At 37.5% G+C, this 212,018-nt stretch overlaps 9 protein-coding genes and 4 non-coding genes across 14 annotated transcripts; 10 read left to right on the top strand and 3 right to left on the bottom strand.

The window, feature by feature from the left end:
- Positions 1–2,481: 2,481 nt before the first annotated feature.
- Positions 2,482–4,913, top strand: LOC141652716 (NEP1-interacting protein-like 2). Its single transcript, XM_074460305.1, has 5 exons — positions 2,482–2,730; positions 3,312–3,490; positions 3,633–3,716; positions 3,855–4,013; positions 4,427–4,913. The coding sequence occupies exons 1-5, from the start codon at positions 2,616–2,618 to the stop codon at positions 4,547–4,549; spliced, it is 660 nt and encodes a 219-aa protein (XP_074316406.1). The 5' UTR covers positions 2,482–2,615; the 3' UTR covers positions 4,550–4,913.
- Positions 4,914–5,518: 605 nt separating this feature from the next.
- LOC141652730 (uncharacterized) lies at positions 5,519–120,940 on the bottom strand. 2 transcript variants are annotated; one of them, XM_074460324.1, is made up of 6 exons: positions 120,930–120,940; positions 9,680–9,697; positions 7,973–8,101; positions 7,759–7,868; positions 5,872–6,014; positions 5,519–5,759 (listed from the first exon to the last, which is right to left on the bottom strand). In XM_074460324.1, the coding sequence occupies exons 3-6, from the start codon at positions 8,097–8,099 to the stop codon at positions 5,717–5,719; spliced, it is 423 nt and encodes a 140-aa protein (XP_074316425.1). In that variant the 5' UTR covers positions 8,100–8,101; positions 9,680–9,697; positions 120,930–120,940; the 3' UTR covers positions 5,519–5,716. The 2 variants fall into 2 exon arrangements, with proteins under 2 accessions (XP_074316425.1, XP_074316424.1); XM_074460323.1 differs by lacking the exon at positions 120,930–120,940 and having other exon boundaries at positions 9,680–9,820.
- Positions 12,749–27,805, bottom strand: LOC141652729 (uncharacterized). The gene is made up of 20 exons (XM_074460322.1): positions 27,512–27,805; positions 27,324–27,393; positions 25,902–25,944; positions 24,682–24,759; positions 24,518–24,602; positions 24,319–24,401; positions 24,087–24,144; positions 22,551–22,661; positions 22,225–22,282; positions 21,945–22,041; positions 21,390–21,425; positions 20,122–20,258; positions 17,831–17,901; positions 17,680–17,733; positions 16,878–17,020; positions 16,217–16,348; positions 15,683–15,913; positions 15,514–15,573; positions 14,349–14,609; positions 12,749–13,189 (listed from the first exon to the last, which is right to left on the bottom strand). The coding sequence occupies exons 1-20, from the start codon at positions 27,720–27,722 to the stop codon at positions 13,061–13,063; spliced, it is 2,148 nt and encodes a 715-aa protein (XP_074316423.1). The 5' UTR covers positions 27,723–27,805; the 3' UTR covers positions 12,749–13,060.
- Positions 40,270–42,573, bottom strand: LOC141652715 (NAC domain-containing protein 100-like). The gene is made up of 3 exons (XM_074460304.1): positions 42,056–42,573; positions 41,691–41,968; positions 40,270–41,049 (listed from the first exon to the last, which is right to left on the bottom strand). The coding sequence occupies exons 1-3, from the start codon at positions 42,246–42,248 to the stop codon at positions 40,486–40,488; spliced, it is 1,035 nt and encodes a 344-aa protein (XP_074316405.1). The 5' UTR covers positions 42,249–42,573; the 3' UTR covers positions 40,270–40,485.
- Positions 120,941–129,804: 8,864 nt separating the features above from the next.
- LOC141652714 (photosynthetic NDH subunit of subcomplex B 4, chloroplastic) lies at positions 129,805–131,752 on the top strand. The gene is made up of 6 exons (XM_074460303.1): positions 129,805–130,049; positions 130,184–130,231; positions 130,315–130,468; positions 130,598–130,653; positions 131,210–131,281; positions 131,485–131,752. The coding sequence occupies exons 1-6, from the start codon at positions 129,942–129,944 to the stop codon at positions 131,596–131,598; spliced, it is 552 nt and encodes a 183-aa protein (XP_074316404.1). The 5' UTR covers positions 129,805–129,941; the 3' UTR covers positions 131,599–131,752.
- Positions 131,753–133,678: 1,926 nt separating this feature from the next.
- LOC141652011 (thioredoxin-like 1-2, chloroplastic) lies at positions 133,679–135,926 on the top strand. Its single transcript, XM_074459683.1, has 4 exons — positions 133,679–133,937; positions 134,717–134,899; positions 135,381–135,545; positions 135,628–135,926. Exons 1-4 carry the CDS (start codon positions 133,752–133,754, stop codon positions 135,862–135,864), a joined length of 771 nt encoding a protein of 256 aa, XP_074315784.1. The 5' UTR covers positions 133,679–133,751; the 3' UTR covers positions 135,865–135,926.
- Positions 135,927–138,764: 2,838 nt separating this feature from the next.
- LOC141654097 (small nucleolar RNA Z267) lies at positions 138,765–138,836 on the top strand. The gene has a single exon (XR_012547672.1). It is a non-coding gene; the product is annotated as a small nucleolar RNA Z267 (small nucleolar RNA).
- Positions 138,837–138,953: 117 nt separating this feature from the next.
- LOC141654099 (small nucleolar RNA R44/J54/Z268 family) lies at positions 138,954–139,050 on the top strand. Its single transcript, XR_012547674.1, has one exon. It is a non-coding gene; the product is annotated as a small nucleolar RNA R44/J54/Z268 family (small nucleolar RNA).
- Positions 139,051–139,120: 70 nt separating this feature from the next.
- On the top strand, positions 139,121–139,207 carry LOC141654129 (small nucleolar RNA snoR122). Its single transcript, XR_012547700.1, has one exon. It is a non-coding gene; the product is annotated as a small nucleolar RNA snoR122 (small nucleolar RNA).
- Positions 139,208–139,636: 429 nt separating this feature from the next.
- On the top strand, positions 139,637–139,723 carry LOC141654100 (small nucleolar RNA R44/J54/Z268 family). The gene has a single exon (XR_012547675.1). It is a non-coding gene; the product is annotated as a small nucleolar RNA R44/J54/Z268 family (small nucleolar RNA).
- A 6,085-nt stretch (positions 139,724–145,808) lies between these two features.
- Positions 145,809–148,721, top strand: LOC141652712 (expansin-A10-like). Its single transcript, XM_074460302.1, has 3 exons — positions 145,809–146,111; positions 146,862–147,174; positions 147,970–148,721. The coding sequence occupies exons 1-3, from the start codon at positions 145,811–145,813 to the stop codon at positions 148,271–148,273; spliced, it is 918 nt and encodes a 305-aa protein (XP_074316403.1). The 5' UTR covers positions 145,809–145,810; the 3' UTR covers positions 148,274–148,721.
- Positions 148,722–164,626: 15,905 nt separating this feature from the next.
- Positions 164,627–167,579, top strand: LOC141652711 (chlorophyll a-b binding protein 4, chloroplastic-like). Its single transcript, XM_074460301.1, has 3 exons — positions 164,627–165,079; positions 166,143–166,558; positions 167,285–167,579. The coding sequence occupies exons 1-3, from the start codon at positions 164,874–164,876 to the stop codon at positions 167,419–167,421; spliced, it is 759 nt and encodes a 252-aa protein (XP_074316402.1). The 5' UTR covers positions 164,627–164,873; the 3' UTR covers positions 167,422–167,579.
- A 1,104-nt stretch (positions 167,580–168,683) lies between these two features.
- On the top strand, positions 168,684–171,761 carry LOC141652710 (protein NRT1/ PTR FAMILY 2.8-like). Its single transcript, XM_074460300.1, has 3 exons — positions 168,684–168,948; positions 169,358–169,575; positions 170,131–171,761. The coding sequence occupies exons 1-3, from the start codon at positions 168,822–168,824 to the stop codon at positions 171,604–171,606; spliced, it is 1,821 nt and encodes a 606-aa protein (XP_074316401.1). The 5' UTR covers positions 168,684–168,821; the 3' UTR covers positions 171,607–171,761.
- Positions 171,762–212,018: the final 40,257 nt, after the last annotated feature.

The raw sequence follows: 212,018 nt of genomic DNA, 5'->3' as shown, positions 1-212,018 counted from the left end.
TAATGGGTTTGGGTTAGGTTTGTCTTTTTAAGAAGCCTTTGAGATTCTTCTAATCTTTCTTTTAAGGAGGCCTTTAAATTACCAACACTCATTTATTTACAGTATACATATGTTTTCTTCTCGTTTTTGCTCAAGTCCGATACCACATACGCTTTGTCTCTTATTCTTCCTTCCTTTGACGTTTCATTATTTTCACCGTCTTCAATTTTCAATCTCTCTCTTTCTCGGGTACTATAACAGTCTTGTTTTCCCCTTTCTTTTGCATGTTTTTGAAAATGATTACTTCAATTTAGAATTAATTATGAGGATTCTTTAAATATTAAGCCATAGTATAAAATATTTTAATTTTTACAGTTTTCGATATAATTAGCGGTACATAACTTCAATATATGTTTAAATACTCGTTGAATTATGCAAATTTTAGAGACGAAAGTCTTAACAGGTCATTTGCATATGCTAAATACGAGTATGAATTATAGCTCGCCGGTTGTAAGGTTTGAACGAAAAGGTGGTAACAGCGCATAAATAGGCGTATTACTTTATTAGTTTAGCTCAGTCCACCCGATCTATGCTTACTCGACATAAATTTTGAATTTGGGCCTAAACTTGCATTTGAACATCTTTAAATTATAGACAACTTTTATTATCCACAGAGAAACAATCCATCCTATACTATCACGCCTCGCACACTTTCCTTTACCAACATCGTCGCCATCCTCTCACTACCGACGTTTCATGCCCGCCCCTCCCCATCCACCCGTCACCCTCGCCCTCCCCCCTCACATCACCACAACCAGTCCAACCACCATGCTTACATTCACCACCAACGAACCGTGCCGCCCTCCGTCGTATTATCTATCACCGCCAACCAATACTTTCAATTCAGCGCAACTCAACAACCTATTAAAAATTCAAAACTTCAAATAAATTAACTACAGTGTTTACAAAAAAATAAAAAATCAAAACATTATTTTTGTAAAAGTTATTATTAACGAATTAAATACATAATCTACATTCAAATTATTATTCACACGTGTTTTTTTTTTTGTTGAAAAGTTATGTAGTTAATATTGAAGAATTTAATTGATTTGAGAACTGTTGTGGTTAATAATTAAGCGAATTGGGTCGCCGTCAACTATCCACCTAGGCAATGCCTACGCATTATCGGATCACCTCATCACACCACATAACGTCGGCGAAGAGACGACCACCATCATCGCGTTTAATCCACATCTCACGTCATGCATAACCACTTCGACGCGTCGCACCACCGCAACCCAACAATAAACATCGCTGACGACCTCATTGGTGAACTCGTACCACGGGTCACCCCTCATGTGAACTAGGGCTGGTCATAAATAAGGGCCGACTCGACTCTCGAATCATTTTTGGCCTGTCCCGACCCACCATCTATCCCGGCCCAGTCCGGGTCCAGAATATTAAACCCAGCCCACCTGTGTGACCAGCCCTAATGCGAACCCTTGGATTAAAGATAGTGCGAAGGAGCAGCACTGCAGCAGCACATGGCAGCATTTCATTCCGGAAACAGTCAAGCCTCTTAAATTACTCTTCCAAAATTGAAGGGATACTTCACTACTCCACTTTACTGGTTCAATTTCATTTGACCACCTAATTTAGCAGCTCTGACTTTCTGTCCTTGGAAACAATGCCCCCATTAAATTAAATTACTCCAAATTGTCAGAACAACCCATAATCTAACCTAACCTCACCTTTCTCCAATCATAGAACATTATTATATAATTCTTTTTTTTTTTTCCATTTTCTTGGTGCCCATCATTCCAAACACCCAACTTTAACAACTTTTTAATACATTACTAATCATTAATTCATTTAATTGTACTTACATTTCTAATTTTCTAACCATAAATTATGTTACATTAAGAGGTGTGACACTCTGATAACAAAGTTGGTTGATGTGAGTTATAAGGACTTTTATCTCTTAAATAAATGGTCAGGGTTCAATTCTTGACCCTTATTAAATTGTTTTCAGTACCCAGAAGAGACCGTCCCAGCTGTCGATAAAGGATACTACTGATCAACCCAAAAAATAGTAACAATAAATGATAAATTGAATGATTTTTTTTTTAATATAAAATGACCGTTTTACATGTAAGATCGTCTTACTCAATACTCCCTCCATTCAACTCCACTTTACATGTTTGCTTTATCACGTTTGCCAACGCGACTTTTACGCGGTAAATATCTTTAGCTACGTATTTGCAAAAATTATAAAAGTTATATATTTTTAATGTACTCTTAAAGACGAATCAAATAAGATCACACATGAATATATTTTAACTTAAGTATCAAGAGAAAATTGAGGTTGAATGTCCGCTTGTAAATAGTGTGCAAAAGGAAAACATGCAAAGTGGAGTTGAATGGAGGGAGTACTCAAGTAAGTTATTTTTATATAAAATGACAGTTTTACATGTAAGACGGTCTTACTCAATACTCCGTAACTTATGACTTCAATATAATAACATAAAATATCTTACTTTATGTCTAATGAATATGGAGGTGTGAGTTTCAATATAACACAATCTTCAACCCTTTAACAAGTTGTGGGGCATTTTGGTAATTTGAAGCTGACTTCAATGGAGGATATTGGAGATTATGAAGATGGCAGAGGAGAAATCAGGGTTTATGAATACATTCCTAAATTAGTTGGTGGTGCTTTTTCTGGTGCTCTTACTGGTGTTTTTGCTCTTGGTCAGATTTTTCAACTTTTTTTTTGTTTACATTCTATTACTCCCTCCATCCCGATCATTTGTTTATCGTGTTTATTCTCCGTGAGGGATATTAGTTAAATAAATGACTGAGACGGAGAAAGTATGTTATTTGATTGGTTACTTATTCATTGTTCATGAGATTTAATTTGTTGAGCATTTGACCAAGTTCATTATAATTGATGATGAAAGTTTTAATTATTTATAAGCTTGAATTCTGGAAGTTATTACTGTCTCACAAATTTTATCTGTATTTGTGTGTTTGGATAGCGGGATCTGGAGGGAAAGGGAGGGGAGGGGAGGGAAATGTAGGGAGGCGATTTCTTTTGTTTGTTTAGCAACATGGTGGTGGAGGGATTTGGAAGCGAGGGAAATTTGATCCCTACATTTCCCTCCTCGAAGGCAAATTAAAATCTTTCCAACAACGGAGTAATTTGGAAGGAAAACTCCCCCCCTCCCCCCCTCGCCCCTTTCCCTTGGTTCCTTTTCCCTTCCCTTCCCTTCCCTTCCCCCCTCGTTTCCTATCCAAACAACGAACTTATTTGCTTGATGTTTGTATGTTAGCTGGTGCTTTAACTGGAGCTGTATCTGGTGGCTTAGCTGGAAGGGCCTCAGATAGCGGTTTCCTTAGAGGAGCTGGGTTAGGTGCTGTGGCAGGTGCGGTTCTCTCTGTGGAGGTTCTAGAAGCTTCTCGAGCTTATTGGTGTTCACAGCATTCTGATTCACGGAGTTCATCATCCATGGTCAGTATAGTTGAGACTTATTCCACTAGTTAGTGTATCGAGTTACTTTGCTGCGTGCAATTTGCGAAGTACACATGTTTCACAGTCGCATTTCTGTACCTCTGGTACTTAGCCAGTCACTTTTGTCGATCCCCGCTTTCAGGCAGATTTTTTGGAGGAGCTTCTCCAGGGTAGATTTGTGGAGGATCAATTACCACCTGCCGAACTTACAGGATTCTACTGGCAGGTTAATCACATTGCCTTTTCGTTCATATATTAGCAGAAAAACGTTCTAAATCTATCGCTCCTTCAGGGATTTACGCCTGGTATAATACAGTTAGCCTCTTGTATAACCGTCTCATGTTAATATAATGTGACCTCGCAGGCTAGTATTGCCAATGTCGTCTATGATGAGATTTATGATGTTTACGCTGATGTTGTTCCAAGAGGATTATCTGGTGATTCACTGAAAGAGCTACCATGCCATACGATTTTGGATACGAACAGAGCAACACACAACGTATGCTGCACCATTTGTTTACAGGTCTCTCTCGCCTACTTTTTTTTTTGCCTTCTTTTTGCTGTTCTGAATTTAAAAGAACATCTAATTCCCAGTACCTTGTTAGGACATATGTTACTTGTATGTCCTAACAAGGTCAAATAAAGTACTTGTATTTCGAAGTGTCATGGCTGGCTGTCACATGTCAGACATGACACTTCGAAATACAAGTACTTTATTTCAGGCAAGAAACATCAAATGTTTTAGCAAATTAGCCGTTTTGACAGTCTTCACACTTGTAGTTGAGTAGTACTCCAAGAGTAACACAGGTCAATGAAGCTCTTTCCTTTTTGCGAAAAGGAAGTCATGACGGGATTTGAATCTAGGTCATGAGTATCACCTTAATGTAAGTCGGTAGCATTGGTAAAGGTAATAATGCAGATGGTATTGATTTGCAGGATTTTGAAGCAGGGGAAACAGCTAGGAGTTTGCCACCCTGCAGTCATACATTTCACCAGAAATGCGTGGATAAGTGGCTTCAAAGTCACGGTTCCTGCCCTATTTGCAGACGCTTTGTCTGAAATTTTGTGTATATATACAAAATGCAGCAAAATGAATGACGAGCAACATCCTCGTCGACTCTCTTATTGCCTTGTATATATTCGATGGGCATTCAACAAATCTCAATCGTTTCTTTTCCTTGCTGAAGTATAATAGCCGCTAGCCAGCCATTCTTTTTCTTCAGTCCTAGGATGGAAATAGCGGCATTTCGAGAGCTTTGTTGGAATTTACTTTTGATGTATGCCTCATGCAATGATTTCTTCTAAATTGCTCAGGTTTACGAGTAAAAGTAAAATACTCCGTAATTGCTTTACTTAATAGAACTTGTGTTATAGTACAAATGTGAAAACCAACTTTTTATTGCTCAGCCGGAAGTTTCGAAAACTTGACAGGGCACCAGACTACCAGTCTTGTTTATTAAAAGATCTCATATGATTTTACGTGTGAAATTGATACATTAATCTTATACGAGTATATTTCTATTTTCACTTCAGGAAGTGTGATCTCTTTTGCCCTTTTGGAAAAAAAAAATTCACACTGATATTCTAGTATTGTCGTGTCGGACAAGTCTTGTCCGACAGCAGGCAAGTCAGATCGGTTTTTATCAAGACACATAAGGGTTTGCCACGTCTAAATAGGCGACCTAAAAAGGAGTCGAAAATTCCACAAAATCGAGTTGAATTTTTGAGGTAGGTAGCATTGCATGCATTTGAACTCGAGATCAGAATTAGACTGGAACAAAGCAACACAAATATAACCAAACCTGATTTGGCATGACAAGACGGGCCGATGGCTGAACAGTAGAATACAATTCCACGCAATTCGAAATCACTTGTTCAGCCCATATCCGACTAGAGTGACTTGTTTGTCAAGTCTACTACCAAACCCATGCATGAATGAACATATTCCAGCAAATTTTCGCATACGTAGGGCCATAGGGGTGGCACCTGTTGCACAGGACGGCGGATTGGGGAGAGGAGAGACAGTTAAAGAACTATTGAACAATAGTAAGCAATGTAGATAATTTATCAGCATGGGATCCGATAAATTGGATAAAAAGGTATACTCCTTAACAAGTTCATCACTATAATTTGCCACATCTCAATCAAGCAAATTCACAAAGGAGAAACATTATGTGAAACTTTCTTGGTTTACCAAGGAACAGTCAGAATTACAATGTTGTTCCATTAACCTCTTCTTCCTTCGCACAATATTATGTGATATCCATGCCTGCCATACGAAAATAAGAAACGTGTTAGGAAGTGAAGCCTGATCAAAGCAAGATAGCACTTAGAGGCTAGAGCGACTTGGGGTAGATAACATTAAATGTAGAGATGATTACGTAGATTTAAATGGGGCGCTGGTAGCTCCTATAGCAGTGCTGAAGGCAACATCCTGAAATGGACCAGCCATCTTTCCACGTGGGAACCATCCGAGGTCTCCACCTTTTTTGCCGGAAGAGCATTCCGAGTATTGAGCAGCCAACTGGATTTTATTAAGAAAGAGTAATACCATCAGTTTCTCATCTTTCAAAGGAGCCAAAGACTACTGTCCTTTGGCTTTGTAACACGATGGAACAAAGTAAGAATGGATTTCAGTTTCGACGCAATGACCTGGGTTATTCAGAAACAACCTCTAAAAAGACTATTGTTCTTTGGCTTCATTATGGGTTATTCAAAAATAACATTCCCACCTTTTCTATTTTTCTAACATAGGGGCAAGGACTAAGGTTGTGTACATCCAACCCGCTACCACAGCTTAGGCAGTAGCCACCAGGAGAATGTTATTGTACAATAATGGCATTCATGGAGAGAGAAAAAGCGCAAAGGGCAAGAACTCAAGAAGTAACCCAAAAAGCATAGTTAAGTACTGTTAACATGAGAAAGTAAGGGGACGTTTGGTTTGCAAAGGGGAAAGGGGATGAAATCAAGAAACAGTAAAAGTGGAAAGGAATGGGTGTTTGGTACTTTGGTGGTAAGGGAATGAAAACTACTTGACCCAAACCCAACAACTACCACAAACCACCACCACGCCCACCTTGGCCCACTCGCCGTTGCTCCCCTTTCGGCGAGCTTGCTGACGACTTAGCCTTCCCAGCCTGCTCCGATATCCTATCGGACCCCACCCTCCCCCAAGTACCTACATCCACCCATGGAAGTCCCTCCTCAAGCCACGAGGCCCTCTCTCTACCCCCAAAATACCTTTAGTTTTATTGAGAATGGTAGAGGGAGTTTCGGGGCTTGGGAGAAGTTTCCAAGGATGGATGCGGGTGTTTGTGGGTGAGGGTGCCCAGGGTGGAGATTCCGTTCCGAATGGGGATGGGAAGCAGAAGAGGGTGGGTGAGGCGGGGGACAGTAAGAGTCGCCTGCGCGGGGGCGGAAATCTGGCGCAAGCAGCGGTGTCCGTGGGGGAGATGATGGTGGTTGAGTGGTGGACATTGATGGTGGGTAGAGGTAATATGAAAAAGGTTTTGGAAATCGTTGCGGGGTGGGGGAATGGATTTGGGAGAATAAGGAGTAAACCAGTTATGGAAAATGGGTGCAGAGCATGAAAAACAAGGACAACCAAACATCGACTAAGGGAATAGGGAAATTTCATTTCTTTTCCTTTCTTAAAAACCCCTAAATAGGAGGATTTAAATTAGTCTTTTCTTGCAAATTTCAACAAAAAATGCTAATAGGTTATCTCAACTGAAAAAAAGTCACGACATAAGACCAAGTAATTATTCGATCGCAAAGGCAAGTATAATAGCTGATTTAGTGAACTGAGCATAATCGACGAGAATTTTGAGCCTGTTTTTGATATAGCAAATTAACTAAAACATACATATGTTGTGGAATTGAAGTGATGAACAATTGGAGAAAAGGGTTCTCAAGAATGCCTTACACAATCTGTATATATTAAGTATACAACTTGAAAGAAGGTTTCAGTGATGAGTGATCTAAGCTCAACTATTAATTGCGGAAATTGTCTCTCAACATTGACATAACATCTGAAACATAGAGTAGAACACCTACGATTACATGGCATGCTTTACAAGAGAAATTTCCTTTCTATATATCGTCAAGCAAGTTTAAGACTATCAGATAAATAATTAACTAGTTATGATGCCTATCAAACTTGCTATTCGGTCCATTGTCACAGTACCATCTAGAGAAACTTTATTACTCTCTTGTATATAAAGTTCACATAAAAATGGAAATAACCCTGTGCAAATTTTCAAACATACCTTCCCAAACTCCGCTGGTGGAACTTTGTCTCCAACGTCAAGCCAGCCCTCTTGCAATTTCTGGTATACCTCGTTAATCTTCCCTTGTTTCTCACTTAGTATATGCCTAGCTGAAAGAGATGTGAAAAATAAAGTATAAATATGGAAACATGAAGCGAATATAAGAGACTGAGAGAAAGAGATAAAGAAGAGGGGAATGGAGGAGATAATGTACCTTTTACAAATGAGCAAGTTCCAAGCTTGTCTCCTTTCCCACCTTTTGAAGCACCCTCATCACTACCGCTAGCCGCCTGTTTTCCCTTGCCTTTACCAGCAGGCTCCTTTTTCTTGTCTTTCCCCATTGCTGAAAAATCAAAATTATCAGAGCAGTAAATGTATTTTATCATCTAAGATCAATAAGGAAATTTTGGAGCTTAGCAATGTAATGTACTCCCTCTGTGCGGTCATTTGTAGTCCTTTTCTATATTGGGGTGTCTAAGTCAATTGTTATCCTTTCTATTTTAAGAATGAACTTGATGAGCAATTTGATCATTCACACTCAATTTGTTCCACTTGTCATTTAGTAACTGACCCCTTTCTCTTTCCTTGGTCTTTGTGCCAAAACCAAAGGACAACAAGTCAACAATTGACGGGGACGAAGGGAGTATACAATTAAGAGCACGTGACATTGATTTCAAAATAAACAAACTACATATAAAAAGACTCCAGATTATGATGAAGAAGAACATCATAAAGTAATTCACGGTCTTGCTTAAAGTCCCGATACAGATGTATGTCAATGATATTACCCCCGTGATTCAAAGGCCCAGTAGATATGGCAAGGTAAAAGGTCAATGCTCGCAGTTTTGGTTTAGCCCATGTCTTGAAATACAAAGATACTAGTGATCGATTTCCTTTTCATATCCCAAAGCCAAAGAATAAGGAGTCTTTTGACTCCATTGAATATGGTCCAGGTCCATATGGAAGTAGGTCAATATATATATGTAAAACATAGATAACAAAAATCACATGAAAACCAGCTGAATACTCTCATGGCAACGGAAACATAATTTAACGCTGCATCTTAATGAAAAAAAAGCATAACTTTGAATCAAAATGCCTTGCAAACTGATGGCAAAACATAGTCCAAACTCCAAACTTCAAAGCGCAACATACATAAATTACTTCAGGAAAAATAGTTTTCCCGTTTTCAATTAGGAAAGGATGGGTAAATCTAAAATAACGAGCCACCCCACTCACAAGGATATTGAACAATGAAATTCGCACACTGCAAACGCGTCAAAATACGCCCACAAAACCTATATCATTTTTAGCATATTTTCGCGATTGCTCAGAGTCTCTCAGGAACCAATCTCTCAGAATGACATATCATGTCATTAAACCTTACAACCCATTTTAATCTCACATGATATACATATTTCAATAAAGGCATCAATTTCCAACCTTATATTTCATACATTCTATAAGAAATCATAACCTAAGCCGACTAATCGAGAACCGGGTCATTAAAACCTCATTCCTCAAAGAAAAGTTCTTGAAGAACCAAAATTTTTTACCAATACTGCTTTCAGTCTATCCACATACATATTCACAAATAATTACACCATTAAAATTCATCTAGTCCATGAATTGCAACACCAAAAAATCCCTCAACATGATCAATTGCAGAAATATACAAATAATTACACCAAAATAATCAAATCAGAAATAGACCCATCAGCTGAAATCAACCCAATAATCGTCCTATAATCAATGAATAATCATGAATTCAGCCGAAGAAAGCCTAAATTAATTTAAAGGGTTCTTAAAACCCTAGAAAAAGAGTGTGTAGAAATTCAAATTGAAAGCAGAAATCAATAAGATAAGCATCCGAAGGAACGATGTAATGAAGAGAAAGAGAAGAGGAACAAAAAGATCAAACCTTTTTAGTTGATTGTATTAGATAATGGAGAAGGGTCAAGCAAGTCTTGCAAGCAAACGAATACGGACTTTTAAGAACTATACTCGTACAAATAGAGCGAGGAGTAGTGGAGTACCCCCACTAAAACACAAATTACAAATTCGCTTGCCATGTTTTTACCATCGGTTAAAATAATATTAAAATTAGTTTTAAACTCGTGCAAAATTGCACGGGTATGTATTTAGGACGGTATGAATATTTTTTTATGAATATTTTATTTTTACATTTTTATTGTAATTATCTAATAGTTCTATATCAGTGATCTACATTTTCAGTGATCTAATTGGAAATGAACATTCTCGACGTTTGTTGAAGAGTAAATTTACTCGGTAGCCTATCATTGTCACCTACCCTTTTCGATGTGCGCGGCTAGTAGTTAAATTGCCGAGTTTTTAACTGTAAGTAAATACTCCGTCATGATTTTTTTTTTTTTCCAAATATATCATACTATCTAGTTTTAAAAAATTATGCTTGTAATTTATTCGCATTATATGTAATTCAGTCCCATAATTAAATATAAATCCTTCTCGTAATTATGTAATTTTACTGTTATTCAATTTGTTTGTAAAATTATGTAAATTCTATAATTTGTAATTAGTTTCATTTATTCCGATTTGTAATACATACCGCTTATATGCCATTAATTTCATTTATTCGGAATGTATAAAATTATTTCATAGTATTTGTTCTAAGAGGGAATTTGTCGCATGTTTGTATTGACTGAATTCTGAAGAAATAAATACTTTGCACACTAACGGGTCCCACCATAACATGAATTTCCAAAAAAAAAAGTTGTATTATTGACGTGGTATGTCCTGGATTGAGTATTGTCTTCTGAATTAATAAAGATATAAGATGGGGAGATAATACAAGTCACTTTTCAATTTCAATTAGGTTTGAGAATGACGGTTACATTTACGCCTGTGTCGATTTATGTAAAAAATTTAAAACCTCACATTTTAAGGGTGTGTTAAAATTAAGGTACATTTACGCCCGTCTTCAATATTGTATTGCCATGTGGCTCTTTCTTCAATATTTACGCCCGTCTTCAATATTTGGGCCAGTATTAATGTTTTTGGATGTATATTTGTTTTTGCATTTCTAAAACACAACATATTTTAAAGTTTTTCGACTGTTAACTTATTGTGTTGTTATTATTAAAAAATATTTATTACAAAAATTGTGAATTATTTATTAAAAAAAAATTTAAAAAAAATTATTACAAATTTTTAATCACTTGTAAATTAAATTAAAATTTATTTGTTTTTTTAGAGTAAAAAAAATTAAAATTTGCTTTAAATGCTAGTTGAAGACTAAATTAACTCGGTTGCCTATCATTGTCACCTACCATTTTCGGTGTGCGCGACTGATAGTTAAGTTGTCGAGTTTTATATTCCAAGTAAATACTCCGTCATGATTGATTTTTTAAACAAAAAAATTTTTACCATGTACTTTTAAAAAATTATGTTGTTATGTTGTTGCTGCATGGTACAATAATATTAACCAAAATACATGAATATTTTATACTCCAAGTAAATACTCCGTCAAGAATTATTTTTTAAACAAAAGGTATTGTACCATGTAGTTTTAAAAAATTATGTATGTAATTCATTTGCGTTTTATGTTCTATTCCGTATATAAATGTAGTTCCTTCTCGTAATTATGTAATTTTATTATAATTTAATTTTGTTTTAAAAATTATGTAATTCAATTTCATTTACTCCCATTTGTAATTCATTCTGCGTATATGTTATTAATTTTATTTACACGGAATGTATAAAATTATTTCATAATATTAATTCATAGAATTTTTTCATAATACTATTTCATAGAATTTGTTGCAAGACGGAATTTATCGCATGTTTGAAAAGACGGAAATCTGAAGAAATAAATACATTGCACACTAACGGGTCCCACCATAACATGAATTTCCAGAAAAAAGAAAAAAGAAAAAAAAGGTTGCATTAATGACGTGGCGCGCTGAGGATTGAGTATTGTCTTTTGTATTAATATAAATAAGATTAGAATACCTATTCTAACCAAATTTTGAAATTCTGTTCAAGGGCTTGGGTTGATGTCACATATTATATTTGAGTCCATGAGGTCCTTTGATTGTCATCTCGGAATTAACTCGCCTTAAATTTCAAAAATACACGAATTGTCAATTCATGTGGATTGCTCAAAGTTGTTTGACATGTATGGGTTTTCAATTACCTAGGAGACTAAATTAATCGGGAATTGCCAAAACATGGAAAAATAACTGAATTCATAAAGACATTTCCAATTAGGGCTGCACAAAAAGTAGACCGGTCCGGTCTCCGGGTCCACATAAATATGTGACCGGTCTCTCGCCCGGTCCAAGCAAAAAAAACCACCTCAAATTACCTTTAAAAATGGATCCGGTTCGGTCCAAACCCGAAACAAACCAGACCTAAAGGGTTCCGGTCCGAATTCCCACCTAACCGGTCCAGGTCTCCGGGTTTGGGATATGGGGTTGTCCACTTGTCCGGTCCGATCCGGTTCTGGACCGGTGAGCATCCTATTTGCAATTACCCGGAAGGCTAAATTAATCAGGAATTGACAAAACATGGAAAAAAAAAACAGATCATGTGTTTTTTTGATAATCAGACAAACTTCATAGTACATCTTTGTCCCAATTATATGTTCACCTTTGATTAAAAGGTCATTTACCTTGTCAAAAAAAAAAGTGTCATTTACAAATTACAAGTAATAGAAATAAACAAATACAGTAATTGAGATGTAAGGTCCGAAGGGTTACATAATTGTCGGAATTAGGTATAATTGGCATCCGTACAAACTACAAACAACAAATTTCATGGGTGAAGACAACTTCAATGCCAGCAGAAGTGTACCCTATTGATATGCATTAAGATCACACAAAAGCCGATCAACTTCGAAATTTTTTAGGCATATAAAATCAGAAATACCACATTAACTACCAGAAAAGATCCACCTCAGTCACAAATAACACAAATAATGCCCAACTTCACATATTGAAACTACGCGGTAGGGAGTAAATTCTTCCGATGTAATGAATAGACAACAATCTCTGTTACTACAAGTTACAAGTTACAACATTATTTCGTCTATTGCATGAGTATTTATCGAGAAATTATAAGAAACATTTTCTGTTGTATTTGTCCAACAAATGAAAGTAATGTGAGTATGTGACCGCGACAAATATGTGAGATATTAGCTCCTGGAACACTAGAAGAGATCCCTGATACATGATCTATTTGGCTTGGGACGAGCCACAACCTGGCTATTTGACCACTTGGCTCAGTATTGGCTATAGAGGATTGCATTTGATAGGCTCTTCTTCTATTCACTGTCCGAGTCAGGCAAGGGCATTTGATAAGCGCCTTTTGGGTCAAAGTCGGTCATCGAAGGTGGCACTTCTGCAGCTGGGTCGATTCTTCTTCGGTTTCTCCATTCTTTCGGGATATCATCCTGCCAAAAGGCAACACAATCTATTATAAATCCATCCCGGGGGGAGGCTGACCTATTAATCCAGCACTGGAAACACAGCACGTAATACGCATGAGTGCATGACTTCAGCACACCAAAATTATGTAGTGTTGCAATTTTGCTTTTGGCATAGACTGTAAAATGGATATTAAGAACACACGGATAATATGTTGCTTCGACACTTTACTATGTCCGAATGTCCCGTGTCTGACACACTTGTTTTTCGACAGAACAAGTTATTTGGTAAAAAATGAAACAGAACACACGGCCATGTGAGGGATTCACAAGTTCCAAGTTATGCACGACCTCATACATACTAGTACTACAATAGACAGTAGAATACTAGAATCTGATAACAGGATCTAGATGACGGCAAAGGTAGAAGAAATGCCTGTTCTAAGTTGGACCTTACTAGAGTCCAACGTACAAAACATGTTTCCGGATCTGGGTATCTAGTGGCAGTCTGGCAGCTGGGGCAACTGATGTCAGCTTGGTGGCCACTAGAGGACTTAAAAGGATATTGCAGTGAGAAGGTTGTGTTTGGACTGCTGGTAGCCACTAGAGAAGACAATACCCAGTTTAAGTTGACTTTTTATCTTGGAGTAGCATTCTACCCCGATCCACTAGTCTGTGAAATTGTGAAGGCGTCTGCGACTCATACTGTACAGACTACAGAACACGAACTGGGTTTTCTTTAACAATTGTTACAGGCATATACACTTCCAGTCGAAACAGAAAAATAGAAAACATATGAGACTTGATTCCTATTAGAACCCTACCGTTTCTAACTAAGGCCTTTTATGCACACTAGTGTTTGCAGATCGTCAGTGAAGAAGCCCCGTCCATGCTAGTTCACGAGTCAAACAAATGAATCGAAACATTAAACACGAGCTCGTAAACTATACTGGTGAGTGCTGAGTCCTACGTTCTACTGTGTATTGAATTGCGCTGTTAATAGATCAACCCAGATCCCATCAATAGAAACCCAGAATTCACTGTAACATATCATCACAGATCACATATCTTCAGAGGCTTCAGTGAGATGGTCTCACACCAATCATTATGCATTTCTTACTTAGTAACATAGTCAGTAGATTGGTCACATATGTAAGACCGTCTAAAGTAAGTTTTAGTGACATACCATATCATGTGTTTGTTGCGTCTCATCCAAGTCACGTGGAGTAGTTGATTGACTTCGTCTGAGCCAGATTCCTCCAAAAGAGATCAATGCTCCAAGAAGTAAAAATGGACCAGTTCTCGGATCACCTGAAAGACTGCGTCCTCCAGCAACAATTCTGTGAAATGTATGCTTTATTCCATCACTAGTAGAAATAAACTTCTCATTGCTGGTAGACCATAGTGGATTTGGGTCCTCCGGAACAAGCTCGGGTGTACTAGTTCTCTGCAAAAAAAAAGCAATTAACTTTCACAAGGAACTACAGAAATATATAAACATGCATCATAAGGTACCAGTTTGCTGAAGCGTAGGCACTTTGACACTTCAATTTTGTGCATACCAGTGTTCGACAGGGCACTCTAGAATAAAGGGCAGCCCGTGCACCATGACTTCCCCGCAAGGCGAGGGTCCGCGGTAGGGTTCCACCATAAGGGCACTCTAGGATATGGGTATAAAATCCTTACCCGTCACTTGTCGATTTGACACTTTTAGTGAATGCAAAAAGAAATGAGTGGATGACAAATGTAGAAGAAAACTATGATATATAACTAATATAAGTATATAGTACGAAGTATGATTTTTGATGATTTAAAGCCTTAAGTTTCACAATCTTTGCATTCTTTTTAATTACTCTCACGGTTTTATATATTTAATTGACTTCATGTCTTGAAGATATGTTCCCATACCTGTGCTCATTTTAGGGGACACATAAAAATTTGATTCATGACAGACCCAACACTAACCGTCTAACACAAGTACCCACGGCCCAGTCCCAAACTCAAGTCCGAGTAACATAGCTTGTCACAACAAAGTAGGCGCTTCTGAAATAATTAACCCATTCTAATTTCTGACTCATAAGATTGGCAAATACTTTGAGGTGGGACTAAGGAAGAAAATCACAGAGACAAGCTAGTTCGTCAATGTACACTGTTTTAGGTATCGATGATTCAGTTACAGGATTGACCAACCAAATACCAATGTACCAAAGTACCAAACCATGCAACAGTGGCTTGACTGCAAGAGATTATATAACTACACACATTCAACCATGTATGTGGATGCCCGTGCACTCTTTAAATGTGTAATAACACAAATATATCCACATAAATCACAAAGCAACTTGACTCACAAAGAAAGGAAGCTTGGCTGAATCGCCATCTTTGACAATTTTTGAGACCCACTCCATAATCTGCAGGTGGATACAATAAGAGGGTAAAAGACACAGAAAGTCACTTTCCAGGTGAAAATCACATATATAGTTTGAAGATCAAGCGATAACTGAACAAGCAGTGTCCAACCTGTAAAGGTTCAGCAGAGCCATTATAGCGTGCTACCAGTTGAGAAACAGGATCGACGTCCTCTTTCAAAACATCTAACAAACTGTTCGAGGATTTCTTATCCTGATCATCAACGGCAGAGTCATTTCTCATGTAACGCACCATAACAATTTGTGGTGTATCTTCAATACCTCTTCTTGGCCCACAACAATCCAGGCTATGTTCACCACTTACATAAAACATGCACAAGTTCTGGAACAACAATACACTAAGATTAACTATCCTTCTAGTAATGTCGTGCAATGACCAAAGAATATCCAACATCATGAATAATACATCAACGCTCCCCACGGGAACAGAAAGCATGACTGCAAATATATAACTTATCTAGTCATATAAAAAACACATAATTTCCTTCTGATTCTTTTTGCTCGTCAGGTTGTACAGTTCTACATTAATAACTTTTCCATTACTGACTGAATAATCAAGCATTAAAAACTCAAAAGCTGAAGGCGTACCAACAAAGCAGAGAAGACAGAAGGGAAAATAACTAACCTTTTGCACCTCTCCATCCATCCAAACAAAGGTCAACCGCCTGTCTTTAAGAGCTATTGCTGAAGGTGCTGCCAACTCATCAGCATTAGCTGCATCCTCAGCTGATAAAGTTTGTTGGACCCTGCGCAGAACCTACACTCAAGTGTATTTAATGTGTGTCATATTTGACCATGTTATTAAGTACCTTAATGCTAGTCATACTTAAAAATATGTACATCTATAGCACATTCCTCAAAATAAACAAAGATACAATTTAATTGGCTTTGAAGAAAAAGGGACGCAGACGCGCAGTAAACTGCTCCTCCCATATAATGAATTAGAAGATCGGTAGTTGAAATCTCAACAATTCTTCAGTATGAGTCATGCGGATACAGTTCCCATGTGTCTTCAATCCCACCGAATTCCCACACAAGCATAAGAAATGATCACTAGAGCAAGAATCAAGCTAAGACAAAGGTCTTTCCAATTTGTTAAGTAGACCCACTCCACCAGAGGCGACGTTTTACTCATGAAACAGAAGGGCCAGCCATTTAAAGACATGAGATTCTTTTTTCCAAGCTTAGAGGAGAATAAAAAAAGAGGGCTGAGGTTGAGAAAATCCAATAACAAATGTGCATCTATTATCTCTATAAGAAGAGCCATATATAATAACAGATCTTACCTCACGCATTTGGTTTAATTCTGGGCTTGGCCTTCCAATTATAACGACACAATACCAAATGTCGGTAGTGCTTCCAGCACGAGAATAGCCCCGTGCATCACAACCCAACTTCATCGATGTCACACTCCTCAATTGTGGAAGCTCTTCAGAAGAAAAAAAAACGAATTAGAATGCATGATTAGCCAATGAAATTGTATTTGAACTAAAGCAAGTAGTAACATTAAGCTACAAAATATTCACTGTCACAATTTGGCAAAAGGAATACAACAACAACAATAACATCAGAGCTTTAATCCCAAAATGATTTGGGGTTGGCTGACATGAATCATCCTTTAGAATCGTCCATGGGTGATCGTACACTTCAAAATGCGAATAGAAAAAGAAAAGTGAAAAACAAATGGGAAGTGAAACATAATACAAAAGTCAAGATAAGCTTATAGGTTTGAAAATCAAAGCTCAAATTTCTTTTATAAGAACTTACAATTTAAATCTGAAATACAAATTAAAATGATGTTTTGACAATCCAAGTAAAAATTAATGTTATGGAATACCTTAAAAGTAAAGGTATTCCCTAACATTAATTTGGCAAAAGGAATATCAGATGGAAATTAACAAGATGTAACTAGTGTGGAAAAAAAGGTTATATCCAAACTAGTAGCAGTCCTTCACTTCCTCCAGCAGATCAACTAAATATACAGACGGTTTTAAATAAACAGTTATGATATACACTCCTACAACACATTTAATATGGCCTCCCATACAGGTACCGCCTCAAACTGATCAACAAGCATAGAAAACTGACCGTGCAGTTTATTATTTTCCATGACATCCGCAAACCAAGAACTGTTTGGAGAACCTGCAGTATGTGACAAAAGTGAAGATATGGTACCAAAGTAAATTCCAAATAACTAAAAAAAGAAGATATCTAAGAGAGCGCTAAAATATGAAATTACCATAGTAAACCAACGGTTTAGTGCCTGGGTCTTTCAAGAAGACGGTTGCAGGAGCTGATTCCACACCATATCTACCACCATTAATAATAACAGATCAAGGGTTTATAAGTAATATTCCAGAGAAAACGGCTAAGATTGACAAAGAACCACAGAGCGTAACAAATCTTAGTATCTAATCAGTTTATTAGTAAGGTACGAATATTATAGTACCATTATGGCCGTGTCATTCAAGCACGACTCAAAATAATAAAAAAACTAAATGAAACAGAAGCAAACGAAGCCTGCAAGTCCTAAATTGGTAACTGTAGAAAACTACGTTCATATAACAAGACAAAATTCAGTACATTCCCATTTGTATGCAATTTAATTGTCGTAAATCGTCACAGATGGAAATATATACAGGCTGAAAACATATAATTAACTCAATTTTTTTGGAGATCTTTTGTTAGCTAATAATTGGTTTAAGTATTTTTTAAATAGTACATCAAGGTACAAACAACATGATCAAATGAGTGACCTAGAAACCTTTTATCTATAACAGTATAACTTGAAAGTTGAAACCTAAAAACTGACTCGGACTTCTTGCTAGTAAAAAATAAAGGGTTTTTTTTTGTCAAAAACTACCTAACATTTACCTCACTTCCAAAAACACTACTATGTACATAACATATTTTTTTTTTGCTTTTTACTACCTTAATTTACTAAGAAAAAAAGGTCAAACACTACCAACTACTGATTTCTGGTCAATTTGGTCAACTTTCTGGCGTTCACTAGCGCGAATAATTATTGTTTGTCAAATTTTGCTGAAAACTACCAAATTTCTACTCGTTTTTGCTTCCAAAATTCCTTTTTAATTTCATTTACCTCATTTCCAACCATTTTTTTTTTTCTTCTCTTGATTTCTCTATATTTGAGTTTGATTTACATCTATATTTTTTCTTCTTCCCCTCTAACTTATCTCACTACCCCTTTTCTTTTCTTAACTTCACAAATTGGCTTTTATTTTCCTTAAATTCACTTTTATCCCTTTTTAACTTGTTTTTCCCAAAAAAAAGTCCTCTCTTCAGTCTTCATTATTCGATTAATTAACCAGTAATTGCCTTCTACTTTCCTAATTACGTATTCTAATATTTTTTGTTTTAGTTCGCGTCACTTTCACACTAAATTTCATATTCTCGTTACATATCGATGTTGGCTTCTATTTCTCGAATGTCAATTATTGTTTTATTTCCTATTATTTTACATCATATTTTTTGTTTTTGTTTTTGTTTTTTTCAACAAGATTTCACCTATTTATTGTAACAATTTAGTTTTCGCTTTAAAGTAAATAAGCTAAGTAAACATCAATATTAGTTGAGGATTGTACAAGAACAATTAATAATATAAAATTTTTTGGGGATAAAAAAAAGGAATTGCTTCTAACTAGAACTTTTAGAGAATAAAATATAGAAATTGAATAATGTAACATAACATTTTTAAGATTAAATGAGAGGATAATTAAATTTTGAGGAAAATAAAACTAGAAAAACTTGTTTGGTAATTTTGGGGAAAATCGAAGAATGTTAGGTAGTTTAAGAAAAATAAATAAAATAATCAATGTCGGAATATTGACTTTTTTGCCGGAATAGTGGCTTTGGTAGTTTCTGGAAGAAAAAAAATATATAAATGTTAGGTTGTAAAAAGCAAAAAAAAAAAATGTTAGATAGTGTTTCTGGAAATGAGATAAATGTTAAGGTAGTTTTTGACAAAAAAACCCAAAAATAAATGAGAAAACTATTATGCTATCTGTCTACTACGATGTACTACTTTAAACAAAAGATACGCCAAATAAATAGCGACACAGCATAATTGAATAAATCTGTTCCAAGATCCCATCAAACTATCATGCCTCCATGCTAATCTTAACCAGCTTAGCTTTTGAACAAATGTTTTACTAAATCATATTTTTTCCAGTCCGTTAATTAGTTTATATTTGCAATTTAATCGAAGTTATAGAGGAATAACTGCAAGTGGGTTATGGTAAACTTTCCAATTATATTAGGTTTGCACCCTTGCAATTAATATGGGATCACTTGCGCAGTTGTGCACATGAATTGGTCTGGACTCAGGGGTATCATTGTATTTTTAGTGAATAAAAACTGCCTAAGATGGATATGTAACCAACCTACAGAAAAAGCATAAATAGGAAAATGTAAACTTCCTACTGGAATGAAGGGACTGTCATACTAAGACAGCAATGATATAAAGTATTTTACATCAATACTATAAGAGAAGAAGCAAAGAGATCATACGTTGTCCACCAAAAGGAATATTCCTCCTCTTTCCACAGAACACATCCAAAGGAAGCATACTCCTGATAATTCTTGGCAAGTTGGCGCACAAATGGAGTCGCACGAATCCCTGTGTCTGAGAATATCAGGACTTTTACCTTTATGCAGATATAGTGAGAAGATAAGTTTAGATATCCAAGAAAAACAAGCATGTGAAACACACAGTGCTAACACAAAACATTTCTGTAAACATGTTCCTGAAACATCAATAAGGCATGTATGTACAGTACGTTAACTCATTAAGGATATTATGCACTAGTTTTTGGAGTCTATTTGGTATTTTCTAATAAGGTCATTTTCAGGCCAATGGTTATAGGCTATGTTGCTTGGACTCGGTTAAAGGTATCCGACACGGGTGCGTGTCCAAGTGTCGGATTCGTCTATTTTATGGAAAAATACATGTTTTTGGTCTAAAATGAAGTGTCCAAGTTTCCTACCCATGTCCGAGTGTCGAGTATCCAACACGAGTACGTGAAGTAAAATGAAGGGTCGGAGCAACACAAGTTATAGGTCGTATCATTCAAGTGATTCAGGGTCGTGTCTCTTAAGGTGCAAGTCATTTAGATTAAGTTAGGTGCATCGTTTAAAATCTCGGCTGAGATGTATCGGTATCGTAGGCGGCCGATACAAGATATCTGGAGGGGTGGCTAAATTAGAAATACGAAAATACCGGCCAAGACGAAGGGATTTATAATGTGTATTGGCCAACTCGACCCACCACAAACCTGAAATTAATGATTTGTAACTCCTCCCGACCAAATTTTGTAATGAGAAGTAGTTAAAAATGGTGTAATATTGGTCAAATTAATTATTCTAAATAGAATAACCTTATGCGAAGTAGCCAATAAATAAAAATATTACAAAAGCTTGTAAAAGTAAATATCACCATGAAAACCGCGGGTCGGCGACTCGGAGAGCAATGGCCGAGTCGAGGAAAATTCCACAACATCGTTCCGCGACCGTGATTGCGACCGATATTGCGAATTTAAATCGTGGTTAGGTGTTATATCAAACTACTCATTTCAATTGGGACATTTTTCCGGTTGGGTGACAAGTGACAAGTGACAACGTATTATATACCTGACTTCAGAAAAAAGTATATGGCCTTTGGGTTAATGGCATGGTGTGATAAAGATAAAGAGTGTACAGTAATATCCTCACTCCTTCGTATTAATTGAATTACTCTTCTCAACAGAAAAGAAAAACATTAAAAGTAGATGGTAGAGTACCTTATGATAGCTACTCTTAGCGAGGAATCTCGGTCCCTGAAATACAAAAGCAAACATTAGTAACTTGACATCCGTTCCTCTGTGCTATAAATTTGTAACAGCATACTGAGTAACATCAAAGCCTGACTGCTGCTGTTTTATAACTTCGTTCTCTAAAATCAAGACAGAACTACAAGTCTTCACTACGACAAACCTATAACATCTAGAAAATCATGCTTTTGAAGTTAGAGATGCAAAGACATGTTAGCTTACACCTAACTAGTAATGTTAAAGTGTTACACCTTTCTATTAAGATGCCAAAGACTGACTAACTTCCCCGGGAATTAATTTAATACCAAAAATCAAAGCTTACAAACACCAGGATATTTGTGTATAAGTAAATGTAAAAAAACTACGGAGTAATTATTAGTAAGACGATGAAGTTTCTCTACATTGTCATAGACACTTCTACATTGCAACTTTAGCAGTAAAAAAAAAAAGTGTCCATGGGGAAGACGAATAATAATTCAATGGAAAAAAAATTGTGAGCCAATCAAGAAAGATGACTTTAAATACCAGGGTATCTTTTGTATAGTATGGAATGCGGGGTAACTTCAGTATATAAGTTGCAAACCAATCTGTCACTGCATCAACAGAAAGCGCTCCCTCGTACCTATATAAATACCAAGATCAAACGCCCACAAGGAAAAAACATACTTGGTAAAACTGTTATGGCTAAAGTAACACGCATTAAGAATCTGAAACTGAACTCTGAAGTGCTGGAATATCATAAGCAATACAAATGCAACCAATATGTACGCTGCACTTTTAAGAACCTTTATTATTCTAAGCTTACCGGACAAGACAGTTGGAAGATTTACAGCCTTGAGGGAATGCAATCAGAGAAGGAAGTCCTGTAAACACAAACACAAGTCAAGCGGTGAGCTAAAGGAACATGAAATATTACATAGGAGTATTACAAAAGTATGATCAAGATATAAACGAGAGCCTCGGTAATGGAAAATCTCCCAAAGCGGCATACAATAGTTTCACAAATCCCAACCCCAACTTAAGCTAAGTAGGCACGCTGGGTGCCCTATCTGTATAATAAAAATAAAATGAAAAAAAGATCACAGATTCACAGTACAGCAATTCAGTGGGACAAAGTAGATGACTGTTTACCATTTCGGAAGAAAGGTTGTCCTGTAGCCTTCTTCTCCGCAAGATGAGAAGCAAAATCAACGTCACCAAGTTCAACAGCTCCAGAATCAGCAACCTCTCCCAATAAAGTAGCTGCACAGGAGACACAGATCCTCAATACATGCACAAAGATTACAAACTAATCACCCAGGGGAGATTCTAGAATCCCCCAAAAAAAGCACTATTTTTCTATTAAGTATACTTAACTTTTAGGTATATTACCAAAAAAAAATCAGAAAGAAAACAATATAAAAGGGAAAGTCGATGAAAAGTTGAAAACTAATTCAAAGGACAAAATGTCACCAAGGAAGGAAAGGCGTTTATTAGCAAAATTAACTCCAAAAACTGCTAGTAGGAGTGCTCAAACACTAGACCCTTTGTATAAAAAGTCAAACACACTGAAAATGCTCATGAACCCCCACTGAAAATATATTGCTTTTTTGAAGTCAGTGAGGGTTCAACTGAATCTCATGAACCCCCACTGAAAATGCTCATGCTAATCACACAAAAGAATTGAAGTCTGTACATGCAAACAAGAAAATACTACAACTATGGCTCATTGTCTCCAACTCTCTATCCAAAAGGCATCCAGAAACAGATAATTATAACAATCAGCTATTCAGCAATCATCATATTGTTTAGCTAGTATTTTCCGTAAGCCTTGCAAAAAGAATAATAATATACTCAGAAAAGCATATTTAATGAGTGGAATTAGCATGATCCTCAATACACTACTGTCTCCCTGTTACAATTTACCCACATACCCAAGTTTTAGACTAATAAGCAGTGTTGAACTTCTCTCACTTCATCCAAATGTGTGAAATAACCTCTATCTTGGCAACCATCGCTCAAATCATATTTTAAAAGAAAAGTATAAAAACTGGTTGCAAGAAAGCATATGATGCAGTACATAAACCACGACTCATGTTAATCACCCTCTGTGAGCACAAAAGCATGTCTTCCATAAACGATTCCCTAGTGCATTTGCAAATCCTTTCTTTCATACAATTAGACCTCTATAAAAGAAGAAAATCAAAAGTTGTTTGGACTATCACAAAACACCTTGTAAGGAATTCTAGAAGCATCACTTTTCCATGGATCTTAATTATTCTGCCTTTCAGTCTTAAATTTCGGTCAATTCATCTTCAGAGCTCAAAAAGATTCTTTCTGTAAGTTTGTATGGGATCCTTAAATTAAAGATTGGTGATAGGCTCATAGTTATCACAAAATCAAGGTACTAGAAACAACTATATACCTAGAAAAATTTAGGCACCAGTGCACCACCAAAGTTCCAGAGGGTCGATATAATCAGGAATTCAGGACTAAAAGACAAACAAAACGATACCAAGATTGATGTTTTATCTCATAAAATAAAAAATCGCGAAGGGGTGGTTATAGTATAATATCAAAATGAGTAGTGACACGTAAATGGAAACAAAAATCTTTACTACAAGCCAGTAGAAAGCCATAAACAGGAGAGCGAAATTTATTTATACGAATGTACCGCAAAGATCATACCTATTTTTTTCCACTTGGCTGCAAATTGGACGCATTGTTTGCTCCCACTGGAATAGACCTAACATAAATTTGAAAATTCACAAGTACACCATGAGATATCAGTGGCACCTTGCTACAGACGGTAGGACTTCAGTACTAAAGAAATGCATATAATTCCCAACACTGAGGAAAACATTGTGAAATTAGTAAGCAGTTAATTCTCAAACAGTGATACCACCATAAAACCACTAACCTGCACTAACAATGGCCTCTGATTCCCTACAACTGATCGGAAATCTTCAAAGGAGATATGGTTAAAATCAACATCATGAGAATCTGCACAACAGAAAAGCCAATTAATTCGATAAATCAGAGCTGCTTTGGGTGATTGAAGAGCAGCTTAAACCATATAGGTATACGAAGATGAAGGAGAGTATATTAGTATAACTGACCCATAGAAGCGGTATCAAGTAAAGGAAGCTCTAAGGCTGAGTATTCCCTTCCAGAATTTAGCTGTTTAAGCTTTTTTAGAACATCCTACAATGAAAGTGAAACTCAGACGAGAAGTTTAAGGAGCAAGTCAAAGAATACAAAAAATTATCAAGATTTAACCCACTTGATGTTCGTCAACCCCAAATAAGTCAAAATCTCTTTTCCATAAAGGATTGGTTAGAAGCTCATAAGCATATCGAATCTGCAAAGACCATTTAGAAAGTTATAAATCCAAAGAAGAAGAAGAAACTAACAAGCTATGGTGCATGATATACACAATGCCGTAAAAGGAGCCAAGAGCCCAAGAACTGGCTAGAAGTGGAGTGAAGCATCCAGTCACCAAGGTCAAAGAAAAGCAAGGCTTATGTCCGAATATGATCAATAATTAAATAGTGGAGACCTATATCACAGAGATTATTCTCTTATTTTACAAAATTAGGACCATGAAAAACGCAGATAGAATAAATTTATGGCATGTAGTCACTGATGAAGAAACTATAGAAAATCATTATTATTAACTTATTAAAGAACGAAAAGATGACAAATATTCCTCGGATATAAACACTACAAAGCTGCCCAATTTAATTGTATAAACATATCTGAAATACCCGTAAAATCAGTTGTTGATTTGGCTCACAAAAAATATCTAATCCCTCAACAATTATGGAGATTTAGATCCGGCCATATACCCCAAATATCAGTGTTCTCACAACGAAGATCTAACTTCTCAAAATTATGGAGATTTAGCTCCAGCCATATACCCAAATATCAGCTAACATGGCAAATTGCTTCCTAGCTTTTGTACTACCAAAGCCTCAATATTTTATGATAAGTTCTAACATGGTACAAGGACACATATTGATCTCTGCTGTTTGCAAATACCAATCAGCCTGAGGCAGAAATTATGAGCAACATTTTTCCAGTTATTTAAATTTAAAAAGTAATGACTGATCTTGATCCTAGTTAGGATCTTCATTAGTAATAAAGCATCTTTCCGGTTATTAATATTTTATATATAACTTTCACGAGGAAAAGAATTACGAATCGGGCCAACTTGTGGACAGATGATAATGTACTAGTTTGAGATTTAAACACGACAGTTTTCCATGAATCAACAGCGTAATTATCTGTACTAGTTAATTTGTAGAAAGTTACATCCTACGATCTGATTTTACCAATTCGATCCTAGCCACCTCATCCACCCCAAGTAGGTTCCGGATCCTAGCAACATTGTAGCAACATCTATTCTACTAACTAGTTCACAGATGTCATTATCCAAAGGGAACGAAAAATTTAACGATAGAAAAGGCAGATGATGATTGAAGAAAGGAATGACATAATAACCTTGATAAAGTCATCTGTTGTAGGAAGTTCAGCACCTGAATTCCTGGAATATACCAAAAGAATATATTACTTTAATATGTCTAAAAGGCAAAAGGGTGATGAAAAATGAACAGAATAACTGAATGAGTAGCAAAACAGACTGAAGCATGTTGATGGTACAGAGCATGCATAAGAAATATAAACACCTAGCCAGTCAACAGCGTGAATGATATAGTACACAAAATAGAGTAATGAAGGATTGGCTTGGTTATTAGTGGGTCTCTTGATAGACAGCCGACCTCCTGATAAGAGGCCGACATCAAATCCTAAAAAAATTATCCACTGCCGCCAGACAAATGGTAAACAGCCACAGACGATAATTGCCTAGACAAAACAAGAAACTGTTTTATGGGGAAAGAATCAATTTTGAAATTCTCTAATGTAGAAAGTAAGTCCATATTTCCAATGGAGCCAAAGAATCATTACTCTTTGGTTTTGGATTATGATGGAATAAATCAAAATGGCTCGCTAAAATGGTTACGCTTCTTTCTCATGTGAAGTAGGGGTCTTTTGATTCAGTTCTGTACACAATTTTCATCTTGTGTCATTTCAGAAACAGCCTCTTTGTGTTGCTAGCACAAGGGTAAGGCTGCTACATCCGGCCCCACTTACCTCGCAATTTACGGGAGCCATTGAGGCACTGGAGTAATGTTGTTGTTTTAGCAAGTAAGTCCATTTATGTAGTCTTCCATTTGCAATGTTTGGGAGAAAATGTAAAGCTACAAAACTCTGCCACAATCGAAACTAGGTGGAGAATGGGATTAGCTGGGTGACCATCAGACATCAAAGAAAGAGAAGTTTCTAACTTTATTTGATTTACGACTACACAAGCATTAGTAAATTATGAGCATATCCCTAGTCTCCCTCGTGTTCATCAGTGTTGAAGAAAGTCATCATACGACTACGTCCCAAGTTTCAACGAAATGTTCTCTACTCAAAACCATCAAAATAAGATTTTTATAAAATGAATTTCAACAGCAGAAGCATAGCCAACATACAAATCCTCTCAAAAATCATAACTATCAACTAACCAAACCAATCATCAGTGATCACTCCTTTCGTCCCCATCGTTTGTTTACCTTTTATATTCGTTGTGATGGGTATTTTAATCAAAGGTAAACAAGCGATCGATGGAGGGAGTAACAATTAACTAGCCAATCATCAAAAACACTTCGAATCAAAACACAATCATAACAATCCTAACAAAATGATTGGGACGAAGGGAGTAACTATTAACTAACCAATCATCAGAAACACTTCGAAACAAAACACAATTCAATATACAATCATAACAATATCAATAAAATAAAACAATTCTCTACTAAAGCATAACTAAAATTCCCTCAAACATCACCACTATAACAATCAAAACATAATAATTACCACTTCGATACGAGATTCTCGTACGCTTCCTCGACTTCTTCGATAGAGCATTGCCACGGAACTTCAATAACTGTCAATTTTCCCAATACAAAAACATAAGACTACCTAAAAGATTCAAACTTTAAGGAATTTACATCATATAAAACTACACAACTGTCAAAAAATACTACTAAAAAACAGATTAATACCGTCATAATGAGAAAGGGGGAATGATTGAGGTAGAAGAACTACTTGAAATACCAAAAATAGCAGAAAAAAAGTCGCAGGTATACAATATGCTTTAATTATTGAAGCAATTGAGGATTGCGGAGGTTTATTTGGTATAATTTTTGGTGTTGAGGATGAATTGGGGGTCGAATTTTTCGATGATGAAGTTAAATTAGGGTTAGTTTTCGCCATTGGAGAATCTTAGAGTTTCGCAGTTGAGTAACACTTCAGTCAAAGTAATACTAAGCTGATGAAGGACTTTGAACTTTATTTGGTCAACGATTTTTTTATTTTTATTTTTTTGTGTAATTTTTTTTTTAAAACGCACAAAGGAATTTTTTTTTTTTTTAACACTTCAGTCAAATAATAATTAAATTATATTTATTATATTTTCCTTTTTAATACGAACTCAATATATACAAATTTTATTTTTGTTAAAGACAAATTGTTAATTTTTTGGCAGTCAGTTAAACTTATGAGTACAAAGTCTAGTCTTACCGATTGCCCACATATTTGTTTGGGAATTTGCCTTCGCCTATCGAGTATACTAACAATGGACTTTTAACTTGCAAAAGTCAACTTTTAGCTCATGCTGTATATCTTTAATTAGGTTTTGTCCAAAAATCAATTGAAAATGGGTAACATAACTTTATTTTTTGCAGGTAATTCTTAAATATGAGACAATAACACGACTATTTAGGTTAAACCTATCTTCACCGTTTTTTTAAGGTAACTTATCTTCACTATTGGTCATGACTCTCATGAGCTATAAGCCCAAACAACTAAAAAATAGTATTATTTCTACTTTCCAGTGTAAAATGAGATTCATACCAAAATGTTAACTCCATGGCAAGATTTAACAACTTCTAAAGAAAGAAGTTTAAATTTTATTTTTTTTACACCCTACTTTATATGAACAAATCTTAAAATATTTGAGTTACGTATCATGTAATCATCTTCCTTAAAATCTTCGATTTTGAGTCATAGTATATGTATGGTACATTTGATTTTTTGTTAACCTTTTTAATTCCACGTTTAACATTCTAATATTATACGTACATGCTTTGGCAATTACGTAGTAAGCTACTCCCTCCGTTCCGGTCATAAGTTTACACTTATGTTTTGCACAAATAACCAAGTGATGAGAGAGATGATAAAAAATGGAATAAAACTCAATATAAAATATAAGGGGATGCAAGTTGTTGGGCTAAACAAATCTTAATCATTTTCATTAAACAACATTTGTGGGGACATACATCTTAAACATCTTACAATCGGTAAAATTTTTGGAGGGACATTTCCTACCAAATTCAAAAACTACCAAAACATTTTAGTGTGAAATTTTTCTCTCCAAAGTGAAAATACCTAGACTATAAGAGCATTAGTAATAGTAGTTCTTATTCTTGAGATCTTCAACAAGAACTTTATTTAAAAAGTTGATCTACTAAATCATAAAGTTGGTTCTTAATTTTAAGAATTGAGTTCTAAAATAAGAACTATGTTGATAAGCATATGAAAATGTGATGACCAATGACAATGCATAGAAAATGTGAAGTGTCTTAAAACTTTGTCTATTTTCAAGGGAAAAAAAGTTTCTCCATTGTGGATGAAAGTTCTTAAATATTGGAAATAGACAAATATGATATGGCATGAGAAGAACTTTATATAGAGTTCTTCTATTGCTATTGCTCTAAAAGGGTTAAATACAACATTACTCCTAAAATCCAAACATTAATTCTCTTACAACTTCACAATAAATATTCTTAACATTAAATGCCTCTCAACATATCGCCTTTTAATCTACCAAGAAAATCGGATGCCTATATTGCAGCTATGGCAGCGGCAACAGAAGCTGCAACAACAGCAATGGCAGCCGCGGTGGCTGCCCAAAAGGCGGTCGCAGTAGCAATGGCAGCTGCAACTGCATTAGATGAAGAACCAATATTAGAAGAAGAACCAATGGAGGATATTACAATACAAGAAGAAGAACAAGCAGAAGGATTTACAGACATGACAACACAAGAAGACCAAGCGGAAGAAATGATGATAGAGGACACTATAACACAAGATGAAGAAGAGGTCGCACAAGTAACTCCAATCCCTCGACTCAGTAACCGAAACAAGGAGACTAATTGCACAAAAGCTCTTACTCGGTTACAGAAACAATAAACTCAAACATGGTTTGGTGACGAAATTGAGTCAAGAGTTCAATATTTCTAGGATGGCAACATGCAAGAAGCAAGATCAACATAGTGGTTGACTCTTAGTTTAGCTCGTCAGTAAGGCTAATGAGATAAGATTTTAATCAATTATTTACCTTTTTTTTATAAAAGGTATTTTTGTAGGAAACTCGGCCTAATTAAGAGCAAAATATTGCAGAGCATTCTTACCCTGAGTCCATGCCTAATAGACTTCGAGTTTGTCACCTCGGGTGGCTTACCTGGTATACGTGGTTTGCGGGCTATTACGTATACCCGAGGGTTTATCCAGTGTGCACCGAAGGTAGCGGTTGCGGGTTCCCTCGTTACCCAAAAAAAAAAAAGATGTAAATACGACACAATAGCATCAAGTCATCAACAACATTTCAATGTAACACATTCAACAATACTTTTCTTGTAACGAAAACAGTGTCACATGCATAGCCAATTTATAAGCCATCATATATGCAAAATGTCTTGTGAAAAACGAGGAGAGGAGATTAATGATTAGCTACAATGACATTTGATAGAGAATAAGACTAGGTCGTTAAATGCTAGAATTAACCTATCAAATTAACAATTTATAAGCCAAACTCGACTTTACACTATGCAATTAAAAATAGTAGTAAAGGAAAGTAAGGGTCGAACCCAAGAGAAGGGATTAAGACTAAAACTTGAATTGTAAACTATGTGACAACTAATTACGATTCTATTAACTAATTAAGACTCTAACCACAATTAAGACTTACTAACTAAGTTTATCAACAAACAATGGCTATGAACAATGGTAAACAAGTGGTGACATAAATGGAGAAAGTTTGGTTTTGAAGTAGCATAAGGAAAAGTAAAGATGCAATTTTTATCATATAAGTAAAACAACAAACACTAGATATGCAACAATCAAATATGGGAAAGACTTGGTGTAATTCTCTCTTAGTAATCCAACAATGACAAAGTTTGACTCTTTTCTCTCTATTGTTATCTATCCAATACTATCATCTCAAGAAATTGACACACACAATTAAACCATATATGTGAGTCCTTCAATTCCAACCACAACTCATTAAACCATGAACGAAAACTAGAATTGAGCATGAAGCTTTTGCCAAGAGATGTAAGCTAGAATCTAATCCTACTAGATTAATCCATGCTAGCAAGAAAAGAGATGTAATTTCCTACTTGAAATATGAATCCTTTAAACCAAATCAACATACAACAAGTTTGCTCCAAACAATTCTAGATAGATTAAACCATTTCTCTAGAATTTGCAATAGTTGGGTAAATAAGATGCAAGAGTGATCAATTCATACATTCATCTACTCAACATAAGAATTTAAGAACAAAGGAAAGAACAATAGATAAATTGAGAGAGATTTAGGAGTCTTACAACATCAAAGTTGGATACTTTGATCAAATTACACCAAGTAAAGAAAGATTAGCCTTCCATAGTTTGCTTACAACCCATAAAATGAAGAAAGATTAACATAAATTAAGGAAAGATTAAGTTTTAATTATTACAAGACTAGTTTGGATGCCCGTGCGTTGCAACGGGGTAATTAACTTAGTAACAAAAAAATGGTTATAAGGTCTTAATATTTACATCTTATGTCTAATCATTTATTTAAATATGATCAAAAGTCAAAATATCTTATTTAAGAGACCAAAAAGATGTTGGGTTGATACCTAAGTTCCAAGGACGCCTCATATTTATAATCATAAGACCACCACATCTTATTTTAATCTTTCGATGTGGGTCGATTCTATTATTTTTATATAATCCTACATTGTTTTTCAATGTGGGATATATAACATACTAAGAAATACACAATTTTATATATGTACAAATTATATGAAATCTATACACTAATGATAGCATTTTTACCACGAATCAAATTATGTTATCTTCATAATTTTCTTAACGATATTTTTTTGCCAAATGAAATGTAAGAGTTTTTATATAAAAATTAGAAACATCACTTGAATATAATATAGGAAATAAATATTATAATAATTAAATATTCTCCACTATATTTTTTACATCAAAAAATATTATTTATGATACTTTCCTAAATTAATCTTTATGATCACCCATCTTATGAAAATTTTCTGATGTGGGACAATTCAACTATTTATATGTAGTATATTTACCACACCTACATTATTTTTCAATGTGGGACAAATAACAGACAAAAAAGTACATCTTTTTTGCACCTGTTTCGATATCAAACCCGATTTAATAATAAGAAAATATTATACTATCGATTTATATTCGTATGTTTTTTTCCATTTTTTGTCATAATTAAAATATGTACAAATGATATGATTTAAAGTACAATTTTTTTTCCTAACACGACTTTTAAGATGTAATTAAGGGAGCAATAAAATGTATAAACAAATGCAAAATATTTTTTTTCCTGGTGCGATTTTGATTAATGGTTAAAAATTATGATGTGTTTTGGTTACTCAAATGTAATGAGGCATAATAATTACCTATATTTGAAAGTTTAAAACAATTGAATTCTACTATTTATCAAAGTAAAAAAAGCTCATTACTGATTTGTTTGTGGATTCAAAATCTTTTTATGCAACACTTGATTGTATTATAGTTCATAAATTTTCTATTTTAGTGCAGAGATTATCATTATATATGACACATTAATAACCAATTTATGTATATTTAACACCCATTTTATTTTTTAATTATGATTTTGTCTTAAATAAAGTTATTATACTATCAATTGTCTTAAAATAAACATTATAATATCACTAATATGGTAATATATAATCGCTTTTATAAATATCTACATGATTAATATCTGTATGGTATTGTTGTAACTAAGGTTTGCCGTTAATACAAACTCTTATAAGAACTCTCTAAGATAATATTTAAGCGATTCAAAAGATTTTGGGTTGATACCTCTATGTTTCAAATATGACTCCTATTTTTAATCATTTGATACCTCACCTCATGATAATCTTCTAACGTGGGACAAATAATATACTTAGAAATACACCATCTTTGTTGCGCCTAATTCAACATCTAACCCAGTTTAATAATAATAAGCAAATACTATACTATTTATAATATTCGTATAATACATTTTTTTTAACTTCTTATCATAACTAAAATATGTGCAAATAATATGATACTATATTCTAATGCTAGCATTTATTTACCACGAATCTAATTATATAATTTTTCAAAAAAAAATTATGTTACTTTTTTGCTAAATGAGATGTATAAGGTTTTATATAAAACTTATAAACGTCACTTGGACATAATATAAAAAATATATATATCATACCATGTAGATAATGGTATAAACTCTTAATTAAGAGCTCTCCAAGACAATGCTTAAGAGACTCAGAAGGTTTTGGGTTGATATTTAAGTTCTAAAGATGCTTTTTATTTATAATCATATGATCACCCACCTTATGCAAAACTTTCGATGTGGGACAATTTTATTATTTATACGTAATATATTCACCACACCAACATATTTTTCAATGTGGGACAAATGACATACTTAGAAATACACCATCTTTTTTCGCACCTAATTCGACATCTAACTCGGGTTAATAATAATGAGCAAATACTATACTCCATCGATTCAAGACCAAATACAACATTCCTTTTTTTACCCTATTCATGAGAATAACGTCTTTACGATTCCTTGCAATATGTAAGACAAAATATGGTCATGTGAGATCTTATTTGATTCACCTATAAAGTAGAATATCAATTTTTTAAATTTTTTATAATGTAAACTTAAAAGTATTTACGTTGTAATTTGTGTCTTGGCAAGTGTGTAAATGAAAATGTTGTATTTGGTCTTGAATGGAGGGCGTACTATTTATTAATATTCGCACGTTTGTTTTTAATTTTTTTTATCGTAATTAAAAATATATGCAAATAATATGATACTATATTTTAATGCTAGCATTTCTTTTACCAAGAATCTATTATATATAATATAATTTTCATAATTTTTTTTATAATACTTTATTGGCAAATGAGATGTATATGTTTTTATATAAAGATTATAAACATCACTTGAATATAATATATAATATAGAAAATATATATATATATATCATACTGTGAAGATAATGATATAAACTCTTAAGAGCTCTCCAAAACAATACTTAAGAGACTCAAAAGGTTTTTGGTTATATAAGTTCCAATGATTACTCCTATTTATAATCATAGGATCACCTACCTTATGTTAATCTTTCGATGTGGGACAATTCTGTAATTTATACGTATTATAATCACCATACTAACATTGTTTTTCAATGTGGGACATATAACATATTAAGAAGTACACCATCTTTAATATGTGCAAATCATATGAAATCTATACTCTAATGAAAGTATTTCGGACCACGAATCTAACTATATTATCTTCATAATTTTTATAACGACATTTTTTTGGCAAATGAAATGTCAAAGTTTTTATATAAAAATTAGAAACTTCTCATGAATATAAAATAGGAAATATAGATATTATAGTAATTAAAAGATTCTCCACTTTATTTTTTATGTGGAAAATATTATTTATGAAACTTTCCTAAATTATTTTTGATGATGTGGACGCTTTAGAATCGCTCGAAAAAACTCTCTTTTATATATATAGATAGATTAAAGCCAAGCATGAGATCTTAATGGTAAGGAGGTTGTATGATGTGAGTAGGAGTCCCTTTAGAACTCAAAATTCTAGATATATATAGGGAGGCACGAGAATCTAGGTTAAGTCCCTTAAGAAAGCCCAAAACACGGAACTAGAGTTGCGATAGCAGCGTATTTGCGCAGGCTGCGCACAATTGCGCAGGCTGCTCTTCAAACTGACAGCAGCAACTTGCGAAGGCCATATCTCCCTCGTTTCTTGGACAAACGAGGCGTGTGACCTACCGTTGGAAAGCTAAGATCACAAGATTTCATCTCCAATTGGCCTTGCGTCAATACGAGCTCTAGAACTCGAGATATATCCATTTGAAGTTGACCCTTGTGAAACCGAGTTTTCAATTCTTCATTTTGGCTCTTGTTTGTCTATGCCAAGGCATCAAATCTTCCATTAGCTTACTTTTCTTGACTTTGAACTTATTCCCTTGGCTTACCTTTTGCTCTCCTCCTTCACCTTGGTAAGTTATAAGTTAAGACTCTAAAATTACAACCAAAAGTGCAAACCGGTATATTACAACAAGTCCAACTAAAACACGGTATCAAGCATGTTTATTGTGATAACATTAACCTATTGACTCGTCACAATTTGACACTATCAACATTACAAATTAGCTGCCAAAAAAAAAGACATTACAAAATTGAAAATTAAGATTGTTTCAATATAAACTTAATTAAGTGGCAAGTTTCAAAGTCTGGCTACAGAAGATTCTTGGCAACATGTATTGGAGTGAAGTGGTGCATATATACTCCATTATTAGTCCATTGTTTTTAAGGTTTCAAGTGCAAGTTTCCTGCTCTTTGATTGCGGGAAAGGGAAATAATAAGGCAATTATTTGTATTGTCAGCGTAAGATCAGGCAAACTCGCGGCCCCCCCATTTGTTTTTAGCAAAATGCAACAAATACATGCATTATAGATTCCTAGCTCGCTATTGAGAAAATAGTTTGCTAGAAAAATTAACATAAAGTTATAGTATTATTAGTCATAGACTCATAGTACATGTTCTGACATTATATGTCTAAATACATGTAGAATTTTCAAATCTAGTTCACATTCATATTAATAGTTTTAGTAAAACCGCAAAGCATGTATTTACATAATTAAAGTTAACACCAAATAAACTTTCAAATATATATGATAATCTGGAAATAATATAATGTACATCGAATTACTTAACCTTTTAACTATTAATCTACACAAATTAAATCATGATATCCATTGATTGTTTTTATATTTTTAATCAGCTTAACCAAACAATTTATACATATTTAATTTTCATACCTTCATAGCATTTTCCACTCAAGGATGGTCTAGCTAGCTATTTCCTTTCTTTATTTTCGTACTCTCTATTACTCCGAAGCTGTTAGCTTGGAAGTTGGACAAAATAGTTACGTAAGAACGAATAATTACCCTATTGATTAAGAATTTCTAATATAAGTTGTGGTTATTCGAGCAATAATTTCTAGTACAAGTTAAAGTTAGTTGACATCTGTTATATTACATAGAAATATTCACTTAAAAGTTACAATCGTTTTAAGTTTTAACGAAAGAGATATAGTAATGCCTTATCACTTCAAAAAAGTGTTAATTTAGATAATTTTATTACCCTTTCATTAGAACACGTACATTATCCTTATCTTCAAAAGTTGTACACTTAGCCATACCTTTCAAACTCAAAAAGGAAATGAAGAGATTAAAAGAAGAAAAACACAATGGAGGGTGGGTGAAAGATAACCTAATTGGTTGAATTGCAGTTAGTACCTCATGACTAATTATATGTACTACCACTTCGACACACGTGTAGTAATTACTTTTAGCCCCCACACCATACAAAATCGTCTTAATTACATCCCCGCACATTATAGTCAACATTATTATAATGTACCAAAAAAAAAAAAATAGTCAACATTATTATCAGGGGTGTCTAAGACCACCCCCAAGCAAGGTCATGACCTAGGTCATGAGGGGGGTGGGTCTCCTTAATCACAAATTAAACTCCAAATTAGCATGACCCGGTTGGCAAAGAAGGTCGTCTCATGACCTCTTTTGATATTCTTGACCTGGTTGGTGACCCGACACATGTCATGCTCTGGTTTGTTGGTTACAAAAAAAAAAGAAAAAAAGGACAACGACGCCTGCAATCTTGCTCTGCTACTCTGCTACTCTGCCCTTTATACTTTTCTGCAAAAATGTAAGTTTCATAAAAAATAAAATTAGGAATACATACCATAGCAATTGAAAATAAATTACAAGAATATTTGTTTTGAGCCACATTTTAAATTACCTATTTAACGAACTCAATTTTGACGGATTTTGAACCATTTTTTAAAATTTATATTTAAGAATTTGGTTTGAATTTTTATCAATTTCGTTAGATCTATTGGTTTAATCAAAATCATGCATTAAATTACGCAAGAGAAAAGAAAGAAAAAAAAAACCGAGGAGGGTAAATAAAAGATTGAACGATGATGGTGATGATGATCTTTGATGATGCTGATCTTCATGCAAAAAATCCATATGTCGATCTGGTGGTGAAGGTCGATTGATGATGGTGAAGATCGATTGACGATGGTGATGAGCCACGATTGAGTTTGGGGAAGGAGATGAGCCCGTGCGTATATGATGGAGATGGGAAAGAGTAAATTAATTGAAGATTGATGATGAAGATGAATAATAAATTTGGTGAAATAAAATTTGGGGCTGGTATATTAATGTGAAAAATTTATGGTTTGGGAATTTGTGTTTTATGATGGGAAGATGAAGAATGAAGAAATAAATTAAGATGGGAAATAATAGTAAATGGGTTAAGATGAAGTTGGGGACTCCAGGAAGACTAACTTAGGAATTTTCTAGAGGAGATTAGTGTATGCAAATATGCAATAAAAGACGGGATTTCGAACGTATAAACTAATTATCTCGTTATTCGGAAAAAATGATCTCATTGAACATATTTAGTTTCCTAAAAAGAAGTCCTCTTTTATCTTTTAAAATTTTAACATTGTATTTTTTTTCCTAAGTACGAAATAAATTTAAAATACTTAAAATACTTATCATATTAGACTAGTTATTAATTTATTAAAATATTTACAAAATCACAAAATTAACTTATTTATAATTTCTTAGTAAATAATAATTGAAAAGTAAGTGAGAGGTTTTGGTGGGGTAAAGAATGTGGGAAATGATTAGAATTGTTGGAAAGTAAAAAAATGATTGGGTTGGTGACCTAGGTCGTGACTTTCTGCTTGGGAGGGTAAAAGTAGGTCGAGATTAATAAGGTGTGATTAAGAGTAAAATGGGATGGTGACCTAGTTAAGGCGACCCTTGCTTGGGGATGGTCTAAGGCCACGGGCAACCACGGGCGTGAGAACCGGGCCTCCGCTTTTGGTCACCGTATTATAAGCTTTTATTAATGAAATTCAATACAAATCTCGAAGTATAATATACTTAAGCATTCATTTTTGGGCCTCATTTTTCCGTGTCGCACCGGACCTCCATTTGTTTTAAGACGCCCCTGATTATTATTATTATTATTATTATTTAATTTGTTCTCCTTAAATATGAAAGTTTATAACAAAAAAATTGCTTAAACCATCATACATCTAATACTAAAACTTGGAAGAGACGGTCTTTCAATAAGTTATTGAGAGACAAGTCTTTCGTACCTTTTTATTTCTATTTCGTGACCCTTTTGTTGTTGATCGCGACATAGTAATTTCGTACCTATTTACATAATAAATGTACACATTTTATCTTTAATCATGATTTGTACTTATTTTATTACTTCTAAACGCTTTATACAGATTCTTATTTTATTTCGCATGTTTAATAAAGTGGCTTATTTGACTAAAGTAATTTACTTGATCAGAATTTAAACTACATATATATTTTTGTAAGCCATTGATAAATATCTAAAAATCGATTTTAACTTAGCTGAAATGAAAAATAATTAGGAACTTTGATCTCTTTGTACATGACAAAGTCATGATTTTAATATGTATATTTTTTTTTCCTATTAATTTAAGGAGAACGATGGGAAAGGGAGTAAATACATGAGTCAGGTCATGGAATTGATCTTTCTACCAAACTTTATCCAATGATGGGTTTAGATTCATGCATTCTATTGTTCGTTAAGAGGAAGATAATAATAAAGAAAGACTTTAAAAGGATTGTAATAAGACACCATGCATCTCATTAATCTATTACCTAAATAAATGAAAAGTGTTTGAAAAGAACCTTAATTTTGAGCATTACAACTTTATAAGACTCAAAACATGCCACATACATCTTATCAATTTATTATAATTTATTAGTAACATCTTTCATAAAAAACAATTAATCAGTATAATGAGAAAATAGTTAGTGGCAGATTTAGGGGGCTAGCAGGGGCGCTTGTCCTCGTTGGTGATCGAAAATTTCAAAGTTTTCGGTTAAAATTTTCCAATTTTTTTCGAGTTTCCCTTAAATCATTACCCACTTCATCCCTGTTGAAATTTTTTCGCCCCCACTGAAGTCAATTCCTTGTTTCGCCACTGCTAGTAGTGTCGCCCAATAATACATATCATGTTGGTGGCCTGGAGTACAGTAACTTGGACACGAGCTTTCACATTGTCGACATCTACACGACAATAAATTCGAGAGATCAACGAGAGTAGAGCTGATGAGTAACAAGAACAAGATGCATTTTTTTTACTAAAACATAAGAGTCGTTTGGTTGCATGCAGGAATTTTCATTCCCTAGGAAGTGAAAGATCACATGAAGTTAGAATTCATGTGAATTAGAAAATGTTGTTTGGTTGCATATAGGAATTGAAATTTATGTAGGCATTCCCACTTACCTAGGGTACCTAGGTAAGCAACTTCCTCCATTATGGAGGAATTAGAATTCATGGGAAGTTCCAATTCATGTGAATTGGGGTAACCAAACAAGTTACCCATTTTGCAATTCACATGAATTGTACTTCCTGTGTTTTTTAGTGGGTAATCAAACGACCCTTAGAAATGAAAGGTGGAAAGTAAGACAAAACTCCAATAATTATATCTTGGTGATCTAACCAAAAATAAATAAGGTAATCAAAGGATTGGGAGAGGGAAAGTAATCGAGTAATGTCTAGTGATGGGTAAAAATTAAACTAAATATAATTAGAACATTATAATCACATGGTAAAATGGTATCACCGTTCTAATGTATTATGCACGTGAAAACTTGGGAGGTTTGTAATTTCAGACGACATGTTCATCTGCCCATCTTGGCATCTTTGAATAACGAATGGCGTTAAGTGCATGATTAATCTCTTAATCAACTAACTTTAATCAACCTAAGCTCAATTTATGCACGTTATAAATTCTTAATCTAAGGTGATCTTATTGTTATTAATGTATCATCCACTAAACATTAAAATATACTCGATTTTTAGATTATCGCGTTTACAATTGGACAATTGCAAGACGGTTATATATAAGTAATATATAACGTATAGAGTAACTGCTATTGCTATTATTAGATGAGGCGTATAACCTCATACAAGATCGCAACAATTCCGCCATTCGAAAAATGGTAAAGCACAAGAAGTACTTCATAAGTTTTTCTTCTAATTTGTTAGAGTGTCAATACATTAGCAGTCAAGACATTAAATTCAATCTTAATCTAATCCACTATCAATCTGAACACATTAAACAAATGATTAAGACCATATCAATCCAGAAAAGAACAAAATGATTTAATAGTTTAAGTAGTTGATATTATATTGTATCCTATATGACTATATCACAATACCAAAAACATAAACTCTAAAATAAGACGGTCTATTTTACCGGGTCCTCCAGGAGAACCGTCATCATTATACGTAAAGACAATCTATCAAATAAAATATTATAAAGGTCATATCACGATACAGAAAATAATATTTAATTTAATCACTATCACCACCTCCCAATTACAGTAATTAATTAATTATATACATAAAAATTAACACTAATACAATTTCTTTAATTAAAAATAAAGTTTTGTTTTTTTCCTCCTAATTCACTATGCTTTCCTCTGCTTCTCTTCCTATAGCTGCATTCTTCAAATCTCATTAGTAATTCCATAGGTTTTCCAAATCGATCGGTCCATCGGAGGTTGACGGACCGTCATGACAGTCAATTGGCCGCCGACCCATATCAAAAGTCGAGACGACCGACGAAATTTCAGGATTAATGTCACTGCTTAAACCAGTATCTTGTGATGCACTGTAATTAACCTCTGTTTTGACACCCTGTTTCAACTCTGTTTCTTGATTATGAAGAATTGCCCTTAAGATATTTTGGTCAGACATTAAATAATTCCCTGGAAACGGGTTTGTTTGCGATTGAATATAAGAATTAACACCCGAAATTCTAGGGAAATAATTGTTACTTGGATTTGAAGGGATTGAAATGAACGGATTATTCGAAATAAACCCGTCATTGTAATGGCTTGTATGAGTTGTATCCATGGGGTTGGAGAAGCAGGGTACGTGAGGTGATGCTTCCATCAATGGCGGTAAATTTACTGAAGGATTAAACTCGGGATTGATCGATTCCGGTCTCATTAAACCCGGGAAAGGGAGTTTCTTTCCTGCTCCACTCTTTTGGAATACCCTGCATATCACCCATTCATTCTGCAAACAAAATTATAGACCAATTCAAATTCAAGTTAGTTTGGTATTGACCTGACCAAACTAAATCGACCCGAATTCGCTACTTTTAGACCTAAATCAGGTCAAGTCAAACTAAATGTCAAGAAACCATCTCAACTAAAACCAAAAGCTTAAGCTGATTGTTGAAATCTCAAGATCGGTTTTATATTTTAATACTAAACAATGTAAAATGACCCAAAACCTGAATTGATCAAACCCGACCAGTAACTCAGACCAAACAACATAGTATTCTTTAACAAAACAACGTAAATTGACCCAAAACCTGAATTGAGCCAATCAGACTAGAAACTCAAGATCGATTGTATATTATAACACTAAACAATGTAAAAATGATCCGAAACCTGAATTGATCCAACCCGACCAGTAACTTAATCCAAACAACATAGTATTCTTTAACCAAAAATGTAAATTGACCCAAAACCTGAATTGATCCAATCCGACTAGTAACTCAATCAAAACAACGTGGTATTCTTTAACTTGACTAGACTCGAACTGACCCAACCAATACCGGACACGTAAATGACAGTTTTTTTTTGGTCATAATTAAGATTAAAAACAGGGGAAATTCAGGGGAACAAGAATGAAATAAAAGGAAATCTTACTTTAGCATTAGTAGGGAGATTTTGAAGTGAAGTTTTGCCATCAAGACGATATTCATGCATAACCCAATTCGATTTCTCGCCTTTCGGAGCTCGACCTTTGTAAAACACCAAAGTTTTCTTCATACCCACAAGAGATTTCCCTCTAAAAATTTCCTTGTCTTTCCCCGTGGCTTTCCAATACCCGGCTTCAGTTGCGCGGTTTGTTCTTAACCCTGTTGGGTATTTCCTATCCCTTACACAAAAGAAGTACCATTCCTTTTCCCCCATTTTCGCCCGCCCTGTAATTAACAAAAATATTAACATGTTTCAATAAATTAGTTGGTCTCACATGTACGTATATGTTAATACTTTTCATAGCAACTTACTTGGTAAATCCCAAGGCTCGCACTTGTTCAAATCAACCTCTCCAATAGCTCTAGCAGAAAAATCATCGTCAACAACCTTAACGGACAAGTAATGAGTGATCAATTCCTCGTCGGTTGGATGAAATCGGAACCCGGGTGGTAAGTCCATAGGTTCTTGGTCACGGTCACCTACATGAATTGCCATGTTTTCCATTTTATGATCTTGTTAAATAAATACACTTAGGGAACTCCTACTAATTTCTTCTTGTCTGAACCTAAACGCCTCTTTTTCAGCTAACAACTTCCTTACTATTTCCAATAACCAACTAGTTTTTTTCTAATAAAAATGAAATTCAACACCAATTTAATTCAAAGGGTATATAAAATTATGAATTTTAACAAATGGGAATTCTTTTTTTTGTTGATTTTTAAGGTAGATCACTTAAAAATGACTAAGAATAAGAGTAAGAAGTGATGATGGAAAAAAGATGAGAATTTTTTTGGGGAGTAAGAGATGAAAATGGTAGTATGAAAAATTTGCAAAGATGGGTAGCAAACGTCCCTAAATACTGATGGCTAAGGAAAAAGATACGTGGTATGCAAGGAAACTTTCCCATTTGTAAATAACAAATTATTCTTTAAGACGGTTATATCTGTCTTCCACTTAAAATGAGTTAAATAATAAGATAGGACAAACATCGAATATTTAGGGACTATGAAATTTTTTGTTTTTCTTTAAGATGATTATATCTGTCTTCCACATAAAACGAGTTAAATCATAAGATGGGACAACCATTGAATATTTAGGGAATACGAAAAAATTTGTTTTATCTACATAAGTGAAGTGTTATTTGATCTATTTTAATCAATCTTAAGACGGATATGTTCTCCTTTACACTAAAACGGGTTAAATAGTAAGGTGAGACGAACATTGAATTGTTAGGGACTATGAAAAGTTTGTCCCATCTATACAAGTGAAGTGATATTAGATCTGTTTTAGAGAGCAACTGTTTGTAGAATACATTTTATCATTATTATTATTTATTTTTTTAAAGGAAAATGTTAAGAATTGATTTATTGTTAAAAATATGAAAGTTATTACGGAGTATAATTTTATGTTAATTGTTATAATTAAAAGAGAATTAGTATGCCTCGTATGAAATCTGACCAAAGACAACTCATACCACAGGAAATTCTTAGATGCACTAATTAATAATATGCAGAATTTTGACTTTTTGTGTCCTTTGATAACTAAGTATTAGTACATCCCCTATCTACTAAAAGAATAGGCGAACTCTATTATTTTCCCGCCGAAAAGCATATTCTCAAAAAAGTAAACTAATGATAATTATGTTCATTCACTAAATAAGGAAACTAACAATTACAATTTAATTCAACTATTATATTTTCATTAAAGTTAATCTTTATATCAAATTATATTATTTCCAGTAAACTCTAAACTATATTATATTTTAATTAAAATAAAAAAATTGATATAAAACTATAAATTGCTAAACCTTTTATTGATCCTATTATTAGATGATGAGTTGACCCATATGCTATATAAAACGATCGTTGTTATTACTTTCATGACAAGGAAAATTGAAAAAAAATATATAAATTAAAACTCATTAGTTTTATGCTATAAAAATATTTTCATAAGAATATATTTCAACTTATTACTCAATTCTCATAATTAATTTTCAGTTTTAGCTTTTATTTATCCAAACAAAATACAATGATGACAAATGTAAACAATTATAAGCTATCAATATTATATAAGTAATTTTATAAAACTATTAAACTTTAAATACCGTGCATATAATGCACGGGGTCTAAACTAGTAATTAAGTAATGAATTAAAAAAATAAAAAAAAAATATATTAAGTTGGGAATAAAATAAGTATGTAAACATCAGCAAGAGTCAGGACAAATGGAAGGAGGCTTTTCAAGCACTTTTATTGGTTGTTTTTATCTGTGTTGCCAGCATAAGCAAAAATCTGCCCATCAAATTAGGATACTTCCAAAACAACCCCTATTTAAGAAGATGAAATACCAAAAAAAAATTATAAATTAATGGACTAAGGTAGAATGACTTGCAAAAATCTAGTTGGACACACTTTATTGTAGAGCTGTCTTAAAATCGCGGAATTGATTTTATTTTTGTAGTTTTAATTTATAAATTAAAATGTTAAATTACTTTAAATTTAGTTTCATAAATCTATTTAGAGACCATGTTAATCCAGTTTAGGATTACTATTTTTCAATGATGTTTTGGAAATCATGAAATTTGAATTAGAATTGATGGGGATGGGGTGGGGTGGGGCACATTCGTGTTCAAGTAAAAAAAATTGATTAAAAAAAATATATATTTGCGTTTGGAGAAAAACAATAAAAAGCAAAATACTGCGACGAAATTTGCATTGTACGATAGCAGATCGAATAACTATGAAAATGAAATATATGTTAAGGTATACTTCTTCCATCCCAAACATTTATTTACCTATTTTATATTTCTGTGTCTTATTTATTTATTTATCTTTATATATTTTGGGAATATTTTTTAAATCTAATTTAATCATTCACGTAGCATATTGTCCACTTGTCATTAATTAAGTAACAATATGTAAAAATAATCTGTTCCTTTCTCCATTCTTAGTCTTTGAGCCAAAATAAAAAATAAAAAAACAACTAAAAGAAATGAAGTACTGGTACTAATTTACATACTTTCATAAAATTTTATAACTCTATTACTTCAAATCCTAATTCTGTCACTGCAATCGATTTATTCAAATGTCTTCCATAGAAGTAATATTACACACACCTTACATATTGTTGATTTGTTTCTCATGCCAAAATGCAATTGCGCTTTCAAGCTGTTAGTGTTGATAAGCGCGGCTGTTTAGCATTTAAGCTAATCCTGGGACCAAGTCCTATTCCAACCCTTTTTTTCTTTTATGATTTGTCATTATAAAATGCTACATTTATAATGATAGTTGATATGTCGATGTTAATATTAATTAGAAATAAAATAAGGAGACAAAGTCCATTAAAGTTTGATAAATCCCCGGCTCTTCCAAAAAGAGTACTTTCTAGGACAATTTAGTCTTTATACGATAGTGTTTCAGGCAGTGGCGGAGCCAGGATCTATACTTAGGGGGACGAAAAAATTTAGAGGGGGGTGAATGACTAAATTCATAAGGTACAATCGAAAAAATTTCGAAAAATTTAACAAAAAAATTTCGAAAATTTCATCCGTCGGGGGGCGATCGCCCATGCTAGCGCACCGCCTAGCTCCAACACTGGTCTCGAATTAGTATTACTCCGTAACAAACTAAAATCACCACATGGCTAAGGACTAACCAAGTGGTGTTAGTCCAGTGGTAGCCGGGTTAAACCTTGAAACTTGCAGAAATGCAGGAGTTGAGAGGTCTCGGGTTCGACTCCCAGCTGGGCGATAATCACTTGGCCACTGCAGCTCCGAAAGGGGTGGCTTACATGGCCCATGTGGTGGTGCGGGAATACATGGGCCCGGGGGGATTCAACCCCTCGTCATCAAAAAAAAAAAAAAAATCCAGGATCAGAATTTAATTATGCTAAAATTTTGATTTATAAAATTGATATTTTACGTAAACATATATGAATCGAAGTATGTGATAAACAATATTATACGGAGTAAAAAAGAAAATGGCGAGTAAGTGAGTCATAACCAAGTAAACGAAGTACGTACGGAGTACATTATCAAAATTAACTTTAGCCTAGATTATCATTGTGCAACTTCATTAGAAATTTAAGAATAAATGGACGTATTGTATATAATACGGAGTAATAGTTATAAATTGAAAGTGGCTAGTTAAAAAATACTTGACTATTAACGATGACTTTGTTTAAGAGAAATTTTGTTAAGAAGTCATTTTTAGGGTTGAAATAATCAAAGAAATTAAACTTGTCGATTTCAATGGTATTTTATCTGAAACTTTCAAAAACTAATATCAAAGCTACTAGATGGGTAGTATCAGAAATAATCAACGTGGTTATTCATCCTAAATTTAGCTCATTTATAAACATGATCTACTCTTAGCTCATTTTTCGGGATATTTTCATCCAATTCTAAGATATAAAATAGAATAAATTGATGTTTTCATGTAGAAATGGTGTTACATTTTCCTTGGAATTTCGGAAAGATTTTTTTTTGGGTTCGTTACTGGTCATAAATTGGTCACATTGCATAAAATTTTCTTCATATATTCCAAATTTTCCCTATTACAATAATACAATAATATAATATAGTGTATAATCTTATATGTTTAATCCCCCTTAATTACTACTAAGCGAATAAAAAATTTTAGTAGTTTTTCCGCCTAAGAAGTATGTTGTAACATTTGTGAACTGTTTTTGTAAAGGCCTTTTAATATAAAAGTTTCGAAAGTATGTATGAAATAAAAAATATTGTTTACACGACTAACTGTTAAATTCGGCTTAATCTTTGTATGTATTAAGTTAAAATATCAACAACAAAGTTTATTACTGATGGGGCATATTCTGCACCGCTGACCAAGTCAACATATTGAGCAAGGTCAAAGATGTCCACAGCAAGTCAACGACCAAGGCGACCCTAGCCGATGAATCATCACCGGTCGGCCGGTCTCGGATGACAACCTTCCAGTAGGGACACATACCCGCGTACTCGATACGAATTGAGCGTGGATTTTAAAGACGGATTTTTTGGGCGAACCGAACGTACTAGGTACGACCGGTTCTGGATTTTGTTTATAAGGGATAGTGTTTTGAACAAGTAAGACCTATTACTTGAACAAAGTGAGTGAGACCAAGACCTATTGATCAACAACTCGAGAATTTTGATTAGAATCGCGTTCTAACTAAAATTAGTTTTGTTTCTAAGCAAGAAACGTTTTTGTAGACACAAGTTTTTAGCAAATTTCTGGATGGCTTTTATTCAGAAACTTCAAGGCTTTATATAGCAGCCAAGAATTCAAACAACCAGCTAAGAAGTAGAAGAGTTAAAGCTTAGAAGATCAAAAGGTAAAGCTAAGCAAATGAAGAGGTAAAGTCAAAAGTAAAAAGAAATCTGAAAGAGTAAGTTGAAGAGGCCTTGTGGGACGTCCTCCTTGGTGTGTGTGCTCTTGTGGGACGTCCTCCTTGGTGTGTGTGCTCCCCCATCAGCTCCCATATTCCACACTTAGCAAATTAACAAAAGAAGGATAATTGGAGTTTATAGGCTGAAAATTACGAACCAACATCAGACCATTATCGTGGGTGTTCACGACCAAGTCGTCCAGCTCTTTAACCAACTCTGAATCATTAGCTTGGTCAATAGCTTGATTTGCATTCGCATCATCCCCTCCCCCTTGAAAAGGAATTGACCTCAATTCAGCTAGGCCATCGTCATCCAAGTAAGGAGAGAGATCACCAACATTAAAAGTGGCGTGAACACCATAATCACCGGGAAGTTCAACCTTGTAAGCATTGTTGTTGACGCGACCTACAATTTTGTAAGGACCTTCCGCTCTAGGCATGAGTTTATTCTTTCGCTTGCTTGGAAATCGCTCCTTTCTCAAATGCATCCAAACCAAGTCTCCAACCTCGAACACCTTTGGCTTCTTATTTTTGCTTGACTTGCGTTTATAGGCTGCATTCACGGCTTCAATTCTTGCACGGACTTGCTCATGGAGCTTCAACATTGCTTTCAACTTGGACTCGGCATCCTTATGCACCAACTCATCTTTAGGCAACGGAATTAAATCCAAAGGGAGATAAGGATTAATACCGTATACAATTTCAAATGGCGAATGACCCGTAGCATGAGTAGGCGACCTGTTATAAGCAAATTCGGCATGAGAAAGCTTGAGATCCCAATCCTTTTGGGTCTTGCTCACAAGCCCACGTAACAAAGTACCCAAGGTACGATTGGTGACTTCGGTTTGCCCATCTGTTTGAGGATGGTGAGAGGTACTAAACAGCAACTTTGTACCCACTTTCCTCCATAATGTATTCCAAAAGTAGCTCAAGAATTTAGAATCCCGATCCGACACAATCGTCCTTGGAATGCCATGTAGCCTCACAATTTCCCGATAGTATAAATCAGCTACATTAGAAGCATCATCGGTTTTATGGCAAGCAACAAAATGAGCCATCTTGGAAAAACGATCCACCACTACCATGATAGCATCCTTACCACGTTGAGTGCGTGGCAAAGCAACAATGAAGTCCATTGAAACATCATCCCAAGGTCTGACCGGAATTGGTAAAGGAGTATACTCGCCCGGTTTGAACTTGCTCTTCGACACTTGACAAGTAACACACTTACCCACGACGTTGTGAACATCCTTTTGCAATCGTGGCCATAAGAAATGCTCTTGCAAAATCTCCACGGTCTTTGCCACCCCGAAATGGCCAGCCAACCCTCCACCGTGAGCCTCCCTTACAAGTAGTTCCCGGATAGGATGCTTAGGAACACAAAGCCGATTTCCCTTAAAAAGGAAACCATCTTGAATCAAATAATCTCCCTTAGCTCCTGATTTGCACTCAAGATAAATCGCACCAAAGTCTCCATCTTCAACATAGTAATCTTTCAAAGTTTCAAAGCCCAAAAGACGGACATCAAGCGTGGACAGCAAAGTGTATCGACGAGATAAAGCATCGGCTACAACATTACTCTTCCCATCTTTGTATTTGGATGAAAAGTGAAATGATTGTAAGAATTCAACCCATTTCGCATGTCTATGATTCAACTTCTGTGGCCCATTGATATACTTCAAGGATTCATGATCGGAATGCAATATGAAATGATTAGGACGGAGATAGTGACTCCAATGATCAAGAGCCCGAACAATAGCATAAAATTCCTTATCATAAGTGCAATAATTCAATCGTGCTCCACCCAATTTCTCCGAAAAATAGGCTATAGGTCTTTTCCCTTGAATCAAAACAGCACCTATACCTACGCCACTAGCATCGCACTCTACCTCGAAAGGTTGAGTAAAGTCGGGTAAAGCCAAGATAGGAGCGGTACACAACCGATCCTTAATCGTTTCAAAAGCTTGCTTAGCAGCCCTGCCCCAATTAAAACTCCCCTTCTTCAAACACTCCGTTATAGGGCTGGTTATGGTACTGAAATCTCGAATAAATCGACGATAAAATGAAGCAAGCCCATGAAAAGATCGTACCTCACTAACGGTTTTAGGTTCTGGCCATGATCGAATTGCTTCAATTTTTGATTGATCAACCGAGACACCATCCTTGGACACCACGTATCCTAAGAAAATCACGCTCTCCACAAGAAAAGAACACTTCTCACGCTTCCCATAAAGTTTCTGACTTCGCAATGTTTCGAACACTTGCTTCAAATGTTCAAAATGATCATCTATGCTCCTGCTATACACCAATATATCATCAAGATAAACCACAACAAATCTGCCCAAGAAAGATTTAAGTACCTCGTTCATCAATCTCATGAAGGTACTTGGAGCATTGGTAAGACCGAATGGCATGACAGTCCATTCATATAACCCATGCTTCGTTTTGAAAGCCGTCTTCCATTCATCACCTTCACGCATTCGAATCTGATGGTAACCACTTCTAAGGTCGATTTTTGAGAAGATAACCGAACCATGAAGCTCGTCAAGCATATCATCAAGCCTCGGTATTGGGAAGCGATATTTGATGGTTATGTTGTTTACAGCCCGGCTATCAACACACATACGCCATGAACCATCCTTCTTTGGTACGAGCAACACCGGAACAGCACAAGGACTCATACTCTCACGTACATAGCCCCTCTCCATCAATTCATCAATTTGCCTTTGGAGTTCTTTAGTTTCTTCCGGATTACATCGATAAGCAGCCTTGTTTGGAAGAGTTGAGCCCGGAATAAGATCAATTTGATGTTCAATGCCTCGAAGAGGAGGCAAATCAGCGGGTAATTCATCGGGAAACACATCCCCAAACTCTTCAAGCAAATCGTCCATTGGGTTATGTTCCTGCAAAACAACATTAGCACTCGAATTTTCTTTAGCAACAAGCAAGTAAACTTGTTCTCCATCATCAATGGCACGCTCCACATCCCGTTCTCCAATCAACATAGCAGCATGGGCTTTTGCTTTCGGTTTTAAACCCAAAGTACGGACAGCTTGTGGTGACATTGGTTTAAGCACAATTCGTTTCCCTTTATCCTTCAACTCATACTCGTTACTCCTCCCTCTATGCAACACATCCTGATCATATTGCCATGGTCGTCCCAACAAAATATGACAAGCATCCATGGGAATAACGTCACACAACACCTCATCGACATAGGAACCCATACCCAAACCAACCCGGGCCTGTTTTGTCACCTTAACGCTACTACCATTATCTAACCAATGTAATGCATATGGGTGTGGATGTTTAGTAGTCTCAAGACCCAATTTTGACACCATTTCAGTAGAGGCCGCGTTGGTACAACTACCCCCATCAATAATTAGACTACACCACTTATCATTTACCCGACACTTGGTATGAAACAATTGATTTCTTTGTTCCGAATCAGTAGGTAAAGTCTTTACTTGCAAGGTTCGCAAAACCAGATTAGTGTCGTAAATTGGTGCCTCATAGTCCTCTACTAACTCGTCCTCTTCCTCACATTCATTGAAATTAAACAGTTCACCCAACTGTTCTTCCTCGGTCAACAACTCATCCCTACATTCTACCGCCTCTCTCAAGGTCACGACTCTTTTGTTTGGGCACGTACTTTGGAAATGACCGAAACCTTGACATTTGAAACAACGGACTTTGGACAAATTAGTTTCCTTGGCCGTGGTCCTAGGGGTAGTATTTGAAGAGGCCGTGGCTTTGTTAGGACTCACAAACGAACTACTAGGTGTTTCGGTTTTGGGATTTGTTTCAGTTTTGGTCCATGATTTAGCCTTTCCCGAATCTGAACTCGACCCTCCCCCATATTTAGACTTCCCTTGTGACTCCACTTTCAAACAAAGACTACAAAGAGTATCAAAATCAGCATATGGGTATAACTCAACGGAACTAGCAATATTATAATTCAACCCACGCAAAAATCTCGACATTTTTTGCTCTTCTACTTCCTCTAATTCACCCATCAAACACAAATTTTCAAATTCATCAATATATTCGCTAACACTTAATTTTCCTTGTCTCAATTCAGCAATCTTACGATATGTAGTTAACCTATGGGTCGTTGGTACATACCTTTTACGAAGCTTACGTTTCAGAGACTCCCAAGAATCAATCTTCTCCTTTCCTGTGCGCACTCTCTTGGCCTTCAACCCTTCAAACCAAAGAGATGCTCCTTTGCTTAATTTCAGAATTGCATATTTGCACCTCTTCTCGTTACTGAGATCTTTAAAATCGAACAAACGATCGATTTTTCTTTCCCAATCCAGATAATCTTCCGGGTTGGTTCCTCCTACGAATTCAGGAAGTTCCGACACCTTGAACTCGTCCTGTTTCGGCTTCCCACCACTCCGACTTCCGGTGGGCCTATTCCGCAATAAATCTTGGAGCTTCTCATAAAACTCATCGTCAAATTGTTCACCAGCCATTTTTTTTTTTTTTTTTTAAGTTTTTTTTTTTGTTTTTTTTTTCTCGGATGAACAGTACCCGTGAACAGTAAAGTTTTTTTTTTTTTTTTTTTTTTTTTTTTTTTTTTGACGGAATAAGATTTCGACGAGCCCAAATGCCTAGGATCGTCTTTGATAAATGGAAATCAAGAGCCGAAGCTCTGATACCACAAATGATACGAATTGAGCAGCGGATTTTAAAGACGGACTGTTTTTGGGCGAACCGAACGTACTAGGTACGACCAGTTCTGGATTTTGTTTATAAGGGATAGTGTTTTGAACAAGTAAGACCTATTACTTGAACAAAGTGAGTGAGACCAAGACCTATTGATCAACAACTCGAGAATTTTGATTAGAATCGCGTTCTAACTAAAATTAGTTTTGTTTCTAAGCAAGAAACGTTTTTGTAGACACAAGTTTTTAGCAAATTTCTGGATGGCTTTTATTCAGAAACTTCAAGGCTTTATATAGCAGCCAAGAATTCAAACAACCAGCTAAGAAGTAGAAGAGTTAAAGCTTAGAAGATCAAAAGGTAAAGCTAAGCAAATGAAGAGGTAAAGTCAAAAGTAAAAAGAAATCTGAAAGAGTAAGTTGAAGAGGCCTTGTGGGACGTCCTCCTTGGTGTGTGTGCTCTTGTGGGACGTCCTCCTTGGTGTGTGTGCTCCCCCATCAGCTCCCATATTCCACACTTAGCAAATTAACAAAAGAAGGATAATTGGAGTTTATAGGCTGAAAATTACGAACCAACATCAGACCATTATCGTGGGTGTTCACGACCAAGTCGTCCAGCTCTTTAACCAACTCTGAATCATTAGCTTGGTCAATAGCTTGATTTGCATTCGCATCATACTCACATCCAAGACCCCTCGGCGGTGAGTCAACAGGGCCCGCCGGCCCGCCATAGAAACCTCGGCCGAGGGGTAGATCAGTCTTTCCACCTGCTAGCCACTTGGCCACTTGGCCACTACGTGACAAAAGGTGAAGTCTATAAATACTCCTCAACCTTCATTGAGGAAGGCATCCAATCCAGAAATACACAACTTAACCTAAATACACCATAGACCCGGTATAATCTTCCTTATCTCTCTACAATATATTCCTAGCCAATTAGCATACAACATATACATTCAAGTTTACTGACTTGGGCGTCGGAGTGAGTACGCTTGGCACAAAGCCAAGCCCTCAGTTCGTTCATTGTTGCAGGAGAGGCCGAGAGGAACGAATAAGACCAAAGGAGAATCCAACTCAAGACATCATTCTACAAGCCACGGGTGGTAACGATACTTGCTCTGGAATTACACCCGGAACAATTGGCGCCGTCTGTGGGAAAGACACTAGAAGCTAGTCACATTCATTCCCAAAACACAAGAAAAAAAAAACAACAAAAACCCACCCAAAAAGCTAAGAAGATGTCAAAAGAACAAGAGGTGTTCGAATCGACGAGCCCCTCCACCCGGATGATACCTTCAACAATTCTCGAGTCATACGACCCTCCGCCGGCGAGTAATCCAACCAGAGTTCGGGATGCCAATAACACCGGATGCGACGCTGCCGCAACCAAGTCACCCTCATGGGACATGTGGTCGACGTGGCATTGCTAAAGCAAATCCTGGACCTCATCGGTGGGACGTCGACTCACACTGTCACACCGACAAGAGCGGCGGGACCCGTCCGGAGACCAGGGCCCGAACGTGACTCCAAGAGACTTGAACGGAGCACCGGAAGAGGTTGGCCCTGTTGAAACACCGGAGGAGCCTGCACGCGGTGATGGACATAAGTCCCGACCGCACTCGCGGGGGACACGTCCACCACAAAGCCCGACCACGAGGCCCACTCCGGAGGAATGAAAGAAGTCCGACCCATCGTAGTCGGAGAAGAAGAAGCCCGACTCGCCGAGTCGGGGAAGGAGTCCCTCCCGCTACGAGGAGAGGAGTCGGGCTAGGAATGCGAGGAGCCGATCGCCACGTGTCGTCCGATGCGATCGACACCCCTCGCGCCTACGTCCTAGAAGTCCAGGTGCCAACTAAGCTCAAGTTGCCACCCATATCATACAAAGGGGAGGGTGATCCAGCCCGACCACGCCGAGGCTTTCGAGTCTCACATGTCGCATGGGAGCAGCCCGATGAAGTATGGTGCCGAGTCTTCCCAACGACATTGCATGGGATGGCTCAAAGTTGGTACAAGGGGCTCCCCGACGGCTCGGTGTACTACTACGCCGACCTAAGGGACGCCTTTCTAGCCCAGGACTCTTGCAACAAGAGAAGGGCCGTGGAGACATCGGACCTCCTAACTATCAAACAAGAAGGGGGCGAGTCTCTACGAAGCTACATGAAAAGGTTCGACGGAAAGGTCCAATGATTCGGAGATTAATCCCGAATCGGCGGCCTTCACGCGATGAAAGGCCTCCCAAGAGGAGATTTGAAAAATGAGCTCATCAAGTGCGGAGGCCTGGGCTTGATGCCGCCAGAAGAAGGCCGACCAAGCCATCAAGGTAGAAGACTATCACAAGACGTGGCTGGGCCCGAGCGAGGCCGAGCACTCGAAAAGAAGAGCGCCAGAGGACAACCCGCAGGAAAGACGCCGTGACAACAGTGGGTCACGGTCCGAAGAAAGACGCCGTGACAATAATAGGTCACGGCCCGACAAATCTGCCAGAAACAGACTCGGCGGGCGCCGGTGGAGTTCGGGAACGTACCACCGCAGGCGGTATAACGATAAAACCCCTCTCGTCGTATCGCCCGCCAAGTCTTCGCCCGAGCAAAGCGAGGGCCGAAGTGGGAGAGACCCCAAAACCAAAGAGTGACGGTGACACGAGCCAAGATCTTTGTGAGTACCACGCCACACCGGCCATCTAACCAACGACTGCCGGCATCTGAAGAATGCCATTGAAGAGCTGATCAGGAAGGGGAGCCTCGGCAAGTACGTTGCCAAAAGCCAAAAAACCGACGCCGGCAGTTCAGAGAAGAAATCCGTCTTCGAACGGATAGGAGTGATCCACGTTGTCATCGGGGGCCACGAGAACGGAGGGTCCGCTCATGGGTACAAACGACACCCGAACGAGCTCTATCGGCCATCAACTTTGTGCCCAACACAAACCACCCCTCTTCCAACATCCCCGACATAACTATCGGAAGAAAGGACTACGAAGGAGTCATCGCTCCTCACAAATGACCCACTTGTAGTCAATTTGGACATATCCAACCACCTGGTCAAAAGGTGCCTGATTGACACAGGCGCATACACGAATGTCATGTTCAGGGAGTGCTTCCTCAGCCTCGGCCTGAAGGTCAAGGATTTAAGCCCCTGCACCAACCCGCTATACATTTCTGGGGGCCGGACCGTACCACTGGGATCAATCGGACTCCCGTAACGTTCGGCGAAAGGAATGCGGCCAAGAATGTCCTAGCTGAGTTCGTGGTCATCGACGGCTCATCCGCCTACAACGTTCTCATAGGCCGCGTCACTCTGAGCGAGGCTGACGCAGTGATGTCCATCCGGGCCCTAACATTGATGTACGTCTCGGACCGGGGGGAAGCGCATAAGCTCGTCTCCAAAGACGAGAATGACGAGGTGGTGAACGCCCAGATAGCTTGCAGGGATGCAACATGCAATCCCTTAAGGTGGCAAAGAAATCGGAGAAAGGGAAAGGTCTATCCTTACAACAGAGAGCGACCTCATGGATGTAATCGCGTCTAACTGGGAGGTACGCCTTCAACGGGCCATTAGGACGCCGGAAAATCTCGGGAATACTCCATGTAACGTCGGAGGTGTCCAAAATAGCTGTGGGCGCCCCGGCGCATGTTTTTACCTAAATGAAAAATCATCCAAGGCTCCCATCAGAATGCACGCTCTTCCCGTAATCACTAGGAAGGGGCAGACGCCGACTCACACTGTCATATCGACAAGAGCGGAAATCTCCTTCAAGAAACAGGCACCGTCGCAGTCACTCCAAGTAGTAGACGCCACGGCAGTCACCCCAAGAGGTGTGACGCCGTCGCAGTCACTCCAAGTAGTAGACGCCACGGGAGTCTCCTGCCAAGAAACAGCACCGTCGCAGCTACTCCAAGTAGTAGACGCCACGGCGATCACCCCAAGAGGTGTGACGCCGTCGCAGATCACTCCAAGTAGTAGACGCCACGGAGTCTCCTTCAAGAAACAGCACCGTCGCAGCCACTCCAAGTAGTAGACGCCACTAGTCACCCCAAGAGGTGTGACGCCGTCGCAGATCCTCCAAGTAGTAGACGCCACGGGAGTCTCCTTCAAGAAACAGGCACCGTCGCAGTCACTCCAAGTAGTAGACGCCACGGCAGTCACCCCAAGAGGTGTGACGCCGTCGCAGTCACTCCAAGTAGTAGACGCCACGGGAGTCTCCTGCCAAGAAACAGGCACCGTCGCAGTCACTCCAAGTAGTAGACGCCACGGCAGTCACCCCAAGAGGTGTGACGCCGTCGCAGTCACTCCAAGTAGTAGACGCCACGGGAGTCTCCTTCAAGAAACAGGCACCGTCGCAGTCACTCCAAGTAGTAGACGCCACGGCAGTCACCCCAAGAGGTGTGACGCCGTCGCAGTCACTCCAAGTAGTAGACGCCACGGGAGTCTCTCGCCAAGAACAGCACCGTCGCAGTCACTCCAAGTAGTAGACGCCACGGCAGTCACCCCAAGAGGTGTGACGCCGTCGCAGATCACTCCAAGTAGTAGACGCCACGGGAGTCTCTGCCAAGAAACAGCACCGTCGCAGCCACTCCAAGTAGTAGACACCACGGCAGTCACCCCAAGAGGTGTGACGCCGTCGCAGTCACTCCAAGTAGTAGACGCCACGGGAGTCTCCTTCAAGAAACAGGCACCGTCGCAGTCACTCCAAGTAGTAGACGCCACGGCAGATCACCCCAAGAGGTGCGACGCCGTCGCAGCACTCCAAGTAGTAGACGCCACGGAGTCTCCTTCAAGAAACAAGCACCGTCGCAGTCACTCCAAGTAGTAGACGCCACGGCAGTCATCCCAAGAGGTGTGACGCCGTCGCAGTCACTCCAAGTAGTAGACGTCACGGCGGGGCACGACAACTCACACTGCACCGACAAGAGCGGCATGCACCCTAAGGAAGCGGACATCTGCGACGGTTATAACCAACAGCGGTTAATACTCGCTGAAACGATCAAGATGCCTTGGAAGCGTTAACACACCGAGACACGCACTCTAGACTGCCTCGGCCAAGCCGAGGCGGGAACATAAGAGACTCAATTAATAACGGAAAGAGACAACCCGACAAAGACGGAGACGCTAAAAGGACAGTCGAAGCTCGAGTACTAGCACAAGGAAAAGAAGTGAAGTAAAAACGGACTCTTATTAAATATATTCAACGAATCACAAGAAATTACAAGGATAAGCCAAAAGACCAAAAATTATAAATGCTATCCCCCTATGTCCGTTGTTGCTCGCCGTCAGCAGCGGCACTTTCCTCGATGAGTACCCCAAAGCTCCCTTTAGCACCTCACCTTCAAGCACCTCGGCTTTAGCCTCGGCGCCTCGGCCGCCTTTGCCCGCTTGGCTTCCTCTTGGCCTCCTTAGCCTTCTCAGCCAGAGCTGCCTTCTCGGCGGCCGCCTCCTTCTCTCGCCGCGCCTCACCGCCTCTTTAGCCTTCTCCGCCACGGCTTGCTCCTTGGCTTCGAGCTTGTCATCAAGCAGCTTGTCATATCTGTCCCACGGAAAGGAACCATCAAGAGGGAAGAGCTCCTCAATCACTTCCCTAGCAGCTCCTTCAAAATCCCGAATTCAAGACACATGTTAGGGAGCATGACGGTTTGGAGCATCTCAATGTCCTTATCCTTTTGCCTAATGACGGCATCTCGATCCGAACCACCTCCGCCCGGGCCTTAAACAGTCCCTGGATTCGTTCCTCTGCTTGAGGTAGAGGTCGGCGTGCCTCCGAACGAGTGTACACTTCTCCAGCCCGCTTAGCGATTCAGCCGCCGCCTCGCCTTGGCTCTCTCAAAGAAGGACCTCTTTCTCAACGTCCCCGCCTGAAGTTTTCTTTCAGCCAAGAGCGCACTCTCGCCTCTCCCTAAGCCTCCGCTCATTGAGAAGATCCTGCTTGGCCTTCGCGGCCACCCTCTTAGTGGCATTTAGCTCCAAGGTGGATTGAGCCACGACCTTCTCCCCGCTTCTACGATACGAGCACCGGTAAGACTGCTCCACCTCGCCGCTCTTTGATCGCTCCGTGCCTTCATCTATGAGCTGGGAGAAGGAAACCTTCCGGGATGAAGGGACAAAGGGGCGACATTTTTATCACCGGCCAGTGTAGGGGAAGGAAACCTTCTCGGGATGAAGAGTTCACGGTGACGTGTTGATCACCACCCGCACAGAGCTCCCCTCCACCGCCGCCCAACAGAGCGGCGGACGATCGGGGCCGATCTACAAAATTTAAAGCAAGCATAAGTATCGACATACGCAGACATGCCGAAGCGCCTAAGGAACCGGCTAAATCTAAAGCCACAGAAAGAACAATACCGTGCTTGGCCCTCTTGGCCGAAACGCGCTCTCCTCGTCGCCAGAGAATCAACGGTCGCGGTATAGGCCGTCTGTTTTCTTTTACGGACGAGGGGCGAGCCCTCCTCCTCGTCGGAGTCATCCCCGTGGAGATACAAATGACCTCCACCGTCTCCTTCGAACAGGGGGATGGAAGGCGGGGCCGGTGTCGACGCCACCACCGCCGAGGACTTCGTTTTGCGCGCGTGTGACGCGACACGTTACTAACAACCTTCGCCCGGGTCTCCACCGCACTCAAGCTTTTCACCCCCGCTCTAAGAGATCGGTCGGCGACCTCCTGCGGTCATTGGGGAGAGCTTTGGGATGTATGTTAGCAACGGTTTTATCTTTGTTCACCCCATTCTCCGAGGATATCCTCGATGTGTCCGGTCCAAAATGGCCTGCGAAGGAAACGAAGCAATAGTTAAGTAGAAGAAATAAATCAAAGTTTAAAGACACAACGAGAACAAATGATGGGCCTCACACCGACCCCACTCACCCTGCGCTAGGGCCGGTATGAGGCCGACATGGCAAAGCGGCTCATCCTCGAAGAATGATCTCGCGTTGGAGGAATCCATCTTTTCGGCAGCCCACCCTTGTCTACCTCAAAAAGCCGCATTGCCAACCTCTCGTCCTCCGAGAGAAGAACCCCGCCAAAGATCCATTTTGAGTTTCTTCCGGAGACCCATCCGTCATGCTCCGCCTTAGTCTCACACCGCAAGTTAACTTGATGCTTTGAAAGGAGCAGGGAAGCGGATAGTCGTTCGCACCTTAACGTACACCCACCGACCCCGCCGCCACCCTTGCAAGAGGAAAGTTTGTCGCCAGTAATATAACCCTTCTCCGTGTGCACGCTGAACCACCCGGCGCGCCGAGAATGACGGCCGGAGGTAGTGAAGTCGGCGAAATAAGTTCACCGTTGGGGCCTCCCTCTTGAAGAGACAAAGCCAGACAAACCCGATTATGGTCCTCATGGCCAACGGGTGCAATTGGGCAACGGCAACGTTCATGGCCTTAAGGATGGCCACAACGTACCCATTCAGCGGAAATCGGAGCCCAAACTCCAAATGTCGCATATATACGCCGGTGTGGCCCGGTGGAGGGCAACAGACACCGACCCTCCTCCGGGATAACGATTTCGTAGCCCTCACCGAAGAAGAAATGTTTCTCGAAAAATATCTCACCGGAACAGCGGGCTAACTTATGGGTCCAAGTACAGTCAAGACGGACTTTACAAGCAAGGCCGTGATCCATAACGTACTTCCTCACGTTGTTGGGACGAGCCTCCTCAAAGATCGTCACCAAAATCTTCTGCGTCATCATCGACATCAGAATCATCCTCCCATTCCTCCAGAATTCGAGGATCGACCTCGGGAGAAGGTGACCTACGGCCCGGCTTACTAGGCCCGGCGTCGGCAGAAGACATGTTTACAATGAAATTACAAAATTAAAAATTGGAAAGTTTGTTTGTTTACCTTGAAGAAAACGCTCACGAGTAACAACTCTGGAAATTAGAAAAGGAAACCCTTGGAAGTTTAGAGAGACGGAAATTTTGGAGAATGAAATTGGTGGCCAATTTTTCTGAGCAATTGCCCTATTTATAGGAGAAGCCCATGAAGCAGACCAATCGAGAGCAGCCCATGAAGCGTCAACCAATCAAGATGCGGACACGTGTTGGACATGCAACCACGGGATGTCAATCGTTGTTAACATTGTGTCAATCAATGCAATGGTGACCAAACGTCTTCAACACGCCTATTCAAAACTCTCCGCCTATTCACCTTCCTCAACAAATTCCCATGCACCTTTTCTCCGCCGCCACATGATCGACCAAGCTAGACACCGCCGGCCGGGGCAATCAAAAATAACCGGCGCCTCAACCCCGGCCTCGGCCAGCGTCCCCTTCTTTTCCACATCGGATGCCCAATACACATCCATGTGGAGGGGGATATGGTACGGCCTAAGAAAGACTAGGCAGAGCGAAAGAAGCCGCCACGAAGAGCCGATGCAGAAAATTTTCTACAAACTACTTGCGCAGAATATACGCTCGTACGTACATCGAAGCCCATACCACGGCATAGACTACGCCGGGGGCAAATTGATGGGGCATATTCGCACCGACCAAGTCAACATATTGAGCAAGGTCAAAGATGTCCACAAAGAAGTCAACGACCAAGACAGCCTAGCCGATGAGAATCATCACCACGGCCGGTCTCGGATGACAACCTTCCAGCCGGGACACATACCCGCGTACTCACATCCAAGACCCCTCGGCGGTGAGTCAACAGGGCCCGCCGGCCCGCCATAGAAACCTCGGCCGAGGGGTAGATCAGTCTTTCCACCTGCTAGCCACTTGGCCACTTGGCCACTACGTGACAAAAGGTGAAGTCTATAAATACTCCTCAACCTTCATTGAGGAAGGCATCCAATCCAGAAATACACAACTTAACCTAAATACACCATAGACCCGGTATAATCTTCCTTATCTCTCTACAATATATTCCTAGCCAATTAGCATACAACATATACATTCAAGTTTACTGACTTGGGCGTCGGAGTGAGTACGCTTGGCACAAAGCCAAGCCCTCAGTTCGTTCATTGTTGCAGGAGAGGCCGAGAGGAACGAATAAGACCAAAGGAGAATCCAACTCAAGACATCATTCTACAAGCCACGGGTGGTAACGATACTTGCTCTGGAATTACACCCGGAACAATTACAAATACATATTTTATTTACCTTTGAATATATGATATAATAGCATTTTTTTAAAAATAAAGTTAACAAAGTAATTCAAGAAAAGTCATTAATTTTATTCGGATCAATAGTGTTGATCTTTCGATTTTATTTCTGCTAATAAGAAATATTATTAATATGACCCCTCGACAAACTGAAATAAGTTAAAATTAATACTTTAAATGCAAACATCTATAATAATTATATCTAAAAAATACCGTGTTGTAGCACGGGAATTATACTAGTAGTCTAATACAAGATTAACTCGAATATACAAGTAATAAAAATAGCGTATTTGTTCCCCTTTTTTATTGCATGTAAATAATGAGACAATGGTCTGTTCGTTATTCCACAAGTTACATAAATCGCTCCCCAAGAAGCTGGCGACAAACATGGTAAAATGTTTTAGGGTTGTATTTGTTACTCTTCTTTCCTTTATTCTTAATGAACGGTATAAAGCACTTCTATCAAGCGTTACACAAAAAACATGTCAACATTTGGAAAGTAGAGAGCCGAATATACTTTAGCTAGATTCATACGAATTCATTCATTTTCTCATTTTTATCACAAATTTTTAAATTATACAATTAAACAAGTTAGTGTGAGTGATAAAAGCTTTATCTCGAAGACAAATGGATGAACGGTTAATGGTTAATAATTGCAAATAAAAAAGAGACCAAAGTCCAGAATGGATTACTCATTTTTTTTTTTTTTTTTTTTTTTTTTTTTTTTTTTTTGGTCAATCGAAACGCGCACAAAGTCGCATTACAATAAAAGGAAAGGGGGATTCGAACCTGGGACGTATTGTCCATAATACCTCCGTCTTAACCACTAGACTAAGACATTTTCGGTTCATTGATTTGCTTTGTATAACACACTAGTTGGAAAGCCCATGCGATGCACGGGACTCTCATTAGGATCATTTTCAACAATATGCATGTTGAGCATCCTAAGGAGGTGTTTGGTTCAAATAAAAAAGGTATGCGGTATGAGTTTGGAATGAGCAAAACCCATACCAAGTGTTTGTTTGAGATTTATAGAGGTTTCATACCCATACCTCAAACCCATGAGGTATGGGTTTCTCATACCCAAGAAGGGGGGTGGGTATGAGATTGATAGCCTTGGGTATCAAATTATAATGAGTAAAACATGTGAAAACAAGAATTATGGCATATTGTAAATCAATTTTTTATATACTTATTTGAGCAAAAAATTATTTTCATGATTTTATAATATCGAAAATTATTATTTAAAATATTTTATTTTACATATTTCAACTTTAACCGAGTTTCAAACCTATACCGCTTAGAATTGAAACAAACACAGGGTATGAGAAATGAAGTTCCAACCCCATACCACCCAGGTATGATTCCTGATTCCAAACCCATACCTATGCGTGAAACAAACGCCCCTAAGAATTTTGCACTTTTTTTTAAACAAAACCTATACTTGAGTTTTTGTGGTATGAGAAAATGATTTTTTCATGAGATTTTGGTTAAGGGGCTTAATTTCACCTTTTGCGTAATTTATGGGGTTTAATTGCTACATTCTAAACCTCTTCTACGTAATTTATGGGGTTTAATTGCTACATTCTAAACCTAAGGAGCGTAATCTCACAATTAGCCAAAGTAATGGGGCTCAATGGCCACTTTCGCGCTTTATAATTTGCTTAAGGATCATTATTGATTGAACATATGATTTTATAAGGTAAAGTAATTGACATTTCGATAACACATTTTTTTTTCCTTCACATAGTAGTTTTGAGGTTTTATTGATAAAACAAAACAAAAATGACAATTCATTTGTGTTTTAATTAATTTAACACTGCGTGTTTTACATACAATATTTACATAGTATGCGTCTTCTCTCTTTGCATCTTTCTAACTAAAGTATGATAGTGACTAATATATATGTGGTACATTGTATACCCTTGGACTTCTTAGATCCCTTCTTTTTGGACTTCTCCTCCTCCACCTTAAAAACGTGTTTGACATCCTCCATTATAGTCAATGGCTCTTAGAACGTTTATGACAATGAGTTTTAACTTGTGCTCCTTCAAAAGTTTCTCATTAGGTCTCTCTTATTCCAAAGAGTTCTCTTACCCTCATTATGACATAGCAAAACTAAATCGACCCCAGACAAACTTGACCCGAACCCGAATTGAGGACCCAAATATGACCAAAACCTAAATTGGCTTGCTTATTTAACTTGGCCCGAATGTTTATTATCACAAATTGATCATTCTCTCCAAATAATTAACTTGAAAACAAGATACCCGAAAATAACTTAAACGTGAAATGACCCGACTCGACCTAGTCCGGCCCGAATTCCGCCAAACCCGAACAACACGAACCTGACATGTTTGTTAGTCTACTCACCTTACTCTTCTTTTCTTGTCAGCCTTAAATGGTTGTGTTCTACTCGTACCAGCACCATATTTCTCTTTTCTTGTGTCTTTCTTGGTGGGTTGTACTCCTACATAATCTTACCTCCTCCTCTGGGGGTTTGCCTATTTCACTTTCTTGCGGCATGTGTCACCATCACTATAAGAGCACCATCCACATAATGTGAGACTTTCCTTCGCTTCATAATGTGTATGGTTCTTGTGAGCTCTCGTTTACCTTCTACTCCTTTAATTTGACTTTTAACTTAGACTTATTCATCAACACTTCAATCACTCCAACTCGTCTTAATTTACTTTCATATCTTCTCCTTATTCATTTCATATATTCTCCTTATTCATTTGATGGCTTTGGTTAGCTTAGTGTTAGACCCCTTTGACCCGTAGTGGCTTTATTACTCATTTTCATTGCTCTTCATGATCTCTTGCCAACACTCTTGAAATCCGCCCTTAGACACCTGTCAATCGAATTTATTAAGGCCCTCCTAATTCTCCGTGGCACAAGATCATTGTAGACGCCTCCTTTTGCGCTACTTCTATTTTGGTGGGTATTGGTTAGGTTGCTTGTGATCATTTAAGGCAGTGGTTAGAAGGATGAACTTTCAAGGGTAATCCATGTACTCCTTTGGAGCGAACTACTTACCATTCAGGTTGGTCTTCTTTCTTGTGCAATCGCATAAATTGTTTCATTATCAACTCAGTAAGTCTTTCGTCTTTCTTGCTACTTCCTCCATTCAACTTTTATTGTACTCCTTTTGGTAAAATTTATTCCAAATTAATTATTCCTTTTTCTAAATTTGATAAGCTAAAATGGTGGACTGCCATTATTCCCCTAGTCTTTTAACTATCAGTCGTTCCATCAAAATGACATTGTACCCATTCTTCCCAAATAAAGGGGTAGAGTAGTAGTTTTACATTTATCTCTTAAACCTTCCCAAAATAGAAAGTAGGACACCAAAGTGGAATGGAGGAAATGTTATTCAATTAAATTACAATGTTTTAAAAATGGTGGGATAAAATTCAATCATAAATAACATAACATGAATTCTTGTAGTGTTCTATGTTTTACAAATGGTGGGTGGGTATAATTAGACATTATTTTAAAAATATTGTTGTTATTGTATTTGAGTTGATCTTAATAGTATATTCTATAATAGTAATATTAATATTTGATTATTGGTATTGATGATTGGTATGCCCTGTTGTATCAACTTATGCCTTAGACACTAAGAAATTCCACTTCGTACATTTAACATGTATGCTTTTAGGATGGTTTGATGTGAATCATAAAAATCTTAATCAGATTGTCATACCTAGATAATTGTCATTGAAGATCTATAACCTAATTCAAGATCATGAAGTAGCCATTACTTACATAAATTTGGTGAAGTGGTAGTATTAGTCAAACAAACGTTCTAAAAATGCAAAATTTAAAGGTGGTGTCAATATTATTAATCATACAAATCCTCCCCATATATCATTGTCTCCTACAAAAGAAATTCACTCGGAAAACATTATGTCAATATCACAAAAAGTCATGGAATATAAAGTACTAAACTGCCTCCCATCTGTTATGAAACATCTTTAACATTTTAGTTCATTTTCAACTGAAATATAAAGTACTAAACTGCCTCCCATCTGTTATGAAATATCTTTAATATTTTAGTTCATTTTCAACTTAAGATAGAATGAGAAATTAAAGTTACAATTACTTATAAATTTATACTCACTAAATTATATACATATGCGTGTGATTTAATAAATTTAATCTACTTATATTACGATAAACTTAAATAAAATTTGTTTTGTTCTTAAGAAATCTACTTTATTAGGATAATTTTTTAATTTTTTTTAGAAATCTACTATTGTTGGGATACATTTAACAACATTTTAGTTCATTTTCAACTTAAGATAGAATGAGAAGTTAAACTTACAATTACTTGGAAATTTATACTCACTATACTCTACATATATGTGTGTAATTTAATAATTTTAATCTACTTATATTAGGATATAAAATTAAATAAAATTTACTTGTTTTTAAAAATCTACTCTTATTAGGTTAATTTTATTAATTTTTGTTAGAAATCTGTTCTTGTTTGGACAATTTATTAAATTTTTCTTTAAATTATAGGATTTCTAAAAAAGTTGGACTTTCTAATATTGCATTTTTCTTAGAAATCTACCATTGTTAGGATACATTTAATAACATTTTAGTTCATTTTCAACTTCAGATAGAATGAGAAGTAGATAGAATGAGAAGTTAAACTTACAATTACTTGGAAATTTATACTCACTACACTCTATATACATGTGTGTAATTTAATAATTTTAATCTACTTATATTAGGATATAAAATTAAATAAAATTTACTTGTTTTTAAAAATCTACCCTTATTAGGTTAATTTTATTAATTTATTTTAGAAATCTGCTCTTGTTAGGACACTTTATTAAATTTTTCTTTAAATTATAGGACTTCTAAAAAAGTTGGACTCTCTAATATCGCTTGAAAAGTTTCTGCTTTATATATATGTATTGATTGAATAAATTTGACTAAATTTGACTAAATTTGTATAACACATTGAATAAATTTGTATAACACGAGATAATATAGTGATCATGTTTAGAAATCACACATTGAATAAATTTGACTAATTAATCTATTAATTTGAGTGTTTGGAAATGGTGTTTAAGATGAACAAACTCGTATGAAGTAACAAACCAGAATATTTAGGCAATGACAAACTCTTATCCGATCCCACCTATTTATATGGGTACTATTTGACCTATTTCACAATTAAGACCGATATCACACTCTTTATTTGAATAACTATAAGTACAATAATTTTTCAAACATTGATGCGTCCCCTCTAGGCCCTAGCCCTAGCTTTTAATCATTAACCTTAGACAATGAACCAAAACATGACAAAAGTTTACACTTATATGGAAAGGCGTTTAACACCTTTCGATATAGACTACGTACAATAACAACATGACATATATACTGCATGAGAATTGGGGTGTGAATATCTCTTCCGGCGTGTGCTTGAATTGCTAAATGCTAACTGTATGTCAATGAGTAGCATTTGTATGTACTTCTCATCATCTTTTTGGCGTGAGCTTGCTCTGTACGTAGTTGCTATAATATCATCAATTTTTTTTAAATGATTGCATAATTCGTCATCGTCATTTTAGGTGCACATTAAGCGATTAAGTTATTAATCCATTAGTCTCGACTTTGGCATATCGAAACCAAATCTATTAGTTTTTCCCATTCCTTACAAAATGATCGACTCTAACCTAAAATCAAATGATCGAATTATAATGATTAGGAATTACTAAAATTCGTGTTTTGTTTGGTCCTCCTAAGCCCTTCTAAGCCAGCATGAAACGTGACAAGTTTTACTAATTCATGTAATTGTAAATCGGATTTTCTAACATGTACCCTTAGTGCACATCTTAATAAATTAATTAGAGAAACTTTGTTAAGAATATTTCACTAATTATGATAAATGTGAGTTTGTACATCTATTTTTCATGATTTATTTTCAATAAAGTTTCTCTAATTAACTTATTAACAGGCACATGTTAGAAAAATTCATTTAAATTTATGGAAAAAGCTATCAGTTTCTAGGCATTATAAGTTCCTATATTAAACCAAAGTATTAAACGACCCCTATTAATGGGAAATTGAAATTTAAGAAATCGTACCCATGTTATTTGGTCAAGCAGCTTATATAGAAAACGTGATCTAATTGACACTAAAAATTATTGCATGCGTTCTGTTAGGGTATGGCTACTTTTATATAGCTTTTGACGTGGTTTCATGGACAAAGTTTCATGACAAGAAGAAATTACATGAAAGGGATAAAAAGGGTTAATAAAAAAGTATGCAATTCTTGAAAAGCTAACAAATATTGCCAATTTTATGGATTGATGGCATTTTCCTTTTCTATCAACGATTAGATAAGCTTCAACAATTTGATTTAGTTATGATAGTCGATTTGGGCATATGGGTCTCGAGTCATTCAAGGTTTTAAGAAAGAAGAAAAAGGGAACATGACTACTTGAAAACATGATCATTTCACACCCCTTTATCACATGTATACTTCTCTTGGATTCTCCCTCTTTTATTGGCTGATCAGGTTATAATTAGTGCGAGTTTTTTTTTTGAAAAAAAAATAATATAACTAATAAAAAATTGTGGTTAGAATTAGATTAATGTTTCGATTCTAAGTAAAATTTGAACCTAACATTATTCCTACTGACAAGCTGAGGTATATAAGTTTAGGCTTAGGACATTTATATGAGTTAAGTATTATGACGCGGAGTAATTTAACAGTACAAATCAGATAAACAACATTAAAAAATTATTGGAATGAAATATACAAATTTAATATTACTAAAACTTCCGCCAAGTAACTTTTTCTATAAATTTATCAATTAACTTATATATTTCATTATTTTGTCACTTATTTCTCTAAAAGTGATACTCGTATATGATTGTTCTAACAAATAGAAATTGTTGCAATTGAACAACACAAATTCTTGTTTTAAACAATATCCGTCATAATGGTAAAACAAATTAAAAAGGTCAACTGTGATCAACATTTTATTTGTTGGCAGCATTCAAATTTGCACACTTAATTAATGAGTATGCATCAATCAATTTAATCTACTACGTATAGACCTAAATCAATCAAAGTTGGTGCAATAATTCATATTAATGTGATCATTAAGCTCCCTAATATTAGCAAACGATAAAGTTAGTTGGAAATTTGTTTTATTTTATTTTAATCTTTGTGATTAATTATTGCATGAACCATAGCAATACCCATAAAAAGATATATTCCCACTTTAAGCCCTAACAAAGTCATAATCAAGGTTAAAGAAACTTCTAATTTAAGAAAGTGAAGATAAATAATAGGATTACGCGTGTCATACTTTAATTTGCATGATTTCTTTAAATAGAAATAAGTGTTTTAATCGTTAATATAAATCCATGGAATAATCCATCATAAATCGTTGTCATTCATGATTCTAAGATCTAAATAAAAAGTAGAATTATTAGTCAACAATTAGTAGAAATCTTCTTCATGACGAAGAGAATTTGATAGTTGTACCCTAGCCAATCATAGCCTTTGGTGTATATATATACGTGTCCATAATCCATTATATGCACCATTATTGTTCTTCAAGTAATGGCCTTCAACTCAATTATAATTACGTCCAACGGTACCCATAAGCACTTAGATAAACAGGTCGGTAAGAATTTGTTCTAACTTAAACAGTGGTCTCGTATTTAAACCCTAAAAATACATCGGTTTTAAAACTCACGAGGGAGAATTTTACCGCCCTAATAAATAATAATCCTACCTGGTTCGAATCTGAACTAACCCAAATGGTCTACATCAAAAATAATTACGATTAAGGGCAATAACAATGATACTTTAATATCAACTTTTTTTAAACTAATTTTTCTATGAGAAATTTCCTATTCTTTCTCAATAATAAATGTTCCATACTTTGTTTCCCGTCCCCATTCCCTCTTCTTTTTCTGACACAAAATAACCGGTACGTACTCATTAGTCAGTCCTAACTTCTAACACTATTATATTCACTCCGTCCCGATCGATAGTAGTGCTAAATTTCTAAGCTCTTGAGATCAATGACTTTGAATAATAATCCTTACCCCATTGCTCAAAATAGGTTTTAGGGGTTTGAGCTTCCTAACTCATAAGTCTCTGTCTAAAAAGGACATATGAGAAAGAAACGTATTTCTTATTATTACAATCTCTCTTATGCGGACCTAATTAAACACTTCCCTACCTTTAAAATTTCCACGTACTATATATAGTGTACGAAATCAGAGTTGCAAAACCTAATAGGTAACTTAAACAACCGTTTTAGGTCCACTAATAAAAAGTCACAATCTTATTAGTCCTCTAATAAAAGAAGTCTTTACCTTAAAACTCCTGCGTAAAAAATATTTATATTTTATCTCCGGACTCAATATAAGTTTTAATCGCATTAAAATATTACTATTTTATTTTATCCTTAAGATTCAACTCATATACTCTCGTATTCTCAACAACACAATATTTTTAACCCACTTTTTACACAAAAAAATACTATCCATGAGTCTTAAAATGGTCTTAAAAATCCAAAATAGAATCCAAGACTCAGACAAAATAATTACCCACTTTATTTAACGCTAGTATAAGCTTAAGACTCTTCAAGTCCGAGATTCATAATACTAGCGTAGGATAAGTTTAACGCTTAGACCGTGCGTTAAACTTAGCCTTAGACTTTAAATAAAAGTTCTCCGACTTAGACCTTCAAATAAAAAATCTAATTACCTTATCCATCTTTTATATCTCTGGATTAGTTTTTCGCTTCAATTTTTTGCCCTTATCAAAATGATTGTGGATGTAATATGAAAAGTTAATGAGGTGTCAATTTTAAATTAGCCTTAGACCTTTAATTAAAATTTAAAAGTTCTCCGACTTGGGCCTTCAAATAAAAAAATTGATTACCCTATCCATTTTTATATCTGTGTATTAGTTTTTCACTTCAATTTTTTGCCCTTATCAAAATTCATAATGATTGGAGACGAAATTTGAAAAGTTAACAAGGAGTCAGTTTTGATTATACTCCGTAAGTAATACACTAAAAAATAAGAAATCTACAAATACCCAAGCATCAAAGGAGTGATCGTTGAGAATGATTGCCTGATTAGTTGATGATCGAAGCACTTCAACCCCGAAAACATGGCAGAAGCAACTTTTTTTTTGTTTCTAAAGGCATTTTTTCAAGTGTGTGAAATGAAATGAAATTTGCTTAGATAAGTATAGATGAAATAAGCCGAGTTAAACTAAAGTGAGTTAAGCTATATGAGAGTTGAAATTAAATAAAAAGAACAAGTCTAAGTTTGCAAAAGGGGTAAAAAATATTTTTCATTTATTCCATCTTGTTATTTATTCTACTCCCTTTGTCCCGGTCATTTGTTGTCCTTTTCCATTTTTTGGTGTCTCAGTCATTTGTTGTTCTTTCTATTTTACGAATGAACTTGAAGAGTAATTTGATCATACTCATCCAATTTGTTCCACTTGTCATTTAGTTATTGGTCATCTCCTCTTTCCTTGGTCTTTGTGCCAAAACCAAAGGACAACAATTGACCGGGACAGAGGGAGTAGGTTGTTTTACTTCAATATACAATTCTCATGTTTTGTTTAGTTTTTTTTTTCCTTAAAAATAGGAGCTTAAAGTTGACAATTAGCCCAAAGTTGCGTTGGCCAAGATGTGGGCCATGTCTCATTTGTCCCAGCATACATGCATGATTGGGAAAGACACATGTCAAGCCAATAGTTGTTAAGAAGCCCTTGAATTTAGGTGAAGATACATAATTAGGCACAAGTCAACGATTGAATTCAATTTCTTATATGAAAACAACTCCACCTTTCTAGGGTTTTCAAATTACGGCTAAATCTTATTTCAGACGGGTTATTTCGTTTGAAGGCTTTAAACGGGTTTTATGTGATTATTTTGTTAGTCAGATGTGACAAATTTTTTTGGTAATATTTTTAAAAATGGTAACCCCTAATCATAAAAAAATGGTTATATAAGATTCATCTGAAATCTTTTGAGTTCTGACGAAATATGTGAAGTGAGACCAATTGTTCAAAGTATTACACATACACTAGTTACTTCTAGACTTAAAACTTCCTTTTCGCCCACCTTCTTCATCTTATAAATAGAGATCATCAAGAGATAATGTTTTTAATGTTGAAATTTTTATACTCCATTTTCGTTTATTATTCTCTCTTATTTCTTCTTTGCAAGTAAGAAAAGGCTAGAAATGATATCACTAGTAGTATGAAGTGTCCATAGACTTGAGCTACTAAAATTTGATACGTACTATATGATGTAACATGTTAACAAAATTTTAGGTATGTTTATTGAGATGGAAGTGAGCACGAGGGTTGTTGGGCTAGTACACCTCAACATGATACAATATGCCATAGGCTATGGGTAGTGCCTGAAGTTTGAGAAAGAAAACCGCGCTTAGCCCAGATACGACATGTCCCACCTGGACAGTCTGTATATAAATCCATAATACAAAGAAATAAGGCTGAAATGGAGGAATTAAATTACGTGTATTCCAAGCAAGGCCGGCACGACACACTATAGGCCATGAGTCGTGCTTGGGCCACCATTTTCATTTCACCGGCACAACATAAACGAAGCTCGCCTTTTAGTGCCAAGCCGGGCCATTTTTTTCTCATCCTGTCACGCTGGGCCGACACGAGGCACAACTCCATGTGGTAAATACATGGTAACTTAATTTACAAATGGGGAATCAATTAATTGTCAAAAAAAAATAGAGGATAAATGGATAATGCTCTAATGTGAAAGCATAAGCATCCAATGTACTTGAACACATAAATTATGATATTTTAACAAGCAATCCAAATTTTAAGTAATGAACTAAACTATAAGTTAAAGCAATGTGAATAAGACATGTTGTGATATGCTTAAACAAATTAAGAGGATGAATATCATGCTACGTGTATCATTGGTGATCAAAGCATATTCCAATAATTTTGGTAATGTATGTGATTAGTCAGCAATTAACTTAATTAAGTATATTTTGCTGTTAAATTTGACTTAGACTGACAGCTCTAAATGATGATGGCATAATGTAGCTAACTTGTGTTTCAGGAAATGAAACCTGCTTCTTATTTGCTGGTTTTAACTTTGAAAATGTTCACATTTCATTATGATCACTATATATACGTAATAACGTTTAATTATTTAGTACGAGTAGCACACAACTTCTGAACTTCTTTTTGGTTTGAATTTTGAACAATTCTGTTTAACTTCTTCGGGATAAAAGTAAAATTAGTAACGAAACAATGAAAAGACAGAATGATACGTACAAAAAAAACTTAAAACTACTTTTTAAGTGGATAAAAATGAACTTTTTACAAAAAAAACAGGTTGCACAAATCGGATTAGGTTAAAGAGAAAATAAATAGGTCGGTTTCAATTAAAGCCATGCATGGACTTGTTTAGATGATTTGACACAAATACTATCCTACAACTAGTTGTATAATAATTATGTACAACTGCGTCAAAGTTATCGAGCTCTTACACAAAATTGTTGAGTTATTTTACAAGTCATTGAGCTATTTTACGAAGTTATTGAGCTTAATAATTATTCTGTTAAGCTCAACAACTTTGTATCATAACTCGATAATTTTGTTAATAGAGCTCGATAACTTTGTAACAAAGCTCGACAACACTGAATAAGTTGTATATACAACCGCTTGTAAATACATTAACTGAATGATTGAGCTGAATAAGGATTAAGAGTGTAATTGTCCGTCTAAAAGTGATACGAACACAAATTCGACCAGTGGTAGAGCTAGGATTTTAAGTCAGCGGGCGAAAATTTTCGGCGGAAGTAGAAGGTTAAATATTATAAGGGAACTTCGAAAAAATTCGAAAATTTTAAGTAAAAATTTCGAAATTTTCAAACTCCAGTAAGAGTAAGCGTCCCTGCTAACCCCCGCACTCCACCACTGAATTTGACATGCCTAATTTGTTACATGTGACAAATATGAGTAATAGAGAAATATTTCAAATAGATGAGGTAAAGGCTTATGCAAGAGGGTTTAGGCAGTAAATTCTTGGACGGTGCCAATTTCGTTGACAAAGTGGTAATATTTGAGGATAATAACATTTTTGTCTCTTTTGTGCATTTTCTTTCTTATCTTTTGCCTTACGAACGTTCAAAGTGTACGTACAAGTACATTGGACGAATTTTAAATGTAAACTATTGTAAAGTCCATTTTTACGACAGTCAAACGTTGAAAGTATAACATTTTTACGTGAGCTTGAACTTCCAAGTACGGATTAGTATTAAGGAGGGTGACTCATAATTTTGTACTTTTGAGTTTCATTTTTCTCCGGAGTAGGCTAATTAAATTACGGTCTTACTCTTTGACGACTTGATCTACACCGACCATTGTTATCAAACGTTAATAGGTACTATTCTAGTAGTAGTAGTAGTAGTGATAAACGAATTTAACAACAGAATGTTTCATATTTACTTGATTCATCATTCTCTAAAGTTTAAGGTATTGATAGAATGTAACCGAGATTTTATCGACTCAATCCAAAGTCGAGCACAAGAAGTCCAATTATGTGGCCTTTTCCACTCAATCTACAATTTGGTAGTAATAGGATGAGGTTATTGTGGCTTCCTCTATTTTATTTCCCTTAAATCGTAAGAAAATATCAAAAACCATTAATTTGTAGTAGAAACTTACTTGGACGGGATTTATATTTGTACCATGTGTAGTTGTGTACACACCATGATATGGCAAAATTGGGACATCTACACCTTAAAGTACAATCCTATTACTTCTTTTCCGTTTCAACCCATCGTCCTTAATAAAAATCTAGGTTAGATCCCGTGTTAAAACACGGCATTTTGTAGATTTTGTTATATAGAGTCGTTCTAAGTTAAATTATTTACATAAATTAACTATAGTTTTAATTTAATGTTATAATATACTAAATTTAAAATAAGTATAATAATAGTATTAAGAGGTAAAAAAAAGGAGGTTTACTACCATTAGTTGATACTTAAATTACAAGGTCTTAACCACTATTATTTTTATTATTAAAAATAATAATCTCATTATATGTAACTAAATTATCAATATTTCTAAAAGTAATACTCACTAGTTTTCTTGCCCGTGCGTTGCACGGATACTAAAATAAGTTGCAATTATAGTGTCTTGCACTATTTATTTTAATTGTAAAACTCCCATGGTGCATCTAATGTTTGATATAACGTCTTGTCTATATGGAGAAGTAGTAGAGAACAACAAAATATCTTGATCATCAAGACCTTGTTGGGTTGGGAAATGAGAGGGGGATAAAAGCATGCAAAATTCCTTGTTTGGTTAGCAAATAAGATATGAGATTAATGGTGGAGGAATGGAGGGATCCAAATAGTACACTCGAGATGACTACATAATAGAGCAACGTGTGTAGTTAGAATCATTCTCATAATGAAAAAATTAACTCGATTAAAAGTTAGTGATATAATATTAAGGGGGCTGATTTATATCGACGACGTTTTAGTAAATATCGACGACGCTTTTAAAAAAAAGACAATAACTGTCTTTCCACTCATCCAACACTTTCTCTAAATTTCCTCTCAACTTCAACTAAATTTAAAAAACAACAACAACAACAACAATTAACAAAACGATGGATCTCGAATCACCGGTACTTAAACAACTTAATCGCTTCATTATTTGGTTAATTTTTTTTTTCCGCACCGCTAAATCTATTCGATAATTGATTTACATCACGTATTGACTTAGTAATAATAACAAACATTGCAATTTTTCTGCGTAAATCTGAAATTTATACCCCCAAGGTTGAACCATGGACCAAACTTTGAGATCTAACGTTCAGCCATGGACCAAACGTTGGAAACCAACGTTTGCCGTGGTCCAAACGTGGGAAACCAACGTTGGCCGTGGTCCAAACGTTGGAATCCCACGTTTGGACCACGGCCAACGTTGGTTTCTCACGTTTGGTCCATGGTCGATTGTTGAATCTCAACATTTAGTCCATGAACTAGTTCATTTTCTTAAAAAAAAACCGTGTTTAATACGTTTATTTGTCGATTTTTTAAATTTATTTAAGTTTTCTACTCGATCTGCGTTAATTTCTAACATCTTTTAATTGGTTTAATGCAATTAGAGATCGAAATGTAGTTGGTTTTTAGTAGAATTTGAGAGAAAATTGTTTAGAGAGAGAAAATAGTGTAATTATGCAAAGGGCATTATCGTCTTTTGGAATGAAAACGTCGACGATATTTACTAAAACGTCGACGATATTTACAAATCGGGTATTTTTAACTTCCTCCATCTGTGTAATTTCCCACCTTCCCTCAAACAAGCATTTTTTTATGAGCAGCATACTCCATCAAACATCAATTCATCAAGTTTAATTTATACAATTTGCTTCTTCTTCCATCATTAATGTAGAACATGGTTCAATATATACTTCAATAACCAAGGTTTGTTTTTTCTATACTTGTTTTCTAACTTTGATAAAGGATTTCATGTTTACTGTTTAATCTATCACTGTATATTCAAATAGTTTTTTTTTGTTAGTGTCATCTATTGTATCTTGAACTGTCGTTTCATTAGCGAGTTAATTTCATGCAAGATATCATTCGAATCTGAATTTTCAGTGCTTGTATTTTCGTTTGATGACACTTGATTTTAGTTTGACGACTTTTGATTTAGTTCTCGTTCCAATGGGAGTTATAAGTTTGTTGATGGAAGTAAAAAATGCTCGTGAAAGCTGATTAGCTCAAGTGGAAGAGCGTGTGCATTGCACAAGATGTGGGTTCAAGTCCTACCTCAGCTTTGAAAACGAATTTGAGATTTTGGAAATCGAGTCCTTAAAAAATAATAACAATTTGAGATTCTAACTTGAAAACATCATATTTTAAGATGAGAACTTAAATAATGAAAACACTAGGCTTATGTTTGAAATTCAAAGGTTTCGATTTTAAAATTAGCGGTTTTAAAGTTTAAAGACCTAGGTTTCAATTTGAATATTTTTAAAATAAAAAGTTTAAAATTTAACTCTCAAGTTACACAAAAACACTATTTATTTTAGATTGAGCATTGAGTTTATGGAGTTTATCTATATAGTTGATAGTTTGTGGATGTATTAACTTGAAGAAAGGGAAATACTTGTATAAGTCAAAATTTATGATTATAATGTAAAAACTCAAAGTTATAGTATGAAATCTTATAACTTTTACTTTGTATAATTTGTAATTTAAAGATAAAATTTATGCTTTAAAAACTCCACGTTTTAGGAAGAAATCAAGCTAATTAAATTCGTTGACTTAGATGATTAGATCACATCAATATGATCACCAGTTCACCACCTTCGTACCTTTCATGTGGAAAATTGAATTATACAAGTAGCACAGTTATCTCGGTCTAGTCGAAGACGTTATGTTTGTTGTTCTCAAATTGAAGCTTAGCTATGTTTGTTACCTTCCTTTCACAGGTGCTTTTCCACCAGTTTGTTCTTCCTATTACTGGGATTTCTGTTTCTTCTTTACTCGTTTTGTTGTGTTGCTTTGTCTGTGACTTTTGTTTTGCCAGATTTCGATTTCGTAGTCGGAAGTGGCTGTTTGGTTTTCGATGGTGGAATTTGTCTGTTCTCGACGGGTTCTTATCCGTAGTTGGTGTCGAAGGTTTCTTTGGGCGGCTTTGTGGATTGTTTGGGTGTGGGTTTCGGTTTTTGGCAGTTTGGTTTTTATTAGAGGAGTGGGAGTTGGGTGGGTTTGGGATGGGTTTAACGGTGGTGATGGTTCGGGTCAGGTGCGGTGGTTTTCTGAAAACACTTGTCCGATTTGTATTCTTGTCTGGTTTTTGTTTTATGCTTTTTCTGGTTTTCTAATTTCAAAATAATCTACTCTTAGAAGAGTATTTTTTTTAATCACCTCTTAAAGTGTTCTATCTCAGCTTTCCGAATTGGGGTTGTCTTGTGAAAAGTTATGGCTGCCATTTCTATTAATGCAATTTTCCTAAAACACTTTGTTATTGCACATGGAAATGGTGGGTTCAAGGAGGATGACTGGTTACCTTTTAGTTCTTTCTTACCGATGGAAGGAACCCATTTGATTAAGGCTAATTTTCTTAAGGAGAGGGGTAACGACTTCTTTAAGCAAAATTTGTTTGACTCTGCCGGCGGCTGCTATGAAATGGCATGTCGTTTTTTATGTTTGGTTTTGGAATCAGTGGAGAACTATGACTCTGAATCTATCTTCCAATTAGCAATCTCTTTAAATTTGAATCTAGCGGCTTGCGCTAATAAGCTCCATGAGTATGAGGCTGCCATAAACTTCAGCTCTTTGGTTTTGTCGTCTTTCCCTAAGAACGCTAAAGCTCTTTTTCGTAGAGCTATAGCTTGTATGAAGAGTAATATGCTCCTGGAAGCGCAAACAGATCTAGAAACTGCCCAAATGCTTGAACCTAAGAATAAAGATATCCTAAGAGAACTAAATGTGGTCAAGAATCTACGGGCTATTAATCATAACGGTAAAAAAAGTAATGATGACCCGTTGCCATGTGAGATGGCTAGAGAATGTAAAAGGGTTATCCTGGAATTTGCTAATTTTGGGGATATCCCTGATGGGTCTTCATGTGGCTCTTGTGTTACTCCTTTTTCCGACGTTGTTCTCAAGGATACCAACATTTCTGTTGATGGCCTACCTATAAATTCCAAAGAAATTTCTTCTCCTACTATTGATTTGGAACAGAACTACAAAGACTCTCAAATGGGTGATAATGAGCATTTTCTAAACAACCGGGCTCTTGAGTTCTCAAGAAAGGGTGGAGGAAAATCACGACTATGGATCTCCGGACAAGATTATCAAAAAATTCTTCAAGGTAGTAAGGTGAGCTATTACCATAAAAGAGACTTGTCCATGATGACGGTTCAGATCCTTAATACTGAGGTCACCAAGGAGGGAGAAATTACAAGAGGTCATTATAAGAGAAAGAAGAGGAGGACACGTTCTAAAAAGCGAAAACTTAAGACGAGGGTGGTGGATGAAGACAGGTTTTCTACTTCGCGCGGTATCAAAAGTCATGGAATTAATTCCAGGGAGTCCTCTCTAGGTGGCGTAAGCTCGAGGTTGTCCTCCTTTTGTGACAACTTATCTTCTTCTGGTATTCACATCTCCCATGGAGACCCTGCAGTTGTTGCTTCTAATACCAGCTTACCTCTCTCTTTGGTGAATGACACAGACAACATCTCTAATTGCCCTCAAGCTCATAAGGATTCAAATGAACATGAGCTGTTTCTTTTTTCAGCTCGCCCTAAAGAGTGTGAGAGTTCTTCGGTTGGTAAACTGTCACGTGCCTCGACTACACGTAGACTCTACAGGTACCCTTCAAATCGGCAAGTGAGTGAGAAAAGAAGAATTAATAACTCCAATAAGAAGCATAGCCAAGGGAATGAATCTCCGAGACACAATGTACCTACTTCCTGTGTAAGTAGGTCTTTCTCCGGTAAATGTTTACGTCCTCGCGGCGTAAGTGTGTCTTGTTGTAGGTACTCCCCTGAAGCTCAATTGACAAAGAAGAGAAAAGAAGTTTCTGCTCAATTGCCAAGTTCTGACCGTCCTCTCAAGAAGTCTTTTCCTTTTGCTAACCCAATCCTTAGTTTGTTTTCCTTTGCAGATAATGTAAGAATAAAGTCCGATTCGGAGAATCGGATAGGAAATCTGTAAGGAAACTTTCTGTACTGTTGCAAAAAAAAAAATGCGATTTTTGATTTAAAGAAGAGGGTTGATCATGGGTAAATGAAGTTGGTTGTAAGCCTATAATGCTTTTACATAACTGCTCTTAATTTCGCTTTTACTTTCATTATGTTGAACAGATCTTATTTAACAATTGGACTCTCTCCTATTTGGGCCCGTCCTATGCTATAGGACGGTCCTATAGGAAAGTTGTTGTTTGGTTATACTTGAGACGACACCAGCCCACTCAAGCTTAGGAAAACAATAGAACTGGAATTATACGCTATTCAAATTGTGAAGGTAGAAACTAAACTAACCAGCAAAGTAAATTTAGGGGACTGATATTTCCACGAACATTTTCTTTAACGCCACGACATTGTTGCATTAGTTAGAAGAATCTTGACTTTTATGCTGTATAAAGTTCGTGGCATTAACGCAATTGGTCGTGGTGTTATGCCACCCCTAAATTTAACGGCAATATAACTCATCCAAACTGATAAAGATCGATACAGATTGCACACACAAATACACAATATTCTCAAAAAGATAAATATCATCCTCAACACATTAAAAGTGAGAAATAATCTGCCAAAAAACATGGGGCAAGTGAGAAATAATCTGCCAAAAAACATGGGGCAAAACCAAATCCATAGCATACAAAAATGCCATCCTAATGTCAAGATTAAAACAAACATTCTTATTCAAAAACACACATGTAAAAGAACTTTTGACATGGGGAGAGTCCACCTGCCGAAAACACCAATGCAAAAAAGGAAACAAGAGTTCAAACTTTTAGCTATTGCTAACACTAGAAAAAACTTCAAACTTGAGAAAGAAAATCCATATGATACGTCAATTGGACGATTCATAGCTACAACATAGAACAAATTTACATCGGTTCTAAGATGAAATAAAGGGCTAATAGAGCAAATGCTATAGAAGATGATGAAAGGACACCAAATAGCTAAACGACGAGTACAATACTAGGCTAAGGAAAACTTAGCAAAGTTACTGGTAATAGCTGATAGCTCTTGGAGAAGCTAAACAAAGAATGAAGGTGGATTGAAAACAAAGAAACTTTACTGGTAATAGAGCAAATGTAACTCATACGATAATTAATTGCAAAATCAACCTGGTGATAGAGTATAAAAGAACATGTCATACAAACGTATCAATTATATCGAACATAAACTCCCACTAAAATAAAGACCTCTTGGTATTATCAAGACCACTCGCTAATGCGTCTTATACAAATCGCAATGCTATGAATTTTCATATTATCATTGCGAAAGAGGTTTTCTACGGGACATGCAACCATTGCATCAATTACTATCTTACATATGTTTAATTTACCTTATCTGAATAAAGTAAAATCAATGGCATACATTTGATTCTTAAATCAAATGTATTCTTTGTTTCTTCATAAGCAAACAAAGTATATAGTTGTGTATATGTTTGATTTCCAAACCACACAGTATATTAGATGCTTCATAGGCAACAAAGTACTCATTTTAGTTGTAAAATTCGTCATAGTGTCAACAATACATATTTGATTAAAATAAAACGTCTGTAATAAACATGAGAAATAATCAATTAGTAATAGTAATAGAGCAAATGTAACTCATACAAAAGCTAACCATCAACAATAAGTCTGTTACAAAATTACGGCACACCAAGAACAAATTTGTGTGACAAATTAAATCTAGAGCAAAACTGGAAAAGTATCTAGCATGAAAACTCATAAGAGAGATAAGACAACTGACTGAGCAAATGACGAAATTAATCACATACGAGGGTAAAACAGGAGAAAAATAATTTACCCTAGACGTAAAAACAATAGAAAAGCAACCCCAAGTCCCACCTCGGTTCCAAGAACGAAAAGAAGAAAGCGTTATGGAAAACCCCACAAACCGGCTCTTTAGCAAGAACGCAGCGTCGAGAAGGATTTCTCAAGTACTCCGTATCTCCTTTGTAAATGGAAACCGTAACCGTCAAAATTAACCTAACCTAATACTCTCTCCATTCAACTCCACTTTGCAACTATTCCATTTCTGTCCATTCAACTCCACTTTACTGATTTCCTTATTTGGACAAAAAAAAGACCCTTCTACCCTAATTGAAACTACCTATTTACAAAAGTGTCATTGTTACCCCACCTTAATCTACCCTAAAAACCCAACCTAAATTAATTATTAACCCAATTATTTTCCCTAACCCAACCCAACTCACCCCACTAATCTTTCCCTCCAAAAAATAACCCTTGGCCTACTACATATTCTAACCTAATACCCACTTTAATGCCCATTCTAGATCCTTCCTAGAAACCTTAAACATCCTAAACCCTAGATAGTTTTCAATTCCGCCATCCTTTCTCATTTGTCCCCAACTCTTCAATCAGTCTCTTCGCCAAAACCAAAGAAAACTTCCAAGTTTTTCAGATCGCAAAAAAAATGGCACTTAGGCCTAACAACACTAGGAGTGATTTTTCTGATATCAATGAACAAAGTTTAGAATCTCTGCAGCTGTATAATAGGAAGACCATGGCCTTTGTGGCCCATGGCCTTTGTGGAAGATTTCCTGGATCCTCCCCGTCTCAACGATCGTAATATTTTGTATAGCGATTTCGTGTTCAGATGTACTCAATCACCGTATGAAGCTTTTCGAGTTGACATGTACTTCATCCCGGAGTAGGTATTTTGGGCAGAAATTTGGTGATTCTTTCTCCACCGAACACATCATCAGCCATAACTTTTCACACATCAACACTCTCCTTACCCATGTCAACGTACATGGCGTTACAAGCACTCGACGGTACGACGAGGCTCCGATTGACCCCATAACCTCTCAAAAAATACTCACGGTGAAATTTTTACCAATCTTTTATTTTTTAATTTTATCTCATTTTTTTTACTATTCTCATGTTTTCTGATCTGAATTGAAATGGGTTTGTTTTGATTTGTAATTTAGTATCAGACTATGCTTCCCAATTTTGTGATTATTTTGGTCATTTGGTTTTTCTACTTGTTTTAGGGTTTATTTTGGTGCCATATTATTTGATGATGTACTCCGTATTTTGTTGTCACTTTTATTAATCAATAGGTATATTGTCATAATATATCGCCAAACATATGATATGTTTATGACCACAATTTACTAAACTTTATCAAAAATTATTAATATTTTGCTATGAATATTGTTACGTTTATTAGTCTTTTGCCACGATTTTTGTTATTATTGTTGTTTGTCTTCAATATTTTGTCTTTATTTATTATACTCCCTCCGTTCCGGTCATTTGTTTACTTTTTACTAACTTTAAACCTGTACAAAAATTACACGGATCTACTCATTCATTTTATTTGTAAAATCTAAATAATAAATGGAGTTTTTTACAAAAAATGCACAAAGTTATGATTGAATAATGTTTTATCGAGATTTATTGATAAAAAAAGTATACAATTTGTATACGAAAGCTTTGTATATATTTATGTTATATTCTAAAAATTAGAAGAAAAAATATTCACGGATTACTCGTATATTCTATGTTATCTTCGATACAATCATATAAACATAAAAGCTCAATATCACCTCTCTTCATTGGCTATTGATTTAGAGCGAATTCATTGGCTGAACTACCATCGAAATTTTAAAGTAGTAAATTAAAAGATAGCTAATATCATAATTATAAAGCTACGTATATTATTCAGTTGGTTAAAAAAAGATAGAGATTATAAGACTTTGAATACTAGAGTTTGTGGACAGCGGGCCGCCCACGGGGGCGCTTGGTGGGAAACGAGACAAGCGTTTGCATTTTTGTATGGAGTCGCCACCAATTTTTATGGGAAATTGGAACCGTTCGAATACCTCGTGTCATGTCAAGACACAAAGTAGTGACATGAACACTAAGCAATCGTTACCCTTAGCATTCTATGTCTAGAATGACTCTCGTGGATGCCAATGAACACGGGTGCTCACGGAGATCTGGAGTAAGGGGTGAGGGTACGTATTAGGAAGCTCTTTTGATCGAACACCTAATCCCGCCCGCCTCGATAGCGGCCTCTACTAATGATTAGGGAAGTTATTCGTACTTGATATATCGTCGGCTATATGCATGCTATGCAACATCCAAGTTTTAATCCTAGAATGTGAGAATTAGACTAAGTCGGTTGACACGTAATTAGCATACAATTGAGTCGAAGTAGGGATTTAATGCTCATTTACATGTGAAAACATACAAACAATAAAAGAAATACAATAATTATAAATTACAATAATGAAAATTACAATAATTACAATGGAAAAGGCGATTTATGTCGAAAATACCGCTAAAACGGATGATTTGGGAAATAGAGATAAAAGAATAAAAGAATGAAGTACGAACAGGAATTAGCGTGATAATACGATTAATAGTTAGTTAATATGTTTACTAATTAATTACGTCAAGGCAGAAAAGGAGTTCAGAGGCAGAACTCATCTTGGAACAGGCGCAGCAGGACTGCGCCCTCTGGAAGAGGCGCAGCAGACGCTGCGTCTGTTCCAAGGGTGAGTTCTCGTGGCGGAGCCGAATCGCAAAACCGTTAATGTCGATTGGTAAATTTAATGATTGATTGATAGTATTTACTCGGATGAAAGTGATTAATAGGTTATTTGACATATGAATGGGTCATAAAAGCAGTAAAGCATGAATGAGACGGATGCAAACGGATTAATTTCATGATGGAACGATGTTAATGAATGAGTCCTCTATTGAAATCGATTAACCAACATTAGATACGATGAATTAATGACGAATATGACAAAAGACAGACTAAAACTATGTCAATGACGAATTCCAGAAACTCAATATGAACAAATTGAACTTCTACAACCCGGGTTTGAATTTAATGACGAAAAACCCGCAAATATGAATTATAAGGGATTTAAGTCGGATTAAAGATGATTAAAGCATATTAATGAATGATGAATTATATACATGTGAGTTATATGCTATCATGATGAAGGATTAACGAGATAAACAAAAGAAAACAAGAATCAAATAACAAACGAAATTTACAGAGGACGGAGGAAGAAGAAAAGAAGCAGGAACTGCGGCAGCCTCACGAAGAGGCGCAGCAGTAACTGCGCTCCTTCGAAGAGGCGCAGCAGTTGCTGCGTCTTTTCTCGACGTCTGTCTACTGGAAATCCGTAAAAAGGAGTTTTAAAGCACGGTTTTAGAAATCGGTTTTAATGGTGTTTTCGACATGAATCTTACAATGGATGATACGAAAAGTAAAATACAATAAATAAAAGAGAGATTACACCCTCAGACTTACATGTTGACGAAACGAGATGAACTAAGATATCGACTAGTGAATGCTCGACGCGAATGCAAAGAGAGTGTCCTCGTAAGAGGAAAACGATTGATTAATTAAAGTTGATTAAGTGTAGTTGGTCAAATTGGTCGGTCATGCAACGGAGAGGCTGGTACCCGGAAAGATCCGAGCTTACGTGGTCGGAAGTCCAAGCACGTAGGCGCCAATTAGTAAGAACGAAGTCTAGAATGCAAAGGGAGAAGAGAAGGGCGGACACTCGCGTGAGAAATATGAGGAACGAAAGCTTCTATTTATACTAATCACGTGAAGGAATAGGGTTTCGGAGACTCTTTGGAAGTGAATCTCGGAAAGATATGAAAAAGATACGTAAATCATGCAAAGAAGGGCACTGGGAAGAGCGCGGCGCCCACTGCGTCTCTTGGAAGAGGCGCAGCACCTGCTGCGTCCATTCCCAGGAGGTTTCCTCCTGCTGAAGAAAGATTTCCGCGTTTGAGTTATGGTAGGACGGAAATAATTCGATTATCTTATGAATATTACGGGATATTATTTGCCAAAAGATAAAATTTATGAAATATGGAATAGAAATATCCGGAACATTCCAAACATTCGACTCGGGATTTAACAGTTATCAGAAAATGGAGACGGTTTTTGACCCGGACTCCGAATGTACTCTAATTACTGCCAAAACGACCGTATCAGGACGTAGATGACAACTAAGAGGTCGACATTAATATTTGAGCAAACACTTGACGATAATCTTACGAATCACACAAATCATTCCGCGTACCAAACATGCGGCCCAATCATCACCGGGTGGTTTGCGGGAGGTGCGAAAATGAGGTATCTACAGAGCCCCCACTTTGACTGAGGCTTGGACAAGGCGAAAGTCAAAGTATAGCCATCAGGTCAATCGAAGATTACAACCTGACGACTATGGCGACGCGAGGCGGCTCAAGGGGTCTGAACCAAGGACCTGTCGTCGGGAACATTTTAGAGTCTGTCGACTATCGGGGAGGGTCGTTTAAAGTCCATTAGACTACGTAAGGAAGCTCGCCAGCCATAAGAAGAAACCATACCTGAGATACCCCGGGTGAAGCGGATCAAGATGCTTCGGCAAAACTCTTTGGTCTCAAGATAACTTGGTGTCCGAAGGCATTAGGGTCACAGGGAACTTTGGTCGAACTCTGCGGGAAACAAGAAATATTGAAAGCAAAGCGGGGACGTCGCAGAAACTGGGGGGAATCCGCTTGCGTCGGTCTCAAGCGAGCTTCTGCGAAACTGGAGGTTGAATCTGCTTGCGTCGGTCTCAAACAAACTCTTGCTGGGGAATATCTTGACGACTAGGAACATCTAGATCGTCGGGGGAGAAATCTTGAGTGAGCAGTACTGCAAAATACTACTGCGCTGGATATAATGATCTTGAGCAATACGCAAAATCTTTGCTTTGCTGGGATATAATGCGGGCCGGGACGAAAGAAAATCATCGAAACGGACCAAAAGAATATAATAGCGTTGAAGAAGAGGCGCACCAAAGATGGGCCCACAAATAACGAACTCATAACGAATTTTTGAAAATCCGTATGGAGGGAACACAAGGAAGAGGCGCAGCAAGAGCTGCGTCTCTTGGAAGAGGCGCAGCGCCTGCTGCGTCTTTTCCCCAATTTGGCTTTTTCTGCGTAAAAACGCGAACTCAGAAGGATTGTGTTCATTATTTCGAAACACAATTCTTGCCATTTCTCTCTCAAATCTTCACCATTTACGTCAAGGTTTGATTCAAAAGCTTGCTTTAAACATGACTAATCGAGGTATGTGTCTTAATCTTGCATTAATCTTCTTCATTTGTCGAATTTTGAGCCGCGAAAATTAGGGTTTTCGACCCTTTTGATCGAAAATTTGGGGCTTTTCCCCCAAATGGATTTGCCTTGCCAAATTGATGCTAGAAATGGATAGTAGGCAATGTTAGGAACATAATCATGTATTTGTTTCGAATTTTCATCAAGTTTTGAGCCTTTGAATGAATTTTGAGACGGTTTTACAGCTAGACCGTAAATTGTTTCGAAAATAGCCTTAGGATTGCCCATTTGCGATGAGATTTGATATTTGGGATCCTTGGATGATGGGTAAAGTTCCTATCATCTCGGAATTTTTGTTTGTGACAACTTTTTCAGGACACCTTTCTAGGGCATAATCGCCGTTATAGCGAAATGCTGCCGAATTTTTGACTCGGACCCGGAACTATGCTTCGAATTGGACTTGACTTGACCCAATTTATCACATGAGTGATTGGGAACGTGGGAACGTGGCCAAGGATGGCACGAAAAGAGCAGTTTTAGAGCTTTGAAGGCTCGAAAATCCCTTAACAAAGGTTCGTCGTCATGTGACGCGGCCTGAATTTACTTTAATGTCGCAGGTGACGAGGCTTCTACTTCTGGGAGGACTCCCATGGAGATAGATGCCGCTGTTGTTGAGGAGGCTTTAGAGCAGGCTTTCACCGCTGCGGTGATGGCTGCTGGAGACGAGACTCACGAGGAGGAGGCTGCCGAGGAGGAGGAGGCCCCGAGACGGGCCAACGTCGGGCGAGGAGGCCGTCAGCTGAGAGTAGCTCCTGCGTGGGCTGAGACCTGGGAGAGTAGGCACCTTGTGTGGGCCGCAGAGGGTCACCTGTCCTACAGGACGGTGAAGAGCTTGGTAAATAAGAATTCACTACTCATTACTTATTGTCTTTCATTCTTTTTGTCCAAACTTCTTTCAAATTTCATTCAAAACTAAAGATAGCCTTGTTTCAAATCATAATAGGAGGCCGGGAACATCAGGTCGTTCTCGGGTTACACGACAGCGATGGAGCACTACGAGCGGCTGTCGGCGGAGGAGAGGGCCATGATCGAGCGTGGGGCGTTCGGTCCTCGGTTCCGTGTCCGGAGGGATATCGTGAAGAGGAAGTTGCGGGCCAACCTTAGCCTGGTCCGCGCTTTCTTGGATCGATTCTGGGATACGACTTCCACGTTTCACCTACCTTTTGGTGAGGTGGGAGTCACTTTGGAGGATTACGGCATGATTTCTGGTCTGCCGTGTGGGACTGAGGAGATGGTGTGGCCGGAGACTGCTATGAGGGCGGATTCGGCCGAGGCGAGGAGATTGATCGGCTGGAACTTGTCACCGAAGGTCGTTGCGATCTTGGGTTTAGTACCCGACTTACGTCCGAGACTACTTTGCGGGGAAGACCCCGACGCTGGTGACGATCGATGGGAGGGAGACAGCCCCTCCTCCTTGTCCGAGCGGAGGGCTCGTGCTCGTGCTCACAGTGGTTTTTGTCTTCGATTTACCTCGGAGACAAGGGCGAGAGGCTATCGACGAAGCTTCTTCCTTCCTTTCGACTGAGTTCCCTAGGGCGTTGGGGCCGGGTCATCTTAGCTGGTTTGCGGTCCTCATCCGCTTCATGAGGGCCATGGTTCGTCCGGAGTTGATGGAGAAGGGGACTTCTCCTGGCGCTGTCGGACCTGGACTACTGTTGGAGGTATGAACCTTCCCTTAGACCAAAGCAAATTCCTTTCTTTATCAAATCGCGAAAGATCGTTATTGATTATTCTGTTTTACAGGCGTGGGTGTACTCTTACTTCCCGAGTCTTGCGCCCAAGAGGACGGAGCCGTTGGAGAGGGCCTATCCCGTGGTGAGGGATTGGGTCATGTGCCGGACGAAGAGCAAGCGTTCCTCTCACAACGTCTACCGGCGGGATGTGAACGCCCTTCAGCTGTGCAGCGTGAGTATCCTATTTGTATTCATTTATGTTTGTCCTTTGCTTTTACTTGATCATAGGAATGATCTTTGCCTTATATTGTCGCAGTGGGTGCCCAGACCTTGGGCGGAGTACGCTAGATCGCCTCCTTTTGTCGCTGAGGTCCTTCGACCTAGGAGCCCGAGTCGGCTGCTGCTGTGGACGTCGATGGGTCCCGTGTGGTATCCGGGCGGCGGTTGGCTCGCCGCGTGCTCTCGGGACGTGTTGACGGTTCCCGTCGATCCTCCCATGACGATGTTTAGGGAGCCTTCTGAGGCTGAGAGGGAGGCGGACTTGGCTGGTGCCAGTGGCGACGACCTTCTTCTCCTTGGCGAGGAGTACTCGACGTTCCTCTACGGGAGGTTGGCGTACTGGCCGGTAGTGGTGAGTATCTTTTACTTTTTGTTAACTTTGATTTCGAAAATTGCGACGAAAGATCATCGATTAACGAGAGTTACTTGTCTTTGCAGGAGGTCGATGCGGCGGGCATCGAGCCCCCAGAGTACCCCGAGACCCTCGAGTACACTGACGCGACCGGGAGGACGACGATCTCCGAGTTGCGTGACTTCGACGTAGCTGTGACGGATGCTGGCCTAGACGACTGGCAGCATCTGATTCGGAGGGTAAGCCTCTTGTTTATATAACTTTTGTGTAAGAACACATTTGATTGACCTTGTTCAATTTGCTGAGAATTTCCTTTGAAAATGCAAGTCGCGCCGTCCCGGTTCGTGGCACTATGGAGGGTGGCCAACCGGCTGCGAGCTACTGCCATCGAGGCACTCGTTGGTGGTCGAGGTCGTCAGGTATGAACCTCATTTGAGTTCTTTTGACTTTTGGTTTTTGGTTTTTTTTTTATCTTGCTTGAATTGATTGACATGAGCCAATTTCTTGTTTACAGGGTGACCGCGAGCTGGAGCGAGAGTTGGCCCAGTCTCGGGAGGAGACGGCTCGCTTACTGAGGGAGCTCGAGTTTCGAGATGCCGAGAATGCCGTTCTTGCGGCCAGAGTTGCTGAGTTGGAGGGCGCCCAGCAGTAGTTTTGTGTAGTTTTGTAGACTTGTACATTTTGGACTTCTGATTTGAACATTTTTGGACTTTGTTTGGGGCGCAAGCCCCTAGTTTGCTTTGACTTTTGGACTTTGTTCGGGGCGCAAGCCCCCAGTTTGCTTGTACATTTGCTCTGTTTGGTGTATATATGGTGGCCTGAGTGCCTTTGCTGCTGGGTTGTGTTGCTTGTACCTGCAGGTTAGTTCTTGAACAGGTTTGGTAGACAACGGTTTATGCCGTCATGCTGCCGAAATTTACATGGAAATTACGCAAAACATACATTTTGTATACATAAGGCCTTTAATCAGCGCAAAATGAGACTCAAAAGAGCACAAGGAAAAGCAAAAAATTTGCCGGAAATGACCGGACGGTAGGGAGGGTTACCCCCTAAAAAAAGGAAAAAAGAGAAATATATAAGTGTAGAAATGAAAACAAAAGAAAATTTTTTCCAAAAAAGAAAATGAAATTTATTTCCTAAAAATAAATGAATGAATTAAAATAATGATAAAAAAGAAGAATTAAGTGTGATGAAAATGGCGAAGGCGTCGACGTCGCCTCGAAATGCGTGCCCGCGAAAATAGGAAACTTAAAACATGGTAAACTGCTCGTATTTACCAAAATAAAATCCCGTAGGAATAGGAAATTATTCGTTATAGAATTAGGAAAGATCCAAACGCGGAAATCACAGAAAGTGAGCCTGGGGAAGAGGCGCAGCAGGAGCTGCGTCCCTTTGAATAGGCGCAGCAGGCGCTGCGCCTGTTCCCAAGCCGGTCTATTCTGGCGGATTTTTTGGAAACAGCAAATAGTATAAATAGAAGCGTCGACGAAGCTTTAAATCATATAATTCTTTCGTCTCTTCCTCGTCTATTCATATTAAGCTCTCAAAATAAATCTTCAAGAGAAATTAGTCATCATGAATACTTTGGAGATCCGCTTGAAGGAATGGACCAACGAGTTTTCGAATATGGAGAAGCACGACATGGGTGCTTATAACCTTGGGTCTTTATTGAGTTTGAAACTCATTAAGATAGTAACACCGTTCTTGGATGCTTGCCTTGACTATTGGGACCCGAATTATCATGTTTTCGCGTTCCCAGGAGGCGATATTTGCCCATTTCCCGAAGAAATTGCTGCTATTGGTGGGTGGGACCCCGAACATTTACCTGCCATTCCTTCCACTTCACAAGGGTATAAGAGAAAATTCAGAGACTTGCTTGGACTGACCAGACTTGAGGTGGATCGCTTAGTTACCCCGAAAGGCGTGAGAATGCTGGACTTTGTAGACCGATTCATTAACAGGGCCGACCCTACTGTTTCCCATGTTGCTAGGAGGAGAGCATTCGGCTTTTGTTTGCTGCACGTGTATGTCTTCCAAGGACACGTTGATGAAGATTTGAGAGGTGATCCCCGCCTTTTGGGTCTTATTGAGCAAATGGAGCTGCGCAGGAGCCCAGCTTGTTTGTGCTTAGGGGAGATTATCTTGGGTTTGGATAATAGGAAATCCAACCGCGATCTGCCGTTCTTGGGGAGTCCCGTAATTTTGCAGGTAAAAGACATCATCTTTTCTTTTTTTTTTTTTTTTTTTTTTTTTTTTTTTTTTTTTTTTTTTTTTTTTTTTTTTTTTTTTTTTTTTTTTTTTTTTTTTTGTTTCGTTTTTTTTTTTCGTTTTTTTTTGTTTTGTTTTGTTGGTGTCTAATACCTGCTTTTGGTAGGTTTGGCTTATGGAACGGCTCCGATTGATCGAGCCCCCAGTTCATGCACTTTCCTATCATCCCCGCATGATTGCGATGAGGACACGGTTGTACATGGTGGACTTCACCCGGGTCTGTGACTATTGGAAGAACAAGCTGAAGAATGATGATGGTCCGTTGATTAGGTGGGTCGTACCGTGGTGGCACCTCAAGTCTGTCACTGGAGTGTCTTCTTTGGATCCCACTAGGTCCGTGCGCATTCCGGGATTGGAGTTTATGGTATGCATCTTTCCGGAAAGATTGATGAGGCAAGTTGGGTTGAAGCAGACGATCCCTAGGCTTGATACCGTTCCGCAGACTGCTGTGGCGCTTACTACAGAGAGCCGAAGAGAGTGGGCTATCAAATGGGCCCAAAGAAACATGTGGTTCTTGAGCTTCTCTGCCAATGCTTTGTGGGTGTCGGACTCTTATCTGAGGTGGAGAAAGGCTGCAACTCTGGAAGAGCGCGAGAGACTGAGGAAACGCGAGCCTGTTGATTACAAGGTGCGCGAGGGAGAGAAAGAGAAGGAGAAGCATCTGACAGAGGGGGAAGAAGAAGCGGGATTTCAGGTCATTCATCCTTCGAAGAAATCAAAGACTACTCCTGTTGCGGAAATGGTGGTTGGCAAGAACGGAAGAGTCAGGCCTCGAGAAAGACCGTTGGTGATTAGGTCTGAAGTGGTGCAAGAGCGCCCGGCTCGAGGTCGTGACGGGAAATATGACAAGAGTGACAAGGGCAAGGGGAAGATGGAGGAATAGCCCGAGTCTTTATTTACTATTTGATTATTATTTGTTATTATTGTAATAAAAAGGAGGGATTTTTAGAATCCTAGCCTATTCTATTTTTATTATTTGTCGTATTATTATTATTAGAAATTGAATGAAATAAAAAGGTTAAATGGTTATGAAACCGTTGAGATTTTCCAATTATTATTCTTGTCGAATTTCAAATGCAATGCAAATGTCCTTCTATTTACATTTTTTTTTTGATATAATGGGTTGAATCCCGTGGAGGATTGCCTACGTATTCACTTAAAAAGCGAAATCAAACCCTTGCGCGTAGTTCAAGTAAATGTAAAAGAATAATTGTTCGAAGCAAGAGCTTGTGATGAACATAGAAAATAAGCATGAGCTTTTGCTTACTCTGGAGGTGCGAATTTAGTTTATTTGATGATATGAGGACGACGATTTTGTCAAAATGCAAGAGCACAGTGACATTTAGCTTATTTCAGCTTGGCCAGGGGCCGTTTATTTAGTGTCACAAGAGCGACACATGGGTTTACGCGAGGCGCGTGTTTGTCCTATTCTAGGCATAGTACCGTTTCAATTGGTCGAGGTTTGTGGGGTTTGAAAACTCATTCCCATCTAGGTCTGTGATTCTAACCGCGCCCCCTGGGAGTATGGATTTGACTAGATATGGTCCGGCCCAATTAGGTTTGAATTTTCCCCGTGGGTCGACGGGTAAAAGAGCTCTAACCGATTTGAGTACTAAGTCTCCTTCTTTGATGTTTCTTGGCCTAACCCTTTTGTTGAAAGCTCGTTTGATACGGGCTTGATATGTTTGGACATTATGTAAGGCGCGTAGCCTACGTTCATCCAGGAGGATGAGTTCTTCATATCTGTCCCTCTTCCAATCGGCCTCCGGGATTTGACTTTCTAGTAGAATACGCAAGGATGGTATTTGTAGCTCGACTGGTTGTACGGCTTCCATGCCGTAGGTCAAATAGAAAGGAGTAGCCCCAGTGGGTGTCCTGACAGATGTACGGTACCCCCACAAAGCAAAGGGTATCTTGCTTGGCCAATCTCTATAGTTGTCAGTCATTTTCTTGAGAATTGTGACAACGTTCTTGTTTGCCGCTTCTACCGCGCCGTTAGTCTGTGGTCTATAGGGCGAAGAGTGGTGATGCTTAATCTTGTATTTGGCTAGCAATTGCTCTGTTTCGGCTTGGAAATGTGACCCATTATCGCTAATGATCTCATGTGGGCAACCATATCGACAGATGATGTTGTTTTGTATGAACTTGGCCACATTTTTAGCCGTAAGACTAGTGTAGGAAGCCGCTTCTACCCATTTGGTGAAATAGTCAATTGCCACTAGGATGAAACAGTGACCTCCTGTTCCGGCTGGGGTTATTTTCCCGATTATGTCAATTCCCCATGCGGAAAATGGCCAAGGAGATGTCATCGTGTATAGCAACGAAGGAGGGACATGTTGTACATTCCCGAAGATTTGGCAATTGTGGCAATGTCTCACGTATTTGATGCAATCGGATTCCATTGTGGTCCAATAATACCCTAAGCGTGTGATTTTCTTTGCCATCATGGGCCCACTCATGTGAGGACCGCATTCTCCGTCGTGGACTTCTTCCATCACCTTTCGTGCCTGTGAATGATCAAGGCAACGTAGGACTACACCAAGAGGTGTTCTTTTGTATAATTCTCCTTGCATCAGAATGTATTGGGAAGCTAATAGGCGTATAGCGCGTTGTCCCCTTTTGTCCATATCCGGCGGATAGGTACCATTAAGCTTGAAATTCAGGATTGCTTGGAACCAGGGTTCCTGTGCGATTTCCTCTTCATCGGTGATTTGATGGACATAAGCCGGCTCTGACCGTCGTTCGATACACAAGGGCATTTCCACCATGTGATCTGGCATATTTATTAGAGATGCAAGTTTCGCAAGAGCGTCTGCAAATTGATTTTCCTCCCGAGGTAGGTGTAGGTATGTTACGTGATCAAAGAATTGAGCGACTTGGTCTATCCTAGCCTGATAGGGTGCGAGGCTTTCACTTCGGATTTTCCAGGATCCTGTAACTTGGTTGATGATCAGTGATGAATCCCCATGTACTCGGAGGTTTTTGATGCCTAAGCTTACTGCCGCTTGTAGTCCAATGAGACAAGCTTCGTGATTCTGCAAAGATTGTTTGTCACCTCGAAGTCGAGTTTGACAAAGACCTGTATGCTCACCTTCAGGAGAAATGAGCAACACTCCTATTCCGAATCCTCTTAAGTTTGATGCTCCGTCAAAGTATAGGTCCCAGGAGTCTACGTCCGTTTGAAGTATATCCTCGTCGGGAAATGACCAAGTATCTATGGTTTGTGCGTCGTTGATAGGATTTTCTGCGAAGAATTCGGCGACGGCGCGACCTTTTATAACTTTCAGTGGCACATATTTAAGGTCGAATTCTGAGAGCATCAGGGTCCATCTTGCCAGACGTCCGTTGAGGACGGGTTTCTCGAAGAGATATTTGACTGGATCCATTTTGGAATATATCTTGACGGAGTAGCTAAGCATGTAGTGACGTAGCTTCTTCGTTGCCCACACAAGAGCGAGGCATGTCTTTTCGAGTTGTGAGTATTTGCACTCATATTCCAAGAACTTCTTACTTAGATAGTAAATGGCTCTTTCTTCGCTTCCTACAGTTTGAGCTAGCATGGCACCCATGGCGGTTTCAGTTACTGTGAGATATAAACCAAGAGGTTGATCTTGTTGCGGTGGCGTGAGCACTGGCGGTTTAGCCAATATCTCCTTGATTCGGTCAAACGCCTTTTGACAATCATCATCCCACATGGTGTGGTCTGTTTTCTTGAGTTTCTTGAAGATAGGTTCGCAAATCATCGTGAGTTTCGATATGAATCGACTTATGTATTGTACTTTTCCAGAAATCCTCGACTTCTTTTTTCTGTTTGAGGCTGTGGCATTTCAATCAGAGCTTTGATTTTTGAAGGATCTATTTCTATGCCTCTTTGACTAACGACATATCCCAGGAGTTTGCCAGATGTTACCCCGAATGTGCATTTCTGAGGGTTGAGTCTCATGTTGTACTTTCGTAGCCTTGCGAAGAACTTGCGAAGGTTTGCAATATGTCCCTCTCTTTCCTTGGATTTGACGATCATGTCGTCTACATATACCTCAACTTCTTTGTGCATCATGTCATGTAGGAGTGTAGTTGCGGTGCGTTGGTATGTAGCTCCGGCGTTGATCAATCCGAATGGCATTACCGTATAGCAATACGTTCCCCATTGGGTGACGAATGCGGTCTTATGCATATCTTCCATGGCCATCTTGATTTGGTTATAACCCGCATATCCATCCATGAAGGATAGTAATGCGTGGTCTGCAGTATTGTCCACCAATATGTCAATGTGAGGTAGAGGGAAGTCATCTTTCGGACTTGCTTTGTTCAAGTCTCTGAAATCAACACAAACACGGATTCTCCCATCCTTTTTGGGTACGGGTACTATGTTAGCTACCCAGTCAGAATACTCGGAAACTTTGATGAACCCGGCTTTGAATTGCTTGTCCACTTCTTCTTTAATCTTTAGAGCCCATTCTGTTCTCATTCGTCGAAGCTTCTGTTTCACAGGTTTGAAACCCGGCTTAATTGGAATTCTATGTTCGGCGATATCCCTGTCGATCCCTGGCATGTTTTTGTAGGACCAAGCGAAAACGTCTTTGAATTCATTTAGGAGGTCTATGAAATCGGCCCTTTCGGTTGAGCTCAAGGTAGTCCCTATCCTAAGTTCTTTGGGTTCTAGTTCGGTTCCTACATTGATGGGTTCGGTGTCCTCTATTACAGGTCCCCCTTCCCCTTCTTGTAATATTTCTTTGGCTACGTAGGGAGGTATTTCGGTCAAGTCTGGGTCTTGGTCATCCTCAGTATCATCGTAAACAGAATTGCACTCAAGATAACGCAAAGAGTAAGCAGAACCTGATTTATTCATATTAAGATTTGAGTAAAGTTGAAACAAAGAAGCCAACCGATCCATGGTCACATGGCAAGGGACGATAATGGGGCATTTCCCGAATTACTGTGACTACTCGAGGCTAAGCTAGGAGAAACAAAGGGAGTGGGGATGACAACATGAGTAGATTCTCTAATGACTCCTCTAGACTCTGACTCTGACTCCGACTCCGACTCTGACTCGAACTCGTCGTCTTCTGGTTCTCCTTTGAACATCTCTCCTTCTCCAGTAGTGAGTTTGAAGAGTCTTCCTTGGTTGTTGGTCCATTTGATAGATTTTCTCCACCCTTTCTGCTGCTTTGTGTCGATTTCTGTGATCAACGCGGTGGGGTTGAAGCGATCGTCCTGAAGTATCATAGTAATGATCTCATCCTGCGCGGCCCTAATGAATCGATCTTCTCCAAACAATAGGCTCACGACTTGTTCGTCGAAGCAAGGTGCTTGACGGGTTTTGACGGTTGGAACCGTTTCGGGAGGAATGAAGTAGCAATCGTGAAAGATCTCGATTCCGGCTAACTTCCTCTCAAGATAATGCCAAGGTTCGGGAAATCCGTGGAAGAGTTCTGAACTTCCTTCTTGAACGAAGTACCCATTTAGAGTGGGGAGATATGGCCTCATTTGGACTCCCACGTGCTTGCGGTTTTGGACTTGGGCGAGCATTTCGAGAACTTCTTCTTTTGTGGGTTTGTACCCTAGTCCAAGTGGTATCCTTGTCGAGTTGCCTTCCTTGTATGGTGCGAAGGTATTCTTTCGAATTGGGTTTAAAGGCATTCCAGGGAAGTATCCCTGAGATTTGAGTATGTGGTTGACCAACAAGTTGGAGTAGGGATTATAGTATAAGGGTGCCAACTCACTTTCTATGATGTTTACACTTTGGAAGCCCCCAAGTTCGTATATGGGATCCGCAAGGACTTGATTGTTTGATTGCTTTTCGATTATTGCCTTGATGGGTGACGAAGTGATCGTCACAACTTTGCCATTTAGTGGAATCTTGATTTTTTGATGAAGGGTGGATGTTACCGCTTTGGAAGCATGAATCCAAGGCCTTCCCAGAAGTATGTTGAATGAAGCTTCGATGTCCACTATTTGGAAGTTAACCTTCCGTTCGATTGGTCCCGTGGCTATGGTTAGGTTAGCAAGTCCTACCACTTTTCGTCGCGTACCGTCATATGCACGAACACCTTGATTTGTAGGAGTCCAATCCGACTCTTTCATCCCTAGTTTGTATGCCGTTTTGAGGGGTATGACGTTGACCGCGGAGCCATCGTCTACCAAGGTCATTGGCACATTTTTCTTTAGACAAATGACAGTGATGTATAGAGCAAGGTTGTGACTAGCGCCAAAAGGTGGCAAGTCTTCATCCTGTAGACACCTCGTTTCTACACCTCCCGCAAACCACCCGGTGATGATTGGGCCGCATGTTTGGTACGCGGAACGATTTGTGACAGTTCGTAAGATTATCGTCAAGTGATTGCTCAAATATTAATGTCTACCTCTTGGTTGTCATCTACGTGCCGATACGGTCGTTTTGGCAGTAATTAGAGTACATTTGGAGTCCGGGTCAAAAAATCGTCTTCATTTCCTAAAACCGTCAAGTCCCGAGTCAAAGCAATGGGCTTGTCTACCTAGGATTAGGATGTCATAAAATGTTGAGATTATATCTCATTTTGAGTCTCATGTCACTTCATTAGGCTAAACTAAAAGTTTACATTGCAAAATGTGCATTTCATTTAGTTAAATTGATAGCCCGAACTTTAGGCCCATTTTACGAGGCGATAACGACTTTTTTGGGTCAGGCCTATTTCACAGAAAGTTCTAGATCTCTTTCTTAGCTTTCCAATGCCACCGAAATCACCTAAATCCGAGTCTTGTAGAGAAAGTTATGCCTAAAATACGACAGACTGTCAAACGCGTTTTCTACGCGCAGAGGAACCTACCCGGGAAAGGACGCGCAGTCAAGTGCCGTCTCTTCCAAGGGACGCAAACACCCGCGCCTTTTCCTGGGCTTTCTTTTTGTCCAAGTTTCCGCGTTTAACCTAAGTCGGTTATTTCCGGATCTTTCCTTCCGTATCCTAGCCTTACCATAATTCCGTCGCGTGATTAGTATAAATAGGAGCTTTCGTTCCTCATATTTCTCACGCGAGTGTCCGCCCTTCTCTTCTCCCTTTGCATTCTAGACTTCGTTCTTACTAATTGGCGCCTACGTGCTTGGACTTCCGACCACGTAAGCTCGGATCTTTCCGGGTACCAGTCTCTCCGTTGCATGACCGACCAATTTGACCAACTACACTCAATCAAATTTAATTAATCAATCGTTTTCCTCTTGCGAGGGCACTTTCTTTGCATTCGCGTCGAGCATTCACTAGTTGATATCTTAGTTCATCTCGTTCCGTCAACATGTAAGTCTGAGGGTGTATAATCCTCTTTTATTTATTGTATTTTACTTATCGTATCACTCATGTAAGGTTTACGTCGAAAATACCATTAAAACCGATTTCTAAAACCGTACTTTAAAACCTCTTTTTACGGATTTCCAGAAGACTGACCGTCGAGAAAGGACGCAAGAATCGCTGCGCCTCTTGAAGGAGCGCGCTTCTGCTGCGCCTCTTCGTGAGGCCGCCAGCAGCTCTCGCTTCCTTTCTTCTTCCTTCGTCCTCTATAATTCGTCTTTCTTATTTGTTTCCGTATGTTTCTCTTTAATTCTTTCACATGATAGTTTAATAATCACATGTATATTATTCATTCATCATTAACATGTTTTAATCATCACAAATCCGACTTAAATCCCAAGTAATCAATATTTGCGGGTTTTCGTCATAAAATTCAAACCCGGATTTTAGAGATTCAATTTAATTATATTGAGTTTCTGGAATTCGTCATTGATATAATTTTCATCTGTTTATTCGCCTATTCGCATATTCGTTGTATATCCGTCATATTTAGCCTAATTGACTTATTTCAACAGAGGACTCATTAATGTTTCCATCATAATTTCATGTAAATAATCCGTTTGCATCCGTCTCATCCATGTTTATCGCTTTTATAACCATCATTCATATGTAAATAACATGCTAATCACTTTCATCCGAGTCATATATCGTAATTAATCCTTAAAAATAACAATTAATATTAACGACTTGCGATTCTCCGCTTAAAACTACGACCCGAAATTCACCCTTGAACAGACGCAAAGAATCGCCGCGCCTCTTCCGAGGGCGCGATCTGCTGCGCCTGTTCCAGGATGAGTTCTGCCTCTGAACTCCTTTTCTGCCTTGACGTAATTAGTAAGCGTATTAACTAACTATTATCCGTAATATCACGCTAATTCCTGTTCGTTTATTTCATTAATTTTATTCTTTTATTCTTTTATTTCTTTTTCTCAAATCATCCGTTTTAGCGGTATTTTCGACATAAATCGCCTATTCCATTGTAATTAATGTAATTTTCATTATTGTAATTTATAATTATTGTATTCCTTTTATTGTTTGTATGTTTTCACATGTAAATCAACCTTAAACCCTACTTCGACATTAATTGTATGCTAATTAATTGTTCACCGACTTAGTCTAATTCTCACATGTTAGGATTAAAACTTGGATGTTGCATTGCATGCATTATAGCCGACGATATATCAAGTACGAACAACTTCCCTAATCATTAGTAGAGGCCGCTATCGAGGCGGGCGGGATTAGGTGTTCGATCAAAAGAGCTTCCTAATACGTACCCTCACCCCTTACTCCAGATATCTGTGAACACCCGTGTTCATTGGCATCCACGAGAGTCATTCTAGACATAGAATGCTAAGGGTAACGATTGCTTAGTGTTCATGTCACTACTTTGTGTCTTGACATGACACGAGGTATTCGAACGGTTCCAATTTCCCATAAAAATTGGTGGCGACTCCATACAAAATGCAAACGCTTGTTTCGTTCTCACCAAGCGCCCCCGTGGGCGGCCCGCTGTCCACAGTTTGGCGACTCCGCTGGGGATAATACACTTACGTGTAGCCGAGGGTGAAACTTGAACAAGGTTAGGGAATAGTTTGTACAAGACAATTGTCGGTTTTCATAACTCGGTCTTCCTAGATCGTTTTATTCGGCCTTCCTAGGCCCAACCCAACCCATTCGACCAATATTCCCGTCTAAACGGTCCTAATTCTTATTTGGGCCTAAGGATGGATAGCGATTGACGTCATCCATACCATGATGCTTACTCTTGTTTGTATCAAGGGCCTTCACTACTTGAGGAAATGGACTAGGAATCGGCCTTACTCTTGTTTGGCACGAGCCTCTCCACAGACTTCGGGTTTGATGGTTCGGTATGGCAACCCACCCTTTAAACCAAAACCCTTTTAAATGCACTCAGCATCCCGTTATAATGCTTGTATATATGTTTGTACCTTACATGATCACCATTTCTAAACCATGACCTTTTTTTCAAAAATCAAAATCCTTTTCTTAAATAAAATTTCGAAATAGGCTTTCAATTAGCACAAAATCCGGTCAAAACTCTGTCCGTTTGTCGTGTCAAACTTCGGGCCTAAAACCCATTTCAAAACCAAATACAAAAAAAAAACGTAAAAAAAAAACAAAAAAAAAAAAGAGTCCAAAAAAAAAAAACATGTTTTCAAATCATGTAAATGTAAATATGTAAATTCAATTGGGCTAAGTTAGAGTCAAAGTTCAAACCGACTATGTCCTAGTCGAAACTCCGTCGAGTCATGAACCCGTCTTTTCTTTATATTTTGGGTCTTTTCAAAATCAAGTCAAACCCTAAGGCATCACGCCGTCATTTTGGACTCCCCTACCCCAATTCAGTTAGGATCTAAACATTTTTTGACACCTCGAGTCACACGTTCCGAGGCTCAACACACGAGTCTCAATGGGCCTCATATTTGAGTCTAAACTACAGCAGTCTTCTTAACACCTATAAGCAAACCTCGAGTCCAGAATCAACACGTGTCTTCAATCCCGTCAATAAGGTCAACTGTATAAATGTCACTCCGTCAAAGTCAACACTCGAGTCTAAAGGTCAAGGTCAAACACCGTGAATCCAAACACGAAAAGTCGCTCACGACATTTCATGAATTCACAAGTCAAGTCTAGATTTGTCATCTTATCCCTTCCTTTGTTGTTTGCTCTAGTATGCGTGATCCCATGTCGAATCAAGTTGTAATGCGCATCGTTTTCTTCTCGGTAGGAATTCCGCAGTTTCCAATGAAAGTGTTCAAGAACGTTTATCCGTCGACGTCAAGGGACTAAGTGCTGCAGTCATTAAGCTTCAGGCCACCGTCGAAGACTTGAGAACTCGTGTCACCAATATGGAAGACAAGATAGACATGATAAAACCTTTACCATCCTCTCATACCCCAAGGCCAAGTTATAGCTTCAACACGACTCACCCATCTAAGAAGGGCAATGAAGACAAGGGAGTTAACCTCTTGCAAACTCCACCCAGAAGGCCGGGACGAGCTCATAGAGAATTCCTTGACCTCGGAACCACATATGAAGTAGCTCTACAAAGATTAGTTTCCCAAGGAAAACTTCATCCAATTGGCCCAACCCCGGATCCCAAAAAGATATTCCCTAGATGGAAGGGCAATTCATATTGTCAGTACCACCAAGGTAGGGGACACGATACAGAGGAATGCTTTTGTCTAAAACATATTATTCAAGATATGATCGAGGATGGCAAGCTTCCAATGCCACCATTTGTGGAGCAATTTGATGGGACCGACCCTCTTGGGTCTAACGGCACTAAACACGATGAAGAATCATTCCTAGACTTTTCTCATCTCCTCGATCCTCGTGATGACAAAGAAATCAAAGCACCGAAGGAGGACGATGTCCAAAGTGGGATGCTCATGCTTTCCAAGATAGAAGGAGCCATTGATACTCTAAACTCCCGGCTTTCCAACATGGGGAATCAATTTGCTGAAATGGATAAGAAGCTTGAGGCCCAATCTTTCAAGAGTGTCCAGACAAACCCTCAACCTCATGGTCTCGAGGAGAAAGCAAAAAGTGAGCAATCTATTCCTAGTTCTTCTCATCCAGAATCAATAAAGGCGACCTCATGGAGCCTTCCTCAAAGGAATTAAACAACTCTCCCAGGTCATTCACAAATCTAGGAATACCTTATGCCCTAGCCTTGAACCAATTATCCTCTCTAGGTCTTCTTCAACCAATAGGACCTACACCAGATCCAGAAAAGAAATCTAAATCGTGGGATGGCAATTCATATTGTCAATACCATAGGGGTAGGGGGCATGGTACCGAAGATTGTTATAAGCTCAAGAATGTCATACAAGACAGGATTGAGGATGGAAGGATTTCTGTCTCGCTACTAAAATGTTTGGGTACAGAAGTTAAGCGATCTTATAGGGAGTTCAATATCACAGGTGATCAAAGATCCACCAATCATTTGGTGAAAAGAAGAAAGATAGATTCACAAATACCCGACCAGTCGAAGGAAGCGACATTGGTTGAGGACGTCATTGACTGTCTACACCCAATTTACACCTCTCATTTGAAAGGTGGCATCAAAACCGTTGAAAACTTATCGGCAGAGATTGTTCGTATCAATGAAGTCATTCAAAAAGGTTCACCGTCCGCATCTACACCCAACAATAAAACAATCCGCATCACCGACGTAAAGTTTATAGAACCTTCACCGGAAAGAGGAACTCGACATTCAAGGTCATACTCCAATTTAGGCATACCTTATACGGTAGCCTTTAAAAGACTCTTTGCCAAAGGACTGATCCAACCAATCGGTCCAATCCCAGACCCTAAGTACGAGAGCAGAGGTCGCTTCTGGGACGGTTCTCAATATTGCTTATTCCATAGGGGTAATGGACACGACACTGAAGAATGCTCCAAACTCAAATATACTATCCACTATATGCTCGATCGCGGCAAGATATCCTTATCGACCCTCGATCCGTTAAGAGAACAAAATGACCCTCATGGGTGTCCTACTCTTCAAAGACAGGAAGGTCTCTTGGGCCTTTACCCTTCTAGTATTCCCAATGATGAGGACGAAGTGTCCAAATGGATGAATGCTCAAAACCGGATGTCGAGGCCAGTTGCTGGAAATGTTCAAGCATGGGCCGATGATTACGAGTCTAGGTCTAAGATCGAGTCAAAGTCCGGGTCCGAGTCCGAGTCTTAGGCTTTCTATCCCATATTTTTTCTAGTATCTTTCTTTGTGTCCATTTCATTCCTAGTGACAACCTGGGGGCTGTCCCATGAGTCACATGTCTTCTCGAGTTTATGTTAAGTACATTTATTATCCATTTCAATAAAAGCACACTTTTCAACCCACATATTCTATCATATCTCTTCCTCTACCCTTTTCCTATGACAATAAGAATTGGTTTGAGACATTTTAAAACAAACAGCAACACATGACAATCAATGTGAGTACACTAAAATGATGTTCCGTTCCAAGTTGTAGAGGACCTGAAACTCCGTGTTCTTTCCTTACCTATTCCATGTCTGGCAATAGAAACCCACAATATAACCCCAGTTTAGGACGAGCATATCTCAAGAGATTCTAGGACGAATCCAGACCATCTCCCTTGTTAACGTTCCATGACGGAAGGCAAGCCCATTCCCCACAATAAACAACCTGCGTTACTAAAAAAAAGACCAACCCGTTTCACACCAAAGGTGTTAGTCTGACCCAAATCCATGGTAACAAGTCCATCCAAGACAATACGAGCCCTGATCAAAGACAAAAGGCTCAATCAAGAGAAACTGATCAATATCCAAGGCCGTAGTTTTGCCCGTAATCCAAGACACAAGAGTCAAAAGAATAAGGCTCAATCAAGCGAGTCATGTCAATATCCAAAGACAACGTTATCCTTCAAAACCTGATCAAAAATCTGAGCAGAAAAGCCAAGATATATTCTAGACCAAGAATCTGAGTCTGAGTCAAGAATAAGCCTGAAATCAAATACAAAATAATGTTGAAGTCTATATAGAATCAAGACATCAATCAAGATGGTCATCTAGCACCCTCATTTAGCCTTTCACACATCATACCCTAAGTCCTTCTCGAGACCGTTACGGGGAGATAGTTAGGAATTTTGAGAATCCTCTCAAGCTCGTCAAATATACCCATCCTTTAGGGCCAAGACATGGAAACTTGAACCCACGTCATTTTAACCTACCTTTATGTGCTCAGGCTACATCAAGCCGAGAGACTCCATTTCCAAGCCACATTACAAGCCATAACCCCATCAAGCCTTAACTCCACAAATCAAGCTCCAGAGAATTGTTCATCAAAGCCTCTTATTACCGAGCTCTACATTCCAAATATCCAATCCAGTTTCACCTTGACCCAAACACGGAGTCTTCAAATACTTTGCTACCAGAACGGGACATACCCATATCATCCTTAGGGTCCACTTTTAGGTGTGCTCACATGACAAGGAAATTTTTACAAACTTAGTTATACCTCTTTGGTCTATGATCAGAGAGGGTTATCTCGAATCAGTTCTTTGAGTCACCAAAGGAGTATACCCTCATAACCCATGCACTTTAAGGTCCTAACAGCATAGCTTAGGCACACACTTGAACTACGAGCATGGTTTGATTTCACCTTTTCAGGTGGATACGTAGGCAGTCCTTTCTTACACAAGGAGGATGCAACCACAACACCCAAACAAAATTAACAAAACCTCAGAACTACGATCTGGTTTGATTTCACTTCACGTGAATAAGTAGGCAGTCCTCAAGGACACAACCATCAACTTTCAATCTCAATTATCAACCATCTCTATTTTCAACCATCCAACCTCAATTAACATCCCTTCCACAACCAACACCTCTATACTGGGGGCTCCTTATTGTCGCCCACCCTCTTTTTCACCAAAGTCCAGAGTCATCTTCTCATCCTGGGGGCTTCTCTTCCGAGATGCCACCCTTCCTTTATTCCTCTCTCATTTGAGTCTAGCTAGTGCTCGGTCCAGGCGATGATAAGGTCTTAGATCGATTCTCCAAGTTATCGTGCCTTAAGAGGGGTCTCTTTTACAGCAAGTGGCAGCAAAAGATGTCCAAGTGAATAGCTAATCTATGTCTCATGCCTTGCTTTTATATGCCCCCATCTTTCTTGCGATTCTTCTACCATTGGAACTGATACGCATTGTCACCCATACTTGGCTAGGGGTTACGCATGCTTAAGCAAAGTCTGTCTAGGTCATCCCTTTGTCGCGTCAAATCTAAGTTAGTGTCGCGTCAGTCAAAACTAAGTCTGCATTTCGCGTCGTGTCCTAGTAGGTCTGTGTCATGTCAAGTCATGTTTCTAGAGCCCGTTTGAATATGCATAACGTATTACAAACGACAAATTTCCTTTGCACAAGTTTTAAACAACTTTTATAAAGAAACAACTTTTGCAAAGCCTATGTGTTTCCTCATTCGAGGTCCATGTGATAATTGCTTACGTGCATATGTGTTTATGTTCTATTTGCATATTAGATTGCATTCTTGTGTGGCTAATATCCATGCGGTAAGTATCGAAGCGATGCTCGCTCCGACTAGGGGCTTCACCCAAGTCTTCATTCTCCCCAAATGTATGAAAGATTTTTGCGATATTGCTCACTCAAGATTTCTTCCATGACGATCAAGATGTTCCTAGTCGTCAAAATATTTGTCCCCAGTAAGAGATTTTTGCATATTACTCACTCAAGATTTCTTCCATAGCGATCAAGATGTTCCTAATCGTCAATATATTCCCCAACAAGAGTTCGCTTGAGACCGACGCAAGCAGATTCAACCTCAAGTTTTTGCCAGAGTTCGCTTGAGACCGACGCAAGCAGATTCCTCAGCAGTTTCTACCGACGTCCTGCTACCCTCGATATTATTGTTTCCTCACAGAGTTCGGCAAAGGTGTTGTTCTCCAGAAGTTCCCAAGCCAGAGCCTCCTTCCTTAGGTTCGTAAACCCAAGGTTAGGATTCTTACCCCTAGATTCTTAGATCCCAAAATGGCCTCCTTTAGGTTCATAAGCCTTTAATCTCCCACACCAACGTCCTTAGGTTCATAAACCCATAAATCCTTTTGGAGTTCCCATACCTCAGAAACCTTAAAACGCATGCGTTCAAAATAAGAATTAGTAACCCAGTAGTTCCTAAACTTAACCCTAGGATCCCAATTCTCTTAGGTTCGCAAGCCTTTAAGTTCCCATACCAGCCGTCCTTTTAGGTTCGTATACCCAGGTTCGCACACCTAGCTTCTTTTAGGTTCCCAAACTCCCTAGAGTTCATACACTTTTACCCTTAGGATCATATTCCTTTAGAATCACCTTTTCCTTTTAGGATCATATTCCTTTAGGATCACCTTTCCTTAGAGTTCCTACACCCAAACCTTGGTTACCCCTTTAAGTTGAACCTATATTCAGGCCTCCTTCCCATTGATGCTTTCCTTTAAGGCCCCAAACCCTAGCACAAATCCTTACATATCCTTTAGGTCTTACCCTTAGCTCCTACGCTTACCCTTAGCTCCTATGCACCTCCAGAAGCATCTCGAGAAAGAAGTCTCAGGTATGGTCTCTTCTTATGGCTGGCGAGCTTCCCTACGTAGTCTAATGGACTTTAAACGACCCTCCCCGATAGTCGACAGACTCTAAAATGTTCCCGACGACAGGTCCTTGTTTCAGACCCCTTGAACCGCCTCGCGTCGCCATAGTCGTCAGGTTGTAATCTTCGATTGACCTGATGGCTATACTTTGACCTTCGCCTTGTCCAAGCCTCAGTCAAAGTGGGGGCTCTGTAGACACCTCGTTTCTGCACCTCCCGCAAACCACCCGGTGATGATTGGGCCGCATGTTTGGTACGCGGAACGATTTGTGACAGTTCGTAAGATTATCGTCAAGTGATTGCTCAAATATTAATGTCTACCTCTTGGTTGTCATCTACGTGCCGATACGGTCGTTTTGGCAGTAATTAGAGTACATTTGGAGTCCGGGTCAAAAAATCGTCTTCATTTCCTAAAACCGTCAAGTTCCGAGTCAAAGCAATGGGCTTGTCTACCTAGGGTTAGGATGTCATAAAATGTTGAGATTATATCTCATTTTGAGTCTCATGTCACTTCATTAGGCTAAACTAAAAGTTTACATTGCAAAATGTGCATTTCATTTAGTTAAATTGATAGCCCGAACTTTAGGCCCGTTTTACGAGGCGATAACGACTTTTTTGGGTCAGGCCTATTTCACAGAAAGTTCTAGATCTCTTTCTTAGCTTTCCAATGCCACCGAAATCACCTAAATCCGAGTCTTGTAGAGAAAGTTATGCCTAAAATACGACAGATCACAAACGCGTTTTCTACGCGCGGAGGAACCTACCGGGAAAGGACGCGGCAAGTCTTTGCGCCTCTTCCAAGGGACGCAGACTTTGCTTTGCGCCTTTTCCCAGGGCTTTCTTTTTGTCCAAGTTTCCGCGTTTAACCTAAGTCGGTTATTTCCGGATCTTTCCTTCCGTATCCTAGTCTTACCATAATTCCGTCGCGTGATTAGTATAAATAGGAGCTTTCGTTCCTCATATTTCTCACGCGAGTGTCCGCCCTTCTCTTCTCCCTTTGCATTCTAGACTTCGTTCTTACTAATTGGCGCCTACGTGCTTGGACTTCCGACCACGTAAGCTCGGATCTTTCCGGGTACCAGCCTCTCCGTTGCATGACCGACCAATTTGACCAACTACACTCAATCAAATTTAATTAATCAATCGTTTTCCTCTTGCGAGGGCACTTTCTTTGCATTCGCGTCGAGCATTCACTAGTCGATATCTTAGTTCATCTCGTTCCGTCAACATGTAAGTCTGAGGGTGTATAATCCTCTTTTATTTATTGTATTTTACTTATCGTATCACTCATGTAAGGTTTACGTCGAAAATACCATTAAAACCGATTTCTAAAACCGTACTTTAAAACCTCTTTTTACGGATTTCCAGAAGACTGACCGTCGAGAAAGGACGCAGCAACTGCTGCGCCTCTTCGAAGGAGCGCAGTTCCTGCTGCGCCTCTTCGTGAGGCTGCCGCAGTTCCTGCTTCCTTTCTTCTTCCTTCGTCCTCTGTAATTCGTCTTTCTTATTTGTTTCCGTATGTTTCTCTTTAATTCTTTCACATGATAGTTTAATAATCACATGTATATTATTCATTCATCATTAACATGTTTTAATCATCACAAATCCGACTTAAATCCCAAGTAATCAATATTTGCGGGTTTTCGTCATAAAATTCAAACCCGGATTTTAGAGATTCAATTTAATTATATTGAGTTTCTGGAATTCGTCATTGATATAATTTTCATCTGTTTATTCGCCTATTCGCATATTCGTTGTATATCCGTCATATTTAGCCTAATTGACTTATTTCAACAGAGGACTCATTAATGTTTCCATCATAATTTCATGTAAATAATCCGTTTGCATCCGTCTCATCCATGTTTATCGCTTTTATGACCATCATTCATATGTAAATAACATGCTAATCACTTTCATCCGAGTCATATATCGTAATTAATCCTTAAAAATAACAATTAATATTAACGACTTGCAGTTCCGGCTTCACAGCCAGAATTCACCCTTGGAACAGACGCAGCAACTGCTGCGCCTCTTCCAGAGGGCGCATCTCTTTTTGTTCGATGAGTTCGCCTCACGAACTCCTTTTCTGCCTTGACGTAATTAGTAAGCGTATTAACTAACTATTATCCGTAATATCACGCTAATTCCTGTTCGTTTATTTCATTAATTTTATTCTTTTATTCTTTTATTTCTTTTTCTCAAATCATCCGTTTTAGCGGTATTTTCGACATAAATCGCCTATTCCATTGTAATTAATGTAATTTTCATTATTGTAATTTATAATTATTGTATTCCTTTTATTGTTTGTATGTTTTCACATGTAAATCAACCTTAAACCCTACTTCGACATTAATTGTATGCTAATTAATTGTTCACCGACTTAGTCTAATTCTCAGATGTTAGGATTAATACTTGGATGTTGCATTGCATGCATTATAGCCGACGATATATCAAGTACGAACAACTTCCCTAATCATTAGTAGAGGCCGCTATCGAGGCGGGCGGGATTAGGTGTTCGATCAAAAGAGCTTCCTAATACGTACCCTCACCCCTTACTCCAGATATCTGTGAACACCCGTGTTCATTGGCATCCACGAGAGTCATTCTAGACATAGAATGCTAAGGGTAACGATTGCTTAGTGTTCATGTCACTACTTTGTGTCTTGACATGACACGAGGTATTCGAACGGTTCCAATTTCCCATAAAAATTGGTGGCGACTCCATACAAAATGCAAACGCTTGTTTCGTTCTCACCAAGCGCCCCCGTGGGCGGCCCGCTGTCCACACATCCGAGAAAGTAATAGGATTACTTAGCTTAGGCGATTCTTGGAAGACGAAGTTGACTACATCTTCAGGGGTGGAGTTATGTGCTACATTCAATTTGGCCAAAGCTTGCAGTAAAGCTTGGCGATGTGGAAATGAGCTTGCCACTAGTTGCCAGACTGAAAGATCAGCCTTGGTTTTCTGTAATTGCTTGAGCAAATGATCAGTGGGGTCATCTTCGTTGTCATTTGGTGTGATGACGTTGGTTGGACCGTTTTGAGTAGTGCTTTGATATGGACGACCCGAACGAGTTAGGTGATCCACATCTTGGTCTTCACCATTTTGGACTATTTCCTTGACTAGGGAGTTTTCAATGAGATATTCGTCTTCATCATCATCGGCCCAAACCCCATTAACTGCAGCTAGTTCCTTCATTCTCATGATATCACTTTCTAGTCGTATGATTTGATCGACTAGTTTATCGACCACGGTGACTACTTCTTGCATAGTGGCATTTTGAGAGAAGATCAATGGTACGCGTTCTTTAGGTATTGCATCGGGATTGCGCAAGGTCGTTACCATGTTTTCTAGTTCCCACACTTGTCTATCTACACTCCTGGCCCATGTGATGAAGTCGGAAATGGTAGGGGAGATAGTGGAGTAGAGCCTTTCTTTCTCAATTGCATGAATTTCATTTTCGGTGGGAGAAATGAGGCGTGAGCAATCTAAGGTAGATTCGTCACTTGTAATCACTAGAACTCCAAGAGGATTCTGAGTGTTGTTGGGCTTACCTCCTGGTGGGATTGGAAGTCGACCATCTTCAATCATATCTTGAAGCACGTGTTTCAACTTGTAGCATTTTTCCGTGTCGTGCCCTTTGCCCCTATGGTATTCACAGTAGGAATTTTCATCCCAAAACTTGGACTTCTTTTCGGGTTCGGGAGTAGGTCCAATGGGTTGGAGTTTGCCTTGCTTCATTAGCCTTTTTAGAGCGTTGGAGTACGTATCCCCAAGGTTTGTGAATTTCCTTGGTGGAGTAGTTTTCTTGGATGGCTCGAGAAGGTTAACTTCGTCGGTCTTGCTAGTAGAGCCGTATGAACGACTTGTGGACCCTTGATATCCTCGACCTACCGTTTTGGACAAGAGTCCTTTACGGATGTCATCTTCAATTCGCGTCCCTAGTACGGTTAAGTCCTTGAAAGTCTTGATGTTTTGATATCTCAAATGGTTGGCATATATGGGCTTGAGATTATCCACAAACTTTTCCACGAGAGTAGCCTCATCCGGGCGTTCAACTAGTTGAGTACTAGTCTTCCTCCACCTACTTAGGAAGTCGGTGAATCCTTCTTTGTCATTTTGGGTAAGAACCTCTAGAGTACGCATGTTGACTTGGATCTCAGCATTATCCGCGTATTGTTTCGAGAACTCGATTGCGGCGTCTTCCCAAGTAGCGACCTTCTTGTTATCTAAAGTGTAGAACCATTGCTTCGGGATGGTGTCAAGAGATGAAGGAAAGATCCTTAAGAACATCTCGGGTTTGATGCCTTTGATAGACATGTAATCCTTGAAGGCACGGATGTGGTTCAAAGGGTTCTCGTGCCCTTTAAACTTAGGGATATCCGTCATGCTAAAGTTAGTTGGCAATTTGGAATTGACGGCTTCATACTTGCGATTGTTTTCCCTATAAATGTCATCCCCCTTAAGGTACATCAATTGCTCCTCTAGGTATTGGAGTCTTTTCTCACCACGATCGTCCCTATGATAGGATTCTCGTCTTTAGACACGTCATCGGAAAAACGTAGTACTTCACTTTTAAGGGGAGGCAATCTTCCCTCTACATCAAAGATACGGCCTTCGATGAGCTCAAGGCGGTCATAGGTTTGGTTTTGGGTAATTTGCATTTGGGCTATCGCGGCTAGGATTCGATCATTACTATCTTGAATTTGTTGGAGATTCGTTTCTTCACTTGATCCGGGCATCTTGGAAACTGGATAAGAGATCGGCGACGAATCAAAACACGATCGACCATTCTATCACACTTGCTGAAAGAGGAAAAGTTTTGACTCGTGAAGTGGGTGTGTGCCACTTGTGTTGAGTGAGTTTTGAAGAAAGACAAGGTCTTTGAAAATGTGTGTCCTAGTCAACCGTAGTGTAGTTGTAGGAGTGGACTCGAAGTGAGGATTGAAATGGGCTTGTGGCCCGAATTTTGACACGACAAACGGACAGAGTTTTGACCGGATTTTGCGCTAATTGAATGCCTTTCTTTTTTTTTTTTTCGAAATTTTGTTTTGAAATTGGGTTTTGATTTTTCAAAATTCGTCATGATTTGTTTAGAAATGGTGATCACGTAAGGTTTACACATTTATACAAGCATTATAACGGGACGCTGAGTGTATTTAAAAGGGTTTTGGTTTAAAGGGTGGGTTGCCATACCGAGCCATCAAACCCGAAGTCTGTGGAGAGGCTCGTGCCAAACAAGAGTAAGGCCGATTCCTAGTCCATTTCCTCAAGTAGTGAAGGCCCTTTATACAAACAAGAGTAAGCATCATGGTATGGATGACGTCAATCGCTATCCATCCTTAGGCCCAAATAAGAATTAGGACCGTTTAGACGGGACGATTGGTCGAATGGGTTGGGTTGGGCCTAGGAAGGCCGAATAAACGATCTAGGAAGACCGAGTTATGAAAACCGACAATTGTCTTGTACAAATTTATTCCCTAACCTTGTTCAAGTTTCACCCTTGCTACACGTAAGTGTATGATCCCCAGCGGAGTCGCCAAACTGTGGACAGCGGGCCGCCCACGGGGGCGCTTGGTGGGAAACGAGACAAGCGTTTGCATTTTTGTATGGAGTCGCCACCAATTTTTATGGGAAATTGGAACCGTTCGAATACCTCGTGTCATGTCAAGACACAAAGTAGTGACATGAACACTAAGCAATCGTTACCCTTAGCATTCTATGTCTAGAATGACTCTCGTGGATGCCAATGAACACGGGTGCTCACGGAGATCTGGAGTAAGGGGTGAGGGTACGTATTAGGAAGCTCTTTTGATCGAACACCTAATCCCGCCCGCCTCGATAGCGGCCTCTACTAATGATTAGGGAAGTTATTCGTACTTGATATATCGTCGGCTATATGCATGCTATGCAACATCCAAGTTTTAATCCTAGCATGTGAGAATTAGACTAAGTCGGTTGACACGTAATTAGCATACAATTGAGTCGAAGTAGGGATTTAATGCTCATTTACATGTGAAAACATACAAACAATAAAAGAAATACAATAATTATAAATTACAATAATGAAAATTACAATAATTACAATGGAAAAGGCGATTTATGTCGAAAATACCGCTAAAACGGATGATTTGGGAAAAAGAGATAAAAGAATAAAAGAATGAAGTACGTACAGGAATTAGCGTGATAATACGATTAATAGTTAGTTAATATGTTTACTAATTAATTACGTCAAAGCAGAAAAGGAGTTCAGAGGCAGAACTCATCTTGGAACAAAGCGCGAGCGGATCGCGCCCTGGAAGAGAGCAGCGACGCCGCGTGCGTGTTCCAAGGGTGAGTTCTCGGCGTGAAGCCGAATCGCAAAACCGTTAATGTCGATTGGTAAATTTAATGATTGATTGATAGTATTTACTCGGATGAAAGTGATTAATAGGTTATTTGACATATGAATGGGTCATAAAAGCGATAAAGCATGAATGAGACGGATGCAAACGGATTAATTTCATGATGGAACGATGTTAATGAATGAGTCCTCTATTGAAATCGATTAACCAACATTAGATACGATGAATTAATGACGAATATGACAAAAGACAGACTAAAACTATGTCAATGACGAATTCCGAAAAACTCAATATGAACAAATTGAACTTCTACAACCCGGGTTTGAATTTAATGACGAAAAACCCGCAAATATGAATTATAAGGGATTTAAGTCGGATTAAAGATGATTAAAGCATATTAATGAATGATGAATTATATACATGTGAGTTATATGCTATCATGATGAAGGATTAACGAGATAAACAAAAGAAAACAAGAATCAAATAACAAACGAAATTTACAGAGGACGGAGGAAGAAGAAAAGAAGCGAGAATCTGCGGCGGCCCTCACGAAGAGGCGCGGCGATAGAATCGCGCTCCTTCAAGAGGCGCAGCGATTCTTTGCGTCTTTTCTCGACGTCTGTCTACTGGAAATCCGTAAAAAGGAGTTTTAAAGCACGGTTTTAGAAATCGGTTTTAATGGTGTTTTCGACATGAATCTTACAATGGATGATACGAAAAGTAAAATACAATAAATAAAAGAGAGATTACACCCTCAGACTTACATGTTGACGAAACGAGATGAACTAAGATATCGACTAGTGAATGCTCGACGCGAATGCAAAGAGAGTGTCCTCGTAAGAGGAAAACGATTGATTAATTAAAGTTGATTAAGTGTAGTTGGTCAAATTGGTCGGTCATGCAACGGAGAGGGTGGTACCGGAAAGATCCGAGCTTACGTGGTCGGAAGTCCAAGCACGTAGGCGCCAATTAGTAAGAACGAAGTCTAGAATGCAAAGGGAGAAGAGAAGGGCGGACACTCGCGTGAGAAATATGAGGAACGAAAGCTCCTATTTATACTAATCACGTGAAGGAATAGGGTTTCGGAGACTCTTTGGAAGTGAATCTCGGAAAGATATGAAAAAGATACGTAAATCATGCAAAGAAGGGCTGGGAAGAGGCGCGCAGTGCCCATGCGTCTCTTGGAAGAGGCGCGCACACTGGCCGCGTCTATTCCCGTGAGGTTTCCTCTCGCGTCAAGAAAGATTTCCGCGTTTGAGTTATGGTAGGACGGAAATAATTCGATTATCTTATGAATATTACGGGATATTATTTGCCAAAAGATAAAATTTATGAAATATGGAATAGAAATATCCGGAACATTCCGAACATTCGACTCGGGATTTAACAGCGGTTATCGAAAAATGGAGACGGTTTTTGACCCGGACTCCGAATGTACTCTAATTACTGCCAAAACGACCGTATCAGGACGTAGATGACAACTAAGAGGTCGACATTAATATTTGAGCAAACACTTGACGATAATCTTACGAACTGTCACAAATCATTCCGCGTATCAAACATGCGGCCCAATCATCACCGGGTGGTTTGCGGGAGGTGCAGAAATGAGGTATCTACAGAGTTTAGTATCACATGGAATTAAATGCTAAATTTTAGTATGTATAGGATACTATATTACTATGTATACTCTGTATGTATCAATATATATATGTTTCACGGTTAAATTTTTTATGTAAAATTTTCATATTTTTTTTTGTTTGTAAAGCTACCCACCTTTTGTAGATGGACAAAATTTTCATCTATGGAAACCATCTCCTAACCACCCCTACCCCTATACATTTCCCTCCCCTTCTCATGTCATATACTCATATTGTCACAGTAAGTAGACTATACAACCAGTTGTATAGTAAAGAATCCGAGCTTTATAATGAATTATTTGAGCTTAGACTTATACATTACGGGCTTTATTAGAAAAAAACTTGAGCTCCATTATAAAAATATTGATTCTAAAAAATTATAATGAAATTCAAGAATAGTATATATAAGCTCAATTAGATTTTAGTTTTGACATAAAAAAAAATTAAATATAAATCAAAAGTTATAAAATCTCGAAAAAAATACACATAAGCTCGATTAAATTTATGATGGTTGTACACTGCTCTTGTACAACAAGTTGTATATTAATATTTTTGATATTGTCATGGATTTACTGTACTTGTGTATTTTTTTTTTTGAATAAAGTATTGTATTTGTGTATTGATATGTTATTGTATATGGTAAATTTAACGATATTATTTTTTTATTTTATTATGATTGTTAATAATGTTGTTTAATTTTTTTTGTGTGCAGTGAGGAGTATCACCTACGGAAATTTGATCAAATAACGTAATATACAACCCTCGATAGTATTGAATGGTGAGGTTTTACCATATTATTTAGTTATTCATGTTTTATGCTGACATGGTCTATTCGTCCAATTATGCCGAATTTCATTAATGATTGCTTTATTTTTTTAAAATAAGTTTTTTGTGAGCTTGTCTCATATTAAGTGAACCCAAGACTGACTTAGTTATGGGAAAATTTCTCATATTTTCTTATATGGACGGTTTTATATACGTTTTATGTGAAACAGCCTCATATGAGAATTTATGCAACTCTTTCAAAATCAACTTTCAATACCATATGAAAAGTAAGGGGGCTTTTGCTTCCCTTTTTTCTTATAAATTCTGCGTACTATTTAAGAAATTCAAAATATACTTGAATTGGTAATGCAGGCATGCATCTTCAAGATAAAAAAAAACATTGCATAAATATCAATCCTTCCGAAAGAAGAAGAAAATTACATCATTCGGTACTCATGCATGTAGCACGTAAAAGAAAGAAACTAAAGAGAATAATGCATCCATGAGCAATTACAAATATGAAAGATCAAGGATTGAGAAGTTTTATAATAAAAAATTTGATAAAATAATTAGTTATTTCCAATCAATTAATCTGAGAGTTTTATAGTATGTAATTGATTTTTTATCAAATAAGTAGTTCATGATTGTTGAAGTCTTTCACATAGTCACATTATGTATCATTTTTTCGCTTTCAATTTTAAACAATACATTATAATATAGATCTCGAATTATATACCAAGCTGTTCAATACTCCTTTTACACCATTTAATAAATCACAGACTTGACCATTATCTAAACAAAATTACGATTTTAATAACATAGTTACATTTTAGCTCGACATTGTTCAACCATTATCGTAGCACAACTACACCATTATCATAGCGTTAATTAGTCAGTGGTTCCAAGTAATATCTATAACGATTTTCTCGGTTGACGACCACACTCAACACGGAAAGCATTACATTCCAATTTAGTAAAGTATACACGTCATGTCTCCAATGATAGATTTATGAGAAGGGGAAGAATTGTATTAAGAATTGTATGTCTTACATTGATAATTTAATAGGTAGTACATGTATATACTAATATACCATGTGCTAAATTGAAGTAATTGCCATGATCTAGACGGAATACAAGCAGCAGAAAAAGGAAGAGATAATTTTCGAGACCAATCAATGAGGCAGAGGTGGTGCAATTCAATGATGGCTATAACGAGGGTTGGTTTTGGATCAGAGCATTGGTGAGAACATGGATGCGAGTGTAATAGAGAGCATAGGCGGTATTGCGATGGTGCTTGGTAGTGTAAGGTGACGACGGAACCAGTGATACCATGTGAAATAGATAGTAGTTTTTTTTTTAAAAAAAAAAAAATTATTATAGAGAAAGACGAGTTTTATGGAACTATGGAAGATGGATTTCTCATGATTTCATGCAAGAGTTATTAGAGTGATAGGAGTATACAAGATTAAAGAGTTGTTGGTTGGTGGAATCAATTTTTTTAGAAAATAAGAAAACTTGAAGAATTTTCAGAAGGCTTGAAGAATTTTCATAAAAACATGAATCGTGATTAACCACTGTTTTTAACTAATTAGCAAGCATATGAGAATTTATGAATTTTAATTCATGTGATAATTTGCTCTTATTAAATTTTCTGTCGATTATCATTTAGTGGAAGTTGTATACCATTGAAATACTTTACTTTTTTTAGTGTAAGTGAGGGGCGAACCCCGAAAATTAATTAGTTATTACACAGGGAATAGCTACCCCAAGAATGTCCTCACGCAAAATAAATTGTAGTTCCGCTGAAGTATAATCGACAACACTAATGTCGGATAATCAACCATTAGAATACTTTATGAAATCATAGAGTGTATGATATAGTATGAGTAGAGCATGAAAAATTGTGACTTCTATATATCATGTAGTTAGATAAGGGTAGATATAATACTGTTTCTGTCAGAATATCAGATTTTGAAAATACTTTTAGATAGAGTCCTTACTCCTTATGAACCAAGAAAAAAAATTATATAATACAATTAAAATATTAATTAGTTGTTAAGAATAGGAAAACAACTTGAGAACATAAGTAGTCACTGAACTATTAAGAATAGGAAAACAACTTGAGAACTTAAAAAAAAAAAAAAAAAAATTCTCCGTGGCCAAACGTGGGATTCCAACGTTTGGACCACGGCCAACGTTGGTTTCCCACATTTGGACCACGGCCAACGTTAGTTTCTCACGTTTGGTCCATGGTCGATTGTTGAATCTCAGCATTTAGTCCATGAACTAGTTCATTTTCTTAAAAAAAAAACCGTGTTTAATACGTTTATTTGTCGATTTTTTAAATTTATTTAAGTTTTCTACTCGATGTGCGTTATTTCTAACATCTTTTAATTGGTTTAATGCAATGAGAGATCGAAATGTAGTTGGTTTTTAGTAGAATTTGAGAGAAAATTGTTTAGAGAGAGAAAATAGTGTAATTATGCAAAGGGCATTATCGTCTTTTGGAATGAAAACGTCGACGATATTTACTAAAACGTCGACGATATTTACAAATCGGGTATTTTTAACTTCCTCCATCTGTGTAATTTCCCACCTTCCCTCAAACAAGCATTTTTTTATGAGCAACATACTCCATCAAACATCAATTCATCAAGTTTAATTTATACAATTTGCTTCTTCTTCCATCATTAATGTAGAACATGGTTCAATATATACTTCAATAACCAAGGTTTGTTTTTTCTATACTTGTTTTCTAACTTTGATAAAGGATTTCATGTTTACTGTTTAATCTATCACTGTATATTCAAATAGTTTTTTTTTTGTTAGTGTCATCTATTGTATCTTGAACTGTCGTTTCATTACCGAGTTTCATGCAAGATATCATTCGAATCTGAATTGTATATAAAATTATGCTAAACAAATAAACCGCGAAAATAACACACCACCCAGAGTCCCAGACACAATCTTATCTTTATTAATTCAGAAGACAATACTCAATCCAGGGCGTGCCACGTCATTAATTCAACCTTTTTTTTTGGAAATACATATTATGGTGGGACCCGTTAGTGTGCAATGTATTTATTTATTCATAATTCCGGCTATACAAACATGCGACAAATTCCGTCTTAGAACAAATACTATGAAATAATTTTATACATTCCGAATAAATGAAATTAATGGCATATAAGCGGAATGAATTACAAATCGGAATAAATGAAACTAATTACAAATAAATGAATTACATAATCTTTTAAAAAAAATAATAATAATAAAATTACATAATTACGAGAAGGAATTACATTTAATTACGGGATTGAATTACATATAATGCGAATAAATTACATGCATAATTTTTAAAAACTAGATAGTACGATATATATTTTTTTTTTAAAAATCCTTTGTTATTTCTTCTTAAACCATTGCATGTGAACACGTATTTGTAACAAGTTTAAACATTAATTATGTAGATCGCTGATTTAGACCAACTAGATAAGTACAATAGAAATGCAAAAAAAAAAAATACATCCAAAAACATTAATACCGGCCCAAATACATACCCGTGCAATTTTACACGGGTTTAAAACTAGTTTATATAGAATTAGGATTAGGGTCATGAATTATAGATCGCCAATTCCCTTTCCTAATTAACTACCCTCATCTTCTTATAAAATAACACACCACCCACTCACCCAGACACCCACACAAACCCTAACCTATACAATGCCAATAAGAAGAAGAAGGAGAAGAAGAATAAGAAGAAGAGAGAAACACCGAATCAAGCATGGCCGCCGAGGACTCCTATTTGGACGACTACCGCTGGGAAACGTTAGATCCATGGTCAAGCCGAATCAAGGGTTCTGACGATGCTAACCGCCGGGAAACGCTAGGTCCATGGTCAAGCCGAATCAAGGGTTTTGACTAGGGCTGTAAATGAACTGAGCCTGCTCGACAAGCCATCGGGATCGGCTCGGTCAAAGCTCGGCTCGAGATCGGTCAAACTGAGCTCGAGCTCGGGCTCGAACTAAGCTGAGCCCAAACCGAGCCGAGCTCGAGCACACTAAGGGTCGGCTCGAGAGCTCGTTTGAGCTCGTTATTTTTAAAATTACTTAAATGTTTTTCAATATATTTACTTAAATTTTATCAATTTTAAAGTAAATAAATTAAAATATTAGTTTATAAAATAAAATTACATAATAATTGTTATTATAAGCTAACAAAAAGATAATATTCTCGTTTGAATTTGAATTTGAATTTTTAAATCAAAAATTACGTTATATTTAAAATAATGCTCGAAAAAATAGTACGCAAACAAAGATCGGGCTCGGTTTCGGGCTCGTAAAATATTATATGAGCCGATCCCGAGCCTTGATTTCAAGAGCTCGGGTTCGGGCTCGAACTCGGATTTTACAATATGAGCCGAGCTCGATCATAGTTAAGCTCGAGCTCGGCTTGGCTCGGTTACACCCCTAGTTCTGACGATGCTAACCTCCGGAAAACGCTAGGTCCATGGTCAAGCCGAATCAAGGGTTCTGACGATGCTAATGATTGGTCTGCTCTTGCTGTTATGTGGCCTGTTGCTGCTATATCCAATCCCGAGTCGTTGTGCATAGGCGATCTTTGCTTTTGCTTTCTTGAGGTTGCGTCTGCTTCTTTGCTCGTCTTTGCGGCCGCTTCTTCTTCTTTGAGGTTGCGGCGAGGCTTCTTCTTCTTCTATCGCTGCACCTCCCAGGTTTGTTTTACAATCGGGAAAGTGGCAAATAAGCCCCATACGTTTGACACTATGTGTAAATTAGCCCAATAACTTTTTACAAGTGCAAATTAACCCCATTAGTTATACCCCATGTGCAATTAAGCCCAATTAAAGATATTTAGGTAAATTTCTCGCCGGAAAAAGATGACAAGACACCGAAAATGATTAGGATTAAATTAAATAAAAAAACAGTAAACACTCTACTGGTTTGATTTATACGAGAGTTAATTGTGATGGCTGTCATATTCTTTCTTTCTCATGCTTGGTTTGAATCATACGAGTCGTCGAGTACACAGGGCGTTGCATATGTACCTTTGTTTTCCGTCGTCCACTGAATAAAAACTTATTAGGAAAGAATTTGGGAATCAGTTCGACTAATATAAGATCACTTTTTGTGATGATTTTGGATTTTATGACTTGCTCTTGCTCTTGCTCTTTGATTTCAGTTCCCTTATTTACTTGTGGTCATGTTTTGATAAAACAGAAGAAACAATCAATGTGTAGGTGTATTGGTAATTAGGCTGCTACGAGTCTACAACAAATCTCATGAATCTCCTCTGATAGCAGTGATAGGTGCTTTTTTTATTTGATTTAATCCTAGTCATTTTTCCGGTGTCTTGTCATCTTTTTCCGGCGAGAAATTCACCTAAATATCTCCAATTGGGCTTAATTGCACATGGGCTATAACTAATGGGGTTAATTTGCACTAGTAGAAACTTATGGGGCTAATTTGCACATAGGGCCAAACGTATGGGGCTTATTTGCCACTTCCCCGGTTTTACAATCATCAATTTAATTATGTGATTGACGCCAGTGTAAACCATGAACGCGAGGACAAAAGGCGGGTTGAAAAGGCTCGTAAAGCCTTGGAGTATTACAAGGACACTAAGGTTTTTTTCTTTACGTTACTATACTATATTTATTCGTCTACTATCTTTTTTCTATTCTTAAAATTTGGTAGATACTAACACTAATCCTTTCTTATCAATCGTAATCTTTGTCCTTAGGGTGAAGAATTTGAATTTGTTGAGATTGAGAATTATGAAGTTATCCTTCTCCCTCCCTACACCATATATCACATCAATTTTATGGCTAAGCGCAAATATATATCTAATAGTTGTCCCGAGCTGTTTTTTGCTGAACTTTATGGGCAGTGGCATTCTGATGCCGGTGAACTTGTTGTAGTCAAGATGTGTATGATTCTGGATCCCTCCGGCCAAGGTATGAATTAGATTTAGTAGTTTGGTTGCCTAAAAATTCCCGAGTTATTTTAATTCTCATGAATTTGGGCATTAGTAATAGACAAACCCCCTGTAATAACAATTAAACAAATTGAACCATAGTTGGCTATTGGATTGATTGGATACCATTTTTTTTTACTGTGATTGAGGATGGAAGAGATCAATGGGGAAAGATGAAGAGAGGGAAGGTCAGAAACAAATTGAACAATGTCGTGGGACTAGAATACAAAGATGAATGTATTGGAATAAATTTAATACTTAGAGTACTAGCAAATAGCAATGGTCGTTTTGTGAGAGTTCTTATTTAAGAACAAACAAAAAGCCATTGTTAATTTTCAGTTCGTTCGTCTAAAATAGTTTGTGCAGATAATGAGTGTGATACTGGTGGCCGGGATGATGGTATCCAATCAATCCAATAGACGAGATTACATTTGTTGCAATTGTATAGGAATATTGAGTTGTGTTTTATTCCGTGTGGGGATACAACGTGGCTTCCGTTTTAATGCCTTGCATAGTGCACCTCTTGCCAATGGCGGCTTAATCTTAATCTTGTTCTGGGGATTTTCAGATGTAAGGAAGGGTTGCGGCTATTTCCCGCATGACAAAGACATGCTTCACCCTAAAGGTGTTGAATTTTTTGCCGGTCCTCTTGGTTGTACTCCAGAATGGGATAAAGAAAATGGTCTCGGATCGTCTTCTCGTGATGCACGCTAGATGCCAATGGCATGGATGAAAAATTTATGAAAGACGCCTAGTACTTTGTGTGGCTAGTCGGATATATCTATGTGTCGGCCTCTATTATTTTAAGAGACCATTACGTGGGTTTATTTAAGGGTCATGCTCATTCATGGACATGATTTACTCAATCATGGACATGAATGACCATCATACCCTTGTCATTTAACACCCCATTTTCCCATTTGTTTCATAATCAATAATTTTCTCTCTTTCAATTTCTTCCCTCCTCCAACCACCACTCATGTTACCAGCACCCTCACCGTCCTCGTCCACTTCGCATTTATCAACCAACGCCCATCTTTTTTTTTTTTTGGCAGCGTTAAAGAAAGAGTTTTACATTGTGGCAGTATGGCTCACTATACCATACCAATAAACAACAACATAAAACGCTATAGTAATATTAAAAGCATTTACTAAAACAAGGTAAATGCATCGCCTCGCAGCGTCGTGTTGATGACAAAAGACGGATGTCGGATCACGGACTTCAAGGTCAACATCCATAACAATCTTTTCTGGGCAAGCAGCGCTGCCCCAAGGAAAATACCCATCTTTTCTTGTCTTAATCGATGGAGCTTCAGAGAAATACCTGCAACAAAACTCAGGGACGAGTCTCGGAGATTCATCTCCTTGGCTGTGATAAACTTCCTCGGGAAACCAACGAGCCCCTATAAAGTCAACTTCATCTTTACTCGTCTTGATCGATCTAGCTTCAGAGAAATACCTACAACAAGACCCACTAAAGCGTCTTGGAGATTCATCTTCTTGGTTGTAAAAACACGTCATCTGGTACCCAGCGAGCCCCTTGACCCAACGAGAGAGAACAAAGTGCACTTACGCCCCAAGGACGTAGAAAGAAGAGGTGGAGAACAAACCATGAAAATCTGTCTCCAAAGGAGAGAAATCTCCTACACTTTGGAACACGACCCCCGTTGACCAGAAACTCGTAACCAATAAAAGCGAGTAAATGGGTGGGAACTAAAGGGGAAAACCACTTAAACTTCCCCCTTACCAAATCCATCTCTGAAAGTCTCAGAGGAACAGGCTCAACACACTCAACACATACCCAATGCACTCTACCAGTCGTCCTAATCAACTCGTGGATAAGAGGACATGACATCCTAAACCACCAGGTGTTATTTATATGAACAAAACAGAAAAAGAAAGCAGAAAGAAACGCTAACCATGGCTTAAACATGAGCGAAAAAGGAGCCCACCGCATCCGACCCGACCCAGCGACACAGCCAAACACCCGACTCCACCATACCCCATACATCTCAACCAAAAGCCCTAACTTGACCTCAGACACAAAAGAAACGACGGATTCGACGGACACCCCAAAACCTTGACCGATGAAACGGAACAAGGAGGCACCAAAACATCAACAACAACCCCGACACCAAACAATACTCCCCAGGACCATCGACCTCCATGCAACTAGATCAACCAAAAGAAACACACAGACGGACACAAAAGGGACCCGAAAAAAGGACCATAAAATGAAGGAGAGGGGCGGGGGAAGGAGACACCAACACCAGCCCAAAACATCAACCACATTGACACAAAACCCAAACAAGATGAGCTATACTCATCAACACCGACCGACATAAAGACAAGGATGATTTCTACCAGGGGGTGGGGGAAGGGGCGAGGGACGGGGACACCCACAGGTTGCATGCATAGCTTTCAATGACAGGACAGAGAATCGAAGGATCGGGAAAGGCAGAAAAACAAACTTGGAAGCCAACCGTAGACACCATCGGCCGATCAAACAGGCGTCGTTCGCCGTCAAGAGGAACAAGACCGAGATCAATCGGAGGGGCGAAACCGAGATGAGATGCAATGATTCGCCGGAGATAGGCCTTGTGTTGACCCCATCTCCGGCGAAGGAGTAGGGGAGACGGGGAGGGTAGTGCGCGATCAGAGGAGGCGGTGGAGCAAATCAAATGAGGGTTTTGTTTTTGTTTTTTTGGGAAAGTAAGAGAGGGAGAGGTAGAGAAAGAATGTTTGTTTTTTTACAACCAACGCCCATCAAATACGCCATTATAACAGTTTTCCCAAACCCGACACCATTATTTTTCTCTATATTAGCATTCTTTTCATCAATTTATGTATCATCAGATGGATGAGTACAAGTGTAAAACACCGAGAAAGAAATGAATTACTACCAATTATTAGTAGTAATATTTTGTATCTATACCAATGTATAGGAAGCAGCCGTTCTAACCAATTATTAGTAGCCATTAATGGGAGTATGAGTGTACGACACCGACATCAATTTCTTGCATTAATTCTCCAGTAGTCATATGCGATGGAGCAGTAAAAATGGCGGACGATTCACTTTTGGTATCTATACCATTAATGGGCTATTGAGAAATTAATATGCAGCGCTCTACCCCTAATTAATATTCTCTGTTACGAAATGTATTATGGTAATTGTATTGTGTCGATTCTCATTAGCTCATCGTTTAATATAAATACAAGAGTTTAGTCGTGGGTCGAAGCCCATACATAACACGGCCTAGTCTGCCTAATATTCTCATTCAAAGCTTTTTCCAAATCAAATTTTGAAGTGTCACCTATTACATATCAAATTTCTGATCTTTTAATTTAATTTTCTGATCCAATTTTCAAGTGTTGCCCATTTCATTAATATCCCTAATTTAATTTTGTTTGTTATCAAAGTTATACAACAAACTGATGTTTAAAGATTGGAATTATAATTACTATTTGATCAATATGTAAATTCAAATGTATAATTGTTGAATTTGTTAAGACTTTGATTAACCTTTGAGAAAGAGGAAAAGAGAGATTTTTTTTTTTCGTTTTTAGGAGAAGGGTGGGTGATGGAAAAGTTATGAAAAAAAGTACAGGAAAGAGTAAAACATGTACATGAATAAGCAACTACGTTATTTAATTTCAAGATTTGAAAGATGCAGTTGAATGGTGTGTGTAATAGAAACCGAGTTCGTAAACTAAAGTTGCATTAGTTTCACATCTTCACCTAGTTAATTTAATTAATTAGATTCATTATTTCCTTTGCTTAGCTTGGTTTGTTTCTAGTCGTAACGGGTTGATTCCTGTCAATGAGCTATTGGTTTACTAACAACTAGTTTAATGCCCGTGCAGAAATTGCACGGTCTACATTGATAAAATTTGTTGAATATAGAGATATTATATAATGACATTTAAAAGTTTTGATTATAAGTCATATTTTTAATTTAAGAGAATGTAAAAATTGGTAAATGAAATGTGTCGCGGACTATTTTTAACCCGTATTCTAACTATTATTCGACCCCTATTCACTTTTACCCGTATTTTATCCTGACATGGTTAATCTGTTTAACGTAATCTAAATTAACCCGACTTGCATAATCCAAATGCAACCATAATGAATTGATTAAGCTCGTTTACAGGCGACTTGATATGAATCAATATAAAAAAAACCTATACCAGAAATAACCATATAATAATACACGTGGAATTCAAATTGTTCGATCTAGCCCGAGTATCGTTGTTTTAAGGTTACTGGGTCAAGTAATAAGAATCAGTCAAAGTAAAAGATTTAGATTTGTCTTATATGCTAAAATGAGATGGGTACTTACCCGTTTTAATGTTAAAGCGGGATACTTTTATTTTAAGGGAGTCTAATTGGAGACAAACCTAACACCATACATAAAATACAAATTGCATGAATATGGTTCAAATAGTAATTTTATATTACTTAGAATAGATTAAAAGTAATGTTAATTAATACATGGCTTAGTCAACATTCCTAATATGGGCCAACCCTGCATTTTATTTATCCGAAAGAATTATAAACCCAATTATTTGACCTATAACCTCCCATATTCATAAGTCATGTAACTCATAACCCTCCAATCTCCTTGCATGTACCTGCATTCTTCGTAAATTTTGCTGCCTCAAAGTGTAAAACATATAACCCTACCACTGCCAAAATCCTGCCGCCTTATATTTCACCTGCTTCTCATTACACTTCCGTCTCACTTCAACACTATCGCCTCTTCAAGATTATTGGTGCCCCAGTTGAACTCTTAATCTCATAGTTCTGCTCTCGCTCTCCCTCTCCCTCTCATCCTTCATAAATTTTTCTTGTATTCTTCGATTTCAATTGTAAAAAAAACGTAGGTGAATTTTTTTGGCCATATTTTTCAGGTTCAATAATTTTTTTATTTTTGTATCAAAACAATTCTGATTTTTTTCATATTTAACGCGAATTTTTAACAATTAATTTTTTTCTTTCTAACCATTAATTTGAAATCTCGGAAATTTCTGGAAACTTACTTTATTTTCAAGTTTTTAATTTTTTTTTCAGTTTCAGTAATTTTAACGAATAAATATAATTTTTTAAAACTTTATTTTTCTATTAAATGATGAAAACTCTAATTTCCTCATCTATAAATATTATTAAAAGGCTAGACATTAAACGCCACGTAGACAAATGTGACATGACAACAATTTATTGTGACGTGGTAAAATATAGTCAACGTGGAAATACTAGCATAATAGTACACATGAGAAAAAAAAATTACCAATTCCACATTTAAAAGTTACTCTCGTAATTAATGGTAAAAAACTAAATTTAGATAATTTTAATTTCATAGGATAATTTTTAAATCACTCTCATGCAAAGTGGATTTAATAATAATAATAATAATAATAATAATAATAATAATAATCTATAAATATAATTAAAAAGTAAGTCAAACTATTAACCATCAACTATATGTCTTATTTTAATTTCATAAGATAATTTATAAACCACTCTCATGCAAACCTTTTACATTACATTTATCCTTGCTCCATTTTTGTGTATGTAAAATCAATAACTCTATAATCTAAATACAAAATCTATATATCTAACTTAAAGGCATGCTAAATTACCTATCATAATCTACATGTCATATCTATACACTAATATAAAAAAGCTACCTTGAGCATATGTATAAGACATGCGACAATGTAGAATCACTAAGAAACTTTCATTTGATAATATGTGACTAATTAATAATATTCATTCATATAATTAAGATAGAATACTTATTATCACGTTTATGACCCCTTATTCATCACTAACTGATAGGCTTGTCGTGTACCTATGCAAAGATAAATTCCCTAAACACAAATAAATGTAGTAATATGGGTCGAACCACAAGAAAACGGGAATTGCGTTGTGAAACGCTATGGAGAGATTCTTATCAAGGTCGATTTCGTTTTTAGTTTGGTTTGGTTGTTTAATGATTAACAAAGGTTGTAATGTAAATTATATAATAAAATGGAGTCTAATGGGTTCGGGTCACACATGCAAAGGTAAACATATGATTATGATAAATTCGGTACTAATAACATTGTCAATTGCTTAGGCTTAGAGACACCCACCTTACGATATTAGTGTCAACCATAGACTGAGTCCTAGAGAAACTCTCGTCCATGACTAGGTCGTCCTACTATACATGCTTAGTCTAATTCAATTCCGTGCCTCTCGACTTATAGAACGAATGAACAAACTTAATCGATTGAATAAGGCCTTAAACAAAGATAAAACGTTGTGGCACAAGCATGCGATAGAAGCAATTTGAACAATATTATTATTAACCTATTTTATCATGTTACATATTTATTTTATGCATGGCTCCCCTAGCCCTTAGACTAAGAGATTTAGCTATTCATGTTAGGGTGTAAATTGTAAACTATATTAAGAGAAATGATAAACATGATAATGAAAATGATGTAAACTAAATGGTAAGACATATAATATAAAATTAAACTATGTGGTATAAAAGGACTAATGATGAAAACTATATGATAACTACAATAGAAACGTAAATTAAACAAGCTAGAATTAGAATTACCGAATGGAAATAGAACTTGCAAGGAAGAACAAAGTAGAACCAAAAGCTTGAATGTATAAATAGCCAAATGTTTGAGAACTAAATGCTTAACAATATTGAAAACTAATGAGAAAACTAATGAGAGAAATATAATGCTTAAAGCTATTGTAAAGTAAAATGAGACGTGAAAATTAGATGCCCTAAGCCTTGGAATACCTCTCCTATTTATAGGAGAGGAAGAGAAAACGTAAACAATTCTGGTTTAATGCTCCAGGGAATCCAATAATGTTTGTGATAAATGATCCTTAATGCACTCGGACAAATGCTTCATCTATCATCTTTAGAGCTCCCAAAAAGTATCCTAAGCATGTTGGAATCTTATGCTTTCCACCTTGACTTGGACTTGAACATTAGGCTTTGACTTTGATTGTTGGCAACATTTACATTACACATATTTGATCCATCAATTTCTCCATGCAAAACCCATTCCAATGGTTCATGCTTAGTCCAACACTTGGTCTTGATTAGCTTAGTGAATTTGGTGTATAAAATGATAGGAAAAAGCCTCTAAATGCTTAGGTTCCTATAAAAACGTAACAAACACAACAATACACCTAAAACACAAGATTAGCTCAAATATATACTAATTAAAGTATGATGAACAATAAAAACCGAGCTAAAAATGAGGGATAAAAGTATGTAAATTATGCATTTATCACTAACTCTTCATTTTCTTTTTAGCTCTTCCTTTTCCTTTTCCTTTTCCTTTTTGATGATTCATTTCTCCTCCTAAAATCTAACCCCTTATTTGATGCTAAGTTAATATAAATAGAGTCTTTAAAATAAGCACTTTTATTTTTACCCTCTTTTTTAACCTTTTGGCATATTCATATGTTATTGAAACTTTCCATTGCATATAATTTTTATTAATCATTTGCATTTGTGAAAAAAAAAAATTTATATCATACATAAGATTTGTGTTTTATTTGGTATTGTTTAAATAACTTTTATTGATGTCAATTTGTATTTATCACCTTGATTTATTTTTGGAGAGGGAATGGTATAATTTTCTTATTATTGCAAAGTTGGATTTTGCAGTTAATTACGTTATAAATAAGGTATGTTCTACGAGTTTTGTTTGTGTAATTTATATAATCTTATTGTAAAAGGCACAGTTTTTTAAAATTTATCCACTAATATTGCTTTGTGGTAGAATTATTTTATATTATCTTTATGTAAATACTCTTACAAGATTAATTGAATTATCGTTAAATGTATGTTTGTTTCTTATTCTATTTTTGTTGGTGATGCTTCCTTTGTCTTCTCATTATATTAACATAGTGTGTTAAAAAAAAAAACTACATGGGAAATGTGTAGGCAATAGAAGGTTTTAGTTGAACAAAAACTTCATATCCGTCCTTGAACCATATTCTTTCAATACAATGTAAACCGATTAATCTACATTAAATTATAGTTCGCAAATAAAAATATAAAAATTTCTATTTTAAAAAAAAAATTTGATTGAATTAATTACGTAACTCAAATGTTTTTAATGAAAAAACAATAAAATAAAACAAATGACTGGAATGGAGGGACTATAATAAAAAAAAGACTTAAAAAAAATCAAAGACAACAAGAATAATAACAATAATCGTGGCAAAATACTAATAAACTTAGCAATATTTGTGGCTTTATACAAATATATGTATTGATTAATAGATTTTTTTTTTTCTTACAAGACTTTTTTGTCTTCAGTTTTCAGTGCGATCGCAAATATGGGCTTGCATAACACATTAATAATCTAACGTCCCAACATAGCTAGACCCGTGAATTTCACGGGTAATAAAACTAGTTTCTATCTCATTTCATTCACATTATTTCACTAAGGTTTGAATAAATATGGTATTTAATGTTTTCTTATTATGCCTTACTAATTTGATTAGAAAGAAAAATTAGGTTGTTTCTGAGTTGTATTTATTAATTCAGTTAATTAATGAGTTTATCTTAATAAGATCAAGTCTGAATTATATTTTTTTTTTGTTTTTTTTTTTACTAATTTGTGTTCTTTAATATATTTGTATTTAAGTGACTTATATTTTTTCGATTTTTCGAATTTTTTTCCTCAAAAAGTACGATGAACTTAGTTGTGCACTATTGAAAAAGAGAAAAAAAGAAATACAAAACAAAATGGAGTATAGGAGAGAGAGTAATTAAATAGTTACAATGATCATGGAGGTCCCTACCTAAAAAAAGTGTTTTCAATTCCATCAGCCAATCGGAATCCAAGAAAAAACATGACTTTTATACTAGGTAGATTTAGGGCCTACTGTTTAAATAAGATCGATTCGAACATGATATCTCCGTCTACCATCTTAACCACTAGGTAAAGACCACTTTATTAACACGCGTATTTCAGTTAGTAATAATATGAACAGTCCGTCTCATTATAGACGGCCATTATCCGTATATATCTATAGACGGATAGTGGCCCTTTTACAAAATTAAAGTGGGAGGGCAAGTGAGGGTATCCATTTTCCATTCACTTGCACTATCCACTTTCATTTGTGAGAGGGACACTATCCGTTTATAGCTATAGCCGTCTATAATGAGAATTTGTGTAATATGAAATAGAGGGTCATCCTATTATTTCTGCTAATTGTTGTAATGAGAAATATGGGTGGCAGGACTTTGCCTTATCCTTTCCCCTATGTCCTCCTATAGTCCCACTATGCTAAAACAAAAGGGATACATACCTTACGAATAAAACTACTCCATTCCTTCAATAACAATGGTTGAAGCAATTATGAGTTGTTTCTCCCTATCTAAACCATGCTTGCACAATTCTCCTCTTAATCTGTCACACTTCGACGTCACTAACAATGCCGCACCCAAATTGGTACGTCAGTTCATATATTTCTCACATAAGCTTGACCTCATATTTTTGAAATCATTTGTTTACGTTTAATTAAAATATGTCTCACAGAAAAAATGTAAAGAAATGATTATTACTATGTGTTTTAAATTTTGCAGCTTAGGCAGTGTTCGACATCCAAATTCGGCTATGGGTTACGCCATTGTGTATGTTTTCGCACTCTACCAATTGAGTTATTTCAACTACTGAATGTCTACTAAGAGCTTTTAGTTGAACTCGTATTATTAAGGTTGAGAAGATTGAAAGAGGGAGTAATGTTAAAGTAAATGCATTGCCGGATTGGCCTCTAATGGCGGTCCTAGTGGAGCATATTCCGGGACAACGAGACCTTATAACTCACAAATCGATCTGGCACCTTAGCGATAATGCCATCAAAAATGTTTGTAAGTATATCTATGTATATGCTTCCTTTTTGAGTTTCTGACACTGAAAAAATTATATTACATACGACTAGTCGACTATACATTTTAAGTTTCGGATGCCACTTATTTGCTGTTGGTTTTAAATGACAGACACATTCTACATCATGTTTACTGTTTGGGGATGTTGTTTCTTCGGTGCTGCTAAAGTATGCAAACTTATTTTCTACATTGTCTGTTTTTTGCTTCATTTCTGTCTTCTTTCATTCTCATGTTACTCTGACCTATGTTACGACCTGGCCTAGTTTTTGATTCTGAAGATGGTATTAAATGTTGACCGTGACACTTTTAAGTATTGACGGTTATTTAAAAGGTTTTCAGCTTTTGGAGCTGATACTTGCCTGATTTACAATACCGGCCACAGATAGGTGGTACGCAGGTGCGGCCACAGATAGGTGGTACGCAGGTGCGGCCACAGATAAAGTGGTACGCACCCAATTTCCAATAGATACAAGATTAGTAAATTTGATAATAGAACAATAGGAATATGGCGGGTACAAAAACAAGTTGCGATAAAATTGTTAAACATTGTATATGCCGCTGCTTAATAATACACAAGATTAATTCACAACAAGTACTGCAATTGCGACCAATAGTCCAAAACCACGGACCGCGGTTTGGTACTTTCTATGCTTGCGATAAAATAAGCATTTAATCGGAAAAAGAATACATGGCTTGATAAATGAGATTGCTTGTGTTGTGCAGGATCCATTTTATGACTCAGAAGAATACAGAAAAGATGGAGGAGATGGAACTGGTCATTGGGTTTATGAAAAGGTACCTCTCCACATTTACAAATTCTTGTTTATGACGGTCACATGTGTGAAACGGATTTAAAATAACCACATATCAGGTAAGCTAAGAACTGAAGAACAATATTGTTTTTTCTTGTCGGAAAACATGTAATCTGATTTCTTAATTGTTTTATATTCATTTCATGCTTACAACTGTCTTAAATAAAATTTGTAATGCAAATGTAGCAAGAAGATATAGAAGAGTCAGCCAGAGCAGCATTGTGGCGCGAGGAGCTGATTGAAGAAATTGAGCAAAAGGTTGGAGGCTTGAGAGAACTCGAGGATGCTATTCGTAAATAAATAATGGCTTGTCTAATAATTTTAGTTTTTATAGTACCTTTTTTTACAATGTGCATAGTAATTGTAAATTGTTATACATTTATACTTCTTCCGTCCCATGAAGTAATATACTCACCGTTTTCATGAGACTAATAAAGCCGTTGAACTTATGACTTATTTGGAGCATTTATTTCCTATTTCTCGGGCTGGGTTTAGAGATGGCCAACATCACGGGCCAGTCCTATCCGGCCAAGGCCCGACCTAACCCCCAGTCCGCCACCCAACATGGCCTGGTTGGTTCGCTCCTTGGCCAACCCGGCCCGCTCCTCGCCCTCGGCTGGCCCGAGTTCTTTTTTTCCCAGCCCGGCCCGTCTTGACATGTCTATTTTAGGAAAAAACTTATGTTTGGGCTCGCCTGCCCGGCCCGTCTCAGGCCCCGGCCCAGGTTAAGCATGTCCCAATCCGGCCCGACCCACCCTTCCCCCTGACCTGGCCCGGGTCTGTCCAAAAGTGCTCAACCCTAGCCTGGCCCGAGTACAAGTCTAGTTGGGTTAACCGTCATTGACTTTCACTATTTTTCCTCGTCCAAAAGGATGAGTAGTATTTTGTAGATAGAATTTTGAATATTTAACAAAAATAAAAAAGGGAGGGTGGTGGAGGGGAGGTCGTCCCACGTTTAATAATACTATCATAGGGGAAAACAAAGGGCGCACCTGGGAACGCATCTGCAATTACCAAACACAAACATTTAAAGTCACATGCTTGATGTTCGGTGGCTCTGTTCATCATCCATGATTCCATAAACATTGAAAAACTCTCCCGGTTGGTCTTGCTTTAAACGGGCTATTTTGATTTGAAATAATAAAACGGAATTTTGTAATAATTTTACAGTCAAATGTAACCGCTATTGAAAAACAAGTTACCATAACCTGTAATAATGACGGCACCATTATGGTTCTCTTGCCCAAGGCGTCGGAGCTGACCCGACCTAATTGTGTCATATATATTGATACGCGAAAGTGGTAATTAAGCCCCTCAACTTTGTTCAATTGTGAAATTAAGCCCCATAAGTTTTATTTGGAGCAATCAAGCCTCTTAAGTTTCACCAAAAGTGAAATTCAACCCCATTTTTTAAATTTTCACAAGAATTTTATTTAATTAAAAACATTTTATATTTGTATTAAACAATTTATTAAATAACTAAAAATTACTAATTGCAACTTTACGAATTTCTGCATAATTTATTAATCATTGAAAAACACTTTTACGTACATATTTAGTAAATTGTTTATAATTTATAAAATATTCATTCATATATAATAAATTGTCTATATACTATAAAATTCAAAACAAAACAATTCTCAATAGTTAATATAAATATAAAAGTTCTAAAATTATAAAACAAAATATTTTATATTTGATAACTTGTATTAAAAGTGATTTTAATATAAGGATTTGGCGAAGATTATGAAAATAGGGTTGAATTTCACTTTTGGTGAAACTTAAGGGGTTTGATTACTCCAAATAAAACTTATGGGACCTAATCTCACAATTGTACTAAGTTAAGGGGCCAAATTACCACTTTTGCATTGATCGATATATTCAAGTCTCATATATATATATTTTCTTTTTGATAAATTGTCCACATTAGAAGGATGTACTCAAAAGTGATTAGTAAACTAATCCTGCCATCTTACAACTTAGAAGGATCAAATGAGATTTTAGAGGAATTTTTGGTCAACATTATCCATAATCCATTTTCTTTGTTTTGGTAAATTATCCATACAAAATAATAATTACTCACCGTAACTGACACGAATCTTAGTCAAGCACACAAGGTTGAGCCTGCAGACAGTAGTATTCACTATTCAATTATTCATACAACCAAGAAAATGCAACCCCCCCATTATCCATTTAACGTCCTTTGTCTCTTTCACCCAACTTCCACACCACATTCATTTTCGCTACACAAACTATAGAATAAGACGGTCACAACCTATAAGACATGCATTTTTATAAATCGCTATGGGATAAAAGTGTACCTACCATCATTTAATCCTCCATTTTCCCTTAAAACAGTCCAAAACATCGTCATAAGTGTGTCAAACTTTTTTGTGCCATATTATCCACTAATACCAAAAAATTTCCACTTTTTTTTTTTATTATCAATTTTTATGATGGGTTGTTGTTCAATGGAACTTGCTGCATCTATTTCTATGTATAATGAAACATTTCTTAAGCACAAAAATAAGGAGTTCCAAGATTTAAGCTGCCAATTTATGGGACAATCACTCATTGTCCCAAAACAGGAGAAATTACCAATGAATAATAGCATTTCCTTTGCCAATTTATCTGTTAAGGTATGCCCTCCAAGTCCGAATTTAATTATCCGTATTGTAATGCAAACATGCAGTGGCGGAACTAGGGGGGCTACTGGCTACTTGGCTAATAGCTTAAAAAGTGCGCTCGCAGTCAAAATTTTGAAATTTTTAGTTAAAAAATGATTTCTTACCCTTTTATTTTAAGTTAAAATCCTGGTTCCGCAACTAATGAGTAAACGGGTCTCACATTATAAGACAGAAGACCGTCTAGTAGTCTCATAGGTTTATTATTGTATTGCATGAGTGCCTTATCAGGGCGCACTAAGGGTTCGTTTGGATACAATTTTAGGAGGGAAGGGGAGGGGAGGGGGAGTGAGTGGAGGTGAAGGGAGGGGAGAGAAGGGGAGGGCAAATGGGATGTGGATGTTTGGATAACAAAAATTATGAAGGGAAATGGAATGGGAGGAAGGAGAGAGATGAAGAATGGATGGAGGATTGAAGTATGCTAGTGATATAATTAGAGTTCAAATAATGTTTTCTTTCCAAATCTTGCCACCATTGGAAAGATTATAGTTTGTTCTATAGGAGAGAAGATAAGTCCTCTCATTTCTCTCCCCCTCCATTTCCTTTCTCCCATATTTTTTATCCAAACAAAGTAAATTAAATCCCTCCCTTTCCCTCCCCTCCCCTTCTCTCCAATTCCTTCAATCCAAACGGACCCTAAGGGGTCGGATTTATACAGCCTTATTGCAATGCTTGTTATTTTCTTGGGTAAAAGTATTTACTACTCATAAGTTTGGATTTTATAATTTGTTTAGGCACAAGCATCAATTTGTGTAAGCAAAGCAATGAGATGGTGGGATAAGACATTGAAGCCAAACATGGTTGAAATTCATTCAGCTTCAGAATTTGTTGATGCACTTAAAACTGCTGCTGACAGACTTGTTATTGTTGATTTTTACTCTCCTGCTTGTGGTGGTTGCAAATCCCTTCACCCTAAGGTACCAACTTTACCTAAGTTTCAATCTTTTTCAACATCCGACCCCTCTTTACCCCGTAATTTGTGAGAGCCATTATAACACTGGAAGATTGTTCGGCTTTATAAACCAAGGAGCGACTCCTCGTGTTATTGTTTATTTTAGGATTGAATGTCCTGCTTAAGAGTTACCAGTTCATAGATTATACACCAGAGGTACTTCTGATTTTGTACTTTCTGAGTTTTATTTAAAAAAATATGAGTATTTAGTATGAAGTTTTTAAACTCGTTCATTTCAACATTAAACAAAAAAAAATACATCATTGTTCAAAAAATTATACTTATAAATTCAATTAATTTTGAGTTTTGCCATCAAAAAATTATTATAGAACTTATGAATTTTAAATACTCAAAAAAATACATATAAACTCAAAAATTAGAAAGGTACATCTGATGTGTAATCATTTTTCTCGAGAGTTATTGAACTATAACTGTTGGATATGCAGATATGTCAGTTGGCAGAATCGAACCCAGATGCAATATTTCTCAAAGTTAATTACGAAGAGCTAAAACCAATGTGTCATGCCCTGCATATTCATGTACTACCATTCTTTAGGTTCTATCGAGGGGCCGATGGCCGGGTTTGTAGCTTCAGCTGCACCATTTCTACTGTAAGAATTCTCTCCATATAATTTTCTCCTACTGTTTTTACTGTTTAATGAGTAAACTTATAGTATTAAATTTATCCTGCAGATTAAGAAATTTAAAGATGCATTGGCAAAACATGGTACAGAAAGATGTAGCCTTGGACCAGCAAAGGGATTAGATGAATCTGAACTGCTTAAACTCGCATCAATTGGTGAATTATCGATCAATTCGCCTACACCGTCTCTGATTAAAGAAGGATCAATGGAGGAACTTGTTTTGGGCAGCATTGGCATCTCTAATCCATTGAACCTGGCTGGAAATAATGCAATGTTGTTAGCTTAATAATGCGCTTTTTTTTTAGTGTCATTTTCCTTTTAATGTTAGATTTACAAGGCGGTGCTGACGACCTTCTCTTTCCTACCTTAAATGTAAATATTGTGAGGATGAATTCTTATTAGAGGGGTTTATATGGCTTTTATTGAGAACCTTATCAAAGTGGTTCAACTCTTTGTAGTATGAATGTTCAATTTTTGAATGAAATTCATATTTTGCTTTGATAGGGTGGTATGAATCCAGCTCTACATTTCTCTTTTTTTTTTCTTTTTAGAAAAAGATAAATGACTTATTATCAATCAAAAGACGATAACGTCTGTAGTTACAATATCGGATATGACTTCCGGTCCTGATCCAACTTACTTCTATATCCTAGTTGAAACGTCTAATGACATAAAATTGAGCATAGTTCTCATATGATCATAGTTTTCCTAATTTCAAGACATTTTTTTTAGGATAAGCATTTTCTTATCACCCGTGTTAACCCATACAAACGTATAAGAGTCTATTGAATATGGATTATCAAAGAGAGCCAAAAAAATATGGGTACCAAACCGGGTCAAAGTGTACCAGAAAAATGGAACTACTTGGTATTGTAAAACTAAAAATCGAAGTTATTCCGATTAGTTGGTTGATGAAGTAAAAGTAGGCATGCGGTTTCAAGGCTCCACAGTCCGGACGATATGAAGCGAAAAGATCACGAAAAAACAAGGGGCAAGTACGTACGTTGGTTAAATGAATGCAATCACATGAAAAAGCAGTGACAATTACGTTGCAGGTACACTTGTGTGTACTGTGTACCTTGAGTTGTGAGCTGTTTGGATTATGATTTATTGACAAATCTTGCAAAATTTGCAGCCTATAGGAACTTCTGGGATCCACATGTTGTGTGTAAATGAAGTAAATTATAGTGCCATATACCGTGGAAGTGACGAGGATGCCATAATGATCCATAATTTAGTATCCCAAATAATTGATGTATGGAGTATCAATTTGTAGTGTATCATCGATTCTTCTACAAGATACGGTATTATTCTAACAAGGTAATTGGGATAAATATAATAGTTGTGTCTTAATCATTATTTTAAGGTTTGATTGAGATGTTTCATCTATTATGATATCAAAGTCAAGGTGATCAAAGGCCACGGGTTTGAATCCTGACAACCCCTCCAACACATTGTTTGGGGGAGCTCGTGCACTAACCACTAGCTGCATCTTGGTGGAAATGTGGAATGGTGGTATAAATGTATAATAGACAGTGGCGGAGTAAGGGTTTCCCGATAGGGGGTGACAAATCTCAATTGAGGTGAACAGTAGTTTCATAAAGGCAAATTTAAAAAATAGTTAGAAAATTTAACTAAAAACTTCGGATATTGTAAAACTTCAGCAGACCGTCAACTTAAAACAATACCCACCATATCTAGGATGAAAATAATAATTGGAGTATGGATGAAAATAATAATAATAATTAGAAAATATTAGAGGTCTTAAGTTAAGACAATTCTAGTCCCCAAACCTTTTAAGGGGGTGTTTGGTTGGGTATATTGGAATGGAATGGAATGGAATGGATTTAGTCCATTCCATTATTTGGTTGGGGTGATTTGGAATGGAGTTAGATACCCAATGAATTCTAACTCCACCCAAACCCCTTGGAATCTCATACCCACCTTTCCCCCTTGGATTCAAACTCCATTCCCATCCTTCTATAACTTATGATGAACCAAACAAGATTTTGCAAGTATGGATTTAGAACCCCATACCACCATACTATCAAACTTCATTTCATTCCATTTCAACTTGTTGAACCAAACGACCCCTAAGAATAATCCACTTAAGCACTCAAATCGAGCAAGGAAAACACCATTGAGGCAACCCTCGCCAACTAGGGCCGACTTCCATGATAATGGTCGAGAAGATGAACGCCAGAACCTATCTCTTCGAATCAGGAATTGAATCGATTTTTTTAAATCTTTATGTTAATTTGAGAAATTAGAGAGATGTTGAATGAAATTTACGACAGAGGTGAATTTGTCAATTTATACTCCCTTATATTCGGAATAACTGTCCCATTTGAACAATGACACGAAAATTAAGGAATAGAGTTAAAATAATTAAAAGTATTGTATAGGGGTAAAAATATAGGAGTTAAATAATGAAAAGTATTGAATATGATGGTTTAAGGGTGGTAAATAAAAAAAAGAGTCAAGGGTAGGAAAGCCAAAAAACATGTCCAAATATGGCAAATGAGACAGTTATGTGAATAGACGGAAATGACAAATGGAACAGTTATTCTGAATAAGAGGGAGTATAATTTATCGCTGATTTAAAATAACTGTCGGCGATATTTGGTAACTCCAACTGAAATTTACCGTCTCATTACTCCATAGTCCATAAATTCAAAAGAAGCCTTATGGAAGGACCGGGACAGGTCGGGCTGGCTGAACTGGAAGAGCGATATCCCTAGACCGGCCCAGTTCGACAAAAATGGCAAATGGACCATGCAGACTGGGAATGAGTGAACCTGGGACCGGCCCGATTAGGAAACCGGATGGGTGGGCCATGGGACTAGGCCAGGTCTATGTAAAGTCTAAAGTATCTCAAAGGCTTGAAACCTTGAGGCCATATGCTACCTAAACATTGGAGATACGAGGGAAATGGGTAAACAAAAGCCCATAAAGAAGCATATGAATAAATCGCCGCCATCATCCCTTGAATACAATGAACCCTAATTTCATCACCCAGAAAACCCATCTTCTCTCCACTATATTACCCCTTTTCTCGTCTCTCTAAACCCCATCTCCTCCTCCTCCTCCTCCTCCTCCTCAAACCGTAATCCTCTCCTTTCTTCCGTATGTTTCTTTCTTGTTTTTTCAATTTCTAATTAATTATTTTCGATTATGAATTATGCCCTTTTGCCTGTGATGGTGATAAATATACTTTGAGTAGTCAAATACCTTGAAAACAATTTCATTCTGAGGCTTCTGGGCTCTTTTTTCTTTTTAATCAATTACTTCTTATTCGTATTTTAATCAAGGTAAACAAAAATGAATGTGACAGAATTTTTATTTGATAAAACCCGATTTAATAAATTTGTTGAGATTGCAGATGACGATGAAACTAGACAGGGACATCAGAAACTCTTTAAAGAGTATTCATATGTTGATTTGTCTTAGATGGGAATCTCTCTGATGCACAATTTCTCCTCAATTTTAATTTTAATTTTTTTAAAAATATTCAATTTTTTAATTTTAATTTAGTGAAATTGCGCCAATGATGTATTGAATTTGCACGTATTATCAGATAATTATAAAAATGATGATTGCATAAAATTATTGTCACTACCTCTGAGGCGTTATATTTTTGTAAATTTTTAATCTAATACGAGTATTTAGTTTTAATAAGTTTATTGAAAGACCAACTCGTTAAACTGCCTAGTGATTGCATGCAAGAACGGAGATATGAAAGATGCAAATCTTGTTGTAGCTGAACTTGTAATTGATCTTGGCTCCAAGTTGTGTCGCATGTAATCAAATTTGCTGCTTCAGCAATGAAGGCCTCCACTTTTTAAGCTCAATTTACTCGATTAGTAACTCGTTATTCGATTTAGTTGTCTTCAATCTTGTTACAAGTTTTGATTAAGATGTTAGTAATTCGGTCTTAGCTGTTAATTTTGATCCGTCGATTAAAATTTCTAGTTTTAATTATATTTGTTAGACGATATGAAGTGATCTGCAGTAATGTGTAGACGACAAATAGCAATTTGGTTAATTTTGAACAAAAGAGTGCAGATGACGATAAAACTAGACAGGGACATCAGAAACTCTATCATGTGTTGATTTGTCTTAGATGGGAATCTCTCTGATGCACAATTCTAAATTTATATTTATATTATTTTTCCATTTTATTTACTTATTTTTATTTAATTTATGCCAGTGATGTATTGACGTATTATAAATATGACTGGCCAAAATTATTGTCACGAGTGCGCACCAAATGTTGCGTTTGCGAGTTTCCTCATCACTAGGGAAAAGACCGTCTCTTATGCTTATTGTAATTATTTTCTATTGTATGAAAATAAGATAGCATGCCTTGTGACTTGTGAGGTGAGTTGTGATTGCAGCAAGAACGGATATGTGTAATGCAATCTTGTTGTAGGCTTGCGGCTGTACATGTTACTGATTTGGCTCCAAGCGTCCAAGATATGTCGCATGTAACAAAATTTTTAGTCCCATGGTAGACGGTTCTTTTGACATGTTCAATATAGATGGTAGTTGCCCTTCAATAAGACCGTTGTGTATTGGTATGAAACTAAGTTTGTATAGTGAAAATTCTTAATTAAAGACTTGCTTAATTAAGGCAAATTCTCATTTAAAACTGATTCGTTATCTTAATACAGTTTCTTGGCAGGTTAATATTGTAAGATTGTCTTACAATATGATTGTGGTAGTATAAAGCCGTCTCATTCTATAATTTTGGTTCGTTTTCGGCTAAATTATTCGTACGATATTACAATCAAATTACCCTTCTAGTCTTGGGTAGTAAGAGTTAGTTTTGGACTCTGACCAGACACTGTCGATTGGGCAGTATCTATTATCCGCTGTATTCCTTTATATCTGGAATCCAGTGTAGCTGTTTTGAGTAGATTGGGCTGTTAGCTGTGTCTATTATCCGCTGTAAGCCTGTAATTCTTGAAACCAAATAATTCGTATACGAAGTTGTTGAGAATATGAAGTAGAAACTTTCTATGGTTTTCAAATACAAAAGAACATTCTCACCATGTATTTTCATCATATAAAGCAGTTGAGATCACTTGTCTTGCTTTTGTGTCTCATATTTTGTCACATTGTTTTTATCTTGAGACGTCATGCACGTAATAAAATTAATAGTATTTTCTCTAGTTAATGATGTGTCGCCAGAAGAGTATAATGGGAGTATGAGACACAAAATGGGATAGGGAATCCCTTTTACTGGGTATTTGTTGTGTTGGCATATTCGTAATAGTACGGTATTGTACAATTTAGGACGAAGTCTAATAAAATTTCCTCTTCATCTCCTTCCTAATAAAAGGGTTTTGTACAATATATTGTTTTGGTCAATTAGTAATATCTTGCCTCTTTACGCTATTGATATAGGATATTAATTTTTATCCTAAAAATCCCCCCCTCAAACCAATGATATTAATCTTAACTCAAACTTTAATCTCTATAGACAACTCGAAACTCTTTACATCATGCAATCCCAACCAATTTCTAGGTACCCCAAATATCATTAAATCTTGTTAATCTCCCCCCAATCGACACACTATGCGACATAGCCATGTCTACACCACATCACCGCCCAGTCAAGTGAGTGCTCTCACATGCTCCTAATCTTGTACGTCCATGCATCCGACTTGGGACTGGCTCTAGTGTGCTACACATGTACACCGAACTCCTCCACCTTAAATATACCATGGATAGGTGGTCTTCCACTTAATCGGAAGTTCTAAAACAGCATAACACAACTATCTATGACATACAACTTGGACACATCACACCTGTGATACCCAACCTGATAAAGGGCCACCTGATCAATAGTTCTTGTATACGAACGGTCTCTAGCGTTCCCCAAGATCTATCAGAACCAATTTCATCATAAATCATTTTATCTTATATGTACCCATATTATTATTTTGAGACCATATTAATTTTAAATTATAAAACGGTATTTTAATAATTTAGTAAGAGAAGACTTATAAAAAAATAGTTTACAATGAATAAAATTTTAACGTAATTTATTTTCGCAGTACGTTTTTTACTCATTACAGTACTTTTTGTTCATTAATTTCCATTTGTGTACCCCTAAGTAAAAAATAGTAAACATAATAATTCTCTCTAATCAAAAACCTTAATCAATCACAGTATTCTCTCAAAGTAAACAAATTTCTTCAATTATGGATCATAATTGAGAGTAAAATACATATTTAATTTGTTAATTGCATTCTTAATAATCAAATTAATGTTTTACTTTCATTTTTAAGGATTTTTTTATAATCAATTTAGGGTTTGTGCTAATTGATGGTGGAGATCGGGTGGTTGCCCGGTGTTGGACGGAACGGTATGTGGCTGCCTGACTTGTCGTCGCCGGATAAAGAGGGTTTTCGTGACGGTGGCCGGCGGGGACAAAACAGAGAGGGAGGGTGGTTCAAGGGGGTAGTGTGTAGTAGTGCGAGGTTGCAAGGATGAGGGCGGTGCTCATGGAGGTCGCAGAAGGCAGGTGAGGGGGATGGTGGCATTGACGGAGGTCTACGTGGGTGGCTAGGAGATGGGCAGTGGTGGTGTTAGCTTGAAGTTGGAGGTTTTGGGGAAGAAAGTTACGGTGTTGTTTTTCATAGTGTTTTTTTTTTCTTCTTTCTAATGCAGTACAAATGTACAATTTTCAATGAGGGAAATGAGAGGGGCAATTATGTCAAAAGCGTACTGCAATGAGTAATTTACGTACTGCGAAAATCAACACCCAATTTTAATACTTTGGTTTTTTCATCCTTAGATTGGTTGTGTCATCTTACATCATATATTCATGAGAATCATATCCCATGTGTAAATTGCACAAACTTTTTTCCTCTGTATGCAAAAGGGGTTGATTTGTGTTCTTCTTTTATCTTTAGGTGAAGAAGACCAACAATATTAGAAACCTTCAACTTTACGATTAAGAACACTTGTTCATAAGCTAAAATAGAACAAAATGACAATTATATTCTGCCCGCGCCGATTTTCAACCTCGTAGCTTTTGGGCTGCTGGTTTTGATTCTTATATAAAATACAATGTTCTCTTCGCTGGATTTGCTTCTTTACACTTCATTTCTTCGTCTTCTACTTTTTATCGGCCAAGAATCAATTAGGCTGATTGGTCATAATGGGTGGCCTTTTTTTGGGTTTTCCAATTTTTTCCATAGAGTAGTAGTACTAATTTTCGCTATTTTTTATTTCAGACGGACTATTTATTTCAAATTTTCAAACAGTTTTATGTGACCTTGGTAAAATAATAACCCTCCATGCAATTTTGATTTAACGCATATTTCAAAATTAAACCTGCAGGTGATATTAAAATTGAAATATCACTATATATTTTTTAGTACAAATAGATAAATAGATAATAGAGTGATCGATATAGGCAGATTAGATTATTTGTGCATTAATTTTAGTTCAAATTCTCCGAGAGATTGTTTGAACAAATGTGTAAAATTGGGATGATTAATAGTAAAATTGTAAAAGTTATGAGTATTACTATCTAGGCCATGTTCTTTGCACTTAATTTTGTTAGCTGAATTGAACTGAATTAATCGGACCTAATTTTTCTGATCTAAATATATCGGAGTTGAACTTATAGATAAATGGTTATTAATTGAAGCCAGTGGTGGAACCAGGGAGGGGCTAGCAGGGGCGGTCGCCCCCGCTGGCGTTTGAAAAGTTTGAATTTTTTAGTTAAAATTCTTGATTTTTTCCCTTATAATATTACCGTTTTGCCCTCGCTGAAAATTTTCGTCCCCGCTGACTTACATTCCTGGCTACGCCACTAAATTGAACTAAATTTAAAGGAACTACACTGAACTTATACAGTTGAACTGAACTTATAGAAGCTGAAATTAACATAATATAACTCATGAGTTAAACTGAACTTAAAAAAGTAACTTTAAGTCCGAAATAACAAAGTCAGTACCTACTAATCGTAAATTTTGACTACTCTCTTTTTAAATGTGAAAAAAACAACAATAAAGTATGGTAGACAGTATGAAGCGTTAATATTTATGGTGAATATTTATAGGTGGTGTGAACAAAATTGAATTAGTACGTATATGACAAGTTCATGTTACATTTATTGTTATTGTTATTGTGGTCCATCTATTTCAATATAGTTGTGTTTCGACTGGTGTCAATTGTAAGAATTCTTGAGACACTTCTCGGTTGATAATCACAATCTGTATAAAATTGTACGGTGAATCAATTTATTGTGTCCATAGAATTTGAGTCGAAAATGACAACTACTCTGTAGTTCAAACTCCAGGCCTATTAATAATAGTACGGACAATTTATATTTCGTAAATTCTTATTTGTGATAGATAAAATTTGTCACAAGTTTGTAACATGCGATAAATGGATAAATGTGAGGGGCAAGTGGGAGAGGGTCGTGAGTGATCAGAAGTTTGCGATTCATCAAGGCCTCAAGGGTGTCACGTTTCAGTTTCTCATCTAAATGGTGAAGCAATAAAATTGCCAGATGTGAATGGTGGTAATGAATTCGGAGTCAAACCGAAATAGACTCGGTATTCGGGAAATGTTGTGATCTAAACTTGGCCTTTTAAAACTCGTAACCGATTCATTTTTTGATTATCGATATGAACAATGAACAATTATTAATACTCATTATACTTCGTATTCAGTGGCGGTCTAACAGAGGCGGGATTTGAAATTAGGAACGAACGAATTTTAGCAGCATCAAACTAGTAATGTTATAAGAAAGTATCAAATATTTTAAAATTTACAAATTTCAGTGGGATGAGCGGCCTTGTCATCCCCCTAAATCCCACGGTTATGCACTTATGCATAAGATAAGGACTTCTAGGTGACTTGATCAATCAATAAACATGCATATCACTAATTTGGAGGTACGGCTCTTTCAAGCAACTAGTTAGCCTAATCAATCAATTTCTTATGTGAAACAAATTAGTTAAACCCTATACAAATGTGCCTAATTTTGTCTCTATTAACTGAAGTTGTGGACAATTAAGAAAATAGACCTAATTAGTATGCCGCTGCTCTATCTTCAGACGGGCCATTTGGTCTGAAATAATAAAACGGGATTTTATAACCATTTTACAGTCAAATGTGACCATTATTAAAAAACTAGTTAACAAAAATTGTAACACTTGATGTATCATTGTGGTTATATATAACCATAAAATAGTTACATACTCTGTATATCGTCTGAATTTGCGAAAAGCATGTATCGTGCAATGCATGGGGGCAAAAATGGAGTGAAAACATATTAAACATGACGAGTAGTCCAAGAAAGATTTGCATAAAAAGAGCTCAAGAAAATAGACGGAAGAGAAATAAGGTCAGAATGATGGGAACGGGTCATATATGAAGGATGGCACACAGTTATTATGATCGTCCTAGATACAAATTGAAACTACAGTATATAATGACAAATTTGGTTTTATAATGAACGGTTGGTCGTTGCGGCAACTAGTTCCTTGAGTTGTTTGCATTTGCATATTGCAGATTTAGGTATGCAAATTCAACTTGGCTCTCTTCTCTTTCAGTCATCTGTTTTGAATTCACGGTTACGGAGAATTGCAGAAGAACCAAGTGGGCGTACACTTGCTTTTGCGAAATTTCCCGTTATAGTGTTATTACAGTAAATATCCGTTTTATATAACTATAACAAGTACTGTATCTATTGTAAAATCAAGAGAAATTTTCAAAGTTGTGGATTTCTGTAAAACATAAAAAAAAAAGATGTGGATACAATATTACATATAAAATGTGGGTTATATTAGCTCGGATTTATGCCTTATTTCGGCTGATAGAAACTAAACTAACCCAAATTAAGCTGAATTAAATGAAGATGAAATAAGAGTTAATTTGCGAATAAATTAGCTAAATTGAACCAAATTAGGCAAATTCAATTTTAAATTTTTAAGTTTGAATGTAAGTTTGAAACAACCCAAAAGAAATGAGATTGAATAAGGAAAACTCATGCATCAAGTTATTTATTTAAAAATTCATTTTATGAAATATAATACCTATTAAAATATTTTCAAGTTCAATTTTCGAAATAAGGTCAAATTGGCAAAGACTAGCTAGTTGGGGGAAACGTGAGGTCCCCAAAACAAAAGAAGGTCCAAACATGTAAAAAGAGGCGACACACTTTTCAAAATGTAGTTAGTTATACTATACGCTAACTTTCAACAATGCGCCTCCATCGTTCAAACCCTGCACATAACCACGTACCTACTTTTCCCCCTCTATTTAATTCCCTCTACTTCCCCATTACATTTCCTCATTCCTCACTACACCACACTACACTCTCTTTTCCATTTTCTCCCAATTTTATTAAACAAAACCCTCTTAAAATTAAAATGTCTCATTTTAATCTTCTTGCCTTCTCCATTGTTGCTTTTTTATCTTACTCCGCTCATGCATATGCTGGTCAAGGCTGGAATGATGCCCATGCCACTTTTTACGGTGGCGGCGACGCTTCCGGCACTATGGGTATGTTTTTCTTTCCCTATTTATTGTCAAAGTTTACGAAATTTGACCATCAAAGAGTAAATGTGTTATTTCCTCCGTCCTAATTATTTGTTTATCTTTACCTAAAGTACCTATTACAAATATAAAAGATAAACAAATAATTAAGACAGACCGAATTACAATTAATTGGACTAGAGGGACTATATTTTACTCCTATTGAATACGGAGTATTAACTATTTTTTTAAATATGCATGCTAATATTTTAAAAGGGTTATGAACGGAATTGTATTTAAGCAACTAAAAGAGTAAATAAAAAGTTAATATATGCATTAATTGTGTTATTTCTTCCGTCCTAATTATCTGTTTATCTTTAACTAAAGTACTCATTACACATATGAAAGCTAAACAAATAATTAAGACAGACAGAATTACAATTAATTGGACTAGAGGGACTATATTTTAGTTGAATATACATGCTAATAATTTAAAAGGGTTATAAGCTAGAATGTATTTAAGACACTAAAAGAGAAATAAATAGTTAATATATGCATTAATTGTATTAATTTAGGTATAATTTACTCTCTAATTTTTAAATTAATGCGAAATATACAAGAATATTAAATATTTAAATACAACCTTGTTGTATTTTTCATTTTTCATTTTTCATTTTCCATTTTCCATTTTTCATTTTAAAATTCCAATTTAAAAAGATTATGAACTGGGTTGTATTTATCATTTTCCATTTTAAAATGTTCTTGGGCTTTAAACAGGAGGTGCATGCGGATATGGAAACCTGTACAGTCAAGGCTACGGAACAAACACAGCAGCATTAAGCACAGCATTGTTCAACGGCGGGTTGAGCTGTGGTGCATGTTTCGAGATGCGATGCGTCAACGATGCAAAATGGTGTTTACCTGGGTCAGTAGTGGTGACAGCAACAAATTTCTGCCCACCAAACACTGGGTTGCCTAATAATGCAGGAGGGTGGTGTAATCCTCCTATGAGACACTTTGATTTAGCTCAACCTGTTTTTCAGCAAATTGCTAAATATAGTGCTGGCATTGTCCCTGTTTCCTTCCGAAGGTTCGTTAACTATTCTCGTAAATAACTCGTAATTGTGGAGCTTAGTGGTTAAAACTTGATTAAATTCAGTATTTGTTTGTCACGCCTTAAAAAGGATGGTTGACTTATATACGTGGTTTGTAGACTTCTTATTATAATCGGGGTTAAACCAGTGCACACAGAAGGTAGCGACTGGGGATTCTCTAATCGTACAAGTTAATATATTCATCCAGTTGGGTCTGTTATAATTATAGTTAGTTTAAGTAAAAATATTAATGCTTTTGCTTTTACTTTTTACTTTTGTTGCTTTCACGCTGGTGTTGCTGTCTACCGTTGGTCTGTTTAACTGTTTTTTGAGGGGTTACTTTTTCTAAAGCCTGGCATGTCATGTTCTAAATCTTTGTTTATTTTCTACGTTTACTACCGACTTTTGCTTAGCAATCCGTCTCATTGTAGACGGACTCTATCCGTTTAAAACAGACGAATAGTGGCCCTCTCACAAAATGCAAGTGGGAGGGCAAGTGGGGTATTCATTTCCCACCCACTTACACTCTTCACTTTCATTTTGTGAAAGGTATACTACCATTCTACAGCTTTAGACGGATAATTTCCGTCTAAATGAGAATTTGTGTTTACTTCATTGTAAATTAGTTAGTCTGAAATTAAGACGGACTTAAATAAGACTAACTGATCTTTTAATAGTATAGTCCTGCTATTACACTGTAGTTTCCAATGTGAAAAGTCATATACAAGCTCTCGAACAAGGGTTTGAATTGTAATTAGACGTCTTTTAATATCCGGTGTGTATGGATGCAGGGTACCGTGTCAAAAGAAAGGAGGAATCCGGTTCACAATCAACGGCCACTCCTACTTCAACCTAGTTTTAATCACCAACGTCGGGGGTGCAGGAGATGTACATGCAGTCTCAATCAAAGGTTCAAAAACCGGGTGGCAGCCAATGTCAAGAAACTGGGGTCAAAACTGGCAAAGCAACAACTACCTAAATGGCCAAGCCCTCTCTTTCAAAGTCACCGGAAGTGACGGACGCACGGTCACCGCCCTCAACGTGGCTCCTCCTAATTGGTCCTTCGGCACGACCTATAACGGGCCTCAATTCTAGTGATTAAGGCGATATTAGGCCTTAATACGTAGAAAATGAGTCGGGTTTTACTAGGATTTTAGTGGGTTAAATAGTGAGGGTCAAATTTGGTAAGTGCTAATTTTATTGTGGCCTTATCAATTATCAAGTCTTTTTAGGTTAAAAAGGATGAATTGGGCTAATTTTATTAGGCATTCAACCTTTTGTGTCCGGTCCTTGTGTTTTTATGGGATCGGGTATGGCCGCCTGGCCGGGGTAGGGTTTATACTACCCGCCATCTTTTTTATTTTATTTTAGTGTGGGGTTTTTTTAGGTTGGGGATTAGTGACTAATTATGGTGTTATTAGTCTCTAATTGTTAAGTGTCTTAGCTTCTAAGTGAGGTTTGAAGGACATCCTAAGTGTATGTAATAAGTGCTTCCCCAGCTAGATTGGGTGATTTTCTAGTGTGTTTGAACTTTCAAGTGTTATTTCTGTTTTTTCTCAAATCGTTTTCTATTTCCGCAAATTATACTATGAAATCATCGTATTGTGAGATCACATAAAACCCGAAGATAAATATGCACTGCTCTCTCGGTTGTTCAAGACATTTTACTATGGACAAGACATGGTGTATGGGTCAATTACTCATTTTGGATATATCCGTTTTAAGGGAGATTAACTGAAGGTTTTTATTTATGCAATTAAGAACGGTTTTCTATTTGTCCTGGAATACGCGTGTATACGTGAATCCATTAAGAAATACTCCGGACTTAACAAGCGAGGTTATTGTAGATGATACGACAACAAAGCCTAACAGCTCGATCAACGCATTTAGTATTTTACCAAGAAAATAAATTTGGCAAATATGTTGGGACTGAGTCACTGCTATTGTACTTAAGAAAGAGTATTATAGTATTTGCATTTTTTTACATGAAAAACATTCCAATGATCCTATGACAAAACGACACATGATATCGTCCTATGAAAAATGGCTTTACAACAAATATCGTAAAATCAAGTAAGAGCTAGTTTTGTGTAAGACGATTTACACAAATATAGCTCTAAAACGGGAGACACGGCCTTAAGGCTTACTATGATATGAGTTTTCACTAGCCCTTTCAAGTTTTAAGCACTTCGTTTCATAAAACTCGTTGTAGTTGTGTCACGCAGTATAACTTTCTTAAAATAGATGTTTGTCTTAAAAATAAAACGAGTCAAATAACACCCATTTATATGAACACAAATTCTCATTATAGACGGACACTATCCGTCTATACGTATAGACGGATACCATTTTCCCTCACAAAATACCCATTTGCCATAAAGTGGGAAACACATGGGGGGTGCCCCACCTTGTCCCCCCTACACATTTTATTAGAGGTCTTTACCCGTCTGTTCGCCCCACCCGTCTATACCAAGACCTATTGTTATATGAATAAGACAAATCTTTTGTTTATCTTATGTGTGAATACCAATGAATTACTATCATATACTCTGAATTTTTCTCAATACATTCTCGAGGAATACAATAAATCTCTTTTATTGACGAATATATCTCCTATCTTAAAATTAAAACAATTAATTAATATTTAACCCATTTTAAACTCAAGATCAATGCGACCATGCTGGTGGAATAATGTACTCCCTCCGATCCACACCAAAGGTAACATTGAATTTTTCATACTTTTCGAGGCACGTTTGCAACGTAAATATTTTTAGTTACACATTATATTAAAAATTATAAAAAATTGATATTTTTATGGCATTTATGACGATGAATCAAATAATATCTCACATGAAATATATTTTGTCTTATAGATTAAGAATTATATCGAAGATTCCATACGACCATGAATAATGCAAAAAAGTCAATATTACCTTTGATTTGGATCGAAAGGAGTATAAGAAAGTCAAATATTATTTATACTACTCCGTAACATTTACTCCAATATGCACCGTAAATCGGTCCAAGACCACGAGCAGTAGAGCAAAGTATAGAGGAGCATCAACAGTCAATCAGAAAATGAATGCGGACACATGTTTCGAGTTTGAAGACAGGCTTTACAACCGTTGAATTGACTCAACTTACTTGTGTTGTGGCTTTCGAGTTTGAATACGATTGACGGCCTCACGATGCTCATTTCCCATGCTCCATGCGCCAGCCTTTTGTCTTCTCAAAACCCGATTTCATGGCCCATCATATAAACCCACCTAATCTTCAACCCGTCTTAATATTAAAACGGGATAAATATCATCTTACATTGACATAACTGCATAAGTGATACTAATAAATCTTTTGCTTCTTTCTATATACGTCCTGCTTTTGTCTTATTTATTTATACCATGTGTATATTTCACTCATCTTAGACTTGAAAACAAAATATGTCTTAAATGAGAATTTACTTATTTACCTCACTTAATATCTCTTAGAACAATTATATTCATATTAAATTTAGATTGGGTAAAATACTACTCTCCCTATACAATTAGATTGGACAAGAGTTTTATCATTTTCCAAACATTATGTTTTTTTTTGTCTCATCCATTTATTTGACCCGTTTTATTGTTTAGGATAAATCGAAATTGTTTGGTTATCTTCTCAAATACATAGGAATTTTAATTTATGTAAATTGTAAAAGTTTTTTTTTTTTTTTTTTTTTTTTTGGTACTTTGTAAATTATAAAAATGGTATGTTGTAATTCACATGAATTGTAAGTCCCAGGAATTTCAATTCATCAATGGTGGAGTTCGTAGACGATTCAATTGGACTTTGTGGTTCCCGGGTTGTCAATTGCCTACTTTTGTTATCTATTTGAAAAAAGAAAAAAAAAAATCATAATTTTGGGGTTTGGCCATGTGTTCAAGGATTTACTCCACACCGACGACGGTTGTTGCAAATTATTCATGTGTTCATTATTGAATTGCCTTGGGACTACACCTGATAAACAGGTTAATTGGGTCGGGTTTAGCTCGGGATTGTAAGAATTCGGTCAGGTCGAGTTATTTTGAATTCGGGTCATTTTTGGTGGATTGTTTTCAAGTTATTTGAAGATAACATTCAGTTTCCAATAATAAACCTTCGGGTCGTGTACAATAAGTTTGGGTTCATTCGGGTTTCAGGTCCAAATGTGATCCTTAATTCGGATACGAGTTGGATTCGGGTCAAACCAATTTTGCCAGGTCAACTTGGGATATGATTAATATGAAATTCACATAAATTGAGTTGGGAATTGAGCCCATATGTAATCCTCTGGGTTGGCCCAAATCAGTGAGAGAGCTTAATTGAGTTCATTAGTTGGGCTTATCTAGTAAATAAACCGTGTAATTGGCCCAAATCCTATACAGGATCCTAGACTACGGAGGTTTTTTGGGCATCATTCGTTGTCATTATGCCTCTTCTTCATGGTGTTTCTCTCAATTCTCCGGACCGTTATTCACCCCTGAAGGCTTAATTTAAGACTAGCTTGGCTCTTTCACTAATTTTCTTTTTTTTTTCTTGTTTTTTTTGTTATATATTTTTAGTTTTGTTTGTCTAAACTCTAAAGTATGATTGTTACTATCTTATATCTATCTATATTAATAAAGAAAGCTTTTTTCAAGCGATTACATAGACTCCAACTTTCGCAAAACACTAATATTCCTGAAATTTTTTTATCATTATCCGTAGCATATCCCTTAACTCAATACAATTTGATCTGGGATTGACGTTTGTATAATATGAAATTGCTTTAAATTTTACTCCGTAACAAATCCTAGAACTACCCTACTACTCCTGCATATGTATATATAGTGCTTTTTTAACCCCAAACTAAACAAACAATCGCAGCTCACGTCTTCATGCACGTCTCTTTACCGTACGTCATAACCAATTTGTTGTTCAATTGGTAATTTGTTTGCAGCGCAGTATGATTACAAAATGTTTGTGTCAGGGAGATATGATGGCTCATCAACCAAAGCTAAAATGTATGAAATACTCCGTACGGTTTATACCATTCTTCACCATGTACGTAATTAAGATCGCTTCATTCTCCCGTATGTAAATTTTGTTTTGTCAGATTTGCCCCCTCGGAAACAAAATTAAGGCACTTTCCATATCATCATGGATGTTCTGTATATTTTGTTAGTTCTACATTTTCTATTATTCGTATCTCTTTTAAATTTGATTATATGCATAATAATGCATATGATACTCAACTACTTGCCATGGTATTTCACATACGACCATATATATGCAAAGAGGTAGTACTTCTTTCTACTTTTAAGTATATAAATTTCTTTTAATTTCATTTTTGTTTAGTTTGATAGTCGTATTGCACATCGTTTTATTCAATTCCTATGCTTTCGTAAGTTCTACTGATCGTGTTTATTTCTAATCAAGAGTATTGACGTCCTATGCTTATTTCGTAGGTTGTACTGACCGTGTTTATTTCTAATCAAGAGTATTGACGTGGTTAAATATGAAGTACGGAGTATATGACAGACCGACATATACAATGTTAAAAGTATAATGAGTCGATAATGGATTATTTAAAATTTAGTAAGTGGAGAATTAAAATATGATGGATTAATATAACTGTTTAAGGCAAGATTATAGATTTTATTGGAGTGTATGCATGGAGAGGTCTTTTTATTAGGTTTAGTGTTCACATGGTGGAGTTCGCTACTTAAGTAATTGAGAGGGAGAATCGAGCACAATTCAGAAGCTTACATATATTAAAAGCCGATTTATTAGAATTTGAACTTTGGATTCATGAAGCAAATATATCTTTGTTAATGACGAGCCTATGGAAAAAAATTTAAAGATGATAACGGTTAATATATGAGTCTGTGATTCAGATTTGATAAAAATAATTGAATAGATCCGGGTCCCCCTATGTTCCCATTAGGGCATATAAGCAAGTGATCGCCGAGAAATTAAAGTCTAATGTATAAAGGCGACTTTTATCCTTACCGGCTCTATGCTAACGCAAACTCTAGAATTTTAGTTGTCTACTCATTCATTATTGCCAACACAACCAGAAGTATTTAATCTATACAATAAAAAAATTAGTCAGTGAGAGTAAACCAAAATTTACCACAAAAAATTACTCTATATTTAATAAGTTTTTTTTAAAAACAAAATTATAATATAATATCGCTAAGAGTTTAGTTATGTAAAACGAAATTACATTATAATATTTAAATAATGTGAAAACTCACGACCGCTACGGCGATACATACATAATACGTTTGACGAGTATTACTGGTTATTTGACTAAATTTCATGATAGCTGGCAAACAAAGCATGTCAGATTAACTATCATTTGCCAAGAAAATGATTAAAATTGACTATAGCAAAATCACGAAATTGAGTTTTGAAGAGAGTACGAACATCACGTTATTTTTAACTTACTCCGAATATTTTAGTTATTTAAGTCCAAATGATGAGAATTTAGTGCGTAATTTCATTGTTCTTATTTATTTCTTTTCAGTTTTAATTTTTTTTTTAAAGATTTTTAGAAAAAAACTAACTGAAAAGTTTTACAAATACTTGAAGTAAGAGATGATATTACTTTAGGCCCGTGCATCGCACGGGCATTAAATCTAGTATATATATAAAACTGGGTTGAAGCGCTGTGGATGCGCCATGTGTCAACCCAGCTTTAAATACAAGTATTAATTACACTGAACATTAAATATAAACATAATAAATGCTGTATAAATCTCAGCAAAATATTAATTACAGCTTAATAAATTTTATTATAAAATTACATTAAATAATTACGGTGATTTGATTCTAAATTTATTAACAAATTATTTTGATAAAAATCCTAAAATGTAAATAATTACGTTTATTGCGAAAAATGCTTCAAATTGAGTATAATTTTCATTATATTTATTGAAATATTTTGATTTGTAGAGATGATTAAAGTGAGTGCCTCATAATATTTTATATTTACGTAAAAAGACATTTTGATAAAGTTATAAAACTTAGACCATTAAATCCTAACAAAAATATATTTGGAAGAGTCATTGTACTTCTTAAAAACATAACTTAAAGGAAACTACTAAAGGTAAGTTTTTATATGGGAATGAAAAAATTATATTGCGAGAAATTAATACATCTGAGATTTTGATAGATTTAATGTAATACCCGCCCTTTTAGGGACCCTTTGACCATCGTTGACTGTCCTCGGGAACGGGAGTAATCTTAGAAAAGTATGCCAAAGCCTCTTTGAGCTACGTGTTAGGAGTGGTACTCGATAGAGTAGAGGCTACTCGATCGAGTAGCTAGGGCACTCGATCGAGTAGGGGGTTACTCGATCGAGTATGTTGGGTACTCGATCGAGTGCCTGGTTTTCAGCGGGGGTTTTATATCGCGTTTTGTTAAATCCGCAAATCACTTTCGCCACTTTCCTCCTATCCTTCAGCCGCCTCTTTCTCTTCCCTTCACCTCAAAACCTCCATGGATGCCTTTTGAAGACTCTTGAGCCTTAGGAGAGCGTCCCTTGAGTCGGGTAGCGGTCTTTCGCCTTGTCTCTCCCTGTTAGGTATGTCATAATCATCATCCGTGCCTTTGTTTCCATAGTTAGGGTTTTGCTTGTAGTAATAGATATTTACATGATGGTAATAGGCTTTGCTTGTGCGCTGGATGCTGTGTTTGTCGGCGTGGATTGGTTGCGGATGCGTAAAGGTAGGTTCGCCTACTCAGTTACTGTAGATCGTCTAGTGTGTCGGTTGTTGTGATAGTATTGTGGTTGCTTGACATGGTAATTGTATTGTGTCGTGGTGGTGGTTGTGATCGTTGTGATGGTTCTCGAGATGCGTTCTCGGCTGAGTGGGGTCGCTTGCGGGAGTGACTTCACGCCCTAGTTTCGCCTTCTGTGGAACCCGCCACGGAAGGGGATGTGCACATTAATGAGCAGGGTTATCGCTCGTACGATGAGCGGGGCTTAGGTGGGAACGGCTGCGGTCCCCCACTGGCAGGGCTGGTCCAGTGGACAGTCAGTGACAGAGGATGTTGGTGTGTTGTGGTTGAGTGTGAGCCGTTGGCATTGTTTTGTCTTGCTAGTTGTAGTCGTATTCGCTGTGTTGTATCTCAGTACTGACCTTGTGTGGTTGTTTGTTTGTTATGTGTCTGCCGTGATCCCTTATGGTGAGCAGTCGGTCTTAGCAGGAGTTGATGTCGTGGATAGCTGGAGTCCGGCGGGGATGAGTCTTCACGAGATATGATGGTCATAGCGTGTAGTCCTTGAGTTGTACCCTGTATTGTATTTTGGTTTGAATCACTTGTAATATAACTTAATAGTTCTTTTATTGACGTTTGATAATTACTTTCCTCGGGCAACCGAGATGGTAACGCCCTTATATGCTAAGGAAGGCCTAGTTAAGGCTCCTCTGAATATCGGGGTGTTACAAAGTGGTATCAGAGCGACGATTTTGGAACCTGTAACAAATGAACATAATGAACGTAGAGAGTCTAGTAAAATGAACCTGGTGTATGTGTAATGGGAGCCCCGGCTGATGCTAGATTTTGGGTGAGTAGGCGCCCTCATTTCAAAATCTTGGCCCCATGATACTTAAGCCAGACACATGGGATGGGAATGTGGAGTCCGTGTGTCTATGTGTGCTATGTATGTTAATTGTGCCGGAGCTACCTCCGGTTAAGTTTTGTTAGAATTAATAGAGGTGTGATAGTAATGTTTGGGCCGAGTATGGTAATTATTGATGAGATTATTGAAGCTCGTTGGATGATTAGTGAGCTTATATGATAGCTAGGAGTTATGTGACGAAATTATACGTCATGGAGATGCGTGAAAGTGTGCATTTGAATGTGTAGTGTGAGTAGCGAACATGTAAGTGTTTGTCATAAAATTTATGATAATTATAGTAGGGATGAGTAATAATTCGAATCACGGGATGTGGTAATGTGTATATGCTTCGCTATTTAGTTGAAATTTTTCCGCTGCGTAATATTTGATTTAGGCAAAGTAAATTGCTTATGATAGAATGTGAAACATGGTAGATTAGTTTGTTTTGAAAAGTACGCATTTATGCAATACGTGAAAGAATGAACTCATATTAGTTTAAATGTTTCAATTTAGTAGTAATATACATAAAGTAAGCTTAAATGTAGTATGATGGTGTGATTATGTTTACGGAAAGTCGGTAGCAGGTAAACCGAGTAGGGTAAAGGTTGTAGTGTACGTGGGATAAGCTTCATTTGTTTGGCAATACGGTAGATTTTGTTAATGATGGTAATACGTGAATGAATTTGATAATGAGTGCCGAATTCCGAACTTAGTGGGAATCGACACGCAGTGTTGTTTTTTTGCGGGAATCTTCAAGTTACTTCGTACTTTTGATCGAGCACTTAGCCATACTTGACCGAGTGCGAGTGCGTACTAGACCGAGTAGACCTCACTCGATCTAGTCAGGAGGCTATAACGTCGGAATGTGGGAAAATTCCCGCAGTTACTCGATGATTTAGCTCCTACTCGATCGAGTAGGGTGGTACTCGATCGAGTACCCTGCACTCGATCGAGTAGGTTCTTGTGCGGATTCCTACGGGTTTTCTTAAAACCCTTCACCTTTCTATTTCTTCTTCTTATTCCTCCATATTTCGGCACAACCATCCTATATCACTCTTAAATCCCTTAATCTCTCCCAAATCCTCTCTTTCTCTTGGGTTAGTAGTGATTCTTGGGGTCGATTTTCCTTGTTTAATTCGTTTCTTTGCTCTACTAATCAATCAAGGTAAGTTATTCTTCTCAATTTATGTGATATGTTACTTTGAATGTGTTAGAATGAGGAGGTAATCTGAAATTTTCGATTCACATGATGTAATAGTTGCTTTAGATAGTTGAAACATGATTCATATGCCTCTTTTCCATGTTTGTTGGTGATTAATTGCCGTAGATTAGATTAGAAAAGTTGCAAAGATGAAATCGAAATTTCTAGGGTTACAAATTTGAAAATTGATTTTTGATTGTTCTACATTGATTAGGTGATGGAATTAAGTATTATACATTGTTTATATCATGTGGAAAGGTGAATTCTGATGATTATCACCTTAGAAAGTTGCCTTAAAACTCCGTCTTAAAAGTGCCTTATGGGAAATTCGTGACTTAGAATTGGAAAATTGAAGTGGTAATTGACAATATAAGTATAAGTTGAACTTCAATATAATAATAGAAACAATGATTGATGAATACATGCCACAATTTTCACAGCTGTAAAGACCGTCTGAAAATTTTGATTGAGTTGTTTTACACAATAGTGAAGAGTGATATTGATTTGTCATAAATTATTCTTTCTCTTGCATTAGTAACATGTAGTTTGCAATGTAAATGGAACGACCTTTAGAAGCATGCTAGGATATTCAAATTGCTGAGTATATGTGTCCACATGCCAAACTTTCGTAATTATGGTTTATAAGTGGCTACAAACTGAGATCATATGATAAAAATTGAGGAAACTATTGATGAAATATGAATACCTAGCGAAACATCTAAGCTTAATGACATGAACTATGAGCCTCGAGTATGGAATTGGTTAACGAGTTAGTGAAGTTGCCAATTATATAAAACTCGAATTGTATGAAGTGTATGCCTACATGTTTTATACAAATTGCTTGAACTTGTATGTCAAAAAAATTGGAAACTGTTGATAAACATGTGCACTTATCTTAATATTCAAGTTTAATAACATGAATTATGTGCTTCACATGTCAAAATTGTTGGAAAATTGTGTGCTTAGCTGGATATGTGAATTCAAGTTACATGAAATAAGTGTTTGGATGTTTATACAAGTTGTTTGGACTTATGCCTAGAACAGATGCCGAGACTAAACCTTGGAACCCGTCAGAGTAAACGGGGAAGGGTTGATCCACTTGAGAGGGGGAGGCTAGTGGACCGGTAGTACCCGATCTCCGAGTACCCTTCTGTTGTCTTCGTTGACTTTAAGCAAAGAGAGCGTTTTGTAGCTTTACAAAAACGCAAGATGAGACCCACAAAGTGTATAGACACCGGTGTGCTAGAGGAGTTGGAAATAGAGACGGATGTCCGTCATATATTCGAGACCTTGGGTTTTATTGGTTTGTACCGGCTGAGGAAGCACACTTACCCTTTTCTTACCCTAGAATTTATGAGTTCCTTTAACTATGACCCAAATGGGTCGACCGTGGAGTTCGGACTAATGAATACCGCTTCCTTTTGACCATGGATTTGTTTGCCTCTCACCTTGGGTTGGCCAAGCCTCCCAAGGACTCCATCACCGACATTCCAGGTGAGTGCGGCGTCCCGCCGCCTAATGCCTTGCTTGACCGGGAAGCAAGCTCCCACCGCGAGCAATATCTTTGATTAATACGTTCAAAGACATCACTTTGAGAATCTTTCTCCGTTCCCTTTCAAACCTCCTCTATGATCGAAAAGATATCAGTAAGTTGAATAACCATGAGGTCTTGCTTTTGATGTCGTACCTCAATCCGGAGCGGGCCAAGAAAGTGGTCTTTAATGCTCCTTCCATAGTTTGTGCTGCTCTTGCCTTGATGGCTTCCTCTACTTCTCGGTACCTGAGCTGTGGTGCCATTGCCACTCGGTTAGCTGAAAAGCTAACCTCCTTTGAGGCTTCTTCAAAGATACGTGCCTCTAGCTACCCCCGTGCCTACCATGGATCGTGAGTACTATCTCGACCGAAATGGTTGAGAACCTTGGGCGACGGTAGCCTAGCGTGGAGGGTGCTTGGCATGAGTTGGATGAAGATTCCGGCTCTGAGCACCTCCCAGCCACGAGCCCTTGGAGCCGGCGGTGGTGACCGTGTGGATGGGGACGATGAGGAGGAGGAGGAGGAGGATGAGGACATACCCCGCCAGCTACAGACCTATCTCATTGATGGCACGATCCTCCAGGAGATGCCGGAGCCGACGAAGGGCGAGAATGCGGAAGTTCAGAGGGTGGAGAGACCCAGAGTGGTGAGGGGACCCCGTCGAGTGAGGGAGAGGGCCCCGGAGGCTAGGCCACGGCCCGGTAGCACCACCACAAAGCGGCGACCTTCCCATGCTACCCTTACCTTGACACCCCGAGACGCGATCCGATTACGGCGGAGAGAGTGTCATCTACCTTGACACTCCGGAACATGCACGAGGTGGCGTACGCCCGGGGGATAGGGACCGAGGGACCGCATCCATCTGGTGGAGTGGCGTTGGGGATTACTCGGGGTTTTCCATTCCTACGGGGTGGAACGATCGACATGGGGAGCACCTCGGTCCTTTCCTTATGGAGGCTTGACGCCTTGGTACGTGGGCCCGGGAGCGGGAGCGGGGGTGATGCGGGAGTAGGTTCATCCTGGAGGTGGTGGTGGTGATGATAGGTGATGTTCGAGCGGCGAAGAAGCGTGCAGGAGTGATACTCCTTGTTTTATCTTCGTTCGTGAGTGTTGATAGTAGTTGATGTTAGATGGTGGTATTGTTGTTAGACTTTGATAGTTGTTTCCTTTTGTTTTGAGACTTAGTTGGATCTGTATGATTGGCCATAAGGCCGAATTTGATATTCTAACTGTTTGCAGGGTATTAGAAGTCGGGGAGTCGTCCCGACTCGATTTTATATGTCAAGTATGCGCATTGGTGTTAGCTCGTGACAGATTTATGAGGAGTTGGCCTGTAGGTACTCGATAGAGTACCCCGTACTCTATCGAGTAGCTACAGGATGACATGAGAAAAAGCATTCTGATCTCGGGCTACTCGATCGAGTAGCCAAGACACTCGATCGAGTAGCATGGCACTCGATCGAGTACCGATACTTACTCGATCGAGTGTCACTGTTACAGGGGGTTTTTGAAAATTAAAAGTGTTCAATTGTTTTATAATTACGATCTTAAGGTTTAAAGCAGTTGTGAGTGCGTAGTAACACATTTGAACCGTTAATTTCATATGTTACAAGTCATGATTGAAGTTTTATAAGCGTATTTGTCACAATTAGTGAGGCGATAATAATTTCTTGTTGCTTTTATTTTGTATGCGCCTTTTTACGATCTATTTATCAGAGTTGTAGCTTCTCGTACTTTTGTGCTTACCATATTAATATATGTTATCAATCGGTGGCTTGTTATTCCGGTGACATGTGTATGATTTTAATTTAACGAGTGTATAATTAGTGAGTAATGTCCATAATAAATAATATGGTTATCTTTAATGATTAGGATACAAGTAGTAAATTATGTACGTGATAATTTGGGGTGGTGAACTTCGGGGACGAAGTTCCTTTTTAGAGGGGAAGAGTAATGTCGCGGAATAAAAAGGTTGTTTTGAATAATGTCTTGCTCGTTCATAATGTTGTTAATAGTTGTTTGTAATATTGTTGGTATCATGTATGGATAATGTTTTGCGTGGTTATAACGTTGTCGGTAGTTGTTTAAAATGTTGTTGATGTTATGATCTGCTTTAGCATAACGAATTATCTTAGTCCTTTAAAATGAAAGTGAGTGTGATTGTATGTTTCATTATGATGGAATCGTGTTGCCAAATAACAAGGCGGTAGTAGTCACACCACATGAAAGTTGATATGAGACATGTTCTAGATTGACAACTCGATAATTGTTATGGTATGTTGGGAGATCACGAATGACGTTTCACATTGCAAGTTGGACGTTTTAGATATATATAAAATAACGGTTGACTGTGATAAAGTTTGCATGATAGTGGCAAGAGTCGATAGGTATATATGTGGTCGGTGATGATGATGACATGGGGGGGGATGGTATTTTCAAGAGGTATTGGTTTGGCCGGGAAGTTTGGTAAGGTCGTGTTGTTTCCATGTGAGCGGGAGATAGGTGAGGTGAACTTCGGGGACGAAGTTCTTTTTAAGGGGGGAAGACTGTAATACCCGCCCTTTTAGGGACCCTTTGACCATCGTTGACTGTCCTCGGGAACGGGAGTAATCTTAGAAAAGTATGCCAAAGCCTCTTTGAGCTACGTGTTAGGAGTGGTACTCGATAGAGTAGAGGCTACTCGATCGAGTAGCTAGGGCACTCGATCGAGTAGGGGGTTACTCGATCGAGTATGTTGGGTACTCGATCGAGTGCCTGGTTTTCAGCGGGGGTTTTATATCGCGTTTTGTTAAATCCGCAAATCACTTTCGCCACTTTCCTCCTATCCTTCAGCCGCCTCTTTCCCTTCCCTTCACCTCAAAACCTCCATGGATGCCTTTTGAAGACTCTTGAGCCTTAGGAGAGCGTCCCTTGAGTCGGGTAGCGGTCTTTCGCCTTGTCTCTCCCCTCGTTAGGTATGTCATAATCATCATCCGTGCCTTTGTTTCCATAGTTAGGGTTTTGCTTGTAGTAATAGATATTTACATGATGGTAATAGGCTTTGCTTGTGCGCTGGATGCTGTGTTTGTCGGCGTGGATTGGTTGCGGATGCGTAAAGGTAGGTTCGCCTACTCAGTTACTGTAGATCGTCTAGTGTGTCGGTTGTTGTGATAGTATTGTGGTTGCTTGACATGGTAATTGTATTGTGTCGTGGTGGTGGTTGTGATCGTTGTGATGGTTCTCGAGATGCGTTCTCGGCTGAGTGGGGTCGCTTGCGGGAGTGACTTCACGCCCTAGTTTCGCCTTCTGTGGAACCCGCCACAGAAGGGATGTGCACATTAATGAGCAGGGTTATCGCTCGTACGATGAGCGGGGCTTAGGTGGGAACGGCTGCGGTCCCCCACTGGCTGGTCCGTCCAAAGGACGATCGATGATGAGGATGTTGGTGTGTTGTGGTTGAGTGTGAGCCGTTGGCATTGTTTTGTCTTGCTAGTTGTAGTCGTATTCGCTGTGTTGTATCTCAGTACTGACCTTGTGTGGTTGTTTGTTTGTTATGTGTCTGCCGTGATCCCTTATGGTGAGCAGTCGGTCTTAGCAGGAGTTGATGTCGTGGATAGGGAGTCCGGGGGCGGGGATGAGTCTTCACGAGATATGATGGTCATAGCGTGTAGTCCTTGAGTTGTACCCTGTATTGTATTTTGGTTTGAATCACTTGTAATATAACTTAATAGTTCTTTTATTGACGTTTGATAATTACTTTCCTCGGGCAACCGAGATGGTAACGCCCTTATATGCTAAGGAAGGCCTAGTTAAGGCTCCTCTGAATATCGGGGTGTTACATTTAAATAGTGTGATACCGAGTATGTGTACGAGTATGTATGTACACAGTGATCACGAATGCATTGGAATAAACAAAACAAAAGTAATGATTATTAAATATTATAGTATTATAAAAGACATAAAAAAAGTAGGAAAAAAAAACGTTACATTTTTCTTTAATATCTTCAATTAAAATACGTATACGTCAAGTATAAATATTGATTATGACTAGATAAATATTACTTTTAGTTAAATATTTTATATGTTATATTTTAAATACTTTGAAGTTAAACCTCAAAAAATATTATTTGAGAAAGTTTAACCTATTTTATTTATAGGTAAACTCTTAAACATCATTTATATATAGTTGTTTAAAAATACAGAAGGTGCAATTTTAATAGATATGTTTGACATATAACAGATGCAAAACACAATCAAAACATTTAAATAAGTTGAGTTTGAACTCTATATGTGTGATACATAAGAGGATATCGGGAAATATAGCAAATCACCTCAATAAGTTTGATACGATGTGCAATTAAACCCCTTAACTTATAAATGTAGCAAATAGGCCCCATAAGTTTCTCTTAATGTGTAATTTGCCACATTTCTTATTTTTAGTATTGAAATTTACTAAATTAAATATAATTACTATTATTAAAAGTCATAAATATTGATCAAATATTAATCCTAAAATTCCTAATTATTAGAAAGCATGTTTAAATATTTTTTTTTGGTGAAAAAGTATTCATAATATGAGAATTTTTATTCTTTAGTGAAGTTACAATGAAAAGTTACATGTCCAATTTTTTTTATCTTAAATTTGGTTTACATTTTTTGTTGAATATGTAAGTATTTTATTTAATTTTTAATAGATATATTTAAAATGATTTTTATAATAGAAAATAATAGATTTTAGTTAAAAAAATGGTAGAAAAATTGATTTGGGCTTAATTGCACATTTTTGAAAACTTATAGGGGTAATTTGGTACAAGTGAAACTTAGAGGGTTAAATTGCACATAGTACATAAGTTATGGGGGTAATTTGCTACATCCCCAAATAAATATCACACGCTATACATAAAAAAATTAAAAATTACATAAAATTTTATTCACATCATTTTGAACAAATATTGATTGATTTGGAACCTAACGTATTGTGAAATGATATAATTTGAGAATTTAATGTTGATTGTTGCATTATTCGAATAAATTTTATTTTAATTAATATGATATTTGAATTAGTCACAAAATAATTTATAAAACGTTGATCAGCATAATAAATTATCACTTATTAATTTTAGTTAAAATTGTATGTATTTTATTTTAAAATATTGAAAATAAACCTAAAAAAATTAAATTTGAGAAAAATTAGTTTATTTTTATTTATAAGTAAAAATATTAAAGGTCATATATAAATTATGTTATTTTTCTTCAATTATAATAACTAAATTTTAAAACAGGTCGCGCGAAGCGCGGGATACTATCTAGTTATCGTTATTCGTGAGTAGTTGATTTTGGGGATTAGTAACGGTAGTAGTCAATACACACATTTTTGTAATTGTTGAATTTGATTGTTATTTTTCTTTTTTCTTTTTTTGTTGAATTTGATTGTTAATTTTTTTTTTTTTTTTTTTGAGAGTTTGGTTAAGTCACCAAATCATCAATCGTATGATACTTACAAATTGCAATTTCAAAGAATCATAGGGAGTACTTTGTTATGCATTTAATCACTTGGGTTGCATTGCATTGGTAGTATTAATATAGTTGATACAAAAGTGGAGATTTGACTAATATCATATAGTTAGGTTGTTATTTTAAGCATATCTAAACAAGGGTTACCTTAGGGGTAAGAATTCTCTTACTTCAATTCAGGTTCGATTCTTATTCACAACCTAGTGCGTTTATCTGAAAAATAATAATAATAATAATAATAATAATAATAATAATAATAATAATAATAATAATAATAGTGATATTAAGTTATTAACTATAGGAGTACATGCCGCCTAAATGATACAAGAATTACTACTCTTACTAGTTTAGCCTCATTAGGATTAATTCTCATAACTTGAGTTCAAATTTCATCAACTACATATTATCGTCGTGTATTTCTATAGACCAAAATAATCTATGCCATGTCTAGGACAAACACACACAACCTTCCACAATCCACATGTCACAAGCCAAATGGTACAATAAGATTCCTACAAGCAAAAATCTTCCACCTTGCATAAACATGGGACCAAATAATTTCTTACAACCAACAAAATCAAAGCAATAGATATATGGATATGGCATTAGATAAGGATAGCAAACAACAATTTTCATTGGTTAAAATTCCAACTATCATACCCAAAAAATCCAGCCCACTAAAGGCCCAAGTGACCCTCATTAAACAAGAGCCACATACCCAAGTCTTAAAATCAAATATACTACTACCACTTCAAGTCTTAAACTACCCTTAAGCTTTGGTGCCACTCTTTCTCTAATATATCCTTAATAGGAGTAAATAATATAACTTGGTTGGAAAAGAGATGGCAGCAGTGACAACACAAGCTTCAATTGCCGGGTTCCGGCCGTGTGCGTCGAAATCCCGGTTTTTGACCGGTGTTCCTGGTAAACTTAACAAGGATTGCCCTGTTAGGTTGCCATCAACTTCGTCAACTTGTTCATTTAAGGTTGAAGCTAAGAAGGGAGAGTGGTTGCCTGGTTTGAGTTCCCCTAACTACCTCAATGGAAGGTACTACTACTATACGGATTACTTTTTGTTAATGTGTTAAGTTATAATAAGTGTACCCTTATAATAACTCGTCTGATGCATATAACGGTCTTACACAGAACCATCTACTTATAGAGTAACTACTATATTGTTTAATGTTTATGAAAATTTGAAATTATTTGCATTTTGTTGATGTTGATCGTACTTGTGCTTGAATTTAGGATAAGACGTTGAAGCGATATAGGTCATGGTTTTGTTTTCGCGGTTTCTTAACTCATAAATCAACACTAATGCAATTTAGAAAAAAAAAAAAAAAGGTTCATCGATCCCATATTTAGGGGAAATGTTGGGGGCCGATAAGCCTTATTATAAACCCATGTGCATTTGGATTAACCGGTAAAGAATTATTCTAGCCTAACCTGGGGTCTTGGTTTCTAACCCTAAAATTACATGAGTACTAAAACTCACGAGGGACCGCTTTAACGCCCTCTAATGGTCATACCTGGCTCAAATCCAGCCTAAACCGTATGGATATACAAAAAAAAAAAAAAAGGCCTTATTGTAAGCCCGACTTTCAAAGTTTTCACAAATTGAAAAATCTCTAGAATCTTAATAACTAGTTTTACTCCCGTGCAAAAAATGCACGGGTCGGTTTAAATTATCATATACGGACCTCGTATGAATATAATTAGATATAATATTTATTTTATCGACAACTAAAAAAAAAATATGAATTGAAATTAAATTAGAGAATTGACATTGAATTAAATTGAAATATAGTAATAATGAATTGAATAAATTTTTCAAACACTTCTAGAGAATTTGTTGGAATTTTTCATTAATTGTCGTTACTGGTTAAGATCATGGGTTAGCCTCACATTAAAAAAATACTTTGTTACCCCTAAAATCAGCCGCCAATTACAATTCTCCAAAAAACTTGACTTTTATACTATGTAGAGATTTGAATTTCACAACTTAATTCTCCTTTGTAGTACTTCTATAGTCTATATTGTAAGTTTAAGAATAAACACTACGTTGGACATAAGTCACATAATGTTAACCTTATGTCTATGCCATGATACAGTCTTCCAGGAGACAATGGATTTGATCCCTTGGCATTAGCCGAGGACCCGGAGAACTTGAAGTGGTTCGTGCAAGCCGAGCTAGTGAACGGCAGATGGGCAATGCTTGGAGTAGCCGGAATGCTACTACCAGAAGTTTTCACAAAAATAGGGATCATAAATGCACCTGCATGGTATGATGCAGGAAAGGCAGAGTACTTTGCCTCATCATCAACCCTCTTTGTGATCGAATTCATCTTGTTCCATTACGTCGAGATTAGGAGATGGCAAGATATCAAGAACCCTGGAAGTGTTAACCAAGACCCTATCTTTAAGCAATACAGTTTACCCCCTGGTGAAGTTGGTTACCCTGGTGGCATCTTTAACCCTCTCAACTTTGCTCCTACCACTGAAGCCAAGGAGAAGGAACTTGCTAACGGTAAATAAATGTTTACCGCTCTTGTTACGGGTCTAAATTACCTTTTTACATAGGCTGGAGCCTTTAAGGCACTGAGTAATGATGTTGATTAATTTAAAATTGTCAAAATGAGTAATTGTTTAGTACAAGAGGACTATAAGGGTAAGACTAGAGCTGGTAAGTCTGACCCGACCCGAACCCGAGCAAACCCGATCCGACAGGACCCAAAAATATTGCGACCCGAAACCGGCCCGATCCGATGACAACCTGATTATCCGTGACCCGACCCAGACCCGACTCGATATTGACCCGACCTGATACTGACCCGATTAAACTGATGACCCGATAATTATTAAACCTAATTTTTGATCAAAATGAAAGTGATTTTGTGTTTACGTTGATACGTTTGACTTAATAATGAAATAATTAAACCAAATAATAGGTTAAAAGCTAAATTTAATGGTCAAAAATTGTAGTAATGTGATTAAGTAACAGGACCCGATAATGACTCGACCCGACCTGTTACATAATTTGACCCGAAATGACCCGACCCGTTAGTGATCCGTTCCCACCGACTCAACCCGGCCCGACCCAAACCCATCCCGACTTGACCCGACCCAAACCCGACCCGGCTGACCCGATTGCCAACTCTAGGTAAGACTATGTACATTTGCGTTCTTTAGACGAACAAATATGTTGCGGAAAAGCGATAGAGAACTGATTTTGTATGTTTTGTGATCATGGCAGGGAGATTGGCGATGTTAGCGTTTTTGGGATTCTTGATTCAGCACAATGTGACCGGAAAGGGGCCATTTGAGAACTTATTGCAGCACCTTTCGGACCCATGGCACAACACCATTATTCAGACATTGAGCGGTTTTTAGACGGAATTGGAAGCGGAGTTATTATGTCATAGTTCTTTTGTAATACCTTGAAAATCTTGTGTGGATTCATGGCATTCAACTTATGTGAAATTAAGGGACTTTCAATGTACAGAACAACTACTTCTTCTCCCTATCATAGCTATTTTCGTTTGAAATTAGTTTTTGTTGTCGCGAATCTTTATTTTTTGTTTCGAGTTTTTATCAAATTTGTTCTAAGAAATATTGGACCATGTTACATTATTTCTAAAAACAGAGATTACTTCTGAATTTTAGCTTGCAATTTACTGCAAAGATTTGAAATCCGAGTAATTGTAGCCACGCGAGATTATCTAATGTCTCAAAGGCTCCTGCCTATGACGAGTTACGAGGGTCAAATGTACGCAACCCTTCCCCGTGTTGTGTAACAATGAACAACAGTGTATAACAATGAATATAAGTCAGACAAAGATAATATTTTAAGTAGAGTACATTAAAAATTACTCCTTTTTAAAATTCGGTTTTTTAGAATTACTCACTTATATAATTTTTTCCTAAAATTATTCCCTTAAGATTCACTTTTATCAAAAAATGCTTCAAAACTCCAATTTAGGTGACTTATTACGTCTGTTTTTGAACTATTCTCCATTGTTATAGCTTTCAAAGCATAAATTGGCTAAGTCACAAACGAAATAACTTCATAAACTGACGAATAAGTAACTTAAGTTGGAATTTTGAAGCAATTTTTAATAAAAGTCTATTTTAAGGAAGTAATTTTAGGAAAAAATTATATAAGGGAGTAATTTTAAAAAAACTGAATTTTAAAAGGGATTAATTTTTAATTACTAAGTATGACAATATTTGATTTCCTACCTTAAAATGATTTAACTATTAATAGTATAGTTGTTGGCCTAAAACTTCATGAATCGAATTACCGAGATTATTAAGATCCATTTTTTCAAAAATATTGATATATAAATATAATCACACCTAAATTACAACTCATGTCTATAAATAGTATTTAAATTGTTACTAGGTATATAATTTAAATGTTGAATAATTTCACAATAAATCTCACTTAAATCATAGTTGTCTTAGTCCTTAATAGCTTGTCAAATTTGCTAAAATGGCGGATGTATTGTTCTAACAACCACTATAAGACATTATGACCACATAAACTATGCTTTACAGCATCTCAACTCAAACTTCCTTCCTTAGATATAGCCTTGTCCTTCTCTTCCCCTTCTCAAAACATTTATTTCAATCTCTATCGCCAAGAAAATGTCGAGTGTTTAACTATTTTCATAATAATTAACACTCCATTTTTGTTCTCTTTCTTATCGATTTCTTTTGTCGGGTTACCTTTCACAATTCACGTTATTTTAATTGATTAAGTACGGTCTAAAGAACCCGATCTCAAAGTTATGGAGAGTGCTCAGAAAGACGTCGAGATTGGTGATCAACATTCGTCCACAAGCCATACGGATTCTCCTCCTCCTCGTCCTCCCGGTAGGAAGAGAGGAGGATGGACTGCCATAAAGTTCATCTTAGGTACACTATCAATTTAACTATATATACGCCTGGTCGGATAAAATGTGGATATTTTATGATAAAAAGTAACTAACTATCCACAAATTCTTATTTATCAGATAATAGTTATATTTTACGTATCAGAAAATGATGACATTTCTCTATCACAAGCTTATCACGTGTCACAAATCAGAATTTGTGAACTATATATACCGTATGGTCTTGATTAGGACGGTCTTATTTAATTTTTTGTCGTGTATATTAATTACAACATTTCTGTGTCACAAATCAGAATTTGTGAACTATATATACAGTCTGGTGATGATTAGGAAGGTCTTATTTGATTTTTTGTAGTGTATAAGAATTACATAAGTAATTTTTTGATTAATATTTATAATTCTTATATAAGTTTATTATTAATATTTTTCAGCAAATGAGACATTTGAGAAGCTGGCCTCGATGAGTTTGATTGCCAATATGACGGTCTTTTTGCGCACGCAATACAATATAGACGGCATATTTTTGATCAATGTATTTAACATTTGGGTCGGATCATCAAATGTTTTAACATTGTTCGGTGCTATCGTTTCTGATGCCTATATCGGAAGGTTCTACACTTTGCTCGTCGGTTCCATAGCTTCCATGTTGGTAAGAATCGTCTTCTTTCTACAACGATTGTAACATTTAGTGATATTTTACGTGGTAATTCCGTGTTTTTTTTTTATTTTCTACATGCTAACCTCATTTTTACAAAAAAATAAAAATGTCTTGACTGGCCATAACTCACAACCATGAGTTTCGAGAACGATGATTTTTTTTTCAAATCACAGATATCGATCATAAAGACATAAACGTGGTCAATTTGAAAAAAAACGTCGCATTCGGAACTCGCTACAAAGAGGTACAGTCAGTCAAAGTTTAAAGTTTGTCTGACCGTAATTCTTTCTACGGGTTCAAAAACTAAAATCTTTTTTTCCCAGATCAAAGAGCTCGTAAAGCCGGTCAATTTGAAAAAAAATCATCGCTGCTTTCAGAATTTTTGATCGTGAGTTATGGCAAGTCAAAGGCGTTTTTGTTAAAAACGAGGTTACCATGTAGAAAATAAAACAAAAAACACGGGGTTACCACGTAGAATATCCCTAACGTGTAACATGTTTCACAGCAATGTCGTTGATTTTAAAACCGGATACCCTTGTGTTACAGGGGATGGGAGCATTGACCTTAGCTTCAGGGGTACCAAACTTAAGGCCGCCAAGTTGTAACCCTGAATCCGACGATTGCATCATGGCTACACCGGGTCAACTCGCCTTACTATTCTCAGCTCTTATGCTACTAGCCATTGCATCAGGGCTAATCAGGCCTTGCAGCATTGCCTTTGGTGCAGACCAATTCGACACATCGACTGAGAAAGGCCGTACACAATTGTCGCGGTTTTACAATTGGTGGTACCTCTCTTTCACCATTTCTCTTCTTGTTGCGCTAACGGGTGTGGTTTATGTCCAAACTAATATTAGTTGGGTTATTGGGTTCGCTATCCCGACTGCTTGTTTCGCTGTGTCTATTATTATTTTTTTGTCGGGGTGCTCGACGTATATTTATAAGGTACCTCAAGGGAGTATTTTTATTGACATGATAAAGGTGGTAGTCGCGGCATTTAGGAAAAGGAAGGAGAGGTTAATAAGCTCGGAAAACAAAGTAGATTTCTACGATCCAATTATTAATGAGTCGGGTTCAGGTTCTAAGGTTATTAAGCTTAATAGGTCAGATCGATTGAAGTTCTTCGATAAGGCAGCGATAATTCAGGATTCGAGTGAATTAAGTTACGATGGCATTGCCAAAAACAATTGGAGATTGTGTAGTGTTCAACAAGTCGAACAATTGAAGAGCTTAATCGGGATTTTACCCGTTTGGGTGGCCGGGATTCTTTGTTTTATAGCAATGGATCAACAAAATAGCTTTGGTATTCTCCAAGCAATACAAATGGACCGGAAAGTCGGGTCAACTTTTGTCATTCCACCCGGATGGATCGGGTTAACCTCTATGATTTCCTTATCTATTTGGATAATTTTATATGAACGCGTGATTATAAGGTTATGGAGGAAATGGAGTGGTCGTATGGATGTGAGATTGTCGTTAAATGCAAGAATCCGAATTGGGATAGTAATGTCGATTTTGAGTATGGTTACCGGGGCTATAACCGAGTCCAAAAGACGAGAAGAAGCGATAAAAGCTAAGTCATTTGAATCGCCTCTTTCTATAGCATATCTAGTACCTCAATTAATATTGTCCGGTCTAATTGAAGCATTTGCCGCGGTATCAATGATGGAATTTTTCACAACACAAATGCCAGAGCAAATGCGCTCGCTAGCTGGGTCCGTATTTTTCCTTAGCTTGTCGATGGCTAGCTATTTAAGTACCGTGATTGTTAACATCATATACTCGACGACAAAAGATGAAGAAGGAATGGCATGGCTAGGTGGTCATGACCTAAACAAAAATAAGCTTGATTACTTCTATGCAATCATAGCTTGTATTGGAGTCTTCAACTTCTTTTACTTCACCTTTGTTGGTAGCAAATTTGTTCGTGCTGAAGATGGTAGAAGTGTTCGTGCATTAAGAGAAACACGAGATTATGAAACAGATGAAGTAATTAGTAAAAGCTTTTCAGGACGTTTGTAGAACCACAAAATAATTCAATTTTTGTTAGTCTTGTACTTTTTTTTTAAATCATAGTGAATTTTTTTGTGAGAGATTTGATTACTGTGAAAATTTTGTTTATTGCTTGATTGTACTACAAATTAAAAAGCTTATACAAATTCGTTACCAATTTTCAATTGTGTTGGTGTATCATTTTATCCGGGAGTAATAATTTTGTGAAATATGTATTTTATACAGAAGCTAAATTGCAGGATTTATGATCATTACATTTAAATTGCACAACGTGGCGGGTCAGCTTGGCCCACCCGCCACATTAGGCTCAGCTTTCACTAGCCTGGCTAGGTCGCTTCCTAGTCCGGTATAATCCGCATCCAACACAAGCCGGCCTAGGCCATAATCCCCTAACCCAACCCAGCCCACCCAAGCCCATTAGAAAAATGCTTATTTGGGTTGGGTCTAGGCCAGACATAAGGGAACCCGGCCACCCCTCCTCATTACCACTTTCGGGCCAATCTATCGCAGTCTAGTCGGATTTGTATATCAATTAGAGGTGGTCAAATGTGGGTTTGGGTCGGGCTAGCATGATTTTTTGGCCACAGACATGTGGGTAACAGGTTTAGGGGGGGTTTGTGCGTCGGGCCTTTATAAATTTTAGAAAATTAGTTAGCCAAAACCCGGTTTGTTAGCAGACCGACCCGTCCATAAACAACTCTAATATCAACTAGTTTTAAACCTGTGCAAAAAATGCACGGGTCGTAATATCGGAATAATAGGCATAATAACAATATAAATAAGTCTACAGTTAGATATTCAACGTTCATATAATTTAAGTTATTATAACTACTATTTGATGCCAAGTAGGTTACAAAGTGTATAAGTAATCCAAAACGTTACCACCACTCGAAAACTTTGAGTAACCTATTTTAAAAGTCGTATCCAATGAACGCTTGTTATTGCCGTAAATTAATAACTCGTGCAATTTTGCACGGAATTACTGTTTCGGATTTTGTTATTATCAAATAATGTGAAAAAAAATTATCAAGTTTGTAAGAAGTTATATTTAAAATCTTCAATTGTATTGTAACTTAATTTGCAATTAGCGAGTTTGTACGTGATGGCCGATGGTGTATGCAAAATATTTATAGTAATATGGGTAATATCCAACTTATAAATATATTATCATATACTCCCTCCGTCCCGGTCATTTGTTGTCCTTTTTCATTTTTGGGTCTCTCAGTCATTTGTTGTCTTTTCTCTTTTAAGAATAAATTTGATGAGTAATTTGATCATGAGAAAAAAGATTACGCATCTGAGGTAGTACCTCAGACCTTATAGTTTTTGAGCATATACACATTTTTTCTGAGCATATTACCATTTATAAATATAGTTTTTGAGCAATATTATATTTTTTTAGTGTAATGTTTTAGTAAATGTGCTCAAAAACTTTATACTAAAGCAGATTTATTCCACTTGTCATTTAGCAATTGGCCCCCTCCCATTTCCTTGGTCTTTGTGCCAAAACCAAAGGACAACAAATAACCGAGACGAAAGGAGTATATCCGAATAGGCTAAATTGGCCCATAACATCCCAGTCCATTACCAAAAAATAGCTCCCCTTATTATCAACCCTACCTGTCGCCTGCCACTCATAAATCTCAAATCAATTACACTGCCTCTCAAACTCCCCCTCTGATGCTAAATCAAAAAATCACAAATATCACCTTTGTGCCACCAAAAATCCTAATTAGCCTTTAATTTATGGCTCCGCGTCTCACCCTTATTTCCCTAACAATTCCAAGAAGCAATAGCTGTTTGATGATCAAATCTATATATATATATATAGAGAGGTAAGATCTAATGAGTCCACCACTTCCATTGAGTCCATAAGTCCCTCTAAGGGCCATTGGATGGACTAAATGGAAGGTTGAGATGAATTTGATTAAAGGCCATTAAAAAGAAAAGGAAAAAAATGTGGATGGTTGGATTGAGATGGATGGTTGAGATTGAAAATTACCAAAAAAAATTACCACTAATCAAATTTCTACACACTAATTAATTTTTCTTTCTCTCTCTAGCCCCTAATTAATCAGTTTTTTAGTTTTAGATTTCAGAAGTGTAAATGTAATGTTGTATGAGTTTTACAAGTGTAAATGTGACGGAAATATAATTTTAACATTTTACAAGTGTAAATGTGAGGTTTTACGAGTGTAAATGTAACATTTTAAGAGTGTAAATTTGATTTTTTGTGACGGAAAGTTTGAATTTATAGAATTTTAACATTCTACAAGTGTAAATGTGAAGTTTTACGAGTGTAAATGTAACATTTTTAAGAGTGTAAATTTGATTTTTTGTGACGGAAATTTTGAATTTATAGAATTTTAACATTTTACAAGTGTAAATGTGAAGTTTTACGAGTGTAAATGTAACATTTTTAAGAGTGTAAATTTGATTTTTTGTGACGGAAATTTTGAATTTATATAATTTTAACATTTTACAAGTGTAAATGTGAGGTTTTACGAGTGTAAATGTAACATTTTAAGAGTGTAAATTTGATTTTTTTTGTGACGGAAATTTTGAATTTATATAATTTTAACATTTTACAAGTGTAAATGTGATGTTTTACGAGTGTAAATGTAACATTTTAAGAGTGTAAATTTGATTTTTTTGTGACGGAAATTTTGAATTTATATAATTTTAACATTTTACAAGTGTAAATGTGAGGTTTTACGAGTGTAAATGTAACATTTTAAGAGTGTAAATTTGATTTTTTTGTGACGGAAATTTTGAATTTATATAATTTTAACATTTTACAAGTGTAAATGTGAGGTTTTACGAGTGTAAATGTAACATTTTAAGAGTGTAAATTTGATTTTTTAGTCAATTTGAAGGTTTTAGAGTGTAAATTTTGTCCTTTGAGTGTGAATTTGGTCCTTTATAAGTGTAAATTTGTCCTTTACGAGTAAAACATTAGTCCAACTACCAAAAAACGCCACCGTCAACTTTGTCTTTTACGAGTAAAACTTTAGTCCGACTACCAAAAAACACCACCACCGTCGTCCTCCACCACCAACTCATATCCACAAAAAATATGAGTGCAAATCTATATAATTTTAACGAGTGTAAATGTAAAGATATACGAGTGTAAATGTAAAAAATATGAGCGTAAATGTAAAGAAATACGAGTGTAAATGTAAAGAAATAAGGGTGTGAATCTGAAAAATGCGTGTAAATGTAAAGAAATATGAGTGTAAATGTAAAGAAATGTGAGTGTAAATGTGAACAAATACAAGTGTAAATGTAAAGAAATGTGAGTGTAGATGTAAACAAATATAAGTGTAAATGTAAAGAAATGTGAGTGTAAATGTAAAGAAATGTGAATGTAAATGTAAACAAATACAAGTGTAAATGTAAAGAAATGTGAGTGTAAATGTAAAGAAATGTGAGTGTAAATGTAAACAAATACAAGTGTAAATGTAAAGAAATGTAAGTGTAAATGTAAACAAATACAAGTGTAAATGTAAACAAATACAAGTGTAAATGTAAAGAAATGTGAGTGTAAATGTAAAGAAATACGAGTGGAAATTTAAAGAAATACGAGTGTATTTTTTTAAAACCAGATCTGAAACAAAACAATATAATAACAAGACGAGATTTGAAATACAAAATTTGAAATTTATAACAATACGATATTTACTTCTTTAGAAATCTGACACACACAAAAAAAAAAAAAGAAAAAAAAGGTGAAAAGCACAAATCGTGAAAACAGTGAAAAGCAAAGCAAAGCAAACAAAAAGCAAAGAACCGTGAAAAGTGTGAAAACCAAAGCAAACACAAAGCATAGAACATTGAACCATGAAAAGCAAAGCAAACAAAAAAATTATAAAACAAAACGAAAATTCCACGAGATCTAAAACCGTGAAAAGCAAAGCAAACAAAAAAAATAATAAAACAAAGCAAACAAAACAAAAACAAGTCGGGTTATCGGAGTGGTGGTTGTTGTCGGGTTGTCGGGGTTGCAGATCTGGGGTAGTTGTCGAGAATGGCGGGTCGGCTGGGATGTTGAAGGTGGTGGTGGTGGTAGTGAAGGTGTCGATGGTGGTGTTTTTGGGTGGTGAGAATGTGTCGGCTGGGATGTTGAAGGTGTCGAGAATGTGTGGTGTTTTGGGGTGGTTTGTGGTGGTGGGAAGGGTAGTTGGGTGGTGCTGATGTTGTTGTCGGCTGGTGGCAGGCGAGTCGGTGGTGGTGAGGATGAGAGGAGGGTGGTGGGTGAGGATGAGAGGAGGGTGGTGGGTGCGGTTGGTGGTGCGGTTGGTGGCGGTGGAGGTGGACGTGGGGTCGGGTAGGTGAGGAAGAGGGGGAATTTTTTTTTTTGAATTATTTGATTTTTGAATTTTGTTGGATTTTTGAGAGGATTTGAGATTTTTTTGGTTTTTAGAGAGATGAGGGGGAGGATAATTGTGAGATGAGAGAGAAGTGGGTGGAAAAAGAAGGGTTTTATAGTGAAATTAGGGTTTGATTAGTGAAGGTAGTGAGGGAAAGTGATTAATTAGGATTGATCCCCTAATTTTAGCACTAATCCCTCCCTTTTCCCTTCCAATCTCAACCCCTCATCTCATCTTTTCAATGGCCCTAAAGAGGACTTAGGGACTCAATGAAGAAGGGTGGACTCACTTGATCCTTCCTCTCTCTCTCTCTCTCTCTCTATATATATATATATATATATATATATATATATATATATATATATATATATATATATATATAGAGGCCGGATCCGGTGAGGCACCTCATTATGGCGAGGCGGCCGGCCTCACCAAATTCCTTCATTAAACTTGGGGGCGGATGAATGTGGACCGATATTAAACGGGCTCATCCAATGTGGGTCATCAATTCTCTAAACTTTTCTACGCTTTCTTCATCAACGATTCCAAACCCAAACTCCATAAAATCAACGATTCATCAATTGCAGGTTATTTTTGTGAACACAATTCTCATCAACTTTCCTACGCTTTCTAATGTTCATAGATTCCAATTGATGAATTCCGTGAGGGTTGTGAAGCAATTAATATCGTGATTCCAATTGCAGCGATTTGCCGATCAACAAGCAATAATATCGTGATTTGATCAATTTCAGAAGACTTTATTCGATTAATTTGAAGGTAATTTCATCAAAATAACATACAACAACGTGATTTCAACAATTTCAGAAGAAGATTTCGAATAATTTCGAGGTAATTTCATAATTTTGATCAAAATTGAGCTCGATTAATTTGTGTTGGATTGCGCGAAGAAAAACACCGCGGCGAGGCGAGGCAAAAGGGTCCGGAACAAGCGCTAGAGGAAGACGTCTTGTTAAATTGCGCGAAGAAAAACACCGCCGTCAACATGACCGCCTTCATAATTACCCCTCTTGGGCGAAGAAAATAGTTTATTGATTTATACTAGATGATGTTTGAGGGAATTTTAGTTAGGTGGAGATAAATAAGGATGTCCCGACTTCCCGATATAGAACGAAGTACGATAATGATGAAAATTTCATAGAATGAGATTCACTACATGTTTTGATAGGTACCTTGATCCTGGAATATCTGAGAATAGTTTACCTTTTTGAGTTTCCTTGCTTTTCTCTTGTTTGGTGGAGTACTACTTTGAAGTGGTTCTTCAATGCCTTTCATTTTCAATTTGTATTTGCATATTTAGTTACTTTCTTTGAGGTATATGGGTCGGGTTTCTTTATTCTCTTACTTTAATAATCGGAAATTTTTCTTTCTTGCTTTTGGTCGAGGTCACTTACCCCGTGATTTTTCCAAGCAAAGAGATATGCGCATCCTGTATTGTTGCCCAAGTCTGCTTCTTTATTTCGGTTTCCTTTTGAATCTTGTTTCTTAACTTTATTCTATCAATCAAGGGGAACAAAGGGAGTGTTGTTTAAGTAAGAAAGTAATGTAGGATATGTAGACATTAACATTGTTTGGCACAGCAAGGAAAATAACGCTTTGAGTGACACAAATTAAATATGAAAAGCTACTAAAAAGCTCTTTTAAAATCGAAGATTAATGTACTCTTTGTTCAATATGATTTCATCTTTGACGACCCATGAAAGAACCTTATTTCTTGTTGTTTAAGCTTTAGAAGGCAATGAGCAGAAGAAGAAACAAAAGAAGAATGATTCTGAGCCTTCAAGGGTCTCTCCTTCAACGAGAAAAGTAGTAAACAATTACTCCAGATAACCTTATTTCTTGTTGTTTAAGCTTCAGAAGGCAATGAAAGAACCTTATTTCTTGTTCATTGCATGTCTTTGGGAGTTTGGGTTTTGACAGGGCTCATCATCGGGTTTTGAGTAGTAAACAATTACACACAAGTAGGCAAGTCACAGTATCTTCTCTTTTTCGTTCCTTGTCCCTTGTCCAATACTTTCTCCGTCTCCGTCATTTGTTTACCTTTGTATTTGTATGATTATGCGAGTGTTGGAAGATGCGTGTAAGAATGATCTTTGAGTTAAGGGCATCCTTGGTGATAGTATTGGTGATCCTGAACTCATGCGCCAAAGGGTATTTTTTTTTATATTTTAATTCTTATTTAAGACGGGCACTATCCGTCTTAAGCAGACTCACTGTTTAATTTTATCCGTCTTGGTGTATTTGTTTTATTCATTCATCTGTTGGTTTGAAATCGTACTTGTGAACTACTCCCGCCGTCCCAATCGTTTGTTTATCTTTAATTAAAATATCCCTCACAAAGAATAATAAAAGTAAAACAAATGACTCGAGACGGAGGGAGTATCTTTCTGCACACGAAAGGGCGTGTTTCTTGTTTAAATAACAATGAAGGAGGTTCGATTCAATAAGGGTAGTTCAATTCGGTTTAGTTCCAATCGGTACAATTGAGTGTAGCAAAGCTTCATTTACTTGTTCAAGTTTATATCGAGTTGTTATTCTTTCGTTGTTGTTTGATTGACTCGATACACGCATTTTATTCCGACTCTGCGCAACTTTGTTGAATAGTCTTTGGTTGAGCTTCAAGAATTCTAGTTTAGTAAAATTGTGAAGTATCACTTTTCAATTTAAGTCTATAAGGTTAAACGCGCTAGTAGTGGACGTATTATTCTTTGCCTACGGTTGGTAGCATCACTTTTCAACTTAAGCTAGTGTTATGGTTAGGCTCGGGGACTACTTGGCCATTCAGGTTTCAGGGTTAGTCTCACGTGAATTTAAATACTCGCTGAAATCACCTATTTTGCTCTTGTTCTTATTTTGTGAATCATAGAGTCTGTTTTGTGAATCTTAGACCTTAGTTTTGTTAAATTAAAAGCTAATATTGTGAAACTTAGGTCATAAATTGGTTGAAATCACCTATTTTGCTCTTGTTCTTATTTTGTGAATCCTAGAGCCTGTTTTGTGAATCTTAGACCTTATTTTGTGAATCTTAGAGTTTATATTGTGAAACTAAAAGGTAATATTGGGAAACGTGGTCATAAATGGTTGAAATTATCTAATTTGTTCTTGTTCTTATTTTGTGAAGCCTAGACCTTGTTTTGTGAATCTTAAAGCTTATATTGTGAAACTAAAAGACAATATTGTGAAACTTGGTCATAAATTGGTTGAAATCACTTATTTTGCTCTTGTTCTTATTTTGTGAATCCTAGAGCCTGTTTTGTGAATCTTAGACCTTGTTTTGTGAATCTTAGAGCTTATATTGTGAAACTAAAAGGTAATATTGGAAAACGTGGTCATAAATGGTTGAAATTATCTATTTTGCTCTTGTTCTTATTTTATGAAGCCTAGACCTTGTTTTGTGAATCTTAGAGCTTATATTGTGAAACTAAACGACAATATTGTGAAACTTGGTCATAAATTGGTTGAAATCACCTATTTTGCTCTTGTTCTTATTTTGTGAATCCTAAAGCCTGTTTTGTGAATCTTAGACCTTGTTTTGTGAATCTTAGAGCTTATATTATGAAACTAGAAGGTAATATTGTGAAACGTGGTCATAAATTGGTTGAAATCGCCTATTTTGCTCTTGTTCTTATTTTGTGAATCCTAGAGCCTGTTTTGTGAATCTTAGACCTTGTTTTGTTAAATTAGAAGGTAATATTGTGAAACTTGGTCATAAATTGGTTGAAATCACCTATTTTGCTCTTGTTCTTATTTTGTGAATCCTAGAACCTGTTTTGTGAATCTTAGACCTTGTTTTGTGAAACTAGAAGGTAATATTGTGAAACGTGGTCATAAATTGGTTGAAATCACCTATTTTGCTCTTGTTCTTATTTTGTGAATCCTAGAGCCTGTTTTGTGAATCTTAGACCTTGTTTTGTGAATCTTAGAGCTTATATTGTGAAACTAAAAGGTAATATTGGGAAACATGGTCATAAATGATTGAAATTATCTATTTTGCTCTTGTTCTTATTTTGTGAAGCCTAGACCTTGTTTTGTGAATCTTAAAGCTTATATTGTGAAACTAAACGACAATATTGTGAAACTTGGTCATAAATTGGTTGAAATCACCTATTTTGCTCTTGTTCTTATTTTGTGAATCCTAGAGCCTGTTTTGTGAATCTTAGACCTTGTTTTGTGAATCTTAGAGTTTATATTGTGAAACTAAAAGGTAATATTGGGAAACGTGGTCATAAGTGGTTGAAATTATCTATTTTGCTCTTATTCTTATTTTGTGAATCCTAGAGCCTGTTTTGTGAATCTTAGCGCTTATATTGTGAATGTTAGAAGACAATGTTGTGAAACTTGTCATAAATGGTCGAAATCACCTATTTTCCTCCTTTTCTTATTTTGTGAATCTTATGTCCTATTTTGTGAATCCTAAAGCTTGTTTTGTGAAACTAGAAGACAATATTTTGAAACTTGGTTATAAATGATCAAAATCACCTATTTTTCTCCTTGTCTTATTTTGTGAATCTTGTACCTTATTTTGTGAATCCTAGAGCTTGTTTTGTGAAACTAAAAGGCAATATTGTGAAATTGGGTCATAAAATGGTCGAAATCACCTATTTTGCTCTTTTTCTTATTTTGTGAATCTAGACTTTATGTTGTGAATCTTATACCTTATTTTGTGAATCTAGACCCCTATTTTGCTCTTTTTCTTATTTTTGTAATTTCGTTGTTTTTTGTGCTTTGTTTTAATGGTTTCGAGTTTGACGATCCATGTTTTTTTAGAGCATTGCGGATCCGGAGGAGTTGACTCGGGTCCATGCTGAGTTAGATGAGTCGAGGGCGACGATCCATGGACAGGAGCTTGGAATCATCAATCGTGACCAGAAGTTGCTGCGTTGAGAGGAGGAGCTGCGATGTCGAGAGGCTGAGATCGTCTCGCTTAGGGCCCAACTAGCTACAACGGAGGCTTCTCGTGTCACGACAGAGCCAGAGATCGTGATGGAGGAGGAGACGCTAGAGAGCTCTCCAGAGAGATGGCCAGAGTGCGAGATCGTGTTTGCTTTAGTCGCGACTTCTGGTGAGACTGAGACTGGCCCGCCAGGGGGTGCTGAGTAGTTTGGTTTTGTTTGCTTGTATTTTGGAATTTGACTTGTTTATGGCGAGGCGGCCGACCTCACCAATTTACTTCATAGTTTTGTGAATCCTAGACCCGATTTTGTGAATCCTAGACCCGATTTTGTGAATCTAACACACAAACAAGTGACAGTGGACATATATTATATTAACATTGATAAATATATTATAATCGTATATTTATATTGGTTTATCTATGTGGGACTCGAACCCACACCTTGCGCAATAGCACAATGCTCTACCTTTTGAGCTAATAGATAATAAGTACAAGCAGTGCATCAACAAAATCAAGTTTCTACTACATAAGATTCAAGTCAGCCCCCGTTTTAAGGATTCAAGCCTCACCCCCTTTAATTTTTGTTGTTGTCAAGTTCGGGTATTATTGAATCAAAAGTACCTAAATCGACTGTGCTTGATTATGATCAATGACGATTAGAAAATCCATGGCCAAAACCAACTCCACAACCAATGCATGCTTCAATATTTTTTGCACCTATCTTTTTCAGCTGGGAAAAGAAAATCCCATATCAGAGTAGAAGAAAGATACCCGAATTAAGTGAAATATGCTCAGGGATTAAATACAGGAAAACAAAGAGCAGACATAATCTACGTACAGATTGATTCACATGTCTTCCGACACCCGAGACGGAAACGGAATTAATAAAGTAGTGTGTACTGCTGATATGCAAGCCAAATGAACTAATTATTATGGTAAAGATGAAATGATAGGATAACGGTTCTTTTACCTCCATACCAAAGTAATTAAACTGCCCCTCATTATATATAGATAAAATCACACAGAAACCCAATTAAGAAATATAATGAGACATATAAGTATATAACCACTCTTACTTTGACTTAAGTTGCGCTGTGGTGCACCCTGCACAAAGTAGAATAAAAGCTGCCCACTGGACTTCACTCAACCTGGAAATAATGTAATAGAATAACTCATTTTGTGAATCAAATACACTCTTGATGCCATGTTCGTATTGTAAGATAAAAGCCTATGTGCAAGATATTATATGTTCGGGAGTGAATTACCATATTAGGCACTATGATTTGTCATGTTATCAGTTCCAGATCACATTGATGTGAACTAAATTACGTGCGCAGCAAAACAAATTATTACTCCATATTTTTTTCTTGACTTGATTAGTAGAAAGAACTTAATAGCATGACTCAACACAAACCACGGCTCACCGTTTCTTAAGAATGATACGGTATAGAACACCCGTGCTGATGATATTCAAGTTTTTCAATATCTGATAGCCTGGAGCATCCACATATGCGAAGATATAATACTGCTCAAGGAAAAGGGTAAAATGAGAAGTAAACGACAACAGTCCAAGTTGACTACTTGTTTGTAAATATACATGTACATTAATCCCCGAAGCCATAAACAAACCTGAAGTAAATTCTTGACAAGATAAAGAATTGCTGGAATGGGGTAAACAATGACTTCATCAATCGTGGTGCTTAACCTAAGGGAAGCAAAGCAAATAAATCGAAACTTATATGGACATTTCACATTAAAAGATCAGCCGAAATGATAAGCAGTAGAGTTCATAAACAATCAACAATTACTGACTAAGGCGAGAACAAATCATTCATTCCGTTAACATTTTGCCCTGACTTACCTTTGATGAAAATGGCGAGCGCACACCTTCTTGAGTAATATATAGCTTTAAAATTTCAGCTGAAAGATTTTGGGGGTAACCAAAGTCCATGATTTCTGTAATTCAAATTTATTACAAGAATTAGAAAATTCAGAACATGATAAAGTCAGAGACTCCAAGATGACGACAAACACCATAGTACAAATGCAAGCTAAGCAGGGACACTAATTCAACTTCATTAATTATCACGCGCAACTTGTGTATCGCCATTATAATATGCCTCCAACATAATGTAAGATGATGATAAACGCCAAGCACAATGATGTTTCAGATTAATCGGTTTTCGAAGAGCTCGTAAAACATGTAAGAAGATAGATTACCAATACGCATATTGAAGCTATTGGACATGATACTATAGTCCTTGGTGTTTCATTCTTTATAAAGAAATTGAGATAAAAAGTAGTCTCTTACAGTATTTATAGCATTCTCATGTCAATATCCAAATGGCCAAGTATATGTAATTATGTATCATACTTTTAGTCTTACACTCTCTCATACTCCACAACAACCAGACAGAAGCGGGCAGGATTTTAGTTTCCTAAGAGAAATGGGCATAATCCTTGTACCCAAAGAGAGACTTTCCTCCACACCACAATCATCATAATCATCATCAAATATCTAAATACTTAAATTTCACACAATCGATCAATTAACTAATGAATTAATCAAATAATTTCACCGAATAATACATAAACAAAATAATAGTCATGGTAAGATGAACAAATTCAATAGTAAAACCTAGAAAACCGGAAATTACTAACAATAATAAAATCTGAACAATAAAAGAGCAAGTATATTATCAAATAACTGACAAAAATCACATGATATGGCGATTACAAGTTTAACATTCAAATAAATGAAAATTAAAAACAAAAAAGAATAACAGCGAGAAATGAGAATAATACTTACTCCGAGATTGATGATGAACACATAATAAGAGTCCAGATCAAAACGTGAAGATCGAAGAAACATGGTGAATCACAGCATGATTATGGTGTGGACGATGAAAATCAGGGTGATAAAATGGTGATTGAATTCGAAGTGAACGTCGAATTTGAGTTGAAGAACAATAGATGAAGAGAGAGAAAGTGAAGAGATGTGAGTGATTGCGCATCTGAGTAAATGAACAAAATTGAAGACGGAAATGTGTTTTAGTTGGGGTTTTGTATGGGGACACGTGTCATCATCTGAGCCATCTGTAGTTTTTTAATCTGACGGTTTAGAAGGTGTCCAGCCGCCTCACCCTAAGAAGGGTGCCTCACATGATTCAATCTCTCTCTCTCTCTCTCTCTCTATATATATATATATATATATATATAAAAGAGAGTTTTTTCGAGCGATCTGAGAGCGTCCACATCATCAAAAATAAATTTAGGAAAGTATAATTTTTGATGTAAAAAATAAAGCAGAGAATCTTTTAATTATTATAATATATATATTTCCAAAATTATATTCAAGTGATATTTCCAATTTTTATATCAAACTTTTACATTTCATTTGTTAAAAAAAATATCGTTAAAAAAATTATGAAAATAATATAATTAGCTTTGTGGTAAAAAAATGCTATCATTAGAGTATAAATTTCATATAATTTGCACATATTAAAGACGGTGTACTTCTTAATATGAAAAATTGTGTACTTTTTAGTATGTTTTGTCCCACATTGAAAAATAAGTAGGTGTGGTGAACATACTACATATAAATAGTAGAATTGTCCCACATCGAAAGATTAGTATAAGGTGGGTGATTCTATAATTATAAATAGGAGGCATACTTGAAACTTAGGCATCAACCCAAAATCTTTTGAGTCTCTTAAGTATTGTCTTGGAGAGCTCTTAAAAGTTTATATCATTATATTTTCTACCTATAGATTTTATATGTCCCACATTGAAAAATAACATAGGTGTGGTAAATATACTACGTTTAAATAATATAACTAGAATTGTGTTAAAATAATTCTATCATTAGAGTATAGGTTCATATCATTTGCACATATTTTAATTATGATAAAAAAATAAAAAACAAACGTATAAATATTAATAGATAATATAGTATTTGCTTATTATTAAATCGGGTTGGATGTCGAATTAGGTTCAAAAAATATGGTGTACTTTTAAATATGTTATTCGTCTCGCATTGAAAAATAATGTAGGTGTGATAAATATATACTACGTATAAATAGTTGAATTGTCCCACATCATAAGATTATCATAAGGTGGGGTGATCTCATGATTATAAATAGGATTTATCCTTGGAACTTAGGTATCACCCCAAATATTGAATATCTCAAAGTATACTTATTATATAAGAGACTTTAAACATATTCTTGAATTAAATGTTAAATTTTTAAAGTTGTAACATTTTTTTAGGTGGGAGAAAGATCGATAAAATGGTCAATATTATAACGGAAATTTTTCATGGTACCCTCGAATTTTGTTAGATTACACATAATACCCCTAATTTTAAGTTTGTACATATAATACCCTTGTGTTTACTTTTTTTCATAACGCCGTTACTCCTATGAGTAACTAGATGAGTAATTGAGCATGCCATGCTATTTGTGTTTTGTTATTTAGGTATTAAATGTTAGTTTATTAAATAAAATATGGATTTAAGAATTAGATGATGAAGTGTTTGTGTAATAGATAACAAAAGAAAAAGGCGTCAAAAGTCATAGGAGCAATGACGTTATGACGGAAGTTGTCAGATGGTATTGTGGGAAAGAAAAAGGTGAACACAGGGATGTAGGTTAATATCCGTATACTACCCTTCGAATTAAGGATTATAACGTAAAATTTATATGTAGTTTATAGTCATAAAACGAAAAACATGATGAAAACGATAAAGATATAGAAATAACCTTCGGTCCTAGTGCAAAAGGCAATGAGAGATCAAGTTAGACCTCCTCCTAAACGATGCACCCAAGATAGTCCGAGATATGCCCTTGTGCTAGATCAAATCCTCTAATTGCCTTTGCAATATTGAGAGGATAGTTTTTGTGAATTGTGTTGGATGTGAGATCCGAGTTCTGAGAGGCACAATTTCCCAAAACCCTAATTTTGATTAGCAAATGAGATTAGGTTAGACAAGAGGAGGAAACTCCCTTTTTGTCTTTGTGATTCTCGGCCAAACCGAGTGAGTAAGAGGAAATGGGCTTTTCATTTCCTCTTTACTTAAACTCGTGGTCCGGTCCAAAGCTTGCTAAGTGTATACGACGCTGGTCGATTATAAATCATCGGTTATCGGAAATTAAGGCATCAACTAATAATACGGGTTAGTTGAATTATTAATACATGTCCGACAAAACAGTATTGTATAATTATATTCAATATACATTTAATTAAATATAAAACGCTTATATTTAATTTTACGAATTAATCAGTTAATTCGCTTTTAGCCCATGATATTTAATCCGTATTAAATATAATATCTCAACATCACATTTTGACTAATTATTAGTCAAATAACTCAGACTAACTGGTTAGTCAAATTTGGCATCTACATGACTGTATTTTCATACCGTCACATCTCTCAAACGTATCCTATAGGTGTGACTTTTAGGGACCAGTTGATCACCGCCATCTGTATGACAATAACGTCAAACTTATCTAGCAAGCCAACTGTTATTGATAAACGTGGATCAACTGATAATAATACCAAAAGTATGCCCTTTGATCCTTTTAGAGGTTTGTAAGTCCTTGCACTAACTGTTAAGGACACTAACCCCAACAAGCTCCCACTTGTCCGTACAAGTGTATGTGCAATGACGTTATCCGCACTAACTGGAGGACACAAGCTCCAACAAACTCCCACTTGTCCGTACAAGTGTATGTGCGATAACCGATTCTCATATTCATTTAAAATTTCTCCCACTCAATGTAAAACAATTTGGAGATCCGGATCCGCAAAGGTCGTATTTTACAATCGATCTGTATCTAGAGTGGTTTCCCCGACTAGAGAGTAACTCAACCGATAAAACGAATCCGTATCCGAGCATGGCCATGCATTTCGATTCTGACTCCTCGAGTGGCCCTGAGAAATATCGAGTACCCGATAAAGGCTGAATATTTCCTTCAACTCGAACTCCTTCCGATCTAAGCACAACATGAAATGACCCAGAAACAATCTACTTGGCCCCTGTTACGGATGACCGTGAGAAAGAAACCAAAATCACCCAAAATCGCCTTAGTCTCTAGAGACAGTCGATAGTCAAAAGAATCGACTCTTAGGATCACCATGGAGGTCCTATCCACGACCTGGCATCGAATGTTATAAAACATTTAGGACTCCACGTCGATGTCACAATTGTGTCCTACGAAATATCCGTATAAAACGCCTCTGTGATTGGTCACCAACTTTGTTGACTTATGGCTAGTTGAACCCACCATCAACCAACGTCACAAAATAATTGCCGAGTTATCAGCTCATGTGGGCAATTAAGGACTAAAAAAAATATAATGTTCTTGCAGATTCACTTTGTGGTGTTCAAAATTTGTCGTACAAATCCACATGAAAAACAAAATATATATATAAAATATCAAAACGATGATGTTGTATAGAGTACAAAAGCGAATGAATCTAATCCATAAAAGAGTACTACAACTTAGGAACACGTTTAATTCCCATGGAATTAACGTGCCCTTCATGCTTATCTTGTCGTAATGCTTTAGTGAGAGGATCTGCTATGTTATCATCTCAGTAGCAATCTTTTCTATCACTCTTGTCTTTTGCTCCACGTAATCCCTGATTAGATGAGCTTTCCGTTGTACATGTCTAGACTTGTTGCTAGACTTTGGCTCCTTAGCTTGGAAGATGGCACCACTATTGTCGCTATAGATGGTGATCGGGTCATTCGAACTAGGCACTACAGATAGCCCATGTAAGAATTGACGCATCCATATCGCTTCCTTTGTAGCTTCAGGACGCGGCATAGTACTCGGACTCGGTCGTAGAATCTCTTTATGTGAGTTTGTTTCGAACTCTTCCAGTGATCATTGCAGCGCCATTAAGAGTAAAAACGAATCCAGACCGAGATTTCGAGTCATCACGATCCGTTTGGAAGCTAGCATCTGCGTAACCGATTCTGCATAGCTTTTGAGAGCCTCCATAAGTCAATGCCCAATCTTTAGTCCTCCGTAGGTACTTAAGAATGTTCTTGACAGCCAACCAATGTGATTCACCTGGATGCTGTTGGAATCGACTTGTCATACTCAATGCATATGCCACGTCTGGACGTGTGCATATCATGGCATACATGATTGATCCTATAGCCGAAGCATAAGGAATCCGGGTCATGCTCTCTTTCTCTTCCTGTCTCTGGTGCCCGAGACTTGCTCAAATGCACCCCGGAGACATAGAAGGAACCCCTTCTTGGAGTTAGTCATGCTTTGAATCTCTCTAGGACTTTGTCTATGTAAGACTCCCGATCGAGAGATAGCATCCGTCGTGATCTATCTCGATAGATACGGATGCCTAGAATTCTTTGTGCCTCTCCCAGATCTTTCATCCGGAAATGGTTTTTCAACCATACTTTCACCGAAGTTAAGAGAGGTATGTCATTCCCAATCGGGAGTATGTCGTCAACATACAATATTAGGAAGACAATCTTGCTCCCACTCGACTTGATATATAAACATGGTTCCTCGACCGATCGAGTGAATCCATTTTCTTTTATCACTTGGTCGAAGCGATGATTCCAACTCCTTGATGCTTGCTTAAGTCCATAAATGGAACGCTTAAGCTTGCACACTTTCTTAGGATGTTCGGATCGATGAAACCTTCGGGTTGTACCATGTACAACTCTTCCTCCCAAAAACCGTTTAAGAAGGCGGTTTTCACGTCCATTTGCCAAATTTCATAGTCATGAAAAGCGGCAATCGCTAAGATAATCCGAATGGAACGCAAAGATGACTACGGGTGCAAAAATTTCATCGTAGTGCAAACCTGGCACTTGGGTGAAACCTTTAGCAACAAGTCGTGCTTTATAGATATCTTGTTGACCTTCCACAGAATGCTTTATCTTGTAAAGCCATTTGCATTGAAGGGGACGAACCTTAGCAGGTAAGTCAACAAGATCCCATACGTTGTTCTCATACATAGAGTCCATCTCGGATTGCATGGCCTCAAGCCATAGCTTTGAGTCAGAACTAGTCATGGCACCTTTATAGGTTGCGGGTTCACTACTCGTTAAGAGTAGAACGTCATCTATATCATGTTCCTCGACCATACCAATGTATCTGTTCGGAGGAATAGAGACTCTTCCCGACCTCCTAGGTTCCTCAGGAATATTCACCGCAGCTGGGATTGAAGGAATAGGTTCCTCCAATGGTTGCTCGGTGTTTGGTTCTGGAATCTCCGACAGGTCGAAGGTTCTATCACTCTTTGGATTCTCGAGAAATTCCTTCTCTAAGAATGTCGCACTAGCCGCAACAAAAACACGTTGTTCGGTTGGCGAATAGAAGTAATGACCACGTGATCCTTTAGGATAACCTATAAAGTATGTCTTGACCGATCGCGGGCCGAGCTTATCTTCAAGTCTCCACTTGACATAAGCCTCGCAGCCCCAAACCCGTATAAAGGACAAGTTAGGGACCGTTCCCTTCCATAGTTCATATGGAGTCTTGTCAACACTTTAGACGGACTTCGGTTAAGTATTAGAGCAAATGACAAAGAGCATAACCCCATAATGAATCGGGTAAAACCGTGTGACTCATCATGGATCGAACCATATCAAGTAGTGTTCGATTTCTCCGTTCGGACACACCATTCAAATGAGGTGTTCCAGGTGGAGTTAACGTAGGGCGATCCCACGGTCTTTAAGGTGTTGATCAAACTCGTGAGAAAGATACTCGCCACCACGATCCGAACGTAGTGTTTTTATCTTTCTACCAAGTAGGTTCTGTACCCTATTTTGGTATTCTTTGAATTTCTCAAAAGATTCACTTTTGTGCTTCATTAAATAGACATAGCCATATCTACTTAAATCATCCGTGAAAGTGATGAAATACCTATAGCCTTCTCGTGCGGTGATTGACATAGGACCACATACATCCGTGTGTATGAGTCCTAATAGGTCAGCAGCGCATTCCAACACCTTTGAAGGAAATACGAGTCATCTTACCGATGAGACATGATTCACACGTGCCAAATGATTGAAAATCAAAGGCCGAGATAGCTCCATTTTTAATGAGTTGTTTTACGCGTTTCTCATTAATGTGTCCCATGCGGCAGTGCCATAGATATGTTTGATCTTTATCACCTACCTTTAACTTTTTATTCATTACGTGTAATATTTCTGGTCGTCTCGATCTAAAACATAAATTCCGTTCAAGGAGACTGCCTTGCCATAAATCATATTGTGTAAAGAGAAAATGCAAGCATTATTTTCTATTACAAATGAAAAACCAAGTTTGTCAAGTGCAGAAACTGAAATAATGTTTTTCGAAAGACTAGGAACATAATAGCAATCATATAATGATAACTCAAATCCGCTAGGAAGCTGGATCACATATGTCCCCTTTGAGATGGCAGCCACTCTTGCTCCATTCCCAACACGCAGGTCAACCTCACCCTTTACGAGAGGCTCGAGATTTCGGAGGCCCTGCACATGATTACACAGATGAGAACCACAACCAGTATCTAGTACCCAAGTTCCGTAACTTGCATGGTTAATCTCAATCATATGAATAAAAGTAGAAGAAGAAGACATACCAACAGGTTTAACGCGACCCGCTTTTATGTCCTCATGATAAACAGGACATGTCCGCCTCCAATGCCCAGTCTTGTGGCAGTGATGGCATTCCATGTTTTCGGTTTTGCTCTTTGTCGCGCCTGATGAGTTGCTCGACTCACCAGGCCCACTCTTACCTGGACCCGACTTCTTGAACTTCGGTTTACCTACTGCTAGGTTTGCCTGAGCTTTGCCCTTACCTTTCCCTTTATTTGACACAACGAGAACATCCTGTTTCATGCTCCCACTGAACTTCATGTCCTTCTCGGTCTGTACGAGGAGGGAGTGCAGTTCATGGGGAGTTTTCTTCAAATCATTCATATAGTAATTCGCTCTAAATTGCGAATAACCATCGTGGAGTGAGTGAAGAATGCGGTCGATAACAATGTTCTCGCCGATGTTACGATTAAAGGTCTCCGGTTTCTCGACATTCTCAATCATGCCGAGAATGTGTGGGCTAACCGGTTGGCTCTTAAAGAGTCTCGCATCAAAGAAGCGAGTGGTATGCTCATAGGTCACGATTCTCGGTGCTTTCGAGAATTCCTTAGTGAGCGTGGTGAAAATCTTGTTTGCACCATGGGCTATGAAGCGTTTCTGCAAATTGGATTCCATTGCAAAAATGAGTACGTTTTTAATCGCACCCGCTTCCATACGAAAATCATTAAACTTGGTGATTTCAAAGACTCTAGCCGTGGGACTGGGTTTGCGGGAGGGGCTCCAATAGATATTTGAGCTTCCCGTCGGCGCGGCAGATTCCGTAATGCCGCCTCCCGCCTCCGGTTGGATCCATCATTCTTCATCGAGTAGACCGATTCATCCGATTCATGAAGATCCGCCGTGACTCACGGTCCAATGTGGCACTTGGCATTGGGTTATCGGTAGAACCACCATTTGATATTAAGCGAGTTTAAAATTTCGTGATCTACACTGAAAAAGAAAGAAAAACAAAACGAAATAAGCAACTCATCGAGGTGATTTAAGTCTATTTTAAAATTCATTTTAAACATTTAGACTCTAGCACTTGCATAATTGATCTCCCTCAAGAATGATACAAGTGATCCCAAGACTCAATTTCTGTAAATTGATAAGCCAACTGTTTAGCTAATTCTTCCGGAAGAACTCTTGGTCGATAGATTTCCGTAAATCCTATCTATAGTCCACCATAGTCACAGGATCGTACGAGTGACCATAGTGTTGAGATAAAATAGGTCAATCGGTTCCAACTTACCCGACGTAGAAGGGGTCATATTATGCCTACCGACGAAGAAGGGAGTCATTGGAGTTTGACCTATAAAGACCGTTCTCATTTTTTGTTTATACGAGGAAGATCCCATCAACTAAATTATAATTCATATTAAGTGAACGAATAACTAGCGTTTGCGTGAATGAATTAATTTGGGTGATGGCTTATAATCGTGTGACATGCGAATGTCAAAGAAAACTAACTCGTGACCTCTATATGTGTCAGTTTTCATGCAATTATTAGGTGGTTTGGTTTTTAGGCGGAATATGATGCATACTATCGTTGCAATAAAATAAATAAATGAATGCAATACGTAAAAAAAATTTCCTAGTGTGGCCTATCCTAGTAAAAAGAACAAAATACAACTTTGGAATCCACCGTTGGACCCGAAAAGCTTGTCTTGATGTTCCATCTTTATCCAAGTAGCGGGAGTGAGCATCCGGTCTCCATCTTTAGTCTTCTCAAGAATTACAATTTAAAATTTACAAATATAAACCTATTTACATTCTAAATAAAAACTGTAATTAAAAGAAATAAAATGGAGATACGAGATCTCAAAATACAACCAAGACCGTGTTCCATCATTACGGTAACACGTTCTACTAAGGCCACACTAAGTTACAACCGTTTGCAAAATAATTAAATACGTAATTAAAAGGCATTCAAAACATTCAAAATATAAACAAGAACAATAAAATAAAATGCATCAACTAAAAATTAAATTTATTCGTGACATAATTCCGTAATTATGTTAAATTTTTATCCAAACCACCAAAGATAATTAAAATTACATGACAAAACCGCTTTAGTCAAGTTAATTTTAATCCGAGATAATCCGTTACAATAAATCATGTTAAAGTAACTTTATTTTACGTGGGTGAACCGTTTCACTAATCAAGCGAGAGCATAAAAAAAACGTTTTATGCATTAAAAGGGCCGAAAAAAAAACAAAGAAATTTTTTTTTTTTTTTCTTCTCTGTACTGTACGTGAACAGTACCAGGGGCCAAAAAAATTTTTTTTTTTTTTTTATAAATAGGCAGAAATGCCGAGAGCCTCTAAAGGCAAAAAAATTTTTTTACACGGCTCAATTTTTTTTTGAGCAATGAAAGATCAAAACAAAACGGTTTGATTAAAACACAATTGCAATTTACTCTAATCCGGATTAAAATAAAAATGCAATTGACATGTTCTTCACATTTTGTTGTAATTATCGATTAAAACAACAAATCGCTAAGAACAACACGAAAACAAGAGATCGAACGATCTAACAAAAATGTGTGGCACGCAAATCAATGCAAAAACAGAAAAAAACAGGCCGTGATACATGAAGCACGGTTTTCCAGAATTTTCGAGATAAAAAATTTTGCCACACGAAATTTGATGCAATCATTTTGACGGATCTTCTTTATATCGCAATGAATATCGATTACAATGCAATATGCAAAGATTAAAATGAAAAACAAGACAAAATCACAACCGTGTAAACTAGACACGGATCCCAACACAAAGGAAAAAAAACGCAGCAAATTTTTTTTTTTTAAAAAAAATGCCGAGACAAAAAATAGGCAACCGTGACCCTTTTTGAACAAAAATTCATCGTTTCAACAATCGTTTGATGAAAAACACATATAAAAAATTACGTGGCCTCGCTCTGATACCACTTGTAGGTTAATATCCGTATACTACCCTTCGAATTAAGGATTATAACGTAAAATTTATATGTAGTTTATAGTCATAAAACGAAAAACATGATGAAAACGATAAAGATATAGAAATAACCTTCGGTCCTAGTGCAAAAGGCAATGAGAGATCAAGTTAGACCTCCTCCTAAACGATGCACCCAAGATAGTCCGAGATATGCCCTTGTGCTAGATCAAATCCTCTAATTGCCTTTGCAATATTGAGAGGATAGTTTTTGTGAATTGTGTTGGATGTGAGATCCGAGTTCTGAGAGGCACAATTTCCCAAAACCCTAATTTTGATTAGCAAATGAGATTAGGTTAGACAAGAGGAGGAAACTCCCCTTTTGTCTTTGTGATTCTCGGCCAAACCGAGTGAGTAAGAGGAAATGGGCTTTTCATTTCCTCTTTACTTAAACTCGTGGTCCGGTCCAAAGCTTGCTAAGTGTATACGACGCGGTCGATTATAAATCATTATCGGTTATCGGAAATTAAGGCATCAACTAATAATACGGGTTAGTTGAATTATTAATACATGTCCGACAAAACAGTTTTGTATAATTATATTCAATATACATTTAATTAAATATAAAACGCTTATATTTAATTTTACTTAATCTTGTTAATTCGCCTTTAGCCCATGATATTTAATCCGTATTAAATATAATATCTCAACATCACATTTTGACTAATTATTAGTCAAATAACTCAGACTAACTGGTTAGTCAAATTTGGCATCTACATGACTGTATTTTCATACCGTCACATCACTCAAACGTATCCTATAGGTGTGACTTTTAGGGACCAGTTGATCACCGCCATCTGTATGACAATAACGTCAAACTTATCTAGCAAGCCAACCGTTATTGATAAACGTGGATCAACTGATAATAATACCAAAAGTATGCCCTTTGATCCTTTTAGAGGTTTGTAAGTCCTTGCACTAACTGTTAAGGACACCAACCCCAACAAGGGATACCATTTGTAGAAACTTAAAATTAGGGGTACCATGTGTAATCTATCAAAGTTCAAGGTTACCATGAGAAATTTCCAATATTATAATGATATACTTAATTAAATTTTCATTTAAAAGAGAGAGATATCCGTACCAATAAAATAATAAAGGGGTATTATTTTTTAATTGTTATTTTATTGTCACGCCATCAAACTTAACGTCTATTTAACAGCCTTTATATTAGGGGGTACCATGGGCAAAAAAATGGAACTTCAAGGATACCATAGACAGATTCTTAAAAGTAGGGGTAACATGGAAAATCTGACTAAATTAAGGGGTACCACGGGAAATTTTCGTATCTTAATTATGATAAAAAAAATGAAGAAAAACAACGACAAATATTAATGGAGAGTACCTGATCATATTATTAAATTTAAATATAACTATTAGATATAATGAGTAACAATTAACCGTATTCGGTATTCGGGATCTGGTTGAATGTCGAACTAAGTGCAAAAAAGATGGTGCAATTCTAAGTATGTTATTTGTCCCACATTGAAAAACAATGCAGGTTTGATGATATACTACGTATAAATAGTAGAATTGTCCCACATCAGAAAATTAATCCAAGTTCGGTGAATATATTACTTATAAATAGTAGAATTGTCCCACATCGAAAGATTAGTATAAGGTGGGATAATTATATGATTATAAATAAGAGTTAACCCACGTATATATTAATCTTTTATTTTTTTTTGAAAAAGAGATTTAATAATATGTAAACAAATCATTAGACATAGAATGTAAACATTAAACTCTTATGTTTTTTTTTTTGCATTATAAATAAGTTAATTACCCCGTTGCAACGCACGGGCATTCAAACTAGTCATACAAAATTTCTCACATTTTATTTACCCTTTATCTTCAAAATAGGCATTTAAGTTCATATTGAAGAAGTATATAGTATATATTTTTTTTTGTTTTTTATAATTGTAAATCTGATATTTTTATTTTTATATGTATTACATTTATCCTTGATTTTTTCCCAAGCAAATATAATTTTCCACTCTTTCAATTTACTTTCTGGCGTTTTTTTCATTTTAAATTTAGAATTATTATTTTTGTTTGATTTCTCAATTTTTTTTTTCAATTTCTCATTTCTTAAAATTTTTGTATGATTTTTTTTTTCTAAATGCTTATATCTAATATATTCTTTATCTGTGATGTCGTAGTATAATTGTCTTGCTGATTTATACAAAATAAATCTAACTACTAATTTCGGACGATTAATCATATGCATCGTTCGTATTTTATTTTTCCAGTTTGGAAGTTTTTTTAAAGTTTTTATTATTTTTTTGTAATTATAACTTTTTATTTTGTAATTGTATAATATATAGTTTGTAGTTGTATGATAAGAGTATATAGTTTTAAGAGTATAAGAGAAGAATGAGTGTATAAGAGTGTAATTAATTTAGTAATGGTGGTGGGGTTCCCACATTAAAAAAAAATTGGTTTCTCCATTCCCTATAAATTAGAGCCAATAAGAAAACTTTTTTTTTTGTGCGAAGAAAGCTTTAAAGTATAGGAATGTTGAAATGAGGAGAGAGAGGAATTCAATACAAAACTGAGGAGAGAGAGAAATTAAGCGTGTAGATTAAATGTAGGTGATTTTTTTTTTTTTTTTTTCTGAAATCAAGAAGCCAATGAAAATCATCTATTGATTTCAGCTTTTATAAATAGGGGATTAATCAACGGAGAGAAGTCCTTAGGTTATTCAACAAAGATATTTCGACAAATTGAATTGATTGTTGGAGCAACTTGGTTAATGATTTACCTTTTAAAAAATGAAGTTGATTAAGCATAATGATTTAACATTAGTGGATTTTGATGGTTGACACTAATTTATTTATCTATTTACACAAAATTGCTCTCGCGCACATTGACTTTGCTAAAGTATAGTCTCCTTTGATACAAGATCATCATTTTTTAATAATGTAATAATAATACCTAAAAGCCTAAAAGTAAGGCTTCTTTTAAAGTTTTAATTAAGTGCTTGACTCATCTAAGGCCAATTAAACAACAACAGCATGACAACATTTCTCCTATGATTGATAACCAATTTATAATGATCCATGATAAGTCATCTGTCAACTTGGTTAATATTTCCCTCATGAATTGTATTTTTCACTAAAAGTCATTTATAACTCCAAATATGGACTATGAACTGACTACCAATAATTACCCAGTTAGGATTTCCTTGGGCGTATATAGAGGTGGTAATCATTGACACGACATGAAAATACGACACGAACTTAACACGAAGTTAGTAGGTTAGGCTTAAGATGTTATTACTCATTTAAGTAATTGGATTGACACGGACACGACACAAAACTTAAATGGGTCGGGTTAGGATTGAGCACTTTAGACACGAACCCCATATAAATAAAACAATAGGTCTTGGTATAGACGTGTGGGGCGAACAGACGGATAAAGACCTCTAATAAAATGGGTAGGGGGACAAGGTGGGGCACCTCCCATGTGCTTCCCACTTTATGACTGTTCCGGGTGTAATTCCAGAGCAGGTGTTTGTTACCACTCGTAGCTAGTAGAATGATGTCCTTGCTTGAATCCTCCTTGCGGTCTCCTGAAACGATGAACAAACTGAGGGCTCGGCTTTGGCCGAGCGTACTCACTCCGACGCTCAAGTCAGTGAACTTAGAGAGAGGTTGTTGTAACCTGGCTAAGAGTGTATTGTAGAGAGATAAGGAAGATATTACCAGATGAATAGTGGTTATTAGGTCAATTTGTGGATCCTTTCCTCAATGAAGATTGAGGAGTATTTATAGCGTTATTCACCTTTTGTCACGTAGTGGCCAAGTGGCTATCGGTGAAAAGATCGTTATACCCTCGGCCGATGGACCTATGGCGGGCTCGCCGAGGGTCTTGGATATGAGTACGCGATATGTGTCCCTTACTGGCTAGTTATCCGCGAGACCCAGTGACAGCCGATGGGCTTCACCGGCTAGATGTCTAAGTCGTTGACTTTCTTTGTGAATACCCTTGACCTTGCTCAATGTGTTGACTTGGTCGGCGGTGCAGAATATGCCCCATCAATTTGCCCCAGCGTAGTCTATGCCGTGGTATGGGCTTCGATGTATGTGAACGTATATTCTGCGTAAGTATTTTTGCAAAATTTCAGTATCGGCTTCTTCAAGCATCGGCGTGTTCTTGTTAGGCCGTACCATATCCCCCCTCCACATGGATGCGTAAAGGGTATCCGATGTGGAAAAGGAGGTGACGCCGGCGAGACCGGGGAGAGTGCTTAGGTTCTTTTTGATTGCCCCGGCCCTGCTTATTGGCCTGGTCGATCATGCGGCCGGCGGAGAGCAGGTGCCTAGGAATTTGTTGTGGGAGATGAACAGGCGAAGGGATGTGAATGGGCGTGTTGAATACGCTTGGTAACTGTAGCATTGATTGACATTCAACTGTTGCAACGATTGACATTCCGTGGTTGCGCATGTCCGACACGTGTCCGTCGCTTCGATTGGTTGACGCTTCATGGGTCAAATTGTGCCCCGATTGGTCCTTCTTCATGGGCTTTTCCCTATAAATAGGGTAGTTACTCCGTGATTTTGGCCATTATTTTCATTTCCTCAAATTTTCAAAATTTTCCCCCAAAATCTTCCTCTTTAAACTTTCAAGGGCTTTCTTTTCTTCCAATCTTCGGTCTTCGATCCGGCGAGTGTATTTCTTCAAGGTAATCAAACAAATTTTCTTTTATTTCGTTTGTAGTTTGTTGTGAACATGTCTTCTGCTGATGCTGGACCTAGTAAACCCGCGTCGGGGGCCCTAGGTCTCCTTCTTCTGAAGTTGATCCTCAAATTCTTGAGGAATGGGAGGACTCTGATTCCTATGGCGATTTTGGTGATGATTTCGGTGATGAAGAGGAAAGGTCTCGTCCCTAACGAAGGGAGGCGAGATGTTATGGATCACGGCGACGCCTGTAAGGTCCGTTCGACCGTGCTTGGGCTCATAAGCTCGCCCGATTGTTCAAAGCGAGGAATTTTTCGAGGGCCATTTTTTCTTCGGTAGGGGATACAAAATTGTTATCCCTGAGGAGGGTCAGTCCGTCTGTTGCCCTCCACCGGGCCACACCGGCGTGTATATGCGGCATTTGGAGTATGGGCTCGGTTTCGTTGAATGAGCACGTTATGGCCATTATTAGAGCCATGAACGTTGCCGTTGCACAACTGCACCCGTTGGCTATGAGGACCATAATCGGCTTTGTCTGGCTCTGTCTCTTCAAGGGAGAGGCCCCAACGGTGAATTTATTCCGCCGGCTTCACCATCTCAAACCATTTTCTGGCCGCGTCGGATGGTACAGTGTGGAGATGGAGCCGGGTTATGTCTCTGTCAATAAACTTTCTTCTTGCAAGGATCGGCAAGGCCGGTGGGTGTACGTTAAGGTGCTTGGATGACTATCCGCCGCCTTTTTTCCAAAGACCGAGTTAACTTGCGGTGTGAGACTCGGGAGCACGATAGATGGGTTTCCGGAAGAAGCTCAAAATGGATGCTAGCAAAGTCTATCTCCGGGACGATGAGAGGTCGCAATGAGGCTCTTTGAGGTGGACAAGAGTGGGGTGCCGAAAAGATGGATTCCTCCGACGCAGATCATCCTTCAGGATGAGTCGCTCTGCCATGTCGGCCTCATACCGGCCCTAGCACAGGGTGAGTGGGGTCGGTGTGAGGCCCATCGCCGCTCTTAATGCTCTTGCTCCTCGAATTCCGGTTTATTTCCTCTACTTAACTCTTGCTTTGTTTCTTTCGCACCACTTTGGAAAGGGCTTGTCCGAGGATCTTCTCCGGAGAATGGGCCGCACAAAGATGGGACCGTTGCCAACTTGCATCCCAAGGCTCAAACCCACGACCGTAGGAGGTCGCCGGGTGATCTTATGGAGCAAATGGGCGAGGGGCTTGAGTGTGGAGGAGGCTCAGGCGAAGGTTATCAGCGGCGTTGTTCGTCGGACGCGGAAAACAGTGTCTTCGGCGGCGAGGGCGTCGACGTTGGTTCCAACTCCCACCCCCCCTTCTAAAAAGGTGGAGGTTGTTGATATTCCTTCTGAGGGGGACTCCGATGCGGAGGAATCTCCCCTTATCCGAAAGAGGAAGGAGGCAGCCTCTACCGTTGGCAAGGAAGTGCCTCCTCCGGCCAAGAAGGCGAAGCACGGTACCTATTCATTCCGTGGCTTAAATTTAGCCGAGTCATTGGGTGCTCCTGATGACAAGCTTCCCGACATGTCGATATACGTTGATACCGACGTCTTTATTAAATTTTTGTAGGCCACCATGGCCGGCTTCCGTTTCGTTGGGCGGCGAGGGGAGGGGACCTCTGCGCAGTGGTGATCAAGGCGTCACCGTTAACCCTTCATCCCGAAGGCTTCCTCCTCCCGGCCGCGAGTTGGGGGTCAAATTGTTACCACCGTCCCTTCATCCCCTGAGGGCTTCGTCTCCCAGCTTATAGAGGAAGGCACGAAGCTAATTAGGGAGCTTGCAAGGTGGAACGTGGTTCTGCATTGCTCGTCTCACGGAGCGGGGAGAAGGCCGTGGCTCGAGCTGTTCATGAGCGTAATGCCGCTAAGCGGTGGGCTGCGTCGGCAAAAAGCTGGGTCTCCTCAATGAGCGGAAGCTTAGGGGAGATGCTTTGAGAAGGCGCTCTTGGGCGAGAGAAAACTCGGGGAGGACGCCTTGAAAAAGAGGTCCTTCTTTGAGAAAGCCAAGGCCGAGGCCAGCGGAAATGAAGTCTGAAGTCTGGAGGAGAAGTGTAACCATGTTCAAGGGCGTGCCGACCTCTATCTCCAGCAGAGGAACGAATTCGAGGGCTGTTTAAGGCCCGAGCGAAGGTGGTTCGGGGCAAAGAGGCCATCATCAAGCGTAAGGAGGCGGACATTGAGATGCTCCAAACTGTCATGCTCCCCAATCTGTGCGCTGAATTCCGGGACTTGGCCGAAGGAGCTGCTAGGGAAGTGATCGAGGAGCTTTTCCCTCTTGACGGTTCCTTTCCGTGGGGTAGATATGACAAGCTGCTTGATGACAAGCTCGAGGCTAAGGAGAACGCCATGGTGGAGAAGGCCAAGGAGGCGGTGAGGGCGAAGATTGAGAAGGAGGCGGCCGCGGAGAAAGCAGCTCTTGCTGAGAGGGCTAAGGCGGCCAAGGAGGAAGCTGAGAGAATGAGGGCGGCTGATGACGCCGAGGCCAAAGCCGAGGCCGCTAGGAAAGCTCTTTGGGTTGCCTATTGAAGAAGATGCGGCTACCGCCACGATGGTAAGCGACACCAGGCATAGGTTGCTCGATGAGAACAAGTTTACAAAGCAGATCTGCTTGACTCCTCACACACCATCATGTGCTGCTTGATGAGAACAAGTTTACAGCAGATTTGCTTCAGCTGTTCGGGGGCCGATCATTAAGCCCTTCCTCCCCGTCATCCTTTGGTGCCTCAAATGACATAATTGTAGCTTTTGCTTTTCTCCTTGTATTTTGTATCCTTTGGTAGGTTGTGTTTTGGTTTATTCCAACGGGACTACGGCATTATCTCCATTTTTCGCCTTAAACTGTTATTATTAATAAGAGTTCGTTTCTTTTGCCTTCGGCATGGCCGAGGTCTTTACCTTATTTCTTTTGAGCGTTTCAACGGTATTTAGTGTTTCCACTTTGCCTCTGGCTTGGCCGAGGTCTTTTCCCGTTCTTGTCTGAGTTGTCCTCTTACGTTTATTAATTGAGCGTTTCTTTTTGTTTGAGCCTTGGTTTGGCCGAGGCAGTTTAGAGTGTGCATCTCAACTGTTTTTAACGCTTTTAAGATATTTTGATTTGTTTGTCAACTGCGCTGGCCGCGACTGTCGCGGTGTCTGCTTTCTGATGGAGACTGCCGCTCTTGTCGGTACGACAGTAAGAGTCGGCGTCTGGATAGCGTGTTACGCGGCGTCTACCACTTTAAGTGACTGCCGAAGCGTCTACTATTTGGGGTGACTGCCACAGCACTACATTTCTTCATGGGGACCGCCGCTCTTGTCTATGACAGTGTGAGCTGGCGTCCGGATAGCGTGTTACGCGGCGTCTACCACTTTAAGTGATCGCCAAGCGCCTACTATTTGGGGTGATCGCCACGGCGCTACATTTCTTCATAACGATCGCCGCTCTTGTCGAATCGACAGATGAGACGCGTCGGCTTTTTTAACGATCGCTCTTGTCGAATCGACAGATGAGACGGCGTCGCTTATAACGATCGCTCTTTGTCGAATCGACAGTATGAGACGGCGTCGGCTTTTTAACGATGCCGCTCTTGTCGAATCGACGGTATGAGACGGTGTCGGCTTAACGACTAGCTCTTGTCGAATCGACAGATGAGACGGCGTCGGCTTTTTAACGATCAGCTCTTGTCGAATCGACAGTATGAGACGGCGTCGGCTTCTTAACGATCGCCGCTCTTGTCGAATCGACGATTCGAGACGGCGTCGGCTTCTTTTAACGATCGCCGCTTTGTCGAATCGACAAGTATGAGACGGCGTCGGCTTCTTTTAACGATCGCTCTTGTCGAATCGACAAAGATGAGACGGCGTCGGCTTTTAACGATCGCCGCTCTTGTCGAATCGACAGATGAGACGGCGTCGGCTTAACGATCGCGCTCTTGTCGAATCGACAAGATGAGACGGCGTCGGCTTTTAACGATCGCCGCTCTTGTCGAATCGACAGTATGAGACGGCGTCGGCTTCTTTACTCGTACCAGTGATTTGTGGGGAAAATGGACATCTTCATGGGGGACTCGGTCGATTTTACATTCGATATTAACATGCGTCGGGATGCCCACAAATGTTTTGGGCACCTCCGCGCTATACAAGGTCCGTCGGTTTCCTAATGCCTTATCTAGAGGCGCTTCCCCCGTCGGCCGTCGGTTGCATCCATAAGGTCGCCCTTCGGTTGTGAGGATGAGCTTTTCCCCTTCTCTCGATCGCTTCGCCACTTTGAGGGATTGCATGTTGCATCCTCGCGCGATATCCGGATGTTGACCACCTCGTCCTTCTCGTCTCGGAGACGAGCTTATGCGCTTCCCCGGTCCGAGACATACATTAGTGTCGGGCTCGGATGGACATCACCGCGTGCGTCGGCATCGCTCGGAGTAACTCGGCCTATTAGGACGTTGTAGGCGGATGAGCCGTTGATGACGACGAACTCGGCTAGGACATTCTTGGCCGCATTCCCCTCGCCGAACATCACCGGTAGTTTGATTGAACCCGGGGGTACCAGGCCAGCCGGAGAAGTCGTATAGTGGATGGGCGCAGGGCTCAAGTCCTTGATTCTCGGGCCGAGGCTCATGCGGAAGCACTCCCCGAACATGATGTTCGTGTAGGCGCCCGTGTCTATCGGACATCTCTTCACTAGGTGGTTGGATATTTCCAAGTTGACTACGAGTGGGTCGGCCGTGAGGGGCGATGACTCCCTCGTAGTCCTTCCCTCCAATAGTCATATTGGGAACGCTGGAGGCGGCGGTCGCCGCGTTGGGCACAAAGTTGATAGCCCGATACTGACTCGTTCAGTGCCGTTTGTGCCCATGAGCGGACCCACCGTTCTCGTTACCTCCGATTACTACATTGATAACTCCTATCCGTTGAAAAACGGATGTCTTATCCGAGCCGCCGGCGTCGGTCTTGGCCTTTGGCCACATACTTGTCGAGGCTCCCCTTCCGGATTAGCTCTTCAATGGCATTCTTCAGATGCCGGCAGTTGTTAGTGAGGTGGCCGGCGCAACCGTGGTACTCGCAGTACTGGTTTGAGTCACCGTCTCCTTTTGGCTTGGGAGGCCGTTCCCACTTCTGGCCCTCGTTTCTGCTCAGGGCGAAGACCTTGGCGGCCGATGCGACCAGAGGGGTTTTGTCATGGTAATGCCTTTGGTAAAACATTCCCGAACTCCCCGCGCCCGTCGGGCCCTTTTCTTGGCGGATCTATCGACCGTGACTGTTATTGTCACGGCGTTTATCATCGGATCGTGACCTGTTATTGTCACGGCGCCTCTCATCCGGACTATCATCCCGCGCTTTTCCTCTCGAGGGCTCGGCCTCGCCGGGCCTACCCAGTCTTGTGGTAATCTTCCACCTTGATGGCCTGGTCGGCCATCTTCCTCGCAGCGTCTAGGCCTGTGCCCCGTGCTTGATGAGCTCGTCTTTTAAGTTTCCCTTTGGGAGGCCCTTCATCGCTGAAAGCCGCCGCCGGGATTGATTTCCCGAATCTGCTGGACCTTGCCGTCGAACCTCTTCATATAGCTTCGTAGAGATTCGTCCTCCTCCTGTTTGATAGTTAGGAGGTCCGACGTCTCCACGACCGTCCTTTTGTTGCAAGAGTACTGGGCTAAGAAGGCGTCCTTTAGGTCGGCGAAACAGTATACCGAACCGTCGGGAAGCCCCTTGTACCAGTTTTGAGCCATCCCATGCAGAGTCGTTGGGAAGACTCGGCACTGCACCTCATCAGTCGCTCCCATACCGACATGTAAGACTCGAAAGCCTCGGCGTGGTCGGTCGGGTCGTGTCTCCTTTATATGTGAACGCCGCAACTTGACTTGGTTGGCACGGCGGTGTCTAGGACATAATCACTGAGGGGCTGTTTGACCACGTGTCGGATGACACGCGGCGACCGACTCCTCGCGTTCCTAGTCCGGCTTCTCTCCTCGTAGCGGGAAGGACTTCTTCTCCGGCTCGGGCTTCTTCTCCGCTCTCCGAGTCGGGCTTCGCACGGTTCTCCGGGGTGTGCCTCGTCGGTGTTGCGGCGGCGATGTCCTCTCCCGAATGCGCGAAGGACTTACGTTTACCACGACCACTTTGGGCTCCTCCGGCGTCTTGGTAGGGTCCGCTTCTCCCAAAGTGCTCCGTTCAAGTTTCTTGGAGTCACGTTACGGGCCCCGCCTCCCGGGACGCTTCCGCCGCTCGTGTCGGCGTGCCTATGTGAGCCGGTGTACTCCCACCAGGTCCAGGAGTGTCTTCGATTTTGCTACGTCAACCACCCGTCCCATGATGGTGACCTGGTTGGCGGACGGCGGTGTCCCGTATTATCGGCATTCGAATTCCGGTTGGACTACTCACGTAGGTGGAGGGTTGCACTACTCCAAAATGGTGAAATGTATCATCTTGGTGTAGCTCGGTTTCGTCGGTCACGACTACTTGTTGTTTCGACATCTTAGCTTTTTGGGTGGGTTTTTTGTGTTTTTGTTTTTGTTGTTTGGGAATGAATGTGACTAGCTTCTAGTTTGCCTTTCCCCACGACGCGCCAATTGTTCCTGTAATTCCGGGCGGTGTTTTGTTACCACTCGTAGCTAGTAGAATGATGTCCTTGCTTGAATCCTCCTTGCGGTCTCCTGAAACGATGAACAAACCGAGGGCTCGGCTTTGGCCGAGCGTACTCACTCCGACGCTCAAGTCGGTGAACTTAGAGAGAGTTGTTGTAACCTCAGCTAAGAGTGTATTGTAGAGAGATAAGGAAGATATTACCAGATGAATAGTGGTTATTAGGTCAATTTGTGGATCCTTTCCTCAATGAAGATTGAGGAGTATTTATAAGCGTTCACCTTTTGTCACGTAGTGGCCAAGTGGCTATCGTGAAAAGATCGTTATACCCTCGGCCGATGGACTGTGGCGAGGCTCGCCGAGGGTCTTGGATATGAGTACGCAGAGATATGTGTCCCTACGGCTAGTTATCCGCCGAGACCAGTGTGACAGTCGATGGGCTTCACCTGCTAGACTATCTAAGTCGTTGACTTTGCTGTGAATACCCTTGACCTTGCTCAATGTGTTGACTTGGTCAGCGGTGCAGAATATGCCCCATCAATGACAAATGGGTATTTTGTGAGGAGAAATGTTATCCGTCTATACGTATAGACGGATAGTGTCCGTCTATAATGAGAATTTGTGTAAATAAAAAGTGTCCTAATATACTTAGGTTGAATCAATAACCCAACCAAACAACTTAAAAATAAGCATTTCCATTCATAACTTTTTGGATGATAGAGCTATAAAACTTAGTTTATTTTATTAGTTTATTGGGTTAAGCGGGTTAAGTGGTTAAAAATGACATGCTAAAAGATAAATGAGTTAAATAGGTTGGGTTGGGTTATAGAAACATTAAATGGGTTGGGTTAGGGTTGAGACAAATGACCCGTTTATGTAATTGGTTCGAGTTAGGTTTGGGGTAGTTGTGACTCGTTTAAAGTTGACATGGAGACGAACATGACACGACCCGATCTGTTTGCCAGGTCTAGACGTATATCATCCAATTTAGTCTAAATTTAAATCGGACATAATTACTAGAGTGATAAAACTTTCCTTAGACTCCCTCCTATTCATTCATTTTGTCTCTCTTCTATTTTGCACAAGAATTAAAAAAATGATTTTGGACCACACAAAACACTCTATTCCACTCTACCCCACATGTATTAAATTTGGACTACACAAAAGTTACCAGAAAAGGAAAGAGGGACAAAAATCCGACTAGCTTCGATAAGGAAAGAGGGACAAAATGAATGAATAGGAGGGAGTATGTTTTAACACTACTTCATTCTCGAGACTTAAACCTAAAATCTCTAGTTTAGAACAAATTCTGATCGAGTATGACTTTGAACTACCAATAACTAGTTTTAACCTAGGACTTTGAATAAATCCTTAAAATTGAACCCGAACCCAATATGACCGACATGATCAAACCTCTACCCAAATGGCCCAATTGCCAACTACTCCATCATGTTATTAATTACAAGTAATTAAAAACCAAATCAATTTACATGAATTTTAGTATACACGGACAACTGTTAGCCTATTTATGGATCAAATGACATGCAAGGACATCTATCAACCCTTTAAGAAACTAGATATTTCTCATCCACAATCCTATAATATAGGCAACTTTCATATCAAACCAACTAATACAACACAAATAATGCAAGTGGTAACTAATTGCTACATCCATGATCCATGACCATGATAGTGAAAGGGCACATTTTTCTTGTAAAAGAAAATTGAAAAAGGTAGAAAGAAATAAGAAAAGGAAACAAAGCATAATAAAAAAGCCAAAAGCACTAATGAATAACTTATGTGCTTTGGACCCATGACATGAATATTTAAGACCTAATTTGTGGCCTAGCTTTCTTTGCAAATTCATAGCAAAAATATCTCATTGTTTTCTAGTTGATGAACAAGGAAGCATAGGGACATAACATTTCACTATGATTTTGACATAATTTGTACGTGCCTCTTATAAGTGTAGTACACAATAATACATAGTACAAACAACGACGGTATCCTAATTGCTATTTTTGATTTTAGCGGATATTGATTTGAATGAAAAAAAAAAAAAAAACTCATATTGTTTCCTATTCAAACATTAAGTTTATGTTTTTTTGAATTTAAAGTTTTGTTCATTTCAATTGATTCGATTCTATTCAACTCAAATTTCATTGAAATTCACTATTTCGATTCTTCCGCTTATTCGATTCGATTCAACTCCATTAAGTTCAGTTCCGTCCGATTCAAATCTTTTTAGCCGAGAAAAACATGATCTAAGAGGCAGGTACATATAAATTTTCCCGTACTTTGGATCAACTCGAAAGCGGAATGTGCTAAGGAAATAGATTGTATCAATTTCAAAATATTGGTTGATAAACTTTGAAAATTGATAAGAGCATCCGCAACAATGGGACTCCCCATATTTTCTCTTTACTTTTCTTATTCGTCCACCTAATTTTCCACTAACTTTTTCATTTACCCTCCCCATTTCAAAACTACATCTCTGCAACAATGGGGTTCCCCATTTCAACTCCACTTTACCACTTTACTTTTTCACGTTTGTCAACGCGTGTTTTACGCGGTAAATATCGTTATCTACGTATTTGCAAAAATTATAAAAGTTCGATATTTTTAATGTACTCGTAAAGACGAATCAAACAAGATCTCACATAAATATATTTAGCCCACTTTTTAATAGAACTTGGCCCACTTTTTCATATGAGAACCTCCCCTACAAATGGTGGAGCCCTAAATTAAGGGAAGTGTGTGATTAATGGCGCCCCCATTTGAGAGAGAGAGACATATGGGAGGACCTCCCACCTTTGCGGATGCTCTAATGTGTGTAAAAGAGTGGGTTAGACGATGGGAATATTATATTTTATGTTCCTTTTTTAATAAGCTAGTGCATGAAAGTGAATTCAAACTATATAAACGTAAAATTAATTAGAAGGGACAAAATTGGCAATATAAAAAATTCACAAGTTTATTATTAGGATTAAAAAGGCAGCTGAAACCTGAAAAAGCTAGATGAAAATTGAAAAGGTAACTGATCAGTGAAAAAATAATTTAAACCCAGAATAGGTAACTGATAAAATAGGTGAAAATTAGGAGTTGTCAAGATAACTAATTATATAAAAAAAATGTGTGGTAAATTAGCGGTAAAAGTAATTGATTTTTTGATGAATTGAGTTAAAAGGATATAATAATTAGTTAATATTATCGATGGAAAGGGTAAAAAAGGAAGATAAAATATATGAGGTACCATATTTCTCAAATGCTACCCTAAATAGCATTTCGTTTCAGATATCAAATAAGCTATTTATCAAACATTTACAAAAAAAGGAAGATAGCTTAAAATTTGTTCAAATTAACTAATTAAAGAATAAGGCCCTGTTCTTTTGGACTGAAACGAATCTGAACTGAACTGAACTTATAGGATCTGAACTGAACGGAATTGAACTTATAGGATCTGAACTGAACTTATAGGATCTCAATCGATCTCAACTTATACGATCTGAATCGAATCAACTTATAGGATCTCGAATCAACTTATAGGATCTCAACTAAATCAACTTATAGGATCTCGAATCGAATCAACTTATAGGATCTCGAATCGAATCAACTTATAGGATCTGAATTGAACTGAACTTATTGAATCTGAACTGAACTTATAGGATCTGAACTGAACTTACACGATCCGAATTTAAATTAACTTAAATTAATTTAACTTTATTATTATTATTATTATTATTATTCTTGATGTTATTATTATTATTATTATTATTATTATTTGTTTTTTTAAACCGCAACTTTTATTATTATTATTATTATTATTATTATTATTATTATTATTATTATTATTATTATTATAAAAAAAACGCAAACTTTTAGTGAGATTAAACAAAAAATTTACATGAAATTAGTGGGTAGCTAAGAGAGAACACCGATAAGAAAATATAATCTAAAACACAAGGTAAAATAATAACATTTTCCCGCTTTATATGCATTGGTTTGTTCATACATTATATTACGGCTACATTACGATAAAAAATAATGAGAAGAATGAATTTTATTTGAAAATAATAATGTATATATGCATCGAATAATTAATAATGTCAAATATTTTTGCATCGATTTAAAAAAAAAATCTGTATATTACTTTTCTAAACTGAATCTATATGATCTAAACTTATAGGATCTCGAATCAACTTATAGGATCTCGAATCGAATCAACTTATAGAATCAAATCGAATCGAACTTATAGAATCAATCTGTTTATAGGATCTCGAATCGAATCAACTTATAAGATCTCGAATCAAGTGAACTTATAGGATCTCGAATCAACTTATAGGATCGATCTCGAATCAACTAACTTATAGGATCTGAAATGATCTTAAATTAAGTGACTTTAAGTTCAAAAAAACAGGGTCATAGTCTTATAAGTTGGGTAAATTGGAATACGATGTAATACTCCGTATTTATGAGTCTTTGGGTACTCTATCGAGTAGGCCTTACTCTGTCGAGTAAGGGGTAAGTTGCGTTTTAGAATAGTTTCGACTGTTGGGTACTCGATCGAGTAAGGGGTACTCGATCGAGTAAGGGGTACTCGATCGAGTACCTTGGGTACTCGATCGAGTGTCCTGCTTTTTTACGGGGAGTTTTCTCGGGTTTTGTTAATTATGCGATTAAGGTATTTAAACATATTCGTCATTGTTTTAATTCACTTTTACAAAACCTAAAACCCTGTTTAAGAGAGAAAGCCACCACTTCATCTTCCTAATCGCATTCTTAGCAATTCCCGAGTTCGACGGTCGGTTCTTGTCGTTTTTCGTGTCGTTGGATTCCTTGCGTCGAGGGTAAGCTTTTAATATAGTTTTTATAATGTTTTGTTAAGATTGGTTAAACCCTAATTTAGGAATTGGGGGTTTTGGTGTGTAGTTTGTGATGTGTAGTCTTTATGTGTTTGTATGATAGGAGGAGAATTCGTAGAGGAGCCGTTTTGATACAAATTGAGATACCGTCTGCGTGTTGTGCTTTCCGGTAGGATTTCTACTCGGTATTAGTCCCATAATGGGATATTGGTGATGTCTTCGTAGTTAGTTGTTTGATATGATGATTGTGATTGTGATTGTGATTGTGATTGTGATTGTGATTGTGGTTGTGTTTGTTGATGGTTCTCGAGATGCGTTCTCGGCCGAGTGGGGTCACTTGCGGGAGTGATCTCACGCCCTAGTTTCGCCCTTCGTGGAACCCGCCACCTAAGGGGATGTGCACATTAATGGGACAGGGTTATCGCTCGTACGATGAGCGGGGCTTAGGTGGAACGGCCGCGTCCCCATCGGCGGTGGCTGGTCCAAAGGACAAATCAATATTGAGACGATGGGAGTTGGTGGTGTGTGTGTGTGTGTGTGTGATTCGGTTTGTCTGCTTTATCTTATTGTTGATATATGTATTGAATTGTGTGATTGATAGATCTTGACCGTTTAAATGTTTTAAAAACTGTGGTGATCCATTCGGGGTGGTGAGCGATTATTGGGCGGTGTGATATGACGCGTATGGGATAGCCGGGATGAGTCATCACGTGGCGCTTAGAAGTCTTCCATTTGTGTCGACGAAGTCTAGTAGCTTTGATAGTTTTAGTCAGAGACCGTATAAGAACCTTGTAATTCCTTTTATTAGTTTTGGTTTGAACACGTAATCACTTAATCTATAATTACTTTAAAAGTACGTTTCTTTATTGTCTTATGATATTCGCACCTCGGCAACCGAGATGGTAGTATCCTTATACCCGAGTGGTCCTGGTAAGGCACTTGGAGTATGGGGTGTTACAAATGGTATCAGAGCGACGATTTTGGAACCAGTAACAAATGAACATAATGAACATAGGGAGTCTAATAAAATGAACCTGGTGTATGTGTAATGGGAGCCCCACTGATGCTAGGTTTTGGGTGAGTAGGCGCCCTCACTTCAAAATCTTGGCCCCATGATACTTAAGCCAGCCACATGGTATGGGAACGTGGAGTCCGTGTGTATATGTGCGACGTGTATGTTAATTGTGCTGTATATGGTTTGTTGAAAGCATGTTGCATGATAGTTGGCTTACATGTTGGTTGGAATCGTTGGAAAAGTATATGAGAATGATGAATGATATGGTAGAAAAAGAAAGTAGTTCGTATATGATGATGTGTGATGAAGTGGATTTGTAATGTTGTTGTATTAGCAACATGGGAATAGGATTTGTAGTGTATGGGTGTGGTTTGTGTTATGAAAAGTTATGAAAATTTAAAACATGCGGGTAATAGAAAGTTGAATGTTATATGAGCATGATAGATGGTAATGTTTGGCTTTTGGTGAGTAGTAACATGAAGAATAGAGGTTCAATGATATGTGTTTTATATAACGAATTGGATGAAAAGCATGATGGTTGTTTATAACGTGGCACTTGATAACACGAAGTAGATTATTTTGTTAATTGTATGAGGAGTCTCGCAGATTTGAATGCGTAGTTGTAATCATAATGTTGAAATAATAATGAATGCATAGTACGTTGGGGTATGTGAGATAACATGCGGGTAGTATTCACGAAACCGCATGACTCGATCGAGTGGGTTTGATTCGATCGAGTGGGTACTTGTCGTTATTTTGACCAGAATCGTGTTTTTTGGGCACTCGATCGAGTACCTCGGGCACTCGATCGAGTATGGGGTCACTCGATCGAGTAGCCGGCTACTTTCGGTCGAGTAAGTCGAGATCGAAGGTCCGTTTGGGTTACGAGTCGGGCACTCGATCGAGCATGTTGGGCACTCGATCGAGTAGCCTCAACTCGATCGAGTAGGATCCGTACTCGATCGAGCGGGGTCCGTGCAGTCATATGCGTATTTCGGGTCATATGTTTGTCTTTTGACATTCGTTGCATATGATGTTTAATTCAAAGGTGTTGTATTACTTCTTTATGTATTGTTTTACGTATGTGTTGGTCCTGAAGCGTAAGTTACCCAAGCTTATGATGTAAAGAGTGGCACTATGATGAGTATGAGTCCGATGGGGAGGACATGAGTTATATGTGATTATGATAGATGGTGGAAAAAGAAAAGGAAGATTGGTATAATTTATTGAGGCATGGCGCACGTTTTGCGAGACGGGATGAGTGATATGATTGTGTGTTGAGTAAGGTAAAAATAAGTGAATATAGGCAAGGGATGATGTGAGTATAATGAACGTGAGAATGAAAAGATTGAAAGTAAGAATGTGGATAGTGGCAGCTTGAGATGTGTAAAGAGTTATGGAAGGAAATGGTTATGAGTCGTGTGGGTTAT

The sequence above is a fragment of the Silene latifolia genome, chromosome 4, assembly GCF_048544455.1.
Source record: "Silene latifolia isolate original U9 population chromosome 4, ASM4854445v1, whole genome shotgun sequence".
Lineage (NCBI taxonomy): Eukaryota > Viridiplantae > Streptophyta > Magnoliopsida > Caryophyllales > Caryophyllaceae > Silene > Silene latifolia.
Note: the sequence above shows the minus strand (reverse complement) of the source record. Positions and strands in the feature narration are given on the sequence as shown.

Excerpts from the sequence above, each read along its gene's own strand:
- LOC141652716 (XM_074460305.1), top strand. The coding sequence starts at position 2,616 with ATGGAGGATATTGGAGATTATGAAGATGGCAGAGGAGAAATCAGGGTT. Across the intron at positions 3,491-3,632 it reads CACGGAGTTCATCATCCATG|GCAGATTTTTTGGAGGAGCT; the intron begins GTCAGTATAGTT and ends CCCCGCTTTCAG. Across the intron at positions 3,717-3,854 it reads TTACAGGATTCTACTGGCAG|GCTAGTATTGCCAATGTCGT; the intron begins GTTAATCACATT and ends GTGACCTCGCAG.
- LOC141652730 (XM_074460324.1), bottom strand. The coding sequence starts at position 8,099 with ATGGGGAAAGACAAGAAAAAGGAGCCTGCTGGTAAAGGCAAGGGAAAA. Across the intron at positions 6,015-7,758 it reads CACCAGCGGAGTTTGGGAAG|TTGGCTGCTCAATACTCGGA; the intron begins GTATGTTTGAAA and ends AATAAAATCCAG. Across the intron at positions 5,760-5,871 it reads AGCGCCCCATTTAAATCTAC|GCATGGATATCACATAATAT; the intron begins GTAATCATCTCT and ends TTCGTATGGCAG.
- LOC141652729 (XM_074460322.1), bottom strand. The coding sequence starts at position 27,722 with ATGGCGAAAACTAACCCTAATTTAACTTCATCATCGAAAAATTCGACC. Across the intron at positions 21,426-21,944 it reads ACTATACAAAAGATACCCTG|GGACCGAGATTCCTCGCTAA; the intron begins GTATTTAAAGTC and ends TTTGTATTTCAG. Across the intron at positions 15,574-15,682 it reads GCTCTGCTGAACCTTTACAG|ATTATGGAGTGGGTCTCAAA; the intron begins GTTGGACACTGC and ends ATCCACCTGCAG.
- LOC141652715 (XM_074460304.1), bottom strand. The coding sequence starts at position 42,248 with ATGGAAAACATGGCAATTCATGTAGGTGACCGTGACCAAGAACCTATG. Across the intron at positions 41,969-42,055 it reads CGAGCCTTGGGATTTACCAA|GGCGGGCGAAAATGGGGGAA; the intron begins GTAAGTTGCTAT and ends TGTTAATTACAG. Across the intron at positions 41,050-41,690 it reads ATCTCCCTACTAATGCTAAA|AATGAATGGGTGATATGCAG; the intron begins GTAAGATTTCCT and ends TTTTGTTTGCAG.
- LOC141652714 (XM_074460303.1), top strand. The coding sequence starts at position 129,942 with ATGGTTGAAGCAATTATGAGTTGTTTCTCCCTATCTAAACCATGCTTG. Across the intron at positions 130,232-130,314 it reads GCTATGGGTTACGCCATTGT|GTTGAGAAGATTGAAAGAGG; the intron begins GTATGTTTTCGC and ends CGTATTATTAAG. Across the intron at positions 130,469-130,597 it reads TAATGCCATCAAAAATGTTT|ACACATTCTACATCATGTTT; the intron begins GTAAGTATATCT and ends TTTAAATGACAG.
- LOC141652011 (XM_074459683.1), top strand. The coding sequence starts at position 133,752 with ATGATGGGTTGTTGTTCAATGGAACTTGCTGCATCTATTTCTATGTAT. Across the intron at positions 133,938-134,716 it reads TTGCCAATTTATCTGTTAAG|GCACAAGCATCAATTTGTGT; the intron begins GTATGCCCTCCA and ends TAATTTGTTTAG. Across the intron at positions 135,546-135,627 it reads TCAGCTGCACCATTTCTACT|ATTAAGAAATTTAAAGATGC; the intron begins GTAAGAATTCTC and ends TTTATCCTGCAG.
- LOC141652712 (XM_074460302.1), top strand. The coding sequence starts at position 145,811 with ATGCGCCTCCATCGTTCAAACCCTGCACATAACCACGTACCTACTTTT. Across the intron at positions 146,112-146,861 it reads CGACGCTTCCGGCACTATGG|GAGGTGCATGCGGATATGGA; the intron begins GTATGTTTTTCT and ends GGCTTTAAACAG. Across the intron at positions 147,175-147,969 it reads GTCCCTGTTTCCTTCCGAAG|GGTACCGTGTCAAAAGAAAG; the intron begins GTTCGTTAACTA and ends GTATGGATGCAG.
- LOC141652711 (XM_074460301.1), top strand. The coding sequence starts at position 164,874 with ATGGCAGCAGTGACAACACAAGCTTCAATTGCCGGGTTCCGGCCGTGT. Across the intron at positions 165,080-166,142 it reads CCTAACTACCTCAATGGAAG|TCTTCCAGGAGACAATGGAT; the intron begins GTACTACTACTA and ends GCCATGATACAG. Across the intron at positions 166,559-167,284 it reads GGAGAAGGAACTTGCTAACG|GGAGATTGGCGATGTTAGCG; the intron begins GTAAATAAATGT and ends TGATCATGGCAG.
- LOC141652710 (XM_074460300.1), top strand. The coding sequence starts at position 168,822 with ATGGAGAGTGCTCAGAAAGACGTCGAGATTGGTGATCAACATTCGTCC. Across the intron at positions 168,949-169,357 it reads TGCCATAAAGTTCATCTTAG|CAAATGAGACATTTGAGAAG; the intron begins GTACACTATCAA and ends AATATTTTTCAG. Across the intron at positions 169,576-170,130 it reads GTTCCATAGCTTCCATGTTG|GGGATGGGAGCATTGACCTT; the intron begins GTAAGAATCGTC and ends CTTGTGTTACAG.